At 41.6% G+C, this 288,358-nt stretch overlaps 1 protein-coding gene, 1 non-coding gene and 1 pseudogene across 2 annotated transcripts; 1 reads left to right on the top strand and 2 right to left on the bottom strand.

Annotated features, from left to right (window-relative positions):
- Positions 1-121,896: 121,896 nt before the first annotated feature.
- LOC128576704 (bromodomain-containing protein 7-like) lies at positions 121,897-123,842 on the bottom strand (annotated as a pseudogene).
- A 17,067-nt stretch (positions 123,843-140,909) lies between these two features.
- Positions 140,910-140,980, bottom strand: TRNAQ-CUG (transfer RNA glutamine (anticodon CUG)). Its single transcript has one exon. It is a non-coding gene; the product is annotated as a tRNA-Gln (tRNA).
- Positions 140,981-160,183: 19,203 nt separating this feature from the next.
- Positions 160,184-285,606, top strand: ADGRG2 (adhesion G protein-coupled receptor G2). Its single transcript, XM_053579801.1, has 29 exons — positions 160,184-160,191; positions 161,335-161,428; positions 210,579-210,697; positions 236,209-236,244; positions 238,754-238,792; positions 238,893-238,916; positions 241,242-241,280; positions 243,559-243,600; positions 245,810-245,863; positions 248,905-248,960; positions 249,835-249,890; positions 253,270-253,309; positions 253,769-253,806; positions 255,522-255,616; positions 256,865-256,931; positions 262,094-262,479; positions 265,231-265,396; positions 265,597-265,753; positions 266,779-266,922; positions 267,628-267,750; positions 268,408-268,456; positions 268,565-268,668; positions 270,221-270,342; positions 271,765-272,033; positions 274,831-274,930; positions 275,513-275,796; positions 279,015-279,116; positions 280,620-280,772; positions 284,105-285,606. Exons 2-29 carry the CDS (start codon positions 161,394-161,396, stop codon positions 284,287-284,289), a joined length of 3,084 nt encoding a protein of 1,027 aa, XP_053435776.1. The 5' UTR covers positions 160,184-160,191; positions 161,335-161,393; the 3' UTR covers positions 284,290-285,606.
- The last annotated feature ends 2,752 nt before the right edge of the window (positions 285,607-288,358 follow it).

The following is a 288,358-nucleotide window of genomic DNA, read 5'->3' as shown; positions in this document are numbered from 1 at the left end:
CTGCGCCACAGGTATTTCCTTTGTAATTTTGGCCATGTTCCACAGGAAAGGATATATTTCAGATAATGACCCAGTACACACACGTGTATTCACATACGTGCACACATATTTGCATACATGCATATACCTACTTACATAAAACTACTTGTGAGAAACTCTGATGTTTATTAAAAAACTACTGGTCATGAGCCACCAACTTAATTTCATGGCTCACTAATGCATCATGCTCCCAAATTTGGCAAAGCACCACCCCAGGGAGCTATCTTGTTTCACTGGGTACTTGTCTCTCTACTTAGGCGTTGAAGTGTTGGCTGGGTGCCACTGCTGCATGGCCGAGGACTGTTCCAGGCTCATCAGAACCTCTAGAATATCGGGGCTGTGGTCTGCAGTGAATAAAGGGGGAGGATGCCTATCTCTCCCTTGTGTTCTAGTCTGGTAGAGGGCTCCCAAAGCATATAGCTGATATCCAAATCCTTTAGATTTGCAGAGGTGTCCAAAGGCCCACAGGCCACATGCTGATTATGTGAAGACTTTTTTTCTTTATCTGTGTTGTTTGGATATCACAAAAAAGTATGCATGGACCCTTTTTTGTGCTAATCAGCCTTCATTAGTGTTTGTGTTTTTAATGTGTGGCCCAAGATAACTTTTATTCTTTCAAAATATGGCAGAGGGAAAAAAAAAGTTTGAACACCTCTGCTTAGAAGTTCTCAGTGAAACAGCTCTCCTGGATTCCATTTCTAGCCCTCCAGCTTACAAAGCCACGTGTTCTCTTTGCGGGTTTATAGGTAAGAAAATCCAAGTGATGGGCTTCATGCTGTCTCAAAATTGCCTCTCCTGCTGATGACCACGGATGCCCACTGAGTCAAGTACTTTGTGGCTGAGATTAAGTTCTCTCCTAGGAGGCATCTTACCCCCATGTGTGATAAGCATCTGGCGGGCCCAACTCCCACTTTGCTTGACTTGCAGAAATGTCCCTAGGGTCAAGGAACTTGACAAAAGAAGTATGCTGTGGGACCATGGATGAATTTGATCTGCTCGGTGAGCAGCCTCAGAAAGGGCTTGAGGAGATAAAGAGAAGTAGCAGCCTCATGTAACATTGATCTCAACCCTTTCTAGCGTTCCCAAGTTGAGTCAGTAACTTTTCTTCTCTGCTTCCACATTTTGTCCTGACCTCCATTACAGACTTCTCACACTTTAGAAGTCTTGTTTCTGTCTAGACATTGAAATCTTCAGGTACGAAGACCATGTTTTCTTCATCTTTGTATCCTTAGTGCCTAACACAAGGCCTTTCCTACTGTAGAGAGTAGGAATAGACAATGATGCTGGGGGCTTTGTCTCTGAACTTGGAGCTCATTTGCCTACCTCACAGGATGATGTGTCAAAAGAGGTAATGCTAAAGACCCTACAGTGGAAATAATAGGTAGTACTATTCTTGCTCAAGATACATCAGACCAAGGGTGATGAGTTCCAACTAAGTCTCCTAAGCATGACAGTATGAATGTATCTAGGTGCCTAGAGCAATTGGTGGTCATGAGAACAGATAAAGTTCCTACATTCATGGAGCTTTCAGTCTAGCGGGGGTGACAGGCAGCCCACCGAGCCGAGACAAGGAGGTGTGGCTGGAGGTGCACAGGTGGATATAAGAGACTATAAACAAGCCTAGGGAAATTTGGGGGGTTCCATGGAGAAGAAAGATGGGGAGTGGCCCCATCCCAAAGATGGCCTGGGCAAAGATGGAAGAAAACAGTATTCCAAGAGAGAGAATAGCAGGTATGGTGGCTGGAAGGCACAGCACAGAAAAGGAACTGGAGAAAGTTTGTATAGAGCATTGGCACATGTGCGGGGATGTAGCAAGGAATGAGGCTGGAGAGATGAGTACAGGCCAGACCTTAAATGCACCCACAACATGGAGAGAAGTGTGAAGTCTAACCCAATGATAATGGAAAGCCAATAAAAGTTTTAGGCATCCTATGACTTGATAAGCTTTGCATTTTAGAACAGAAAATGGATCGTAGAAGGGTCAAGACCAGAGACTGCTGCAGAACCCAAATGAGAGGTGATAATGGCTGGGAGGCACCCAAGTTAACTGGAATATCCCTGACCACCCCAGGGTCATGCAACTGTGTTAAGCACCTAGCAGGAAAAAAGAGACAGAAGATAGAGGATATGGACTCTAAAAGGGAATACAGGGCAATGGTGGTAAACTTACCTTACTCCATGCCAGCCCTAGATGAATGCAAACACTGGAGTGGAGTCCCATGAGAAAATAGGGCTCTTCTGGGAATTGCTTCTGGAGGCTCCAGGCCAACCCCAGGTTATCCTCTATCTAAGTTTTCTAGAGAAATGGGTAGGTGGATCCTTCTGGAGATTTCTAAGGTAGATTTGGGATCATGAATGACAATCTCAGAACCATCCCAGGATCTCTGTGCAAACACTGTGTCTTTGCCTCTAGCTGTAAAGTAGACCAAATCTCCGGAGAGATCCAGCACCCAACCATGTTCTTTGTGACAGAGTCTCACTATGTTGCCCTCAGTAGAGTGCTATGACATCACAGCTCACAGCAACCTCAAACTCTTAGGCTTAAGCGATTCTCTTGCCTCAGACTCCCAAGTAGCTGGGACTACAGGCACCTGTCACAATGCCCAGCTATTTTTTGTTGTTGTTGTTGCAGTTGTCATTGTTGATTTTAGTGAAGTTGTCATTATTGATTTCAGCTGGCCGGGACTGGGTTTGAACCTGCCAGCTTCAGTGTATGTGGCCAGCGCCCTACCCACTGAGCTACAGGCGCCACCTCAACCATGTTCTTTGAACCCAGGCAGCCCAGCAGCCAGGCTCATGACCTGCAACTAAAGCCCAGCATGAAACTAGTAATATTCCAGATCCAGATCCTGGTCAAGCGTGCAGGCAAAAAATGAAGCATTTGAGATTATCTAGTACAGTCTTTTGACCAATCTTTCCTGAAAATCAGACAAGAAGCCTAAAGCAGTCCTTCAGTCAACTTCTTTTCTGTGATGAAGGAATGACCGATGTTCTACTTCCTGTGAGTGTTCATGTTCTCGCTGCTTAGTAACATTTACTGGGAATATTATAAGTGAGGAAAACCAAGAGGAATAGGGGTGGATAGAGCTGATGCTATTTTTAGGGCCTAAATCTGAATTCTAAAGGCACTGCTGGAGGCCATTGGAGACCCTTATTTCTACAGCTCACGCCCATGCCCGGAGCATCTGAATGTCATGGCCATGGGTTGCTGAGGTCGTGTGGACAGCTGGAAGCCCAAGCACAGATTGAAGCAGTGTGGAAGAGAAGTTTTGGCCCTGAGATAGACTCTGGCAGAACACACCACAGACCCATTTTTGCTTTTGCTTTATATTTCGAGCTCACATTGGATGTTTGGAAGCTCACTGGGGTGGGGCGGGGGGGAACACGAGCATCTAACAATGTGTGCCTTTGCAGCTGCATTGCTCTCGGAGTACAGGTGTGCAGAGCGTGATTAAGTGACCCTAGAATCTGACTGCCTGGGTGTGGTGCTCATTCTTCTACCCTGATGCAATTATCCCAGGGTGTGGAGACGCTGCCTCACTCTCTTTTCTCCCCTATCCCCAAACTCTGGATTTCAATTAACTCTGAAAAACAGCAAGAGACGGAGGCAGGTTTTATGCTGCTGTTGTCGATGTGTTTTTTGAACCACTTACTCTGGTCCCTTTTAGAAGTCTGCCCAGAAAGCAGGAAGCAAGCAGGACAAACATTGGAAAAATCTTTCAGCACCTTCATTGATCCAAATTTTAGTGTGATTTGGCAGGCAATACAGGGTAACATGTTCCAGCGTTTTAACTTGCACAGAATTGCCAGATTAGTTATTGTTTGACTTGTACAATCATTAATGAAATGTGGGGGGAAGGGTGGTCACTGTGAAGTATGCCGCAATGTCTAGACACAAGGGTGGGGGCGGGGAGGTGGAAAACCAAAGGAGACAACACACAATTTCCTTGCCTTTGGTTTTTCTCAGACTCAATATTTCTGCCGTAGCATAATGACATGTGGGCCAAGATATTGACAGGTAAGAGATAATGTTTTGGTTAAAATGAAAAATCCAGTTTTAGGGTATAGGCTGGAGACGTTTCTCACCTAAACATGTTAAAAGAAAAGATGCAATCCCCTTGCCTGTAGGATAAACATGTGTATTGATAAACACCAACTTGTGGGGGGTTTCTTGAGACAGAGTTTCACTCTGTTACCCTGGGGAGGGAGCCTAGAGTGTTGTGGCATCACAGCTCACAGCAACCTCAAACTCTCATGCTCAAGCAATCCTCTTGCCTCAGCCTCCCAAGTAGCTGGGACTACAGGCACCGGATACAACACCTGGCTAGTTTTTTTCTATTTTTAGTAGAGAAGGGGTCTTACTTCAGCTAAGGCGATCCACCTGCCTCAGTCTCCCAAAGTTTGCTGGGATTACATGTGTGAACCACCGTGCCCAGCCTTGACTTGTGGGTTTTGAAGAGCTATAGGCATGCCAATCCAGCCAGGAGAGAGATGCTCAGGGGAACTTGGTTTTCGGAAAAAGAAGATTTGGGGTTCAAGAGAGCTTATGAATGCCATGCATGGACTTTATGACCTTGCCTCCAGGTCCTCTGTAGGGTAGGTATCGTGGCATGCAGGGTTATAGGATAGATATACTCAGGAGAATTGGCAAGAGAGACAACATATAGGATTATAAAGTAATTTTTACTCTTAATGCCTTGCTGTTCGCACTGCCCAGCAAATTCCCTCCACAGACCACAGTGGGGAGAAGAAAGCTGAGAGAGGGAGTTAGACAAACACACACAGACAAAAATCAACACAGAACCACTTACGTGGTGTAAGTATGACTATGTAAATTACATATTATAACGCTGTACATAATGGTATTTACATATTCTCTACCTAATTTGCATAAATGTAATTTGAAATAGCTGGATAGACTAATTTTTGCTTTGTTTTTTAAGAGATGAGGTCTCGCCATGTTCTCCAGGCTGGTCTTGAATTCCTAGGCTCAAGTGATCCTCCTACCTCAGCTGCCCAAGCAGCTGGGACTACAGGTGCAAACAAGTACACCCAGCTTAGGCCAAGTTTTTTTTTTTTTTGTAGAGACAGAGTCTCACTTTATGGCCCTCGGTAGAGTGCCGTGGCCTCACACAGCTCACAGCAACCTCCAACTCATGGGCTTAAGCGATTCTCTTGCCTCAGCCTCCCGAGTAGCTGGGACTACAGGCACCCGCCACAACGCCCGGCTATTTTTTGGTTGCAGTTTGGCCGGGGCTGGGTTTGAACCCTCCGCCCTCGGCATATGGGGCCGGCGCCCTACTCACTGAGCCACAGGCGCTGCCCAGGCCAAGTTTTATGTATGTTAGGAAAAGGCTCCCCCTTTTCTTTTATTCCAAGCAAGGTAAGCATCTCCCTCCCTGGGTCTCTCAACCTATTGGGACCTTCCTTACAGACAGACCCACATTAGAAGCAAACACACAAGCCTCGGCTGTCACAGAACAGGCTCCACAGCGCAGAATAGGCAGCGGAGCTTTCCCCCCACCCCGACCTGGCCACGGTAGCTCAAATGCTCAGTATCACTTCATTCCTTTAGGTCAGTGGTTCTCAACCCTCCTAATGCTGCGAGCCTTTAATACAGTTCGTATGGGTTGCGACCTGCTGCTTTAGAGGAAGGAACTGTTATTCCGAGAGAGAAATCCATGTGTAGAATGGCTCTGAGGAAATGAGACACACAAAAGTAAGTTTCATGATGTCCCTGGGGAAGAAGCCTGGGACAGGCGCTGTTACCTAGGATGGGCGGGCAGATGTCACAGGGAATAACCCCGGGCAGTGGGGGCAGCAGGGGTAGCTTAGAAGCCTGGAATAGAGGAGGGAGGTGCAGGAATCAAAGAGCCCTGTGGAAAAAAGAAATGGAGCCATAGTGTTTCAGAGGGAGAAGAAACTTTTGAGAATATTTTAGTCCAGTCCTTGCATATTACAGATGAGGAAACCGAAGTTCAGAGAGGCTAACTGATTTGTCCAAAGTCACGAGGTATGTTGTAATAGATTTGGAATTAGAATTCAAGCCTGGCAGAGTTCCCACTGTGATGAAATAGTAAATACACTGAAATTACAATAAACGAAACGATGAGTTTATTTGTGATGCAAAGGAACTGTTGTTTCTTAATCACATAAATGCTCTATTGTTCTTTTTTTGATGATTCTTCTTTTTTATTGTTAAATCATACCTGTGTACATTAGTGCAATCGCCTGTACCCATTCTAAGATGCACCATAGATGTGGCCCCACCCATTACCCTCCCTCCACCAAAACCTCCCCCCTCCCTTCCCCTTCCTTGGCCCTTTCCCCATAGTCTTGTGCTATAGTTGGGTTATAGTTGGGTTATAGTTTTCATGTGAAAGCTATAATTTAGCTTCATAGTAGGGCTGAGTACATTGGATACTTTTTCTTCCATTCCTGAGATACTTTGCTAAGAAGAATATGTTCCAGCTTCAACCATGTAAACATGAAAGAGGTAAGAAATAAGTAGGCTTGGCGCCTGTGGCTCAAGTGGCTAAGGCACCAGCCACAAACACCGGAGCTGGTGGGTTCAAATCCAGCCCGGCCTGCCAAACAACAATGACGGCTGCAAATAAAAAATAGCCAGGCGTTGTGGTGGGCGCCTGTAGTCCCAGCTACTTGGGAGGCTGAGACAGGAGAATCGTTTGAGCCCAGGAGTTTGAGGTTGCTGTGACCTGTGATGTTACGGCACTCTACCCAGGACAACAGCTTGAGGCTCTGTCTCAAAAAAAAAGAAAGAAGTCATTCTGAATCCTGACCATTCTATATTTCTCTTATAGATCGTATACTTTAATAAAGTTTTACTGTTAACATGCCAAATATTATGGGCAGATAATGCATGTACTAGATTATTTTAAATCATTTTATTACTCACTAATTTGTTTTACAAGATCAGATTCCAACTCTTTTTTTTTCTTAAGAGTATAATCAGAAAGTGATTTTGATAGATAAAGTTCAAAACAATGGGAGAAATTCTGTTTCTAGTATTTCCAGCTAAGACTTAAAAAGCCTGGAGGCTGGACCTGTATGGAAGAGTCAGGTGGTTCTTTAGAGGCTTCCAATATAGTCCTGGCATTTGTCAGAGCTTCAGACTGGTTTGGACAGCATGGAATGTCATGGAGTTCACTCAGGCACTATACATGGATAAGCAAGGCTCTCTTTCCTGCTGGGCTAGCAAATTCAGACTTGCCTTGTTCTTTCAGAATTGCCAAAGTCCTTTCCATATCCAAAACTTTACTAGTGATTCTACTCTGCTATGATTTATCTATGTCTTTAAAGAGCTGTACTCTGTGATTTTTAAACTACTAATTTGGAAGATGCTTATTGGTTAGATACAGCGCTTAAGATACTACTATTTCCTCTTTCAAAACTTCTTATGAATAACTTGGGGTTGTAAGGCAGAAAATGTCAGTAATCATAATTTTGTTTCTAAAATCTCTCATTTATTTCTCTTGATTTCTATTCAATCCCATTTTTCCTAATTTTTCAGGGATTCCTATTTTCTAACATTGACATGCATTAATTATTTTAAAAACTGTGTGAGTATCTTTGCTGTCATTTCAACAGCTTTGAAGGTAGAAGAGGTGGCGGGTGGGCTCCATCTACCATCTTGGTTCAGTAATTATAAGTGAGATATAAAATCCTTTCCTTGAATGATGATCTCAAGGAGCCTAGGAAACTGAACTGACACAGACCATGCTAAAGTCCATGGTCTTTCACGACCAGCGGACCCATTCCTGGGTCCTTGATCCTCTGCAACAGGTGTCCTCAAACTTTTTAAACAGGGGGCCAATTCACTGTCCCTCAGACCATTGGAGAGCTGGACTATAGTTTAAAAAAAAACTATGAACAAATTCCTATGCACACTGCACATATCTTATTTTGAAGTACAAAAACAAAACAGGAACAACTACAATCACACCGCCTCATGTGGCCCTCAGGCCGCAGTTTGAGGACCCCTGTTCTACAAGGTAGACCCACTGATAGTTATCTCCAGCTATGACTCTCTTCCAAGCACAATTGTTAATTTACCCCATTAGAAACCTGTACAGAAATATTCTTATAGGGTGAACAATCAGATCTGACTTGTCCATTTCTGTGGGTGGATAGGAGAAAATAATGTGACCAGAAATAAAACGTTCATGTGGTAGAGACAAAGTAGAATGATGTTACCGGAGGCTGGGAAGAGTAACCGGGATTGGGGGTAGGGGGGATAAAGTGGGGATGATTAACGGGGCACAAAAATATAGTTAGAATGAACAGCATTTGATAGTACAACAAAGTGATATACTATACTCAACAATAAGTTAGAGTATACTTTAAAATAACTATAGGAGTAGAATTGGTATGTTCCTAGCACAAATGAATGATGAACGCTTGAGGTGATGGCTATCCCAATCACCTTGATTTGATTATTATGCATTGTGTGCCCGTATCAAAACATCACATATACCCTATAAATATACACAACTATTAGGTACCTATAATAACAACATTTTTAAAATACCCATGTGGAGCTAGGTCTAGTTCACAGTAATCCTGAAAAACTGCATATTGTCCAGAGCTACACCACTATTCTGGAATATATAACCTTAACCTTCTTTAATAACCACACAGGAGCTAATTTTATGACTAAAAAAAGGTGGGGAATTTGGATTAAATATATTGTGTGACTATGCTCTACTCCTCTTCATTATTCTCCTCCATACCCCTCCTCACTCAAAATTTTGCTGCATTCAACTGACAGTAAAGAGACAGGTCTTTGGCTTGTCTTAACCTCTTGGAAACAGGGAAGATACTGCTGGATACCTAGCCAGTGCCCATTTTCTCTTTGATGACACAGATTTTTGTTCTGGAAAGCAATGTGTCTAGCCAAAAAGCCCTTCTGGGTTCCCTAGCAGTTAAATAAATCCAACTGACACATTCTAGCTGATGAAATGTGAACAGATACCAGCAGGGGGTCTGGGAATATTTGATATTATGATATGGATGTTGCTCCCACTTCCCTGTCTGGCTGGAATGTGGTCATCGTGCATCCATTGGACAACAAGCCTAGCATGGAGAACCATGCTTCAAGGATGGCGAGGTTAAAAGTGAAAGGAGCCTGGGATGGCGCTTGTAGATTGGATTGCCAACCTCTGGACTCTTCCAAGGTGAGAAATAGAAACCCATATTTGGGTAGAACACAGCAGTCAGGTTACATGCAGCTAAACACAATCTTAACTGATATTATTCAGTCAATTCATCTACAGACTTTGAATTTACTAGCTGTCCCTCTAAACCGTATCATGGAGGTACCGATAAAAATTATGTAAATTCACTTTAACAAGTCTTGAACATATTTGGTCCATAATAAGAAGCACTAAAATATTTTAACAGTTGCAAAATTGTGATACATGTTAAAGAAAACCTACCAACCTTTAGGCAAAGGAACAATTTGTGATGTGGTTGTCATCTATGTCATGTATAGAAATGATCTGTTCATCTAAATATCATTTTGGTGAAATTTGCTTTTGTAATATCATGTATGGTTCAATTTTAACTTAAATTTAATTCCCTGGTTATCACTCAATATGTCTTCGGAAAGATGACATTATGATGTAGTCATGACATGAAAAATGTATATATAAGAAAACTGCCTGACACATGGCATACCGTGGAATTAGAGGTAGAAATAGAGATTGCAAAATTTCTTGGAGCAGATCATAGAATTTTTGCCACAATGTCCAGCTATTTTTCTGTTCCAGTTGTCATTGTTGTTTTAGCTGGCCCTGGCAGGGTTTGAACCTGCCAGCCTCGGTGTTTGTGGCTGCCCTACCACTGAGCTACAGGCACTACCCCTAAGAAAAGTTCTTTAACCTCTGGCAGCTTGTCATTCAATTAAAGAACAAATAATGAAACTTTGACTAAATAGGTAATAGAGATACACTGTAATATCCTTTGATATTCCTGACAATTCCAAAGGTTTAGTGAGTAGTCTCAATTGTAATGAGATATGAAAATGAAATTGTTTTATTTTTCCAGTGACTTGTATCAACAATAGACTGCTGACCCTCCCTTTGCCACAGGGTAGTGTGGGCTCTTAGAAATATCTTAGGTCTGGAGATAGAGCAAGATGGAGGCCGAGTAACAGCTTCCTTGCAACTGGGCATGGTGAGTCTGGGGAGACAAGACTCCAGGCATCTCTGGCTGGTGGGATCTGCCCAGAAACGTCCCTTTGAGGACACAGGAAGTCAGCAAGAGACTTCTGGACCCCAGGAGGAGGACAAAAGCAGTGGAAAACTGGCAAATGGTTTCGTGTGTTCGTTCCATCTAATCCCACCAGCAGTAGCAGTGAGATTGCAAACTAGAAAGGCCTTACCTGTGAGCTGCTTTGGTTTTTTTGGACTTGGCACTCAGTTGAACTACCTTGGGAGAACTTGGGCAAGAGGGCAGAGGAGTTTAAGCATTGTCTAGGGCCCCAGACTGAGCCGCTGAGGCAGACAGAGCTAATAGTGTCAGCTGTGGGCTGCACAGAGCCATTGTAGAAGTGCCCCGGCAAGGTCTGCCCTCAGGGTCACAGAGCAAGGATCAGGTGGGAGCTAGTAAATCTAGTGACTGAGCAGCCTAAAGGCGGGGACTGAGATGCCTTGCAGCCTTAGCCTTCAGGGGCATAGCGAGATCAGTTTTGGCACACTGGTTAAGTGGATAGCCACTTCAGGAGTGATCCCAGTGACAAGCTCTTTCCTGGGAAAGCTTGTGCTTAGCCAAGTTTAGCACTTTAAAGTGCTTTTACGTGGGCTGAGGAGAGATTTAGGGTCTCCACTTTAGGCTCTCCACCCTGTGGGGTTTGAGAAATCAGCAGAGACCTCCAGTCTCCATCTCATACAGACATATCAACATTGTAACATCTCTTACCCCAGAAGATCACCTGTTGCCCAGACAACATTCAGCAAGAGATAATACACTGATTTTTTTGGGGGGGTTGCTATTGTTTTGTTTTTTAATTTTAACATTTTCCCTGTAGATTTTTCTTTTCTTTCTTCATTTTTCTAGTTTAAATATAATTTCCCATTGACGACTTTTTCAACAATTAGAACTTCATTTTTGCTAGTGTTTCTACCCCTATTATTTGGTTCCCTCCCCGCCCCCAATTTTAGCCCATAAAGTTTTCTGTTTGCTTGTTTTGGTTTGATTTATAGCATTTTTGTCTTTCTTCTCTATTTGGTTGAGGGGGGGTACTATGTCTGAACAGGCTAGCAAAGAGCTGCTGACCTCAAGGGAACCACCCAACCCGGCACCCCAGAGTTTGGGGGGGTTATAAGGTTGGGTCAAAGTACCCTACTGCACATCTATATTGCTCTGTCTCCCTCTTTCTGTGCTGCTCTTCTTTGTCAATATTCCCTTTTACCCACCCCCTTTCCTTTCTCTTTTTTCCTTTTTTTTTTTTTTCCTTTCTTTTTTCCCTTCTTGCTCTTCAACCTTCTCATCCTTTTGGTCCTGTACCAAAAGGACTCATTGAAACCATGGTCCAGAGGCACAGCAACTTAAAGAGCAAGAGGAAGTAAAAGGAAAATTAGGACAAGGAAACAGATCAAAGAAATCACTCATAAGAAAGAATCAGCAGAAAAATCTTGGCAACATGAAAAACCAGTCCAGAGCAACCCCCCCAAGGGACTGGGAGGTAGCTACTGCAGAGGATTCCACCTATAAAGAAATGTTAGAAATGACAGAAAGGGAATTTAGAATACAGATGATGAAAACAATGAAGGAAATGATGGAAGCAACAAAGGAAACTGCTAATAAAGTGGAAAATCACCAAAAGGAAATCCAAAAACAGAATCAAATAAGAGATAAACAATATGAAGAACATAAAAAGGATATAGCAGAGCTAAAGGAACTGAAGAAGTCAATTAGGGAACTTAAAGATGCAATAGAAAGTATCAACAACAGATTAGACTATGCAGAAGAAAGAATCTCAGAGGTAGAGGACAAAGCTCTTGACATAACTCAGATAGTTAAAGAGGCAGAAAAGAAGAGAGAGAAAGCAGAACATTCACTGACAGAATTAAGGGACTTTAATGAAGCGTTCAAACATACGAGTGATAGGTATCCCAGAAGGGGAAGAAGAACGCCCCAGGGGAATGGAAGCCATACTAGAGAATGATATAAATGAAAATTTCCCAAATATCACCAAAGATTCTGACACAGTCCTTGCAGAGGGATATCAGACCCAGGTCACCTCAACTCTAACCGAGCTTCTCCAAGACACACTGTGATGAACCTATCCAAAGTCAAGACAGAAGAAAAGATCCTTCAAACTGCCAGGATTAAGCACCAGTTGACCTACAGGGGCAAATCCATGAGGGTGACTGCAGACTTCTCTAATGAAACTTTCCAAGCAAGAAGACAATGGTCATCTACCTTTAATCTACTTAAACAGAACAATTTCCAGCCCAGAATTCTATATTCTGCTAAGTTAAGCTTTAAAATTGATGGAGAAATCAAATCATTTACTGATGTACAAACATTGAGGAAATTACCACAACAAGACCAGCTCTACAGGAAATACTTCAACCTGTTCTACATATTGACCATCACAATGGATCAAGAGCAAAGTAAGAACTCAAAAATTAAAGGACAGAACATAGCTTCCACAATGATGCAAAAGATAAAACTAAGCAATAGACTCTCACAAAATAAGATGAATAGAACACTACCATACTTATCAATTATCTCAATAAATGTAAATGGCTTGAATTCCCCACTGAAGAGACATAGATTGGCTGACTGGATTAAAAAACACAAGCCATCCATTTGCTGTCTGCAGGAAACACACCTAGCTTCAACAGACAAATTAAAACTTCGAGTTAAAGGTTGGAAGACAATTTTTCAGGCAAACGGAATTCAGAAGAAAAGAGGAGCTGCAATCTTATTTTCAGATACATGTGGATTTAAAGCAACTAAAGTCAAAAAAGACACAGATGGTCACTTTATATTGGTCAAGGGAAAGATACAACAAGAAGATGTTTCAATTCTAAATATTTATGCACTCAATTTAAAGGCGCCAAGATTTCAGTCTGAGCAATACAATATCTGATAATACCATCATAACAGGGGACTTTAACACTCCTCTTACAGAGCTGGACAGATCCTCTAAACAGAAATTAAACAAAGATACAAGGGACTTAAATGAGACCCTAGAACAACTGTGCTTGATAGATGTGTATAGAACACTCCATCACAAAAATAAAGAATATACATTCTTCTCATCACCCCATGGAACATTCTCCAAAATTGATCACATCCTAGGACACAGAACAAGCCTCAACAGAATCAAAAGAATTAAAATTTTACCTTGTATCTTCTCCGACCACAAGGCACTAAAGGTGGAACTCAGCTGCAACAAAAATGTTCAACCCCACACAAAGGCATGGAAATTAAACAACCTTCTGTTGAATGACAGATGGGTGCAGGAAGAAATAAAAGAGGAAATCATTAACTTCCTTGAGCATAACAACAATGATGACACAAGCTACCAAAACCTGTGGGATACTGCAAAAGCAGTTTGAGACAAAAATTTACCGCTTAGGATGCCTACATTCAAAAAACAGAAAGAGAGCGCATCAACAAACTCACAAGCCATCTAATGGAATTGGAAAAAGAAGAACAATGTAAGCCTAAACCCAGTAGAAAAAAAGAAATCTCCAAAATTAAGCCAGAGATCAATGAAATTGAAAACAAAACAATCATTCAGAATTTTTTTTTTTTTTATTGTTGGGGATTCATTGAGGGTACAATAAGCCAGGTTACACTGATTGCAATTGTTAGGTAAAATCCCTCTTGCAATCATGTCTTGCCCCCATAAAGTGTGACACACACCAAGGCCCCACCCCCCTCCCTCTGTCCCTCTTTCTGTGAAACAAGGAGTTGGTTTTTTGAAAAAATAAAATAGATAAACCTTTGGCCAGATTAACTAGAAATAGAAAAGTAAAATCTCTAGTAATCTCAATCAGAAATGATAAAGGGGAAATAATAACTGATGCCACAGATATACAAAAGATCATCTCTGAATACTGCAAGAAACTCTATGCCCAGAAATTTGACAGTCTGAAGGAAATGGATCAATGTTTGGAATCGTACCCTCTCCCTACACTTAGCCAGGAAGAAATAGAGCTTCTGAACAGACCAATTTCATGCATTGAGATTAAAGAAACAATAAAAAAGCTTCCAACAAAATAAATGCCCTGGTCCAGATGGCTTCACAACAGAATTCTATCAAACCTTCAAGGAAGAGCTTATTCCTGTACTGCAGAAATTATCCCCAAAAAATTGAGGAGGAAGGAATCTTCCCCAACATTTTCTACGAAGCAAACATCACCCTGATACCAAAACCAGGAAAAGACCCAACCAAAAGGGAGAATTTCAGACAAATTTAATTAATGACTATAGATGTAAAAATTCTCAATAAAATCCTAGCCAATAGATTACAGCTTATCATCAAAAAAAATCATACATCATGATCAAGTAGGTTTCATCCCAGGGATGCAAGGCTGGTTTAACATACACAAGTCCATAAACGTTATCCACCATAGTAACAGAAACAAAAATAAAGACCATATGATCCTCTCAATAGATGCAGAAAAAGCATTTGATAAAATCCAGCATCTTTTTCTAATTAGAACACTGAGGAGTATAGGCATAGGTGGCACATTTCTGAAACTGATTGAAGCTATCTATGACAAACCCACAGCTAACATTTTACTGAATGGAGTAAAACTGAAAGCTTTTCCTCTGAGAACTGGAACCAGCCAAGATTGTCCTCTGTCACCACTACTTTTCAACATAGTGCTGGAAGTTCTAGCCAATACAATTAGGCAAGACAAGGAAATAAAGGGAATCCAAATGGGAGCAGAGGAGGTCAAACTCTCCCTCTCTTTGCTGACAATTGATCTTATACTTAGAGAACCCCAAAGACTCAACCACAAGACTCCTGGAAGTCATCAAAAAAATACAGTCATGTCTCAGGATATAAAATCAATGTCCACAAGTCAGTTGCCTTTGTATACGCCAGTAACAGTCAAGATGAGAGGCTAATTAAGGACACAACTCCCTTCACCATAGCTTCAATGAAAATGAAATACCTAGGAATATACCTAACAAAGGAGGTGAAAGACCTCTATAAAGAAAATTATGAAATCCTAAGAAAGGAAATAGCAGAGGATATTAACAAATGGAAGAACATACCATGCTCATGGATGGGAAGAATCAACATTGTTAAAATGTCTATACTTCCCAAAGCAATCTACCTATTCAATGCAATTCCTATTAAAATACCAACATCGTACTTTCAAGATTTGGAAAAAATGATTCTGCGTTTTGTATGGAACCAGAAAAAACCCCATACAGCTAAGGCAGTTCTTGGTAATAAAAATAAAGCTGGAGGCATCACCATACCAGATTTTAGGCTGTACTACAAAGCCATAGTGGTCAAGATAGCATGGTACTGGCACAAAAATAGAGACATAGACATTTGAAATTGAATAGAAAACCAGGAAATGAAACTAACATCTTTCCCCCTTCCCCCTGTTCTTAGGTTGTAACTTGGTTATAGCTTTCATGTGAAGGTCCTAAGTTAGTTACATAGTAGGGGTGAATACATTGGATATTTTCTCTTCCATTCTTGAGACACTTTACTGAGAAGAATATGTTCCAGCTCCATCCATGTAAACATGAAAGAGGTACACGTGAGGCTTGGCAAATGTGGAATGTAAATGTCTTGGCAAAGTAACTAAGAAAATGCCAGGAGGGCTATGTCATCTAATGAGATGAAAATGTGTCAAATATTCTATGAACCAAGTGTATGGTGCCCCATGATCATATTGATGTACACAGCTATGATTTAAGAAAAAAAAAAAAAAGAAAAGAAACTAACATCTTACAACCACCGTATCTTTGATAAACCTAATAAGATCATACCTTGGGGGAAAGACTCCCTATTCAATAAATGGTGCTGGGAGAACTGGATATCCACATGTAAAAGACTGAAATTGGACCCATGCCTTTCTCCACTCACAAAAATTGATTCAAGATGGATAAAGGACTTAAATTTAAGGCAGGAAACAATAAAAATCCTCAAAGAATGAACAGGAAAATCACTGGAAGGTATTGGCCTGGGGAAAGACTTCATGAAGAAGACTGCCGTGGCAATTGCAACAATAACAAAAATAAACAAATGGGACTTAATTACTGAAAAGCTTCTGTACAGCTAAGGAGACAACAACCAAAGCAAAAAGACAATCTACACAATGGGAAAGGATATTTGCATATTTTGAATCAGACAAAAGCTTGATAACTAGGATCTATAGAGAACTCAAATTAATCTACATGAAAAAAGCCAACAATCCTATATATCAATGGTCAAGAGACATGAATAGAACCTTCTGTAAAGAGGACAGACTAATGGCTAACAAACATGAAAAATGCCCATCATCCCTATTTATTAGAGAAATGTAAATCAAAACCACCCTGAGATACCATCTAACCCCAGTGAGAAGGGCTCACATCACAAAATCTCAAAACTGCAGATGCTGGCGTGGATGTGGACAGAAGGGAACACTTTTACACTGCTGGTTGGACTGCAAACTAGTACAACCTTTTTGGAAGGAAATATGGAGAAACCTCAAAGCACTCAAGCTAGACCTCCCATTTGATCCTGCAATCCCATTACTGGGCATCTACCCAGAAGGGAAAAAAAAATCCTTTTATCATAAGAACACTTGCACTAGACTGTTTATTGCAGTTCAATTTACAATCGCCAAAATGTGGAAACAGCCTAAATGCCCATCAACCCAAGAATGGATTAACAAGCTGTGGTATATGTATACCATGGAATACTACTCAGCTATTAAAAAAATGGAGACTTTACAGCCTTTGTATTAACCTGGATGGAAGTGGCACACATTATTCTTAGTAAAGCACCACAAGAATGGAGAAGCATGAATCCTATATACTCAATTTTGATGAGGACAATTAATGACAATTAAGGACACGGTGGGGTGGGGGAAGGGGAGAGCAGATAGAGAAAGAAGGAGGGAGGGGTGGCGAAAGGAAGGGCAGAGAGAGGGAAGGAGGGAGTGGGTGGGGCCTTGGTGTGTGCCACACCTTTTAGGGACAAGACATGATTGTAAGAGGGACTTTACCTAACAAATGCAATCAGGGTAACCTGGTTTCTTATACCCTCAATGAATCCCCAACAATAAAAAAAAAAAAAGAAGAGAAAAAAGAAATATCCAGAACTTTACAGTGACTTTTTAATTATTAGAGCTGTGTCATAATATGGTATTTGCTTAAACTCAGTGCTGTTCATTTGAGAGTGTGAAGTCATTTGTCTCCTCTCCATCCCCAAACCGTAACAGACTTGGGGTTCCACTGGTAAACTTTTGTATGTGTTGTGTTGTGGGTGTGTATCTGTATTCTCTTTTTAAAATTTAACTTTTTGAATAGGGATTATAGCTACTTGCTTCAAACATTTAAAAAATACGTGTATACAGAAGGTACCAAAAACTGTATCCACACTTTAAGGAAAAAAACTATATTAAAATCATAATACTCAATGTATACCAATAAGAAAAGATGAATACAAGTTATATAGGTTTTTCAATAAGGACCACTTGTAATTGCAGAAGTCAAATATGGCTTGAGTATTACAATTTTAGTACATATATTTTCCTTTCTGTAAATGTGTATTTTTTTTGCACTCTGTATATATGCCATGTTCTTACAAAGGAAGAAACATTATAAATACAAAATTATGAAGTAAATTTATAAATTTAATATGATGATCTCAGTGAAATTAAATTTTTCAGGTCATTCTTATCTTTGTATGCCTGTATGAATGACTGTCTACTTTTTTTACTAAGAAAAGAATTGCCTCATAAAGGTTTTTCAATAAGAAAAAGACAACTCCTCAAAAAATGGGCAAAAGAATAGGCACTTCCCAAGAGGAAATACGGCACCCAGTCAAGATATTAAAAGATCCTCAATTTCATTGGTTATCAGAGAAATAAATTTAAACCAAAGTGAAATGCTACTACACTCTGTACTCCCATAGGGGTGACATGAATTACAAAGTCTGCTGATATCATGTTCACAAAAAATAAAATAAGGAGAACCTGCATAACAGTTGGTAGGGGTTAAATTGCCACAACCTCTTTGAAAAAACAATTGATCACTGTCTTGTAAATGTTGAAGATTTACATTTCTCCCAGGTTGTAAACAAACCATTCAGAAATGTGCCCACTTATGCACAAGAACACAAGTACAGGAATAACAGCATTGTTTATCATACTCTCAGATTTGAAACAAACTAAATTTCTATTAAAAATGAAATGATAGGGCAGCACCTGTGGCTCAAAAGAGTAGGGGGTTGGCCCCAAATGCTGGAGGTGGCAGGTTAAAACCCAGCCCTGGCTAAAAACTGCAAACAAAAAAAAAAAAAAAAGATAGAAATGATAAACTATCTTTTGTATTAACCTGGACAGAGTTGAAACACATTCTTCTCAGTAAAGTACCCCAAGAATGGAAAAGCAGATATCCAATGTACTCAGTACTAATATGAAAGCAGTAGATGATCTAACACACGCCCACACAAGAGAAAAATTCAATTCAATTCAAGTTGGGGGGAGGGGAAGTGAGGGAAGGAGGGCAGGAAAAGGAGTTTGGGGTACTGCCACTGAATGGGCACAATGTAGGAGTATATGGCACACCTCTTGGGTGCAGGACATACCTAACAAATTCAAATATTGTGACTTGGTTGTTTGTACCCTCACATTAACCTGAAATATAAAAAATAAATAAAATAAAGTAAATGATACATTTAAAAAATGATACTTTTAAGTAGTATATTCTTAACAGTGGAATACTGCAGTGGAAATGAATGAGCTAGAAGTACATGGAACAACATGATGAATCACACGAGACAGTATTTTGTATTCTTATAAAAGAATACACATGGTATGTTTCCTTCTAGAGAAAGTTCCAAAACAGATAAAACTAAAGTGCCCCATAAATGATGAAACTAAATGAAAGTGAAAAAGTGATTATAATCAAAGATGGGCTCCTTTTAGGGTAAAGGTGCTGGAATTCTTTTTTTTTTTGGCCCAGGCTGGGTTTGAACCCGCCACCTCCAGCATATGGGGCCCTGCGCCCTACTCCGTGGAGCCACAGGCACCGCCCCTTTTAGGATAAAGGAAAGGAAATGGATAAAAGAAAGAGACTAAAAATGTGCTGAAAATGTTCTTTTTTTATTTGTGGGGGGGCAGGTGTTCACTTTATAATTATGTATACTTCCTATGTATCTGTTAAGTAATTTTACATAAGTTATTTCACAATTTCAGAGGGGAAAAAAAGACCCACTACAATAGGAAGATGTGCTGAATTTATAAAGAGATACCAAGGAAAAAGGAATGGCAGATGCCACTTAAATATGAGACAAGACGCTTGGTCTCACTTGGAACAAGATAGATGCAAGTTAAAATTATACTCAGATACCACGTTTTGTCTATTAGATTAGCAAAAATCCACACAGTTTAAACCTGTAAGACTCCTGTGGGGGGCAATTTGGTAATACCTATGAAAGTTACAAATGTATATTATCATTTGACCCAATAATCTCATTTTGGGGTATTCTAGCTAAGTATACCTGGTCATGCCTAAAATTATTGATGTACAGTTTTATTCAAGCACTGTAACAGCAAGTAAATGGGAACCCCACAAGTACCCGTCAGTTGGGGACTGGTTACATAAATGGTGGTACAGCCACACGGTGGAATCCATGCAGCCTGAGCATGGTGATTTGCATGCAATCCTGACATGCAAAAATCTCCAGAATGCATGGTTTTAAAAAAAGGAAAGCGAGGTGCAGAACAGAGTGTACAGATGCTGCCTTTATTTGCATGCATGTAGCAACTCTGGGAAAATATGCATAATGCTAAGAGATAATACCTGCAGGAGGATGGGGGATGGAAAAGAGCTGAAAGATGGGCGTAGGAAGGTGACTTACTTCCACTATATAACCTTCATATATAGATAGAAGGTGCCAAAAAATGTATACACATTGTAAGAAAGGAGAAAACTGTATTAGATTTGTAATACTCAAGTCAGACTTCTGCAATGACAAGAGGTGCTTGAATGTGACTTGTATTTTGTTACTGGTATACATGGACTATTACAATTTTAATACAATTTTTTCCTTTCTAACAATGTGTAGATATATTTTTGGCACCCTCTGTGTGCACATGCACGTGCGTGTGTATTCCTTCAAAGTTTTGCTTTCATAGGTTATTATGCATTTCTTGATATTTTCACTCCTAGGTAGTGAAGCATTTTTGCTGCTGTCTTAAGTGTGCTCATTTCTATTGCTTTGGAAATCTTAGTCCTAGCTATTAAATTTTTACTGCTGCTTTACTAAATTCTGTTAGTATTTGTAGTTGATTCTTTTGCCGGTTTACCTCTTTGATTCTAATGCTTATCCCTTGGTTTTCTCTCTTTCTAATTGTGTCAGCAGTACCTTAAATACAGTATAAATAATGGTGGTTTTCTTTGTCCTGGTTGTGAATATAGTGGGAAAAGTTCCAGTGTTTTTCCATTAAGCAATATGCTGGGTTTTGGCCAAAGATAGTTGTGTGTGTGTGTGTGTGTGTGTGTATACACATTTTTTTTTTAGAACATAAAAGCATAAGTTTATTTTATATTAGAGAAAGGAAAGAGAGCAGGGAGTGAGAGGAGGGATGGTGGGGGGAGAAACGGTGCAAGAGAATGGTGTGGCATCCCAAAGGAAGAGAGGAAGAATGCCAGCCATATATGCACATCTTAAAAAAATCTATATAGTCCCATTTTATTGTGTGTATTTTTTTCTACCAAACATAGTAGTTAAATTCTACCAAATACTTTTTCAGGGTCTGTAGAGAGGATCATTTTATCTCCCCCAGATCTATTCGTTGATGAATGATATTTAAAATGTACTAGTAGGCTGGGTACAGTGGCTTGTGCCGCTAATCCTAGCACCTTTGGGAGGCCAAGGCAGGAAGATTGCTTGAGGCCAGGAGTTCAAGACCAGCCTGGGCAACATAGCAAGATCCCATCTCTAAAAAAATAAGAGGGCGGTGCCTGTGGATCAGTGGGTAGGGTGCCGGCCCCATATACCGAGGGTGGCAGGTTCGAACCCAGCCCCAGCCAAACTGCAACAAAAAATAGCCAAGTGTTGTGGCAGGTGCCTGTAGTCCCAGCTACTCGGGAGGCTGAAGCAGGAGAATCACCTAAGCCCAGGCAGGAGTTGGAGGTTGCTGTGAGCTGTAACACCATAGCACTCTACCGAGGGCGATAAAATGAGACTGTCTCAAAAAAAAAAAAAAAAAAAGAAAGAAAGAAAAAAGTAGTTGGGCATGGTGATGTGTGCCTGTAGTCCTAGCTACTTGGGAGGCTGAGGTTGGAGGATTACTTATTGAGCTCAGGAGTTCAAGGTTTCTGTGAGCTATGATCATGCCACTGCACTCTAGCCTGAGTGACAGAACAAGACCTTATCTCCAAAAAATAAAAAGTAAAAATAAAATGTACTAATATTTAATTTTCCTTAATGCTGAATAAACTGTACTTACTCATTAATTTAATATGCTGAATTCTGTTCACTCATATCATTTGGATTTTTGCCTCAAAATACGTAACTGAGATACTATGGTGTCATGTGTATGTTTGTATATTTGCAATATTTACTGGATTTTGGAATCAATTTTATACATAAAAAGAATTTTTCTTTTCTGATAATTCTAGAACAATTTAAATAACACTGAAATTATTATTAGTATTTTTTTTTTTTTTTTTACAAAATAGTTGATTTTCTTTTTCTTTTTTTTTTTTTTGCAGATTTTAGCCAGGGCTGGGTTTGAACCCACTGCCTCCAGTAAATGGGGCCAGCACCCTACTCCTTTGAGCCACAGGTGCTGCCCAGTTGATTTTCAACTTAATTGAAGTATAGTTGATGTACAAATAAGTTGCACGTATTTAAAAAGTATAATTTTATGTGCTTATATGTATTATTTAATATACCCATGAAACCACTGGCACAATTGAAATAACAAATATATCCTCCTGATCCTTTGTAATTTCTCCCTTTCCTTATTCCCTCACCCATTTGCAACCAGTGATCTGCTTCTTTTCACTATTTAATAGTTTATATTTTCTAGAATTTTATGGAAATCTTTTGTGTCTAGATTATTTCATTGCATTGACCACTTATTTTGAGATTCGTTCATATTGTTACATATATCAATAGCCTATTCCTTTTTGCTTCTGAGTAATATTCCATAACTTGTCTAACCATTCACTGTGGGATATTTGGGTTATTTCTAGTTAGAGCTATTGCAAATAAAGCTACTATGAACATTACTGTGCTAGTCTTTGTAAAGACATATGCTTTCATTTCTGTTGGGCAAGTATCTAGGAGTGGAATTTCTGGGTGATTTTCTTGGTGTTTATTTTATTTTATAAGAAACCAAAGTGTTTTCCAAATTATTGTACCATTTTCCATTCCCACCAACAATATGAGAATCTATGGTGCTCTACATCCTTGCCAACACATCTTTTATAATTTAGCTATTCTAATATGCATGTAGTGGTGTAATGGGCTGAATTCTGTCCCTTCAAAATTCATATGTTGAAGGTCTAACTAATATAGTACCTTAGAATTTGACATTATTTTGAGATAAGGACTTTGCAGAAGTAGCCAAATTAAAATATTAGGATGGGCTCTAATCCAATAGAACTGATGTCCTTATAAAAAGGGGACCTCTGGACACTGAAACACTTATAGAGGGAAGGCGATTTGAAGAAACAAAGATAAGAAGGTCATCTATAAGCCAAGGAAAGAGATCTAGAAAAAAATCTTTCCCTCATAGGCCTCAAAAGAACCAACCCTGTTGACACCTTGATTTCAGACTTTTAGCCTCCAGAATTGTGAAGCAATAAATTTCTGTCGTTTAAGCTCCCCAGTTTATGATACTTTGTTTTTGCAATCCTAACAAACTAATACAGTATCTCATTGTGTTTTAATTTACATTTCTTTCTATAATGACCAATGATGTTGAGCATATTTTAATTGCTTATTTGCTATCTTTATGTTTTCTTTGGTAAAGTATCTGTTCAATTTTCTTTACCAGTTTTTAAATTAGATTCTCTTTTTCTTGAGTTACAAGAGTTATTCATGTTGTATATACAAGTCCTTTGTCAGATATGTTTTATAAACATTTTCTTCCAATCTGTGGTTTCTATTTTCATATTTGTAGCTGTGTCTGTGGACAGGCTTACTGTCCAGACAAAGCCAGCCTATGAAGACTGGAGAAACACTTACTTCTTCAAATGCACAGACATCAACATACAGCCACAAGGAACAAGAACAATCAGAGAAACATGACAATCTATGATCTAAGTGACAAATAATTCAAAATAACTGAAAGAAGTTCAATGAACTTTAAAAAAAAAAAAAAAAACAAATAATCCAAAGAAATGAAGGAAACGATAAGTGACCAGAATGAGAAATTTAACGAAGAGACTGAAAAAGAAAAAAGAAAAAAAAAAAACCACACACAGAAATCCTGGAGCTGAAAAAATAAAATGATAGAAATGTAAAAGGCAATAGAGTATATCAAGAGCAGAATTGATCAAGCAGAAGAAAGAATCTGTGAACTTGAAGACAGATTTAACAGTATATAGTTAGATGAGAAAAAAAGAATGAAAAGGAATGAAAAAAGCTTATAGAATTTGTGGAGCAGTGTTGAAAAAGCAAATGCTTGAGTCACTGGAGTTCAAGAGGAAAATAAAGATGAGGGAGTCAAAAGTGTGTTTAAAGAAATAATAGCTGAAAACTTTCTAAACTGGAGAAAAAGATAAACATTCAGGTATAGGAAGGTCAAATGACTCTAACCAGTTTCAAACTAAGTAAGACTATCCCAAGACTTAATACAATCAAACTATCAAAAACTGAGAAAAATCAAAGAAGAAAAATACTGTCCCCACCAAAGCTGTCCTTCAGAAACAGATAGAGGAAGACTTTCTCACACAAACAAAAGCTGAGGGAGTTAATCACCATCATAAAATGTTAAAGGGAATTCTTGTTTTTTTTTATTATTATTTTTATTTTTATTAAACCATAGCTGTGTACATTAGTATGATCGTGGGGCACCATACACTTGGTTCATAGATCGTTTGACACATTTTCGTCACATTAGTTAACATAGCTTTTGTAGCATTTTCTTAGTTATTTTGCTAAGACCTTTACATTCCACATTTACTAGGATTCACACATACCCTTGTAAGATGCACCACAGGTGTAATCCCATTAATCCCTTCAAACTGAAAGAAAAGGATGTTAGGGAGTAACATAAAAACATCTGAAAGTATAAAACTCACTGGTAAAAGTCAGTACACAGATTCATAATACACTAATAATGTAATGATGGTATGTAAATTCCTTATACCTTCAATATGAAGGTTATAAAACTATTAAAAATAATAACTATAACAAGAAAAGACCAAACACACCATTAAAAACTGGGCAAGAGGCATGAACAGAATCTTTTCTCACAAGGACAGAAGAACGGCCAACAAACACATGAAAAAATGCTCATTGTCCCTCACTATCAGAGAACAGAAATCAAAACCTCCTTGAGACATCACCTAACTTCAGTGAGAATGGCCCTCAAGATCCCAAAGCAACAGATACTGTCATGGGCGCAGGGAGAAGGGAACACTCATGCACTGTTGGTGGGATTGCAAACTAGTACAGCCTCTAAGGAAAGAAGTATGGAGATTCCTCGAGGAACTAAAAGTAAACCTACCATTTGACCCCACAATCCCATTACTAGGCATCTACCCAAAAGAAAAAAAGATGTTTTACCACAAAGACATTTGTACTCAAATGTTTGTAGCAACTCAGTTCACAATTGCAAAGATGTGGAAACAACTCAAGTGACCTTCAATGCATGAATGGATTAATAAAACTGTGGTATTATTCAGCCATAGAAGAGATAGAGTTTTTTTACATCTTTTGTAACAACCTAGATGGACTTGGAGAACGTCCTCCTAAGCAAAGTATCATAGGAATGGAAAGACAACCATGACATATACTCAGTACTAAATTGAAACTAGTAGATTAACAACTATAGGCTCACACGAGAGAAAAACTTAGTTGGATTAAAGTAGGGGGTAGGGGTTCAGTGGGCTCCCAACCAAAGGGTATATGGCACACTTCTGGGTGAAGGACACAGTCACAACTCTGACCTTAACTTTACAGTTGCAAATTATGTAACCTAATTGTATGTACCCTCATATTAATCTGAAATTAAAATAAATAATTATAATAATTTCTTAAATGATATACAATATAAAAAGATATAAATAGTGATATTAAAAATTCAAAATGTGGTAAAGGGAGTGGAGTAAAAGTATAAAAGTTCTTTCATAATCAAAGTTAAGTTGTTATCAGCTTAAAATATTCTGTTATAACTATTTCTTATATAAGCTTCATGGTAACCACAAAATAAGAACTTATAGTAGATACACAATAATCAAGGAATCAAAGCACATCATTAGAGAAAAATTACTTAATCACAAAGGAAGATAGTAAGAAAAAAAGGAACAAAAGGTCTACAAAACAACTAGAAAACAATTGACAAAATGGCAGTAGTAAGTCCTTGCCTACTGATATTAACCTTACGTGTAAATGGGTTAAACTCTCCACTCAACATAAAGTGTCTGAATGGATTTTTTAAAAAAAAACCAACTATATGAGGCCTACAAAAGACTTGGTTTACTTGTAAGGATACACATAGACTGAAAATGAAAGGAAGGAAAAAGATACTTCATGTAAATGAAAACCAAAAAAAGGCAAGAGTAGCAACGCTTACTATCAGATGAAATAGACTTGAAGTCGAAAATTGTAGAGAGACAAAGAAGGTCATTATATAATGACAAAGAGGTCAATTCAGCAAGAGGACATAACGATTGTAAATATATATGCACTCAACATCAGACTACCTAAATATACAAAGTAAATATTAATAGATTTATAGGGAGAGACAGATGATAGAAATAATAGAAAACGTAAATCCATTTTCTCTTTTCCTGAACACTTCATTTTTCTCCCCCAAATAGCGAGTTCTGTTTTACAGATTATTCTTGTTCTAGTCTTCATTTTGGCTTTATAAAATGAACATCTGGAATTTTCCTGGATTGTTGTATTCTTGAAATAAAGTTCTACGAAAAAGATTCGCTGTGGTTCCAAGGATAGTTTATTATTTTGTTTAGTGTGCTTTTGAGTTGGTGGAACACTAATCATTGTCATATGCAAATTTAGGATTTCAATCCCAATTTAAGTCCTTCAAATATAATCTTACGGACACGAAAATCCATCATGTATTTATGTAGAAATATTTTCTTTACCACTGTGTTATATTGGATGGGCATTACCATAATTTTCAAGAGGAACTATTGGAAAAACTATTAGTCTACCTAGAAATGAAAATTCCTTAAAAGTCCCATCTGCCATTTAAATGCCTGAAATCCTTGCTCGTTGAAAGAGCCTGATAAGAGATGACATAGAATTGCATTTGGTTCCTCGGATTACCTAGTATTTCATGGAGAAGTCTAATCTTCTATCTTAAGTGTCTCTCATAGAGCCTGAAATGTTGCAGTATCCAAATATTAATTCCCACTTTCCCCCACTAAGGATATGTGCCTTTACACACTCACTTTAAGATCCAAATGTGTGCTAAGAAGTTATATTTGAGCTGGTTCTTTTTTCTGATTAAAAATATGAGATATATTCTACATACATTAAAGTGTATAGTTTGCAAGTATGCAGTTAAATGAGTTTATTTTCATTTGTATTCACCCCTGTAACCACCACTCATCATCTCATTGTCTTACTTCTGTCACCAGACATTAGTTTTCTCTATTCTAAGATTTCATGCACATACTATTGTACAGTATATATTCATGTGTCCAGTTTTGTTCACTTGGTATAATGTAAGATTTATCCATGCTATGGATGTGATTAGTATTTAACTGTATGGATATACTTCAATTTGTTTATCCATTCTCTTATTGATGGACATAATTGATGTTTCCAATTTGGGACTTACATGAATAAAGCTGTGATGATCATTCTTGTACAAACATTTCTGGGGACATATTTTTATTTCTCTTGAATAAATACCTAGTAGTGGAATTGATGAGTCATAAGATAGATGTGTGCTAAAACTTTACTAAAACTGCAAAACAGTTTTTCAAAGTGGTTGTATCTTTCTACACTCCCACTAGAAACTCTGAGAATTCCAATTGCTCTGCAGGCTTCTCAATATCTAGCAACACTTAGATTTGATTTGAGCCTCGTAGATCCCTAGCAGGTTTGACACAAAGCATAACTAAGTTCAGGTGCGGTGGAATGAGTAATAATATCAAATTTTCCAGCTGGTATTTCAGATTCTCTGAAAGAAGGAACTGTGTCTGTTTGAGAAAGAGCTTTGATAAGTTGCATTGAAGAAACAGGGAAGTCCGGAAGCCCCAGGTTGGGAGAAATCACTTACTAAACAGATGGTAAATTGTCCTGCATGAGAAAGGAAGAGTATATGAGACAATGAAAGAGAAAAATAGAGAAAAACTCATAGAGACTGGAGTTCTGGGCCATAGAAGTGGCTGAGGGACTTTTCAGAAACAGGTGCCCCAGAGGATTTATTTTGGGGAGTGGGGTAGAGAACCAGGAGAAGGGCTTGGGTCTCCTTCTGGGGCCATTGTCAGGGTGGAAATGAGAAAAAAGCTAAGCTCCAAGAGGTTGAGCAGAGAATGATAATTCAACTAGGGTTAAAAATTAGAATTAGAAGTAGTTAAAAAGAGTCTCAAGAGAGTCCAGAAACACTGAGACTTCCCAAGGGGTGTGGAGCTTTCAGATAAGACTATACATTTTAAGGAACAAAGTGACATTACTAGAGTGACCATATATCCCAGTATAGTCATGACTTAACCAGCTTACTCCACCGGCCCAAAGTAATCAGTCATAGTGCTCCCACTCTTAATGGTATTGTAGTTTGGGCAAGAAATTAATATGATCACTTTGACCACTTATTTAAATCATCTTGAGACCTTTAAAAAATCCTGATGTCTGGGTTTCAACCCCAGAGATTCTGATTCATTGGTCTCCTGCATGGGCTCTGGGAATCATATAATAAAAATTCCCAAAAATGCTAAAGGGAAACCAAGGTTGAGATTCATTGCTGTCACTGTAAGCCATGGAAATAACTGTCTACTGGAATAGAAATTGCACTTTTGGAAAAAATCAATCAAATGTGGGCTATCATCAAAAGGTATCATAGTAACATCCCCAATTTTTAGATCTGAAGAAAAAAACTATGGTAAAATTCAATCTTACATTCCAGGATAATATTTAAATAAGAATCTTTTTATAAATCTTTTTATAAAGAATGGATTAGCTAGAATCTTTTGCATAGTACATTTTCATTGAAATTTATGAGTTAGAAATTCTGCTTATAACTATTTAGTGAGGTACTGGTATAGCAATATTAAAATTTCCAACCTATATAGATGTCTCCTGTATTTGGCAAAACAATGATAAAATGCATATAGACAACCTTTTATTTTTGACTCATTATTGACAATCACCAAGATGTATTGATGTGTGCCTATATCTTTAGTAGGGACAACATAAAGGGATGTGGGCAGGAATGGCTAAGGTTCACATATCAAGGGCCTCCTGTATTTGTCACATGAATGACGTCCATTAACTTGTCTTATTGAATGTAAACTGCATCAGACACAATTCTGACAGAATTCTCTGACTCCACTCCAGCACTCACGTGCTATGTCCTGCCTGGTTTTCCCACGACCAAGGTCAATTGTCTCTCTTCCTTATTAGACTAGCTGGTTGTCTTTTGGCAGGAAAGACTTAACGAAGTATAGCCCAGGTTCCTGACACTGGCAGGAGAGATTTAAGGAAGGATAACCCAAGTTTCTGGGACTTGGCATCAAGTCACCATTGCTGCTAGTTGGGCCTCAACCTTATGTCCTGGTTCTGGTAACTGTGTTTCTCCCTGCACCCAAGACCCACTCTCCATTCCCTGTAGTTATGGGGGTTGGATCCTCAGCCTCTGTATCCTCATCTCATATCTCAAGCATTCTAAGTTATAAGCCCACCTCTGGTCCTATGACTAATTCTAGCCCAGGGGGTGAATCCTCCTCCCTGCCATATAGATTCCACCATCACTCCACGCTGAACCCCCTGACCACATGACCACATGTGGCTGGAGCTGACCTGGAAGTGCCCATCACAATACAGTGGCTAGGTCTGGCCTGACATGCTGGCCCAGCCCCTCTTGTCCTGCCTTCAGGCATGCTCTGGGCCATGCATGACTGTGTCATCCAGAGAAAAGATACCATCCATCTCTGCATCACAACTGCCACTTCTCCCCTGCCCCTTTAGTCCCTCCCTCGGCTGCTGCTGCCCCCCTTGCCTAACACACCAATGTCCTCAAACACTGTTAGTGGTCTGACATCTGGCCAGTCTACCTACTTAGGACCAGACACTCTGTAAATTCTTAAGGTCACAAACACTCAATAAAAGAAACAAGCCTAGAAACACAGATTTTTTTTTTTTGTAAAAGCCCATCTCTGAAATAAAAACACCAATATGTATTATGATCTTAAAAATTAAAATAGCTTCATTGTAAAGAAGATGAAAAGTATAGAAATTCTGAGCTAATCACTATCATTATATTGGGGATCAACCCTTGTATTCCTTTTTCCCTTTTGTATACACACACACTACACATAAAGGTATACATGTACTAGAATCATACTGTACAGGGTACATGTAATTTTAACTCAATACTAAATCTTTTTACTAGATTCTTTCAAAACAATTTTTTTTTTTATTGTTGGGGGTTCATTGAGGGTACAATAAGCCAGGTTACACTGATTGCAATTGTTAGGTAAAGTCCCTCTTGCAATCATGTCTTGCCCCCATATTGGCTAGACATATCCTATAATATTGGCATAAATAATTTACATAATTGATTATTTTTGGATAAGTTGTTTTTTCTGATATTGTAAACAATGTTGAGCCTCTATACAAAAAGTATACATTTTCCTGTGCCTTGATGATGATTTTTATTGGAATAAATTTCCAGAAATGGAATTTTTGGATTAAAGGTGATATGTCTTTTTGAGGCTCTTGATACATTATTGCCTAATAACAGAAAGGTTGTTATTCCTCCCCAGAAGTATCTGCGGCTCATTTTGTGTTTTTACTACCAATGGCTGTTGTTATTTTAAAAATACAAGGGGCTTTGAGAGAATCATACTTCTAAACACATACCAGCTAAAAGAAACAATAAGATATTGTTATAAAGCAATAGCGATAAATATGAAAAAGGAATATATTCTTGAATAGTCACAGCATTGAAATTATATTCCTTTGTGTGGCCAATTCTTCTACAGGCTTAAATTTGAAATCAGGTTACATTAGATATACTTCTTGGACATAAGATAACTTCTGGTTATATTTTATAAATCGATTTTGATAAGCAAATCATCAAATTCCATTGATGCAGGCCCAAATGGGTTGACGAAGTAATCACTGACTTCACCTATTTGAGCCTTATCCTAATTTTAGTGCTCTCAGAATTAGATTTTCAAAAGTACAAATAGATGGCAGCCTGTCTCTAAGTTAACCGGCAATCTCAAAGCTGCTTTCAAAGACCTTTTCACTTACTAGAAAAAGTGGTCATCTTACATTTAGTTTGATTGGCAGAGGAACCTTGGCCAGCCACCACAGGAAATATTCACATTGTGGAAAGGATCTGGAGCAAGAAAGGAAAAGAAGTTACAGTTAATCATGGGGCACATGAGTCAGCTTCACTTTAAGGATTTACTCTGAAGTGGAGAATTCAAAAAACATGGGAAGTCCTAGGGATGGGGAAGTAGAAAGCTATTAGGAGTCAGAATAATTTTCTTCAAAGAAAATAATTCCTTTCTATATGAGCTGCCATGAAAAACCATCTGAATGTTGAAATTAGTATGCATTCGAGAATGCTCTTTTCACCTAGGGTGCTCTTCTAGATAAATACAAAATAGGTGTGCATCTGGAGCAACTCAGAGGGCTTCAGAATTCGATATTCACACAGACCGCAGACAAATGACTCACGTACCATATGCCGATATGATTTCTCCTGAGATTATGGAAGTTTTCTATGAGGGAATAATTTGTTTTCATTTAATGCTACAAACGAGTATGATAGTGGCTGGAGCATCAAAATGGGATTTAGGACTTCTTTCCCTAGTTTGCCATTAGCTTTTTTGGTAGCCTTGAGCAACTAATTTTGGCCTTTTTCTTTTTCCAGATTCTCTGAAATACTAAAACAAAAATAACTAAGAGATGCCAAAAAGATACTAAAGAATATTTTACTGGCAGAAGAACATGTACAATGCACCAAATAATTGAAAATTTGCTTATTGAAAACATCTGATTGACTCTCAAAATGAGAAAAATAATTTTGCTTTTATATTTGAAAAAGCTTTATTTCATACACCGGCTAAAGCAACTTTATACCACTTCTTAAGACTATAAAGCCTTCTGCATTTATTTAATGGCTTTCTGACGTCTATTTTTACCATCTGATGAGTGCTGTGCTTGGCAATTCCTCAGCAGCGTCCCCAGTGAATGGTCTGCTGGAGTAATTTGAGAGTAAATATTTTACGGTATTATCATTCCCAGGTTTTTATTAACTAGGTGATCATATATAGTGCTATTTTCAGGCCTTCTAAATGTTGCTTTAGACTTCATAATTAGGACCCAATTATAACTGGGGGTATAAGTGGGGGTAGAACAAAAACTTGCCTTGCAGGGAAATTAGGCCATAGCATGCTTTCTCTATGTGGCTATGGTGTTCAAAGGGATATGATTCAACTAAGTAGAATCCTACAGTTCTGCAGAAACAACGTTAATGATGGGCTAGGGCACTGGGTTAATTGCTTCCCATTTGTTATCTCATTTAATATGTATAATAATCTATAAGGTAGGTGCTATTATTCCCATTTGATGCATGAGGAAATTGATGCCACAAATCCTCCCATTGTGTGTGTGTGTGTGTGTTTTCAGTTATTGGTTTAAATTTAATCTTGAACAGAGAGTGTAGCAAAATCCTGGATGGCCCTGCTCAGCAGCATACTAGTTGAAAGTTGTGTGTCATGCTATGAAAGTCATGTGTCGTACTATGTACAGGCCAAACTGTATGAGTGGGAAGGAAGAAGAAAATGTACCATAGAGGATATTTATGTTGTGGAGGCAAATAAGAACTGCAATTCTTATCCCTCCCCTCAGAAAACAAACAAAAAAAACCACAACAGAATAATTTCCAGCCTTTCTAAAAAAATGTTTTTCCATTATTAAGTCCCTCCTGCCTCCTCTCAGCTGGGGAACTCCTCAAATTGGCAGGGCAGCGTGTGCAGCCCGAGAGGCCATGGGGCCAGCGTGTTCTGCCCTGTCAGACAGCTACTCCCAACTAGCCCTGGCTGTGCCACTTCCTATTTGGGTCAACTCCCTTCTGAAATGGGTGACAGAGGTAGACGCTGCTGGAATACTGTCATCTACTTGATTATAAAGTGGCATTTCCTTCACACTTGGCAATAGTTCTTCTATTGTAACTAATATTATAGATTATTTTGCAAAGTGTTTCATTTCTATAAAGCCCCTTCTTTGCATTGTTGGCCATGGGTTCCAAGTTTTGTCCTACATGCTTTTAAAACACTGTTTTCTTAAAATGTCTCAGCTTTTTATTATGAAAAATGCCAAACATTTATAGAAGTAGACAGAGTGGTATAACCATCCCCCTTGCATCCTTCAACTTGATTCAACATGTAACTGCTTGTGGCCAATCTCATGCTCTACATAACACCTTCTTCCTCCTTGCCTAAATGTTTTGAAGCAAATCTCAACCAGAACATTGTTTCATTCATAAATATTCCCAAAAAGTCCTCAAAAATAACTCTTTTGTTTTTTTTACAGTAGCCTTTTATTTTTTACACCTATTATACCCACATTCACAGGGAGTAGGTCCCACAGCTCAGGCTCCTCTCCGTGGCTTCTCGGGGTAGAGCAGGCCAGAACTTCAGTCGAACCCAGATCCCCTCTCTTTGGCTTCCTTCTTTTTCTGATCATTTTTCCTTCACGCGTTTCAGGAAGCAATCTCAGCTCTTAGAATGCTCAATGTGCTCAATACAAACACGAATCCTCTCAGCAAGAATCTTGCCCATAATTTGTTTATAACAATGGCAGCAGCATGCCGGGTAACACTGCAGACTCTTCCAGTTTTCCCATGGTGACATTTGTGTGGCCTTTTTGAACAGTGCCCGTTCCCTGGATGTCTACAATATCACCTTTCTTGTAGATTCCCATGGATGTGGCCAAAGGAACAAAGGCCTGGATAACATGTACCGGGTGCCTCTCCTCTTTTCCTTTGTGTGTGGCATTTTGGGGAGTTACTGGAAGATGGCGTCTCCGGTCAAAAGGAAGGCAAAAAGCATTCTTTTTTAAAAATATAATCATAAGACCCATAGCGCTTCTTATAAATGCCTAACACAAATTCCTCATCAAATGTCCAGTGTTCAACAACAAAAAATTTATCATTTCTTTGTGTTAGGAACATTTCAATTCTACCCTTTCAGTTAAAATCTACTGTACCTTATTGTTGACTATGGTCCCTTTGTTGCACTATCTCCTATTGTTCATTCTAACTATCCAACTTTATTTTTGGACCTACTAACCATCCCCCACTTTATCCTCAACTCTGAGATCAGTTGTTTTAATATTTGGTTCCCACATGAGTGAGATTTTTCTTCCTGTGCTTGGATGATTTCATTTCACATGTTCTCCAGTTCCATCCCTGTTTCAACAAAATTATTTTTCAAAAGTTATCTTGGCCTTGAGTATTTTGAGTGGTTTATGATTTTCATTCTCTCCCTGAGGTGGACGTCAATGAAAGTGGCAAATATGGAACTAACATGTATTCATATCATCCTAAATACCAGTCTCCCCTTCACCACAGAAACAAACCCTCCCGTATCCCAAAGACCAGCTAACCTTCCTCACCACTGGAATTAAGATCCCAAAGGGTCCCATTCTATCCTGAAATCCCATTACTAGGTATCTACTCAGAAGAAAAAAATTATTTTGTCATAAGGACATTTGCACTAGACTGTTTATCACAGCTTAATTTACAATTGCCAAAGGTGGAAACAACCTAAATGCCCACCAACCCAGGAATGGATTAACAAGCTGTGGTATATGTTTACCACAGAATACTTTTCAGCCATAAAAAAAGATGGAGACATCGCCATCCCTATTAAAATACCAACATCCTACTTTCAAGACTTGGAAAAAATGATTCTGCGTTTTGTATGGAACCAGAAAAAACTCCATATAGCTAAGGCAGTTCTTAGTAATAAAAACAAAGGCAGGGGCATCACCATACCAGATTTTAGGCTATATTACAAGGCCATAGTGGTCAAGACAGCATGGTATTGGCACGAAAATAGAGACATAGACATTTCGAATCGAATAAAAAACCAGGAAATGAAACCAACAACTTACAGCCGCCTAATCTTCAATAAACCAAACAAGAGCATCCACTAGGGGAAAGACTCCCTATTTGATAAATGGTGCTGGGAGAACTGGATACCCACATGTAAAAGACTGAAACTGGACCCACGCCTTTCTTCACTCACAAAAATCGATTCATGATGGAAAAGGACTTAAATTTAAGGCATGAAACAATAAAAATCCTCAAAGAAAGAATAGGAAAAACACTGGAAGATATCGGCCAGGGGAAAGACTTTATGAGGAAGACTGCCATGGCAATAGCAACAACAGCAATAATAAACAAATGGGATTTAATTAAACTGAAAAGCTTCTGTACAGCCAAGGAAACAACAACCAAAGCAAATAGACAACCTACACAATGGGAAAGGATATTTGCAATTTTGAATCAAATGCTTAATAACCAGGATCTATACAGAACTTCAATTAATCCACAAGGAAAAAACCAACAATCCCATACATCAGTGGGGAAGAGAGATGAATAGAATCTTCTCTAAAGATGACAGAAGAATGGCTGGCAAACATATGAAAAAATGCTCATCATTCCTAATTAGAGAAATGCAAATTAAAACCACCCTGAGATATCATCTAACACCAGCGAGAATGGCCTATATCACAAAATCTCAAAACCAGTGTTTTGAGTGCATTGGCACAGATGTGCAGAGAAAGGAATACTTTTACACTGCTGGTGGGACTGCAAACTAATACAACCTTTTTGGAAGGAAGTATGGAGAAACCTCAAAGAACTCAAGCTTGACCTCCCATTTGATCCTGCAATCCCATTACTGGGCATCTACCCAGAAGGAAAAAAATCCTTTTATTATAAAGACACTTGTACTAGGCTGTTTATTGCAGCCCAATTTACAATCACTAAAATGTGGAAACAGCCTAAATGTCCTTCAACCCAAGAATGGATTGGCAAGCTTTGGTATATGTATACCATGGAATATTATTCAGCCATTTAAAAAAATGGAGATTTTGCAGCATTTGTACTAACCTGGATGGAGGTGGGACACATTATTCTTAGTGAAGCATCACAGGAATGGAGAAGTATGAATCCTATGTATTCAACTTTGGTATGAGGACAATTAATGACATGGTGGGGCATAGGGGAAGGGGAGACCAGACAGAGAAGGAGGGAGGGGGCGAGGGAAAGGAAAAGAAGAAAAGAAAATAGTGACTAATTCTCACATAAATTGGATTTAATTTTGACCAAAGTACATTACTTAAACATTAATTTTTAATTCGACTTGTTAATATGTTGTTTAGGATATTGCATCCTCATTTATAAGTGAAATACGTTTGTAATTTCCCCTTTATTATATTTTCTCCAATTTTAATATCAGGTGTATCCAGTTAAGTAGAATGATTCTGAAGTATTTCTCTTTTTCTATTGTCTATAAGATTTGGCATGATCTGTTTTTTTGAAATGATCTTTTATTTATAAATATTAGTTGTCTATTTTTTGAGACTTTGGAAAAAAATAAGAAGTTAACTGATGACTCCATACTGAACCTCAGAGTCAAAGCATTCTATAATAGACATACTCGTATTTGAAATGTGAATGTTACTTTCTTTGCATTATTATTATTATTATTGCTTAATATTTTGATGCAGCAATCATCTGATTTCTTTTCTGAATGTATTTATCTTGGTTCATTCTTTACGAGGCTTTTGTTTCTAGTCCTTATCTTAAACATTGTTATTGTTATTAAATTTTAAGCCTTTTTAATTTTGTGAAGACAAAAAGTGGAAACCTAATAAACACACGTATGTATATGTAAAATTAAAAAAAAAAAAAGACTGAAAAAAGATGGAGACATTACATCTTTTGTATTAACCAGGATAGAGGTGGAACACATGCCTCTTAGTAAAGTATCACAAGAATGGAGAAGCAGGCCAGACATGGTGGCTCACACCTATTGCTTGGCCTAGTGGGCCTAGGATAAGACAAAAAGGTGTCAGGCCTAGGTTATAATGGAAAAATACCAGTTAACGCCTGGCAAATTTCCAGACTGCAACCTTTCAAAAAAAATGGTTATAGAGGAGGCGGAGCAAGATGGCAGCCGAGTAACAGCTTCCTTGCATCTGGGCACCGTGAGTCTGGGGAGATAGGATTCCAGGCATCTCTGGCTGGTGGGAACTGCCTATCATCACTCCTATGAGGATACAGGGAGTCAGCGAGAGACTTCTGGACCCCAAGAGGAGGACTAAAACAGTGGAAAACCGGCAAGTGGTCGCGTGTGTTCAATCCGTCTAAACCCGCCCACAACTGTAAGTTCAGTAGCAGCGAGACTGCAAACCAGAAAGGCCTTACCTGTGAACTGTTATGATGTCCTTGGGCTTGGCACTGAGTTGAACTGCCCTGGGGAAGGCCTGAGCGGGAGTACGGAGAACTTTGGCCGTTGTCTGGGGCCCCACTCTGAGCCGCTGAGCCAGACAGAGCTAATAGTGTTTGGCGGTGGGCCACACGGAACCATTGTCAGTGATCTGCCCCGGCAAGCTCCGCCCTCAGGGTCGTAGAGCTAGAAACGGGTGGGAGCTTGTAACCCAGCAACCAAGTAGCCTAAGGGTGGGGTCTGAGCCGCCTTGCAGCCCTAACCCTCAGGGGCAGAGTGAGACCGGTTTTGGCACACTGGGTAAGCGGATAGCCACTTCAGCAGTGATTTCAGCGAGAAAGCTGGGAAAGCTTCTGCTCAGCAAGTTTACAAGTTCAAAGTGCCTTTTAAGTGGGCTGAAGAGAGATTTAGGGTGTCTACCTGCTGGGGTTTGAGAAATCAGCAGCCTCCAGTCGTATCAGAACTGTGACTAACATCTCATACCCCAGAAGACCACGTGTTGCCCAGACAATATTCAATAACATATACAAACTGCTTTGTTTTTGGTTGTGTATTTTTTTCTTTTTTTTTGTTTGGTTGGTTTTTTTTTGTTTGTTTATTTTGACGTTGTTGATGTTCTTTTGTTTTTTAATTTCAATCTTTTCCATACAGATCCCTTTTTCTTTCTCAATTTTTCTAGTTTAATTATAATTTCCCATTGCTGCCTTTTTTAATAACTACAACTTCATTTTTGCTAGTGTTTCTACCGCTATCATTTGGTTTTCCACCCAATTGTATCCCCGTAAAGTTTTCTGTTTGCTTGTTTTGGTTTGATTTATAGCATTTTTGTCTTTCCTCTCTACTTGGTGGAGGTGGGGTACTGTGTCTGATCAGGTTAGCAAAGAGCTGCTGACCTCAAGGGAACCACCCAACTGGGCACTCCCAGAAGGTGGGGTTTTATAAGGTTGTGTCAAAGTACCCTATTGTACACCTATATTGCCCTGTCTCCCTCTTTCTGTACCTCTCTTCTTTTTGTCAATATTCCATATCCCCACCCCCTCTCCTTTCTCTATCTTTCTTTTTTTTCTTATCACTCGGTCCTCCTTTCTTTCATCCCTTTTTTGCTCCTCAACCTTCTCACCCTTCTGGTCCTGTAACCCTTAGTCCACAGGCACAAGAACTTAAAGAGCAAGAGGAAGTGAAAGGAAAATTAGGGCAAGGAAACAGATAAAAGAAATCACTCATGAGGAAGAATCAGCAGAAAACTCCAGGCAACATGAAGAACCAGTCCAGAACAACCCCACCAAGGGACCATGAGGTAGCTACTGCAGAGGATTCCACCTATACAGAAATGTTAGAAATGACAGAAAGGGAATTTAGAATACACATGTTGAAAACAATGAAAGAAATGATGGAAACAATGAAGGAAACTGCTAATAAAGTGGAAAATAACCAAAAGGAAATCCAAAAACAGACTCAAATCAGAGATGAACGATATGAAGAATATAAAAAGGATATAGCAGAGCTGAAGGAAATGAAACAGCCAATCAGGGAACTTAAAGATGCAATGGAAAGTATCAGCAACAGGTTAGACCATGCAGAAGAAAGAATTTCAGAGGTAGAAGACAAAGTTTTTGAGATAACTCAGATAGTAAAAGAGGCAGAAAAGAAGAGAGAGAAAGCAGAATGTTCACTGTCAGAATTATGGGACTTTATGAAGCGTTCCAACATACGAGTTATAGGAATTCCAGAAGGGGAAGAAGAATGCCCCAGAGGAATGGAAGCCATACTAGAGAATATTATAAAAGAAAATTTCCCAAACATCACCAAAGATTCTGACACATTGTTTTCAGAGGGCTATCGGACCCCAGGTCGCCTCAACTCTAACCAAGCTTCTCCAAGACACATTGTGATGAACCTGTCCAAAGTCAAGACAAAAGAAAAGATTCTACAAGCTGCCAGGAGTAAGCGCCAGTTGACCTACAGGGGCAAATCCATCAGAGTGACCGCAGACTTCTCTAATGAAACTTTCCAAGCAAGAAGATAATGGTCATCTACCTTTAATCTACTTAAACAGAACAATTTTCAGCCCAGAATTCTGTACCCTGCTAAGCTAAGCTTCAAAATTGACAGAGAAATCAAATCATTTACGGATATACAAACATTGAGGAAATTCGCCACAACAAGACCAGCTCTACAGGAAATACTTCAACCTGTTCTGCACACTGACCACCACAATGGATCAGCAGCAAAGTAAGAACTCAGAAATCAAAGGACAGAACCTAACCTCCACACTGATGCAAAAGATAAAACTAAGCAATGGACTCTCACAAAATAAGACGAATAGAATACTACCACACTTATCAATTATCTCCATAAATGTTAATGGCTTGAATTCCCCACTGAAGAGACATAGATTGGCTGACTGGATTAAAAAACACAAGCCATCCATTTGCTGTCTGCAAGAAACACACCTGGCTTCAAAAGACAAATTAAAGCTCCGAGTCAATGGTTGGAAGACAATTTTTCAGGCAAATGGAATTCAGAAGAAAAGAGGAGTTGCAATCTTATTTTCAGATACATGTGGATTTAAAGCAACTAAAGTCAAAAAAGACAAAGATGGTCACTTTATATTGGTCAAGGGAAAACTACAACAAGAAGACATTTCAATTCTAAATATTTATGCACCCAATTTAAATGCTCCCAGATTCTTGAAGCAGACCTTACTCAGTCTGAGCAATATGATATCTGATAATACTATCATATCAGGGGACTTTAACACACCTCTTACAGAGCTGGACAGATCCTCTAAACAGAAATTAAACAAAGATATAAGAGATTTAAATGAGACCTTAGACCAACTATGCTTGATAGACGCATATAGAACACTCCACCCCAAAGATAAAGAATATACATTCTTCTCATCACCCCATGGAACATTCTCCAAAATTGATCATATCCTGGGACACAAAACAAATATCAACAGAATCAAAAGAATTGAAATTTTACCTTGTATCTTCTCAGACCATAAGGCACTAAAGGTGGAACTCAACTCTAACAAAAATGCTCGACCCCACCCAAAGGCATGGAAACTAAACAATCTTCTGTTGAATAACAGATGGGTGCAGGAAGAAATAAAACAGGAAATCATTAACTTCCTTGAGCATAACAACAATGAAGACACAAGCTACCAAAACCTCTGGGATACTGCAAAAGCAGTTTTGAGAGGAAAATTCATCGCTTTAGATGCCTACATTCGAAAAACAGAAAGAGAGCACATCAACAATCTCACAAGAGATCTTATGGAATTGGAAAAAGAAGAACAATCTAAGCCTAAACTCAGTAGAAGAAAAGAAATATCCAAAATCAAATCAGAGATCAATGAAATTGAAAACAAAAGAATCATTCAGAAAATTAATGAAACAAGGAGTTGGTTTCTTGAAAAAATAAATAAAATAGATAAACCATTGGCCAGACTAACTAGAAATAGAAAAGTAAAATCTCTAGTAACCTCAATCAGAAACGATAAAGGGGAAATAACAACTGATCCCACAGAGATACAAGAGATCATCTCTGAATACTACCAGAAACTCTATGCCCAGAAATTTGACAATGTGAAGGAAATGGATCAATATTTGGAATCACACCCTCTCCCTAGACTTAGCCAGGAAGAAATAGACCTCCTGAACAGACCAATTTCAAGCACTGAGATCAAAGAAACAATAAAAAAGCTTCCAACTAAAAAGCTTTAGCCCTGGTCCAGATGGCTTCACTCCAGAATTCTATCAAACCTTCAAGGAAGAGCTTATTCCTGTACTGCAGAAATTATTCCAAAAAACTGAGGAAGAAGGAATCTTCCCCAACACATTCTATGAAGCAAACATCACCCTGATACCAAAACCAGGAAAAGACCCAAACAAAAAGGAGAATTTCAGACCAATCTCACTCATGAATATAGACGGAAAAATTCTCAACAAAATCGTAGCCAATAGATTACAGCTTATCATCAAAAAAGTCATTCATCATGATCAAGTAGGCTTCATCCCAGGGATGCAAGGCTGGTTTAACATACGCAAGTCCATAAACGTTATCCACTATATTAACAGAGGCAAAAATAAAGATCACATGATCCTCTCAATAGATGCAGAAAAAGCATTTGATAAAATCCAGCATCCTTTTCTAATTAGAACACTGAAGAGTATAGGCATAGGTGGCACATTTCTAAAACTGATTGAAGCTATCTATGACAAACCCACAGCCAATATTTTACTGAATGGAGCAAAACTGAAAGCTTTTCCTCTTAGAACTGGAACCAGACAAGGCTGTCCTCTGTCACCTTTACTATTCAACATAGTGCTGGAAGTTCTAGCCAATACAATTAGGCAAGACAAGGAAATAAAGGGAATCCAAATGGGAGCAGAGGAGGTCAAACTCTCCCTCTTTGCTGACGACATGATCTTATACTTAGAGAACCCCAAAGACTCAACCACAAGACTCCTAGAAGTCATCAAAAAATACAGTAATGTTTCAGGATATAAAATCAATGTCCACAAGTCAGTAGCCTTTGTATACACCAATAACAGTCAAGATGAGAAGCTAATTAAGGACACAACTCCCTTCACCATAGTCTCAAAGAAAATGAAATACCTAGGAATATACCTAACGAAGGAGGTGAAGGACCTCTATAAAGAAAACTATGAACTCCTCAGAAAGGAAATAGCAGAGGATATTAACAAATGGAAGAACATACCATGCTCATGGATTGGAAGAATCAACATTGTTAAAATGTCTATACTTCCCAAAGCAATCTACCTATTCAATGCCATTCCTATCAAAGTACCTACATCGTACTTTCAAGATTTGGAAAAAATGATTCTGCATTTTGTATGGAACCGGAAAAAAACCCGTATAGCTAAGGCAGTTCTTAGTAACAAAAATAAAGCTGGGGGCATCAGCATACCAGATTTTAGTCTGTACTACAAAGCCATAGTGCTCAAGACAGCATGGTACTGGCACAAAAACAGAGACATAGGCACTTGGAATCGAATTGAACACCAAGAAATGAAACTAACATCTTACAACCACCTAATCTTCGATAAACCAAACAAGAACTTACCTTGGGGGAAAGACTCCCTATTCAATAAATGGTGTCAGGAGAACTGGATGTCTACATGTAAAAGACTGAAACTGGACCCACACCTTTCCCCACTCACAAAAATTGATTCAAGATGGATAAAGGACTGAAATTTAAGGCATGAAACAATAAAAATCCTCAAAGAAAGCATAGGAAAAACACTGGAAGATATTGGCCTGGGGGAAGACTTCATGAAGAAGACTGCCATGGCAATTGCAACAACAATAAAAGTAAACAAATGGGACTTCATTAAACTGAAAAGCTTCTGTACAGCTAAGGAGACAATAACCAAAGCAAAGAGACAACCCACACAATGGGAAAGGATATTTGCATATTTTCAATCAGACAAAAGCTTGATAACTAGGATCTATAGAGAACTCAAATTAATCCACATGAAAAAAGCCAACAATCCCGTATATCAATGGGCAAGAGACATGAATAGAACTTTCTCTAAAGACGACAGACGAATGGCTAACAAACACATGAAAAAATGTTCATCATCTCTATATATTAGAGAAATGCAAATCAAAACATCCCTGAGATATCATCTAACCCCAGTGAGAATGACCCACATCACAAAATCTCAAAACTGCAGATGCTGGCGTGGATGTGGTGAGAAGGGAACACTTTTACACTGCTGGTGGGACTGCAAACTAGTACAACCTTTCTGGAAGGAAGTATGGAGAAACCTCAAAGCACTCAACCTAGACCTCCCATTCGATCCTGCAATCCCATTACTGGGCATCTACCCAGAAGGAAAAAAATCCTTTTATCATAAGGACACTTGTACTAGACTGTTTATTGCAGCTCAATTTACAATCGCCAAAATGTGGAAACAGCCTAAATGCCCACCAACCCGGGAATGGATTAACAAGCTGTGGTATATGTATACCATGGAATACTATTCAGCCATTAAAAAAAATGGAGACTTTACATCCTTTGTATTAACCTGGCTGGAAGTGGAAGACATTATTCTTAGTAAAGCATCACAAGAATGGAGAAGCATGAATCCTATGTACTCAATCTTGATATGAGGACAATTAATGACAATTAAGGTTATGGGGGGGGGAGCAGAAAGAGGGATGGAGGGAGGGGGGTGGGGCCTTAGTGTGTGTCACACTTTATGGGGGCAAGACATGATTGCAAGAGGGACTTTACCTAACAATTGCAATCAGTATAACTGGCTTATTGTACCCTCAATGAATCCCCAACAATAAAAAAATTAAAAAAAAAAAAACAATGAAAAAAGAAGAAAAAAATGGTTATAACTGGGTTATAGTTTTCATGTGAAAGCCATAAATTAGTTTCATAGTAGGGCTGAGTACATTGGATACTTTTTCTTCCATCCTTGAGATACTTTACTAAGAAGAATATGTTCCAGCTCCATCCATGTAAACATGAAAGAGGTAAAGTCTCCATCTTTCTTTAAGGCTGCATAATATTCCATGGTGTACATATATCACAATTTATTAATCCATTCGTGGATTGATGGGCATAGAATATAATCGTCTTAACACAATAACTAAGAAAATGCCAGGAAGGCTATGTTAACCAGTGTGATGAAAATGTGTCAAACTGTTTATAAAACCAGTGTATGGTGCCACATGATCGCATTGATGTACACAGCTATGATTTAATATTAATAAAAAGAAAATTTTTAATGGAGTAAGTCTAGTTCAGTCCCAAGATAGATGAAAAAATACTATTGATTTCTTGCTTCTAGTTCACTCCCAGTTTCTTGCTTGGCTAACTCCCTGGGAAACGAACTGGGAGGCACCAACTGTCCCTGGACTGACCTTTAAACCATACCAGGTGGGGAAAGTACTAAAACTAAGATGTATAGGAGGGAAAGTACTGACACTAAGATGTATGGGGGAAAAGTACTGAAACTAAAATATATAGGGGGAAAATATTAAAACAAAGATGTATAACGTATGACTAACTGCAAAATTCTGCTTCTGTACAATGCTTGCTCGCTACCCTACCCAAATGCACTTGGACAGCCTGCATGCCAACCAGAATACAGACCAAGCCTTATAAACCCGACCCCTTAGCACTTGGGGATGCTCTCAGAAACCCCATGTTGGGACACTGAGGCAGTCGCCAGCTAACTCTTCAATAAAAGAACTCCTCTTTAAATTTAACTTGTTTGGCAATGTGGTATTTGTGGAACTCCTGGGCATAACGCTGTAATCCTAGCACCCTGGGAGGCTGAGGCAAATGGATTGCTTGAGCTCACAAATTCAAGACTACCCTGAGCAAAAGTGAAAACCCCCATCTCTACTAAAAATAGAAAAACCAAGGCAAGAGCATCACTTGAGCCCAAGTTGGAGGTTGTTGAGAGCTATGACACCACGACACTCTACCTAGGGTGACAGCTTGAGACTCTGTCTCAGGAAAAAAAAAAAAAAAAGAATGGAGAAGCAAGAATCCAATGCACTCAATTCTAAGATAAAGGCAGTAGATGAGCTAATACAAGGTGGGGGGTAGGAGGGAGAGGAATGGGGAGTTACAGGGTAAGGCACACCTCTTGGGGGCGGGACACAGTTATAAGAGGGACTTTACCTAACACATGCAAACAGTGTAACCTAATACTTTGCACCCTCAATGAAGCCCCCAAATAATAAAAAATAGCATAGAAAAAGATCCCCAAAGGAACAAAGGAGGTGGGAATGAGGTTGTGGCAATTGTACCTTCTTTTAAGTTCTATGTAGATCAAATATTGAGGACCCCTTTGGCTTTCTTTTTGACTTTCTTCATTTCATACCCAGGAAGTTTTATGGAGTCTTTGATCCCCACTCACACACTGGCTTCTCTCGTAAAAATTAAACCGTATTTCCAACATTGTGAATAGCTCATTCCTAAAGATGAATGACACGCTGTCACTTGGCTTAAGCAGAAGTGTGAAAAGGGTACATGAGGTGACAATTTGTATCACCCATGTTTCTGAGGGGAGTCACAGACTTGCTTTCAGCCTTTGAAAAATGTGTGTGGTGAGGGGAGTAACAAACGCTTTCAGCATTTGAAAAATGTGTGAAAAACAATTATTTTCTCACAAATGGAAGCAATAAGAACTCAAATTTCCTTTCGTGATTTCCAGTCTCTCTTGCTGAAGAGAGCCTGTTCTTTCCATTCAGGCTAGCCTAGGTCTGTCCTGCTTTATGGGGCTGGAGATGGAGTTGGGAGGGGGCACAAGAAAAGCACATGCATGTGTGGGGGTGATGTAAGGGACTGGCTCTGACACTTAATTGAAGCTAGTCATTGTTCATGTTTTTGTTTAAAGCAGCATTAAGGTATAATTCATATCCAATTCCCCCATTTAAAACATATAGTTCAATGGCTTTTTGTACATTTACAGTTGTGCAAGCATCATTACAATCTGATCTTAGAATATTTTCATTCCTCCAAAAGAACACACCCCCATCCTGGGCTGTAGGCAACCACTAATCTGCTTTATCTCTACAGATTTGCCCATTCTGAACATTTCATGATGAATGCTTTCTCCCCCATGGTTCAACTTTCAGGCACTCTTTGGAAATTGGGGACTTTGGAATCATTAGACTTTCTAACGATGGCTAACATACAGCTGTCACCATCCAAAATTGAAACTGAAGTCAGAAAAGCATACTCAGAAATACTAATTGGGGGGACTACCCAACACGTTCTATGAAGCAAACATTACCCTGATACCCAAACCGGGAAAAGACCCAACAAGAAAAGAAAATTATAGACCAATATCACTAATGAATATAGATGCAAAAATATTCAACAAGATCCTAACAAACAGAATCCAGCAACACATTAAACAAATTATATACCATGACCAAGTGGATTTTACCCCAGGGTCTCAAGGCTGGTTCACTATACGTAAATCTATAACTCAGCACATAAACAAATTAAAAAACAAAGACCATATGATTCTCTCAATTGATGCAGAAAAGGCTTTTGATAATATCCAGCATCCCTTCATGATCAACAATTAAGAAAATTGGTATAGAAGGGACATTTCTTAAATGATAGAGGCCATCTACAGCAAACCCACAGTCAATATCATATTGAATGGAGTTAAATTGAAATCATATCCACTCAGATCAGGAATCAAACAAGGCTGCCCATTGTCTCCACTGCTCTTTAACATTGTAATGGAAGTTTTAGCCATCGCAATTAGGGAAGAAAAGGCGATCAAGTGTATCCATATAGGGTCAGAAAAGATCAAACTTTCGCTCTTCGCAGATGATATGATGTATATCTGGAAAACAGGGATTCTATTACAAAACTCTTAGAAGTCATCAAGGAATACAGCAGCGTCTTGGGTTACAAAATCAACATTCATAAATTGGTAGCCTTTATACATACCAACAATAGTCAAGCTGAAAAAACAGTTAAGGACTCTATTCCATTCACAGTAGTGCCAAAGAAGATGAAATATTTGGGAGTTTATCTAACAAAGGACATGAAAGATCTCTATAAAGAGAACTATGAAACTCTAAGAAAAGAAATAGCTGAAAATGTTAACAAATGGAAAAACATACCATGCTCATGGCTGGGAAGAATCAACATTGTTAAAATGTCCATACTACCCAAAGCAATATACAATTTTAATGCAATCCCTATTAAAGCTCCACTGTCATACTTTGAAGATCTTGAAAAAATAATACTTCATTTTATATGGAATCAGAAGAAACCTCGAATAGCCAAGACATTACTCAGAAATAAAAACAAAGCAGGAGGAATCATGCTACCAGACCTCAGACTATACTATAAATCGATAGTGATCAAAACAGCATGGTACTGGCACAAAAACAGAGAAGTAGATTTCTGGAACAGAATAGAGAACCAAGAGATGAATCCAGCTACTTATCATTGTCTGATCTTTGACAAGCCAATTAAAAACATTCAGTGGGGAAAAGATCCCCTATTTAACAAATGGTGCTGGGTGAACTGGCTGGCAACCTGTAGAAGACTGAAACTGGACCCACACCTTTCACCATTAACTAAGATAGACTCTCACTGGATTAAAGATTTAAACTTAAGACATGAAACTATAAAAATACTAGAAGAGAGTGCAGGGAAAACCCTTGAAGAAATCGGTCTGAGCGAGTATTTTATGAGGAGGACCCCCAGGCAATTGAAGCAGCTTCAAAAATACACTACTAGGACCTGATCAAACTAAAAAGTTTCTGCACAGCCAAGAACACAGTAAGTGAAGCAAGCAAACAGCCCTCAGAATGGGAGAAGAAAAAAATAAAAGAGAAAAAAAAAAGAATGAGAGAAGATATTTGCAGGTTATCTCTGCAACAAAGGTTTAATAACCAGAATCCACAGAGAACTCAAACGTATAAGCATGAAAAGAACAAGTGATCCCATCACAGGCTGGGCAAGGGACTTGAAGAGAAACTTCTCTGAAGAAGTCAGGGGCGCGGCCTACAGACATATGAAAAAATGCTCATCATCTTTAATCATCAGAGAAATGCAAATCAAAACTACTTTGAGATATCATCTAACTCCAGTAAGATAGCCCATATCACGAAATCCCAAGACCAGAGATGTTGACATGGATGTGGAGAGAAGGGAACACTTCTACACTGCTGGTGGGAATGCAAATTAATACATTTCTTTTGGAAAGATGTTTGGAGAACACTTAGAGATCTAAAAATAGACCTGCCATTCAATCCTATAAGTCCTCTACTAGGCATATACCCAGAAGACCAAAAATCACATCATAACAAAGATATTTGTACCAGAATGTTTATTGCAGCCCAAATCATAATTGCTAAGTCATGGAGAAAGCCCAAGTGCACATCGATCCATGACTGGATTAATAAATTGTGGTATATGTACACCATGGAATATTATGCAGCCTTAAAGAAAGATGGAGACTTTACCTCTTTCATGTTTACATGGATGGAGCTGGAACATATTCTTCTTAGTAAAGTATCTCAAGAATGGAAGAAAAAGTATCCAATGTACTCAGCCCTACTATGAAACTAATTTATGGCTTTCACATGAAAGCCTATAACCCAGTTATAACCTAAGAATAGGGGGAAGGGAAAAAGGGAGGTGGGGGGGCAGAGGGAGGGTGATTGGTGGGATTACACCTGCGGTGCATCTTAGACGGGTATACGTGAAATTGAGTAAATGTAGAATGTAAATGTCTTAACACAATAACTAAGAAAATGTCAGGAAGGCTATGTTAACCAGTGTGATAAAAATGTGTCAAACAGTCTATGAAACTAGTGTATGGTGCCCCATGATCACATTAATGTACACAGCTATGATTTAATAAAAAAAATAAAAAACAAAAATGTGTCAAATGGTCTATAAAACCAGTTTATGGTGCCCCATGATCACATTAATGTACACAGCTATGATTTAATAATAAAAAAAGAAAAAAGAAATACTAATTGGGTGAGGGGGGGATAAATATAATAGAAATGCAATAGAATTGGTTGAATTTTTTTCTTAAGAATAATCTTAAATTTCTGGGCGGCGCCTGTGGCTCAGTCTGTAAGGCACCGGCCCCATGTACCGAAGGTGGCGGGTTCAAACCCGGCCCCAGCCAAACTGCAACCAAAAAATAGCCGGGCGTTGTGGCGGGCGCCTGTGGTCCCAGCTACTCGGGAGGCTGAGGCAAGAGAATCGCTTAAGCCCAGGAGTTGGAGGTTGCTTGTGAGCTGTGTGAGGCCACCGCACTCTACCGAGGGCCATAAAGTGACACTGCCTCTACAAAAAAAAAAAAAAAAAAGAATAATCTTAAATTTCTAAACAAACAAGGAACCAACGGTAAAATGCTTTTACATAGATCTGGTTCTGTGTAGTGCGTTCTGCCTTAAGCTCCCCCAAATTGGGGAGTGCTACCTAGGGCTTTCTGGAAATTAAACAATATTCTCATGCATGAATGTAAGTCTTCTCAAAAATCTGAAAAATGAATTTAAAATAGTAGATATTAGCTAACCAAGTATAATGTAAAAGTAGGCCAGAAAATAATTTTTTTTTGGGGGGGGGGGGCGGGGGGGTTTGGCCAGGGCTGGGTTTGAACCTGCCACCTCCGACATATGGGGCCAGCACCCTACTCCTTGAGCCACAGGCACCACTCCATTGCCAGAAGATAATTGTTTGGAAGTGGATGGAACCAAACATTAAGCACAGATAGTGGGTCTGCTGAGGCCTTTTAAAAGCCCTGTCTTGAATCTATGAACTTGAGTTTCTGTCTCTCCCACCCCCTTGTTTCCCCTGCCAGAATTCTTCAACTAATTCCCTGCCCAGATAGAGCACACTTACACAATGGTTTTCACCCAAATACCCAAAATATAGCTTTTTAAAACTTACTGAATAATCTAAATCCAATCTATTTATTCACTGCTGCTTTCCTCTCTAATATTTTTGGTCAGTACCCCGGAATATCCAACAAGGGAAGACACAGATTACAATGTCAATGTCTGTAAAGAGTTTTGAGGCATTTACCATTTTCTAAAAGACCTGGAGTGGGGGAACGGGTTCCCAACCATAGGTAAGTATTTCAGCATAACTTCCAAAGCAAATGTGGCTTCGCAGCCATTGATCTTACCAAAATGGGCTCTGCCCCAGAATTCATCAACATATTGTGACTTAGTAACATATTCTTCACAAAGTAAATGGGAGGATGCCTCAATTTTGGCTACATTTATGAAAAATCACTTGCAGGGTTTGGGGTTTTGCTCTTCACACTTTGAGGTGTGAAAAGCAAAACACAATGAAAACCCCCAAATACTTTATTATTTGTTTCAAATGACTTTAGCCAAGTTTGGAGCTTAACTGTTTGGGTTTTGAATTAATCACTAGAACATCCTTTGAGAATGCTAATACGAACTTTAGATAAGACTGTGAAGACACAAAATTCACACAAAATGGAACAATTTGTTCCATTGCTTAGTTTAAGTTGAAAATGGTATTGGGAATATTTTTTTCTCCTGAAGGAAGGAAACTTTTTTTTTCTGTTCCTAGGCTTCATGGTTATTTCCTCTCTTCTGCTCTTGGAGTCTGGCAGAGCCAACCCTTACATCAGAGGCGTCTGTTTGCACTAGGAAACTTTTGGTAAAATATGACTGGCCCTATAAGCCTGTTACAAGGTGCTTTGGATTATTCAGTACATTTTAAAAAGCTATATTTTGAGTATTGGGGTGAAAACTGTTGTGTGAGTGTGCTCTGTCTGGGCAGGGAATTAGTTGAAGGATTCTGCCAGGGGAAACAAGGGGGTGGGAGAGACAGAAACTCAAGTTCATAAAAGGCTTTCTCCAGCCCTTTGAACCCTTTTAATTCTGGTTAATTAGCAGAGCAAATATTCCCCATAGTTAGGGGTGGAAACTGTAGTTCTAATAAAAATTTATTACAAAACATGGAACAGATAAGGATTTCAATCAACAGGTTTTATTGATTAAATTAGTTCTGACTCCTGCCATGTGGAATCACTGCAGGATGTAATTCTAGGACCCCCTTCTAAACCAGGGTCTCCTCCAAATCCTCAACCCCACTGCCTGAGAGTGTTCCTTTTCCTATGGCCAAGGTAATCTTGGGGGATCTTTTGTGGAGCTGCTTTTGTATTATACTAGTGGGTATAGAACTTACAACTGTTCCTCTACTTAGATTCAGTAAAAGGGAAGACTCAGTCTCCATTTTCATAATTGGAGGAGTCTAATGAGCTCTCAAGTGATCTAGCCAGGTTGTCCTAGGGGAGATATATTTGCTCTTGTTAACCCCAGGAGGAAAGACTTCACAGGGACAATTCTTTCATTTATTAAACAAATATTTACTGAGCTCTTTTAATATACCAAGTGCTATTCTGGGTGCTCAAGACTACAGAAACAAGAAGGATCAACAAAAATCTCTATGCTCATGGAGCTCCTATTCTAATGCGGAGAAGGGATACAGATAATAAATGTTGCTAGATGCCCACAAAAAAATCCATTTTCTACTTTTTCCTTGAAAAATAGTCAGCTAAACTACATCTCCCAGGCTCTCTTAGTTCAGTATGGTCATGTGCCTAGACTCTCTTAAGGTGAGAAGAGATTTATAGTACTTTCTAGAATGGGCTTTCAGACATTGGTTATGCTTCTTCCACTTTTGCTTCTCCTTTTCCACCAGCTGGAACCTGGACCTGGTGGTGACCCAGTCTCAAATGTGCAGATAGGAACAATGCCCAAGGCCATGGCAAAGCAACACAAGGGAAAAGCCCCAGGTCTCTAAATGATTAAAGCAAAGATACCCCACTGGCCTAGACTGTTCACATCTATTTTCTTCAAGCCATGGTATTCTGGAGTTTTTAATAGTTATCTAGCAATACCTAAGTAATATCATAAATAACTAAATATGTAAAACATATTGGATGGGATAAATACAATCAAGAAAAACAAAAGAACTGAGAATAGAGAGTAGCAATATGGTGGAAGAGTGCTTGCAGTTTTAAATGTGGAAGTCAAAGGTGTCACTGAGATGATATTTGAGAAATGGTATAAAGGAGCTCAGGAAGGAAGCAAAGCAGATATCTGGGGGGAGGGTGTTCTCAGCAGAAGGAATGGCAGGTACAAGGGCCCTGAGGTAGAAGTATGCCTGGCACATTTGAGGAATTTCAAGGTCACTTTGCTGGAGCAGAGTGAGCAAGGAGAGACCAGCAGGAGATGAAATCATAGTGGTAGTGAAGAGGGGAGTGGAGGACAAGGTAGTAGATGGTATATAGCCTTTGGTGGGCTCTTCTGAGGACTTTGGCTTTTAATCTAAGTAGGAAGGGAAGCCAATGGAGGGATTTGAGCCAGAGTGGGAATGTGATCTGGCTTCTGTTAATAGGATCCTTCTAGCTTTAAGGGTATGCTCTAGGAGATCAAGGGTGGAAGTGGGGGACCAGTTATGAAATTATTGCCATGATCTAGTTGAGAATTTGGTGTTGGCTTGGTCCAGGATGATAGCAGTGGCAGTGGTAAGGCTTTATTCTGTAAGCCAACAAAAGTTGCTAATGCAATGGATATGGGGCAGAAGAGAAATAGAAGAGTCAAGGATCATGTCCAGATGTCTGGGCTTGAAAAGTTAGAAGAATGGAGTTGCCTTTTATTAAATTGGGAAAGATTCTAGAAAGAGCAGGTTTGAGAGAGAACAAAATTTAGTTTGGGGGCATGTTAAGCTTAAGGCCCCTTGTAGGTATTCAAAAGAGATGCCAGGTAGGCAGATGGAGGGAAGAGGGAGATGCATCAGCAATGGATGAGAGTCAAAGCTATGACTTGGATGAGATCACCAGTGAAGGGGAGTAAAGAGAGAAGTGGTCTGAGGACAGAGACCAGGGGCCTGCCAACATTTACAGTTTGAAGAATTGAAAAAAATTCAGCAGGGGTGATAGAGAAAGAGCTGTCAGTGAGGAAGAAAGCCAAGAGACTTTGGCATCCTGAAAGCATCAGGAAAAAAGGATCTCACGGAGATTATTCACTGAGAGGCTCTGAGAAATAGAAAGGGATTGCTGCTCTGAGAACCAAAAAACCCAGGGTGCTATTTTAATCATTTGTCACCTGCAAGAGCTTGAGTAAGCCTCTTAATAAAACCAAGGCCCAAAGAATTTATCTGTATGAGGGGACAACTTAATGATCCAAAACTTTATTCCAAGCTATAAAATCTGAGGGGGGGGGGGTGGAACAAGCAAAAACTTCAGTGTGACTTGGTTTTCATTCCACAATACTGGATTGAAAGATTTTGGTTTTTAGGTTTTTTTAAAGGTAGAGAAACAAGTCTTATATACTTGGATCTCACACAGTGCCTAGAGGGCCTTGTGGCAGGTAAATAGCAGATACAAATGCTTGGAAATCCCATGTGAAACACTTCAGCTTTACCTTTATCTGAATACTGAGGATTAAAGATACAACTGACAGAAGAAATAGGGCCATGTTCCCATGAGGATAGAGTCCAGGATCATCTCTTGCCACATCCTCTTGAGGCAAATCTTTCAGTTAACCCTGGAAGCCACTCAGAGATGTGTCTTTCTTCCTTTGCTCTGGTACATTTCAATTCACTGGAGGTGGTAAAGAGGAAAGCAAAGCAGGCAGCCAGGAGTGGAAAAGCTTATGGAAATGAACGTACCATTAGAGCTATGAATTTTCAAGTGACTTATTTGGAATAGGTTACCCCTTTCAGTTAACAAGAAATCTACAAATATCTGATATGGGTTACTTCTAATTAGCTTTGTCTATTCTTCCCGTAGGTATCTAAAATGACCAAAGCAATGTTTTGAAGTGGCCATTTTCTCTTTTGGAGTCTCTTTGTGGTTTGGACCATGCTGCTTACATGCTTTTATGAACACCATGCAATCATGATCTCCCTTTATTCTCCCAATGATTCCATAATATAAATATTGTGATTTCACAGGGTAAAATTTCAGTGAAATTTGGGGACCTGAGGCCTTAATATTTTTAAATAAAAAAAGATGATCATTAACAATAAATTGGTTTAACCTTTAAACCCTCACATAATTTTTCCTCAGCTATCTGCTCCTCAAACCTAATGAGTGAGGTTTTAGAAATGCAGGCTCTGAAATAATAACTGTGTTTTTATAATAAGCACCAACTTAAGTGATTTCTCAATAGCCTGTTGTCAAGAGACAAAAGAAAACAGTGAAGGTTCCTGAAAAAAGAGAAAAGGCTGCAGAATTTTGTGACTGTTGAGATTGGTTTGGCTAAAAGTCTACCAATAGACCATTAAGTAATCATGCTTAGTGGCGTCTTCCATTGTAACAGTTGCTTAAATTCAGTGTAAACACAGAATGAGTTAAGAAATTGCCTCATTTGGGCAACCTCAAGAAACTCGAGTAGTCTTTTCAGGAATAGCAATGCCATGAGAGTGTCTTGTTTTTTCTTACAACACAGAATTATTTTCATTTTGTGTGATTATCATGTTTGCGATCTGGATGGGAACCACAATTACTCTTGAGTAACTAAATTTATGAGGAAATCTGAGATGAGGAAATTTAATCTAAACCAAGTAAACAGTTTAGAGCTCTTTTCTCCTCCTCGTTCTCTTTCCATTTTTTGCCCATCAGTCTTTGTTTACCTAGAGATGTTGACTCAAGAAATATATAGGTACAGCCTGCATGTTTAATGAGCTCAAGACTGTTAAAAGCTGTTTTCACTATGCTTTGAAGCCAACAAAAGTACATTCACTATATGATTATGAGTTGCTTCCTCTTGATTTTGGAAATAGAGCTGTTTAAAGAGCCAGGGAACTCTTCTAATAGTGTTTCTACTTAAGTGATTCTTTGGGACTTATCATCTTTTCCTCACATCCTTTTCTTGGTGATGACGTAAAAATAAGATCTTTGCCATCAGTTTGTAAGACAGGATATCAGTTTGCTTTCTAGCTGCCAACACCAAAGATCCTAATCAGAAATGGCTTAAATCAGCCTTTCTCACACTGATGGAATCACCTACAACTCTCGCTAAAATGCAGATTCTGATACAGAAGTTCTGGGGCAGGCTGAGACTCTGCATTTCTAACAAGCTCCCAGGCATGCTGATGTTACAGGTAACAGGGGCTTAAACAGTAAGATCAGGTATGAGGTACCTGTGGCCTTGTAGGTCCTTAAGTGCAGCCTTTGGACTGAATCCAAATTTTATAGAACAAACCCTTTTATTTTTGTTAATACATTTTTATCTTTGTATTTTTATTTTTAAAATGAATATATTTAAAATACCAAAGAATAAAGTAAGTTTCAACAAAATAATCCTCCAAGATTGGTACAATTAGAACATTAATAGGCCATAAGGGTGGCTGGGCAGCTGTAACTCAGTGGTTAGGGTGCCAGCCACGTTCCAGGGCTGGTGGGTTCCAATCCAGCCCAGGGCTGCTTAACAAAATAAATAAATAAATAAGCCATAAGGGCTAAATTGATGGCTGCTACACTCATGATGTAGTTCTAACTTCACTCACCTGACTTATTCTACTACTGCAAAAAGCTGGTTGGCGAGAGTTTATAGGGGCTGAGTATGCCAGTCTGTTACCAGCTTTTGACAATGGTGCCCTGTGTTTCTGTATGAAGTGGAATTTATGAATAGTTGTACAGCTTGACAGCTGTACTTTTAAATTCTGTCTGCTTAACAGCCCATCATGTCAAAGAAAACCAAGAAAATGCTGAAAGAAGTAAACAAAGTTTTTAATGAGGATTGGGAATTGCAATATTATCTTGTACTGTCAAAGATAAGATGATTTGTTTGCTTTGTGATACAGAAATATCAACAATAAAAAAAGTTAATGCTCATCAGTATTAAAACACCCACAGGACCACAAGTATTTTAAATTAGAGGGAGAGGTATGAAAGGTCATATTGCAGAAATTAAAAGAAAATCAAAAGCAAAGAGAATGCTTTCAAGCAGCAATAAGACTTGAAAATTATGCCGCTGAAGTAACTTGTAAAGTAGCTTATATACTCAGGGGAAAAAGGAAGCCATTCAGTGATGTAGAAATTGTGAAAGAATGCACTTGTCAAAGTTGTAGGATGCTTAGATCCTGAAAAAGCTTCAAACTATAAACAACTGCATCTTTGAAGAACCATAACTGATCAGCAGCATGAATTAGCCTTCAGCTTAACAGAACAACTTCATCTAATACTTCAAAAGGAAAATATATAGTATTCAATTGCTTGGGATGAACTCACTGATACTGACTCAGTGCAGGTTTTGTACTTCATTGAAGTCATAACAGAAGATTCTCGTTGCTGCAAAGAGTTACTTGCTTTGGGCACTCTTGCAAACAGAACATGGGGAATGGATGTCTTCAATAACTTTCAAAATAAATGTTGGGAAGCCGGACTGAATTTGGTAAATCTAGTGAGTGTATTTACGGATGGTGTACCTTCCATGACAGGAAAACATCAAGGGTTTATCGTACAAATTTAGAAAAGTATTAACAGATCCAGATGCTCTCATTTCTTTTCATTGTATCTTGCATCAGCAAAATCCTTGCCCTAAAGCTACTATCTTAAGTGACACTTTGCAACAACTTATAAGTATTGTTAACTATACTCATGCAAATGCAATGTGGCAGTGGCAGTTTCACAACATGCTAAAGCTAAATGATGAGGTATTCAGTGTGGATTTGCTGTATCATTCTAAAGTGCATTGACTATCACAGGGACAGGTAAAAGTTTTTATCTCTGCGAGAACAGATAGTTACATTTTATGAAGAACAGAATCAGAAATGTGAATTATTGAAAGATTTCTATAGGAATCCAGCATTTCTGTGGGATATCAAGTCAAAATGACTAGAATATTTCTTCACAAAGTAGAACTAAGTCTACCTTATGATATGTGGCAAAAAAGAAAGAAATCCAAGCATTTGGAATAAAGCTATCTTTTTTCAAAACACTTCTTCAAAAGGAAAGTTTAGATGAACATTTTCCCCAATTAGCAAAGGTCATTGATGAACAGGATATATGTGAATCATTTGAATAATACTCAGCTATTACTGATCTATTAATTGGAGAATACAATGAAAGGTTCAGTGCCTTTGAGAATCATGACATCACACTGAAATTAGCATTTCAGCCTCGGCTAGTTTATATTACCAAGGTACCTAAAGAACTATAGAGATAGAATTCATTGAGCTCTCAGTAGATGACATTTCAAAGTCATTGATACTAAGAAAGATCCAATTGAAATATGTAAAATGCAGTAGAATACCCATGCCTTTGGCAATGAGCCCCCAAAATGCCTTCTTGCTTTTCAACCACTTACTGCTGTGAATTTACATTGTCCTACCTAACTCTAGGCAAGATGCCCTTAAAGTCACAAATGGCTGATACCCATCTAGAGCAGCAGTTCTCAACCTGTGGGTCGTGACCGCTTTGGGGGTTGAATGACCCTTTCACAGGGATCGCCTAAGACCATCGTGCATATCAGATATTTACATTACAATTCATAACAGTATTACAGTTATGAAATAGCAACGAAAATAACTGTATGGTTGGGGGTCACCACAACATGAGGAACTGTATTAAAGGGTCACAGCATTAGGAAGGTTGAGAGCCACTGGTCTAGAGGATCAACTGAAACTGCATACCTCCATGCTGCAACCAAATATTCAAATGCTTTCCAATAGAAAGCAGACATGACAAAGTCATTAAAAGGTTAACTTTGAAATTAACAAATAATTTTCATATTTTTTGGAAATCATTAAGTACACAGTAGTTAAAAATGGGCATTATTTTGTAAAAATATAAGTATATCTAATTGAAGTTTCTTGAATATGGCCTTATAGCTAAATTAATGTAGCCTTCCAACATGAAAACGTTCCCCACCCCTGAGTAAGACCCTTTATCACCTCATGTAACAAATCCAGAGGATGGAGGTTCTAGGTTTAGTTCCTCCAACAGCTTCGCAAGTGTTTTCTTGTCTTTCTTTTCTCAACCATCCCCAACACATTGGCATTGGTCCACATGGTTGCCCCTCCTCCCTGCATGTGGTTAAAGGCCTGTATTAAAACGTGAGCATTGCTTTAGAAAGGAGAAAATGAATCTATTGGAAGCCATTGTCATGTTGGCACTAATTAGTGCCCTGAGGGGTGGGCTGTCCTCTGCACGCCATCCAGACATTGAAGCTAGCCTGGAGAAGTGTACATGTTGAAAAGAGTCCCGGAGGCAGAGCAAGATGGCGGCCCAGTAACAGCTTCCTTGCATCTGGGCACCGTGAGTCTGGGGAGATAGGACTCCAGGCATCTCTGGCTGGTGGGATCTGCCTATCATCACCCCTCTGAGGATACAGGGAGTCAGCGAGAGACTTTTGGACCCCAAGAGGAGGACTAAAACAGTGGAAAAACGGCAAGTGTTCGCGTGTGTTCAATCCATCTAAACCCGCCCACAACTGTAAGTTCAGTAGCAGCGAGACTGCAAACCAGAAAGGCCTTACCTGTGAACTGTTTTGGTGTCTTTGGACTTGGCACTCAGTTGAACTGCCTTGGGGAGAGCCTGAGTGGGAGTGTGGAGAACTCTGGCCGTTATCTAGGGCCCCAGTCTGAGCCGCTGAGCCAGACGAAGCTAATAGTGTTTGGCTGTGGGTCACAGGGAGCCATTGTGAGCGATCTGCCCCGGCAAGCTCCGCCCTCAGGGTCGCAGAGCTAGAATCGGGTGGGAGCTGGTAACCCAGCAACCAAGTAGCCTAAGGGTGGGGTCTGAGCCGCCTTGCAGCCCTAACCCTCGGGGGCAGAGTGAGAACAGTTTTGGCACACAGGGTAAGTGGATAGCCACTTCAGCAGTGATTCCAGCGACAAGCACTTTCCTGGGAAAGCTTCTGCTCAGCAAGTGAACAAGTTCAAAGTGCCTTTTAAGTGGGCTGAAGAGAGATTTAGGGTGTCTACCTGCTGGGGTTTGAGAAATCAGCACCCTCCAGTCGTATCAGAACTGTGACTAACATCTCATACCCCAGAAGGCCACATGTTGCCCAGACAATATTCAATAACATATACATACTGCTTTGTTTTTGGTTGTGTTTTTTGTGTTTTTTTTTTTTGGGTTTGGTTGTTCTTTTTGTTTATTTTGATGTTCTTGATGTTGTTTTGTTTTTTAAATTCAACCTTTTCCATACAGATCCTTTTTCTTTCTCAATTTTTCTAGTTCAATTATAATTTCCCATTGCTGCCTTTTTCAATAACTAGAACTTCATTTTTGCTAGTGTTTCTACCACTATTATTTGGGTTTTTACCCAATTTTATCCTGTAAAGTTTTCTGTTTGCTTGTTTTGGTTTGATTTATAGCATTTTTGTCTTTCCTCTCTACTTGGTGGAGGTGGGGTACTGTGTCTGATCAGGTTAGCAAAGAGCTGCTGACCTCAAGGGAACCACCCAACTGGGCACCCCCAGAAGGTGGGGTTTTTTTAAGGTTGTGTCAAAGTACCCTACTGTACACCTCTATTGCTGTCTCCCTCTTTCTGTGCCTCTCTTCTTTTTGTCAATAGTCCTTTTACCCACCCCCTCTCCTTTCTCTATTTTTTTGTTTTTTTTTCTTATCACTCGGTCCTCCTTTCTTTCATCCCTTTTTTGCTCTTCAACCTTCTCACCCTTCTGGTCCTGTAACCCTTAGTCCACAGGCACGAGAACTTAAAGAGCAAGAGGAAGTGAAAGGAAAATTAGGGCAAGGAAACAGATAAAAGAAATCACTCATGAGGAAGAATCAGCAGAAAACTCCAGGCAACATGAAGAACCAGTCCAGAACAACCCCGCCAAGGGACCATGAGGTAGCTACTGCAGAGGATTCCACCTATAAAGAAATGTTAGAAATGACAGAAAGGGAATTTAGAATACACATGTTAAAAACAATGAAAGAAATGAGGGAAACAAGGAAGGAAACTGCTAATAAAGTGGAAAATAACCAAAAGGAAATCCAAAAACAGAATCAAATCAGAGATGAACGATATGAAGAATATAAAAAGGATATAGCAGAGCTGAAGGAACTGAAACAGTCAATTAGGGAACTTAAAGATGCAATGGAAAGTATCAGCAACAGGTTAGACCATGCAGAAGAAAGAATTTCAGAGGCAGAAGACAAAGTTCTTGAGATAACTCAGATAGTAAAAGAGGCAGAAGAGAAGAGAGAGAAAGCAGAACGTTCACTGTCAGAATTATGGGACTTTATGAAGCGTTCCAACATACGAGTTATAGGAATTCCAGAAGGGGAAGAAGAATGCCCCAGAGGAATGGAAGCCATACTAGAGAATATTATAAAAGAAAATTTCCCAAATATCACCAAAGAGTCTGACACACTGCTTTCAGAGGGCTATCGGACCCCAGGTCGCCTCAACTCTAACCGAGCTTCTCCAAGATACATTGTGATGAACCTGTCCAAAGTCAAGACAAAAGAAAAGATTCTGCAAGCTGCCAGGAGTAAGCGCCAGTTGACCTACAGGGGCAAATCCATCAGAGTGACCGCAGACTTCTCTAATGAAACTTTCCAAGCAAGAAGACAATGGTCATCTACCTTTAATCTACTTAAACAGAACAATTCCCAGCCCAGAATTCTGTACCCTGCTAAGCTAAGCTTCAAAACTGATGGAGAAATCAAATCATTTACGGATATACAAACATTGAGGAAATTTGCCACAACAAGACCAGCTCTACAGGAAATACTTCAACCTGTTCTGCACACTGACCACCACAATGGATCAGCAGCAAAGTAAGAACTCAGAAATTAAAGGACAGAACCTAACCTCCACACTGATGCAAAAGATAAAACTAAGCAATGGACTCTCACAAAATAAGATGAATAGAATACTACCACACTTATCAATTATCTCAATAAATGTTAATGGCTTGAATTCCCCACTGAAGAGACATAGATTGGCTGACTGGATTAAAAAACACAAGCCATCCATTTGCTGTCTGCAGGAAACACACCTGGCTTCAAAAGACAAATTAAAGCTCCGAGTCAAAGGTTGGAAGACAATTTTTCAGGCAAATGGAATTCAGAAGAAAAGAGGAGTTGCAATCTTATTTTCAGATACATGTGGATTTAAAGCAACTAAAGTCAAAAAAGACAAAGACGGTCACTTTATATTGGTCAAGGGAAAAATACAACAAGAAGACATTTAAATTCTAAATATCTATGCACCCAATTTGAATGCTCCCAGATTCTTGAAACAGACCTTACTCAGTCTGAGCAATATGATATCTGATAATGCCATAATAACAGGCAACTTTAACACTCCTCTTACAGAGCTGGACAGATCCTCTAAACAGAGATTAAACAAAGATATAAGAGATTTAAATGAGACCCTAGAACAACTGTGCTCAATAGACGCATATAGAACACTCCACCCCAAAGATAAAGAATATACATTCTTCTTATCACCCCATGGAACATTCTCCAAAATTGATCATATCCTGGGACACAAAACAAATATCAACAGAATCAAAAGAATTGAAGTTTTACCTTGTATCTTCTCAGACCATAAGGCACTAAAGGTGGAACTCAACTCTAACAAAAATGCTCGACCCCACACAAAGGCATGGAAATTAAACAATCTTCTGTTGAATAACAGATGGGTGAAGGAAGAAATAAAACAGGAAATCATTAACTTCCTTGAGCATAACAACAATGAAGACACAACCAACCAAAACCTGTGGGATACTGCAAAAGCAGTTTTGAGAGGAAAATTCATCGCTTTAGATGCCTACATTCGAAAAACAGAAAGAGAGCACATCAACAATCTCACAAGAGATCTCATGGAATGGAAAAAGAAGAACAATCTAAGCCTAAACTCAGTAGAAGAAAAGAAATATCCAAAATCAAACAGAGATCAATGAAATTGAAAACAAAAGAATCATTCAGAAAATTAATGAAACAAGGACTTGGTTTTTTGAAAAAAATAAATAAAATAGATAAACCATTGGCCAGACTAACGAGGAATAGAAAAGTAAAATCTCTAGTAACCTCAATCAGAAATGATAAAGGGGAAATAACAACTGATCCCACAGAGATACAAGAGATCATCTCTGAATACTACCAGAAACTCTATGCCCAGAAATTTGACAATGTGAAGGAAATGGAGAAATATTTGGAATCACACCCTCTCCCTAGACTCAGCCAGGAAGAAATAGAGCTCCTGAACAGACCAATTTCAAGCACTGAGATCAAAGAAACAATAAAAAAGCTTCCAACCAAAAAAATGCCCTGGTCCAGATGGCTTCACTCCAGAATTCTATCAAACCTTCAGGAAGAGCTTATTCCTGTACTGCAGAAATTATTCCAAAAAATTGAGGAAGAAGGAATCTTCCCCAACACATTCTATGAAGCAAACATCACCCTGATACCAAAACCAGGAAAAGACCCAAACAAAAAGGAGAATTTCAGACCAATCTCATTCATGAATATAGATGCAAAAATTCTCAACAAAATCCTAGCCAATAGATTACAGCTTATCATCAAAAAAGTCATTCATCATGATCAAGTAGGCTTCATCCCAGGGATGCAAGGCTGGTTTAACATACACAAGTCCATAAACGTTATCCACCATATTAACAGAGGCAAAAATAAAGATCACATGATCCTCTCAATACATGCAGAAAAAGCATTTGATAAAATCCAGCATCCTTTTCTAATTAGAACACTGAAGAGTACAGGCATAGGTGGCACATTTCTAAAACTGATTGAAGCTATCTATGACAAACCCACAGCCAATATTTTACTGAATGGAGTAAAACTGAAAGCTTTTCCTCTTAGAACTGGAACCAGACAAGGTTATCCTCTGTCACCTTTACTATTCAACATAGTGCTGGAAGTTCTAGCCAATACAATTAGGCAAGACAAGGAAATAAAGGGAATCCAAATGGGAGCAGAGGAGGTCAAACTCTCCCTCTTTGCTGACGACATGATCTTATACTTAGAGAACCCCAAAGACTCAACCACAAGACTCCTAGAAGTCATCAAAAAATACAGTAATGTTTCAGGATATAAAATCAATGTCCACAAGTCAGTAGCCTTTGTATACACCAATAACAGTCAAGATGAGAAGCTAATTAAGGACACAACTCCCTTCACCATAGTTTCAAAGAAAATGAAATACCTAGGAATATACCTAACGAAGGAGGTGAAGGACTTCTATAAAGAAAACTACGAAATCCTCAGAAAGGAAAGAGCAGAGGATATTAACAAATGGAAGAACATACCATGCTCATGGATGGGAAGAATCAACATTGTTAAAATGTCTATACTTCCCAAAGCAATCTACCTATTCAACGCCATTCCTATCAAAATACCAACATCGTACTTTCAAGATTTGGAAAAAATGATTCTGCATTTTGTATGGAACCGGAAAAAACCCCGTATAGCTAAGGCAGTTCTTAGTAATAAAAATAAAGCTGGGGGCATCAGCATACCAGATTTTAGTCTGTACTACAAAGCCGTAGTGCTCAAGACAGCATGGTACTGGCACAAAAACAGAGACATAGACACTTGGAATCGAATTGAAAACCAAGAAATGAAACTAACATCTTACAACCACCTAATCTTCGATAAACTAAACAAGAACATACCTTGGGGGAAAGACTCCCTATTCAATAAATGGTGTTGGGAGAACTGGATGTCTACATGTAAAAGACTGAAACTGGACCCACACCTTTCCCCACTCACAAAAATTGATTCAAGATGGATAAAGGACTTAAATTTAAGGCACGAAACAATAAAAATCCTCAAAGAAACCATAGGAAAAACACTGGAAGATATTGGCCTGGGGAAAGACTTCATGAAGAAGACTGCCATGGCAATTGCAACAACAACAAAAATAAACAAATGGGACTTCATTAAACTGAAAAGCTTCTGTACAGCTAAGGAGACAATAACCAAAGCAAAGAGACAACCTACACAATGGGAAAGGATATTTGCATATTTTCAATCAGACAAAAGCTTGATAACTAGGATCTATAGAGAACTCAAATTAATCCACATGAAAAAAGCCAACAATCCCATGTATCAATGGGCAAGAGACATGAATAGAACTTTCTCTAAAGATGACAGATGAATGGCTAACAAACACATGAAAACATGTTCATCATCTCTATATATTAGAGAAATGCAAATCAAAACAACCCTGAGATATCATCTAACCCCAGTGAGAATGGCCCACATCACAAAATCTCAAAACTGCAGATGCTGGCGTGGATGTGGAGAGAAGGGAACACTTTTACACTGCTGGTGGGACTGCAAGCTAATACAACCTTTCTGGAAGGAAGTATGGAGAAACCTCAAAGCACTCAAGCTAGACCTCCCATTTGGTCCTGCAATCCCATTACTGGGCATCTATCCAGAAGGAAAAAAATCCTTTTATCATAAGGACACTTGTACTAGACTGTTTATTGCAGCTCAATTTACAATCGCCAAAATGTGGAAACAGCCTAAATGCCCACCAACCTGGGAATGGATTAACAAGCTGTGGTGTATGTATACCATGGAATACTATTCAGCCATTAAAAAATGGAGACTTTACAGCCTTCGTATTAACCTGGATGGAAGTGGAAGACATTATTCTTAGTAAAGCATCACAAGAATGGAGAAGCATGAATCCTATGTACTCAATTTTGATATGAGGACAATTAATGACAATTAAGGTTATGGGGGGGAAGCAGAAAGAGGGATGGAGGGAGGGGGGTGGGGCCTTGGTGTGTGTCACACTTTATGGGGGCAAGACATGATTGCAAGAGGGACTTTACCTAACAATTGCAATCAGTGTAACCTGGCTTATTGTACCCTCAATGAATCCCCAACAATAAAAAAAATAAATAAATAAAATAAAGAAAGCTAAAGAAAGGAAAGAGTCCCCTGAGAGAGAGGAGAAGCCATATGTAGGCACTTGATTCCTGGGCCTGGGGAACAGGTTGATGGGAGGCCACCAAAATAGATAAACTAAAAATAGTTGACTTCATTAGTTTCATTAGAGTTGGCCCTTGTTTGTTTAGAGTGTTTTATCCATTAGCTGCAGATCAGACGCAAGGTTGTAGAGAATTCTTCATTGAAGTGACATTTGCTGTGATGAAACTTGAATTCTTTTTACAGCACCAAGCACCGCCTATATAAATTAGAAGGCTAGGGCTGGACACTGCCTGTGGCAGACACTGGCTGCCTATTCACAGACCTTTAACCACATAATCCAGCTTTGAGCACTGGCCTGGTTCATGGGGAAGGATATTAGCAGGACTTGCAGGTGGATTCATCATTTTAATATTTCAAAAGGAAACCACAAAAATCAAAAACTATTGATCTTGTGGATTGCCTGAGTTTGAGACCAGCCTGAGCCAGAGAGAGACCCCATCTCTAAAAAATAGCCAGGCATTGTGGCAGGTGACTGTAGTCCCAGCTGCTTGGGAGGTGAGGCAAGAGGATCTCATGAACCCAAGAGTTTGAGGTTGCTGTGAAATAAGATGCCACAGCACTCTACCAAAGGTGACCAAGTGAGACTCTGTCTCAAAAAACAGAACCAAAAAAAAACTATTGATCTTTAGATCTCAATCTCAGATTTGGAAGGACCAAATGAGAAAACAGCTCCCAAGCACATACTAAGAGACCAAGAGAGTGGAAAGAAAAGAACATACAATTTATGTATTCTCACCACAGAAAGTGTGGTATCAGCTCTCTCGCTCCATCTTGAAACTCCTTTCTCCTATGACTCTTACAGACAAAGGCACCCATTCCTTTAAACACATACTGAATTCATACTACATGACCAAAATATAGCATACTTCATTTTGTCCTAAAAGCCTTGCTAAATGAAAAGTCATTGAATAAAATATATTTCCATTAATTTCAATAGAAAGAATCATGATATACACATAGCCCATCTGAACCCCTGATACTTTGAACATTTTTACAGATAGAAAAATACTCCAATTGAAGAATGAAAACAGGTTTCTCTGTGTAATAAACAATTTAAAAGTAAATAAATTTGAATCCATAACTGTGGAAGGTTTATTGAACTCACCCAAGGAAAAGAGAAGAACTGGGGCAAAGACAGTCAGTGCATGGGAGGGAATCATTCTTTGGGAAGTATGGAGAGTTGGGATTGACATTCAGGCAGACAATATCACAACTGGTTGTGCATTTTGATAATTTACTTGAGACTTGGACACAGAGGCCTGATGTGGGTGGCTTTGGCATCACACATAAAAGTGGAACATCTAGGTTGGAAAAAAAAGCCAAGTGGACATTCAGTTGTCTTCTCATAGTTCAAGAACAGCAGACCAAGGTTGGGTTGATTCCCCACCCACTGTAAAGATGCTTCAAGTTTCTCCAGTATCTTGGGATAACTTCTTAGGACATGATGTAATTTCTTACAACATACAACTTACTGAGAATTTATCTTCATAATTTGCAAAAATCAAACATAGTAGAGTGAGCTCTGCCTCTTCCTCCAACACCCAATGCTTGCAGTTGGTTACCAAAAAGTTCACTAGATTATACTTCTGCATTGCTTCTTTTGTTAGTTTCCAACTTTTCATGCCCTTGGGTACTTACTAGATTAGTCCAAGTCTACCTCTTGGCACACATTGAGCTTCCTATCTCCCCTTCTAAAATGTCTCTTTACTGAGAGACAGAGGGATTAGGAACAAGGGCTTTGCAGCCATATTGCCTGCACTTCAATTCTTAATCTACTGCTTACTAGCTGTGTGACCTCAAAGAAAGTTACTTTTCCTCCCTGTCTGTGGTTCAGTTTCCTCCCCTATATAATGCAGATAATAGTACCTATCTTGCAGGGTTGTTGTGAGATTCGTTAATAAATGTGAAGTACTCAAAACAGTGCCTGGCACACAGGACACTCTCAGTGTGTTATTTTGGCCTCCCTTTCCCCTACTAACTATGCCCTTTTCTGCTGTGGAATTGTGTTCCTAAATCACAATAACACTCCTGTGCGTTAAGCATCTACCATGTGCCAGATACTATAGTAGGTACCTTATAGATAATACAATACCTATTTAATCCTTGCATGTTATCCCTAATTTGTGGATGAAACAAACTCAGGTGCATTTAATAGCCTTCCCAAGTCACCCAGCTGGTAAGTGACAAATGTATCCAGGTCTCTTCAAAGCCCAATTTCTTACTATCTCTGCTGGGTAACTCAACCACCTGTTCCATCACATCACTGTTCCACTCAAACCCCTTCACAGTTTTTTCCATCTCATGACAAATTATTCACAAAATTTTTATTCTGCATGAGCAATGGGCCTTACTAGTACCATCTAGTATGTCTTCTAATTACTACTTGTGTGATTTAGTCTTGGTGTTAAATGAACTTTGGTAAGGCCATCCTCCCCCCGCTCCATAAGAAAGAGAGATGCTCCTGACAGTCAGAAAATAGCTGAGGTCTGAAAGGAGTTGGCCATCCAACCGGGGTATTGATTGCCACAGCTCTTAGTCAGCTGTAGCTTTCAAAGCAAAAAAATGGAGAGGAAGACCCTGGGATTGGGACATTCACACCAAAAAGTTTAGAATTTTAGCAGTTGAAAAGAAAAGAAGATGGCATGGTCTTATATGGAGGGACTCTTTCGTTTGGTTGGTCTGTTCCTTACCTGGGTGTATTAGTCAGCTACTGCCAGAAAGTGCTATATAAGAAGCAGCCCCCAATTCTCAATGGCTTACTATGAAAATGTAGGTTAGCTTTGGTTTTGCTGGGTTTGTCTCTGGATCATATACTGAGTCATGTCTACTTCCGTATTTCCTTATTCTGGAAATAGCAGCTATATAGGGTATGTTCTCCTTGCAAAAGACAACAGAAGTGCAAGCGAATAAGCCAAACATCAAGAACATTGAAAACCTTCACTTTATGGCACATATGCTAACATTTCATTGTCCAAAGCATTGGCCAGGCTAAAGTCAATGGGGACAGGGGAGCATACTTTTTCTGTTTTGTTGGGAGGCACCATAAGGTCACTGGGCGGAAAAAGGAATGAAGAATTGAGATCATCCAATCTAACACATTGGGGTAGAATCAGATTTGTTCTTGATGATGAGGGGCAAAAAAAAATATTAACCATTTTTACCACAGTGGTGGTCACATAGTAGGTGTTCAATAAGTTAATACTGGATGAATGGGTGAGTAGGGAGGAGGATGAAGGGATGGACTAACAGCCAATTGCTATTGCAACTCAAGCAGGGGAACCCCAAGGGAAGGAAGTTAGAGATGGTACATATAAGATTATACCAGCCCTTTGGTCTAGAATGGTTTATCAATTAAGGATACAGAGCTTTTGTAGCTCATATAGTTCCCTTTATTAGGATGTGGGGTTGGAAACCTGGTATTCAGAAATTTGACTATTGCCAGACTCACATAATTTTAAACATACACTATTTCCCCCTTATTCTTCCTTAAGATTTATCAAAGTTCTTCAAAGTGACAGCATGCCCCAACTTGCCAAAAGCAGCCAAGAAAGAGGCTTTTCTCCATGCGTGGCTGGAGTTTTGATGGGGGACGTGGGGTAGGAGCACAGATGGCTCTGGGCAAGAGGCAGCAACAGGTATACAAGTGACATCACTGCAAGGGAGAGGTGAATTCAGGGCTGGGGGACAGAGAAGATTTTGCCATCTGGAAATTCTCCCTCCAGAGCTCCTCTTGGCTCACTGTGTGAGAGCACGCTGGGTTCTAAGCATGATGAGGGTGGGGGGCACCACCAGGGACCCAGCTGTGGCCCCTGGAACAAAGCCAAGTCTCTTTCTGTCCCCCTGGTACAGTCAGAAGGAATTCTTCTCTAACACTGCCTCCTCCTGGGAGCTTTCCGGATTGAAAAAAAAAACAAAAACAAAAAAACAAAACAAAACTCTCTTCCCCTTCCTCTGAGCCCTCATTCAAATTCATTAGTGTTTCTCTTAGGGCAACTTTCCTCATTCTACTCTTTGGTGGTATCCTTTGCATCTTTGCCTCAACCTTTCTCAAAAGCCCGTGAGCTCCTATATCCTCCATCATGCCCACACTAGCCTGCCACAACCCCCGGGTACATGCACTGAGTTCTCTCCCTCCCTCCCCATTCTCCTCACTTCAGGTTTCTGCTGTGAAGGTAGAAGCTGTCCAGGGTGGGAGCTAAAAGTCCAAGCACCAGCATCCTGGGTCCATTTCTTAGCCGTGACCTTGGCCAATTTACTGACCCTCTGTACCTTCACACCCTCATCCATGAAATGGGATAGTGTGGGGGATTAAATAAATTAGCCAATATAAACTATTTAGAATAGGGTTCTTGATACATGCTAGTGACAACTCTACAGAATCTTATTTTTTGAAATACAGTTCAATTTTAGCTCCACGGAGAACAGCACGAGTAGTGAGCTCACATGCGCTGGGGGCACAGCCTGAGGTTCACGCTGGGAGTCACTGGCCCAGCTGTCTCAGCACAGCTGTGAATCTTTGAGTCAAAAAAGGGAGTTTCTCTTTTCTTGCTTTTGCCTTAACTCAAATATTTTTAGATCTTGTAAATTCAGTTACATGCTTACTGCCAAGTAGATATTAAAACTTTCTACGGTGAAAAAGTTCTAAAGTGCCAGCAGTTGGCTTGAATGCATTATCACCCCTGGCTGCGCATTAAAATCACCTGGGGAGACTTAAAGAACCCCGATGCCCAGGCCACCCCCCAGATCACTAAGAGCAGACCTTCTGAGGGTGAGGCCCAGGCCTTAGCTCTTGAAACACCACACTCTCCCTGAAGGTTTCCAAATACAGAAAGCGCTAATGAGGATGCTAACAAGCCCCTCCCATAATATTGCAACTAGAACTATGGGGGCCCCATTTTTCACCATGGTTTTGTGTTAAACTGTGAAGTAGCCCCAACCAGCCTAGCACTTTAAGGCTCTGGTAATTACGCCTCTCCAACCACCCTCTTCACTTTCTCGACGTGGATTTTGGTTTCTTTTCTCAAATGAGCTGGGTGGTGAAAAAGATTATCCCCAGAGCATGAGGCAATGCTGTTTGTTCATGGTGTTCCTTGCTGCTCTTTTTCTAGGAAATTCTCTTGTGTTCTAAGAAGATGATTACATTCACCTCTGCCCCCACAAGTCATTGAAAAGCTGAGCTAAGGCTGAAGCTTCTCCAAAACAGTTTTGTAGAGATTTGGGTGCATGAAATAAACAAGTTCTGAGTCCCAACGACTCTTATAAACTATTGATGGACAAGCTGCTTGATTAATGTCATTCACTTCGCGTGACTCTATTGACACCATAGCAATTCCGCACTTATCTGAGTTAAGGAATAAGGTTATTCATGTCCCATGATTTTCTAGAAAATTGAATCTGGTTCCCTGGGTGCCCAAATCTTTCATTTTAACCCTTATGTTAAAAAGGATGAGATCGGCTCGGCGCCTTTGGTTCAAGTGGCTAAGGCGCCAGCCGCATACACCTGAGCTGGCGGGTTTGAATCCAGCCCAGGCCTGCCAAACAACAATGACGAATGCAACCAAGAAAAAAAAAAAAAACTAGCAGGGCGTTGTGGCGGGCGTCTGTAGTCCCAGCTACTTGGGAGGCGGAGGCAGTAGAATCGCTTGAGCCCAGGAGTTGGAGGTTTCTGTGAGCTGTGATGGCACAGCACACTCCAGGGCGACAGCTTGAGCCTCTATCTCAAAAAAAAAAAAAAAAAGAATGAGATGGTTCTAAAATGTGATACATAATATATACTGTTTTAATAGAGACTATGAACAATGATTTCATCTAGTAGGGTGACATGTCAAACCTTCAACTCACCCTGACCCTATCTTTTTTCCCCATGGAATAAACTCGGGCTTCCCTTTTCTTCTGCCCCTCAGCCAGCATGCCTCCAGGCCTCCGCCTCCCTCACACCCACCCCAGCGGGTCCCCAAGCCCTACTGACCTGGTGTTCTGAGCACTTCCTAAACCACCACCCTCATCTCCTTCCCTGTTACTACTGCCCCATATCCACAGCTCACCACCACCTCTGCCAGCCTTCTGGAAAAGCTACATCTCCCTCATACTTGCTGATGCTCTATTTAAAATAAACACCTGCGATTGCTTGAGCTCATGAGTTTGAGACCAGTCTGAGCAAGAGCCAGACCCTGTCTCTCCTAAACATAGAAAAACTAGCAGGGCGTTGTGGCAAGCACCTGTAGTCCCAGCTACTCAGGAGACTGAGGCAGGAGGATCGCTTGAGCCCAAGAGTTTGAGGTTACTGTGAGCTATGATGCCACAGCATTCTACCCAGGGTAACAAAGAGACTCTGTCTCAAAAAAATAAAAATTAAATATATACCTGCTTGTGTCATATTGTCTGAAAATCTGAAAATCATTCCATGGCTTCCCATTGTTTGCAGGATAAAGTCCAAGCTTGGGACGAGAGCTAAGGCATCCTCTGTGACAGGCCCTCTGACTCTCTAATTCTGGGATCGTGCCCACCTCTTTGGTGGTGCCCTGATGGAAGTACAGCTATGCTTAGGCTCCTGTGCAGGAGCCTCTGGGCCTTTGCTCCTGCTATCCCCAGGACCTGGAATACCTTTCCCCCTTGGCCTACCCCATTCCAACTCTCCATTTATGAACCAGGTACAGTTCAGTTTCTTCTCTTAGAAAGTCCTCTTTTCTGCCATGCTTATTGGCTGAGACAGATGCCCCTCCCTCAAGGTCCCAGCATGCCTTGTGCATGTAACAAGGTCAAGGTGAAGAACATGCTCAATTCTGTCACATGATGTAGTTCACGGTCTACTCACATTTTCCCCACTTTCACTTTCAGCTGCCACTTAGCATGGCATCTTCAGGCACATTTTTCATTTCCCTAACTCTCATGACATTCTAGATAGCAGCTTCTAATCTGTACTGGCCTGGGGACTTGGAGGAGGTGGTTTATTAGGAATTATAGAACCAATAAAATGTCAAGAGTAGTTGGGTCTGGATGTTGGCACTATGGCTGATATAGCTGATTTTTTTTCTACTTTCCATTTTTAAGCCAAATTTCCTTCAATTAATATGCACAATTTTATGATAAATGTTTTAATATATATATATTTTAAAGAGTAAGGCTTTTAGTGAAGGTCCGTGCCTTAAGGTAATTCCTTAGAACTCCTGGATTCTAAGTGTGGTCCCTGCATCAGGGCTAGCAGCCTCACCTGGAAATGTAGAAATGAACATTCTCAGGCCCTGCCCCAGATCTACCAAATCAGAAACTTGGAGGAAGGGGGATAGTGATCTGTGACATAATAAATCTTCCAGGTGATTCTGATGTACACTTGGGTTTGAGGACCATAAAACAAAGTCCAGGGTGTTTACTTTGGGCTTGGTGACAACTGCTATTTCAGGGACCTAATTAGAGGGTTGAGTTGTTGCTTATTTCCAAGTTTAGGGCCCCATGTTTAAGGGGGCTTGTGGCTGCTGAAGGTCAGCTGTTGCAACCATCATGGGGCTTTGCAAAAGGAAGCACATAAACATGCTGATTTCATAGAGAAAAAAAAACAAAATATCATAGTGATACCAGAATTTCGTCTTCAGTAGGTTCCTGGTCTTGGTGATTTGAAGAATGAATCCAGGGACCACAGATCAGTGGTAAGAGAGGATTTATTTTACAGAAAAGAATACAAAAACACCAAAGCTCCTGGCAGAGAGAAACAACCCAAGTCAGGGGAAAAAAGCTCTCTCCCCCCTGGTTCTTTGTCCAGGGATATATATATGGTTGCACGGGTCCTCTGTAGTTACATTTGGCCAGGACTCCATAACAAATGAATGGATACAATCCCTTTGGTTCCCAGGCCTAGGAAATCTACATGAAATTGACCAGGCCCTGGGAAATGGGTGTTCCCTGTTCAGCTGCAAGTGCAAGGGGAGGGAGACACTAAAGTGCTGGTGTCTCCCCAGCAGTTGTCTGACCCCTCTGGCTACAGGAGCCTTCTGTGGCCCCTCCCCCGCCCCCACCTCCACCTACCCGCCAGCCCAGCCCGCAGGTTCCTCTACCAGCTGCTGCCACACCAACACCACCAGGGTGGCCCCTCAGCTACACCGAGGTGGCTAGGGCACCACCTGTCCTGTATCAATAGTGTCACAGGATAGGGGTGGGAGAGCTAATGGGTGGATGAAGGGTTCAGATTTCTTTCAAATGGTTCTAATCCTGGAGCCCCCAATTTTTATGGACATTTTAAAAATATTGAACAAAGATCAACTGAATAGAGGAGAAAACTACTGACAAGACATAGCGGCCAGGTGCCATTGTGACACCAATTATGGTTTGGGGGGTTGGTTGTCATAATGCAGAGAAGGTGCCACAGAGAATAAGCTTGGGGCCAAGAATGAGGGGATCTTTGTCTTTTTGTTCCAGAAGGAGCTTGGGCATTGTGCTTTGCTTCGAGTTTTTGACTAACCTTTCAAATTTTTACTAATTCTCACATAATTAAGATTTTAAAATATAACGCATGCACAAACATGTGCTAACAAATCAAGGGTATATGACTAAAAGTAACTCTTCTTAGACCCTAAACTCTCTCAAGAGATAACCACTCGTTAATCCTTCCAAAAATATTCTCTATACAAAGATATATAGTTCACCCATCCCTCTTTTTACAAAATCACTTTGCTTTTTCCCCCTCTTACGTCTGTAGGTTGTCCCATCTAGGGCACGCAGAGTGCCTCATCTGTCACAGCTGTGGAGTATTCTGTTGTATTACGGGATGTATTTGAGAAGTTTGTTACAGCTGGGTTGGGGGGCCTTCCCTCACCAAGAACATTTCAGCTGGGTGGGCTTCAGCTGTGGGGTAAACAATCTCTATTTGCTTCTATGTACTGTGCACATTTTCTACCTCTGTAATTCCAGATAACCTGGCGTTTGGTGAGCATATAGTTCCGATTCTCCCCTTCCTCCCTGGGGACACATTAACCCCATTTGTAAAATCCTTTTTTGAGAAGGCAGAGTCTTGAGATTGAAAGGAATACTAGTCACATGGCAAAATGTGTTACAGAGGATAGCATAAAGAAAAGAAGTACTGGAAATTTTATGCTACTTTCCAGGGCTCTTGAAAGCCTTATTTGGAAGGGGGATCTGCCTTGGTGTTTCAAAAAGATGAACCAAACACCCTATAAATCACTCCCTCTCAAAGAAGTATTATATGAACATGCCTCTGGGATAATTACATCAAATGAATGGGGTTCATTTTTTCCCCAACAAATAAGAGTTCCCACTGTACCAAATACTGGGGACATACGCATCTGTGAACAAAATCTCCCGGAGCTTAGGTTCTAGCAGAGGCCCAATATTAGTTTCCTAGGGCCACCACGATGTTACCACAGACTGAGTAGCTTAAACAACAGAAACTTACTTCCTCACAGGTCTGGAGCTCAAGCATCCAAGATCAAGATGTCACAGGTTTGGTTTCTCCTGAGGCCTCTGCTCCTTGGCTTGGCCTCGCTGTTCCCTCCTGTGGCTTTTCTTGTGCACAGGCATCCCTGTGGTCTCTTCCTCTTCCTAGACAGATCCCAGTGATATTGGATCAGGGCCCACCTTAACGATCTCATTTAGCCTCAATGACCTGTGCAAAGAGGCTATCTCCAAATACAGTCACATTCTGAGGTATTGGAAGGTAGGACTTCCACATGTAAGTTTGGGACAGACGCAATTCTGAAGTCTCATAGCTTCATGCTCTATAACACTCCTCAAACTTTAATGTACATCTGCTCACCTGAGGATCCTGATAAAATGCAGGTGTTAATTCATAGATGGCACCTGAGATTCCGCATGTGTAGCAAGCTCTGGAAAAGGTTGACACTGCCCATCCACGGGCCACACTCCGGAGTAGTGAGGCCAAAGCCTTCCCCAGCAATAAGACTTTTTGGGGAAAATCTTTCCTAAGTGGGCTGTCAAGAGCTCTAGGAGAAAAAGGAGAAATTCATTCCAGCAATTCATCACTCAGGAGGAGAACTTTCAGAGGGCTTTCACTGGTCACAACAGGTTACATAAACTCCTCAGGGATGTCCATTGCCAGCAGCCAGCCCACTAGCCCTTTTATTCCTGGATCTGAGCGGGGGTTGCCTCACGCTCCAGCCTTGGAGCACTACTCATTTACCAGCACAAGCCAGGGATTTAGGAGGAAGCTTTAAGGTCACACTACCAGCTGGTGCTCCCAAGCTTGTTAGAACTGGATCATACCTTTGAGACCATTGACAATGACCAGCTTTCCCATAGCCTTATCCAGAGAGAAAAAAATCTGGATGCAGACACATGAAGTATCTAAGTTCACTCAGATGGTGAGGGCAGGGCTGCACCCAGGGACCCCACTCCCTAAAGCAGTTCTTCAACCTTGGCTGCAGATTAGAATCACCTGGGGAGCTTTTACAACATACACATGCCCAGGCCCCACTCTGGGCCAATTAAATGAGACTGTCTCTGAGCTAGGGTCCAGGCACTTACTTTTTTTTTCAAAAGCGCCCCCACGGGTGGGTGTAGTAGCTCATACCTGTACTCCTAGCACTCTGGAAGGCCGAGGCAGGGGGATCACTTGAAGCCAGGAGTTGTTCCATCACTTGAGACCAGCCTGAGCAAGAACAAGACTCCGTCTCTCCTAAAAATACAAAAATTAGTCAGAGTGTAGCTCAGAAGGCTGAGGCAGGAGGATAGCTTGAGCGCAAGAGTTTGAGGTTGCTGTGAGATATGATGACACCACAGCACTCTAGCCTGGGTGACAGAGCAAGACGCTGTCTCAAAACAAAAACAAGAAAAGACACCACCCCCCATGCATGTCTAATGTACCGGCAGATAATAACCATTGCATTGTCCAAAAGCAACAGGTCTCACACTTGAGCACACTGGTTAAACCATTGATTGCTTGACCCCAACCCCAGAGTATCTGATTCGCTATGTCTGTAGTGGGACCCGAGAATGTGCATGTCTAACGAGCTGGGTGAAGATGATGCTGGTCTGTCCTGGAGGCTATCCCTGTGGTCAGTCAATTTACCTAGTCCCAAAGGCAAAGGCAGCTGCCAGTTCAGTTGCCACCACTTTTGGTACCCACCCCTCTGCACACTGTTCTTGATTTTCTTTCTCTTGTAAGGCTAATTTCAGAAATCACTTGTTGCAGATTTGATCCTGATTTTATTCATTTAAAGACACTGGGGTCTGACTGAAGAGAAGAAACTTGCATTTGCTCTAAGTGTCCTATTCTTTGGAGTGGAAGAACAGCCCTGCTTATCCTGAACACAGTATATCTATTTTAAGACCTTCACCAAGCACCTCCAACACACATACTTTCCTGAGCTCTATGTAGATGAATTGGAACACAATAGTTTCATTTTCCTGAAAATACTTGCTCAATTTCAAACTGATGACCAAGTTCTAGAATATACCAACCCCAAACACTTGAAAGGTCTCCTAGATGTTTGCCAAAGCAAATACAGAGGCATAGCAACCTCGCCATTTTTCTCCAGCTGACGCACATTCCAAATCCAATTAATGGCTGATTTGTGTGTGAAGAATCTTCCCCAGCTGCAGTTTGAACTGAGAGCCGGGGAATCCCACCACTGGAGCTTTAGACTCTGGAGTTAAGGATGAATGTGTGGGGCGGTGCCTGTGGCTCAAGGAGTAGGGCGCCGGCCCCATATACTGGAGGTGGTGGGTTTAAACCTGGCCCCAGCCAAAAACTGCAAAAAAAAAAAGGATGAATGTGTGGATAGTACACAGGCAAAGGGCATTTTCCATTCTTGCTATGCTGCCTGGGGGAACCAAAAGACCATGTCCATGGTAGAGGGTTGAGGGGGACATGCTGCCACTCTTCTCACCCTTACGATGGGCATAATATTTACAGGTTCATTGTGAGGGTTTAACATGTGAGCACCTACTATGTGCTGGGCACTGTACTATACTGTACCATGTAGCTACTCAGTAGTGGTAGTTTGGGGTATTTTATTGCCTCACAATCAAGTGTGGATTGTGACAGAATGTAGGGACCCCAGATTGGTAAGACATCACTCTGACAACTTTTTCCCATCATTCAGATGGTCGGAAGAATACACACAAATGTGGTAGAAAGAATAAAAATGGAACACTGTGACCTGTCAGCCCCCTTCTACTCCAACATTACACGTCTTTCTCTGAGGCCATAAAAATGGCTCAAAAATGGGATCTCGCCTAATGTGCACAATGTGAGGGTGTTCAGCACGCCCCCTGGGTGAAAGGCTCAACTACAACTTGAACTTTACCTTAGAAATGAAAACAATGTAACTTAAAAGTTAATACCCTCATATTAATTTGAAATAAGAAAACATATAAAAATGGCTCAAAACTTCATGCAGCATTTGCCAAACTTACTTGATAAAAAATCACCTGGGATGCTTTTAAATACAGGAATAGAATAGTAGCCACCAGCCATATGTACCTTATGGGCATTTTGAATATGACTACTTCAGACTAAGGTGTGCTTAAGTATATAACACACATGGAATTTTAAGACATCTCATTAATTTTCTTGCTCTATTTCCAATACGTAAACAAAATACAATTTTTTTTCAAGACAGAGTTTCACTTTGTAGCCCTCAGTAGAGTGCTGTACTATCATAGCTCACGGCAACCTCAAACTCTTGGGCTCAAGCAATTCTCTTGCCTCAGCCTCCCAAGTAGCTGGGACTACAGCTGCCCACCACAACACCTGGCTATTTTTTTTTGCTGCAGTTGTCAATGTTGTTTAGTGAACCCAGGCCAGGTTCAAACCCGCCAGCCTCCCATGTATGTGGCCAGTGCACTAACCACTGAACCTATTTTTATTTTAAATAAAATTAAAATATCATGAAAATGATATCATGAAAATTAAAATTGATATCATGAAAATTAAAATTGATTTGAATAAAATCCATTGAAAATAGTTGAATAGCATTTATTTAAATAAATGTTATTTAAATATATGAAGTGTATTAAAATTAGGTTCATCCATTTTTTGACTGATACAAGGAAGTTTGGGCTGGTTTAGTCTGGTTTCAGACAATTTTGACTGGTTTCAGCTGGTTTCAACTGCTTTCAACCAGTTTCCCCTGTTTTTTTGCAGCATTTGGGCTGGTTTGGACTAGTTCAGACTGTTTTTGACACCTTTCATCCAGTTTCAACTGGTTTCAGCTGGTTTGAACTAATTCAGATAGGTTTCAGCCAGTTTCAACCTATTCAGATTGGTTTCAGCTGGTTCAGACTTGTTCCAGCCAGTTTGCACTGGTTGCTCCTGTTTTGGTCTAGTTCAGCCTGATTCCAACTGGTTTCACCCAGCTTGCTGTAACTAGTTTTCTTCAGGCCAACAGGACATTATATTTGGGTGACAGGCGGCGAAAGCTAGGTGGCAGCAGTCGCATAAGATGATAAGGCAAGAAGCCAGATCCGGAAGACTGACACCGATGGCTCAGTCTCCACTCATCAGCTCTGGCCAGCAGTGGCTCAGTTCCTGGCCCCTAGGAAATTCTATTTCTTCTTTCCTTCCAGGTTTGCTCACGCCCATGACCTAGACAGTTCTTCCCCTCTCCTGGATGACCAGGTCCCCCAGTTTGCACAGTGTGGTAATGGGCTCAGCCGCACTAGGCTCCTGGCTTGTCTTAGAGGGATCTAAGGGGTAATATCATGTCTCCTCACTACGTGACACCTACCTACACCTACCGTAAAAGAGCTCTCTGACAAGCCCCCACTTCATTCTTTGCTTACAGCAGTGATTTTCAACCCGTGTGCCATGAAAATTTTTAAAGATCATTAATTAAATTATTTTTGAAAGAAAGTCAAAGCCCAGTAAGCATATTCTTTTCTTTAGCTCTTCTTTTTATTAAGTGTGTTGTGGAAGTTTAACTATAGGTTCAAGTGTGCCGTGAGATTAAAAAGGTTGAAAAACACTGGCTTACAGGAACTTTGTTCTGGGAGGATGTGTTAATCAAGGTCTCACTTTATCCTGATTTTGTTGCATTTGACTTCCTGTAAATTTTTTAAACTGTGGCTAATTAAACTGCCTCCCTCAACAAAAAAACTGCAGACAAAATAAATAAATTTCCAAATACAGTAAGTCCTCACGTATTGTCATCAATGGGTTCTGGGAAAATGCAATTTTAAGCGAAATGACACATAGCTTCCTTGAATAATGTTTGCACACAATGTTGTTTTCTTATAACATTGATGAGAAGAAGAAATTGGTTTCATTATGTAAGGGCTACCTGGAAAGTATCCATTTTTACTATTACATGGCTGGACAATTTTTAGACAGCCCTCTATGTTGGTTTACTTAAAGTCACAGTTTCCCAGAACTTATCAGCGATATTAAGTTGAGGACTTACTATATCGAGAATTTGACACCAGCAGAGTTCTCCATAAAAGAATTTGTACAGAATGTACTGTGGAAAGAAAAAATATGACCTCAGATGGAAGGTGTGAGATACAAGAAGAGAAAAATGAGCAAATGAAGTAGTAAACATGTGGGTGATCTAAAATATCAGTGAGTTCAACAGTGATATAAGGTTAAAAGATAGAACCATGATATCCAATAGCAGTAAGTTGTAAGGCAGATAGTGATTACAAGCAAGGTTCTCTAAGATTCTTGTGTTTTTTAACAGGAAGGTAAAGATCTCAATATAAATGTTGATGTTACTTTTTGTATGTCAAAATTTATGGGATGACCACCAAGGCAATAAAAGTTGTATTAGAAGATGCTAACTGCTTTTAAAAATAGATTCCAAAATATGAAATGGCTAAGATACAACGGAAATGTATTTCTTGCTTATGTGACAGTAATGGGTTGGAGTGGTTCCTCCTCTGCAGAGGTTTGTTTTCTGGACTTTATTCTTCTCATTGGTGTATGCCACACTATCTTATATAGGTTTCCAATAGTTCTTGATAATGGTAAATGTAGTTCCTCCTCTTAGCTTTCAAACTTCATTAGGAGTATCTTGGCTATTCTTGCTTCTCTGATCATCAACACCTATTTTAGTCAGCTTTCAAGTTCTACAAGAAACATTCTTTGAGATTTTTATCAGAATTGCAACAATATATACTATATCAACATGTTCAAAATATTGAATTTATTTCTCCATAAACATGGATATTTCTCAATTATTTAGACTTCTCATGAAGTGAGAAGTGCTTATGTACAATGCAGAATTTTTACTTTGTCATCAAAAGTCTGAGTTATCTTTTGTCATGTTTATTTTATGGTACATTATACTTTTAGAAACTATAATTATTTTATTTTACATTTTCTGTTGTTTACTATTGTACATTATATGCAATTGTTTTTTTGTAGGTTGATTTTCTTTTTTACATACAACAAACCAGAAAATCTGCTAAATTCTCTTACTAATTCTAGATATTTTGAGTTTTCTGTGCAGACCATAACATCATAACATTTTGCTTCTTTTTTTTTTTGGCCGGGGCTGGGCCAGAACCCGCCATCTCCAGCATATGGGGCCAGCGCCCTACTCCTTTGAGCCACAGGCGCTGCCCTGCTTCTTTTTTTCTAATGTAGAAGGTGTAAGACCTTTTATTTCTCTCTTCTTACGGCACCAGTTAGGATATACAGTCCAGTATTGAAACGTTTTAGTGGCCACTTTTTTATTGTTCTTGATTTTAAATCAGGGGAGATAGTTTTAATGTTTTATTATTAATTATGTTTGATGAATATTTTATAGATACTCTATATCAGGCAAAGGAAATTTCCTTCTATTCTTGCTAAGAATTTTTTTTTTCTCTAGTTTTTTTCTTTTTTTTTTTTTTGTAGAGACAGAGTCTCACTTTATGGCCCTAGGTAGAGTGCCATGGCATCACATAGCTCACAGCAACCTCCAACTCCTGGGCTTAAGCGATTTTCTTGCCTCAGCCTCCCAAGTAGCTGGGACTGCAGGCACCCGCCACAACACCCGGCTATTTTTTTGTTGCAGTTCGGCCGGGGCCGAGTTTGAACCCGCCACCCTCGGTATATGGGGCCAGCACCTTACCGACTGAGCCACAGGTGCTGCCCCTTGCTAAGAATTTTTATAATTAATAGATCATGTGTTTAACAAATATTTTTCTGCATCTGTAGAGATTACCATATGCCCTTTCTTCTCATTTATTTTGGTACTATGAAGAATTATGTGTGTAATTTATATATATAGGGCGGCGCCTGTGGCTCAGTGAGTAGGGCGCCGGCCCCATATGCCGAGGGTGGCGGGTTCAAACCCAGCCCCGGCCAAACTGCAACAAAAAAAAAAAAAAAATAGCCGGGCGTTGTGGCGGGCGCCTGTAGTCCCAGCTGCTCGGGAGGCTGAGGCAAGAGAATCGCGTAAGCCCAAGAGTTAGAGGTTGCTGTGAGCCGTGTGACGCCACGGCACTCTACCCGAGGGCGATACAGTGAGACTCTGTCTCTACAAAAAAAAAAAAAAAAATTTATATATATAACATATATGTGTGTGTGTATATATATACATATATATTAGGACAGAATCTTACTCTGTTGCCCTAGGTAGAGTCCCATGGCATCATAGCTCATAGCAACCTCAAACTTTGGGCTCAAATGATCCTCTTGCCTCGGCCTCCCAAGTAGCTGTAGTTTTTTCTATTTTTAGTAGAAACAGGGTCTCACTCTTTCTCCGGCTGGTCTGGAACTCCTGAGTTCAAGCAATCCACCTACCTAAGCCTCCCAGAGGGCTAGGATTACAGGCATGAGCCACCGTGCCCAGCCTGAAGAAATGTATTAATTGATTTTCTAATCAATGTATCTGCTATTGATGAAAAAAACTCACAGTGGTTATTTTTGTCATTTTTATATGTTGCTCAATTTTGTTTAGGATTTTTGTACCTGCATATTTATATGAGAACTAGGCCTATAACTTTCCTTTGCCATATTCTCTCATATTCGGTCAAGTCTCAGTATCAAGCTAACCTCACAAAATGGACTTTCACATTTCATTTCTGACACCATTTGTCAGGGCCCAAGACTGGCCAGGTCTCTGCCCAGCTTAACTAGGTTCCGGAGGCGGACCGCTAAGTTACCTTGCTCAGGTCTGTTAGGTGCCTGAGGGCTATCTACTTTAGCTGGAGAGAGAGAGTGTCTTAGAGAGAGTAAAGCAGTCTTCTTAGAAAGATAATAGATCTTAGTCTTTAATAGAGCTTGGTAATCTTCAGCAGAGATGCCATTTCTGGCATTCTGCAGGCAGGAGAGGAGACAGAGTCAGAGTAAGCGGGTCCATGATAGAATGCGCATGCTCCCGACTGCCTTCTCCTCCAGCCTAATACAAGGCTGATCTCTTGCCTCTCAACAGCACAGGGGTAGCAACTGCCAATTCACCACTGCTCTCATCTCGGGAGCTCTCATGCTTGTTAGGAGAGCTAAATCCCTCTCCATGCCCTTTCCACCAAGGTGGTCCATTATTGAGCTACACAGGTATTTCTTATAACTCTCACTCCTCCTAGCCATAGGCTATATGGGCTGCTACAATGGACTGGTAAATATTCCCTGTTTCTATGATCTAGAATAGTTTGTGTGTGATTAGAATGATTAGTTTCTTGTTTATTTAGTATAACCCATTTGTAAAATAAGGAGCTAAGTATCCAACATAAGTAGTGAGAAAAGAACAGAATAAACCCAACAAAGGTAAAAGGAAAAAGTAATAAATATAATAGCAAAAATAATGAAATGAAAAACATAAAATAGAGAGTGTTGACAAAGCCAAAACATTTAGTTCTTCCAATAAACAAAATTAACAAGCATATAACAAGATTGATCATAAGGAAGAAAAATGACAAGAATGAACATATTAGGAATGTAACCACAGGGCGGCGCCTGTGGCTCAAAGGAGTAGGCCACTCGCCCCATATGCCGGAGGTCACAGGTTCAAACCCAGCCCCTGCCAAAAATGGAAAAAAAGAAAGGAATATAACCACATATGCTATAGGTTTTATAAGGTAATAAAAGTGCATTATAAACTACTTTAAGATAATACATTTTAAAATGTAGATGAATGCCAGGAAGGCTATGTTAACCAGTGTGATGAAAGTGTATCAAACGGTCTGTGAAGCTAGTGAATGATGCCCCATGATCATATCAATGTACACAGCTATGATTTAATAAAAAAAATAAAATAAATAAAATAAAATGTAGATGAAAAGGACAAAATCCTAAAAATAAGTAATTTACCAAACCTGATTCAGGAAGAAATAGAAAAGCTGATATAGCCTTATAACCATTAAATAAGTTTAATCATCAGATATGTTTTCCCAGAAAGAATACATACTAGGTCCAGATGGTTTTCCATATGTGAAAAAAGTAGATAAATTCTGGATGAATTAAAGACTTTAATGTAAAAGGCAATCCCTAAATATAGAAGATACTGAATATGGAAGATATATCTTTTTTATCTTGGAGAACATTCATTTTTATTAAATCATAACTGTGTACATTAATGCATTTATGGGGTACGAATACGGAAGAAATATCTAAATATAATTCTAAATATCTGTATGACGTCAGAATGGAGTAGAAGGTCTTTAAAAAACCCAAACTACATTAAGAACCTCTTTTCAATAAAAGAAACCTTAAAATAACACAAAAAGGCCTCAAACTGGGAGATGGTATTTGCAACATAAGTAACAGAAAGAAGATTAGTATTCAAAACGTATGAAGAACTCTTGGATGTAAATAAAAAAAAGACAAGAAAGCTAAGTTTTAAAAGTAGGCAAAAGACTTGACCAGAAGGAGAAATACACATTTTATAAATTACCGATAAAGATTAAAAGATTACTTGACGCCCATTTATGATTAGAGGAATGCAAATAAAAAACATAATATGCTATCACTTTACATACCTCTAACAATAATTAAAATTGTGGTGAAATTAAGTGTTGGAAAGGATATAAAGCAATTGGAACTCTTCCGCGTATCACCAGTTTGAGTAACAATTTGATATTATCCAATAAAGTAAGATGCATTTACCCCATTATCTAGTAGTGTAATCTCATTTCTAGGTACAACTAGCTAGAAGTAGGAAATTTGTTGGTAAGTATTCATAGGAGCACTGTTTCTAGTAAGAAATTGAAAAAAGCCCCAATGATCATCAATATAAGAATGCATAAATACACTATGGCTTACCTATAAATACAGTGAAAATTAACAAACTATTGCTTTACAGGACAGCATAGGTCTCAGGCATTCAACATAAAATGTAAAAAGCAAGTCTCAGAAATCATACAGTATGATTCCATTAATATAAAATTGAAAAATACTAAAAACTACACAATATGTTCTTTAGAGATACAGAAGTAAGTGACAAAACTACAAAGAAAAATGCACTGTGAACACCGAATTCAAGGCAGTGGGTACCCTGAAGATGGGAAGGAAGATAATGAGATCCGGCAAGTTCACAAGGAGGTGAAATTCATCAGTGATGCTCTTATTAAAGTTGACTGTGTTTTAATAAAACACATTTCATAGAAGAAAAGAGATAAACTTGCAGGTTCAAATCAGGGAAAGAGTTACAGAAAAAGAGAACAGAGAAAATATTCTCTCAGAAGAAGTTATCAAAGAAATGAAAACAGCTCCCAGGAATAAAGGATGGGAGTAGATTATATGGGCATGCCAAGACATACAAACAAAAACTTTCAGAACGCCAGGATACAGAGAATGTTCCAAAAGTATACACAAAAGTATTCAAGAACAGAGTGGCCTCAGACAGCAATACTGAAAGCCAGAAGACAGTGGGACATACCTTCAAATTCTGAGGGAAAAGGGATGCCCAAGAGAAACGATCGACGGAAGAACACATTCTTCTTAGCAAAGTATCTCAAGAATGGAAGAAAAAGTATCCAATGTACTCAGCCCTACTATGAAACTAATTTATAGCTTTCTTTTTTTTTTTTCTTTTTTTGTGGTTTTTGGCCGGGACTGGGTTTGAACCCACCACCTCCGGCATATGGGACTGGCGCCCTACTCCTTGAGCCACAGGCGCCACCCCCTATAGCTTTCATATGAAAGCTATAACCCAGTTATAACCTAAGAATAGGGGGAAAGGAGAAAGGGAGGGAAGGGGAGGGGGGAGGGTGATTGGTGGGATTACACCTGCGGTGCATCTTACAAGGGTATATGTGAAAGTTAGTAAATGTGGAATGTAAATGTCTTAACACAATAACTAAGAAAATGCCAGGAAGGCTGTGTTAACCAGTGTGATGAAAATGTGTCAAATTGTATATAAAACCAGTGCATGGCGCCCCATGATTGCATTAATGTACACAGCTATGATTTAATAAAAAAAAAAAAAATACTTCTAAATAGGCAAGATCTCATAAAGTTTGGTCCCAAAGTTTACCAGCTTAAGAAATTACTGCAGGATGTGTTCCAGCAAATGGTGGGAAGAAACTGTGAGGAAAATGTGGGAAGTAGAAATAGGGAATCCAGCACAAGATGAAGGCCTGCAGAGGGTTGCTGGGGGCAGCTCTGCTACAGACCTAGTGAGCGAATGATACAGATTGGAATGATGCTTCCAAGGGAAAATGTTACCGAGGCATTATCTAATGGGTTAAACCACACTGAAAGGAATTTTGATGTCTTCTTTGAGAGTTTAGAGATGAATTGGTGAAAGATATATTTAAAAAGCAAAAAACAGGTGATTAGTAACTCTGAGAAAATCCAATGTTAGGATATAAAATGGAATCAGTATCTGCTGTCTGCTATGAACAATATTTGCCTAGTTAAAATAATATAGACATTGAATCTTAATTTAACCAAAAACTATGTTATAAATATATTAGGGGTGGGAGAAGAAAGGGAATATGCTTAAGGAATTGGGTGAGGTAGCTAAAACCTATTCTTTCATAGTAGCTAACTAATAGCTAATTCTACTTAAGAAAACTTAAGAAATAGTAATAATGTCCTATATCAAAGTGTATAAAATACCAAGAGTAACATTTAGAAGATCTATAACTAGTGGCCTCTGGAAAGCAGAAAACAGGATTGGGAGAAAGGGGCAGGTGATTGCAGTTTTCCAGTTTAAGACTAGTCGTGCTATTTTATTTGTAAAATAAAATTTAAGGCACGGTGCGGTGGCTCAGGCGTGTAATCCTAGCACTCTGGGAGGCCAACGCAGGTGGATTGCCTGAGCTCACGGGTTTGAGACCAGCCTGAGCAAGAGCGAGACCCCCACCTCTAAAAATGGCCAAGCATTATGGTAGATGCCTGTAATCCCAGCTACTCGGGAGGGGGAGGCTGAGGCAAGAGAATTGCTTGAGCCCAAGAGTCTGAGGTTGTTGTGAGCTATGAAGCCATAGCACTCTACCAGGGGTGACAAAGTGAGACTGTGTCAAAAACAAAAAACAATGTATTTGTAGAAAAAAATTGAGAAATAAATGCAATGTTCACTACCTTGTTAGGAGTTTGTATTACCCAGGTGTTTGCATTTGTCAGAACTCAATGAATGTATGCTTTAAGACTTGGTGTGTGTCACACTGTATGGGGGCAAGACATGATTGCAAGAGGGACTTTGCCTAACAAATGCAATCATTGTAACCTGGCTTATTGTACCCTCAATGAATCCCCAACAATAAAAAAAAAAAGACTTACATATTACATTGTTTAAAAATTTTACCAAAGAAAAATCAGTGAGTGAATAACAAATTCTAGTTAGCAATGTGCATGCTGATATGTGTAGGTAAATTTGGAATTCTTAAAGAAAATAAGAAAGAAGGATGGATAAATATAGGATAAAGGAAGTATAGTAAAATGGTTGTGGTAGAATCTTGGAGGTGGGTATGTGGGTGTTCACTGTAAAATGCTTTCGATTTTTAAAGTTTCATCATAAAATATTGGGATAAGTAAAAAGAAATCCTATACTCAAAAGAAATTCAAGAGACAGTGTTCTGTCTGGTGTACTAGCTAGGGGATCCTTTTATCTTTGATTGCCCTGTGCTTTCCCAAAGCATTCTGTAGCCATTTGACCTGCAGAGAACTGGTCAAATCAAAGAGGGCAGTGATACGTGAAGAGTGAGGGCGGCCGATCTTTCTTCTTGGCATTTTTGCCAGTTTCCCTGAAGGGCATGTGTGGTTCAATGTTGAATATTTAGTCTTTCCTAACAAGATGTGTCCTCTGGTTATGAACATCCCTGTTATCATGTTCTCATCTATCTCTTAGCTTCAATTGAATTGTGAACTCATCCACACTGCAGTGTGTAATCTCCAGGGTCACAAGCCCGGTGGCTCATCAATATCAATTTTGCTCTAATAAACCACAGAGGGAAAGTAGCTCTTCGGAATAATAGATTTCAGAAAAATATAACCTGGGCTGTCTGGGGAATCAAATCATACAATTTTCATTACAATGGCTGTTAGGGCCTGAATCCAGTCTGGTCATTCTGTACATATAGAAACCAAAGCAAGAGATTAAGAGACACACCCAGGGTAGTATAGCTATTTGGTGTGGATATCTTTGATTCTTTATGCCCATTTTAAACTATTAAGTCTATGGCAGTGTTTTCAGCCATTTTTATCTCATGGTGTGCCCTTGAACCTATAGTTAAACTTCCATGGCACACTTATGTTATCAATTTATGTTGATCAAAAAAAGAAAAAGTAAAAAACTGAATGTACTTACTGTGCCATATACTTAAAGTGTCTCTCGCTCAGGGCAGTGGCTCACATCTGTAATCCTAGCACTCTGGGAGGCCCAGGCGGGTAGATTGCTTGAGCTCAGGAGTTCAAGACCAGCCTGAGCAAGAGCAGGAAACCTCCCTGACCCCCACCAAAATAGCCAGGCATTGGGGTGGGCGTCTGTAGCCTCCCAGCTACTTGGGAGGCTGACGCAAGAGAATCACTTGAGCCCAAGAGTTTGAGGTTGCTGTGAGATATGATGCCACAGCGAAGTGAAAAGAAAAATGTCTGGGGTGAATCTACTGAAACATGCAGAATCATGAATGAACCGCGTGAACAGTATGCTAAGAAACCAGACACAAAAGGCCACACGTTGTATGATTCCATTTATATGAACCGTCCAGAATAGGCGATCCATAGACACAAAAGGCAGGTTGGTGGTTACCAGGGCTGGGTGAAGGCAAATGGGGAGTGATCGCTAATCAATACAGAGTTCTATTTGGTGCTAGTGAAAACATTTGGGAACTAAGAAGAGGTGATTATACAACATTGTGAATGTATTAAACACCACGGAATTATTCACTTTAAAATGATTCATTTCGTGGGCAGCAACTGTGACTCAAAGGAATGCCGCGCTGGCCCCAGATCCTGGAGATGGTGGGTTCAACCGCCCTGGCCAAAAACTGCAAAAAAAAAAAAAAATATATATATATATATATTCATTTCATGTTCTGTAAATTTCACTTCAATTTAGAAACTATACCTCTAGTGAGAGAGAAATCAATGTTTAATAGTTTGGTAGCTCTAGCTAGGTATAGGCCATTCAGGGGTTTGTCATGCTCACCTAGCAACTTTTCAGTTAGGTTGAAAAGTTTCAAAATAAAAAGCTGACAAAAAATGAAAGAATCTCTAGAAAGCTTGGAAATAACTTCATGAAATTGCTAAATTGAGGTCAACATTTCCAGTCAACAATTCATACAGTCAAATGTGTCGTCTGATCCCTGGCATGTCAAAAATAGGAACAACCACGACTTTGTGGTCCAGTAAGTTGTCTAGCAGTGAAAATCACTTTTTAAGAGTGTCACAATCCAACACTATTTAAGGTGGGAGCCTATTAACGTGCAAATTTCGGAACACCACCACCAAGAAGGCTCTTGGTGGTACAACTATTTGACTTAACAGAAAGATCTGAGCTTTTGAAACTAGGCGTGCATATTTTGGCTTTGTCACCAGCAAATGAGTCTTATATCTACTGATGGCTAAAAGCAAGAGGGTGCAAGCTGCCAGGGTCACAACAGAAACATTAGGGACCAAGTGACCACCTTGACCCTTGCACAGAGTGTTCAGAAACTCAAGCAGTAATGTAGAAAACATCACACATCCTATAACCTCATAACAACGAGACAGGACAGCCTGTCTGCCTCCATCACACAGGGTGTCAGGCAGAATTAACACTTCCCTGGTTCTTTATGAGCCCATGACCTAATTCTAAATTCTCAATCCAGCAATCTTTGAGGCTTGAGACAACAAATGGATCTGTCTACACAGGGTGAGAGGTTACTTATTTCTCTAAGATGCATACAAAAAAGTGTGTAATTGTTGTGTAATTCTGTACAATGTGCATATACTTAACACTTCTGAACTGTACACTTAAAAATGGTTAAGATGATAAATTTAATATTATGTGATTTTTACCACAATAAAAAAGACACATAAGGCTCAAGTTTTACTTTTAAGACAGCAGACTTTTTTTTTTTTGTAGAGACAGAGTCTCACTGTATCGCCCTCGGGTAGAGTGCCGTGGCGTCACACGGCTCACAGCAACCTCTAACTCTTGGGCTTACGCGATTCTCTTGCCTCAGCCTCCTGAGCAGCTGGGACTACAGGCGCCCGCCACAACGCCCGGCTATTTTTCTGTTGCAGTTTGGCTGGGGCTGGGTCCGAACCCACCACCCTCGGCATATGGGGCCGGCGCCCTACTCACTGAGCCACAGGCGCCGCCCAAGACAGCAGACTTAAGATTACCTCGCCAGCATGGTACACTGCCAACCTTTAAATCCTGATGTGGGGGCGGCGCCTATGGCTCAGTCGGTAAGGCGCCGGGCCCATATACCGAGGGTGGCGAGTTCAAACCCGGCCCTGGCCAAACTGCAACCAAAAAATAGCCGGGCTTTGTGGCGGGCGCCTGTAGTCCCAGCTACTCGGGAGGCTGAGGCAAGAGAATCGCTTAAGCCCAGGAGTTGGAGGTTGCTGTGAGCTGTGTGAGGCCACGGCACTCTACCGAGGGCCATAAAGTGAGACTCTGTCTCTACAAAAAAAAAATAAAAAATAAATCCTGATGTGACTTAACACACTGCAAAATGAAATACAACCTACTTCTACAGAGGCAGAGGGGGGGAAAGCCTTATGAAAACACTCAGCTCCTTGCACAAATCTTGGTTGAGCAAGAAAAATGGACATCAGGACGGATTAGTGGCAGAAGGACATTAAAAATTGAAAAGAACTATTGATTTTAAGGTGTTGCCTCAAGAGATAAGTACCAATAAATATTGGACAAGAAGAGTCTCTGCTTTGGATGATGATGTGAACTGATTTATTCTCTGTTAGGGTTTATTCGTGCTTTTGCAATGCAATTTATTGCTTATCTAGACACTGCTTTGGGATTTAACAAATCATTAAAGAGAATGGAAGATTCTGTTTAAAAATATAATTTTTGTAGGATAACAAATACAAGAATGTTCTACTCAAAAAACTGAGGGGGGGAGGGTTTCTGTGAAATTTTACATTTTCCCAGAATTTTGATCAAGCAGGTGTGAGGACAAGAACAAATTCATGTTCAATCAACAAGGCCTAATGAGAAGATCTCTAATATATATTTATTATAAGGAGATCATCATTGAGGCTCATAAGCACTTGAAATCTGGCTAGTCTAAATTCAGATATGCTCTTTTTTGTTTTTTGAGATAGAATCTTACTATGTTGCCCTCAGTAGAGTGCTGTGGTGTCACAGCTCACAGCAACCTCCAACTCTTGGGCTTAAGTGATTCTCTTGCCTCAGCCTCCCAAGTAGCTGGGACTACAGGTGCCCGCCACAATGCCCGGCTATTTTTTGTTGCAGTTGTTATCTTTGTTTAGCTGGCCTGGGCTGGGTTCAAACCCACCATCCTCGGTGTATGTGGCTGGTGCTGTAACCACTGTGCTACAGGTGCCAAAGACAATTGAGATATGCTTTAAGTGTAATACACACACCAGACTTCAACAAATTTAATATAAAAATAATTTAAATATTTCATTTATAATTTTTATATTATTTTATAATTTTATATTAATTGCATGCTTAAATGAAAATACAATAGAACCACCCAAGGGACTGTAACAAACTGGTCAATATACAGAGGTGGTCAACATAAGGAACGAGGCCTATTGTACTGATATGTACATATGGTGTATGTGTAGTCTATGAAAATTAGGCCAATTTAAGGAGGTGGTCAATGTAGGAAAGTGATCAGCTATGGAGGTCCTGCTGTATTTTAGATGCGTTGGGTTAAATAGAATATATTTTTGAAATCAAGTTTATCCATTTCTTTTCTTTTTTGTGAGACAGTGTCACTGTGTCAACCTCAGTAGAGTGCCATGGCATCATGGCAACCTCTAATTCTTGGACTTAAGCCATTCTCTTGCCTCAGCCTCCCAAGTAGCTGGGACTACAGGCGCCTGCCACAACACCCGGCTATTTTTCTGTTGCAATTGTCATTGTTGCTTAGCTGGCCCAGGCTGGGTTTGAACCCGCCTGCCTCGGTATACGTGGCTGGCACGGTAATCGCTGTGCTATGGGCGCCGAACCTTCTTGTCATTTTTTAATGTAGCTACTAGAAAACTTAAAATTACATGTGTTTAGCATCATATTTCTGTTGTATAGTACTGTGAAGATGATTTACATTTTCTTTCCCACTCTCCAAATGTGTGTGTATGTAACCATACACGTATGTGGATAATATATTCTGATTATCCAAGTAATTAATATATGTTTTCTTTTTAAAGTGGAATATGTAAAAACCACCACAAAAGAAATATCCAGAGATACACATTCTTTACTCTCTAATTAAAGCATCTCTGTAAGTGTGACTTTTATGAATACACCACAATCTATATTAAACATTCCACTGGTAAAAGAATCTATGCAAAGGAGTTTGGCACTGGGGGTGATTCAGACAGGCCCCTTGGAAATTGCTTTCATTTCTCAGAACTTGTTTCCTGATGGATTTGTCCTTCATTTAGATAAAGAAATGCAAAAATGTAAGTCACTATACTTAGCCCTGCACATCTCAGGGATGACTTGGAAATGACCATGAAAAGTGATCTCTGGCTAAAAAATTGCCAAGGATCGGAGAAAAATTACACTGACTATCAGCATATTGGTAGGACTGAGCTGAAGAAGCAAGAATCTGAAATAATATTGGACTTGGTAAAACAGTGGCTGAGGTATTTTTCAAATGCAGGAAATATGATTTTTAAAAATCAATTTTTGTCTAGCTCGAATTCAACAGCATCATCTATGTAACAGAATGGAATTTTCTACCTCATTTTCAATACCACAACATCAGACACCAAAGGGAGGTAGACAAACTCCCATAGACAGAGGCTTTGAGGGACAGAAATGCCTAATTCACACCTAGGGAAGCCCAGCTGGAGGGCTGGACCCTGAATCATCTAGAACACCAGAGAAAAAGCTGTTCACTTGCTCAGGGGGCCAGGTAAGGAAGGGGCTACAGTGTTGAATGGGCTTGAAATCCAGACTCAGTCACCTCAGTGGATATGGGAGTGTCCTTCTGGCATCATATGAGAGAACTCTGGACTCCTAGAGGGAGGACAGCGGCCTTTTCAGCTTTGTAGTGGAAAGGATTAAACAGATCTCTTCAGCTGTGGTAGAGGCTGTTCTCTTCCTTTTAGCCAAATGATTTGTAAAATCTTTGCCCAAAATCATTCGTGTGCATGATATAATCAATATAATGAGCAAGGCTGACTCCTGTTGGGATGTTTATTTTACGGTATTGTTTTCCCAATCCCCAGAGCTCAAAGCTCCACCCTTTGATGGCCGCCCCACCTGACAACCCCCATCCCCCAGCCTGCAGCCCTTTCATCCCAACTGCTCCACCACCACACTCCTGTGCCCCCAATACATCTGCCATTACACTGCCAGAGTCCCTTCCTAGGTGCTGTGCTGTTCCTGCAGTAACTTTTAACCCGGGGTAGGGGGGACATGTTACCCTGGAGGGGGCAGTAAAAGGGGGTGGGGGCAGCATGGGGGAACTCCACACAGACACCCTTCCTAAAAGATTCTTCTGCATCTTCTCTCTTTTCTCCACCCCAAGAGAATTGCTGCACATAACAAGGGTCATTACCAATGGGGGTGTGTCCCCTGTGCAACTAGCAAAGAGGCAGAGTTAACCAAGGCTGTATTAGTTAAAGGTAGCGTCAGCTCTGTACCAAATAAACCTTGAACACTCAGTGGATTCATTTCTCACATTCCAAGGTGACCCACCTCCTACATGGTTATTGAGGGACCCAGGGTCCATTTGGGGCCCTGCCCTCCTCATCTGCAAAATGGTACAGTTACAGTAGTCTTGTGAAGGATCATTGTCATGATTAAATCTGCAGGTCAAGGACTCAGCATGCTGCTTGGTACACAGGAGGCGGTCTGTATTTCTTTCTCCCTTCTTTGTGTTAGGAGTTTCAGGATAAACTCTCTGATAACCTATCTATGCACCATACCAAGCTTGCTCTGGGCATTTGGAAGCAGGAGGTTAACCTTTGGATTCTTTTTACCATCCCATTAAATTTTGTCCTCCTGCCTCTACCCTATCCTGTATCATACTCCTAGGGGAAGGGGTTCTTGTTCTCAGCCACTGAAGTTGGAAAGGCTTTGATCCCTTTACTTACCTCTCACCATTCAATATTCCCAATTTCCCTTCACTCTGACTCTAACCACACCCTCCCCACAAGGGCTGAGATGTGGTAATAAAAAGACTAAGATGTGATTCTTCAACAAGAGGCATCTATGTCACCAGGGGATTTCTATAGACAGAAGTTCCTCAAGACTCCATTGGGATCTTTCTTGGAGGGATCTCCAATAAGGAACTTTATTGAAGGGATCTCAGGCATGGAAATGGGAGAAAGAGGAGATATTTTGTGGGGGTGAGGGGATACCTGTCAGGTGGTGTCTCTCATTCTATTCCCCTTTCTTTCCTTCCCTTTACCTTATGCCAAAAAGTTAATGTAAGTAAACCTTTCCTCATGGTAAAAATCGCTGTCTTAATTTTGGACCTAAGAATACTACAGAAGAAATGCGATTTTTTTTTTTTAAGAAGTAGAGATTTTTTTACAGCATCATCTTTTTGAGACAGAGTCTGACTCTGCGGCCCTGGGTAGAATGCCATGGCATCATCGTAGCTCACAGCAACCTTAAACTCTTGTGCTCAAGAGATCCTCGTGCCCCAGCTTCCTGAGCAGCTGGGACTACAGGCACAGACCACCACATCCAGCTAAGTTTTTCTATTTTTAGTAGACATGGGATCTCACTCTTGCTCAGGCTGGTCTTGAACTCCTGAGCTCAAGCAATCCACCTGCCTCAGTCTTCCAGAGTGCTAGGATTACAGGTGTGAGCCGCGGCACCCAGCCTGAGTTTTTGTTTTGTTTTGTTTTGTTTTTTTTCTTGAGGGCATGTCTTCCAGGTATGTTTAGGCAGGTATCATTCATTCACTCATTCATTCATTCATGTATCCATTGCTAATCTTGTGATAGTTTTTAGAGATGGCCACCAATTCTTTCACACTCCCATAAATTGGTAGCATCTAATTATCCTAATCTGGGCTGAAGAACCGATTACTTGGAAGCAATAGAATATGGTGGAAGGGATACTATGTGACTTCCAAGACCTTGTCAGAAGAAGCTCTGCAGCTTTTACCTAAGTCCCTTGGAATACTTGCTCTCCAGATGCCTCCCAGACACCAGGCTGTGAGGCTCAGGCCATGTGGAGAGGCAGGTGTAGGTGCCCCAGTGACAGCCCCAGCTGAACTCTCAGCCAACAGCCCGTATCAACTGCCAGACTTGCAAGCCAGCCATTGTGATTGTCTGGCCCTGCTGAGATACTGATGATTGTAGCCACAGAAGACATATGACTGTGATCACATAATAGACTCCAGTGAGAGCTGTTCAACTGAGCCTTCCCTGAATTCCTGGCCCACGAAATGATGAGCATGATAAAATGATTGGGTTAAGGGCAGCACCTGTGGCTCAGTGGGTAGGGCACCAGCCCCATGTACTGAGGGTGGTGGGTTCGAACCCAGCCCTGGCCAAATTGCACCCCCAAAAATAGCTGGGCTTTGTGGTGGGCACCTGTAGTCCCAGCTACTCAGGAGGCTGAGGCAAGAGAATCGCCTAAGTCCAGGAATTGGAGGTTGCTGTGAGCTGTGACGCTACAGCACTCTACAGAGAGCGATAAAGTGAGACTCTGTCTCTAAAAAATAAAATAAAATAAAATGATTGAGTTAAGCCCCTAAATTTGAGGCCAGGCACGGTGGCTCACACCTGTGATCCTAGCACTCTGGGAGGCCGAGGCAGGAGGATTGTTTGAGCTCAGGAGTTCAAGACCAGCCTGAGCAAGAGTGAGACCACATCTCTACTAAAAATAGAAAAACTAGCTGGGTATAGTGGCAGGAGCCTATAGTCCCAGCTACTTGGGAGGCTGAGGCAGGAGGATCACTTGAGCCCAAGAGTTTGAGGTTGCTGTGAGCTATGATGACACCACAGCACTATATATAGGGTGACAGACTAAGACTCTGTCTTCAAAGGAAAAAATCAAAAGCCCCTAAATTTGGGGTTAATTTGTTATATAGCAATAGATAACTGGAATATTTGCTATTTTTAAAAAAATAATGTGGTCTTTTTAAAAAGCTCAGAAGTTGGTGATTCTAGAAAGAAAAAAAGGCTCTTGGGCTGGTAACATATTCTTAAACCCTTTTAAAACTTTCTGCCGCAAGAGAAAGAGAAGAGGCAGATTCCGGCAGATCTTTCAAAAACACAGTCCTTGATATCAAATTCTTACTTTCCTTCCAATGTCTCCAAGTAGTGACTATGCAGTAACTCAGTGCCTGCATACTGAGTTACTTCAGGAAAGAGAAGGGAACAGCTAATTTCAACTGAATGACAGAGCGATTGAATATCCTAGCAAAACATATTGTGAGAGAACCAAATTTAGCTTTTCACTGAGCTACCTACCTAAAGTGTTAGATTTTTGACACATTTTGAACATACCTGATCTGTGATGAAGCACAATGTGTGTTGCCAGCAGAGAAATTTCTCTAAGAATAAGAATTTTCTATATTAAGGGGACCTAGAAGTTGTATGTAACAATCATGAAAACAAAATGAGGTACAGCATCTGGTAAAGTCCCATGGTCTGTATTATTTACAATTGGCTACTGAAGTACCTTCTGACAATGTTCTTTATTTTACATTTTTCAAAGTCTGATCCAAAAGCAAAGGATATTGTCAAAATAGTGCTTAATAAAAGGAAAAAAAAGAAGATAAAATGTAGCAGCAGCTGCAAATTTCATGCCTATAGCTCAGTGGTTAGGGCGCCAGCCACATACACCGGGACTGGTGTGTTCGAACCCAGCCCAGGCCTGCTAAAAACAACAATGACAACTACAAAAAAAAAAAAAAAATAGCCAGGCGTTGTGGTGGGTGCCTGTAGTGCCAGCTACTTGGGAGGCTGAGGCAAGAGAATCTCTTAAGCCCAAGAGTTTGAGGTTGTTGTGAGCTGTGACACTACAGCACTCTACTGAGGGCGACATAGTGAGACTGTCTCAAAAAAAAAAAGAAAGAATTTGGCTGTGATGTAGAGAATGTGAGAATTTTCCAATATGGGATCTATACTTTGTCCTTACTAGGAAATATGACTGCTGGGCCAGGCATGGTGGCTCACGCCTGTAATCCTCGTACTCTGGGAGGCCGAGGTGGGTGGATTGCTTGAGCTCAGCAATTTGAGACCAGCCTGAGCTACAGCAAGACCTTGTCTCTAAAAATAACCGGATGTTGTGACAGACACCTGTAGTCCCAGCTACTTGGGAGACTGAGGCAAGAGGGTCACTTGAGCCCAAGAGTTTGAGGTTGCTGTGAGCTGTGACATCACAGCACTTTATAGGGGCAAGAAACTGAGACTCTGTCTCCAAAAAAAGAACAATTAAAAAAAGAAATATGACTCTGCATTCTGTTTGTGATATAAAGTTGTAGATTCAGAAAAATGACTTTAATAATTAAAACTATAGGTGTCTTCATGTAGTCATTATGCATTTGTTATCAGGCATTATGCAAGAGACAAGCCCAATCTCTGTCCTCAAGAAACATACATCATAGTGAAGGGAAAGGCAAGTTTACAAAATAATGTAAATGAGTTTAATATGTATAAAATCTTTATAACATTGCCAGGCACTCATTTAGTGCCATGCAACTGGTAAGTAAATAAATATCCCTCCATTTATTCATTCAACAAAAATTTGTTGACCACCTTTTACACATCAGGCAGCATGCTGTTTCTGGGGTTAGTGGTGAATAAAGAGCTCACATGCAGAGCAGAGGGCAGATATTGAAAAAGCAACAAGCAGGGACAACCCTGAGAGCATTCTCAGGATGTTTGGGAAACAAGAGAAAGCTGCTAGTCCCAGGGGGACAAAGGATAGGCCAGGCCATCAAGGAAGGGTAATCAAGATCTATGCCCCAAATCCCATACTGAATCAGAGGGCAAATCCAAGTGCTTGGCCTTCACGTCTTGGACCACATATGAGGGAGCGAGTGAACAGTGGGATGAAATGGAAGATGAGGCATAGTGCTTGAGACTCTGGTCCTCACAGAGACCGCAAGTGAGGTCTAGCACGCAGGCAGTGACCCACACCACAACGGGGTCTGGACAGGTTGGAGCTCAAGGCAGACTAATCATTTGGTGTACTTCAGATGATAGCCTCTCAGCATTGATGCAGCAGCTATGCAGTGGGAAAGCAGAACTTGCACCAAAAGAATTTTTTTCATTTCTACTGTGTACTTGACTGGAGTAAAACTGATTAAATTTTTTTTTTTTTTTTTTTGAGACAGAGCCTTAAGCTGTCACCCTGAGTAGAGTGCTGTCGCATCACAGCTCACAGCAACCTCCAACTCCTGGGATCAAGCAAGTCCTCTGCCTCCACCTCCCAAGTAGCTGGGACTACAGGCACCCGCCACAATGCCTGGCCAGTTTTTGGTTGCAGCCGTCATTGTTGTTTGGCAGGCCAGGGCTGGATCCGAACCCGCCAGCTCAGGTGTATGTGGCTGGTGCCTTAGCCGCTTAAGCCACAGGCCCCAAGCCGACTGATTTATATTTTTGATGGTTATGTAAAAAGTCACAATTTTAAGTGGAGATCTTAGTTAAGTGGTACCACTGATCACTGATTTCCACTGGGGATGTTCTTACAGATTGGTGCTCAGAGCACTCACCCAGTTGGCCTGCCTTTTAACCTGACTCTTAGTGCAATGGATCCCAGAATGGGGGTATCTGCTGACTACTCTTGTACAGATGGCCAAGGGCTGGGGTGTACGCGTGTTTGTGTCTTCCTGAACTAAGTGGATTCTGCTGGGTTTGAAGATACCGCAGAATGATCGGTCCTGTGACAACTGTCTTGAGAGAGAGGGTTTAGAGTCCAGTGCTTTTTATACGGCCTTTCTGTTCAAACTCCAGAGCCTGGATTTAGGAGTCTGCAGATATGGTAAGGAACATGTCTCTGTTCCTTAACAGCTGTGAGACTCTGGTTATTTAACCCCAGTAAATGATAGTTTCCTGATCTGTAAAATGGGAATAATTATATTTAACTCATAAGATGGTTGTGAAGATAAAGCAACATAAGCATTTCATGTGATTCCTGGCTTGTAGTAAACACTGACCAAATTGAAGTTTTTACTGTTACACGTTCTAAGTCAAGTCCAGAAACAGCCTGATGCCACCCAGCACAATGAGCAAAGTCTGTAGGTAGAGAGTTAAAGTATTGAATAGGCTGTAGACGTAACTAAACCAAACCCACTTAAAATGGCCCATCATCCACTACTTTACAAGGTACTCAAGAACCAGTCAATTCTCTTCCGGACAAACAGCCTTTCCTCATCTTAAAATAGGCAGAATGACTTTGTGGATCAAAGCCGATCTGGCTAAAAAACCTGAGCATTTCTTATTTCTACCTAAATTAATAATTCAAAGCAAAATTTCTAAATAGAAAACTTCCATTCCACTCAAAACAAGAGTCCACTAATGGATGCCTCTAAACTGAGCAAGCACTCCCAATGTGTCATGATGCATCATCGGCGGGCGGTTGTTGTTTGCCTCACTGCGCGCTGCTGGCCAGGCATGGGTAGCAGCAGTGATGGTGTCAAGTGCAAGCACGCGACAGTCCAGGACCAACTTCTTCCTGGGCCATAGATTCTAATACTATCATAGCAGACTTTTAATCCATTAATTACTGATGAAAAAGTAAGGGGGAACGGTGATATGTTTTGACATCAAGAGTTTCAAACAGCCTAATGAGACATACTAGGATGCATTCCAAATTTGATGAGCTCAACCATTGATGGGAGTGACCGAAGAAAATGTTCAGCACAGCTGAGATAACCCAATAGTTCTTTCCTGAGCTGCTTGTGAATCCTGAAACTGGAGTTCACTTGCAGTTTATTGGATTATTTATTTTTTGTCATTTGAAACAGGAAATGCTTTTAACTCTTTCAATGCGGGAAGCTTTTTTTGCTCCTAGCACTTGTCTGTTGAAATGTGTGTTTTGATTAATTATTAGATGAATTACGAGGCTTCCATTTGAACACTTGAAGGGAAAAAAAAGAGGAAGTAACTGTATACTCCCTTACAAACATGTTGCTCTTCCCACCTACCCCCACCAAACACTAACCCAAACAAAGCTATTTGGAAGAGTCTCAGGAATGTTTCCGTCCTGCTGTCACCCACCTGTGGGGCACAAAGCCATTTGAAATGAAAGTTTTGCCTGTGCCTGACTGTGAGCGCTGTGTTCCCGCTGGATTGGAAGGCAGGCGAGCAAGCCACATACACGCTGAAGGCGGGAGGGCAGGAGGGAGGGGGAGAGAAGCCCAAATGGTTTCAATGCAAAATGGTGAGATTTAGAATTTCAAGTTTAAGATCAGGGCCAGCAACACACCATCACGTGTGGGCACAGTGACTAGGACACAGCAGCAAAATACACAAGGAGGGCAGGACAAGAGGGCCACTTTCTGCGCACTGAGCATCTAGATGAGTGGGCGCGACCTTGCTTTCCAGGCCAGCCTGTGCAAAGATGCTGCCTATGGCTCCCTTGCCCTTAATCATAACTGTCAAAAATGAATTCTGCAGTTGGAGCCGGCCACGTAATTGGCAGGGACTAGTGCAAAATGCAAATGCAGGCCCCTGTTCAAACAGCAGGGAAAGAGTGCTGCTAAATGTACTAAAATACGAAATGCGACCTTTCCTCTGTGCTCCCTCTCTCCGTCCCTCTCTCTTCCCCTTTCTCTCTGTCCCTTTCTATCCTCTCTCTGTCATGGTGTTCTTTTGTTTTTTTGAGACAGAATCTCACTTAGTAGAGTGCAGAGGTGTCACAGCTCACAGCAACCTCCAACTCCTGGGCTCAGGAGATCCCCTTGCCTCAGCTTCCCAAGTAGCTGGGACTACAGGCGCCCGCCACAACGCCCGGCTATTTTTAGAGACGGCGGTCTCGCTCTTGCTCAGGCTGGTATCTAACCTGTGAGCTCAGGCAATCCACCTACCTTGGCCTCCCAAAGTGCTGGGATTACAGGCGTGAGCCACTGTTCCTGGCCGTGTCATGGTGGTTTTAGTTCTATTTAGTGTCATGCTAAAACCTCACAGGCACCTCATGTGGTTCGTTGCCTGCCAAGTTCCTCCTCCTACCAGCCACTGGCCCCACATACAATGTTCTGGCTCCAGTGGGAAGTCAGTACTGGCTTCCTGCAACCTGCTGTCCCAACCCATGGTAGAAGGCCACCCCTCAAGGGATTGCAACTTCCATACCTAGAATCCAGGGTGGGCTAGAGGCTCACACCTGCCAAGTTACCTGCAGAACCCACCATGGTGCTCCCAGCCCAGGGCAGGGACAGCCATGGCTGTGCCCAACCAGAGACTCCATAGGTCATGTACCCCCAACCCTGACCCCTGCCCCAACATTCCTGGCACCTATGCCAGGCACAATGTAGGTGTCCCTCTTTTTCCCCCAGCTCCCCTACCCCACACCACGCCCCCCTAATGCTACCTGGACACTGCCCCAGGTAAATGGTGGCAGTGATTGGTCACAAGGCAGAGAGGAGGCGAATCCAAGGTGGGCCAGACTCCAAGCCCCAGCCCCCACTATGCATGCCCAACTGCCCACAGGACTTCACTTACAAAACACAAAATCAAAGATAAAATTACTAAGAATTTCAATACAATGACAATAGAGCATTAAACTCTAGACAGGGCTCTTCTGAGCACAGAGCAACTGCACTGCTTAGACACCCACGAAGCCACCAATGCTGTAGTTTCCAAGAATATTCCCAAAGGAAGCCCTCCAGGGGAACACTAACCAGCTTCTGGTAAAGCCCTTGGCTCCTCAGCTAGCAGCCAGAGCTGAAATTTAAAGCTACATATATTAGGTCTTGGCATAACTCCATTTCCTGTATACTTATTTCTATGTTATGTCTGTTTCTGAGTTTCTGCACAAGTGTTTCTCCTGGCTGCTCTAATGGAGGATAAACTAGCAGGTAGGAGCTGTATCTTGTTTGTTTGTTTTTTGTTTGTTTGTTTTGTTTTTTGGCCGGGGCTAGGTTTGAACCCGCCACCTCCGGCATATGGGACCCGCGCCCTACTCCTTGAGCCACAGGCGCTGCCCGGAGCTGTATCTTTTACAACAGAATTTTAAAAGCCCACTCATGCCAAACTCTTACTTTTGGTCCCCAATTCATTCCCCCATTAACCTGGCAAGAATTGAGGAAAGAAATCACCCACTGACAAACTCTTAAATGTTTTGAGTACTCTTCATGCAGGATTTTAACTCACTTCATAGGCCTTTGTCTATGTTTGTTCTTACAAAGTTTTGACACACCCATTGATTTCCCAGGGCAGAATTGTGAGGCAGGGGCAGCACTAGGACTCTGGAGGATGCTGTTCCAACTTCTGTCTGGTCTTGTGTCTATAGCCACAAAAGTCCCCCCTCCCCTCCCCCGCACCCAAGTCAGTCTTAGCCTAAGCCTCTAGCAAGTTCTCAAACACCACATCCTCTTTGTCATTATCAAAGGCATTTTAAAAGCATTGATAGGGGTGGTGCCTGTGGCTCAGTGAGTAAGGCGCCAACTCCATATACCGAGGGTGGCGGGTTCAAACCCAGCCCCGGCTGAACTGCAACCAAAAAATAGCCGGGCGTTGTGGCGGGCGCCTGTAGTCCCAGCTGCTTGGGAGGCTGAGGCAGGAGAATCGCTGAAGCCCAAGAGCTAGAGGTTGCTGTGAGTCCTGTGACATCATGGCACTCTACTGAAGGCAGTAAAGTGAGACTCTGTCTCTACAAAAAAAAAAAGCATTGATAGAATTCTGTGATAAGTAAATTATTGAATAAGATAAACCCAGTGTTGTTTACCGATTGGCAGACTCTTCCCTCTGTACTTGGCTATCATTTTTCCCAGCTTTGAAAGACAATGAACTTGATGGAAAGAGAACCTATATCACTTGCAAAGTATATCACATTACGTAGAGTGTGTCTGAAATACTGTTAAGACAGAATAAATTCATTTCTTGCCTTGTAAAACTCACTAGAGCTTAGCAATATTGTACTTATTTTCCTGGCATTTGTTTAATGCATATCAGTGTCATGATGAGATGCTTGATACTCTTGCAAAATTACCATGTAATTTCCCTAACACACTCCCCTTGTATGTAGAGTGTCCTCCTTCACTTCCACATCTGACCATCATCTAGAAGCAGAAGGGTTGGAAAGCCTTCATGATGTTTGTCTGTCATCGGGGGTGTGACCCAGGTATGGCTGCTTAACTTTTCTGAACCTCACTTTCTTCATCTTGCAAGACAAAGCTAAAGCTTAATCCATCCTAAAGAATTAATTTTAGGATACAAGAAGAAAATATGAGGTAAGGCACATTGCAAACTTTAAAGCTCAGTTCAAATAAAAATGATCCTTCTTGTCTATGTTTATACAGGATGTTTACTACAAATAAGATTCGTATCTGAAGAGTCTGACTCCTGGTCCAGTGTTCTTTGTGACATGTTTACAGAGGTCCTGAGCAATGAAGTGGGACAGCTTCTTGTCACCCACTGTTTCATCCATTTGTCCATCTGACTCACAAATACTTATTGAATAACCTTGCCCTATTGGAGCTTACCAAAAAAGTTAATATATCAATATTAGAAAGTGATGAATGAAGGTATAATATGGAGATTTGGAGAAAGATATATGGGAAGTATTGTGGAAGATGTGTGCAATTTGAAATAGAAGATCAGGGAAGGCCTCGGTGAGTAGGTAATATTTGGGCCGTGACTCAAAGGCGGCAAGGGAGTATGCATATATGGGCAGGAAGAATGTTCCAGATAGAGAAACCGCACGTGCAAAACTGGAAGTGTGCCTTGTGAGTTGGAGTAGCAGCAAGGAGGCCTAAGACAGAAACTCCAATGGGTGTCTTTGAGAGTTGACATCCCCAGTGTTTCTTCTGAATTGTGTTATTCTGGGCGCCCTGGGAAACAGAGCCTGAGGCAATGCTAATGCGTGTGTGGGAGGTATGATCCAGGGCAGCCAAAGTGAGGATAGAAAAGAATGAGATTCGGGTTGGCGCCTGTGACTCAGTGGATAGGACACCGGCCCCATATACAGAGGGTGGCAGGTTCGAACCCAACCCTGGCCAAACTGCCAAAAATAAAAATGAGATTCAAATGCAAGATGAGGCCTTATGACACTGACCACTGCTTCCCAACCAGCCGTGCAACCAGTAAATAGCTAATGCTCTCAGGTACCCCCTGGGCTACAGTTCATCAGAGGGGAGCTGAGGGGGGCTTATATGTTGACCCCTCTTCTCCCTCTGTCAGTCAGAGTTTGCCCTGCACCAAACCTGCCCTTCCAGGTTAAATCGCCAGCCCCTTCAGCAGCCACAGGGAAAGCCCTATCTTGTGCCTTGTGTTGGGATTCATCTGACTCTGGAAATAGGCCAAGGAACCAGAGACTTCAAGGCAGGACATGGTGTCCCTGAGTTCAGCTGAGGCAAGAAGGCCAAAAGGCCATTGAGACCCAGAGAGTCAAAGGCAGCATATAAAATATGTCCACTATAGACTGCACTGGAAATGGCAACTGGAGATGCCTACAACTTTACTCTTCGAGGGGAATCAAACCCGGCAGTGTTTATTTTCAGGAACCAAGGTTATTTGTGCCTAATGATGATTATGTTGAAGGCCCCAGGTGAGGCAGGAGGATCGCTTGAGCCCAAGAGTTTGAGGTTGCTGTGAGCTACGATGCCACAGCACTCTACTAGAGGCAAGAAAGCACAATTTTGTTGCAAAAGAAATAAATAAATGAATAAATAAAATAAAATGAAATCGTTTCTGCATCGTTTCACTGATCTTACAATAAAATGATTTTAGAATGTGTTGCGATTCTTCCCTCACCTCCTATGCACCCCCATCCAACACTAAGGGTTTGTAGTCAAACACTATATTTGTAAGTCACCTGGACGAGTGCTTTACTTCCTTTTTCTCGCCAGTATGATTATGATGTTCATTCGATACACGGTTAAGCTCATTTGTTTCCCTTCGCTTTCATTTTAGGTTTTTGTTTCCTTCCCATTCTTATTGATTTGATTTTATTTTTCAAGCATGTAGACTGTTAACGTGCTTTCAAAAGTCAAAAGTACACCAGAAACGATACTCAGAGAAGGGTCACTTCCTGCCACGCCCCTTCCATTCCTCACCCCTTGTAGGATACCAGCTCCAAAGTTTTCTGGTTTATCCCTCTTATGGTTCTTTTTGTAAAGATAAGTAGACATATGTGTTTTCTTATTTTCTCTTCTTTGTTACACAAAAGTAGCATCCTATATATGCTTTTTTATTTTCGTTTGTCTTCCATAATAGCTCCCTGAAATCACTCTGTATCAGTTCACAAAGATCTTTTGTATCCTTTACTGTAGCTGCAAGGTACTCCATTGTGTGGGGGGGCCATAGTTTATTCAGCCACTTTCTTATGCTTGGGTGTTGATGATGTTGCCAATATTTTGTAATTGCAGATAAAGCTGCAGTAAATATCAGATCTGTAAGCTTTTTAAAAATGCACTTCAACCTCCTTAGAGAAGGAAAAAGGGGATAGAGACAACTAATGGGACCAGGAAATGTAAAAGCCTACCTGCTCAGGCTGGCTTGACCCACAGCTTGCATGAACAGGTCTTTCAAAGAAGTAAGCAAAGGCCTAACTATAGTCCTGTCTTTCTAACAGTTATGGGGTTTATTTTTGTTTTGTTACAGTTTTATAGAACTAGCAGAAGGAGCACCTAGGATCTCATCCTCCTCATTCCTGGACTCCTGCCTGCCTCACACCAGGGCTGCAGAAATCCCAGCCTAGTGGTTCTGCTGACAGACTGATTCCTGGCTGGGGACTCAGCTGGGACACCTCGCTTCACCTCCCCTGATGGCCTCTCAGTAAATCTAGTAATGGTGGAAGGTGACAGCCACAACTCTGCTGTCATAAGGGTATTGAAAAGGCTCTGAAAGTTGGTGATTGTTCCCATATGCAACCTGAGGGCCCCAAGCCTCTGGGCAGAGGTGATGACCAATATCCCCAGGCAGTCGGCCAGAATGGAGCTGAGACCTTTTTGCAGTATTTGACTATCCAGACCCATCTACAGGGAAATCTTTGAAAAATTTTCCACCATTGAAGCCATGTTGAGATTCTCAGCTTTAGTCCCTCTAAGGCAGTGGTTCTCAACCTTCCTAATGCCACAACCCTTTGATATAGTTCCTGTGGGCTGAGAACCGCTGCGCTAAGCCCTTGTGGGAAAGTGATAAGTATAATGGGAAGAAAGGAAGACAGAGTGATGGAGAAGATGAGGTGAGAATAAATCCAATTCTGGAAATAGCTTGAGATTGAAAATTCAGTTGGAAACTGGAGCTGGAAGCAAATTCAAAAAAATGAATGATGAATGAATTCACTAATTTAATCAACCTAGTTCCTTTTGATACGATTTCCCCCCTGAGAATAATCAGAACGCTAACAAAAGTCTTTGCCAAAGTTATACCATAATTCTGTGTCATGCACAGAGGAAGAGAGGGAAAACAGAGATTTGATTTCCTCGTTTCTATTTCTCTGGTAGCATCACCTGGTTCATGGGCAAGAGCCAGATGGAACGCCATTGTTCTGCCTAATACAGAGGTGAATTTTGTGGGTATTTGATTACAATTTTTGATCTGGTCTTGAAAGCTCTTCCCTACCTATGTAAATAGAAAGAACTTGGCTGAAGGCATCTGGGTTGGTAAAAGTTTTTCTGTAGGCATACTTCTCAAGCAAACAGAAGTTAGCTTTTTCCTTGGTGAAGCAGTGCCTTTGTGACTGTTGGTGAAGACTGTCTGTCTGTCTGTCACGCTGTCTAAGGCAGAAATGGGATAAATGGGGCACCGTGGATTGGGCTGTAGCTCTCATGCATGTAAGGGGTGGGTTATTGGTTGATTCCGCAGGTGCAGGAGTAATGAGTTATGAGAATTCTCAGGGGAAGCGTGCCAAGAATCCTTCCTAAAAGGGATTGCCCCACAGCAAAATGTCATGTGGAGTTGCTTTGCACCCCAGGCCTCAATTTCCTCATTCTTCAAGATTTCTATAAAAGGCTGGCCCCATATACTGGAGGTGGCAGGTTCAAACCCGGCCCTGACTAAAAAAACTGCAAAAAAAAAAAAAAAAATTATTTTCTATAAAAGAAGCCAATGTTCTGCTTTTGTCTGCTCTCTGCACCCCTGTAAGTAAATTCCTGCTCCAGAAGACACAAAGGTGAACGAGCCGGTACGCCTTGTTCTGATGCCTCCTACCAACAGCGCCTTCATACAATTCGCATTAGTCACCTCTCCTGGAAGACGCTATCTGGGGGCGAGCATGGGGCACTCTGAACAGACCAGAATGCCTGACCGAGTCCATCATCTCCTCTTGTAATTATTAACTCATCAGGTTGGTGTTTGAGATAAGAAGTGGATAAGTGAGAAGACAAGAAGTGTGTGAAACTATGATTGCCTTTAATGACAATGTTTCTCAAGCAGGAATACCTTTATTGGAAGGTACTTACCTAGCGTATGTCCACACCACCCTGAATGCTCCCGATCTCATCAGAAGCTAAACAGACTCAGATCTGGTTAGTACTTTGATGAAGATATTTACCTAAATCTTCTAACCTAGATAATGTTTGATCCCAAATAGTAGTGCTCTTTCAAACTTTGTATTGATATACAATGTGCACTCAGAAAAGTACATCTAACCTAAGTGTACAGCTGGCCCAATTTTCAAAACCTAAACACACCCTTGTGGCCAGCACCCAGATGAAGAAACAGGATGTTACTCATACCCCAGAAGCCCTCGCCCCAAGCACTCCAATAGCCTGGCCCCTGAAAGCACAGATTCTTTCTTGCCTGTCTTTAGACCATATGTAAATAGACTCATACAGTGCAGCCTCTTTTCCCTGTTTTTTGTCCATCAGCATTTTGTCCATCAGCAAAGTCACCCTAGTCGCTCCACGTAGTGGTCAATTGTTCATTCTCACTGCTGCATAGCAGTATAAATACAGCAAAATTTATTTACTCATTTTCCTATTGAGAGACATTTGGATAGTTTCCAGTTCAGCGTTGCTAGGAGTAGTACTGCTATCAACACTCAAGTTCATGTCTTGTCACCAACATGAGCATACACTTTTGGTGGGTATGTACCCAGGCATTGCTAGGTCACGGGGTGGACATATGTTCAGCTTTAGTAGATACTGCCGAACGGTTTGTAGTTGTTCCAGTTTACACTCCCACCAGCAGTCACGAGAGTACCATTTGCTCCAGGTCCTCTCCTAAAACGTACCTAAACAGGTGCCCTACCTAGTAGCTAAAAGTCCAAATTCTGGAACTAGACTATTGGGATCCATGTCCAGCTTAATGATTTAGTTAAGTGTGCAACTAAACTAAATAATTATTTAGTTAAGTGGGCACCTTGCTTCTCTGTGCCTCTGGGTTTTTTTTTCTCTCTATAAATGGGGATAATAATATTCTCCCTCATAGGGTTAAGTATTAAAAGAATCAATGCATATTAGAACATTAAGAATAACGCCTGGCACATGGAAAGCACTCCATAAATGTTAAATGTTATTTTATTCAAATGTATTGAAATTAACTACTGCCAATGCATCTTGAGGTTAGGGAAACAGAAAGTTTCCCACACAGACGGAGGAAGCAATCAGATAAGGGCCACAAGGGCCTCTGGAGTCAGCATGCATGATCTCTGGCTGTACAAATCCAAGCTAATTCCTGGGAACTTGAATGTGCAAATTAAACCAGAATTTCAGTGCCCTGAAATATTTATAGGGAAGCGTGAACCATGTGAAGAAGCAATATTAATGGCAAGCTATGATTTTCAATTTCTTTTTTTCTTTTTGCCAGCAAAGCCAGTGACAGCTCTTCTATTAAGTTAACTTCCTATAGGACCTCAGTATTAGTGAATTCCTTACGAACTTTGTAGACTTTTATAGTCTATCCTTTGGCAAACACTGTTTTGGGACTTGATATAAATGTGGATTTAAGTATAAATAAATGCAGATTTAATAAATAGTCAGTGGAAGAAAGGGAAGAGATAGGGAAGAAAGGATGATAAGAGTCACCAGGTGGGAAGTTCAAAGACATGTAAAACCCATAGCTCAGTGGGTAGGGCGCCAGCCACATACACAGAGACTGGCAGGTTCCAGCCCAGCCGGGGCCTGCTAAAACAACAATGACAACTGCAGCAAAAAAACTAGCCGGGTGTTGTGGTGGGCGCCTGGAGTCCTAGCTACTTGGGAGGCTGAAGCAAGAGTTTGAGGTTGCTGTGAGCTGTGATGCCACAGCACTCTACCGAGGGCAACATAATGAGACTCTGTCTCAAAATAAAAAATAAAAATAAAAATAAATAAATAAAACTGAGCCTTACTCCATCACCAGGGGTGAGTGGTATTGGTTTCTAATATCAGATGTCAGCCAAATACATTGCGTCTTCTCTCCTAGTTTAGCAGGACTCAACCCTGACAGCATATTAGAATTACCTGGGGAGCCTTCAAAACTACCAATGCCCAGCCTGATACCCCGAAATTCTGATTCTGTTGGTTTGGCAGCAAGGCCTAAATGTTTCCTTTTCTTAAGCTCCTCAGGTAATTCTTTTAATGTGCAGCCAGAGTTGAAAAATACTGGGGGTGCCTTCTGAGTGGTAATCTCTTCCAATAGGGCAACAGAGTAGGGGCCTTACTAGTTTCGACTGCATCTGTCTGCTTTAGTTAAGAAAGGTTCCAAACACTGGCTCAACCAGCTATTATCTAATACATTTTCTCTCATACCTGCAACTTCAGAATATTCCAGTCTATTTTAAGCCTTCCTGTGGTTTTTAAAGCACAATACTTTCCAAGCCAAAGACTTACCATTTCGAATTTCATGGGCTATAATTCAATATAAAGCAAAACTAAACAGGACTAAATCCCCCAATTAGTAATTGGACATTTTCTTATTGATGAAAGAAGATGGATGAAAGTGTGTTGAACTGTGAAGCCCTTCGTAAAAGTGTGAGATTGGTTTTTAGGTTGTTGTTGCTGCTATTACTGTGATTTAACCTGCAGGAAGTTGGGAGAAGGCAATGGAGTAATCACCATATTGGTATACATGCACATGTGAATTTGAATTTCTGACTTGACCACTTATTAACTATGGGTCCTTGCTTTATCCGAGCTGACGTTTTATGACAGATGGGAGCATTAGCACACTTCAAAAGAAATTTTTATAAATGAAAGGAGCTAATTTAAATGGTGCTTAGTAAAGAAATGAGCCAATAAATGGTGGTTACCATCTTGCATTAGTCAGCTGATGCTATGATGCTGCTGCATAACAAACACCCCCCCTAAAATCTTAGAGGCTTATCAGAACAACACTCATTTTTCCCACTCATGTGTCTATGAGTCAGCTTTAGCAGCTCTGCTTAAGGCTGCCTGTAAATCAGATGGAGGCCTGTTCCATATGTGTCTCACTCAGGAGTTAGCAGCTACCTGAGACATGCTTTTCTCATGGTAGATGACAGTTCTGCAAAAAGGGCCTGGAAGAAATTTGCATTGCTTTTTAACAGCTTAGCTCAGAACTCATTCATTATCACTTCCACCCACTTTTAGAGCAAATCATATGACCAACCTCAAAGTCAATGGGACAGAGAAGCACAATTTACCAGTGAAGCCCTGGCACAGTGAAGGGAGCAGAAGGAAGAGTTGTGAACATATAACATATCCTACCATATTTCCTTTCCTTCCTGCAGGTTGCCAACAGAGGATTATAGAGGGATAAGGAGCTCTGCCTTATACCTCATTTGTAAGCGTGTCTGGCCTCACTGGTACAAGTGCCCTCGTATTTAGGAAGAAAAGCCATTGTCTGGTACAGCTGTCTCCTTTCTCCTCCTCCCCACCTCCAGGTGTTTGTGATAAGGGACAAACTACTCAGAGGCAATCTACAAGTCACCAGAAGCCTTCTCAAATCTTGCTTGCATGAATACATCTAAACTGATAGCTGGTAGAAATGTCATGTGGAGTTGCTTTGCACCCCAGCAAAATGTTTAGCAAAACAGACATACTATATACTGATTGTCAAGTAACTGGGTCCTTGTCTAAACTCAAGTCTTTCCTTTTACTCCTCCAGTATCCTTTTAATGTATATATGACGTTTTTGAGTATTTGCTCTAAGTGACATAATCACTACTCCAATATGTTTGAATTCTAACATGTCATTGAAATTGTGAAGCTGGGTGAATAGGCAGCCCCATCTCTACTTATCTAAGCAGAGTGTTCTGGCCAAACATGTAATGTGGTTAGCAGAGCGTTACCAGACATGCCTTTGCATATTCACTAATCGCAGGAGAAGTTTAGTCAAAAGATCAAAGGTAAACGGTCTGTGAAGCTAGTGAATGATGCCCCATATTCATATCAATGTACACAGCTATGATTTAATTAAAAAAAAAAAAAAATAAAAGATCAAAGGTGTTTGGCAAAAAGTAACTGGCATAATTTTTTTCTTTTTTTTTTTTCGAGATTGAGTCTCACTCTGTCACCCTCAGTAAAGTGCTGTGGCATTACGGCTCACAGCAACCTCAAACTCTTGGGCTTAGGAGATCCTCTTGCCTCAGCCTCCCAAGTAGCTGAGACTACAGGCGCCCTCCACAATGCCTGGCTATTTTTTAGAGATGGGATCTCGCTGTTCCTCAAGCTGGTCTCGAAATCATGAGCTCAGGCAATCCACACACCTTGGCCAACTGGCATAATTGAGGATAATTCTGAGTATATTCAAGATATCAATTCATTTTGAAGTCATCCCCCTGAGAATATTTGTTGAAGGATTTTTTTTTTGAGACAGAGTCTCACTATGTTGCCCTGGATAGAGTGCTATGGCGTCACAGCTCACAGCAACCTCAAACTTTTGGGCTTAAGAGATTCTCTTGCCTCTGCCTCCCAAGTAGCTGGGACTACAGGCGCCCACCACAACGCCCGGCTATTTTTTGCTGCAGTTGTCATTGTTGTTTAGCTGGCCTGGGCCAGGTTCATACCCGCCACCCTCGGTGTATGTGGCTGGCGTCCCAACCACTGTGCTACAGGCGCTGAGCCTGTTGAAGGATATTTAAACCAGCACTGTAGCTGGGCATGGTGGCTCACACCTATAACATTTGCACTCTGGGAGGCTGAGGTCTATAGCACAGTGGTTAGGGCGCCAGCCACATACACAGAGGGTGGCGGGTTTGAACCCAGCCTAGGCCAGATAAACAATGACAACTGCAACAAAAAATAGCCGAGTGTTGTGGTGGGCACCTGTAGTCCCAGCTACCTGGGAAGCTGAGGCAAGAGAGTTGCTTAAGCCCAGAGTTTGAGGCTGCTGTGAGCTGTGATGCCATAGTACTCTATCCAGGGCAACATATTGAGACTCTGTCTCAAAAAAAAAAAAAAAAAGTGGGAGGCTGAAGCCCAGGTGAGTTGCTTGAGCTCAGTAGTTCATGACCAGCCTGAGCAAAAGTGAGACCCCATCTCTACCAAAAATAGGAGTAGTCCCAGCTATTTGGGAGGCTGAAGCAAGAGGATCACTTGAGCCCATGAGTTTGCAGTTGTTGTGAGTTACGACGTCATGGCAATCTACCCAGGGGGACAAAGTCAGACCCTGTCTCTAAATAAATAAGTACATAAATAAAAAATAAATAAATAAAAACCCAGTACTGTGAGTAGAGGGTGGCCATCAGGGGGTGGGTTGTATTGTTACGGAATTCAAGTTGAGCTACAGAAACAGGCTTCTCCAAAAACAGTCTCTGGGCCACCAACATCAGAATCATCTAGGGCTATTGGTTAAAACTGCAAGTTCCCAGGCAATCTTCTTCTGTGTGGGCAACGTGCCCTTTATTCACTCGGGTTCAAGTGGGCTGAGTCTGAAAAAGAAGTCAGCACGTGGGTTAAGGGGGGTGAGAATATAAGAGTTTGGAGGGGTAGGGATTGGTTTATTCATTCCTTCCTGGGCGGGACATTCTTTCCTGGGCAGGAGGGTTTTATTTGGGGTCCCTACATTTGGCCCTATCAGAACCTGCTTCAGAATTTCTGGAAGCAGGACCCAAGTATCCCTATTTCTTTATGCACACCAGGACTTTTGTGTAAAATCAAATGTGGACAGAGGCCCTGCACATCTTTCATTCCATGTATTGCTGATGGAAAATGTGAGGTTTTTATAATACCAAATTAATCACTCACTGATAAATGCAGCCAAAGGACTTTTTTCCATTATTATTACTAAACTTTTTTTGAAAACTAAGTTTGTTAATACTTTCACCCAGGATGCTACTGTAACAAGATTTTTGTGCCTTTTTAAACAACCACTACTTAAGCATTAGAAACCATAATTTTCATTAAGAACTCTACTTTAATATTAAAATAATCATTTTCCTCCCATTTTCTCAAATACCCATGGCCTCCAAAACTTACACAAACATTGTTGGATGAAACAAAAGCAAATCGAGACACAATTGTTGTGAGTGATGGGATCGGTTTTATTTGTGTATTGAATTTACCACATTTTTTTTCTGATAGATGGATGATAAACTGTCTTTTTATGGTACTTTAGGCACACTACAGTGAAGTTAGTGTAATCGCCTAATTTGGAATTATCTTTCCTTTTCCGCTGAGTAAGTGTCTTCTAATATTTTCCATCTAGGTACATGGGGTAATAAAAGCGTTAACTGTTTCACTAAACAAATTAAACGGAAGAACGGTTCTGAGAGTTGAGAGAAATAATAGAAATCAACTAAGAAGTCATCAGACTCCCCCCACCTTCTTTCCCTTCCAGCTTTTTACATTTAAAATTCAAGGCCTTTATCTTAATGGCTTCCAGCTTTCAACCGTGTGGAAAATGAATTTGAATCATTTGGAAGATTCTGAAACCTTCTTACTTTAATCACTGAACACAAAGATGCAAAAAGGTGGGGGAACATCTGTTTCCCAGGTTAGGAATGTTAACTAGGATGTTGAAAAAAATCTATGCCTTTATCTCGCCTTGATCCAATTAGCAAATACCAGTCATTCTAGAAGACTCTGGCAACAGTTGCTCAGAGAGGGAAAAACCTAGAAGAAAAATGCAAAAGGAAATTTCCGCATCGCGAAATTTAAGGACTATCAGAACTATAGTAGAAAAGGTAATGATAAGGCACATGTTTTAGGGCTCTTGTGTGCTTGGGCTGGGAGTTTTCTCACTGTATTCTATGACAAAGATTTTGTTTTGAATGGCAAGGAAAAATAATGTTACGTTCAAAGTGATTCAAGGGGAAAAAAGAAAGATTACTCTGTAAAAATAGTAAGATCTTCCCTAGCCAAGAGGGCTAAAATGTTGATAGTTCTGATATGCTCATCAAGCATTTATTTCTATTTTGAATTATTGTAACTGTTTGCCTTAACATAGCCTCCAGCATTTTTCAGAATTGAGGGGAAAGCCCTGGGATTTAAGCTAACATTTTTTGATTCATAAACAGATTCTAGTGTCAAAGGTAGAATGTGCTATAGTCAAAAACAAAATGGCTCCATCTGTTGGATTGCTCAGTGATTTTACCTTCAGTATCCAGCAACTTGGGGTTTTATTACAGGGTTCCTAAAGTAAGGGTCTAACTGTAACCTGATACTATAACAATAAAGTATGTATCAATAGAACAATATTAGAACAATCAGACAAGTGACAAACTCTCTGCTTTTACTGTATAGTACTGAGAACTATTCCTGGTTTTGGTACACATCTGTCCATAATTAAACTTTGGAATTTTCCACCAATGACTATTTCTAAAACTAATCCTGCACCTTAAAATTGGCCTATGTGGGTGTTTTGCCTAATTGAAGAGTGAAAGGTTTTTAACCTACTTTGTCCATTTGAGTAAAAGCTACTACCTGAAGGAGCCTGGGCTGCTGTACACAATTGTAGCTATTAATAGCAAAAATAGGGCACAATTCCTGGCACACAGAACATAAACTCAATCAATATTTGTTGAATGAATAAAAAAAGGAAAAATAGTGACTTTAGGCTAGGGCAACAAGTTTGTACACACACACAAGCTGTTTTGGCCATTGCAAGAGTGAACTAGAATTTTTGTTTGTTGTTTGTTTTATTTTGTTTGACACAGAGTCTCACTTTGTCACTATGGGTAGAAGACCCTGGTTTCATAGCTCACAGCAACCTCAAACTCCTAGGCGTAAGCGATCTTCTTGCCTCACCCTCCTGAATATCTGGGACTGCAGGTGGCTGCCACAACACCGGGCTATTTTATTTTATTTCATTTTATTTTATGTTTTAGAGACGGGGGTCTCATTCTTGCTGAGGCTGCTCTCGGAACCCCTGAGCTCAAGCAGTCCACCCACCTCGGCCTCCCAGAGTGCTATGATTACAGGTGTGAGTCACCTCACCTGGCCTAAACTAGAATTCTTCACAATATAAAGCTCAGTCAAATAAAGACAAATCAGTTAATATTTTATTATGATGATAGCATTTAGAAAATCCCCGTGACTTTCTGAATCTGTGCTGGAGCACCTCTCTTCGCCTCCCATTGGACTGCAGACGCTTGGCCTCTCCAATATTGATTGCCAAACCTTTGAGAGCAGAAGCTTTGTCTTACACTATCTTTGAGATTCTCACAACACCTAATTCAGGGCAGTGGATCTAATACATCCTTGAATGTTGGTTGAGCCGTACCATACGAGGCTTTTAGAAAATTAAAACTAAAAATGAAATTTAGAGTTGTAGTACGTTGCTGTTGTTTATAGCAATTATTATTGTATATGTGATTTTCTGGTGTGGGGCATTGAACTTTTCAAAGCAATTTTTCTTTCTCATTTATGTTCTCCCTCAAGCCCTCATGGGCTGGAAGGGTGGGTAGAAACAATTACATCTGCTGGCCTCTGATTATGGGCAGATTCAGATGCCTCATCCCGCCATCAAACCATTGGCTTGACTTAATGCAGACAATTAACCAGTTGTTCTAGAATGACAGTCAAAGACTGATAGTAGGTTACATGGCAATATTCCATGTTGAACATTTTGCAGTTGATTGTGTTATACGGTATTAAAATAATGAGTAACTTTTATTGGGCACTTCCTCTGTACCAGGGATTATTCCTTCAAACTTCCTGTAGAGAAGGTACTTTTATTATCCCCATTTTTCAGATGAAGGAACTGAGGTTAAGTGACTTAAATCACCTTATTAAGGTCAGGTAGCTAATAACGAAACAGGGCTATGGTTTGAATCCAGGTAGTGTAGTACCCGAGGCTTCTCTATTTAGCATAATATTGCAAAAAGGTAGCGCCGACTTTTTTTTTTTCATAGAAATAAGGGAACAGGTCAACCATGAAATTACAACTCAAAGAAAGTCACTGACATATCTTCCCACCTTAGAGTAATGGAGAAAAAAAATGGGTTCTGGACCTTCCAAGACATTGGAGTAACTTAAAAATTGGGAAAGTGCATTATTTCTGCCCTGAATATTTGCTCTGACAAGATGTTGGCAAATCAACCCAATTCAAGAGAGAGATTCAATGGGAATCGCTTGCAAGCCCTATGTTCTCCAAGGGGCAAGAAAGACCCAAAAGGGAACACGTTCTGCTAAATTAAATAGTGTGTATCGAATTAAGTGTGGCCAGTCCTCTAGGTTTGCCGGCAGGCAGTTCTCCAGTGACTAGCCGAGGGAAGTTTCCTCCAGGCTGCTGCTCGTCCGCTGACAGCTGATGTACCACCCTGGTCTCTCCTAACGTGTTTTCTTCTTGAAGCTAAATAGAGCCTCCTTTTTTTTTAGAGACAGAGTCTTACTTTATGGAGCTCGGTAGAGTGCCGTAGCATCACAGCTCACAGCAACCTCCAAGTCCTGGGCTTAGGCGATTCTCTTGCCTCAGCCTCCCAAGTAGCTGGGACTATAGGCGCCTGCCACAACGCCCAGCTATTTTTTGTTGCAATTTGGCTGGGGCTGGGTTCAAACCCGCCACCCTCCGTATATGGGGATGGTGCTGAGCCAGCCACTGAGCCACAGGCACCGTCCAGATAGAGCCTCCGTAAGGAAATGGGGCACCTCCATCTTGCTACTAGCAATTATTAATATTAGTCAATGAGTTTGGGAAGAAGCTTTCTGAACATAGGCCAACTGAAAGAGAGAGAGAGAGATGAAATAACACTGCAAGTCCTTGAGAATGTCCTGGCATTAGAAAGGCTTTTAAAAACCAATCACTAATTCAATATGATTAATTATCTTAAAGTAGCTTGTAGGGGGTTTCCTGAGCTGCATTTGAGGTCACTTCAAATGAAGTAAATAAACCACAGCTAATGTGCTGACATTTTTACAGAGAAAACCCAACTGCTAAAAATGTCCACCAATTTCCACTCCTTACTACAAGTCATTAGAAACAGGGAGTGTGTTTATCGATCTAAAGTGACTCAAATGCTATTTTCTTTCTTCCAACTGATTAGCCTGGGAGAAATTCAAGAGTTTGCCCCGTGACAGAGCGGGGCAGGAGAGAGAGAGAAACTCTTCAGGTGAGAAGCTGTTATTTCTCAAACCTAGGACTAATGTAAGAACAACTGGGTTTCTATTAAGGCGAATCAATATGTGCCTCTAATCACTATCAGATATCAGCATAATCTGAAAACCTATTAGACATGCAGAGTGTCAGTGTCCACCCAGACCTAACCGAATTAGAATGTGCTCACATCTTGCTAGATTCAAGATGTCTGGGATTCCTATGCACACCGGTGTTCCAGATGCTCTAGTCTAGGTCAACATGAATTGTTATTTAAACACTCACTATGGCTTGGTGCCCGTAGTTCAGTGAGTAAGGAGCCGGCCACATACACCTGAGGCTGGTGGGTTCAAACCTAGCCCAGGCCTGCTAAAAAAACAATGACAACTACAACCCAGAAATAGCCGGGTGTTGTGGCGGGCACCTGTAGTCCTAGCTAGTCGGGAGGCTGAGGCAAGACAATCGCTTAAGCCCAAGAGTTTGAGGTTGCTGTGAGCTGTGACGCCATAGCATTCTACCGAGAGGGCAACATAGTGAGACTCTGTCTCAAAAAATAAAAAATAAAATAAACACTCACTAGAAAACGGAGCTGGTTAAGGAAAGGAGAAAGTGCCACCTGATGAAAGCACCATTCTCCCAAGATGTACTGGTGCTGAGACCCTTGCTCCTATTCACTACTCCAGTTTCTGCTAAAAATTTAATAGGCCCAGGGCGGCGCCTGTGGCTCAAAGGAGTAGGGCGCCGGCCCCATATACCAGAGGTGGTGGGTTCAAACCCAGCCTCAGCCAAAAAAAAAAAAAAAACTGCAAAACTTAATAGGCCCTATGGCCACGTGGCCCAACATATGAGCCCCAAAGCTGAGTTGTTAGTTGATCTCCAAAATACCGACTAGAGGTAGACTTCAAAGGACATGCTTTAATCTAATTATTACACGGAAATGTTTCCAAAGCATTTTTTATGGCTAAGTTTGCCAGCCATCACAGAGTTTGCCAAGGTGGCACAAAACTGTAATCACTAAGACAAATTTGGTCTTAGGGGTACAGAATTTAGGAAAACTCAGCTAGAGCAAACGCTGGGCTTCAGCCAGCCCAGGCGAGGATGCCATCATGGAAGACTGATGTAAAACATCTGGGCCAGCTTTGGCAGCCTCTGCACTCAACTGTTTGGGGAGAAAGGCTGTGTGAAAACATTCACACCCACAGTGTAACTTGGGAGAAATTTTCTTAGTTTGTTTGATACCAAGTGGACAGATTTCATTTCTCTGTTGGGGTAGTTTTGTTCAAAAGTCTTGTAAGAGGGGAAATTATTTTCTCCACTTTTCTCAGTCGCGCTGTGTGAGGGTTTAATTGCTTTTCTGAGGCTTTATCTGGAACCGGCAGGAAGAGACTCAGCCCACAGAATGAAGAGCTGTGCAGGCGCTGGCTGAGGCTGCAGAAAAAATGGGCTAAAAATAGACACGTATCTCAAACTCATCAAATGACCCGCTAGGCTTACCAACCTGAAAATACTCCGAAGAGGCCAGTTTTGCCTGTGGCAAGCTGTGCCAAATTGCTGTCAACTAAATTCACTGACAAGCAAAAATTTTCATTGTTCTTGCTTTCAATTTTTCAGGAGAGAGAAACTGTGTGCATTTTATTATTTTATTTTATTTTATTTTTTTGTAGAGACAGAGTCTCACTTTATCACCCTCGGTAGAGTGCTGTGGCATCACAGCTTACAGCAACCTCCAGCTCTTGGGCTTAGGCTATTCTCTTGCCTCAGCCTCCTGACTAGCTGGGAGAGTAGCTGGGACTACAGGTGCCCACAACAACGCCCAGCTATTTTTTTTTTTTGTGGCAGTTTGGCTGGGGCCAGGTTTGAACCTGCCACCCTCGGTATATGGGGCCGGCAGCCTACCCACTGAGCCACAGGTGCTGCCCAAGTGTGTGCATTTTAAAACCATGAACCTGATTTCATTTTGGTTGGAAAGCACTGACCACTTTCACGGGAAAATTCCTGATTGTAGTGACACATTAGCTTGTCTTACCGCAGGTCATCTTAGAACAGGGTTCAGATAAAAAAGACTATCAGAGACCATTGTTCCTTTTTTATGCTCAACTTGGTATCTCATTTTTACAGGGTTGAGAAAAACAAACCTAACTGTCATTCTAGTCAGGGAACAATCTTGCACTTCAAAACACACAAACAAAAACTCCCTGAAAGCAATTCATCCAGACCTACCTGCGCTGTTTGCAGGGCAAAGGTAGTTGTTATTACTGTTCATTTACCTACCAGAGTGCCTTTTGCATTTGAAGAGCAAAGAGGTGATAGTGTTACCATGTTTGCAAAACTATGAGAGACAGGTTGACAAATAATTTATAATCTCTTTCACAGCCAAGAGCACATTTATCTGAGTGTTTGGGGGCTGCCATTTTCATAGTAACTTAATGATTTTCAAGGTACTCGAGGTACCCACTGGGATGGTCTTCAATGATCCCCTTCTGATATTTTGTAATCCTTGCCCCTGGAGTGCTGGCTGGATTGGTAGCGACTCACTTCTAATAAGTAGAATAAGGCACAAGGGACGATGTGTGACTTGAAACTTGGGCATAAAAAGTACTTTCTCACTTCTTCTCTTTCATACACACATCATCATCCTCACCACCATCATTATACTCATAATGGATATCATAATGGTATCCATTGGATACCATGGTATCATTGCCCCTTATATCATGTGAGGACACAGTTGAAATGGTACCATCTCTGAACCGGGGAGCAGGCCTTTACACTAAATCTGCCAGCACCTTGATCTTGGGCTTCCCAGCCTCTGGAACTATGAAGATAATGATATCTAGAGCCAGCCAGCTGCTATATGTGAGGACCTCTTCAGAGACCAAGGCCACGATTGCAGCCTGGGGAGAGACCCCAAGCCAGAATCACCCAGCCAAGCTGTTCCCTGAGTCTTCACCCACAGAAAGTACGAGATAATAAACATTCTTTGTTTTAAGATAAGTTTGGGTTTAATCTGCTACAAAGCAACAAATAACCAACATACAAGATATTACTCTTCTTCTAGGTTTCTCCTCTCATTCATTCCGCAGAGGCTAATCATCTGCTGGATACAAGAAACATATCTTATGGTACTCTTGGTTTCCAGTCTCTATATACATAGCACAGAGAGAAGCATTTCATACATGGAAATTTGTGTGTGTGGCCATCATCTTTGGAAATACAATCTATCACCTACAGTACTATTATAGATTTGCTATTTAATATTAGTGTCTCTATATATTTGTAGATGGAATGCCTCTCTGTGAGTTGTGCCCATTTGTGTGCTTTTTTTTTTTTTTTTTTTTGAGATAGTCTCACTTTGGTGCCCTTGGTAGAATGCTGTGGCATTGTAGCTCACAGCAACCTCAAGCTGTTGGGCTCAAGTGATTCTCTTGCCTTAGCCTCCCTAGTAGCTGGGACTACAGGTGCCTGCCACAACCCCCCAGCTATTTTTAGAGATGAGGTCTCGCTCTGGCTCAAGCTGGTCTCAAACCCGTGAGCTCAAGCAATCCACCTGCCTGGGCCTCCCAGAACGCTGGGATTGCAGGCGTGAGCCACCGCACCCGGCCTGCACTTGCGTGCTTTGAAAAGGAAGATGACACCACCACACACGTCCTTCCCTGACCCCATATATCCAATTAGTCACAAGATCTTTTGAAATATCACTTATGTCTGCGGTCCCCAACCCCCAGACCACGGAGCAGTACCTTGGCCTGTTAGGAACCAGGCTGCACAGCAGGACAGCAGCGGGTATTGAGCGAAGCTTCCTGGGTATTTACAGCCACTCCCCATCAGTGGCATCACTGCCTGAGCTCCGCCTCCTGTCAGATCAGTGGCATTAGAGTTTCACAGGAGTGTGAGCTCTACTGCAAACTGCGCATGTGAGGGATCTAGGTTGTGCTCCTTATGAGAATCTGATGCCTGTGTGAGGTGGGGCTGAGCTGGTGATGCTAGGGCTGGGGAGTGGCTGCCTCAGCCTCCCAAGTAGCTGGGATTACAGGAGCCCACCACAACGCCCAGCTATTTTTCTATTGCAGTTGTCATTGTTGCTTAGCTGGCCTAGGCTGGGTTCGAACTCATTAGCCTCAGTGTATGTGGCTGACGCCGTAACCACTGTACCACAGGCGCTGAGCCTCCAGGGTATTATTTTGCATACAGATATAGTTATTGCTTTAAACACATAAGCAGAAATAATTAAAAACATTTATATAGAGGGAGGCACCTGTGGCTCAGTGGGTAGGGTGCCGGCCCCATATACTGAGGGTGGCGGGTTCGAACCCAGCCCCTGCCAAATTGCAACAAAACAATAGCCGGGCGTTGTGGCGGGCGCCTGTAGTCCCAGCTACTCGGGAGGCTGAGGCAAGAGAATTGCCTAAGCCCAAGAGCTGGAGGTTGCTGTGAGCTGTGATGCTACAGCACTCTACTGAGGGTGACATAATGACACTGTCTCTAAAAAAAATAAAATAAAAAAAGTTTATATAGATACGGAATTAGTACTACCCAGGTATAATGCACATCCTTATTTTTCCCTCAAAAACTTGGGGAAAAAAGTAACATTATACACAACAAAATACAGTAACATGGCCAGCCTCCGATGAGTCAGGCAAACATAAAGAAAGCTAGTATGCAGTACATGATACAAACGAGTTTTGTATCTTGACGTTGTATTCGGCTCCTTTGCTGAATTCACTTATTTAATACTTCACAGATTATGTCAGATATTCTTTGTATTAAAAAAAGAATGTCCTAGGTCGGGCACAGTGGCTCACACCTGTAATCCTAGCACTCTGGGAGGCCGAGGCAGGTGGATTGCCTGAGCTCACAGGTTTGAGACCAGCCTGAGCCAGACCAAGACCCCGTCTCTAAAAATAGCTGGGCAGGAGGCTGAGGCAAGAGAATCTCTTGAGCCCAAGAATTTGACATTGCTGTGAGCTATGATGCCATGGCACTCTACCAAGGGTGACAAAGTGAGACTCAAAAAAAAAAAAAGAATGTCCTAGAAATGCTGTCTCTTATAACTTTAAAGTTTGTCGATTGAATGTGTGTTAATATATTTGTCTTTTCCATTATTCATTGAGAGTAGTAACTATGCTCAGTTTTGTTTTTTTTCTCCAGAGTCCCAGGTTCAGCTTTATTACCTAATGTAAGTCTAATCTCTGGAACACTAAAATTGATTGTTCCAAAGTTTAATTAAAAACACAATTTACAAATATTTAATATCTTCTGAAAAACATTTCCAAGAATGAAAAAAAATGTGCATACTATATAATTAAATGCCAGCCGGCTTCAAATCCCATCAGGGCCACCCTCAGCAATATCAGCCTTTTATGTTGTTCAAAATCTTCTGTTAAATCTACAAAGTTGTTTTCTACCACGGGGGAAGGAATGGAAATCCCCATTGCTTTCTGAACTCCATACATGCTTACGATGTGACCTGGAGTTACTTGCTGTGTAAGTTCTTTAAGATTATTGGCCACTTGTTCAGCAAGATGCATTTCTCTATACGAGGGACCCAAGAGACAGAATATTGGGAGGGTGTCTGGAGCTCAAATGCTCATTCTGGGCTTCCTGGAGCTTCCTGAGCAATTTGGTGGTCTCATCAAGTTTCTTCTGGAACACTTCAGCTTCTTCAGAATCAAAGACTTCAACTGGAGCGCCAAAGCTTGTCACTGCTTTGAGTGCCGTGAGCCTGTCCGGAGTACTGGAGTCCAGACGAACTGCTGACTCTATTTCTGTAATCTCCATTTCCTTTGCTGGGTTACGTGTACTAGCATGACCTTCATCTTCAGCAAATGACGTCTCCAACTCTTGCAGTGTTCCAGAATGCCCTCCTTTTGTTAAGACATCCAGCAAACTATCTGCCATGACATACTGATAATCTTGGCATGTGGCCAAAAACTCATGGCTGCTGAAATCACTTTGAAGATCAGAGTCTTCCCCATAAGTTGAATAGATTAAATGAGAATTATCCTTGCTGATATTTGCAAATGTAGGGTCATAATGTGGTGCGTATGAACAGTAGGGTCCATAATTCAAGTATAACACTGGAGTTACTTTGTTTCTTTTATCCTCTTTGAAGCCCTGCAAAGTGTTCACTCCAGACTGAAGTCTTCCCGTTGTCATTCCCAGTCTCACAGGGCAGTATCCTGGTTCTCCCACCGTGGGACCCACAGGGTGGAGAAGTCCCAGCGTTGTTGTTCCATCTGGTTTCCTTCTCTCAAATTCACACTGGCTGTTGACAAGCCGCCGGGGTCAGTTTCCCTCCAGATTCCTTCACCATGCCATCAATCTGCTCCTGCTCTCTTTCTAAATTACTGCTTTTAAACTTATCTTCAAGCATATCTTTGCCTTTCTTTTTATTTTCCTTATTGGGACTTTTGAAAGCTTGTGCTTCAGCATCTCCAGAGTCTTCCCTCTCTCTCGGCCAGCAGCCACCATCCTCCCCACTCTGAGAGGTATCTGATCTATCTTTCTGCTTTCGACTTTTTTGCAAATCTGCCACGAAGTCTATGCTCCGTTTCAGGCTTTGAATTCTTTCCTGGCTAACAATTTTCATCCCTGAGTGCAAGAGCTTCTTAGCGGCTTTATAATAAATGGTCTCTGGTTTGTTGTAAATCATTGCATTGGTACACATTAGTTTGAAGTTATCCTTTAGTTATTCTATGGACTGGTAGTCATTGTTCTTGATCTTTTCTTTCATCGTACTAAAATTCATTGGGCGTTTAATGATCATGGAGTAGCCAGGAGCAATAAAATCAGTCACAGGAAATGAAAAGAAAGCACTTGGGTCTTTTCTCTGCAATTGTCTCATCAATTGATTCAAAGCTTCTTGAAGGGGTGTCTACTTCTTGTTTGGCTAAAGAGCTTGCGAGAGGCTTCTCAGGAGGCAAACGCAATCTTACAGGGACAGGACACTGGAGGTCTGTTTCTGCCTCATTCCCCAGGCCATCTCCATCCTGCTTCTTTTTATCCTCCTTTATTCTTCTCCGTTTTCTGCCCTTTTCTTCCCCCGGAACCTGCTTCTCTCCTTTCTTTCCCTTTTTCCGCTTTCTGTCCTTGTGTTTGTCATGATCATTTTTGTCTTCGAAGAGGCTGGAATGGTGCCCCGAGCTGCTGGTGGAGAGCTCGGTGACTCCATTCCCTCCCACTTGGAGGACCAGCTTCAAGGTCTTTTCCACATACTCCCCAGAGAGGTGTTTGTCCGACTTGTGCTGCTTGTGCTTCTTGCCCATGTCCGACCGGGCCCTGCTGCCCGCCCCCGCGCCAGGCCCAGGCCGAGCAGCGCCGCTTCGGGTCCGGGCCCCGCGAGACCCCGTGCCGCGAGGCAGGGGGACTGCGCGCCAGGCGGCCCGTGACCCATCACGAGAAGGCCGCGCGAGACCTGGCCCTCAGTTTTGTTTTTAAATAAAACCCATGCTCATTTAATTTAATGTTGGTTTATCCAGCAGTTAATCTAATAAATTATTTGATTACCAGTGTTTGGGGGTTATCTTATGGCCCATTACCAGTTCTACTAAAAAATAAAAAATGAACAAAGTCCATGGTTGGTACTGAATAAATGTTGAAACAATTGATTAAGAATCCTTTTTAAATGGTGGCACTGAAGTCCCATTTTTCTTTCTTTTTTTTTTTGCACTTTTTGGCCGGGGCTGTGTTTGAACCCGCCACCTCCGGCATATGGGGCCAGCGTCCTACTCCTTTGAGCCACAGGGGCTGCCCTGAAGTCCCATTTTTCAATATTATCATATGTAACAGCTCACAGTGCATTAGTTAGGCATCCTCTAAAACCACGGGCTCGTATTCTGGATCCTCCTGTTTCATTTATTTGTGCCATTCGACATTCTTACCTAAAGTATAAATTCCATTTTTAAGATACTGAGTTTTGGGAAGGCGAAGTTATGAGGTCTATGTTCTATGGCCAAAAAAATCGACACCAGTGAGTTGTGCATCCTTGGGTAAAGCTTTCCACTTCTTTGCATGCACCCTGGTCTCTGTTTTCTCATCTGTAAAATATCAATGTTGGCATGTGGATTAATTGATTCAGTTACACACAGGTCCTGGACAAGAGTGAGGCAAATGAGGCCTCAGGAGCAAACTTGAGGGGGGCAGCATAAAACTCGGTCGTCAAGAAAAGTAACATTTCAGTGCAATCTTTTTTAAAAAAGCAAAATTAATGCAAAATAATCCAAAATAGCTCTATGTTAAATAAAGATAGGATCACTTACAAGGGACTTCACCTACTAAATGCAAGCAGTGTAACCTTGTTCTTTGTACCCTCAATGAATCCCGAACAATAATAAAAAGAAAAAGATGGGATCACTATTGCTGGCTTTTCCCTATAATCTCAGGTTCCAATATAGTTCAGGTTGGGTTGGTACTGTTACTGAACCTGATTTTGATTTTTTTTTTAATGGTATTAAAGTAGGATTCATCTTGATGACTGTTTTTGAGCCCTGTTTAATTTTGTGCTAGAGGTCAATGCCGTATAGGTGCCTCATTTGAGGGTCCAGGTCTTGCTGTGTTGGCTAATGAGCAGGTGCTACTGCTAAGCACCGTTGGGACATAGCAGTCCCTGCTTTCAAGGAGCTCACAGCTTCATTTGGAAAGACAGGTGAATAAGCAATATTTAATTAGGACAGCGGCAAAAGTGCTGGGATAGAGCTAAACAGTGAAGGCAATGATACCAAATGAGACTATGTATATAAAAATCACAGTTTTTCACCTCAAAGTGACATAACATAGTGGTTACAAGTGCAGGCCGGAGCTAGGTGCCCTGGGATCAGGCCCTATTACTTCCAATTACTGGGTCTGTAATCTTGGACAAATTATGCCTTAACTTCTCAGCACTTCAGTTACACCATTTACAAGTAAGGAAAGTCTTACCTACTTCACAGGGTTGGATTAAGTGAGCTAAGGCACATCAAGTGCAGAGAATAGAGCCTGGGATGTAGCGAAAGCTCAAACGCCTTTGCTATAACTAGAAAGCACTCATTTTCCAGCAAGAAAAAGCTCCTCTAGATAAGATTAAAGAACGCTCGTAGAAGTTGCAGTGATTTATCTTTCTCCAATTTGTCACTCTCTGTCTCAAACCACTTTCCCTTAGTTCCAGTTGAACAAGAAAAGCTATTTCATCCTTGGAAGTTCTTCCAAATTCAGTAGACTGTGACTGGATCATTTAGAAAGTTAATGGACAATTTCTGGCTCACGTACAAATGTACAAATCCTCATCATTTTTCTCTTAAGCCTTTGATATAAAGAACGGCAAGTGGACACTGTAATGTTCCCCTTTAGAGTGGACAAGGAGTCTTTTATTCACATTGTTTCACGGGGAGACGAATATGAGCCCCTTAAGGTGGGTAAAAATAACCCTCTGTACCTTTAAAATCCTGTGATCACAAGCACAGGGTGAAACTGGAATGAAAACTTTTCCTTTTTATTGCATCAATGAAGTATAAGGAGATAATTCGCTTTTTCAAGTCTTTTTAACAAGACTCCATCTTAGTTTGGGTCAACTGGATATTCTGAGAGGGTCTCAGTACAATCCCTCCTCCCCGAATTTCTTCCTACAAATCCATTTGCTTGGATGTTAGAAGGAGCATCCCCTTTTTTAAAAAAGTACTCCTTTGTTTTCACAAATGTTTAGAAATTGAAATATAGACTGAGTCATAGATGATATTTATAAATTGTTTCTTTTGTCAATTGTAAAAATAGCATTAATGGTTATATAAGAAAAACATTTTTCTTCTCCTTACTTTTTTCCCTTCCTCTCTCCCTCCCCTTCACCAGTGCAGATTGAAGTGAAAGGACGTGACAGCTGAGATTTGCTTTGGAGAACTCAGAAAAAAATGTGGATGTGGAGAATATGCGATAAAACAAGAATGGCAAAGTCTTAGTGGCTGTTGAATCTGGGTGATGGGTATGAAGGGGTTAACTTGCATTCTTCACTCTTTTGTACTTTTGGAAATTTTCCAAATAAAAAGTTTTAAAAGTACATTTTTTTTTTTTTGTCATCATCATCGTTGTTGTTGCTGTGAGATAAGAGTCTCACTCTGTCGCCCTGGCTAGAGTGCCATGGTGTCATCATAGCTCACAACAACCTCAGTTTCTTGGGCTCAAGTGATCCTCCTGCCTCGGCCTCCCGAGTAGCTGGGACGACAGGCACCCGCAACAACACCCAGCTAGTTTTTCTATTTTTAGTAGAGACATGTCTCACTCTTGCCCAGGCTGGCACATTTTTCTGTTTTAAGGCACTGATTCTCAATCTTGCCTTGGCCCCCTGGGCAGCACGTCAGCAACATCTCTCCCTCAACATAGGGGAAGGTGGTTTCCCTACAAGTGTGCTGAAATGGGTTACAGATGTGGCTGAGACCAAGACCACCCCCTTCTCTCAGCCCTTGAAGCCACCCCTGGGGCCTAAAGCAGAGGGTGTGGCTTGGAGTGGCCAGATTTTCCATCTCTCTCTGCCTTAGGCTGTTCGGATAATCTTCACTTTCTTTGAAAGCCTTGTGATTAAAAAAAAAAAATAAAAAACAGGTTAGTTGTGTTGCCAATTAAGATGCAATTTCCCTGGGAGGGGTGAACTCAGCAAGCTACCCCCCACTCTTAACACCTTCCTTTTTAGCTCTAAGGACCTGGAAAGCTCAGTGACATCTCTCTCCAGTATAAGTAATGGGTGGGTTTGGGACCTTGGAGAGCATGGGGGGAAATGACCCTGGGGAAGCCTGTGAGCTGTGCTGGGCTCCAGACTGAGTAGACCTAAGGGGAAGCAGGGAAGAAAGATGCTGGGAAGTTAGGAGACTGCTGGTGGTGGTGGTGGTGGGGATTGTGGGCGAGAACATCCCACAGAACCCCAGGAGGAAAAAGTCCTCGGATTCCCCCCAGAACTCAGCCTCTTTTAGGCTGCTACAAAGCCATGGTGAAGAAAAGTTCCACATGGAGGGGAAAAGCAACTTCTTGAAAACCTTCCTAGGGTTTTTACACTCCGTAGATTTATGTACACTTGAAATTGAATCCAATTGTTAAAGAACCATGCTCAAGGGAATTCTTATTTTGAATCAAATGGCCCAAGTGAATTTTTACCCCATTGCTTTAGTTTGAGTTCCCACAGAAGCAGAAACTAAGTCACTGTGGGAACCACACTAGCCCTGAACTGACTTCCTTTGGACATTGTTTTTAACATGAGAAATGATGGGCCGGGCACAGTGGCTCACGACTGTAATCTTAGCACTTTGGGAGGCCACGATGGGAGGATGACTCGAGCCTGCTCAAGACCAGCTCGGGCAATAGTGAGACCCTGTCTCTACAAAGAATAAAAAGAAAATTAGCTGGGCACGGTGGTACACACCTGTAGTCCCAGCTACTAGGGAGGCTGAGGCAAGAGAATCGCCTAAGCCCAGGAGCTGGAGGTTGCTGTGACCTGTGACACCATAGCACTCTACCAAGGGTGACAAAGTGAGGAAAGAAGGAAGGAAGGGGAGGAAGGGAGGGAGAAAGGGAGGGAGGGGAGAGAGAAAGCATTACATGGGGAGTATTCCTGATTTTCCAGTCTCAACAATGATGATGAAAGTACCTCTTTTTTTTTTTTTTTTTTGAGACAGAGCCTCAAGCTGTCACCCTGGGTAGAGTCCTGTGGCATCATAGCTCACAGCAACCTCAAACTCCTGGGCTCAAGCGAGTCTCCTGTCTCTGCCTCCCAAGTAGCTGGGACTACAAGCGCCCGCCACAACGCCCGGCTATTTTTTGGTTGCAGCCGTCGTTGTTTGGCAGGCCCAGGCTGGATTCGAACTCGCTAGCTCAGGTGTATGTGGCTGGCGCCTTAGCAGCTTGAGCCACAGGCGCCGAGCCTTTTTTTTATTTTTTGAGACAGAGCCTCAAGCTGTCACCCTGGGTAGAGTGCTGTAGCATCACAGCTCACAGCAACCTCCAACTCAAGTGATTCTCCTGCCTCTGCCTCCCAAGTAGCTGGAACTACAGGTGCCCACCACAATGCCCGGCTATTTTTTTGGTCGCAGACGTCATTGTTGTTTGGCGGGCCGGGCTAGATTCGAACCTGCCAGCTCAGGTGTATGTGACTGGTGCCACTTGAGCCAGGCGCCAAGCTGAAAGCACCTCTTGACACCCTTTAGCTTCCCAAGCTTCACTGGAGAACTGCTGGGACAACAGGCTTCAACAAGTCTTCAACTCCTTGTTCTGCCATTTCCTTGGTCAATTCTTTATTTTCTTTTTTCTTGCCCTTCCTTTTCCTTCCCTTCCCTGTCTTTCCTTTGAATAGAGACCTGATCTCCCTATGTTGCCCAGACTGGTCTTGAACTCCCGGCCTCAAGCAATTCTCCTGCCCTGGCCTCCCAAAATGTTGGGATTACAAGCATGTGTCGCCCATACTTGGTGGATTAAAAAGTTACTTTATCCTTGACCATCAATTTTCCCATCTGTAAAAACAGTTAATTCTTATTTTCTAGGATTGTAATCTGTAAATAATCTGTACAGATCACCTATAAAGCACTTAGCATGAAAAAAAAGAAAAAAAAAAGCACTTAGCATGATACTTGACAACAGCAAGCTCTTAATAAAAATTATTATAATTGTTATTGGACATTGATATGTCTACTATTGCAGGGTCCTTTCTTACACAATTTCGAGTTTTACTTCCTTGCCTTGAAGTAAATAAAGATCCAACTACTACCAACACATACAATGTGTTAAAACCCATTTCCTCCAAAGCAACTTGCTTTGTGGTAGTATCACAAATCATAGCTGTCCTGAAAGCTTCCTTCCCTCCCCTCATTCATCAAAGCCATAGCAGCACTGTCCAGTAGAACTCTGTGTGATGGTGGAAATGTTCTGTAATATAGAACATGTAGCTGTCGAGCATTTGCCATGTAGTAGTGAGACTAAGGAATTAAATTTTTAATTTTAATTAAGTGAAATGTAAGTAGCCACATGTGACTAGTGACTACCATATTGGACAGCATAATTCTACTCTCTTGCTTAGAAAGCCATTCTTAAATTAATGGTCCATTTTAAAATTAATGGCATGTTAGAAAGGAGGAAATTCAGTGATAAATTATGATATTTACACTTTAATTTTAGACGATTTTCTCTATTTCCAGCCATTCACACATAGTTTTACGTTTTTGTTTTTTCCTTAAAAATGAATATGCAGTTATTCTACGTAAATCAAATGAATATCAAGATGAAGCAGGTTCCTGCTTGGAGCCTACTTGATGGCAGCTATCTTTGCTACGGTTATATTATGATTATGAAACATGTGATTTTAGTTTGAGTCTGAGCCAGATAAATAGAATATTCAGAGGAAGTTAAGTGCATGGTGGATTTTGCTGGTGATGGACCAGAATGGAAAGTGCTTTGAGAGTTAGAGACAAAATGTGGTGTCCAAAAGCAAGAATCCAATGTATTCAATACTAATATGTATTAGTTCATCATTAGTAGATGCCCACACAAGAGAAAAACTCAATTTAATTCAAGTTGGGGGAGACAGAGAGAGAGAAGGGAGGAGGGAGGGGGATTGGTCTGCTGTCACCTAATGAGCATCGTGTAGGGATATCTGGCACACCTCCTGGGTGAGGGGCACAACTACAACAGGGACCTTACCTAACAAACACAAACAATGTAACCTAATTGTTTGAATTTTTTAAAAAGTGGTGTTCTATTAAGTCAATGGCGTTCACATTTATTTTCATCAGGACTCACAGTATGAAATTCAGTTTATGGCATGAACCACTATGTACGTATATAATGGAAATAAAGATTTCACAAGAGCTGTACTTCCCTTTATCATCTGCAGTGTATTCTGATATTCTCTTATCTCATTCCCCCCCTTCTGTGCTATTCTGTTGTGTTTTATTCTATTTAATTCTTGATATGCTGGCCGAGATTCACTAAGTTACCTTCCAGACCCATTACTGTGTTCCAGTCACTGGATTAGGAGATGTACAGAAGACACGTGGGTTTCAGGGGCAGAGTGAAGGGGGGGACTTGGGTGTGCTGGGCTTCAGACACCCACAGGGATGGAAGGTAGATTTGCCAGGGCAGCCATGACAAAGTACCACAGACTGGGTGGCTGTATGAGTCTCCTAGCATTGCCATGACAAAATACCGTAGGCTGGGTGGTCTGAGCAACATATATTTATTTTCTCACAGTTGTGGAGGCTGGAAGTCCAAGGCAAAGGGCCTGCAGGGTTGAGTTCTTCTGAGACCTCTCTGTTTGGCTTGCAGATGGCCACTGTCTTGCTGCCTTTTCACGTGGCAGTCTGTCTGTGCACATGCACCCCTGGGTTTCTTCTTCTGGTCATATTGAATTGGGGTGCCCTCTAACAGCCTCGTTTTAACTTACCCCTTCAAAGACCTTGTGTCCGAATATGGTTACATCCTGAGGTACCAGGAGTTGAGATTTTAACATATGAATTTTGATGGGACGCTAATTGTGCAAAGCAACGAAACTAATTGTGCAAAACTTAATATGTGAGTGCTGACAGTTCTAGGGCTAAAGAAAAAAATGAGAGCAGAAGGCATGTTACAAATAAATTACTACTATCTTAGTGAAAAGAGAAGTTGGTTAGGTTCAAGTCATAAATTCTGAATTTAAAATATAAACGTGTGTGATGACTTATATTAACATCTCACACAAATCCTCCTGATCACATTTGGCTTATTGACCAATGTTCACTTATTGTAAATGAGAACTGGAAGTTCTGGTTCTTTTACAATTGGATGGGAAGCTCAGCACCAGTAGCACAATAGTTATGGAGCTGGCCACATGCACCAAGGCTGGTGGGTTCCAACCCGGACCCTGGGCCAGCTAAACAACAACAACAACTGCAACAAAAATGTACCTTGGCCTTGTGGCAGGTGCCTGTAGTCCCACTTACTTGGGAGGCTGAGGCAAGAGAATCGCTTAAGCCCAAGCGTTTGAGGTTGCTGTGAGCTGTGACGCCACAACATTCTACTGAGGGTGACATGGTAAGACTCAGTCTCAACAACAAAAAAAAAAAATTGAATGAGGGAGGCCATCTAGTCTCAATATGCTGTTTTTGAGGACACTTGAAGAACAGACAGTATTTTCTCTGCAAACATTGACTTGCCACATCTTAAAAACTTATTTCCCTTGGGCCACCTATATCAGGATGGTACCATCACAATGTTCCAGATGTGGAACAGCTCAATTCTCTCTCTCTCTCACTGAGGTTGCATTAAAGCAACCCAAGGTAATGTTAAATTGAGCAATCGACTAGTTCTCCTAGAAGACAGCTAAACCAGATAGGCTGCCTCAGCAACTTTCAGGCCAATTCCATCTATTTTCCAACCCAAATTTAATGAATTTATGCATTGTCTGCCTTTTTCATTTGTTAACCTCAGAAGGGAGGAAAGGAGCCCATTTGTAAAACCCCCTTTGTAATATAAAATCATATCTATCAGTTCATGGAGAATAAAATGTTAAATAAAAATGAACTATAGGTCATCCACAATCCCACTGTCCACCTTAAGGTCATAGCATATTTCCTTCTAATATTTCAAGGAGTTTTATAATGAAAATCATGCTATATATACAATTTTTTATCCTGCATTATTTGCTTAAGGTTATTTCCATCCTACTTAAAACTCTGTTTAAGCATTGTTTTTCATGGCTACTAGACATTTCCTTGCACAGGTGCTGTGGAAGTGGGTGAAACCCAAGCCGAGATGGTAGTCCAGGTGGGTGGATTGCTTGAGCTCAGCAGTTTGAGACCAGCCTGAGCTACAGCAAGACCTTGTCTCTAAAAATAACCGGATGTTGTGACAGACACCTGTAGTCCCAGCTACTTGGGAGGCTGAGGCAAGAGAATCACATGAGCCCAAGAATTTGAGGTTGCTGTGAGCTGTGACGCCACAGCACTCTACCAAAGGTGACAAAGTAAGACTCTGTCTCCAAAAAAGAAAAAAAGAAAGAAAGAAAAGAAAAGAAACCCTGGCTCCTCATGAAATCTTTCTCGAGCGTCTGGGGTAAAGCAAAAGACACTTTTGGCTTTTACATGTTTGCAACCGTCAGTCTGGGCCACAGCACTCTACTGGCTTCCCCTTCTCCGAGTTCTGTCCCAGCCTTCCGTGCCCTCTTTGGAAAGGATTCTGCTTCCCCAGCCTCCACTCCATCGGAGGACAGATTCCAGGAGATTCCATCTGGCCACTCCTGGTCCCACCTCACCTTCTTCCACTACCCAGCAGCCTCATCCTACGGGAGACATTGTGTTGGGCTCCCTTCTGCATTCTATTCCTTAGGAGAAGGGATCCCACAGCAAAGCTGCTTGGGCCCTGCATGTACAGAGGTTAGTGAGTGGCTCCCTTGATTCACAAGGCACCCTTCCTGCTGCTCCCTCCCCTGCTTCTCTTGGAATCTCCAGCTAAGCTGTGTTGCTGAATCCACCTTATCACACCAAACTCCCTTCTCTTCTGGGATTCATTCTTATTTCAAGCCTCTTCAGCCCCAGTCCCTGCCTGCAGTGCAGCATCTGTCGGCATCCTCTTCCTCCCTGCCAAGTCTGCCTGATAGGTCTGTGTACAGCTGAACTCTGACTGTGGCTGCAGTCAGTGTATCAGCATCTGCACATGTGTATCAGCTCATTCAAATCTATACTCAAAGGCTGGTAGCACCCAACACATTTGAGTCTCTGTGCCGGCCCACCTGGAACCTCTGCTACAGTGGGTTAGCCATTCCGCTTGTAAGGAAATGCTAGAGCATTTCACTCTCATAAATACTACTGTAATAAGCATCTTTTTGCATACATCTCTGACTATCACACATCTCTGCTAATTTTTTTCAGGAAGATTCCTAACAGTGGAATCACACAGTCAAAAGGTATAAACCTTTAAAAGGATCTTGATCCATAGTACAAATTGCTTGGCACAAAGGTGGCTCCAGCTTTCACTCCCACTTGCCACATAGGAGAGCAGAAAAGGCACACTTCAGAATACATCCCTGTGTTTCTAAGGGTGTGAAGGCAACTGCACAGACTCCTGGATTTATGGCCAGAAAGCCTCGGTTTAAACCCTGGCTTGCCAATTACGTGACCCAGTGGGTCATTTACTTTTCTAAACTGGCTTCTTCCCATGTCTAATAGGACTAATGACACTTTCCCAATCGAGGTAGCAGAATGAATTAATATGTGAGAACTTGCACCCATGAAGCTTAATTCACGACCCCTTTTAGGTCTGCTTGAGGGCTAGTTAATCTCGGAAGGCAATGAGAGTTTACAGTTTAATGACCAATAGTGGCCTAAGGGACAGTCCTTCCCAGGAATACTTCACCAGTGCTAGGTAAGTGTGAACGATCCTTTCCTTTTCTCTTCTTTTCTCTTTCTTTTCTTCCAGATCTGTCAAACATGGAGGCTGCAGGTGGGAGTTTCCCTAGAACCCCAGACCACACTACTACTGCCAGACACGGAGGGCCCTGCCATCCTGCTTTGGCAGGATAAAAGCCACATGACGAACGCAAAACTTTGGGTTAACATTTCTGTTTTATGAACGGTTCCACAGTTTTGAATTCAGCTGAGCACTAGACTTGCCAACAATAGCAAAGTAAGAATACAATTCGGCACCTCATTAATCCCAATATTATTTCATGTGTGGTTTTCATTTCACATTTCACATTTATTTTTTGCAAGAGGAAGCCAGGACCACATTAAGCATGTTATAGTCATCCAGTCCGAAGGTCAGAAAAGTACTGGGGAGTGAGAGAGGTTTTCAGGGGAAGCAAAAATCACCCCAGACTTTAGTTCGTAGCCTGGTGGGTAACACTCACTAATCATTTTTATGAACTTAAACAATTAAGTGGATTTGGGGACGGACTAAACTAAAACCATGGGATGAATGAATACGTTTAGATTCATCTGAGTCTTTGAATCTATCCACCTGTTCTTTCCTAGCAACCACGCCTTTGAACCACCTTGTCAGTGGCATGTCAGCTCCCAAATGGATCTTTGTTTACTACATGGGGAAACTGAGGTTCAGGGAAGTTGTGTGACTTGTTCACTGGCATCTCCTGACCGCTCGTGGGCAGAGCCAGGGTAGAGTTGAGGCCTTTGCTGTTGTTCAGTCCAGCATAGCAACACCCTCTCCCTCTGTCTGCACCTGTGAGATGTTTATCACAAATGTATCCATTGGCAGGGCTTAAACATAATAAAAAGCGATTGAAAAGTCAGAGGCTTAACTCTCCCCTGGAATTAGAGTTAAATCCCAGTCTAAGAAACTGCAGGCGGACATTCACATGCAGAATTTTGTTCTACTTGGACTAAAGGGAGCCCTACCTCTGGAATGGAAGAAGTGGGGGAGGAGAAGCCTTTTCTGATTCTATTTATAGTACCTTTATAAGTGCAAAGTACTTTGAACTTGTCTTAAGTAAGATAAAGGTAAAAGCGTAATGCCCAGAGGGCTTTTCTCATCTGTCCTTAAGCTTTCTTATTCTGCAAATATTTACCAGGCGTATGTGACCCACTCAAGGGTCTGAGAACCAAAGGGTGGGCAGAAATAGGAGCTAGACTAGGAGAAGCTTGGCACATAGAATGTGGGGTAATATAAGGGGTTTAGGCAGGGGCAATGACACCCCTGAGTCACGCTCCAGGAAGAAGGACGAGCTGGGAGCAGCGTGTGGTAAGAGAGAGGAAGGAGAAAAGAGATTACAGGCAGGGAGGCCAACGGGGAAACACAGAAAACCACCAAGGAGAGAGGTGGGAAAGGCCTGAACTAGGGCTGCAGAGCCAGCAGGTATCCTAGCTTGCGTGCTGCCTGATGCAGGCCCTGAGACAAGGATTCAGGTGCAAGTGGTTTCTTTGGAAGGTGATCCCAGGAAACACAGGCCAATGCTAGCCCGCTAGACGCAGCTGGGGAGCCTGCTGGGGAGCCCTGGGAGGTGCCGTAGAAGGTTCCTCAGAGTTCTCCCTGCAAGGGACAAGGAATGAGGAGGATCTATTCATTAATTCCCCATCCACTGTTTATTTCGAACTGCTTCCAGAAGCATTAACCATCCAGCACTTTGGATTCACCCTGTATGTGGGTCAAATGTGCGCCAACAAAAATGCCATCAGGAAGAGAGTTGCAGGTCTCAGCAGTGAGCAGCCTTCGGAGTGGGGAGGCAAATATCAAGGGAATATGAGTGGAGCACCAACAGGGCCTACATCTCCCTGGTAGACTAGCTCAGCAGTTCTGGAGCTTGTCAACCAGACTTAGCACTCTGTGTGCAGTTGAGTGGGGAGATCTCTGATGTGACTTTCTTCTTTAAATTCTGTGATTCCTTTACCTTCAAAAATAGGCCACCCTATGAGCACACATTACATTCTTAACTCCAGTTTTGAATCTGTGCCCCTTTTAAATTCTACAACATAATACAAATCTACTCGAAAAACTTGTGATTAGTGTCCTGCATGTGGAATCATATTTTTAAAACACTTCGCTAATGAGATTACAGAAGACTAGAAATTATAGTAATGAAGGTATTAGCCAGGTCATGTGATACCCAAGGTAGGAAAGAAAAACATATTAAGTCAACTTGCCATAACTTACTCCAGTGAAGTTGGCAACAGACTGGCCATCCATCTTCATCATTTACTAGAATTAATTCAAAGTCAGGCTAGGGTTCAACAGAGAATAAAGACTTGCCAGGACTTCACATTGGAAACCATTCAACATTAAAACCAGCATGACATATTTTCTTTTTAGAACTACACGACTCAAAATTTAAGAAATTTGAGGAATTTCTAGAAAATTCCATAATAGGTCAATGATGATTTATGTCCAAGAAAAGAGAAGTGACTTTCTTAGGGCAATGATAAGTTGCTTGCATTTGTGGACCTTGAAACTGACCTTCTTTGTTCTCTTCCAGTTAGTTGATTGAGGGGGAAGGGAGTGGGAAAGCACTAATGGCTCCCAGGATAGATTTTTTTTGAGTGCTGAGGTCCACCCAGTGAGCTCCAGTAACCAACCCTTGAAAATACGTTTACATCATGGAAGTAGAAAGCCAAACCCCAGATGGCCTTCATGAGAAGGAATAAATGTAAAGCTCAGAATGAAAACATGGCACCTCTGAGTAAGGCAGCTTTCTCATCTTTTTCATTTGTCCCTTTCCTTTGGCCACAGACCCTTGCAGGCCCTCAGGCTTTGGGCTGAGAGGCAGGGCGCAGCTCCTACTACTTTTGCACCCAATTGGAGTGGCTGAGGGCTGACCCAAATCTGGATGAACATATTTTCATTAAACCAGTAGTTACTGAGCACCTATTGAGTACAAGGAATTAAGTCAAGCACGGCAGTTTGTGAAGATAAGTCTGCCCTGTAGGACCTTTAGGATTCAGTGGGGAACCTTGGACTCACATTTAGAGAACTCCAGTGTCAAGTCCCCAGGATGAAGTGCTGCTCTACCTTCCCCTCATACTTGAAACTTAAAACGACCACAAAAATAAAAATAGTAGGAACCCACTTATAGGACAATTTCAGTGGTCTAGGTTCTGTGACATCAGTATTATTGCTGTCTTATTTAAAATGCTTTTGTGAAAACCAGGGTACTTGCCCAAGTTCACACGGCCAGTGAGTGATAGAGCTGAGATTCCAGTCCAAGCAATCTGGTTTCAGAGCCCATACTCTTTTCAACTATACTACCTACCACACAATAATTTTTTAATGTTAGATTGTTCGTGTATACATCTATCTCTCAGTTACTTTGGAAAATTCCACGAGGTAGGGTGCTTGGACAGGGTACTTGCCCAAGTTCACACGGCTGGTGAGTGATAGAGCTGAGATTCCAGTCCAAGCAATCTGGCTTCAGAGCCCATACTCTTAACAACTATACTACCTACCACACAATAATTTTTTAATGTTAGATTGTTCGTGTATACATCTATCTCTCAGTTACTTTGGAAAATTCCACAAGGTAGGGTGCTTGGACCTTTGTTCTCACGTTCTATCACTTGACACACAGACTAGTCCCAGAAGATTCTTAATAAATATTTATTGAACAAATGAATGAATGAACTTGAAGCACTGGTGAGAATCTGTGGCTATTTAGAGAAGGGAAAAATGACATTTACTCACAGGCATGAAGGAGGGAGCATTTAGCCTCTGCTTTGACCAGCAGACAGGACCCATGCAGGTAGAAGGACGTCCTTCAGTTCTATGCTGCAAATGCAGACCTTTGGTCATTTGGGAGGTAATCAGTCGGTTGGAAGGAATGGCCATCAGCAAGTGCTTTAGTGAAGGTCCACCTGCCTGCATCCGTGGGAAGAGTGCTGGAGACAGAGTAAGGGAACAGATGCCCTACAAATGGGACACTGAGCATTTGAGAGGCCAGGGAGTGTGATACTGCACCACCTGGGTGTGCTGGGCTGGGTCTCACCCTGGAGCCCCAAGGCTCTAGGCAACCTGAGTGGAGGCCTGCTTGTGTGTGGAATGTCGGCGCAGGGGAAGTGTCCCACAGGCCAGCACCTATCAGAGTCTCACGGGTGGAGCTGGCTGAGGGCAGGGGGCAGCCTGCCTGGTAGAACCCATGCCACGGTGAGGGTGAGGGTGCATTTAGCAGCAGAAAGGGTGTTGGCAGATTGAAAAGGCCCAGATAGCATCCAAGCCAGAGAGAGGTCACATGTATTGGGACTGGGTAAGCACTTAAGGAGTCTTACTTGGATTTATAGCTTTGAAAATCAGACCTCAAGGGCACTTAATATATTTGTAGGTAAGGGAACCACTCAAAGGGGGCCTTTAAGAATCCAGGCATAGTCCACGGCCACTCTGAAAGGACTCCCATGGCTGATATTTGGATTGTGTGGACTCCATTGACAAAGAACCCAAGCAGAGAGGCATAGGGATTCACAAGGCTGTAAGGCCAGCAGAGGGACCACCAGGCTCCCCTTAGCTGTTAGCTCCCAATCTTTAATTAAAATTATGTGATCTGCTCTGGAAGGGCCAATCTCCATATAAATGGTGGTCCACACCTAAGAAGCAGCAGCAAATGAAACTGGAAAATTCCAGGCATAAAATATAAGCTCCATCGTCTTATCCTATTTGATGACATCACAGCTTGGCAGTATCAGTAAAGCTGGGGCAGGGCAGTTGGAGAGAACTAGTTACCGTGCTTACCCAGGATCTTAAACTCTTCCCCTCCACAGCCCTGCTCTCTCATCACATCCTCCCGCTCCCACTGTCCACAGCAACAGTCTCCAGCTTTCACAGCACACCTTAAAGTCCTGTACCGTCAGCGTGCGACCTCCTCAGACGCCAAGTGGAAAGCCCTTTGCTACCAGCGGAGTCAGATGGATTCCTTCTGCTTCCGGTGCTCGTGCTCTTCCCAATCCTTCTGTGTTCACTTTCATCCTCCCAGGCATTAGAGCGCCTCCGATGCTGGTGGTCCTCAGTTACCTGATTCTCCTGCATCTGCAATCCCCAAACCTCCTCTACCTTTTATTCATCTAGGCAATAAACACCTTCCAATCAAACCCCCTTTTTGCCCTCTCTTTCATCTTGCCAGAACCAATTTTCTTCCTTCCCCTTTCCTCTAACTTCTTCTTCTTCTTTTTTTTAGAGACAGAGTCTCACTTTGTCGCCCTCAATAGCCGTGCGGTGGCTTCACAGCTCACAGCAACCTCAAACTCACTTGGGCTTAAGCCATTCTCTTGCCTCAGCCTCCCCAGTAGCTGGGACTGCAGGCGCCCACCACAACGCCCTGCTATTTTTTTGTTACAGTTGTTTAGCTGGCCTGCGCCAGGTTGGAACCCGCCACCCTCGGTGTATGTGGCTAGCGCCATAACTACTGTGCTACATGCGCCGAGTCAAGAGACAAATTATTTCAATGACAAATATTTATGGAAAAAGCATATTGCCTGCTAAAAAGAATAGAGCTTCAGTCAGAATTTTAGAAATCCCTCTGGATATTGTAAATCGGAACTAACACTCTGTATTCAGTTATCTTTGGAGAAGGCAATAAAAATACGAATCAGGTAAAACAGAGATTGTTTCCCGGGCACAGGAGTCAAATGTGGCCTGCAACCTAATTTTGTGCAGCCTATGAGCTAAAGAAGAAAAATGTTTTGTGACAAGTGAAAATTATATAACATCCAAATTCTAGTGTCCACAAAGTTTTATTGGAAGATGGCCACACCCATTCATTTATTTCTGGCCCATGACTGCTTTCTTGCTACAATAGCAGAATTGAGCAGTTGCTATAGACGCTGCGTGTCCAGCACATCCTAAAATACTTCCCTTCCAGTTGATTACTGCAAAAGTTTAAGGCCCCCTGAAGTAACTGATTGAAAATCCGTTCTCAATACATTTTATAATATACTGCCATTCCAAAATAATAATTAGCTGGGCAAAGTGGCTAACACGTGTAATCTCCATACTTTGGGAGGCCGAAGTGAGAGGATTACTTAAGGTCAGGTGTTGGAGACCACCCTGGGCAACATAGAGAGACTCTATCTTTGCAAAAAATAAAATAAAGTTGGAAAGAAGTAAGTATATCTGAAAATCTAGACCTGCAGAAACATTTTGGAGATGATATTAATCGTTGTGTAGTGATTTTAATAGAAACGAAGTGTAATTCATGAAATACTATACCTGGAAAACATTTCTTTGGAATTTTGTATTCAATTGTTTTAGTTTGAAGTCTTTTTAATTTTTTTATTTCATTTATTCATTTTGATAGAAATGAAACATAATTCTTAAATACTACATCTGAAAAAAATGTTTTTTTATTTTTAATTTCAGCTTGCTTGTTCATTTTTCATTTGAAGTACTTTTTTTTTTTTTTTTGTTCATTTTCTTTCTTCTTTTTTTTTTAGATGTTCTTTCTCTGGCGATGCTCTGTCCCCTTGACTCCCCAGTAGGGGGGATTACAGACGCCCACCACAACGTCTGGCTAGTTTTGATGTTAGTAGAGACGGGGTCTTACTCTGGCTCACTGCTGTTACATAGAGGTCTCGAACCTCTGAGCTCAGGCAATCCACCCGCCTCGGCCTCCCACAGCGCTGGGACTACAGGCGTGAGCCACCACGCCCGGCCAACCAGAAGGCTTCACTTAGGGTCTTTAGCTTGCCCTTCCATGTGACATCACAACTGTCAGCAACGTCCAAGTCTTGGAAGCACGTGATTGTCTCGCGTGAGCCTCCCACGTAGCTGGGAGTACAGAGGCCCACCCCAATGGCCAGCTATTTTTTTCAAGACAGAGGTCTCTTCTGGCTGTGGCTGGTGTGGAAGTTGTGAGGTGAGGCAATACGATGGGCCTTGGCCTCCCAGAGTGCTAGGATTCCAGCATGGCAGCCAAAAAATAAATTTAGGGGTTCCACCGAGATTCGAACTCGGATCGCTGGATTCAGAGGCCAGAGTGCTACCCTTACACCATGGAACCAGCCCTGTGATTGGCAGCTTTCCAATGACCTTTATATCTCTTTATGCCAGTGTGTGCCCACCTATTACTTCTTAATCATTTCATGGCACATGCGCTGTTGGTTTTTTCCTTCCTGAGACATTCTACTTAGGGTAATGATCTCCAGTTTCATCCAAGTTGCTGCAAAAGACATTGTTTCATTCTTTTTTAGGGTTGATTCATATTTGATGGTATATATGGCATCGTTTGAAGCGATTTGGCTTCAATCAATGATATTCTTGTTGGGGGAGGTAGAATTTACATTTTATTTTTCCCCCAAAGGATAGTTTTCTTCAGTCCTCAAGGACTCAACTCCTTCCCTGGGCTTTGGCGGAGCTCGTGGGGCAGCACCGGCACCTCCAATTCCGGGTGGAGGGGTTTGGTCCTTGCCGGCTTCCCGAGAACACTTCCTGACTACCGTGCTGTCCATAGCACAACTCACACAGGAAGGTCGCTTCACAGAGAGCTTGGCAAGCACGGAGGCCTCCAGGACATTCACCTCAGAAATAGGACTGACAGCGGTGGCCTCCACTTTGTTCCAATTGACGCTCGTCTTTAGAGCTTTGTTTCCAGGCATGCTCCGGGCACAGTTCGGGCAGCGAACGAGCTGCATATGGCCACGGCCCCTTTTGGAACAACTGTTGTTCTTTCTTTTCTTTGTTATCTTGGAAGCGAGGATGCCAAAGAACAATCAATGATATTCTTTTTTTTCTCAAACTAAAAAAGGCCACAAACTTTATTAAAATAAAGGAAACATTAACATGTATGGATGGCGCATGGTGCCAATTTCAATCAGTGATCTTCTAAGTGAGGAGTCAATAGCTTTCTTCAGCTTTACAAGAAAAGAAATGTTTCTATATAAAAGCTAGCAGATTAATTAGATGGAAGGGGAAAGTTCTTGAGTATATAAAACAAGAAAAAGCAAAGTATAAAAGAGAGACAAGAAATTAGAATGTCCCCTTTGAAGCTAAACAAATGTCAATTCCAAGTAGAAATACTATTTATTTGCCTTAAAAACTGTTTAAAAGTGAATTTATTGTTTACTGACAAATGCAAAGAAAAAACACAAAATACGGAAATCTGAAATTTGACCAACTGATGTTTGTGAATCTCTTTGGATGGAAAAAAAGCAGCAACATTTTAAATTAAGACAAAGAATTTCATACAAAATTTCAATAAATGATTTTCAGGATTTAGGCATGAAATGTCATGAAAATAAAGGAAATGTTTAATATACAAAATTCTCAAACAGAATTGTAAGAGCCAAATGTCTTCACATGCCAATGCTCTAACTTTAGCAGAAGCTGAAATAGACGTCATCGTGAACAACATAATACTAAGATGAATTATCTACAAATTGAGACTACAAGTTACCTAATGACTATCAAGTTCATGGTGTCACTGTTTAGAACAATTTGATGTTGTTCTCTACATCACATCATTACTCACTCAGGGGCATTATTTGGTAGTAACAGCTCATGCCAAATAAAAAAACCACAACAAGATTTTCTAAAAATCAACCAAAAAATTAAATGAGAACTATTTGGTGAGTTATTCAATAAGTAATTTTAGAATATGTAAATATATAGAATTTAGAGAATAAAATGAATTCTATATATGTCAATTTTGATAATACATAATACGTATTGATTTACCCACATATGTCTCTATCTCCCTTTCTATATATTGTATTCTATATCCACATCTCTGTATTACACCTGGTAAGTATTTTGACCATTTCCCAAGTAACATTCTATACTGGTTTTCTGTCCTGGCCTCACCTTTTAGATGGCACACATGAAACTGACTTCCCAGCTCTGACCCTGGCTCCAGACAAAAAGAATTCCAGTTGTCCCTGCAGCTGGCTGCATTGCCTCAAACTGCCCGGAGTCACACTTTTTTCAATTCAGCCCAGGCCTGGGGACCTTCCTTCCCTGGGACAGCAGTGAAGAACACTCCCACTTCTGTTGCCTTAGTCAGTCTCAGCAGGGCCTGGGTAGTTCAGGGAAGCGTGTTCTCACCCTTTTTGCAGCTATCAAAACTTGCTTCCCAGGCAGGCCTGGTAACTCACACCTGTAATCCTAGCACTCTGGGAGGCTGAGGCAGGTGGATTGTTTGAACTCAGGAGTTTGAGACCAGCCCAAGCAAGAGTGAGACCTCGTCTCCAAAATATCTGGGCATTGTGGTGGGCACCTATAGTCCCAGCTACTTCAGAGGCTGAGGCAAGAAGATCACTTAACCCCAGAAGTTTGTTGTGAGCTATGAGACCACGGTACTTTAGCCAGAGCAACTGAGTTAGACTCTGTCTCAAAAAAACAAAACACACACACACACACACACAAACCGTATTTCCCAAGAAGCATCTGAACTCTTGGCCAATGTGCACTTTCCCCAAGGACCATTTTCACTTTGTGTCTTGATTTCACTTACAGAAAGAAAAGCTTTATTTCTTTATAGAAGAATTTCAAGCATCAAAGGCAGGTGAGGAAGAATTTTGGGAGCTGAAGAATCTAGAATGCTAACGTTTTATGAGTCCACCTGCAGATCAAAAGAGAAAACTTGAATTTTTCACATATTCTTTGTCCAAAGGGACAAGGAGAAGTTCCTGTACATTCCTTGGTGTGTGCTTTATTCTTTGAATGGATCACATGCCTGTACAGGCTTTAGAAAGATGTAGCTGCTGTCTGATACATTGCCTGTTATGTTAGCAATAAAGTCATACAGTTTACTGGAAAAAGGCAGCTTGCAAAGACATCTGTATAAGCCAGCTTTAAGAATCATATTCAAGAGGTCAAAAATTTAACATGGATTGATAAACTGGCCATAACTTGAAACAAATGACTATGTCTGTATCATCTATAGCCCCTACAAAAAAAATAATTGCTAACATTAATCAGATGCTTCTATGCCAGGCATGGTGTTTAGTATTACACATCCACTGATTCATTTACTCCTCAAGACAAATTATGGAGATAGGCACTGTTTCTAGCCCAATTTAAAGATTTTACAGCATGCTGGTATGCTCTATTTGAATGCCCCTCCTAAACCACTGTGGACCCATCAGGACCCTGCTCTGGGCTCCAGATTCCCTCACCCTCTGGATTCTGTTTGGGTTCAGCCAATGAGAGTCAGCACGGGTGATTGGAAGGTAACAGGGAGGGAGAGACAGAGAAAGAGAGAGATTGGGATACTTCTCCTCAGGTCCCTTCCTGCTCCACCAGCCTGGCTATGGCAGCAGTATCTTCTGTTCAGTATCCTACCCTCCATAGCCCAGCTCCTCCTGGAACCTGGTAACATCCTTCCTTTCCCTCCCCCGTTCTGGCCCAGGTGGGGGTAACAAGAGCAGCCCCCTCTTCCTAGTCTGGGTGCTCTGACATCTCTTGTTGGTCTCCTTAACCCTTCCCAGACGTCCATAAATACACTCTTCATTAAAGTGTGCGCACAGATTCCAGCGGAGAGTGTTTCTGTTTCTTGCTGGAACCCTGACCATCTGCTACAGGTCTTGTCTACTCAACTTCCATACGTACTGCCTTCTCCTAAATGCTGTATTTCTGCATATTTGTTTTGTCTGTTTGGCTTTATTTGAAGGGAGTTAATGTTATGGATAAAGTTACTTATTTTTCTGGTGGGTGATTGTTTTGACTCTTGGTTGGAGGAACCATCTTCTGTAGTTTTTATATATACATATTAGTGGATGTTGATCCTCTCCATGGGATTACTACTTTGTAGTTATAAATGTGTAATTAGAAATTCTCAAGGGCTGGTATTCCATTGGACGCAAGCACACATTGTAGTAGCCAGCAAGCAATTTTTATCCCTATAAACCAAAATGAACATTTGGGGGCATTTCTGGAAAATGTGATTAGTCAAATTTCAGCAAGATGCTGTTCACGGCTTTAGTGAGATCTGTGTGGAGAAGGACTTTCTTTATTGGTAGCCCAAGGGACTCAGTAGCTCAAATGCACTCTTTGGAAAACTTGAATATGTGTCTTATAATTTCCTAGATGCAAAAGTCTCCTTGTGTTGGGGTGGATTAATGTGCATTTGAAATGGGGGCATAAATTAGAAATAAAGTCTTGAATTGCACCTTCACACTAGCTCCCCATTATTTAGAGGTTGATTAAAAAAATATTTAGATACTTGTTCTGGGGTTACATCCCTAGACAAACTCAGTATCAAATAATGTGTAAGACAGCCACACACACAATAGATTCTTTTTTTTTTTTTTTTTAGACAGAGTCTCACTATGTCACCCTCGTTAGAGTACCCTGGCATCACAACTCACAGCAACCTCCAATTCTTGGGCTTAAACGATTCTCTTGCCTCAGCCTCCCAGGTAACTGGGACTACAGGCGCCCATCACAAGGCCCGGCTATTTGTTTTTATTATAGTTGTCATTGTTTGGCAGGCCTGGGCCGGGTTCGAACCCACCAGACCCAGTATATGTGGCTGGCGCCCTAGCCTCTGAGCTACAGGCGCTGAGCCCACAGTTTTTAACATAACATAAATGTAATCCAATTTTTCTTTGCCCAACCCTCACGATTCATATTTTCTTAGCCTCTGGAAATCTTCCATATAATTTCCGAGTTGACAGGATTGACCAGTTTTAATGGTGGTGACCAAGCAGAGCTATCTCTTTGTCTCCTCAGCACAAACCCAAGAAATAAACAAAAAACAGATTATGAGAGGTACAAAATCACACTTTTGGAGAGGTACAGGATTTTCATCAAAACCAACCAACTCAGTAACTAAACATTTACATATGTAATTTAATTTATTTATTATTGTTTTACAGAGGGGGTCTTGCTCTGTCACCCAGGCTGGAGTGCAGTGATAGGATCATAGCTCACTGTGGTCTTGGACTCCCGGGCTTAAGTGATCCTCCTGCCTCAGCCTCCTGAGTACCTGAGATTACAGGTGCATGCCACCATGCTTGGCCTTACATTTTTATTTTGAAGAGTTTTAATTTTTTTGTACTTAATCATTTAAGTGAGTAACTTCATAAGAATGTAGCATTTTTAATGTTATTTGATAGCTTGAATAACATTGCAGTGTTGCTAAGGTAGAAAACAATTACAAAACATAGCACCTAATTTTATAGATATTAGGGCAGCAACCCAACAAGGATCTCAAAATCCCAAAGAAGGTCCAAGACCTCAAAATCCTGCCTGCTGATTTCTGCCTGAAACGCTCAGACAGAGTTTCACTCTTTTAGCATTAAAACAATGCCTGTCGAAATGCAAATACCACCACTGGAAGGTATTAGTAATTATTAGATTTTGCTTCATAAAACAGAAAACCTAAAATAACAATGGCTTAACACATAAGAGGCTGTTTTGTCCTCACATATAATAAATCCACAAAGACCCAGGCCCCTTTAGGCTTTTTGCTTTATTATCCTAAGCATGTGTGTTCCATCGCTGAGTTTCACTCAGAGTCCCAGATGGCTGCTGGAGTACAAACTGTCACATATGTATTCCAGTCAGCAGGACAGAAGAATCTTTACCTGACATTGATCAACCCTGGCTGAATCGTAGGTTGGATACTGTAGTCTTATCACCAGTTCTATTGCAATCTAGAATAAAACTAAGTTCTACACCTAAGGAAGAAAGGTCATAAATCATCCTTGATCAAAATAGGATAATATTATGTCATCTTTCATCAGTCATTTAGGCGTTAGTGGAGAGAAGAGACCTGAATAAATTACTTTAGGAGAGAGTAGAAAAGCACTGGGACCTGAAAAGGGTAGAAGGAAGGAAGCAAAACTGAACGTTTGAGAAAAGATTCAGGGCTTGGTGCTTACTGGTTACTTAAGAAGAATTTGTGGAAGGAAGGGACAGAGGAGGGAGGCAGGGAGGAAGTGAGGAAGGAAGAAAGATGTTTTAGTCTGTGTTGCTATAAAGGAATACCTGAGGCTGGGTAATTAATTAATATAAAGAAAAGAGGTTTATCTGGCTCATGGTTCTGTGGGATGTACTCCTGCTTCCGGTGAGGGCATCAGGCTGCTTCCATTCATGATGGAAGGTGAAGGGAAACCAGTGTGTGCAGAGATCACATGGTGAGAGAGGAAAAAAGGCTGGAGGGAGGAAGGTTCTAGGCTCCTTTTGCTAACGAAGTTCCAGGTAGGAGCTAATAGAGTGAGAGCTCACTCACTGTATGCCGCCCTCCTCCCACAGAGGAGATTAATCTGTTCATAACCCAAATATCTCCCATGAGGCCCCAACTTCAACATTGGAAATCAAATTTCAACGTGAGATTCAGAGGAGAAAAATAAACCATATCCAAACTATATGAAGAGAAGAATTGCTCTTCAGTAAATACTTTGGAAGTAGAGACCTTGTTTATTATTTTTTTATTCCTAAACCCACCAGCACAGGCTCTTCCATCCAAGTAGTTTTTTTTTTCCTTTGAGACAGAGTCTCAAGCTGTCACCCTGGGTAGAGTGCTGTGGTGTCACAGCTCACAACAACTTTAAACCCCTGGGCCCAACGGATTCTCTTGCCTCAGCCTCCCAAGTAGCTGGGACTACAGGCGCCCACCACAAGGCCAAGCTATTTTTTTGGCCTGGGCTGGATTCGAACCTGCCAGCTCCAGTGTATGTGGCTGGTGCTCTAGCAGCCTGAGCTACAGGCATTGAGCCAAATCCAAGTACTTTTGGATGTAAGGTCTCTCCTTTCTTTGATACCTGATACGCTTTGCTTTACTGTGATCCTATCACATCATTTTGTCATCTCCTTGTCTATTTCATTCTCTAACGCATAAACTATGCATTCTCAGTGGGAGCAGTAAAACCCCAAGGCGGCAAAATTTGGTTCTTGAGGGTGCAGAGATGCAAAAAACTCAGATATGAGAATGGTCTGTGGCCCTCTGAAAGGCCACAAATACATAAAAGATAAACAGTGTTATCTGTGGATTTAAAATTTTATTGTTTAGGGATGGTCTGTTAGGGGAACGAAAGGTCTAAAGTGGCCCCTACACTCAACTGTGAGTTTCTTGAGGTCTGGAAAGAAATATCTCTTAGTTTGTTTTCTCAGACCTGGAATGGGACCTGATACCGAGTAGGTAAATGAATGTTTGTGGAATTAATGCATATATCACAAGAGGGACAGCTTGATAAGGAAGGATCAAAGATAGAAAGAAATATTTATTGTCACAGTCTGGGGTGGCCTTAACCCCAGCCTCGACCAACTATCCAAGACAGCAAATGAACTCCATCTGCCCATTCTGGAATGTTTCATCTCAGCACAAAGGTGTAGGCAAAGATACTTGATGAAAAAGAAAACAAAGATGAAGGGAGCATTTAAGCAGGAGAAAATGAGTACAAAGGAACTATTATTTCTAAAAGTACCAAAAGAATGGAAAAATAAAGCAGGGGATGTGGAAAATTTTTTACCCCACCCCCCACCCCATCTAGTTCTATTTATTTCCCTCTTCTCCTTTATGAGAGAGTAGAAAAGCACTGGGACCTGAAAAGGGTAGAAGGAAGGAAGCAAAACTGAACGTTTGAGAAAAGATTCAGGGCTTGGTGCTTACTGGTTACTTAAGAAGAATTTGTGGAAGGAAGGGACAGAGGAGGGAGGCAGGGAGGGAGGGAGGGAGGAAGGAAGATGTTTTAGTCTGTGTTGCTATAAAGGAAGAAATGGAAACTTCAAAAGTAAATTTGTCTTTTGGAACATTCACAATGAATACAACATCATTTAAAGCAGTTTCTCCCAGAGTTTTCAAGTTTTGACGTGTGACAATCGTCACTTTATAGAATTCAACCCTGAGATGACTCTATACCCTAGAGATGCAAGGGCTTCCCAGTTGAAATCACTGTAGCTATGTGCACTGGAATTTTCAGAATTTACATGGTGGTTTACTAACTGTAAAGGGCTGGAATATATTATCTCATTTATTCCTATAAACAGCCTTAAAGTGGGAATGTGATGTCAAAAAGAGTGGAGAGTATGTATATCCTGGTCACATCTTTATTCCCAGCAGTATCTGATACTTAATAAGTACTCAATAAATGCTCACTGAATGATTGTACAGACAACCTTGATCAATTAGAAAACAGAAAGAGAGGGATCTGCAAGAGCCTATCAGCAGTGTAAGCCACGGGTCTTACGACTAGAGCATTATTAAAGTAAAACATCTAGGCTTGGCACATGATTAGCATGCAATAACATATATTATATACATGTAAGATAGGTACTACATACATCTATATCATATATTACATATTATATATAATGATATTAAAGACTTTATTACGGCATAATTTTACTAATTTGTTTACATAAGTATATCGAGATATATTCCTTATCATAATTCGTATTAGAATGACTTTAGAACTTGTCCACATAGCCAGAGAAAACCTGAGCAATGTGCAGAATCCAATGAGAAGCATTAAAGTGTTTTAGCCCTTTGATTTTATTTATTTATTTGTTTTTTTGAGACAGAGTCTCCCTTTGTGGCCCTCAGTAGGGTACCATGGCATCACAGCTCACAGCAACCTCAAACTCTTGGGCTGAATCAATTCTCTTGCCTCAGCCTCCCAAGTAGCTGGGACTACAGGGGCCCGCCACATCGCCCGTCTATTTTTTGTTGCAGTTGTCATTGCTGTTTAGCAGGCCCAGGCTGGGATCCAACTGCCAGCCCGGCTTTTTTTTGTAGAGACGAGGTCTCGCTCTTGCTCAGGCTGGTCTCAAACTCCTGAGCTCAGGGCAATCCACCAGCCTCGGCCTCCTGGAGTGCTAGGATTACAGGCGTGAGCCGCTGTGCCCAGCCATTCACAATGCTTAAGTTAGAGTTTTTAGCGCACCCATCACCTGTGGTTGTCACAACTCGCAGCAACCTCAAACTCTTAGAATCAAGTGATTCTCTTGCCTGAGCCTCCCAAGTAGCTAGGACTACAGGGGCCTGCCACAAAGCCTGGCTAATTTTTTTTTTAATTAAATCATAGCTGTGTATTTTAATGCAATTATGGAGCACAATGTGCTGGTTTTATAAACAATTTAAAATACTTTCATGAACCTGGTGAACATAGCCTTCACCACATTTTCTTAGCTATTGTGTTAAGACATTTATATTCTACACTTAGTGGATTTAACATGTACCCTTGTAAAATGCACCATAGATGTGGTAAAGACAGGGGTCTCGCTCTGGCTGTGGCTGGTCTAGAACTTGTGAGCTCAGGCAACCCAACTGCCATGGCCTCACAGAGTGCTAGGATTACAGGTGTGAGCCTCCGTGTGTGGCCAGACCTTTGAGATAGGATAAGATTTCATAATAAGCTAGTGAAGCTGTAAACAGATTAGATAAATGCAGTCAGATGGTGAAACAACTTACTTGTACGGTCTTAGATTTTCATGGAACCTTAGCCAGTGAAAGAGGTTACAAAAGTAGATAAGCCCTGAGTTGAACCTTCTTGGGGTACTGTCAGAGAAAGACTCCCTTCATTTGCAGGAGCCAAGCTTGGAGTTGTCCATTGGATAGCCACTATGTAAAAGTGTGTGGGGCAGGGTGATGGGGTAGGGGGCATAGGGGCACTGTAAGGCAGTTTGGGTTGTAGAAAAGATTGCTCTGAATGTCCATAGCTCCAGAACTCACATTCTGACCAAATCTCAGCCAGGCAAGACAGTTACCCCAAAGTTCACAATTGCTTGCGATGACATAATTGTGTCCTTAAATAGTACTTTTAACTCCATGTTTCTCCACCTCAGCACTATTAACATTTTGCACTGGCTCATTCTTGGCTGTGGGCTGTCCTCCACACTGCGGCGTGTTTAGCAGCATACCAGGTCTCACCCCGAGATGCCAGCAATACCCCCTCCCCTGACTGCTTGTAACAACCAAAATCGTCTCTAGGCATTGCCAAACATGTCTGAAGAGGCAAAAAGCATCCTCTGTTGAAAACCACTGCTTTAACCCTAAGAACAATTAAGTATTGAGATAAATATGTCAAACCTGTGGTATTCATATTTTTGTGTTTCATCTGAGAATTCTCTGGGCATATTAACTCGCAGGATCTAAAATAATTTTGATTATTTGATTATCTAATGGATTAGCCTTATGCTTCTAATTTAAAATGTGTATGTGAGTAATTAATTGATTTAGGTTTGTGATAACCAGCTTACCATGCTTGTCCACAGTTCTAGAACATCTGAAAAAACTTGTGTATAAGCCTAATTTATTAGATTTATTAGAATCATTGACATTCTTAAGGAAGTTGCTTGTCAGGAAACAACTGATGTACTTAAACAGAAAACAAAATGTACTAAATGTATAAATTCAGTTTAAATTATTATTATTTTTTTTAACTTTTTTTTTTTTTTTATTGTTGGGGATTCATTGAGGGTACAATAAGCCAGGTTACACTGATTGCAATTGTTAGGTAAAGTCCCTCTTGCAATCATGTCTTGCCCCCATAAAGTGTGACACACACCAGAGTTTAAATTATTTAAAAGAACTTTATTCATTGTAAAAGTTCCCATAAAATTACTGATAAAATGCTAGTGTACTTATAAAGAAAACAATAGTATTTGTAACTTGAACTTAAAAGTTTAAGATCTGTTTTAAAATGTGTTAATTTAATTTGAATCGAATATTACGATATTTCCAAGAAGCAAATTAGCCTCAGAATAATATTTTTTGTGTGCAAAAGCCATCCTTGAGGACATGAAAGGATCACATTGATAATGAGAAGTTAGTTGCCTCAGAAGGGGTGTGACTGATGGTTTTACACACAGTCTCAGGGGGCTTTGAGGAACAGTCTTACACCCTCATATTACAAAGAGTCACTTTCTGGAATAATGAATAAAGTGTATGACTAAAAATTAGTAAATCGAGGGGGTAGTATTCCTCCCAAATGAGGGAAAATGAAATATTAAAGTTTGAGGGTTTTAAAAATTTGTTTTGAGGGGAGAAAAAGCATAGGCTAAGATGACAATATTCACCAAGGGGGGTGGATTGCTTAAGCTCACAAGTTTGAGACCAGCCTGAGCAAGAACAAGACCCTGTCTCTAAAAATAGCTGAGCACTGTGGAGGGCGCCTGTAGTCCCAGCTACTCCGGAGGCAGAGGCAAGAGGACTGTTTTGAGCCCAAGTGTTTGAGGTTGCTGTGAGTTGTGATGCCACAGCGCTCTACCGAGGGTGACAAAGTGAGACTCTGTCTCAAAAAGAAAAGTCAATATTCTTTTAAATCAATTTTTAAAAATATGAAATAGGAAGATATTGTGTAAAAATATGTAGAACAGCCTTTCTTAAATTATAATGTGCATATGAATCACTGGGGATCTTATTAAAATACCAGTTATGAAGCAGCAGGTCTGGAGTGGGGCTTGCAAGTTCGCATTTCTAACAACCTTCCAGGTGAAGGTCAATACTGGTCCCCAATCCACACTTGAAGTAGCAAGGATCCAGAAGATTAGATATTGGTGTTCTTTTTTTCTAAAGACAAGGTATATCCTTGACATTATAAGCAGGTGCCAAAGCAACTTCTGTCCATATTAAAGGGCGGCAAAGGAATGGGTCTTCGCTGGTGACTGTCCTCAGAGGTATAGATATCCACAGCCAGTGTCCACTCTCTTATATTGGACAGAGATTGCTAAATACCCACACCCTCAGATCTTCATGCTGGGAGCAAGGATTGTGAATGTTCCCAGATATAATGGAGGGGTTAGGCCAGCCCCCAAAGGGTAGGGTTTCTTTTCTTCTCATTTCTATCATCAAGATCTTTGCATCTCAAGGCATGACGTCTCTTGATGTCATATAAATCAGATTCTCTGAAGATGAGATCTAAGCATTATCTAAGCTCCCTCCGTGGTTTTAATGGGAAGGCAAATCTGCATACCATTGACCTAACTCAATCCTGTTCTTTTAAATATAATAAAATTGAGGGTCCCAAAGCGTCAGTGTTTGTGATAAAGAACGCATATCCCTTGATTTAGCAAATATACTAAAAAGAAGCCCCTGTAATACATGCTGGAGTTGGGAAAAGATGTTTATCTTTAAAAAAAAAATAAAAAAGAAACCTACAATTTAAAACTTGTTAATTTATCAATTTACAAAAGCCTATATGACATTTCCTAAAAGAAACTAAGGAGGCTCTAATTTAGAACTAATTTACATTATTTATTTATTTACGTAGAGACAGATTCTCACTTTATCGCCCTCGGTAGAGTGCTATGGTATCACAGCTCACAGCAACCTCCAGCTCTTGGGCTTAGGTGATTCTCTTGCCTCAGCCTCCTGAGTAGCTGGGACTACAGGTTCCCGTCACACCACCCCGCTATTTTTTTTGTTGCAGTTTGGCTGGGGCCGGGCTCGAACCCACCACCCTCGGTATATGGGGCCAGCGCTCTACTCACTGAGCCACAGGCGCTGCCCACTAATTTACATTATTCTGAGGAAAAAGAGTACGTGACTATGTTTCCCGAGACAAAGCAAGATCAGAATGAGCCTCAGAAACCCAAAAGAATGTAAGGGGTGATGGATATGTTGAGTTTTAGCAACATACCTCTAGTTTCTACTGACAAGGGAACAAAGAAATGAACAACAAATTGTACTTTGGTTAAGTGCAGTAAAGTTTCATGACATTCTTGAAAATTTTCAAGTCTACCCCCAGAATGCATAGCATCATCAATTTTGAAGTTCTCTGGATTCACTAAGAAAGGTTTACACTACTCAAGAGGTGTATCAGTCATTCATTCAACAAATATTTCTTGAGTACCTGCTTTGTGCTACGCAGTAGTTCTTGAAAATATGGCAATGAACAAGACAGATTTAGAGGTTATAGTCTGAGAAGGGAGTTGCCCATCATAATGCTTTAGTCTAATCCCTGACTTCAAGAAGGGGCATGTGACCTAGGCTTAGCCAATGATAATACTCTATCCTCCTCACTGTGTAGTCCAAGCCAAGCCAATCTCTGGGATGAATATACACCGAACCGAGGAGCAGGAGTGCTCTTTCTTTTCAGGGATTGCTGCTGGGCCTAATGCAAACCGGGGCATCTGCAGCCATGCCTCATGCTGCTTAACATGAAAGAAGCCCTTGTGGAGAAGGAGGTGGGGACCAACTGTGAGGGGTGGGGGGTGGAGGAAAGTGGAGGAGACAGAGGAAGAGAGTAAGAGAGAGTAAGAAAGAAACCCAGTGACATCACTTGAATTCCTGTATCCAGAAACCACTCCACCTCTGTCCTTCCCAGATATGTTAGCTGATAATTTTCCTTTCTTACTTCAGCTGGTTTAGTCAAGTTTCTGTCACTTACAACCAAAAGAGCCCTGACTCAGACTGATCATACACTTATGGTATGAACAAGCTGTAAGAACCTCTGAACAAGCTATAAGAACAAGCTATAAGAGTTCATCTAATACAATGTCTTTCAAAGTGTAGTCCCTGAACTAGCAGCCTCACCTGAGAACTTATCAGAGATGTAAATCCTGGGGTCCCACCCCAAACCTACTCAATCAGAAAGTCTGAAGGTGGGGCCAGCCATCAGTTTTAACATGCCCTCTGGATCTGTGGTTCTCACCTTCCTAATGCCATGACCCTTTAATACAGTTCCTGTGGGTCGCGACCCACAGTTTGAGAACCACTGCTCTAGATGATCTTGATCATCTGTAAAGTTTGAGAAACACTGTTCTAATACATTCTTTCCATAAGATGTGAAACCAGAGGCCCAGAAAAGGGAGCATACTTGATGAAGGTCAAAAAACTAGTTAGTGTGGCCCTAGACCCTCTTAGTAATGCAATAGCTGTGGGATTTGGGAAAGGAGTGACACTTAGAGTTTTGAGAGAAGTAACACATGGACTGGCAAATAGGAGGGGGGAAAATATTTTGGGTCAAATAATACAGTATGGTTGGAAACACTTGCTATGTGTTTCCACAGGAGTTTAGAGAATATTTTACTCATCTTGGCTCCCCAGCTGAGCCAACAACAATGTGTTAAAGTTCCATGGCCAATGGCAGGAACCCAGGAGAGTCCTTTCTATGTGCCAGCAAAGAGGAATTTCTTAGAAAAGCTACAGAAATTATGCTACTATCGCATTTCACTTTGTGGAGTGGAGGAATAAGAGCACGAAACAAAAAGCAAGAGACTGAAGTTATTCCTTAGAGTCTCACCTCTCCACTTGCAAGAAAGGAATTTTATTGTTGTCCTTGCCAGGGCAGCAGTTCCCCAGAGGGAAACTGGGCACCTAACTTGGTAACTTGGAGAATAACTTGTATTTTTCAACTTTCTTTTTCAGGTGGGGGAGACAGGGCAGTGTCCCAGAGTGTCCCTGGAAACTCTATTTAGTAGCCTGCTTTGTGATGATTTGCCCAGCCTGCCCTGGGAACATTGTCCATCCAGAGGCAAATCTAAGAGAGGAAAGGCCCTGGCACCAACATTTCTGAAACTCTCTCTTTAATCTCTCCTTCTCCTACTCTTGAGTATACAGATGGGCAAAGTAAGGAGCAGAGCAAAAGATCAAGGGAAGTTGCTGGTACTACCAATTTTAGAGAGTACAAGCCTCAGTATCAATATACACTTTCCTTCCCTACATCTCTCAAGCATGGTCAAAACCATCCATGGAGGTGCCTGGTTAAACAACAAGACAAAACAAAAAAAGCATTGCCTCCTCTGATATAAATCCATAGTTAAACATCATTCATCAATTACTTCTTGAATACTCCTGCCAACTGTGTGCCAGGCACAGGTCTTGGCACTGGAGATATAGCAGTAACAAAATGGGGGGACACTTGCCTTCATGGAACTTACCTCTTGTCTTTTCGGGAGACAGACAGACAATAGACAAAACAAGTAAGCAACATATGTTACTTGGTGATTAGGCTATGGAGAAAAATTAAGCAAGGAAATGGAGAGGGAACAGGAGAGGTGAGGGAAGGAGTTTGAAAGTATAAATAGGTTGATCAGGGAAGACATGATTGGAATCCAATGTGCTTTGATCATCAACACTCAAGAAACATATTATTGAAGCTGGAAAAGACCCTGAGAAAGAGACTGAAATGATCAATCAAGAAATAACCAGTGGTGGGGTGGGAGGGGAGGAGCAAGATGGCAGCCCAGTAACAGCTTCCTTGCAATTGGACACAGTGAGACTGGAGAGAGAAGACTCCAGGCATCTCTGGCTAGTGGGATCTGCCCAGAAGGGGAGAACAGAGAGAGAAAGAAGGAGGGAAGGGTGGGGGAAAGGAAGAGCAGAGAGAGGGAAGGAGGGAGGAGGGTGGGGTCTTGGTGTGTGACACAACTTTTGGGGGCGTGAGACATGATTGTAAGAGGGACTTTACCTAACAAATGCAATCAGTGTAACCTGGTTTCTTGTACCGTCAGTGAATCCCCAACTATAAGAAAAAAAAAAAAGATAGAACCAGTGATTCCTACTAGGGTACAGTAGGTATCAAATATTCCATGTGCCTTAGCTTCCTGAGTAGCTGGGACTACAGGCGCCCTCCACAATGCCTGGCTACTTTTTTCTATTTTTAGTAAAAATGGGAGTCTTGCTCTTACTCAGGCTGGTCTCAAACTCCTGAACTCAGGCGATCCACCCTGCTTAGCCTCCCAGATTATAAGCATTTTACACCGTGCCTAGCAAAAAATCAGGATACTTTTAATAAGAACTATACATATTTTAAGCTTTTTCCTGAAGTGAAACATACATATAGACAAGCACACAGGTCATAGGTGGTTAGCTCAATGATTTTTCATGAACATACCAGATCCTTGTAACCAGAGCCCAGATCAAGAAGCAGGACATTACCTGCACCCTGTAAGCCCTTCTCATTCTTCCTTGTTATTCTACTCCAGTTCTCCTACCCACTGCTGTCCTGACTTCTAACAGCATAGGTTAGTTTTGCCTATTTTATCCTTTATAGAAATGAAATCACAGTATCTACATCTTTGTATCTGGGTTCCTTCACTCAACATTGGTTCTGAGGTTGATCTACGTTTAGCATAGAAGTGGCTCACACTTTCTCATTGCTGTCTGGTATTCCAGTGTGTGACCGTACCACCATGATGCCTGCGATCTTTTCCACTGTTGATGGACATTTGGTTTGAGTGCTTTCCAATCTGGGGTTATTACAAATGTATTGGTATGATAGTCTATCTCATATCCCTTGGCAAACATGTGAACTCATTTGTGTTGAACATATACCTAGAAGGAGAATTGCTGGTTATACACAGTGTAGTTGTACATCACTCAGCTTTCATAGATTCTGTCAAAGAGTATTCCAAAATGCTTGTAGCGGGCGGCGCCTGTGGCTCAGTGAGTAGGGCGCCGGCCCCATATGCCGAGGGTGGCGGGTTCAGGCCCAGCCCCGGCCAAACTGCAACAAAAAAATAGCCGGGCGTTGTGGCGGGCGCCTGTAGTCCCAGCTGCTCGGGAGGCTGAGGCAAGAGAATCGCGTAAGCCCAAGAGTTGGAGGTTGCTGTGAGCCGTGTGACGCCACGGCACTCTACCTGAGGGCGGTACAGTGAGACTCTGTCTCTACAAAAAAAAAAAAAAAAAAATGCTTGTAGCAATTTGTACTCCACTAGCAGTGTATGAGAGCTCCGGATATGAAGACAATTTTACAGTAAGTCAAACATAAGTGGTTTTGTGTGTGTGTATGTGTGTGTGTTTGAGACAGAGTCTCATACTGTTGTCCTGGGAAGAGTGTCATGGTGTCATCATAGCAACCTCAAACTCTTGGGCTCAAGAGATCTTTTTACCTCAGCCTGCCCAGTAGCTGGGACTAAAGGTGCACACATCACCACACCTGGCTATTTTTTTTCTATTTTATTTATTTATTTATTATTTATTTTTGAGACGGAGTCTCAAGCTGTCGCCCTGAGTAGAGTGCTGTGGTGTCACAGCTCACAGCAACCTCCAACTCTTGGGCTTAAGCAATTTTCTCACCTCAGCCTCCCAAGTAGCAAGCACACTGTCAGGCATTTTTTTTTTTGGTTATAGTGGTCATCATTGTTGTTTGGCAGGCCCGGGCTGGATTTGAACTCGGTAGCTCCAGTGTATGTGGCTGGCGCCCTAGCCGCTTGATGATTTTTCCCGAACATAACATATCCATGTAACCAGAGCCCAGATCAGGAAGCTACAGGCTTGAACTACAGGCGCTGAGCCTATTTTTTTTTTTAATGGAAATGGGGGTCTCGTTCTTGCTTAGGTTGGTCTCAAAATCCTAAACCTCCGCCTCTCAGTGCTAGGATTACAGGTATGAACCAGGGTGCCTGGACCAAACATAAGGGTCAAGTTAATTCAGAAGGAAATAACTTAACCCTTTGGAGTAACACTGAATCTGTTTATCAAATACACCGTTTCCCTCTTATCATAACTTCTAACTTGTTATGTAACCTGGACGGGCTTCTTGACCTCCACTCTCCTTAATCCAACCAGTCAAAAGTCTCTTTGAAAACACTGTGCATTCATATATCCAGCTAGAATGTTGTGAGTGTTAATAAGTTGGTGTTTGCAAAACAAATTGAAAGCCTTCTGTAAAGCAGTATCTCCCCCATGATGTGTCTAATATGGCAGAGTCGGTGAGGATGTTACCTGCAGACTTTTACTTTATAAACGTTTCTCCAGGGCTGTGAATGCAGTTCAGAATCCAGAATTTTGTTCTAGTTGTAAATAAAAATGGCGTATTCCTCTGCATATTTTAATGAAAGAGAACTGAAGCTTTTTAAAGTGATAAAGCATTTTGCAAATACAGGTGTCATTTGACTATGAAGAGAAGGCGAGAGGGCGGTAAAAGGAGCCAGAGAGGGAATTCAGGCCGTTTATTTTTTTTGTCGCGATCTCTACACCTAACTTGTATGTAGAACCAAGCCTCCCTGTCCTATCTGTAAATGGGGTACTTTGACAGGCTGCTCAGGTCATCTGTAAGTCTTATCCAGACCTAGTTTTAATTCTACGAATGTGCAGAGCGAGGAGATGCTGATAAAGAAAAGGTAGAGGGGACCAGGGACAAGCCACTTCATATCGCCCCCTCCGCCCCCCAGCAAGAAGAGTGCTGGGGATCCCAGTTTCTAGGTATCCCGGTTTCTAGTGGATTACGTCCTTCACCAGGACACCATAGAACTGAATCCTTTCCCAGGACGTTTCTCTTTGGTCGCTCCGAATCGCCCTCTCAAGCGGTCTCTGCATTCAGGAATATTCTGGCAGAGGGGCGACCGCGACCTCGACCTCGGTACTCCTACCTATCACAGCGCGCCGCGCTAAAATGGTGGGACGGGCACTTGGGTACTAGAGCGACCCTTAAAAGGTGAGCCGCTAGGTCTGGAAGTCGGGGCCTGAGGAGGAGCGCGCCGGGCCGGACGCGCGGCATCCGAGGGTCCCGCGGTCCAGGGAGCCGGGAAGCGGCGGGGGCGCTGGCCGCGAGGGGGTGGGCAGCCAGGCCTGCGACTCCCACTTGGCCCCCCGACTCCGCATGCCCGCAGCGTCCAGCCGGGCTCCAGCCGGCCGCCGCTCGCTCACACCCTCCTCCTCCGCGCCCCGCCCGCTCCCACCTCCGCGCCCAGCCTCGCGGCTGCAGAGAGCCGGACGCGCCACGCCGCGCTGGGCAGCTGGCGAGCTGGCGGGCCCGCTGTCCGGGAGCGGCGGGGGCGGCGCCCAGCCGGCGGGAGGGAGGAGGAGGAGGGACGCGGCCGGAGGGAAAGGGGAAAAGGAGGGCCGGAGGGCGCCAGCAGTCAGCCGGGCCGCCGGGACCGGCAGGTAAGCGGTCGGCGCCGGGACTGGGCTGTCGCCTCGGGCTCCGGACACAGAGCCTCGAGAGCTGGCGACAGGCGCGGGAGGCGCGGGCGCAGCGTCTAGACCTGGAGGGCGACGGCTCGGCGGGGGCGAACGCTCCTTCCGCCCGGCTGCCGCTCTGATCTGGGCCCGGGGCCGTCCCGAGTTGCGGGGTAAAGCGCCGAGTCCCGGGGGCTGCCGGCGCCCCGCCGGTGGGAGACTGCGCGCTGTGGGAAAGGGGCCTCTGAGGGGAGATGCGTCTATCCAGAACCTTTGAGTGGACTCAAACTCTCCCCACCCGTCCGGGAAACAAAGCCACGAGCCTCACTGGCGCGGGCGGTCGCGGGACGCGACTCCCGCGGATGCGGCTGTGCCTGCGAGCGCGAACGCGTCTGGGCCGGACGGCGGGCGCGGCACCACCTGGCGGGGCCCCGTACAGGTGGCCCCAGCCGCAGAGGGACCGAGCGGCAGCCCGGAGCCAGGGGGTGAGCCCGCAGGAAGGGGAAGGCCGGTGGTCTCGGGGGAGCGCATTTCGGCAGGGATTTGAGTTTCGAGGCTCCGGAATTCTATATATAAAGTGAGAGGGGAGAAGAGAGTTGACCGACCTCCTGAGAGCCAGAGAAAACCGGAGACTGGTTTTCCGTGTCGGCTTCGACAGTGACAGTGACTGGTTTGTACTGTGCACAGTAATCCCCCGGGGATGTTGTTAAAATGAATTCTGACTAAGCAGGTCTGGGGTGGGGCCCGAGCGTCTGCATTTCTAACTAGCTTACAGTTGCTGCCTTTGCTCCATGGACCACGCTGTATGTAGCAGGCGCCACAGAAGTACTTGTCCAGGAGGCTGAAAACCTTAGGGAAAGTGGGAGATCGGGAGATGAGGTCCTAAGACTATACATACAACCTGTTTGCCACACCTACCTTTAGACACATTAAAACGATTGCTTTTTTTTTTTTTTTTGAGACAGAGTCTCACTTTGTCGCCCTGGGTAGAGTGCTGTTGTGTCATAGCTCACAGCAACCTCAAACTCGGGCTCAAGCGATCCTTTTGCCTCAGCCTCCCGAGTAGCTGGGACTACAGGCGCCCTCCACAACGCCCGGCTTTTTTGGCGGGGGGGCGGGGAGGAGGGGTTGTCTCACTCTTGCTCAGGCTGGTCTCGAACCCCCTGAGCTAAACACCACCCGCCTCATCCTCCGAGAATGCTAGGATTACAGGCGTGAGCCACCGAGCAGGACCAAAACGATTGCTATTTAGGGGGCCCAGGGAAGAATTTCCTTTCTCTGAAGGTTCGCTGAAAAATTCACTGACCAAAGACAAATTAATTGGAGAAAAGCCATATAAATTTATTAACGTGCACACGGGAAGGGGAGAATTACAGCCCTCCCCTCCCAAGAGTACAGAAAGCGATCTTGAGGTTATTGAAAAAATGTTGGCTCAGAGCCTGGCTAAAAATGGGTTATTAAGGTATGGGGGTGGCCTAGAGGAGAGGCGGCCTGGCTCGTGAAGGTGGTGTGTAAATGTTCATTTACATAACAAGACCACCTTTGCTGGCCAGGTGCAGCTGTGGGGAAGAAGGAATGGTAAACGTTTCAGACCTTTAAAGGTGTCAGTCTCTGTTAATCTTTCTTAGTTCCGGACCTGGGAAAGCCTCCGCGGAAACCTGTCCGCCTCTATGCAGCAACTCTACAAATGCAAATCTCTCCGACAGAGGACAGTTTTGCAGGGTGGCTTTTGTTTTCTGGTCTTCCAAAGAACTATCGTAAAATATTCAAAGAAATATATTTGGGAGTAAAGTATTTTTTTTTTAATTTTTTTTAATTTTTAATTTCAGAGTGCTTGTTCATTCTTCTTTGTTCTAAGTACTCCTTTTTTGTTGATTTTCTTCTTTCTCCTGCGGTGCTGGCTGTTTTTGATGTTGTTGGTAGAGACGGGGTCTTACTCTGGCTGACTGCTGCTCATATGGGTCTTGAACCTCTGAGCTCAGGCAATCCACCCGCCTCGGCCTCCCACAGCGCTGGGACTACTGGCGTGAGCCACCACGCCCGGCCAGGAGTAAAGTATTTTGATCACCACCTTCAGTGCTCATTTAATAGCAAAATACTTTACTTTTTCTTCCCAACTTTCTGGGCAAATAAATTATCTGAGACCAAAGATGGCTCTACGGGTAAGGCATGCTACCTGCCCTTAGTTTATTGCTGTAATTCCGAATAATTTTTGAACAGTGGGCCTTGCATTTTCATTTTGCACTGGGCCCCACAAACTGTAGCTCATCATGCCTAATAGACATAAGTGGAAAAAAGACCCATTTCTTTGGTAAGGGTTTGAGCTGGTGGGTGCTGGGGACTAAAGATTTATTAAGGGGAGACCAGCTTGATGTGCAGTTCCTCCAATCTTTGTCAGCTTTTCTTTGGCTATCCAAAAAGGTAACCCAAGGCATGCAAGGTATTACAAAATGTATTGCTTTATTAGTATTAATAGCTAACAAGTTATTAAGAGCTTGATGTTTGAGGTAGAAATAATTTGTAAATTAATTGACAAGGAGTATGTTTTTCCAAAGGCTTGGGGGAGACTATTTAGTGTCTGATAGAATTTTGCTTAGTTAAGATCTAAAATGAACTGGACATGGCTTGGTTTGGCTGCTTTCACCGCTCAAATGCAAAGCTGGAAAACAAAAAGTAGCCACATTTTGTAGGTATTCAGGGGTATTGTTTTACAGGACCTCAGCGGGATACCAGCCCCGATCAGATTCCCTTCTGCTTTTATCATTCTCACATCCCTGCAAGGTGACTTTCATTAAAAGGGGAATAGAGCGAATTTAGCTATTGAAAAGCTCTGAAGACATGCAAGACTAGCATCAGTGGGTTTTGTCTGATGAATAAATTTTGCCAAAAACACACAGGTTCCAGATGTGTGTACTTGTCTAGAAAAAAAATAAAAAATGTTGGGTATACAGAAAAGAAAAAATTGAACTCTTAATTATGGATATGTTCAGCAGAGGGAGAAAAAGTCTGAGAAATGGAATTTCATTTTATTGGCAGGTTTGGTAGGGAAAGGAAAGCTGCTGTGTTTTGCATACTGTGAACAGCCTTCCAGAAGTGGCCAAGCGAATTTGCTCAGGCGTTTGGGAGAGCCAGCAAAGAAGCTGATTTTCCATGGCTGATGTGATCCTTGTGAGGACTTGGAGGGGAGACATCACACATAAGTTCTTGATGCTTTCATTGCTCAGATGAAACTGACAAACACATTTTTCCATTTTGCTGCCTGAGAGTGCCCGGTCACTTTCAAATACACAATACAAACTGGGAAGACACAATTAAATTATAAAAAGGAGGGTGTGTGTGTTTCTGTAATGTTAATAGTGCAGAATAATAGAAAGGAGGAATTCTGACTTTAGTAAAAACCTGGGAGCTGGTTTTTATGTCTCACTGAGAAAGTCCTTCCCTACCTCAAGATAGAAAAAAAAAAAAAAAAAAAAGGCTTGGCGCTGTGGCTCAGGCCTGTAATCCTAGTACTCTGAGAGGCTGAGGAGGAGGATCATTTGAGATCAGAAGTTCGAGACCAACCTGAGTAAGAGTGAGACCCCGTCTCTAAAACTAGCCGGGCATTGTGGTGAGTACCTGTAGTTCCAGCTACTTGGGAAGCTGAGGCAAGAGGAACGCTTGAGCCCAAGAGTTTGAGGTTGCTATGAGCTATGATGCCATGGTATTCTACCCAGGGCGATGAAGTGAGACTCTGCCTCAAACAAAAAAAGGTAGAAAAAAAGGTATTTTAAAATGTTTACAGATTTGGCGGCGCCTGTGGCTCAGTGAGTAGGGCGCCGGCCCCATATTCCGAGGGTGGCGGGTTCAAACCCAGCCCCCGCCAAACTGCAACAAAAAAAAGCCGGGCGTTGTGGCGGAAGCCTGTAGTCCCAGCTGCTCGGGAGGCTGAGGCAAGAGAATCGCGTAAGCCCAAGAGTTAGAGGTTGCTGTGAGCTGTGACGTCATAGCACTCTACCCGAGGGCGGTACAGTGAGACTCTGTCTCTACAAAAAAATAAAAAATAAAATGTTTACAGATTTAAAAATGTGTAGGTCTTTAGTTTACATGGAACTCACTTGAGGGGCATTATGTGATGTGGGTAGTGGAGCTTAAGAAGTGGGCCAACGTTTGAGGAAAATTGCCATAAAGTAAATTCCTTTAATCAAATAAGATTCTGGTGAACACTGTTCCCGTTTTACAAAGCTGTTTAATTAATTCTTGAGTCTCTTCCATTTTCTTAAATTGAGGTATCATTTACTTACAGTAAAATTCACTTTTTAGTGTATAGTTTTAGAGGTTATGACAAATACATATAGTCATATAACCACCACTACCTTCAAGATACAGAAGAATTCCTGTTGACGTTTTATACTCAACCTTTCCTACCACTCTCAGCTCCTGGTGACCACTGATTTGTTTTCTCTACTTATTACTTAACTTTTCCAGAATGTCCTGCAAATGAATTCTTATATTATGTGGCCTGCAGTATCTGGCTGCTGCTTTCCCCTAGCATAATGCACCGAGATTTATCTATGTCATATGGATCAATTTGTTCCTTTTTATTGCTGAGTAATATTCCATAGTCTATCCATTCTCCAACTTTTGATGATTATGAATAAAGCCAATATAAACATTCACCTACAGCTTTTTGTGTGAAAATAAATTTTCATTTCATCTGTGTAGATACCTAGAAGTAAGATGACTGTGTTGTAGGTAAGTTTAATGTTATCAAAAAACATCCAACTGTTCCAAAGTGGCTACACCATTTTCAATGCTTGGGAAATGCAGTCACGTAGCATCCTCATCAGCAATTGGTACTGCTGCCTCTTTGTTTTATTTTAGTCATTTCTAGCAGGCTTATGGTGGCATCTACAGGGTGTCGCAAAAGTCGCCCCTAAAGTTATCTTACATAGGGAAAATGGGAAATGGTAGCTAAATGTACCTTTATTTACAAAATATTTATTGTAAAATTTAAAAAAAAATTACAAAATATTCTTTGTATGTTGGCCATCTCTTTGTATCTGTGGTCTTAGTTTGTCGTTCCCTAATGATGTCAACCATCTTTTTGTATGCTTTTTTGTCATTTGCATGTCTTTGAAGTATCTGGGTTCTTTTCCTCTTTGTGTTTGATTATTGGACCATGAGAGTTCTTCATATACAAGTTCTCTGTGAGATATCCGTACTGCAAATGCTTAATTCTGTGGCTTGCCTTTTCATTTTTCCTTTTTTTTTTTTTTGTAGAGACAGAGTCTCACTGTACTGCCCTCGGGTAGAGTGCCGTGGCGTCACACGGCTCACAGCAACCTCCAACTCCAGGGCCCAGGCGATTCTCCTGCCTCGGCCTCCGGAGTAGCTGGGACCACAGGCGCCCGCCACAACGCCCGGCTATTTTTTTGTTGCAGTTTGGCCGGGGCTGGATTTGAACCCGCCACCCTCGGTACATGGGTCTGGCGCCCAACTCACTGAGCCACAGGCGCCTCCCGCCTTTTCATTTTTCTAATGATATTTCTTTTGAAGAGCATAAGTTTTTCTTTTTCTTTTTCCTTTTTTTAGAGACAGAGCCTCACTTTGTTGCCCTGGGTAGAGTACTGTACCATCATAGCTCACAGCAACCTCAGTCTCTTGGGCTCAAGCGATTTTTTTGCCTCGGCTTCCTGAGTAGCTGGGATGACAGGTGCCCGCTGCAACACTCAGCTATTTGTAGAGATGGGGTGTTGCTCTTGCTTAGGCTGGTCTTGGACTCCTGAGCTCAGGCAGCCCACCCGCCTCAGCCTCCCAAAGTGTTAGGATTACTGGCATGAACCCACTGCATCTAGCCAGAAGTTTTCAATTTTGATAAAGCCTAATTTAGCAGGTTTTTCTTCTATGGATAGCATGTTTAGTAACCTGTCTAATGAATATGTCTACCCCAATTTCACCAAGATATTCTCCTAAGCTTTCTTCTAGATACTTTATATTTATCATTGTGTTTATTTTATCATTTACATGTAGGAGTATAATGTCAAATTAATTTTTGCATGAATTAAGGGTCAAGTTCACTTTTTTCTATATAAAATCCAGTTTTTCTAATACTATTTGTTGACAAGACCCTGCTTTTCCCTTATTCCCTTGGCTTCTTTGCCAAAAGTTGACTGTGTTTGTGTGTATCTATTTTTGATCTCCGTTTTGTTCCATTTGTCTGTATGTCTGTCCTTATGTCTATACCACACTGTAGGTCTTACATATTCTTATCAGGTGAATTCCTAGATCAGTAGTGCTCAACCTTCCTAGTGCCGCAACCCTTTAATACAGTTCCTCATGTTGTGGTGACCCCCAACCATAAAATTATTTTCGTTGCTACTTCATAACTAATTTTGCTACTGTTATGAATCTTAATGTAAATATCTGATATGCAGGATGGTCTTAGACGACCCCTGTGAAAGGGTTGTTCAACCCCCAAAGGGGTTGCAACCCACAGGTTGAGAACCACTGTCCTAGATTGTTTTTCATGTGTAATTTTTTTTTTTTTTTTTTTTTTTTTGAGACAGAGTCTTACTTTGTTGCCCTGGGTAGCCTGAGTTGCTGTGGAGTCACAGCTCACAGCAACCTCAAACCTTTAGGCTTATGCAATTCTCTTGTCTCAGCCTCCAGAGTAGCTGGTACTACAGCCCCCACCCCTGACCCCCGCCCACAAACCTGGCTGTTTTTTAGAGACAGGGAGAGAGGGTTTGGGGGGGGGTCTTACTATTTCTCAGGCTGGTCTGGAACCCATGAGTTGAGGCTATCTGCCTGACTCGTCCCCCCAGAGTGCTGGGATTGCAGACATGAGTCAACCACGCCCAGCCCGAAGGTAATTTTTATTTCTTTTAGAAATTGTATCCTTTTCCCCCATTTCATTTTTTTTTTTTTTTTTGAGACAGAGTCTCATTTTGTCGCCCTCAGTAGAGTGCTGTGCTGTCATAGCTCACAGGAACCTCAAACTTAGGCTTAAGCGATTCTCTTGCTTCAGCCTCCCAAGCAGCTGGGACTACAGGCGCCTGCCACAATGCTCGGCTATTTTTTTTTTTTTTTTTTTTGTAGAGACAGAGTCTCACTGTACCGCCCTTGGGTAGAGTGCCGTGGCATCACACAGCTCACAGCAACCTCTAACTCTTGGGCTTACGCGATTCTCTTGCCTCAGCCTCCTGAGCAGCTGGGACTACAGGCGCCCGCCACAACGCCCGGCTATTTTTTGGTTGCAGTTTGGCCGGGGCTGGGTTTGAACCCGCCACCCTCGGCATATGGGGCCAGCGCCCTACTCACTGAGCCACAGGCGCCGCCCCATGCTCGGCTATTTTTTTGAGATGAGGTCTCGTTCTTGCTTAGGCTGGTCTTGAACTCGTGAGCTCAGGCAATTCACCTGCCTCGGCCTCCCAAGGGCTGGGATTACAGGCATGAGAAACTGCGCCCAGCGTCATTTTCTATATTATTGAGTAGGAAGGCTGTTTAATTTCTTTTTATAGGTCTATCTTGTCTTCAAACCATCTCACTGAACTTTTCTTACTTCTCATAATATTTCAGTTGGTTTTCTTGGATTTTCAAGGCACACAATCAAATTATCTTCATAATAGTATAGGGATTTTCCCAGCAATATTACGTCACTTTGTTTTTTTTTGCCTCAATGGGTTGGCTTCTCTCCGAGGATAATGTTAAATATAATAGTAATCTTTTAATTTGGTAGGAATGCTTCTAATATTTTACCCTTAAGTATTGTGCTTGCTATAGGGTTCTCATAGCTACCTACCATCATTATCTTCAGGTTTCTTTCCATTTTTACCTTGCTGTTAAGTCTAAAGGTTAATTTAAAATTTTCTTATTCTGCTTGGAATTTTTTTTTTTTTTTTCACTGAAAGCCTAGCAGGCTTAAGATCAGTCAGTCTTGCTGGTTTGGGAGGTTCATATTTTGATCTCCCTGGAGGAAAAAATAAAGCATTGAGTTCGTTTGTCTTATTTGGATTATGAAGAACCTACCTTTGGAACTTTGTTTTTTTTTTATTTTTTATTTTTGGCCGGGGCTGGGCTTGAACCCGCCACCTCCGGCATATGGGACCGGCGCCCTACCCGTTGAGCCACAGGCACCGCCCTGGAACTTTGTTATAATGTTCTCATTTGGGATGCTGAGTGCTTTGAGGGAAGGAGAGAATAAAGAGATTGGTTATAACCTGTAATCCAAATAAGATAGCTTTTCCTAATGTTCAAACTTTTTTGGCCCGCCATTTACAGTGAGAAGTACACTTTATATTTCAACCCAGTACAAACATACCTGTATATAATTGAAACAAAATCTCACCAAGTGTTAACTCTTTTTCCTGTGTGCAATATATTCTGTTATTTTCAACTCTTTTCTGTCTTGCTCTGTTTCATCTCATCATGGTCATGATTTTCTAAACTGATTGACCACTCATTCGATTTCATGACCTACAGTTTGAAAGACTGTTTTATAAAGCTGTTCATTTAGTTTCTAAGTCCCCAAACTGCTGGATTATGTCCATGACAGATTCATTTTATATGAGATCCTGCTATGATGCAGAGTGAGTTCATTTATTAGATCCAGAGATAATCCAAACTACCTCTAAGCCAGTCTCTCAGTGTCCACTCTTGCCCCCACAGAATAGCCAGTAAATGCTGTTGAGGCTTGTAACTCGAGAACTCAAAACCCTCTAATGACCTTCTACCACACTTAGTCATTACCCAGAGTCTCACCTGTGGCCTCCTCTGTTCTCATCTGCCTGTCTCCCAGCCTTTGCACTTGGCTGTGCACCTGCCTAGAACACCATTGCACCTTATACTCACCTAACTTGTTCCCTTGTTTCATTTGGGGTCTTCTTTAACCTCATTCTAACACAGCCTCCCACCTACCTACCTAGCAGTGGAAAGGTTCGTTCTCTTATCCCACTTGAGTTTTCTTTGTAGCACTGTTAATTGCGATTATATTGTTTAGTTGTTTGTTTACTGATTCTGCATCATCTTTTCCCTGCTAGAATATATGTTCCAGGAGGGTGGGGACTTTGTGAATGTTGCTCACTATTGTATTGTCAGGACTTAGACAATTGGGACATAGTAGGTGTGTAATACATGTGTTGAATGACTGAATGAATGTGCCTAGAATCTAGAAAAAGTCTCTCTCTTCATCAAGAGAAATTGAATGCTCTTGGCCTTTCTGTTCAATTTTAGTGTTGAAATTTCTACAGGTTAAGCATTGAGTATATTAATGTAAGCGGTTCATTAGTCATCAGATACTCATCTGGCGTCCACTGTATTTCTGACCCCCTGATAATAATGATGGTAGTTAATAGCCATTATTTACTGAGGAAGCATTGCTCTTAGAGCTTTTCACATATTAATGCATTTAATCCTTGCAAGCTCTTGAATTGGGTATGATCATTATCATTTTGCAGATGAGGAGACCGAGGCACAGAGAAGTTAAGTAACTTGTCTAAGGTCATACAAAAGGTAAGTAAGTAGTGGTACAGGGTTTGAATACACACCACCTGATCTCAGAGCCTGTGTTCTTGACCACAACAATGCTGTTAGCAATAAGTGTGCACAATTCCTGACCTTTATATGAGCAGGTGGTTAATGTTTTATGTCTTTTGTACTCTTAGCATAGTGGTTCTCAATTGGGGATGATTTTGCTCCCCAGGGGCCATTTGGCAGTATCCATATTGGAGACATTTTTGGTTATGACTGGTAGGGGTGGAGTGCTATTGGCATCTAGTGGGTAGAGGCCAGAGACGCTGCTGAACATCCCACAATGCCCACGACAGCCCCCACCCCCAACAAAAAATGATTTGGCTCAAGCATTAATAGTGCTGAGGTTGAGAAGCCCTACCTTAGCACAGGATTCTGGAAGCTGGCTGCCCATATCACTGAGGAGTTTTTAAAATAAATACCAATGTCTAGGTCCATTTCCCGACCTTAACAAACCTCAAATAAGCCTTCAACATTGCCCTGCTTGCCTAGTGGGTTTGCTTTTCCATTCTCCAAAACAGCTGTTTTATACCATCTATGTCCTCTGCCCCTTCCATATCAGCTCTGACTCCAGCTCATTAGACAGGAGGCTCCCCGAAGTCCCACTATACACACTCCCAACACGCCCACATTTGCACACATACAGTTGTACCCCACTGTTGCTTGAAACCATGGAGGAAATGTCCCTAAGGTACCAAACACTGGCTCCTTTTCTGGGGTCTGGACCCCTCATCCTCTTTGTCTTCCCAAAGAGGTATGCATATGTTTTTTACTTTTTATTTGGCAATGATTTAAAACTTTACTAATAAATGACAAAACCAAAAACAGTACAGAAAAGACCCATATGCCCTTAATCCAGATTCATGTCTTATTAACATTTTACCCGGTTTGGTTTATCAGTTGCCCTCTTGCTCATGCACGTAATTATTTTCTGAAGTAATTTGAGGCTAAGTTGCGTACATCATGGCCTTAACTCCTAAGTACCTCTGTGTGAATTTTCTAAGAATAAGAATATTCTTTTACATAGCCGTAGTACTGTTATCAACTTCAGGAAATTTAACATTGATAAGATACTGTTATCTAATCTGCCATTTGTACTCCAATTTTGACAATAGCCCTGGTAACATGCTTCCCAGCATTTTTTCCTTCTAGTACAGGATGGTGTTTAGGGGGTTTTATTGCATTTAGTTGTCCCGTCTCTTGGTCTCTTAGTCTGGAACATTTCCACAGCCTTTCTTTGTGTTTTATGACATTGAGATTTGGGTTGAATACAGAAAACCTCATCTCCTTTTTCTTTTTAATAGAACATTAATCATTTTTGGTCTGTCTGATGTCTCCCATAATTAGGTTCAGGTTATGCATTTTGGGCCATGACATTGTGTCCTTCTTAGGATATTTGATCTTGGAAGCTTGCGGTGTCCATCTCTTCTTCACTGGTGATGTTAATTTTGACCACCTGGTTGAGATATTGTCTTAATTTCTTCACTATGTAGTTACTATTGGTTTTTCTTTCCAAATCAGTGATCTGTGGGAAGACACAAACAGCCTGCTCTTCATCAATATTTCCCTCTAGATTTAGCATCCAGTTATGATTTTTGCCTGATATGATAATTGAAAATGATTTTCCAACTCTAATATTCCTTCCACATTTGCTCCAGAGCCCTTCCGCCTCCTCCATTTCTTTACGTATTCATCTATTTATTACTGGTGTCAACTCAGGAATTCCTACTTTTCTCAAAATAGTTTTATAATTCATTACTGTACTTAATTATTTCGATGCTCAAATGGTGAAAGAGTTCATTCTTTATTCTGTTTCCCTGTCTCCTTTCTGTTTTACTGAACTCCTTTCTGCCTTTCTTTTTTTGATCATTCCCATCAGCTTACAATCATGCCCTAATGTCTATCATTTGTGCTTCTCTCCATTTGTGGTCAGCCCTTCTCAAGGGAACCTCTTACAAGGATGCTCATACTTTATGCTCCACATTTTCCCCTTGTCCTGTCTAATCAGGGCTCAGTCCTGAGGCTGTTGTCAGCCCTCAGTAAACTCCACATTGCCAAATGCAACTATCACTTTCCTGACTGACTTAATGTACTTGACTTTGAAGCAACACTTGACACAGTCATTCCCTCCTTCTTTGAACACTTCTTGTGGTGTCTGCTATCCTTACATGCTATACACTCTTGGTTTTCCTGCTCTTGCTGGTAGCTCATTCTAAGTCTTCTCCTCCTCTATTCAACCTGTGAAAGGTAGCACCCCTCTAGGCTACTGGAATTCTATTCTTTCTCAGTACTCTCCTGATGACTATTCAGTCCAATGGCCTTACATGCCATCCAGGTGCCAGGACCTCCAGCCATGACCTTTCTCACAACTTAAGACTTACTAATTTGCATGGATAATTAATAAGCATCTCAAACTCAATATTTTCCAAAGCGAAATCTTGATTCCCTGTTACCCTCATGCAAAACCTGATTCTTTCCCAGTGAGACCCATCTTAGTCTATGGCACCACCTTCTACTCCATTGTTTAAGTCCCCAAATCTGTAAATTTCATGCCTCATACGTAACCTGTCAAGAAATCTTGCCAATTTGGCTTCCAAAATGATTCCCAGGTGTTCCTACTTCTCTCTGCCCCCATTTCGGATGATTTGTATCCACATAGTAGCTAGGACATCTTTCTAGAAGCATCAATTAGATGCTCTGGCCCCTGCTGTGCACCTCTCTTGCCAACCACATTTCCTTTTGATTCTTCCAGCACATCAAGCTCCTTTTGGTCTTTTATACCAACTGTTTGCTCTCCCTGGAATTTATTGTCTGCCCTCTCCATCTTTTTATGGCTGCTTCCTCATCATTCATATGTATTTTGCCATGTAAAATGTGCTCCCGTGTATAATGCACCCCCAGTTTTTGGCCCAAACTTTCTGGAAAAGATCCCTTGAGAAAATGGCCAGCTCTCAGTTGGGAAAGACACATCTCCCGTGGTGTAACACTCCCCTGGTAAACATGCAGATAATACCACCCTCCCCATAGCTACCTGCTCTGTGAAGGCTGCCCCTTCCCTCTTCTCTGAGGAGCTTTCCGTCCCTACCATGTTGGGGGTGCAGCTTCTGAGGCCACTTGGCCTATGGTCAGCCAGGTGGATCCCTAGGGCCTGCAGGGGCTCCTGGTCCCTTCTCCACACAGCTGGGCCTTGGCCCTTGCCCTGACCTCAGTATGAGACGGGGTCTGCTCCCACTGAACCCTCCTGGACTGGAACCCCCTGTGCCTGGCCAACCCAGGTGGGAGGGTGTAGCAGCTGCAGAGGCCCACTGGACTCTCCCACTCCTGAGCTGTATTAGCCATGTATAATGCATGTCCTTATTTTTCCCTCAAAAATTTGGGCAAAAAAGTATGTATTACACATAGCAAAATATGTTAAAAAAAAAAAAAAAACCTCCCTGATAATGTGATCCAAGAGAGCCACCAAGTCACTCTCTGTATCATTCTCATCTTCATTTAATTCTCAGTTCTATACTTATTTATTCATTTCCTTGTTCATTTGTGTATTTATTGTTCCCCTCCCCTTTCCTCAGAGCAGGGCCCACATCTTTATGCCTAGTGCCTAGAATAGTATTTGGCATGTAATGTTTGATTTAGGTATTCAGTAAATATTTGATGAATAAATGAATGATACATTTAAACTGTCGAACATGATTTTCAGAACATGGAAGACACTCAGCAAATGTTCTCTCTCATGACTACATTCTTGCGTCTGGGGTTAGTCTAGAAGTTTCTGATGAGGACAGTGATCTGATAGATTCACATTTATGTGTTGGGATTCTGATATTAAGGTTTCTAGACAAAGGGGAATTATATTTTACCAAGAAAAGAACAGTGATAGAATTCCAGGGTTCACCAGTGTCACATTCTTCACTGGGGGACTTTCTTGGCTCTTCTAAATACAAGGCAACTGGTTTACAGATTTCGCAAAATTTGACATGTCTGTTTACCTTGGGATTCAGACATCTGGCACGATCACATGTAAATGTTAGGTGGGAAGTGACATTCTTCTCTGCCTCTATAGTATAATTTACTATGCCCATTTCAGCATTAGCTCTGGTATTTGGGAATAAGACAACAATGTTTTCTTAGTACTTGGTTCTGGTCTGAAGTTCATGAATTGAGGAGAGAGGGAAGAAGATTGGAAGATATATATTGAAATGATAACATATTATTCAAAGATTAGCTGTGAGGTTTTTTTTGATAAGTCTTGTAATTCTATATGGTAATAAAGCTTCTAGGAAAAATCAGTACAGATAATCTCAACTAATGATTTTGTTACCAGATAACTTTTTGACAGAATGTACCACATGTTTTGGGGGTATTTGGAGAAACCATTACCCTTGACACAGTAAGACTTTTTTAATTGGACCAAATGTTCATGGTAGTTACAGTTCGTATGAGTCAAGAGCAGTGCGCCATCATTCACCCTTGTGATATTTATCACCTATGCATCATGATTAGTCATTTTCTTTCTAGCAACCATCCTTACAAATGCAGGAAAGTTTCCAGTAGCATTTCATGGACGTATTTAGAGGGTTATTTTTTATTTTTTATTTTTTTCAGTTTCTTTGGACTGGGCAGGGTTTGAACCCACCACCCGGTGCCCTACTCCTTTCAGCCACAGGCGCCGCCCTAGAGGGTTATTCTTTTTGACTCATCTGTGAAAATAGATCGAGTGTGTATACACATATTGTTTAAATCAAATTTTTCTTACAGTACAAATTATATGCCTTATAAATGTATAGCTCAGTGTATTTTCACAGAGTTCCCTGTCACCAGCCCTCAGAAGCCCTCGTGTCTCCTTCCAGTCACAACCTCCCCAATATTTGCAGATATTGAAGCAAAGGTCACAACCAAGAGTACCTACTGCCCTGACCAAATGCTATAGACTAGCTATGCCTGTTCTTGAATTTTCTATTGTAGGGATCATGGCGAAACTCGCTTCCTCCTCCCCCAACTTCGATGAAAGATCAACTCAACAATTAAGGCAGATTAATAGGAGAAATGTTTTTTTCCAAATCCCATGGGCATGGGAAGAACCACAAGAATGATTACCCAGTGTCTCATTGATGGTCAGATACCTTTACAGATGCCTTTAGAAGTGGGGTGGTGGGGAGAGAATGTGGAGTATAGGTGCCGCTAGAGATTGGCAGGGAGGATGACTAGATGGGGGAAACAGATTGACTTGTGAATTAACCTGAGAGAGAAGTTACTGTGTTTTAAATGATTTGGGCCAGGTCTACTAGCTTTGGGGGGAAGAAAGGAAGTCAGTTCTCCCCTTCTGGTCAGTCTGGTTTTATGCAGATAGAGGGAAAACCTTTTCCAAAGCTTTCTGATTGTGAATGGCCTTTAATTCAAAATATTTTGTATGTTAAGTAGTCACATATATATATATATATTTTTTTTTTTTGCGCACTTTTTGGCGGGGTCTGGGTTTGAACCCGCCACCTCCCGTATATGGGGCCGGGGCCCTACTCCTTTGAGCCACAGGCGCCTCCCTGTTAAGTTGTCATATTTTGGTGTGAAGTTTCTTGAGCTCCTTCACTATCTTGGTACCAGACTGGCTGCCTCACTTCTACTCAGTACTGTTTGTGAGATTCTCCCACATTGTTATGTATAGTTGGGGTTGGACCATTGTCTCTGCCTTAAAGTATTTCACAGTTTAGTTTTTCTACAGCTGATGGACCTTTGGGTGGTTCCAGTTTTTGGCTTTTATAAATGGTTCTATGAGGAACATGTGGGCACATTACTACCAGGCAAATACCTAAAAGAATGCTTTAAGTATATTTTTAATAGTTTTTACAGTTGCTGTCAATTATTTTCTCCTTTGAATGCAATTAGGACTAGTAACCACCTTTGGACTTAACTCACACATCTATATCCAGGATGAGGAGGCTCTTCCCCACCCAACTTTTGAATTAAGTTCTAGCATCAGTTGTTTTGTTTTTTCTTTTTTTCTAAGAATCTGTTTCTACGCTCATTTATTCCTTTACCAACTACCTATATCAAAACGTTTTTAAATATCTTTAGAATTTTGGCTTGTGTTTTTCCTTTGCTGCACATCTCTCTCTTTCCCTCCCCTTCTTCCTCCCTTCCTCTTTCCCTTTCTCCCTCCTTACCTCCCCCCTCCTCTAGCATTTCTTTTGAAATGAAAAACACTCCTGGAACTGTTGAATGTGTTTTGCAGATATTGAGGCAAAGGTTTGCCACCCAAATTGCCTTAGAATGGTACAGGCTTATCCAGCACTAATTCTTAATGTTGCCAAGGAGAAAGAAGTAAATAAAGGACACTTAAAAAAAATGAAAATATGCTTTATTTTGCTCTGATGACACCCAAGCCAGTAGGTTGACACTAGTAATTTCCCTTTGTCTCCAAATTCAGCAAATCTAATTAATTCTACAAACTGGATGGAGCAAATATAGCCTGAAATTGGGCAAATGCCTTCCACACTCCTTAGGTGCTCTTATTATGCTGGGAGAACAATTAACAGATAATGTCATCTATGGCAGCACTTTTCACTAACTGGCAAAACAATTACCTGGGGATCTGGTTAACATGCACATGCAAATCAGCAGCTCCGGGATGTGCTAGAGATTTCTGCTTTTCAGCTCCTAGGCGAGGGGGAGGGAGGATGCTGCCAGTGAGGAACCACACTGTGAGTAGCAAGGCTTCAGAGCACAGCTCTGTTCTTGGGGATTGTGTGCAACATTTGTCCATTGCCCTGAAAATAGCCCTGCCCAAGTTCCTTGCTGGGCTTGTCCTCTCAGAGCCGGCAGAAGGACCAGGCTCTGTGCTGTCTGCTCTGGAGCTGGAGTGTTGGCTTTTTTTAACCTTATGTGGCAACTTCTTTCAAACCCCACCCCACACCGTCTCCCTGCAATCACATCAAACACCTGAAGAGAAACCACTGCACTCTTCAAACACAAGCCAAACTCAACATACACACACACACATACACACATACACACACACACACACACACACACTCAGGTACTGACTTGAAGAAAGGAGTGGGGTGGGGCAGGCATGAAACCAGCCTTCTTCCTGGCTTCAGTATTGCCACTTCCTCATGCATTCCAGAGACACTGGGTATCTGTGTCAACATCCCCAGCCCCACCACTGCAGCACACACCTGCGCTGCCCAGCTGCGCGCTGCCCCTCTCTCTGCTATCCCCTGCGCGGGCTGGGAGTGCCAGGGAAGTAACAATTCCGAGTCCAGTCCCAGGAGCAGCCCTCAACCCATGTCTGGTGGACCCTGGTGAACAACTACCCCAGCCCTCTGCCCTCACATGGGGTAACTGAGACCCGTGTCCTACACTGGTCTCCCAGAATCACCCCAGTGGTAACTGGGTTGCTAAACACCCTGAATTAGCCACCTTCCCACCCTGTCTCACTTCCCCATTCTCCTGTGTTTCCTGGGATCATATCCCAAATAAACTGCTTGCTCTCCAATCTGTGCAATGTGTGCCTCCAAGTTACCTTCTGGAGGAACCCAAACAAAGGCAAACAAGACTAACAGTCAGGAAGTGCTTTTGTGCATTTTAATCTCACTAAAAAAGCAAGATGGGGTGGCACCTGTGGCTTAATGGGTAGGGCACTGGCCCAATATACTGAGGGTGGCGGGTTCGAACCCGGCCCCAGCCAAACTGCAAGAACAAAAAAAATAGCCGGGTGCTGTGGCGGGCACCTGTAGTCCCAGCTACTCGGGAGGCTGAGGCAGGAGAATCACCTAAGCCCAAGAGCTGCTGGAGGTTGCTGTGAGCTGTGACCCCACTGCACTCTACCAAGGGCAACAAAGTGACACTCTGTCTCTAAAAAAAAAAAAAAAGCCGTGTAGCATTTCTTCTTCTAAGGGGACTTCAGCAGTATCTAGATCAGTGGTTCTCAACCTTCCTAATGCCGCAACCCTTTAATACAGTTCCTCATGTTGTGGTGACCCCCAACCATAAAATCTTTTTTTTTTTTTGAGACAGAGCCTCAAGCTGTCACCCTGGGTAGAGTGCTGTGACATCACAGCTCACAGCAACCTCCAACTCCTGGGCTCAAGCGATTCTCCTGCCTCCGCCTCCCAAGTATCTGGGACTACAGGCTCCTGCCACAACATCCAGCTATTTTTTGGTTGCAGCCATCATTGTTTGGCGGGCCGGGTTGGATTTGAACCCGCCAGCTCAGGTGTATGTGGCTGGTGCCTTAGCTACTTGAGCCACAGGCACCAAGCCCATAAAATCATTTTTGTTGCTACTTCATAACTAATTTTGGTACTGTTATGAATTGTAATGTAAATATCTGATATGCAGGATGTATTGATTGTTACGGAGGGGTCTCAACCCATAGGTTGAGAACCGCTGATCTAGATATTTTCTTGGTTGACACCAGGCATTCAAACGGCTGGAAAAAAGCCTGATACTGGAGATAATTCATCCGTGTTCCTGGGCTGTTTGGGGATCCTGTCAACAGAGCTGATTTTCTGAACTCTAGTCAAGCTGGTTCTAATCTTTCTGACCTCTGCTTAGGGGATGTATCTCTGAGTTCTGCCTCAGCCTTGTCCACATCTTGGGGCTCCTGCAATTCACATCTTGACTGCATCCTACTTTTGTGCTCCTATGCATAGGCCTCCCTCCCGGAGTTTCTCAGTGGTGGGCTCTCTGCCTAGCCCCTTGGGATGAGGTGCCTTTCTTGGACCTTTACGAAGCAGAGGCCCCCAACATTCACTCTCAAGGACTGTTGAGAGTGAACATTCCTTTTCTTTTAACCTTATGTGACAACTTTTTTCAAAGCCCAGCCCCACACAGTCTCCTTGCAATCACATCGAACACCTGAAGAGAAACCACTGAATTCAAAAAACGTCAAACCCACACTCTCTCCCCCTCACCCCCCGGTACTGATGAGAGGAGTACCCACACCTATTTCTACATTTTGCTTCAGTGGTCACTGCTCCTCCTAGCCACATCCTTAGCTTTTCCCGTCCTCTTGCCTTCTTCCCCAAACTGGAAGTGGAACAGTGCATTTAAGAAGATATTAGGAGGGTGGTGCCTGTGGCTCAAAGGAGTAGGGCGCCAGCCCCATATACTGGAGGTGGTGGGTTCAAACCCTGGCCAAAAACTGCAAAAAAAAAAAAAAAAAGATCAGGGCTGCCTGGGCCCCAGTTGGGCTTCTTAGTCCTCTAGGTTCAGAAGCATGATGGGGTTCGGCGCCTGTGGCTCAGTGGCTAAAGCGCTAGCCACATACACCAGAGCTGGCGGGTTCGAATCCAGCTCAGGCCTGCCAAACAACAATGACAACTGCAACCAAAAAAAAAAAAAAAAAAAAAAATGGCTGGGCGTTGTGTCAGGCACCTGTGGTCCCAGCTACTTGGGAGGCTGAGGCAAGAGAATCACGTAAGCTCAGGAGTGTGAGCTGTGATGCCACGGCACTCTAACCAGGAGGACAGCTTGAGGCTCTGTCTCAAAACAAAAAAAAAAAACAGAAGCGTGATGGGATCCAGCCCTTTTCCCTCAAGACTTCATATTCTAAATTCCCCTTTCCATGGTTCCTCTCGTGTTTGGAACCCACACCAGGCAGGGCAGCCGGATTTGGTGCACTGGACTGGATTTCTCAGTTTTGCCCTACTTTTGCCAGGGTGTGCTACCTACCAAGCTAAACTTCCATCTTTCTGTTTGGGCTTCTTTGGGATCCTAATTAGAGTCCCTTGGTACATACTAGCTGTATCAACTAGGCTAGCTTTAATTTAAGCATTGTTAAAACATCAAGGGTGAATCAACACTTATAAATCTGTAGCCTTTGTATATACCAACAATAGTCAAGCTGAAAAAAAGTCAAGGGCTTTATTCCATTCACAGTAGTGCCAAAGAAGATGAAAAATTTGGTAGTTTACCAAACAAAGGATGTGAAAGATCTCTATAAAGACAACTATGAAACTCTAAGAAAAGAAATAGCTGAAGATGGTAACAAATGGAAAAACATACCATGCTCATGGCTGGGAAGAATCAACATTGTTAAAATGTCCATAATACCCAAAGCAATATATAATTTTAATGCAATCCCTATTAAAGTTCCACGGTTACACTTCAAAGACCTCGAAAAAATAATACTTCATTTTATGTGGCATCAGAAAAAAACTCAAATAGCCAAGACATTACTCAGAAATAAAAACAAAGCAGGAGGAATCACACTATCCAACCTTAGAGTATACTGTAAATCAATAGTGATCAAAACAGCATGGTATTGGCACAAAAACAGAGAAGTAGATGTCTGAAACAGAATAGAGAACCAAGAGATGAATCCAGCTACTTACCATTGTCTGATCTTTGACAAGCCAATTAAAAACATTCAGTGGGGAAAAGATTCCCTATTTAACAAATGGTGCTGGGTGAACTGGCTGGCAACCTGTAGAAGATTGAAACTGGACCCACACCTTTCACCATTAAATAAGATAGACACTCACTGGATTAAAGATTTAAACTTAAGACATAAAACTATAAAAATACTAGAAGAGAGTGCAGGGAAAACTCTTGAAGAAATTGGTCTGGGTAAGTATTTTATGAGGAGGACCCCTTGGGCAATTGAAGCAGCTTCAAAAATATGCTACTGGGCCCTGATCAAACTAAAAAGCTTCTGCACAGCCAAGAACACAGTAAGTAAAGGAAGCAGACAGCCCTCAGAATGGGGGAAGATATTTGCAGGTTATGTCTCCGACAAAGGTTCAATAACCAGAATCCACAGAGAACTCAAACATATTAGCAAGAAAAGAACATGTGATCCCATCTCAGGGGAAGAGAAACTTCTCTAAAGAAGACAGACGCATGATCTACAGACACATGAAAAAAAGCTCATTATCCTTAATCATCAGAGAAATGCAAATCAAAACTATTTTGAGATATCCTCTAACCCCAGTAAGAGTAGCCCACATAACAAAATCCCCAAACCAGAGATATTGGCGTGGGTGTGGAGAAAAGGGCACACTCTACACTGCTGGTGGGAATGCAAACTAATACGTTCCTTTTGGAAAGATGTTTGGAGAACACTTAGAGATCTAAAAGTAGACTTGCCATTCGATCCTACAATTCTTCTACTAGGTATATATCCAGAAGACCAAAAATCACATTATAACAAAGATATTTGTACCAGAATGTTTACTGCAGCCCAATTCATAATGCTAAGTCATAGAAGAAGCCCAAGTGCCCATCAACCCATGAATGGATTAGTAAACAGTGGTATATGTACACCATGGAATATTATGCAGCCTTAAAGAAAGATGGAGACTTTACCTCTTTCATGTTTACATGGATGGAGCTGGAACATATTCTTCTTAGCAAAGTATCTCAAGAATGGAAGAAAAAGTTATCCAATGTACTCAGTCTTACTATGAAACTAATTTATAGCTTTCTTATGAAGCTATAACCCAAGATTATAGCCAAGAAGCTATAACCCAATTATAGCCCAAGAAGAAGGGGAAAGGAGAGAGGGAGGGGAGGGGGGAGAATGGGTGGAGGGAGGGTAATTGGTGGGACCATACCTATGGTGCATCTTACAAGGGTACATGTGAAATTTACTAGGTGTAGAGTATGAATGTCTTAACTCAATAAAGCCGTGAAGGCTATGTTAACCAGTTTGAGGAAAATATTTCAAATTGTGCATGGAACCAGCATATTGTAACCCATGATTGCATTAATGTACACAGCTATGATTTAATAAAAATAAAAAAATCAAGGGTGGACTTTCTTAGTCAGTTCGCACTTTTAGACCAAAATACTATAGAATGGGTAGCTTAACCAACGGAGATTTATTCATCACAGTTCTGGAGGCTGGGAAGAATAAGATCAAGGTGCCAGCATGGTCAGTGCCTGGTGAGGGCCCTTTTCCTGGCTTGCAAACAGCCACCTTCTTGTTGTGTCTTCACTTGACAGAGAGAGAGAGGAAAAGAGACAGAGAAAGAAATTTTTCTCTTTTCTACTTCTTGTGAAGCCACAGTCCTTTTGGAGTAGGGCCCCACCGTTATGATCTCATTTAAGATTAATTACTTCATAAGACATTATCTCCAGATATGGTCACACTGGGAGTTGGGCTTCAATATATGGATTGGGGAGGGGCACAATTTGGTCCATAGCAATAGCTGTGCTCAGCTCCACTCCTTCCCCCAGCATCTCACCTGTTCTGGCTGAAGCCTGAAATTCCTTAATTAGAGATTCATTTCCTTGCTTTAAAGTATTTTCATTGGGCACAGAAGCTGTTTAGTGTGCCTCCAGGTGAGGCCTTTTCCTGAGAGCAAGTGAAGAGGGTTCAAAAGAATGTGCAATCTGGGCGGCGCCTGCGGCTCAAGGAGTAGGGTGCCGGTCCCATATGCCAGAGGTGGCAAGTTCAAACCTAGCCCAGGCCAAAGAACAACAACAACAAAAAAAAAAAATGTGAAATCATCAGGCACCTACAAGTTGGGAATTGGCCCCACCTGGAGGACAGAAAGGGTATGAAAGAGGGAGTTGGTTTTCTCCAAAGTCGCCTGGTTCACTTCGCCAAGGCCTGTCCTCATCCTCAGAGTTATTTTCTTATCAGTTCCTGCAAAATAGTGCTTAAAATAAAAGAATTGAGTCATTCATCTTTCTTTCTAGGATCTGCGAACTATTTGAAAGACCTTGCCTTTTGAAGAGTAGTCTTACTGTGCAAAGGAAGAGGTAAAAGTGTAACATCTCATTGGTTTATCCAGCCTTGTATCAACACGAACTTTATTAGCCAGCAAGTTAAGTGTTCGTAGTAATGATTCTTATGATTCTGACGTCCTGCTGGAGGCTGTAGTACTTTTTGAAGTGTCACAGATGTATTATGTATGGGGTGATTTTCATATTAGCTGTGATTTTTTATAAAGTCTTGGTTACTTTTTGTTACTAAGAGGTAGTCCTTTAGTAACCATAATATTTTCACCTCCATACTTCATCTTTTCACCCTGCTAGCATCAAAATGGTATCTGAAGTAAAGTGAGCCGCCTCTTGTTCTTGCTGGGATCAGCTGTTTGTGCTGATTAGTGCTCAGGCAATCAGATCAGGAACGTGGCTCTGACTTCTATGTGGTCATTAGTCTTAGTGTGACTCGCTGAAGGTGGGGCAGGGCTTTTCAGTATCTACTGGGGAAAGTGCACGTGGAATTCCATACCCTTTGGACCTGTACCCTCCATGTGTTGGCTGGAGGAACTCATCCCTGGCCCTGCATCAGCTTTCATTTTATTTTATTATTATTTTTTGAGACAAGAGTCTCACTTTGTCAACTGCTGTTGAGTGCTGTAGTGTCATAGCTTACAGCTACCTCAAACTTTTGGGCTCAAGCAATTCTCTTACCTCAGCCTCCCAAGTAGCTGGGACTACAGGCGCCTGCTACAGTGCCTGACTATTTTTAGAGACAGGGTCTTGATCTGGCTCAGGCTGGTCTCAAACCCGTGAGCTCAAGCAATCCACCCACCTTGGCTTTCCAGAGTGCTAGGATTACAGGCATGAGCCACTGTACCCAGCCTGCATCAGCTTTTTAAAAAAAGAGCATAAAGGGCTGCAAATCAGTGAGTGTATCTTTACACCCTGGTGTATTCATTTATACCATCTAATATATGACATAGTATGTATAATTTTGTGATCTTTATTTCCCTTTGGATTCATTTTAAGCATCTAAATAAATCGCTATATCAGGCTTAATATAAAAGAAAAAAGCATAAAGCTAAGTACCATCCTGAATTTGGTGATTATCCATCTCATACATTTCTTTATGTTATACTTTTCCTACACAGGAATATGTCTAAACAAAGGGAGTGCTGCTTGAATGTTTTTAAAGTTTATATGATTAGTATCTTTTTTATTATCATAGTCTGCAACTTCCTTCTCTTTCAACATTATTTTTTGGGGGATTCACTCTCACTGCTGCATGTAGCGTAGCTCATTTCTTTTCCTTTGGTTTACTCCCAGATTACCCAGAGAAAAACTGAACTCACATTTGTCAGGGTGGAGGGAGAGTGGGAATTACTCACGCACACACTCTTGCTCATAATTATTTGATCTGGAACAAACCTCAAGATAGTCGCTTAAGTAAACCTGAATGAAGCCAATAATTCACTTAGATTTTTGCCACCTACTTTGGAAATTGTTTTATAAGGCTTTAGTTCTTCTATATGTTCAGAGCCCACAAAATTGGTTCTGGGACTAATCCTTTTATGCTTTTCCTACAAGGAGTTGCAAAGTTGAGTTTGGGTTCATTTGCATTAACTTTTCTTCCTCTGGGTTTTCAGATATTGTCATTTTTATTACTCTTTTTACCTTTTCACTCAGCATAGATTTTCCCTCTTTGCCCACTAGTATGTGCAGCTCCTTCAAAATCTCTTTATTCAAGGGCTAGGGGTGGTGGCTCACACCTGTAATCCTAGCACTCTGGGAAGCTGAGGCAGTTGGATTACCTGAGCTCATGGGTTCGAGACCAGCCTGAGCCAGAGTGAGACCTCCTCTCTAAAAATAGCTGAGCACTGTGGTGCATGCCTATAGTCCCAGCTACTTGGGAGGCTGAGGCAAGAGAATCACTTGAGCCCTAGGGTTGGAGGTTGCTGTGAGCTGTGACGCCATAGTACTCTACCAAGGGTGACAAAGTGAGACTCTGTCTCAAAAAAAAAAAACAAACTTCATTCATCCACGCATTCTTTCAACACATATCTAGTAAAGTCTTTAGTGTGTGCCAGCCATTCTTCCAGTCACTGAGGACTCTAGTAAACAGATAAAACCCCTCTGCTTTCAACAAAGCTTATCTTCTAGTGGGCGTAGCAGGCAACATTTGAGAAAACTACAGAGCGCTAGGTGGTAATTAGTGCTATCTATGGAGGAAAATGAATAGGGAAAGAGTCACAGGGAGTATTGAGGGGTTGCAATTTTACATAGCATTTCTCTAGGCCAAGGGTTGGCAAACTGGCCTGCGGCCCTCCATCTGCTTCTGTTAGTAAAGTTTTATTAGAACACAGCCATGCTGCTTCATGTACGGATTTTCTGTGGCTGCTTTTGTACTATGACAGCAGACTTCAGTAGTTGCAATAGAGACCATTTAGACTGCAAAGCCTAAAATATTTATTATTTAGCCTCTTACAGAAAGTATTTACTGCTTGATCTTTGGAGAAGAAATGTAGATTTGTATGTAATACCTTTTTTTTTTTGAGACGGTCTCACTGTGTTGCCCTGCGTAGAGGGTGCCGTGGCATCACAGCTCATAGCAACCTCAAACTCTTGGGCTTAAGTGATTCTCTTGCCTCAGCCTCCCAGGTAGCTGGGACTACAGGCGCCTGCTAAAACACCTGGCCATTTTTTGTTGCAGTTGTTGTTGTTTAGCTGCCCCAGGCTGGGTTCAAACCCGGCACCCTCGGTGTATGTGGACGGCGCTGTAACCACTGTGGTACGGGCGCCGAGCCTATGTGATACCTTTTTAGACTTAATCTCCATGTTGTGCTTTTCAGCTTCCAAAGCACTGTCATAAACACTGTCTCATCAAGTGTTGCTGTAGTGTGAGGAGGTAGGTCTCTGGACCATTGTTTTACAGGTGACTGAACTGAGGCTGGAAGAGGTTAGTGTAGTTGACCGGGGTTGCTGATCGTGTAAAGAGGTGATGTTTAACTCTGAAAGCCCGAGCTTCTTCCTCATCTCCTACTCTCCGGGGATGTGTACAACCCAGGGTGTGAGCAGGAGGAGCTTCCTAGCACATGAAACCCAGAAAGGCAATAGTGTGTAGGCATCTTGAGTGCGGGCTCTGAAGGTGGGCCGCCCCAGTTCAAAGGCTGGCTCTGCCCCTTACCTCTGTGACCATGGGCATGTGGTTTGAACTTTCTGTGTTCCAGCTCAGTTTCCTTGTCTATAAAGCAGTCATATGCCTTCCAGGGAGGGTGGCGCTCATCTGACTTTGCCTAAGGCACCCCTGATTTATGCCTGGTTTCTGCATAGTGCCCCATTTTCCTCTTGGGTGCTCCAGTTTGGACGGGGAAGTCATGCCTACCGTAGGTAGGCTCCCTGCAGAGATTAAGTGAGGTAGTACGGATGAAGACGTTAAAATTATGTCCAACCGTAGGAAGCGTTTGCTAGACCTTGACTGCCATTTCTTATCAACGCATGCCAGCCTTTCATTTAATTCTCTCTGACCTGTCACTTGGTCCCATTTAGTCCAAACTGATTCCTCCCTGAAGCAATCTTGCTTGTCTGGGTTAACAGGCAACTGCGGATTGTCCTCGTACTTCCCAGTACCTCTGCCTGCGACACCCGCTGGCCTCTTTCAGTGGCTCTTTGCTCAGATGTCATCTTCTTGTGATGTTTCTGCAGGCCAGCTCTGAAATTGCCACTTCCTCCCAACACACTTCGTGTCCACTTCCCTGCTTTCTATTTCTACTTAATACTTATTACTACCATACAGGTTTTACTCAGCTACTGATAATGTTTTTTTATTATTATTTTTTATTTATTTATTTATTATTATTTATTTATTTATTTATTTTTTGGCCGGGGCTGGGTTTGAACCCACCACCTCCGGCATATGGGACCAGCGCCCTACCCCTTGAGCCACAGGCGCCGCCCTGATAATGTTTTTAATGTAGTTTTGTTTTGCCGTTACTTGGATAGAAAAAGCCCTCACAAAACGCGCTATGCCTGTAAGAAGATTTATTGTTGTTTTTAAAAATAATGTATCTTAGGCTGGGCATGGTGGCTCATGCCTGTAATCCTAGCACTCTGGGAGGTCGAGGCAGGTGGATCACCTGAGCTCACGAGTTCAAGACCAACCTGAGCCAGAGTGAGACCTGTCTCTAAAAACATCAGGCATTGTGGTGGGTGCCTGTAGTCCTAGCTACTCAGGAGACTGAGGCAAGAGGATCACTTGAGCTATGATACCACGGCATTCTACCCAGGGTGACAAAGTAAGACTCTGTGTGTAAAAAAAAAAAAAAAAGTATATCTTTATCATTTAAACTTTGGAAATTATAAAAAAAATACAGTGAAATAAACAAATACAGTCCACCCATAGTCCCCTGGCCCCACAGTTGGAGTTTGGCCGGGGCTGGGTTTGAACCCCGCCGCCTCCGGTATATGGTGCTTGCACCCTACTCCTTTGAGCCACAGGCGCCACCCTCGACAGTTGGCGTTTTAATGTGTATCAACCAATTTTACCCCAGCTGTAGCAGGAATGCATTGTCTAGTCCAGTCATATAACTTCAGCTAAACAGCTTACAAAGCAAATGACAATTTACTGTGTTCTCTAAGTACTATAATTTTGATTCCTTTAAGATAAACTTTTTCCTACATGTTTTCATCTGAAGCTGATCTGAGAGAAAATATAAATGCACTGGTCTTGCCTAGTCCCATCTCTAGAAGTAAAGGAAAAAAATGTACATGAGTTACTGTGTGAAAAGGAATGTTTTCCCGCTTGCTCTGGAGGTTTTCTGGCATTTTGGCTAAGCATTAGCTTGACTCCTGCCAAAATGGGCATCTTATTAGAAATTATGTGTGACATTCCTTTCATTTGCTAGCTTTCTTTATAATATTCAGTGTCATTATTCCCTTATTGTTTGCTTTATGGCTCTTTTAACAACTTGACAATCTTTTATAGATTTATCCATTTACATTTTCATTTGTTTGAATGCCCCACTGGCACGAATGATCCAGAAGGGCACAGTTGTACCTGTCTTGTTCAGCACTGTGCTCCTGGCACCTCACATAGTGCCTGGCACATGGTATTTACTCAATAAATATTTGTCGAATGGGAAGGTGCCCAAGCACCATCAATCACCCTTAGTGTAGTGGGGGTGCCACCAGGGCTAGGGTGGGGATGACCTGTGTGTAAAGTCTTCAGCTGCATGAGAATGAATCCCTGGAAGGTCGTTCCCCCCCAGGCCCCAAATTCCTGCAGCAAGTGACAGAGTCATTAATTCAACTCTCCAAGTTGTTTTAAGAGCAAAAGCCTTTTGAGATAGGAAGCTTAATAGGACCTTCATACTAAGGGGTGAAATGAGGACATTAGCTGCACTCCTGGGTCCTATTGGGAGCAGGTGGGAATTGAGAGAGGGTACCAATGTGGGGGGGCAGAAGAGGGGCTGGGTGGGGGGATGGCTAAGGAGGGTAGAGTGCAGGAGGACGGCAGCAGGCCCATGGCAGACCGAATCTCTTCTAGATAAACACATTGGATTTCACCCACAGCCAATGTATGTGGAGCGATTTGCAGAGTGCCAGGCTCATAGAAGCCATCAGTGCTGGACTGGGAACTAACAATTTTGAGTATGTTCTATAAGCCAAACTCTGTGCTGACCATTTTTTGTGTGTGTACAAACTGACTCAAGAATTTTAGGACACAAATAGAGTGATTACTTTTTATGGGTAAAGATTCCAAGGTACAGAGGCAGTGCGTATCAGTGACTGCTTTCTCCTGCAACTTGTGACAGGCCAAAATTAAATAGTGGCCATTATTGCCATGACTCAGAAATATCTCACTGCCTTCCTACACCTCCTTTTTTGTTGCAGTAGCATATTTGTGAAAAGGTATAGACGATTTTGTCAGTAATTTGGCATTATTATAGTAGAATAACTAAATGAAGTCTGTAACACTTCTGGGAAGTGAGTTTTAAAAGCAAGTATTTTGGCAGGATGCAGTGGCTCATGCCCGTAATCCTAGCATTCTGGTGGATCACCTGAGCTCAAGAGATCGAGACCAGCCTGAGCAAAAGCGAGACGCCATCTCTACTAAAAATAGAAAAACTAGCCAAACGTGTGATGGTCGCCTGTAGTTCTAGCTACCCGGGAGGCTAAGGCAAGAGGATCATTTGAACCGAAGAGTTTGAGATTGCTGTGAGTTATGACGCCACGGCACTCTACCCGGGGTGACAGAGCAACTCTGTCTCAAAAGAAAATAACATATGTTTTGAGATATTGCATATTTGTTTTTTGTTTTTTTTGAGACAGAGTCTCACTATGTCACCCTCTGTAGAGTGCTTTGGTGTCACAGCTCACAGCAACCTCCAACTCTTGGCCTTAAGCGATTGTCTTGCCTCAGCTTCCCAAGTAGCTGGGAAGGTGCCCACCACAATGCCCAGCTATATTTTGGTTGCATTTGTCATTGTTGTTTACCTGGCCCAGGCCGGGTTTGAACCTGCCAACTTTGGTGTATGTGGCCAGCACCCTAACCACTGAGCGACGGACACTGAGCCTGTACATTTGTTTTTATTTGCATGTGCACGTTGCATCTTTATTCAGGCAGAATCATTTTTATATCAAATGGCATTTTTTAACTTATTTCCAACTACAGTATTGATCGTTACTATTTATTGAGCATCTGTTACGTGCTGGATTGTTTGATGGGTTTTACATGTTTTAATCCATGTATGTGTCCCACTATCCATAAGACAAACACGATTTGTATGGTCACCATTTCACAAATGAAGGAACTGAGGCACACAGAGAGACTGAATTACTTGCCCAAGGTTTTAGGGGCAGCAAATGGCAGAGACAGAATTCAAACGCAGGGGCTTTGGCCTCTTTAAACGCTCTGCCATTTGCTTCCCATGGTTAATATTTACCCACAATGCACAAGGAGTTAGGAGGTTCCTGAGTATTCCCTCCTGAGAACTCCGCTAGCCAGTACCTGACTGTCCCATTTTGGTCCATTTCCTTTCACCCCCACCCTTTCCAATGAGAACGTGCGAGGCCAGTGGAAATATTCACCTTCACATTTATTCACCCTGCATTTTTTTTACTATAAAATTTTGTTTCTCTGAGACCAACTCATGTGACTGTTATACTTCAGATGAGAGAAATAATGCTTATTTTTTCCTCAGCATTCGATTTAGCATTCTAAGTAATGAGCCGCCAGTTTTACCAATGTGTCTGGCATTCCATACGGTGATTAGCGAAGTGTAGATTGTTGGTCAAGATGTGGGTGGCAGAAGGACTTATGGGGACTGCCTGCAGAGAGTGGCCTTTCTGCTGTAAAGTCTGCGGAGCACTCGTCGAGTTTGAGCTTAAACCAACTGGTGCATACACATGTCCGACTGTCTGCCCTGCTATTTATTAAAGTGACTTACAGACCTTGTTACAGGCAGGCCCGGTGCACCTCAGGGTTCACAGAGACTGTGGGGTCTGGTGGCAAGTGCTTAGCTTTGGGAGTAACTTGACTCATAGTCTGCTTCCTTTTTCTCAAAATACCCAGGGAGTTAGTCTTTTACTGCAAGGGAAAAAATAATACTCCCACACCACTTGGAACACCCCAGTTTTGGAAAAATCACTAAAAAAAATGCTACACAGCCACCCATGCTGCATCAGTGCCGGCGGGTCATTAGGGAAAAGGCAGCGTCCAGACGCCCGTGGGAGGTAGGATTTTTATGGTCTGTTTGCGTGTGGAGTTTTGCAGTCTGCAGAGGACTCCATGCAGGCTGTCAATGAAAACCATTGAACCTGTCAAGTTGCTGTTTGCCAGGTCTCCTGGAAAAACACACTGAAAAATCTCAGCACTGGGTGGGTCACAAAGGATAGTACTAAAAAAAGAAGGAGAAAATGGACGGCCCTGCTCTGGTGTGAGGTCAGGGCTTGCTGCGGCCAAGTTCCCTGGTGATAGAGGAGTTTCCACCGTCGGAGGCTTCCCGTCCTGGCTCTCCCCACCCTACCTTACACCAGCCAGTCTTCAAAAATAACTCCACTTCCGGTGCAGCCAAGTGGAGGCCTTGCAAGGCGATGGAAGCAAAAGGAGCAGGTAGTGTTGGTGCTCTGAGAGAGAGCATCCTGATGAGGGAGGAAAACAAGTACAACAGCAAGGTCAGCCAGCAACTGGGAGGTTTTCCTGGCTGTGGGAGCACTGATTACAATGGCACTGACTTCCGATTTCTGAGGCCCAGCCTGCAGACTTACAAGGTAGCAGAAACTCCTCCTTGGGAGCCTCTTCTCCATTGCCCCTCCTCGACCCTCCCTAAGCTATCAGCAGGCCTTCCCCTCTCCATGTGCCTGTGTCATCCAGGCCTGACACTGAGCTCTCCCCAGGTCATTAGGCCTGCCGTTTCCCTACTCACCATCAAAGCCAACCTGATAAATTAGGTCACACTCCTCATTAATGACCACACTCATTGGAATTTGTATTTTTTATTATGTGCAATGCCTTACCAAAACAAACAAACAAAACCCACAAAACCAAGCCTCGAGAGGTGGTACTTTATTATTTTTCTAAATTTTTATTTATTTATTTATTTATTTATTTATTTATTTATTTTTTGAGACAGTCTCACCATATCGCCTTCGGTAGGATGCCTTGGTGTCATAGCTCACAGCAACCTCACACTCTTGAGCTTAAGCGATTCTCTTGCCTCAGCCTCCCAAGTAGGAGAGGTGGTCTTGTAGATAGTAGTCAAATTAAAAAGAACTTTGGGGGTAGAAGAGGAGTCCCACTCTAGGAAATCTTTCACAGATTTTCTAGTTCACTATCATCTCCTTTAATTTGTCTGTCATAGGACATGTTTCCCTGCCCTCCACCTTCCCAAACACACAAAAGATTGAATCAGTCACTCCCATCTTTGTGTCCTTAAAGCAGTGTTCTTATGGCTTGGAGCATGTCTTATGACACTATTTGTCCACGCATAGAGGTTGACCAGAGATGTTTCTTGCCTTCCCAGAATGTACCCCTTTATCCTGTGCACGCACGGACTGGCCTCCATTTAGAAGAGAGGCTTAATCAAGAGTGACAACTTCCTGCAGAAGTTGATCCACCCTTCAAGACTGCTGAGAGGAGGCGGAAGCTGAGGACTGAGAGGCTTGCTAAGGTGGAAGTCACAGTGACCTTGATAAGTGTAACACAAAAGCCTGATTGAAATTAGTTCAAGAGGCCTGAGAAGAGAGGAAGTGGAGGTACCAAGTGTGGCCAAGCTCTGAGCAGGTTCAGTTAAGGACTAGCTGCGCGGCAAACCTTTGCTTTCTCTAAGGACTGTCACATTGTCGCCTCTTCATGGATAAGGTTTCAGAATCAAACATGATCCTCTTTTTCTATTTGGGCACCAGAGAGCCATGTTTGTGGTTTGATAATACAAAGGTAAAGGCCTTGAGACCTAGCTATCTGTTTTTTAGTTTCTCTTCTTGGTCTTGATCTCTAACTTACTTTCTCCTTAAAATACAAAGTGCTATTTTGTCATTGGTGGTCTTGTTTGATGACCTTCGTAGAACAAGTGTAATGAAAGATTCTGAGACATAAGCCAACTCGAAATTCCTCCTCCATCTCGCCAGAGAACTTGTAGACTAAGTCCCAGTTCTGGAAGGCTTTCTGCAGTCACTATGGACAGGGGCAAAAACAGAATTTTGAAGATGCTGAGAGGTGGGGAGGGCGGCGAGGCCAGAAGGCAAGAGCAAAGAAGGGCCTGTGCACCCAGCACACGACCGGTTTCCTGTTCTTCCCAGGCCAGTCTGTGCGCCTTCCCTTGAAGCTTGGGAAGTTCGTGTCTTCACACTCTTTCATCTCCCCATGCATCTGACTCTGAGTTCATCTCTCTAGTGCTGTTTTGTCTGGTTAATTCCACCCCTCCCCCACAAAGCCAGGCATGGTGGCTCACACCTGTAATCCTAGCTCTTTGGGAGGCCGAGGTGAGTGGACTACTTGAGCTCAGGAGTTCAAGACCAGCCTGAGCAAGAGCGAGACTCTGTCTCTACTAACAATGAAAAACTAACCAGGCACTGTGGTGGTCACCTGTAGTCCCAGCTACCTGGGAGGCTGAGGCAAGAGGATCACTTGAGCTCAAGAGTTTGAGGTTGCTGCTGGGCACAGTGGCTCACACCTGTAATCTTAACACTCTGGAATACCAAGCTGGATGGATAGCTTGAGCTTATGAGTTTGAGACCAGCCTGAGCAAAAGTGAGACCCTGTCTCTACTAAAAATAGAAAAACTAAAACAAGAGGATTGCTTGACCCCAAGAGTTGGAGGTTGTTGTGAGCTATGACACTACGGCACTCTATCCAGGGCAACACTCTATCCAGGGCAAGAAAATGAGACTGTCTCAAAAAAAAAAAAATTCCAACCCCCTCCCCAGTTTGATTCTGTGCCCCATCTAATGGAGGCAATGACTGTCTACTATGCTAATTTTTTGTGGTTGATACTTGACTTATTTTCAAGTAGTTTCACGTGGACTGGTGTGAAGGGGAAAAGCTGGGAAATGATGTTAACTCTGCAGAAGTTGTGACTATGAAGGCCATAAGCATGTCGAAGAAGCATCTCATCCACTTGTAACCTAGTGACAATGGAATGCTGGCACTCTGCAGAGGCTGGGATGGGGCTGTGGCTATGGTGGAAGGCCATGCCAGACCTCAGGGGTGAAGTCAGCTGAACTGGGTTCTAGGGCATATGTGGCCATTCGCTACCTCTGAGCCTCAGCTGAACCCTGGCAGTGGCTGCTGCTCTCACACTTCAGACCCAACCCAGACCCAAGGCCCATCAATCCTTCCTCCCAACTGCCACTTAGTATGTTCGTAACTCGTCACCACCACCATCTTCACCCACACTATCGTCGTCTCTCACCTTAAGTAATGTATAGAGCAGGGCAATTTGCCCATGGGCTCAGTCCCACCAGCTTCTATTTTTGTCAAGAAAACTTTCTTGGGACACAGCTACATTCATTCATGTACAGATTATCTGTGGCCGTTTTTGTGCTACAGTCGAGTAGTTATGGCAGAAATTCAACAGCCTGCAAAGCCATAAAGATTTACCATCTGGCCCTTTGCAGAAAAGGTCTGCTGATCCCTGGCATAGAAGAAAATCTTATTTATGTAATTATTTTGAATCTTCCTCCTTTTCTGAACTCTAATTCCTGTTAAATTTTAGTAGATTCCCTGTGCGTGTATGTGCACATGTATCACGTAAACACTCCTGTGGTCTCCATTTCCCTAATTGGACCTCTTACTTTGGATTTTTGTCTTACTGGATTGCTCAGACCTTCAGAACAATGTTGGAAAATGGAGAGCCGAAATCCCGAAGTGGACCTCCACTTCCACTCTGTCCTCTTCCAATCCATTTTCTTTCCAAGAGCTCGAACAATCTTGTCAAAATGTGAATCTGACTATTGCTGGCTGTTTAAAATCATTCAGTGACTTTCCATTGCTCTCAGAACAAAGGCACGACTCCTTAGCCCCTGAGGCTCCAAGGCAGCTGGGTCTTTCCTCCCTCTCCAGCCTCGTGACAAGTTGTCTCCTTGTCACTCTCTGTCGTACCTACTCTGACCTTTCTTCAGTTCCCTACATGGGCCACACTCCCTCCTGCCACAGTGCCTTTGCACATACTGCTTCCTCTACTTGGTAAAGTCTTTCCCTGCCTCTTTGCCGGACAAATTCTTCCCACTTACCCTTCTAGTTTCAGCATCGCTTTCACACAGAGAAGCCTTCCCTGATTGCTCAGATCAAATCCCACTGACTTCACCCAGAGCTCCAGATGCTTTTCTTTGTGGCACTTGTCACAGTTACCATATTGTACTTTTTGGTGTTAAATTTTATGTCACATCTTTATTTCCCCACTACATAGTAAGCTCTCTGGAGGCTGGACTTGTTTTACTCTGCAGTGTAGCCCTAGGCATGGGGCTAGGAATTTGCCTTATAGCTACTCCATAAGTATTCTTGGGTCCCCTGGGATCCTGTATGCAAAAGCATTTTGTCTACCGTAAATCACTGTAATACTGTCAGGGATTGTTACTGTTAAGAACAGATGAGAAGGAGGAAAGCCAGTTCTTTCAATGGGGAGGTTCTATAGATATTTTATGAACATTGGAAGGGAGATATTGGAAACTGCTTGAGGCTTGAGGCATCGAAGTTTTCCTCTGTTCTTCCAGGAGACTGCATGGAAACATCAAGACCAATTTTGGAGATGTGTTCCTGAGGGTATATGTCCTATTTATGCTAGTTGATGAAAGCCATTCAAATTTCTATCCACCTGACATTTTGGTGGTTGGTTTTGAAATACATTCACACATGCATCTAGAGAAGAACTTCTCCAGGGAATCCTAAGGAGGAAAAGGGTCCCATGTAAAACACTGTAAAAAGAAAATGAACACCTAACCCTGACATCTACTTTGCCCTTTCTGAACATTACTGGTATAATCACAAACAAAGGGTGGGATCCAGGACATCAGGGAAAATTCCGTTTTAAAAAAGTCTGAAAAAACATCATTCAGTAAAAAAAAGAATAAGTTAGAGTGCGAGTAAAATACAGACTAAATGTGGAAGAGGAGAGAAAAGCATTTTAAGAAATGATTTTCTTCTGGCTTCTGAGTTGTACTGAGTGGTTTGATGTCATTAGCAAAACGAACCTATTGATTTTCTTTGATTCCTGTAGTAAACAAATGGAAATTAAGATTTTACAACTCATAGTGCATTTTTTCTTGTAGTTATAAAAATATTTTCTGCTCTTTTAGCAGGTCTTAAGTCTTATTTTCTCATACTTCCCCTTCCAGTAGCTAGGAGTACCAGGTAGAAAGGAGAGCTAGAATACTCTCAATAGGCCGCGCTGACAAATGCTTCTCCCAGGGAGATTGTTACCAGCAAGTGTCCGGAAATGGGCTACAAACTCTCCCAGAGTCCGCCCTTATAGCCTGCTGGTCCCCAGAAGTACCTTGCTTGGTGACTTTGAGCAGGGCCCGCTGACCATGTGAGGTTTGCAGAATCTGCCTGTATAGGTTCCAGTGGGAGTGGTTCAGAAGAAAATGAGGAAGGCTTTGATATAGAGCCAGCCCAGGCCAGCATCTTATACATAGTGGACCCTTAAATGGTTGCTTATAGTACTTATAGAAGGAAAAGAAGAAAGCAAGGAGAGTGGGGGGACGTATGAAAGGAAGGCGGGGTAGAGAAAGGGAAAGAATGAAGAAGAAAAAGAGAAAGTATGTAAGTTAGCTTTTTCTATGTAACAAAAAACCTCAAAACAGCATAACCGTGTAATCAGTTAATCATTTTGCAGTCCAAAATGTTGATTTGGTTCAGTAGGATGGTCCTTCTGCTGGTCTCAGCTGGACACACCCATGCATCTGCAGTCAGCTGCCAGTAACCAGATGACTCTGTTTCTGGGGGTTGACCATACCTTGGTTAGAACAGTGGGCGGACAGGGCATATGCCTTTCACCTTCTGGCTGGCTAGGTCAGGCTGGTTTCCATGCTTACATGGTGGCTTAAGGTTCAGCAAGAGAGAGCAAATTCCATGCTCAAGCACTTTTCATACTTTTATTTGCATGACATTTGCTAATGTCCCATTGGGCAAAGCAAATGGCAAGACCAGCCCACATTCAAGGAATGGAGAAACAGACTCCACCTTTTGATAGGAGGAACTGCAAAGTCACATTGCAAATGGACAGGCATACTGGGAAGGGTATAGGATCAGTTTTGCAATCTACCACAAAAGAGAAGGGCTAGGAATTTCTTTTGCTAGCAAAGTTCATACAATCACAGCTTCAGGTAGCATTTGAAGTCCTCATTGAATTTAAAAATGTCATTAATAAGTCACTTAAGTTCCTATCTTCCAGTTATCTGTCAAATAGGGTTGGATAATAATGTAACTTCTTGCCTACAATCCCAGCTACTCAGGAGGCTGAGACAAGGGGGATCATTGAGCTCGGGAGTTAGAGGCCAGCTGAAGCAACATAGCAAGACCTCCCCCCATCTCTTAAAAAAAAAAAAATAGAATACGAGGGTAGTGGGTTCAAACCCGGCCCCAGCCAAACTGCAACAAAAAATAGCCGGGCGTTGTGGCGGGCACCTGTGGTCCCAGCTACTGGGGAGGCTGAGGCAAGAGAATCGCTTGAGTCTAAGACTTTGAGGTTGCTGTGAGCTGTGATGGCACAGCACTCTACCAAGGGCAATAAAGTGAGACTCTGTCTCTACAAAAAAAAGAATAACTTCTTAATAATTTCCAGTGGGAACAATAAGAACTTTATAGACAAGTGTTTCCTCATCTTTTATTCCCTGGAGTTAAGTGTTAAGTACGTCTTGAGTGGCAAAAACGAGTATTTATGGCAATAGAAAAATTTTAACACATTAGCCTTAATTTCTAGCCCAAGTGTCAAATACACAGCAAAGACTTACTAACAAAGGAAAAATTTACATGTGCGGTTTTCTTAGTTCCTACTTGGTAGGACCCATCCTATGGGTACAATTGTTTGTTCTTTCCTCATCTGTGTACCTTTGGGTCATATTGTCTTTCATTATTGAAAGCACAGTATCAAGACACAGTTTAAATAGAGGGAAATGCCCCAATGTTTGTTGCTACCCAGTGGAAAGAAAGTTCACTTTGGTTATCATTGTATGAATACGGCTTAACATCAGACTTGCATTATAAAACTCAAGTATACAAATGTTCTTTTTTGTGAAAAACTAATTTGATGTTTTTACAAAAATTAATTGGTAAAGTCTTGTGTATGCAGTGACTTTTAAGGTGGCAATTGTTTACACCATAAGGAAAGTCATGCTCTTTTTGGAAATACCTTTAGTTCTGCCATGTTGGATGGAGAGCTGGTGGTTGCCTCACCTGCACCTTTGGGACTAGAGGTCAGGGAGTCTCTTGAAGGTGGGTTTCTCACTGCAGGGTCTCTGCAACTGTCTCCTCTAGCTCCGGGCAGAGGCAACCAGCAACATTCTAGTCCCTGAAATACACTTGGCAAGCCTCAAGCTACTTGTTTCCCCGAAAATAAGACATCCTCCGAAAATAAGACCTACTTACAGGGAAGATAAGACGTCCCCTGAAAATAAGACCTAGCGCATCTTTGGGAGCACACCTTAATATAAGACACTGTCTTATTTTCGGGGAAACAGGGTAGGTAAGGGGAGGAAGGACAAGAGAGAAACTGTAAGATGAAGGAGAATAGAAGGGACAGGAGGAAGAGAAGCCTGAGGGTAGTAGTGGTGGAGAGAAGAGAAAGCTTCCAGCGCTGCAGGAAAATGGCACTGTGCCAAGGGGTGCAGGAGGCCTGACGTCTACTTCTTCAGGCCTGCTTCGTTCCATCTCAGCACAGCCTCACCAGGCTGGCCAAGAGGTCATCTATTAGATGTTTCAGAAAGCTGCTCTAAAAGCTGTCTTAGTCACTTCTACAATTTAACAGGGATAGATACCAGAACATTCTTCTTCCACTTTAAGTTCTTTGGCTGTGTGTCTTGGCTTAAGCTATTCTCTTTGGAATGCTTTTTCCCATTTCTTCACATCCTTTTAGCCTGTCTGACTCTTACCTACTTGAGGAAACTTTTCCTAGATCCATTTCCCTACATGGGGTTAGCTGTCCTTCTTCTGTACACCTGTTAATTTGTCTGACACCTCCAGAAAGCATGGCATTCCGGATTGAGGCTCCACCAGTCCTCTTGGCTGTGTGCCTTTGTGCAGGGTGCAACCTGCGCAACTGTAAAGAGCGGCTCTGGTTTTGGCACATAGTAAGCATTCAGTAAATGCTTGTTGAATGAATTATCTTTAGGGGGTTCCAGAGCCATCTCACAATTTAATTCCTCTTGGATGAAGGCATCGAGAACTGAACAAACCAGTCTGTGCAGGTAAGGGTACTATTAACCAGGGTCTGATCAGTGATGGGGCCACTACAAGGTTTTAGAACCACTCTTGTTTGTTCCTCAGTGGCAATACCCACCCTTTTCTAATGCCAAGAATCTGCATACCTCTGATCTTCTCCTGTATATGCCCACAGGCCTGACCTTCGCCATCATCTCTGCTTGTGTAGTTTGTTCCTCCTATTAGTGCGAAGAAACTTCTCTTTGCTTATTTCTGGTCCCATTCGCAATTTATCAAGGCCTCTTTGTTGTCTGGTCTTTTCTCTTATGGTATTGGTATTATTGCCAGGAACTTTGAGCCAGTCTCTGCCCCTTAGTCTGGGTCAGGAATTAACCATTGGGTTCTTAATGAAGTGCTGGCCCTCTAGGAGGGAGGGTCCTATCACAGTTCTGTTTCGTTTTGTTTTGTTTCTTTGGTTGGTCCTTGGACCGGTGTCCCATTACCCCAGAGGGCAATGGAACAACTGCGTGGGGCTGCTGTTACCTGTGCCCTTTGCCCATTGGGTCACTGCTTAACTTCAAGGTTCCTGGTCCTGTGGCCAGGTGCGAAGGATAGGAGTTCTGATTCTTGGACACAGCCTCCCCTGCACTGAGATGATAATTTCCTTTCCACCCAAACCACTTGCAAAATCTGTTGTGTTTTTGCCTTTTTCTGTTTTTTTTTTTTTTGGTCATGCTGGTATTACCCTGGGTTTTAGCCAGCTTGATAAACATAGGAAGTTGGGTGTATTCCCAGCCTTCCTGATGTCATGGTTTGGGGCAATCTGCAACTGTGGGAGGTTTCAGTTAATCTTAGCAATTGGTGAGTTTGCTGTTCTTCTCTGAGAAATTTCTCTGTTCCATGCCACATCTTATATAAGTTGATATAGTTCCTTTTGTGACTGGCCCTTTCCTTTCAATGACCCGCGGACCCCAAACATTGGCAATCACTGTTTTGTTAGTGAAGTGCTGGTCCTGATCAGATCTGATTCCTGTTTAGCTGCTCTAAGTGAAGGCTGGTGGGTGTGTGGTGGCAGCAGGGGCAAGGAGGGTGCAGATGGGCAGTTCTGGCATCGTCATTTAAATGCCATTGCTTTTGACATTCTTTCCCACAGGTCACTGAAGTGAGTCCTTCCTCCCTGGCTGGGACACTGGTTTCCTGACTCTGAGCCCAGAAGTCTCTGTGCTCCCAGTTGGGCCTTTTGAATTGGGCGAAATAAGAAAGAAATTAGAAATGAAGTGAGAGGAGATGACATTCAGCCGAGCTAAGGGATGATTTTGCCTCCCCCTGAGCTTGATAGAGGAGCTCTGTCTGGCTCTCCCTCCGTTTGGCTTTTTTTCACTGGAAGAAATATACTTAACTGTATAAGTAATGCATGAATGCATGCCTGGTGTATGGAGGAGCAGTCTGGTTTCATCCTTTCCCACATCACAATCCTGTTTATTCACGGAGACTTGGTGGGTTTTCTTCCAGGCTTTTTTGTGTGCATTCACCCCTTGACACATATAAGTGTGCATGCACGTATATATAGCTTTGATAGTTTCTTAGCATGCCCGTGTGTATATATACACACACATACATACATATATGTATCTATAATATACAAAATTAGGAAACTTGTTTTTTTCACTTGATCTATATGCATTGATAGTCTCTATGTCAATACGTCTAAATCAACTTCAGCTTTTTAAGCATTGTGTAATATTCCATAATACGCATATACCGTCATTTGTTTCCCACATTTTGCCATGTACACATGTAATGTGCTCTCATGTATAATGTGCAGCCATGTTTTTACCCCAGACTTTCAGAAAAAAAAAATCTTTCATTTTAATTTTTAATTTAAATTTTTATATTTATTTATTTATTTATTTTGAGACGGAGTCTCACTATGTCACCTTCAGTAGAGTGCTGTGGGGTCACAGCTCACAGCAACCTCAAACTCTTGGGCATAAGCGATTCTCTTGCCTCAGCCTCCCAAGTAGCTGGGACTACAGGCACCTGCCACAACGCCCCGCTATTTTTTTTGTTGCAGTTGTCATTGTTGTTTAGCTGGCCAGGCTGGGTTCGACCTGCCAGCCTCAGTGCATGTGGCTGGCACCATAGCCCCTCAGCTACAGGCGCCAAGCCTATTTGTTTATATATAAATACTTGTTTTTTGTACTATAAAGGAATTTTAGCATTTATTTTTAACAGTCTATGGTTTACTTTTAACACATAAGCACAAGTAAAAGAATTTAAAACATTTAAGCAGATATAAAATTAGTACTATCCACGTATAATGCACATTCTCATTTCCCCCTCAAAACTATGGGCAAAAAGTGTACATTATACACGGCAAAATATGGTAACGATTCAGCTACTGATGGATACTTAAGCTTTCTTCCCACTACATAAAGCTGTAATGACAGTGTTTGTGTGTATATTTTTGTGTATCTGTGTCAATATTTGTGTAGGGATGATCTCTGGAACAAGAATTTCTGCAGCAAAAAGTATACACATTTAAAATTTCAAAATAACTGTAATCATAGCACTCTGGGAGGCTGAGGCGGGTGGATTGCCTGAGAAGTTCTAGACCAGCCTGAGCAAAAAGCAAGACCCCGTCTCTACTAAAAATAGGAAAATTAGCCAGGTGAGCTCAGGAGTTTGAGACAAGCCTGAGTAAAAGTGACATCCCATCTCTACTAAAAATAGAAAAACTGGGTGGTGCCTTTGGCTCAAGGAGTAGGGTGCCGGCCCCATATGCCTGGGGTGGCGGGTTCAAGCCTGGCCCTGGACAAAACTGCAAAAAAAAAAGAAAAAAGTAGAAAAACTAGCTGGGTGTCGAGGCAGGTGCCTGTAGTCCTAGCTACTCTGGAGGCTGAGGCAGGGAGATTATTGCTTGAGCCCAAGAGTTTGAGATTGCTGTGAGCTAGGATACCACAGCACCTCTACCCAGGGCACAGAGTGAGACTCTGTTTCAAAAAAATTAATTAATTAAAAATAAATAAATACAATTTCAAAACATACCCGAACTATTTGCATGGGCACCCCTAGCTTAGTAGTTAGAGTGCCGCCCTGCAAATCAGGGGCGGCAAATTTGAACTTCAGCTGGACTTGATTAAGAAAAAAAAAGAAAGATAGGCTTGACGCTCACAGCACAGTGGTTACAGCTCTGGCCACATACACCAAGGCTGGCAGGTTCCAACCCAACGGCCAGCTAAACAATGACAGCTGCAACAAAAAAATAGCTAGGCATTGTGGCGGGTGCCTGTAGTCCCAGCTACTTGGGAGGCTGAGGCAAGAGAATCTCTTAAGCCCAAGAGTTGGAGGTTGTTATGAGCTGTGACGCCACAGCCTCTACCCAGGGCAACATAGTGAGACTCTGTCTAAAAAAAAAAGAAACTACTTGCAAAGTTTATATTTCCACCAAAGCATATGCAAGTGTTTATTTCCCCACATGCTCTCCAGCTTTGGATATTATTAGGCTTTAAAATTTTTTTGTCCACTGGGAAAAACAAATGTCATTGTTGCTTGCCCTACTTTTCTACCTGAAAGTAGAAAAGAACAAACAGAGCCTCCTGCTATTCATTAATAAACTGTATTGCCAGGGACCACTAAGGGTGCGCCACTGGTTTGGGACGAGGTAGTATGCTTGAGTTGAGAGAGTTCATCAAAATATTATCAGAAAACCATATGTAGACAATCTTCATTTTCACAAATGTTAAATGAAATTCTTTCCATAGTCAAGTCACAAATGATTTTTTACTTTAATTATTTAAATGTTTTTCAGTCGTTAATTCTGTATTCTTTCCATGTTGAGCATTGGAACATATGTTTGGAATTTGTCGATCATAGAATAGGACAACATGGTTGGCCTTCATTTTTATCTTCACTAAACATTGTTTAATGAAGTTATTCTAGCATATTGGGCTCTAGTTTATTGAGAACTATTCCTTTTTTTCCTACTTAAAGAACATATTGTGATCAATAGAAACCCTTGTTTCTTCTTCGAATTTATATCCTGAATTCCTCCTTGAGCATTGGCATTGAACTTTTGTCATAACAGTCTGTTGACAGAAGCCAGCATTAAGTGAGTTGCTTCCAAGATGACCTTATAGACCATTTCTTCTCACAGTCTTCATTTGAAAGTCATTATGTCTCTATCTCACATGAGAGGATACCATTATGTGAAGTAACTCTGGGAGGCCGAGGCGGGTGGATTGCCTGAGCTCAGAAGTTTGAGACCAGCCTGAGTAAGAGCTAGACCCCATCTCTTAAAAAAAAAAAAAAAATAGCAGGGCGTTGTGGCGGACGGTAGATTGGTAATAGGAGGGTGGAGAAATTTGGAGATGAATGAGAGAGCCAGAAAAGAAAACACCTCTTGCAAGGTTTTGTTTAAGTGCATAATTTATTTCTAATCTTGCATGTCTGATACGAATTTACTCTAAAGCTCCTTTTTTTCTGCATTAGAAAGCACTTAATGCTTATTAAGAAAATCATTTTGCACTGTAAAGACCAAGCAAATTATTTTTTCCATTTGATTCTACAGATGCGAAAGCTTCGCGTTGTAGTCATGCATGCCACACGGTCTGGTGCTGACTTGACTTTGTGCTATGACAAATAAACACACAGAGCTGCTGTTTTCAAGTTCATATTCAGCACTTACTAGTCAAATTGAGGACATGGTTTTTTTTGGCACGTGGGATGTTGTTTCTCTTACTACAGCAATGCTGCCTTTAGTACTTGATGATCTTATCTTCAGAAAATTTTGTTGCTGAAGTTCAGAATGGTTCCTTTAGCCCAGTATTTATTCCAATTGCCTCAGTTTACCAGAGTTGAAATTGCTGTTGGGCATTTCGGTGAGCATTCCAGAGAAATCTGTGAACAGTCTCCTTTGATTTATGTAATGAGTAAAAATGTAAGGACTTTCTTTGTCAGGTTTTGGCATCAAGGTAATGCTAGCCTTGGTAAAAATGAGTTAGGGTGTCTCTTTTTCTTTTCTTTGAGTTTTTGTGAAATTGGAATTCTCCTTTCTTAAATATTTGATAGAATCAGTGAAACTATCTGGGCCTAGGAATTTTCTTTGTGGGAAAAATTTTGAGACTTTTATATGTTTTATTCATGTTTACAATTCCTAATTCCTTCTTGGTAGGTTGTATTTTTTTTTTTCTAGTATTTGTTCATTTCTATCTAGGTTTTTGAAATTATAAATTGTCCCTCAAATCCTTTTTATCTTTTTTTGTTTGTAGCATTTGCAGACATGGCTTTTTTCATTCTTTTTATTGCTTATTTGCTCATTGCCTCCATCTCATTCCCTGTCTTCTCTCCCTCCCTTCGCTCTGTCTCTTAACTTTGCCAGAATTGTCTTTAAAAAAAAAAAAAAAACCTTGGGGCAGCGCCTGTGGCTCAAGGAGTAGGGCGCCTCAAGGAGTAGGGCGCCGGTCCCATATGCCAGAGGTGGCGGGTTCAAACCCAGCCCCGGCCAAAAACCAAAAAAAAAAAAAAAACCTTGGCTTTGTCAATAATCTTCATTTTTCTGTCTTTTTTCTATGTCATTATTTTACACTTTTATTTTTATCATTATCTTTCGTCTGTTTCTTTGGGTTTGTTTTGCTGTTCTTTTTCAAAGTTCTTGAGAAGGATCTTAAATCATTAAATTTAAGCCTTTCTCTTTTTCTAATATGTATATTTAAATACAAATTTTACTCTATCTTTAGGTCTCTCACATGTTTCAATATAGAATGTTTTTATTATTGATCAGGTAAAATATTTTTTGTAATAATTTACATTATGACCTTTTTTTTGCCCCATTCAATTACTTGTTAAATAACATAACAAATTTAACCTTTCGTTATTATAACTTAATTCTGTATGGTCAGAGAACAAGCTTGTTTTCTTTTTTCCAATTCTGTAAAAGGGTTTTGAGACTTCTTTGGTTGGGTTGGTTTTCATAAACATTCCATGTGCACTTGAGAAGATTACTCACTCTGTAGTTGTTGAGTAGAACGTTCTATATATGGTAATATGGTATTTAAGTCAAGTTGGCTAAATGTGTTGTTCAGACATTCTGTATCCTTAATGTCTTTCTTACTTGATTTTTACCATTTGCTGATAGAACAAGTTCACAATCGTAGTGAGATATTCATGCATCTCTATTTCTCCTTGTTTTGTGTCAATGCTAGTTGATATAGTTAGAGGCATTCACATGTAAATTTGTTCGTCTTCCTATTGAATTGATCTTATGAATGAACCATTTTACTTATACGTAATGCTTTTTTCTTTATAATTTGACCAATATTAGTATAAATAAACACATTACTTTAGCATATCTTTTCTTATCCCTTTACTTGAAACTTTCTGAATTATTAGGTTCTGGTTTTGTCCTTGTAAATAGCATATAGTTGGAGATTGTATTTTTTTTTTGTCCGATATCTTTGCCTTTTAGTGGAATTATTTAGTTTATATTTAATGAGTCACTGATCTATGTTTATTTTTATATCTATCATCTTCTATTTTTTTCAAGCGTTCTTTGTTTCTTTGTCTCACCTGTCTTGCCTTCTTTCAGATTGACTGAATACTTTAAAAATCATGTCCCCCCCACTAGTTAGAAATTATTACTCCATTTCTTTTTTTTAGTTGCTACTGTAGAAATTACAATGTAGACACGTCTACTCAACTTTTCGATGTCTAAAGATAAACCGTACCTTTAGTCTCCTCCAGAATTATTCAAGGACCATGGAAGACTTTAATTTTTGAATTTCATTTTGTCTTCTCCTTATTTATACGTTACATATAATGTATTTCTTATCCCTTATTTATAACGTATAAGATAGTTTCAATATGTTTTTATTCTATCATGTTTCACTAATCCCTGTAAGATCTTATTATTATTGTTTTATATAATCAAAGTTTGTCTGAGTTTGCTGATAAATAGTGCCACCCTTAGATCTAGGTAACCGGGGCCTCTGGCCTGTGTCTCATGATTTAGAAGCTCCCTTTCTGACCTTTCTCTAGTCGCACCTCTCTCCAAGTGGTAAGAAGTCCGTGGAACCCATTATTTGCTTATTTCTAGGACCCGGGCAGGCCTCTTCTTCATGGCAAGCCATGCTGTAAGTGTACATACCTCTAGACAAGGGATGACCAAGGAGTACATGTTTTCAGGAGAGGGGATTTTGGATATGCAGGCTGTGGTGACCACATGTGTGTGCACAAAGCCTCCTACAGTTTGGGATGAAGCCTTGGTGGAAAAAATAAGGGTAGACTGTGCCTTCTTGTAAACTCTTGGCCTATATCGCTCTTACAAATGTCGGGGATGGGCCTGGTCAAATACTAACCACTTTCTTTGTTCTTCATTCCTTGTTGCATCTCAGATCTTCCATCTTCTGCCTAAAAACACCTGTTAAGACTTAATTCCGTGAGGATTTGTAGATATGGAACAACATCACAGTTTTCGTTTGCCTGAAAATGTCTTCATTTTGCTCTTATTATTGAAAGGTATTTTCACTGGGAGTAGAATTCTAAGACAGCAGTTATTTTCTTTCAGCACACTGCAGATAATATTCCACTAGTTTCTGGCTTCCACTATTGCTTCTGAGAAGATAGCTGCAGTCTAAGAGCTTTGAAGGCTCTCTTGTTTTTCTGGCTACTCTTAAGACCGAACGAATGGCCTACCTTCCTTCCTCCCTCCCTCCCTCCCTCTTCCTTCTTTCTTTCAACAGAGTCACACTTTATCACCCTTGGTAGAGTGCCATGGCATCAAAGCTCATGGCAACCTCAAACTCTTGGGCTCAAGTGACCCTCTTGCCTCAGCCTCCCAGTAGCTGGGACTATAGGCCCCTGTCACAACTCAGGGCTATTTTTAGAGACGGGGGTCTTGCTCTTGCTCAGGCTGGTCTTGAACTCCTGAACTTAAGGAATCTGCCTTAGCCTTGTAGAGTGCTAGGATTATAGGTCATGTCTTTGGTTTTCTTCAATTTTACTATAAGGTGTCTAGGTTTAGATCACTTATTGTTTATTATGATTGAGATTCTTTGGGCTTCTTGAATCTGAGGATTCGTGTTTACTGGTTTGGGGTCATTTAGTCATTATAATTTTAAAACATTGACTCTGCCCCATCCTCTTCTCTTTAAATTTTGTTTAAATATAGGCTGCACCTTGTATTTCTTTGTTTCATGGCTCTCAACTTTCCTTCCCTATTCCGTATCTGAAGTTCAAGTTGGCCTCATTAGGTCCATACCCTCAGGTGTAAGTGGCTTTATTGCTTTGGCTTCAAGTTTGGCCTGGCAATTCCTTTTCTCTTATCAGTGATTTGATATGTTTAAGAAAATGCTTTTAGGGGGCGGTGCCTGTGGCTCAAGGAGTAGGGCACCAGTCCCATAGGCCGGAGGTGGCGGGTTCAAACCCGGCCCCAGCCAAAAACTGCAAAAAAAAAAAAGAAAAGAAAAATGCTTTTAGCATTTTATTCATGATTTTTAATATCTTCAGCAGAAGGTTTGGTCTAACTAAACTTAACCCAGCATATTTGTGGAACACTGAAGACTTTTTCCCCCCTGAGATATTTGCCATATCAAGGTCTTTTAGCAGAGTTCAGATGGAAATTTACTTGCGCCTTTACTAACAGTATCCTGATTTGTTATTTCTGACTTTTTTGACAGTCAAACAATCCAAATCAATTGCTTTATCACTTGTTCTTGCTTTATCCACACTAAGAACTTGTCAGTACCTCCCTTTCTGCGAGTACTTTCCCTTTCTGTTAGTCTTATTAGCCAACACATGACTCAATGTAAATATCTAAAAGGCAAAGAGTTTTCTGGAAGACTTAGGGAACAATTGTCACACTTCTTGTTACTTATCATTTTATACATCATAGCAGCTGTGGTATAATTAAATTATGCCAGTTAACCAGAGATAATAGAGAATAACTCCTCACTCAGATCTGCCCTAAAGTGATATCAAGCTATTTCCTCTTTTTAATCTTACTCTTTAATTATTCTACATCTAGATAAAGATATATTTATTATTTATTGCCATTATGATCAATGCACTGTTTTATACATTTTAAAACATTGGTAGTGATACTATTTAATGAAATTGAAGGTCTCTAAAACAATTTTTTGGACTGAGTTAAGCAGCACACTGGTGTATAGTCATGGAGGCTGTGCACTGTCCAAACCTAAAATTTGCCATTTACACCCGAGTAGTCTACACCTGAATTTGAAATAATCTCTAATGAGTAGCTGTCTAGTGTCAAAGTCTAGATTTTACCGTGTAAATGTTAGCAAATAGTTTTCTCTGTCATTGATGCTATCTTTAGTACCTTAAAAATTTGCTAAGGGCCAGTTTTGGTGGCTCATGCCTAGAATCCTAGCACTCTGGGAAGCCAAGTCAGGTGGATTGCTTGAGCTCAAGAGTTTGAGACCACCCTGAGCAAGAGTGAAACCCTGTCTCTTAAAAAACAAAAGTAGCTGAGCGTTGTGGCAGATGCCTGTAGTCCCAGCTACTTGGGAGGTTAAGGCAAGGGATCGATTGCTTAAGCCCAGGAGTTTGAGGTTACTGTGAGCTATGACACCAGGGCACTCTACCCAGGATGACAAAGTGAGACTCTGTCTAAAAAAAAAATTTTTTTTGCTAAGAACCAGTGGCTATTCCAGTCATCTTCGTAGATGACCTAGATAGCATTGAGCTAACAAGGAGTGCACCAAAAGATGAAGTCATCTTCTAGCTGTAAAGCAGAAAACCAGCTTTTGTGTGCAATGAGGAGAGGTTTAAAAACTCACAGATTTCTCTCTTTGAGCGAGGATCCTAGAAACCTTATGACTTAACAGGATGTTCTCAGTTTATGCAGAATACAATGGGAGCTATATTATTTCAAATACCATGAAACTTCTCTTTCTATTAGCAAATATATGTTCAGCCTTGAGAAAACATATTCCAGACATGACAACTGAAAGCAGTCTTTTCAGTGGTGCCAGTCTGTAGGCTCTTGATCCAAAGTTTTTTTCAAGATGACCGCTAGAACCATCCTTCGTTCTGGCCTTTCCTACCCTCATTTGGGAGTCCAGTACAGGTTCTCTTTAGTGAAAAGGCATGATTTATTGTGATCAGAGGCCCAAGTCACATGTACACTATGTGTACTAATTCAACGTTGACCGTATCTTATACACCACTTAAGTCCTTTCCTATGAATGTGTTTGTAGAAATTTAATTGTACAATAGCATTGTGAATGTGTTGATTTCTCTCACCTGCTGGACTCAAGACATTTTATTTACCAAGAGGCATATTCTCAGAAGGCTGGCATTATGGCCTTGTAGAAAGTGTAGGGGGTCTGCCAAATAGCCAAATGACCATGACCTGTCCTTTAGAACATGCTGGGCCTCTTTCTTCATCCGCAGAATGAAGATTTGAGGTTAAATAATTTCTGAGTTTCTTTCTAGATACCCTTCCCAGAGCTAAACTTCAATATTTGTGCTTTAAATTATCTAAGTCAAGTCTACCAATTCCAAGAGGAGTGAGTTTTAAGGCAGTTGTATAGGAGAGAGCTTTTTGTAGAACCTTATTCCTCTAAATAATGGCTTTTTTTTTTTTAAAGATCAGTACTTTTTGAGGGGGAACAGAGTCTAGAAACTTAAAAAAAGTATTAATTTTTAAACTGTATTGGAATTTCTTATGACATACATATAAGTGTACAACTCAATGAATTTCACAAACAGAACATACCCATGTAACTGACCCACAAAATATTACCTGTACCTCAGAGAGTTCCTCGTGGCCACTTCTAACATTGTAAGTCCCTGCCTTCCAAGAATAACCACTGTGGTCCCTTCTGCATTAATTGGCTTTGCCTGCCTTTTGTTCCGTGTATAACATGCATTCTATTATGTCTGGTTTCCTTGGCTAACATCATATTTCTGATATTCATCGATTTTGTTATGCGTAGCTGTAGCAGACATTTAAATTTTTCCTCCAGGGAGACATTGATACATCTTTACCCAACTATATTAACATTCCCATTTGAGTGACTCATTTGAGAAGATCAATAATATGCCATTATCAACAGAGAGAGTACAAAAGTGCTGAAGAAGAGGGCTGAATCAAAGGCTTTTTATCGTTTATTAACGTATTATGTTACTAACATATAATGCAATTTATTACTTTAAAACATGTAAGGTCAAAAAAAAAAATGTAAGCTCCCTTGAAGGAGGATTTACCTCCTGGGCTAAGACATTAATTGCACCATGTCAAGGAAAGAATCACTCTCCTGGTGCTGATTATTAGATTGCAGTTTTCTTAGAGATTGCCAGTTTTACCTTCAGAGCAAATTGTGGTTGATTTATCCTGTTCTTTCCATGCCGTCAACCCCTAAACCCTGCAGTACCCGACCCTGCACATCCTAGGGTCAAGATAGATACTTGCTGAATGAATGAGTGACAGAATGAATGAAGAGCACAGCTAACACTTGCAGTGTATCCACAGTGCTGGCCACGGTGCAGAGATGTCGTTTACTTATCACAGCACCGCTATCAGGTTGGTGCTGTTATCAATCTGCTACATGGGGAAGCTTGGCCATTGAGCATAACTCGTCCAAAGCCACTCCGGCTCTTTAGTTTCCACCACTGTATGTGCACGCTATCTCGGGCTTACAGAGGCTGCGTGGTGGCTGGATTCGTGGGGCTCCGTGGCCAGGAGCTCTGCTAACTGAGAGCACACAGCCACACAGCCTGGTTTGTCCTGCCCCCTTCCTTCTGCCTATGTGGAGGGCACCCACCAGCCCGCTCAGGAGCAGGTTGCATTCCTCCCGGTACCCTACTGGTGCCTGAGCCCATGAGGGGGTTGCATTCCTGGCTGGGTCCTTCCATCCTCAGCACCCCATGCCAGCTTCCGCTCCTATTGCAGACTGCCTGTCATGGGGTTATGCTGGCCAGCTCCTGGCCTCCAGAAGATCTGACACATTGTGATGCTCTGTGTGCTGAGCTCTCCGCAGTGCCTGCCCCACCTCCACCACATGTATTTCATCTACTTTACTCCAATGGAACCTGCACATCTTATCTGGTACACATTGGCCCTCAATAAATATTTGTCAAATGAATAAATAAATGAATGGTAAGTGTGGCTTTTAAATTCAGTTCTGATATAAATTTTGCTTTTTAGAAAATGTTGACTCTTTGCCCTCTGGACTACTAAAATGCAGGCAATGATGATAAAATAATATGCAATTAAGAAGAAATGAACTTCCACGGCATAAAACATAAACAGGAGCTGGCCACCGTGTTGCACACTGATAATCCCAGTTACTCGGGAGGCTTGGGTGAGAGGATCATTTGAACCCAGGAGTTTGAGGCTGTGGTGGGCTATTTTCACACCTGTGAATAGCTACTTCCCTCCAGCCTGGGCAACAGAGTGAGAACCCATCTCTTTTAAAAAAAATACACTTCAAAAGAGAAAAAAATAGAATAAATAGGGATGCATTATTTAAAAGATTCTGTGACCCTTTCTGATTCTCAGCATAGTCTTTAAGCAATTTATATAGTGGTTATAATTGTGTTTGTAACAATTTGTGTTTTTCGTTTTTCTTTTGACATCTTACAGATGTCAATGTTTTCCATAAATCTACATGGACTACTTTACTTATCGTTTTAATATAATATCCTATGGGGTGATCCTCCCATAATAAATAGGAGTTTTGCTTTTTGTAGCCAGCGCCCGCCTGGCATTGCTGAGCCTCTGGAACCAGAGTAATTTAAAGGCAGCGGGATTGCAGGTTGTCTTGGTTGAGGGGTCACCTTTGGGTCTGTGTTGCATGGCAGCTGTGATGACCTGCTTTCTCCTTTTTTGTATTCCAGAATGGTTTTCTCTGGCAGGCAATCTGGCCATGTTGGCAGACCTGAAGAAGTTTTACTGACTTTCAAGATATTTCTTGTTATTATTTGTCTTCATGTTGTTCCGGTTACATCCCTGGAAGGTAAGGTGCCTGTTCTTCCTCTTCTTTTTTTTTTTTTTTTCTTGTTTTTCTGTTTGCGTGTGTGTGTATTATGTTGTTACTTAAGATTTTCTTTTTTTACAAATTGACATAATGTTTACGATTTTGACTATTTTTAAGTGTACAGTTATTTGGCCTTAAATACATTCATAACTTTGTGCACCATCGCCACTATCCATTTCCAGAACATTATCATCATCCCAAATAGAAAACTCTGTGCTCAGTAAATAATAACTCCTCATTTCCTTTCTCCTCCTCTTCCTGGTAACGTCTGTTCTTTTAGTCTTTATGCATTTGCCTATTCGAGGTACCCTCGTATAAGCGGCATCATATGATATTTGTTCTTTTATGTCTCCCTTACTTTGCTTTGTTTTCGAGGTTTATCTATATTGTAGCACACATCAGAAGTTTGTTCCTTTCTAAAGCTGAATAATACTCCACTGTATGTATAGAGAACATTTTGTTTACACATCCATCCATGGCTGGATGAATGGTTGTTTTCTCCTTTTGGCTCTCCTGAATCACGCTGCTATGAACATCAGAGTCTAGGTATCTCTTTGAGTCATTGTTTTCTTTGAGTTATATACCTAGGAGTAGAATGGATCATATGACAACTCTGTGTTTAACATCTTGAGGAACTGCCAAACTCTTTTCCACAGTGGCTGCATCATTTTACATTCCTACCAGCCAGGCACAAGGATTCCAGTTTCTCCATGTCCTTGACAACACTTGTTGTTTTCTGTTGTTTTGGTAATGGGTGTGAAGCGGTATCTCACTGTGGTTTTGATGTGTATTTCCTTAATGATTAATGATGTTGAGCATCTTTACATCTTTATCGGCCATTTGTATATCTTTGGAGAAATGTCTGTTCAGGTCCTTATTTTTGTTGGGTTGTCTTTTTGTTGTTGTTGAGTTTTTGAGTTCTGTATATGCTCTAGGATATTAATCCTTTATCAGCTATATAACTTACAAATATTTTCTCCCATTTGGTGGGATGTTTTTCACTCTCTTCATAGTGTCATTTTATGTGTAACATTTTGATCAAGTCCAATTTATTTTGGTATTGTCGCTCCCCAGAATTGCCAAATCCAATGTTCATGAAGACTTTCCCCTGTTTTCTTCTAAGAACTTTATAGTTTGAAGTCTTATATTTAGGTTCTTTGTTCCAGTTAGAGTTCATTTTTGTATATGGTTCAAGGCAAGGATCCAACTTCATTCTTGAGCATGTGGATATCCAGTTGTCCCAGCACCATTTGTTGAAAAGACAGTCTTTCCCCATTGAATGGTCTTGACCATCCTTCTCCACTCCCACTGCTTCACTTCACTAGCCTTAAAAAAAAATCATTTCATCAGGGGCAGCACCCCATAGCTCAGCTAAACAACAATGACAACTGCAGCAAAAAAATAACTGGGCGTTGTGGTGGGCGCCTGTAGTTCCAGCTACTTGGGAGGCTGAGGGAAGGGAATTGCTTGAGCCCAAGAGTTTGAGGTTGCTGTGAGCTGTGACACCACAGCACTCTAGCCAGGGTGACATAATGAGACTTTGTCTCAAAAAAAAAAAAAAAAATCATTTGACCACGTAGGTGAGGGTTTATTTCTAGTGTTTATTTGTTTTTAAAAGTATTTGCTTGAAGGCAGATGGAGAGTCAGCCGAATGAAGCAGCATAGTATTTCTAGAAAAGGAGATCTTTCAAAGCTTATGAACAAAGAGAAAAGGTTCCTGAGGAAGGCAGTAAAAGGCCAGCAATATTGGGCCTGCAATTTCTGTGGGCCTACCAGGGGTCCTCAAACCTTTTAAAAGGCGGCCAGTTCACTGTCCCTCAGACCGTTGGAGGGCCGGACTATAGTTTAAAAAAAAACTATGAACAAATTCCTATGCACACTGCACATATCTTATTTTGAAGTAAAAAAACAAAACAGGAACAAATACAATCACACCGTCTCATGTGGCCCGCAGGCCGTAGTTTGAGAACCCCTGGAAGCCAAACTTAAGAAATCTCATTAGGAACAAGACTAGAAGATGAATGTTACTTAAGAAGACCTTATCAAGGCCACACCTTCCTTATTCAGAAGAAGGTGGCAGGACTAAGGAGTCTTTATTAGATAAAACAAAAATCTGCCAGCAGCAAAGAGCAACAACATAAACAAACAAATAAAACACGCATACAAATACACGTTCACACGCAGAGTCTACCTGGAAAACTTCCCAGCAAGCTAAAACGGAATATGCAATCTTTCAAAAAGTAGGTACTGGGGCACCTAGGTGGTTCTCAGCCTTCCTAATGCCGCGATGTATTTTCATTGTTACAAAGGGGTTGCGACCCACAGATTGAGAACCACTGAAATGGGGCATGTTGTCAAAAAGCCACTGTACTTTAAAATAAAGAAATGGCTTGGCACCTGTAGCTCAAGCGGCTAGGGCGCCAGCCACATACACTGGAGCTGGCGGGTTCAAATCCAGCCCGGGCCTGCCAAACAACAATGACAACTACAACCAAAAAATAGCTGGGCGTTGTGGTGGGCACCTGTAGTCCCAGCTACTTGGGAGGCTGAGGCAAGAGAATCGCTTAAGCCCAAGAGGCTGAGGTTGCTGTGAGCTGTGATGTCACGGCACTCTACTGAGGGTAACAGCTTGAAACTCTGTCTCAAAAAAAATAAAACAAAATAAATAAAATGAAGAAATGCTAAGAACTAAATGTGTGCTGATGGCTTATAGTGTGCCAGGTTCCCACATGCTTTACTTGTGTTCAGTCTCTTAATCTTCTCAATCAAATCTCAGAAGGGAACATCTTGGTCTTGTCTCCATCTTCTAGACCAGGAAGCTGATGCTCAAGGGATAAGTAAGTTGCCCAAAGTTATTCGTGCCTAGGAAATGGCAGAGTTGGGATTTGAACTCAGTGGTCTGCCTCTAGATTTTTTGCTTAGAACTGTAAAACCAGGGTTCTTAAACTTGAATGTCCATCAGAATGCCCCAACAGGCTTGTTGAGGTGCCAGTTGCCAGGCCCATCCCCCAGAGTTTGTGATTTAGTAGGTGTGGGACAGGACCTGAGAACTGCTGTCCCTAACAAGCTCCCAGGTGATCCTGATGCAACTGGTGTAAGGATATACTCTGAGCACTGCGGCCAGAGAAATAGGGAGAGAAAACTCCCCTTGACATACATCGTGCGATCCAAATTATGTTGTTGTGGCTATGTGACATTCATACAAACTGCTCACACACGTCATCTCCTTAGGGCATTCAGACATCAGTGCGGAATTGGCAGGGCAAAAATCGAAAGTCCTCACTTTACTAATGAGTAAATGTCCCCAGGGACGCTATTGGTTAGGAAATGGCGGAGCCCAGACCAGACGCTAGCTCTTCAGTCTCGCGTTGCGGTGCTTTTTCCATCACAGGGTGAATGAGGCAGGAAAGCAGAACACAGGGAGGAAAAATTCACCAAGACGAAAGCTGTTCGTTAGAAATACGTTTTTTTGTTTTTTTTTTTTTTTTTGAAAATTATATTTTTAAATGATGAAAACAGGGGCAGGTAAATAAGAAAATGCATAGATCCGAAATAAACCTGAACGGGGAAAAGCCAAGTGATCACTTAAGGCAGGTGAATGTATTCCTTGCTCTAGATCTCGGATGAATTGATTTTCTTCAAGCAGTGGTTCTCAAAGTGTGTCCCCAGACAAGTAGCATCAGCATCACCTGTCTCTCAGAACTGCCAATAATATCACTTTGATAGCACTCACTACATGCCAGCCACTGTTCTAGATGGCCTTACAAAAGCCCTATGTCATTTAAAGCTCACTTGATAACCCTTTGAAATAGGCACTATTCACTTAGCTCACTTTATAGACAAGGAAACTGAGGCACAGAGGTGGTAAACAACTTGCCATAGGTCCAACCGTGAAAGGCTGCAGAGTTGCAGGCCATCTGGCTCTAAAGTTTGTATGTTTAACCTCTAGAAGATGCTGCCTTTGGCATTCATTCTCAGCCTCCCCGCTGTGCTGGCCTCAGTTGCTTGGTTGTTGTGAGTCTGTGAATTAAAAATAAAGGTGGAACTCATAATTGTGACCATCACAGAATGTTCTGGATCACCCAGATGGTTATTGGTACCGTCTCCCTGAACAGCTTTGCACTGAGGTCTGTTGGTTCTTTGTAGTTTGGGATGGCTTGGGTCTAGTCTTTGATGAAGGTCAAGGGGACTGACCTGCCACTTCTACATTGGGTTGTCAGTGCACGGTAATGAGCACCTGTGGAATGTCCAGCAGTGCTGGCTGTTGAGAGAATTTGCACTGCAGATGGAGGGACATGACTATGACACAGGGGAACAATACAAACTATAAGTCCTAACGTGTGAGTCAGTGCTACTGGACCAAACCTGTAGATTAGTCTAGTTAAATGCTAAGCCATCTGTAGCAGATGTTATTGGTGCCCTGCCTGTATCCCTGTGACGCACCACAGAGGTCACCTGCAGACAGTTCTTGAGACATCCTCACTGAGAATGATCTGTGCCCATGGAGTGTGCTTGGCCTGTACACAGGCCAACCCAGAAGTGTCAGGGACTTCACACCCCAGACGGTGAAGGGTGGGAGTTAGGGTTTAAGTGTGCCACCTTTCTTGTTCCTTGCTGGAATGATGCTGAGCTGTGTTCCAGAGCTCCCAATTGGATTGTGGCCAGTTGTCCATAGTCGTCACCTGCTCATTAATGTTACTCATACTGGCTTTATTCCCCTCTCTATATCACTAAAATGCTCCCTCCCAGGACTGTCCCCATTGGGAAGTACAGTCACCTTCCAAAGTTTAGCCAAATATTACAACCTCTGTAAACCCTCCCTGACCTCAGAAGAACTAAATCTCTCTCTCCAATGTTCCCTTTTCTCTTTATCCATACCTGTGGGTACTTGCCTTCCTGTGCCATGGTCACGGTGGACTTCTTTGCACATGAGTCCTTTCAGCACGTTGTCCGTCCCCGGTGAGACAGAAGAGTGAAGGTTTGGCAAAGGGGTGGCAAACTAATGGGGAGACAGCCGAGTGTTTGCTCTGGGCCGGCCCTTCTAGGTGCTTTATGTCCACTATCTCATTGAATCCTCAGAAACTCTTCACAGTGGGTATTTTTTATCTGGTTTACAGATGAAGAAACCAAGGGTCAAAGTCCTTTGCCCAGAGTCACACAGCTAGGAAAGTTTCCCATCAGAATCTGTAGTCTGTACCAGTCAAAGTCCACCAGACTGCCCAGGGTGCCCTTAGAAAGTGTCTGAGGACCAAATGAACATGATATTGTGGTGCAGGAAGAAGGAACAGAGGGAACCCAGGGTAAGCCACTGGAGAGCAGTCACTCCCCTTGGCCCTGAGGGATCTGGACTATAAACACAGTAGCTTTACCCTGGAAGCCTGAGAGATGACTCAGTAGCTCTGGATGGCAGGGAGAGGTGGGACTGACACTTTCTTGTTAGGCCACTGGCCAACAGAGAAAAATCCTTCGACCTTAACACTTTCAGTTATGTAATTTGCTCACATTTGAGGGGCTTGTTCTTGTTCTACCAGATCCCCAAATAGGCTTGGGCGGGTAACTATACTCATCTCTAGCCTCTAGCTCTCCAGTGCCTTTCTTTATGTTCTTCCAAGGAGGTCTTGTTTTAGGTACAACTATTCTATTTTCCAAAGAGTGAGATGACATAATGGTGGAAGATGGTTATAATTTCATTCTTGCAGAATTGTCTTTCCCCATTTGGAAACAATTACATATTTGAGCCAGTTTGGTGAGCTCATGAGCTATAATCCTCAACTTTCTCTCTGGGTTGGGTCTAGATCTTTCTGTGCTGTAGGCATGTCCAGTGATAAGTCCCACTAATAAGTTTCCTTTCTCCAAGGCCTCACTGTCTTATTCCCTCTTCACCCTCTCATACTTTGTCCATCTGAGTCTTTGCTCTTCCTTGTCAAGAAGACATTGGAGCTGCAAGAGGTAGAGCCTCTGCTCCTGAAAGGCAGAAAGTCTGTCTTGTTTGACTTTGTCCTCTAATACCAAACCCAGTGGAGGTCTCCTCTCTCAGTCCTCTATCTGCAAAAATGAGACGATAAATGTTTACCATGGCATTGACCTGATGCCAGTCTCACAGCCCCCTAAACCCTACTCCCTATAGAGAGGCACAAGGTCACCTCTGTTGGACCCTGACTCTTTCCCTGGCGGGTGGAAGGGATAATCAAGGGGGATGAAGACTCTTGATAGATTCAGGGGGAAACCGAAAGCAGAGGACATGGTGTCTCACTTTCCACATGGGACTCCCAGGAAGGACTCCTCAGAGGGGCCTGCCTGTACATCGACACAGGCCAATTGAGATGAGAAATGGCAGGCAGAAGACTGGAGACGGTGTCCCCTCCAAGTCTTTCTCAGCTTTCATGTGGCAGGGTAGGGCTTCTAAATTGCCCTCGTGTTCCTGGTGTATAGCTGTGTTGAGAGCCAGGAGTAGGGAGAGGGTGAAAAAGACTGTGGCACGGTTGACCTAGACCAGCCAATGTGGAGGATATGACACTCATTGGTGAGAACTAAAGAGAGCTGGATCATCAAGAGTGGGACCCCCAGGCCTGGGCGGGATTCTGAAAAAATAGACCATGGGGTCCACTGGCCACAGTCTTCAGCGGTGGTTGCTAGTTGGACACCCAGGAATCCTGCAGGGTGAGGGAGGTCTCTAGAGAGGCTTTGAGAAGTCAGAACTCAGCATTGGGTGAGTTCACAGACCCGTGCCCTTCTCCCAGCCGCCAGGAGGGCACCAGGACCCCATCTCCAGCCCAGATGCCATCTTGACTACCAAAAGGAAGAGAAGGAAAAACAAAAATTGTCCATTTATTCAATAAAGACATTGAGTTAGTCAGGTACTATTTAGGAGCAAAAGAGACAAATCTACCTTAAATGATCAGATTTAGGGATCCCTTTCCTATTTTTCTGGAATGGAGGCCCCAAAACAAAATGGAACCATCATAGACATCAAAGGAGGTTCGGGGATTTTCTTGTGTGTTTTTTGTTGTTAGATGTGTCTGCATCTAAATTGCATCTGTAAATTGTAAATTTGCTCTCAAACTAATACATGGTGGACACTTACGATGTGTCAAGACACTGCTGGAAGTTGCCGAAGTCCATCATCATATCCTGAATTTTGCTTCTCCTCCTGGTTTTATTTTCTTTTTTCTTTTTTCTCCTCCTGGTTTTATCTTTTCAGATATGTGGAGATATCATTCAGGTCCTTGAGGGTAATGGTGACATCTTTTCCTCTTTGTATTCTCCATCATGTCCAGCACATGAACTCAGTAGACTCTGGTTGTTTGGTTTTGGTGACTCTAAAGACTACAGGTTTTCTAAAATCTCTACCCTGAACTTAGATCGCCAGTATTAACCCTTTGCCTATGGAGTGCTCAGAAACGAAATGTGCTAATTGAAGTATGCAGCGATCACAACAACCTTTACAGCACATGGTGCACTATTGGACATTCTTTGGTTTCTTACTAATCAAAAGAATTCACCCAAGTTGGTTTCAGTTTCAGTATTTTACATTTATAAAAAGTAATATGCAAACAAAAATTTAATATGAAGTAATAAAGCTTTGCCATATCAATAAAATTTTAATCTTTTTTTGGGCTCTGCACCTGTAGCTCAGTGGGTAGGGCACCGGCCACATACCCCACGGCTGGTGGGTTTTAACCCGGCCCAGGGCCCGCCAAACAACAATGACAACTGTAACAAAAACAATAGCCGGGAGTTGTGGCAGGCACCTGTAGTCCCAGCAACTTGGGAGGCTGAAGCAAGAGGATCGCTTAAGCCCAAGAGTTGGAAGTTGCTGTGAGCTGTGACGGCACAGCACTCTACCCTGGGTAACATAGTAAGACTCTATCTTAAAAAAAAAAAATATATATATATATATATACACACACACATATATATAAATAATATTTTTTGCATGGTACAACTTAATACATGTTTCAGTGCATAATCCAGTGAACTTGACGACTCTTTGAATTTATCATACTCCATGTTTATATATATTCCCACAAGAATCCACTAGTTGTACAGATTATTTCAGGCACAACTGTGAAAAATATTGAGACCGTATGGTGCTTACAGACTCAAGTCAGGTAACATAACAGTAATGTGTTTGTTTTTGTTTTCAAAATGAACAATGCATTGTTCCCACCAAATGAACATCTTGTTGGAAGGCCTAAAGCAGTGGTTCTCAACCTTCCTAATGCTGCGACCCTTTAATACAGTTCCTCATGTTGTGGTGACCCCAAACCATAAAATTGTTTTCGTTCCTACTTTATAATTGTAATTTTGCTACTGTTAAGAATCGTAATGTAAATATCTGATATGCAGGATGGTCTTAGGCAACCCCTGTGAAAGGGTCGTTCGACCTCTAGAGAGGTTGCCACCCACAGGTTGAGAACCACTGGCCTAAAGGCATCAAAAGGTTAATCTCCCAGCGAGTTTTAATACAGCATCTACTGTTTCTCTGAACTCTGTCGTAGCTTAGCTAGAATGCGTTTCCCCTCCTCCATGTGATGAAGAGGCTCACCTGATTGCCTGTTAAGATTTCCTACATAGCTTGACATTATGTGAGTTCAACTACCCAGTAGGACACTCTTTGGATTCCTAATTCATTGTCCTGGGATACTGGGGATCCCTACGTCTACCTTGGACATAACCGTCATTCTGAAAATCCTATGTGATGTCTGAGCTGTTGATTGTCTGCCAGGTTCTCACACTTGGCTGTACATTGGAGTCACCTGGGGAATTTCAGGAAGCCCTGATGCCTGCGTCATACCCCTAGAGATTTTAATGTTATTGGTCTGGGGGTGCAGCCTGGGTATCGGATTCTTCAAAGTAAACCAAGTGATTCTAGTAGGACTGAGAACCACTTACCTCTGTACTCCCATTTTAAGTTGTTCAAGTTCCTAATGTGAAATTGGAAATAGTTTAAAAGTCATATATTTTTCAAACTACATTCTTTTTTTCAAAACCTTTTAAAGTCATAATGAAACCAATACATTTCTTGATTCCAAAATTGATAAAAGCGTCCAGGCGTGGTGGCTCACTCCTGTAATACTAGCACTCTGGGAAGTAAAGACAGGTGGATTGCTTGAGCTCACGAGTTCAAGACCACCTTGAGCAAAATAAATAAATAAATAAATAAAAATAAGCGAGACCCTGTCTCTACTGAAAATAGAAAAACTGAGGCAAGAGGATTGCTTGAGCCCGAGTTGGAGGTTGCTGTGACGGCACTCTATACAGGGTGACAGCTTGAGTCTCAGTCTCAAAAACAAAAACAAAATAAATAAAAGCCCCAGAAGTGGCTCTTGGCTGCTTGGCAGATCTCCAAGTTGCCAGTCCTATCCTTGCCTTGCTTCATTGAAAAGTCCCAGTGTCTCTTCATAGGCTCCAGCAGCAACAGCTTGTAGCAGCACTAACAGAAACGTTAACAGCAGCAGCAACACAATTGGGCGTTTCTGTAGACCTTCCTGATGTACAAAGCACCTGGGCATACGTCATCTCAGTGTGTTCCCTTGAGGTACACGGAGGAGTTTGAATTATCCTCACATTGCTGATGAGAAGACTGAAACTTGAAGCAATGAACTTTCTAGGTTTCTAAGAAAGGAATAGTACCAGGATCCAGAAAGCGGTGCTCCCGGACTCTTCCCTTTATACCAGCTGCATGGAGTACTTACTTTTGGCTTAGACAGTTGGAGTCATTTCCAAGTTCACACTGCTGGAAAGTGAATTTGGTGGGATTCTAGAACATATGTTCTTAACCTCTTCCCACATGTTTAGTCTCTAAAGCCATCGAGAATGTTTTTTTTTTTTTTGTCTTGTTTTTGTTTAGAGATAAGGTTTTGCTTTGTTGCCCAGGCTGAAATAATCATGATGTACTCATTATAGCCTGGAACTCCTGGGCTTGAGTAATCCTTCCACCTTAGTTTCCTAAATAGCAAGGATTCTAGGCACGCGCCACCATGTTTGGCTTGAAATGTTTTTTATACAACTTGCCATGATTCATACATCCTAGGATGGTGTTGTACCCCTTACACATGGGATGAAAATTAAAAGAGGTCTGAGGAATAAAAGCAATAGTTCCACCAATTTAATCTCTTAGGGATTAAGTTGATGTTCTAAGAGAACATGCTGTTGAAATGTACCTTAATGGCAGGTGCATCTTTACTTCAAGAAGTAACAAGAAGCATATTGATCTTGGCAACAGGTCTCAATTTTATAAGATCACAGTGCTGTAGAAAAGCCATCAAGATAAGTTGGAGATGCTTTTGTGATGATGTGTGTGGCAATCGTGTTAGTCTATGACATGGGCGTCCTGTAGGTGCAGATGTAGCTGACTGCAGAGCTGTGCTCTCTCTCAACTGCATAGACATTTTTTGCCTTGCTCCTAAAGTAAAGTATGATTTGCTATTACACAGATTTGGATTTACAGTAAAATCTAACAAACTCTTGGTTTTGCTGTACAGGCAGAAGGGGGTGACTTTGAATTAGCGAGGAATTTTCAGTTACTTACAGGATATTTTCAAAGTAGAATTTTAAAACTTTGAAACGAGTTGCATAATATCTAGAATGCACTAGAATGTAAACTCGATCTGAGGCCAAGAACTTTGTTTTATTTCTTGCCACAACCCCAGCGTGTGGCACACAGTAGGCCTTCAAAAATAAAAAGAAATGAATAAGCTTTAGGCAGATCACTTCGTATTTCTAAGTTTGTATTTTGTCCCTTGTCAATGGAGAGTGTTAGACTATTTTGGTATCTGGTATTTTCCTTCCCTATGACTTATTTTGTAATTCTTTTCTTCCAGTGAACTGCAAGTCCTAAAAGACGCTATATTTTAAACAGTTTATTTGAATAAATTGTTTTGCCTATTTTTGTATTGAACAAAAACAAATATGACAGTGTCCAGTGTTTGTGATCAGCAGTAGAAAGCCAGTATTGACATAATTCTAAACAAAGCAAACATCACACTCTAATTTTTTTTCACAGTCTATTATGGATTAAATCAACAATTTTTAAATGATGACAATATGGTCTAAGTGACAACCTTTGAAAAACTACAGTATTGCTCTAGGTCATCTTCAAGTCTCCTTCACCTCTAAAGCAGATTTCTGTGAACTTCAGTTTCCTGATGTGTTATAGGAAGAAAGGCTGGAACCCCATGATCTTTCTAAAAGGTGCCTTTCTATGATGATCCTAAGCTATGGAAACTTGAATCAGGCAAACACAGTCTTCTAACAGATATTCTCATTAATGAAGCATTAGTAAATAGATAAGAATGTTTTATAGTACGAATGGAAATCACATACAGGCAAATCATGGAAGAAACCATCTTCATGATTTTTGTTTATTTACTTATTTTGAAACAGAGTCTCACTTCGTTGCTCTCTGGGTAGAGTGTCGTGGTGTCATAGCTCACAGCAACCTCAAATTCGTAGGCTCAATTGATCTTTTGCCTCAGCCTCCTGAGTAGCTGAGACTACAAGTGTCCGCCACAATGCCCTGCTTATTTTTTTCTGTTTGTTAGTAGAGACAGGGTCTCGTTCTTGCTCAGGCTGGTCTCTAACTCCTGAGCTCAAGCAATACACCTGCCTTAGCCTCCCAGAGTGTTGGGATTACAGGTGTGAGCCACTGCACCCAGTCTCATCTTTAGGATTGTTAAAATTGCTTTTTACAAATTACTGGTACCACATTCTTTGCATTAAGGGAAAAACAGTTTCATAGTACACAGCTATGATTTAATAAAAAAAATAAAATAAAGGTAAACTTAACCCAAGGACATAGAATCATATAGTCTGAATTAATAATAATGGCAATTTATTGTTGAAACTGTGCTTTGTAAGTATAAAATAATTTCATTCAATGTAACCACTCCTACTTTACAGATAAGGAAATACAAGTAGAGAAATGTTAGAAACTTAATCAAGGCAGAACTAGGATCTGAACCCGTGTCAGTCTCCCTAGAGAGCCTCTTAATCACATTTAAGGGTCTCTTAGTCACATTTAAGACTTGGCTAAGCAGGCATGTTTATTCATTCATTGAAAATAAATGAACATGGGCATTTTATTCATGTGTAGATTAGTACACCAGAGTTTACAGATTATCCAAAGTGAGGAATCTCAGATCAGACTTTTTTTTGTTTTTTTTGAGACACAGTCTCATTGTGTCGCCCTTGGTAGAGTGCCGTGGTGTCACAGCTCATAGATAGCAACCTCAAACTCTTGGGCTTAAGCGATTCTCTTGCCTCAGTCTCCCAAGTAGCTGGGACTACCCACCACAACGCCAGGCTATTTTTTGTTACAGTTGTCATTGTTGTTTAGCTAGCCTAGGCTGGGTTCGAACCCACCAACTTCTCTGTTTGTGGCTGGCACTGTAATCACTGTGCTTTGGGCGCCGAGCCTCAGATCAGACTTTCAAAGGTCATGACAAGCCAAAGGCAATATGGGGAGAAGACGTTAGAACAAAACCAACAATACACAAAGGCCTGGGGACTTCCCAAGGATCTTCTACCCAGAAGTAAAAGTACCACAACAAGGTTTAGGGGTTAACATGACTTCAAAGGAGTTGTAGACCAGCCTGAGCAAGAGTGAGACCTCGTCTCTAGAGAAAAAAAAAAAAAGGCAGATGTTGCAGCAGGCGCCTCTAGTCCCAGCTATTTTAGAGGCTGAAGTGGGAGAATTGCTTGACCTCAAGAGTTTGAGGTTGCTGTGAGCTGGGGAACAAAGTGAGACTCTGTTAAAAAAAAAAAAAAAAAGAGAGACAACTTAAAAATACAACTTTCCTAACTAAGTAGAAGTTCTATGCAGCAGGAATATCCATAATTCCAACCTCTTAGTGATTTTGACTAGTATGTAGTTTAAGGAACTGGTTTGTCACATGGGAGTCCCAATCTGAAGGTTCCTGGAAGAACTATAGTAAGGATGTTTGCTAGGAGCAAAGCCGGGAGGGTGAGTCACAAAGTAGGGGTTGTTCATATTCAGCCTCAAAGTGGGTAGGACTTCTCACGCAATCCTCAATATCGTGACAAAGAACGAGAGAGAAAATGGTGGCTGGGAGAGTGATTGGAGCAATACTGTTGTCCCAAACAAAGTTAGTTTAATGGGTATTTGTTACTTCACAGCGTTATACAGCCACCACACATGCTAGCAAGCTAATGAGCTCGATTTCGTATCTATTAATACTGCTAAATAAAACATGATGCTAACATCTCCCAAGGCTCTATTTTGTTGTTTCCATTCTGAAACTGGCCCAAAGATGTTCTGAAGATCATTACCGCTAGCTAACGTTATCTTTGAGATTATGACAATTTTTCTAGTTTTTCCTTATATTTTTCTGTGGTTTAGAATTCTTCTCACATAAAACCACATCATGATTATAATCAGAAAAAAAAAATGGATGCTACATTTTAGAAGCCCCTAAGGAGATGGCATCTCATTAAGGACGGCCTAATAACTTCCTGATTAACTGTACCTTCCACTTTCTTCCTTGAAACTTCGCCTGGTCTTGAATTTGTGTAAGAACTTAGGAAACATAAGTTATGATCGTCAGCTCTCCTGCCTCTTTCCCCCCATGTTTCCTAATTGAGCCTTAGGGCATTTTGGAAATTGGAAGCAAATAAGAAACTGAAGTGGAAGTCTTGCACATAAAAGGGAGAAATCATTTTTAGATGAGTCACTGGGAAAATGAGGAATAGTGAGGGCATCACTGTATTAATTATTGACGTGAACAGTATTTCCTGGGCATCTTCTCAATACTTTAACAGTAGTACCTACGAAGTGTCTTCTGTTATAATTATCCTCATCCCTGTTTTCCAGATGGGAAACTCAGGTGCAGATGGGTTAAGTAAGTAGTCAAAATTACTAGTGGCAGAGCCAGGATATGGAGCTAGGCCATCCTGGTCTTTGGAGTCTAGGCTTTTAACGTACTTGCTACACTGCCTTCTTTAGGGATTCAGGACAAGTGCCGCATGGACTACGAGGACTTTGACAGGTTAGCTATTGACAGGCTGACTCCTGCTTCTCTCTGAACCCCGTATCCCAATGACTTCCCAGACCCTCTTACTCTGATCCTAGGAGTATCTGAGGTACCTCTCTTTTCTTTTTTTTTTTTTGTAGAGACAGAGTCTCACTTTATGGCCCTCGGTAGAGTGCCGTGGCATCACAGCTCACAGCAACCTCCAACTCCTGGGCTTAAGCGATTCTCTTGCCTCAGCCTCCCGAGTAGCTGGGACTACAGGCGCCCGCCACAACGCCCAGCTATTTTTTGGTTGCAGTTCAGCCGGGGCCGGGTTTGAACCCGCCACCCTCGGTATATGGGGCCGGCGCCTTACTGACTGAGCCACAGGTGCCGCCCGGTACCTCTCTTTTCATACCAGTTTTCCAAATACAGGTCAAGGCTTGCCCAGTCTACTGTAGTTGCTTGCCCTCTGTCTGGCCTTCCCACTTCAGAGTTCTCTCCTCACTTATTTCATAGTTCTATAAAAAATATTGCTCTGTGTCAGAAGCAGGGGCTAGGGAGAGGGGGAGAACAGGGAGTTTTTGTTTAATGGGTACGGACTTTCAATCTGGGAAAATGAAAAAGTTTAAAAGCTGTAGCGCTGCATGGTGGTGATGGTTGTATAAAAGTGTCAATGTATTTCATGCCATTAAATTGTACACTTAAAAATGATTAAGATGGTAAATTTCATGCTTAAATACAGTAGAACCTTGGCAAGTTGACCACCCAGGGGGCTGTAACAAACTGGTCAGCATACAGAGGTGGTCAACATAAGAAACTAGGCCTACTGTACTGATATGTACATGTGGTGCATGTCCAGTTTGAAAATTAGGTCAACTTAAGGAGGTGGTCAATGTAGGGAAGTGGTCAACTATGGGTGTTCTACTATATATGTATTTTACCACAATTAAAAATATATTGTTCTAATATGTAACTTCTCCACAAGATAAAGTCCAGATTTCTTAGCATAGCTGTCATTACTTGTTCGATCACCTGCCTCATAGGTCATGCAGGACTCTGGCTTGGCCACCATCTTGTTTGTGCTGACCACCTGTGATCTGCCACTATTCTTTGGCCTTTCTCCTGGAGAGACCCCATGGAACTGAGAGCTGTCATGTAGCTCTACTGATTGCCTAGGAAGTAGCAGGAGGATGGATTAACAAAGAGATAGCAGATGGAATCACAGACAGCTTCTCAAGCAGCTAGATAGCGTAGAGTGAATGGAGATGGTGTGGCCTAGTGGGAGAGGTAAAGAGACCTGAGCTTGAGTTCAGGTCTACCATGAAACTTTCTATCTATGAAATTAGGGTGATCTCCTATTGTAGGGCTGTTGTAAGGATTATTCTCAATGATGTTTTATATATAGTGGGTTTTCAGTAAAAGATACATATTGGGAATTCTCTTTAGCTCACACTCCATTAAACTTTCAAGAATAAGACGCAAGTGGTATTCCAGTTATCTAATTCAATAAGACATGGGTGATATTCCAGTTATCTATTTCTGTGTTACAAACCACTTAAAACTTAGTGACTTAGGTAACATCTGTTACAGCTCTGTAGTTTTCACAGATCTGGAATTTGGGCTGAACTCATCAGGAGGGGCTCATCTCAGTTTCCAACATGGCTCATGCTCATGTTTGGCAAGTGGGTGCTGGCTGATATCTGGGAGCTCAGTGAAAGTTGAGGACTGGGGGCCTCAGTTCCTCAGCCTCTCTATATGGCCTGGGTTCCAAGGATGAACCTATGAGATGAGAAATATTTTTGTGGCTATTACTGGAAAATGCAGTCTGCCACCAGTGGTGTTCAACGTGTGGGAAGGCTTTGGATCTGGAACCATAGGGAAGTAGCCTCTGAGGTTTAAAGAGTTTCATAGGCACCAAGTGTTACATGGAACCAGGAGGCAGGGGCCATGAGTTTTTGTTTTCTGTTTTTTTTTTTTGCTTTTGCAGTTTTGGCCGGGCCCGGGCTTGAACCCGCCACCCCCGGTATATGGGGCTGGTGCCCTACTCCTTGACCCACAGGCACTGCCCAGGGACATGAGTTTTAATCCTGTCACCAACCATGCTTTACAAAGCATTCCCCTTGGGACCTCAGACTTCTTATTTGTAACTAGGGGATGGGGGATGCCCTTCCATTTACTCTTCTACACTTCTCTGAGGCCGTGAGGTCAGAGACTAGTCCATTCCAACTCTGAGATGTCAGCTGTGGCTCAATCAGTGCTTCTCCGCCCTGCTCTCACATCAGAATCACCAGGGACTAGGTGTCACAAACGCAGAAGCCCAGGTTGAAATGATCAGGAGTGGGGTCCCAGCACCAGTGATTTTGAAAAGCTCCCTGGGCGGTGCTGATGTGCACAGCCAGGGTTGAGAATGAGCCAGCTCAGCCGTTCTGCCCCTCCAAGTGTGTGCAGGAAGCCGATCAGAGTCACTTTTTGTGCCCATCTGAAATCCCTTTGAGCCATCACTGAATCCAGCCACAGCAGTGGTGGCCAGTCCTGTGCTCACAGAGCATGTCGCCCTTGTCCGCTTGGCTGCCTCAGAGCATGGGACCCTGCTCGGCAGTCAGAGAAAGAGCACAGGAGGGCAGAGGAAGCTAAGCCCCGGAGCAAATCTCAGCTGCGGGGAAAGGGAGCCTTGGATAAATGTCCCAGCCTCCAGCCTTTGCCATGGACAGTTCTGGAAGGCATTCTCTGTGCTTTTTTTCAGAGGTCCCTTTGGACCTGAGCCCCTGCTATCCACAGAGCTGTGTCCTGGACTCTTGATCAGCTTCCCTCCGCCCCCGTCTCTGCCGCCTTGCTCTCTCACCCCGGGCCTCCTGGGATTACCTCCCAAATCACCTACGTGCACCAAGTCTTTCTCTTAGGCTCTGTGCCCGGAAGAACCTAAGCTAACATGCCACGTGGTCAGTGCTTGACGGAACTGGCAAAGGGTGGTGTGAACTAAGGAAAATTGGACAACTGCTCTCTGTACCCAAACCGCCAGCGTCCCACCCTGGCCTTTCCAGGTGCTTCTGCACGTCACACTGCCATCAGAGACTCTTGCTAACCCATACGTTATAGGTGCTCTGGCCAGAATAAGTGTGGCAGCTGCCTAACAGCAGAGTCTCCCCCGACAGAAGTGGAGTCAGGGAGGAGAGAGGCACCCAAGCCAGTGTTGCTTTCTTTATTTAAACTGTATCTTCTGGAAGAAACAGAGCTACCCTTAGAGTAGGCATTCTCAATGGGGGCAGTATCACCCCCATGGCAGTGAAAATTGGTTCTTAGTGCCTGAAACAAAAGCAACAAACTTAACTATTTACACAGGGCGGGGACTAGGATGAGGCTAGTCAGGAGTACAGGGCACATGTGTGTGTGCGTAAATGTCTATACTTGTTAGATGGCAAGGAGTGCTGGGCAGAAGGGGATGGAAAGGGGTAGGCAAAGGTGGGAAGTGTTGCAATTTTAAACAGAATGGTGGAAGCAGCCTCATGGAGAAGATGACATATATGCAAAATTTGAAGGAGGCGCTGGAGCAAACCCAGGAGCTCTCTGGAGGAAAAGTGCTCCAGGCAGATGGAACAGCAAGTGCAAAGGCCCTGAGGTGGGCATACCCTTGGTGTGTTGGAGCAACAGCAAGGAGGCCAGGCTCAGTGAGGAGAGAGTAGAAGAGGAGTTGGGGCAGAGAGCCATCTGTGGCCCGGGAATGTTGGGGAGATTTCATTAAGGAGCACAGGTATAAGGCCAGTGTCGTGAGTGTTCAGTAAAGGCCAGGCTGCCTCCGTCCCTCCCCACCCATGAAGCACGAAGCAACATTTACAGGTCATCACACTGAAATAACTCCAGAAGCTAGCAGCCTTCGGAAGCAAGTCAACACGAGTCATGGCTAGCGTCTTAAAATGAAAGGCACGGCAAAGATAATCCATCATTAACACTGGCTTTGGTCGTCAGCCTAGATTACTAGCTCTGTGTTTAATGTCAGGGGCACTGGGAAGGGCGAATGAAGCCCCAGTATCGCCGACTTGTCAGGAGTAGTTTATTTTAAGGTTCTCATCCTTCCTGAAGTGGACTTCCCTCCTGGAGAGCAGGGTAGACACCGAGTAGGTTGGTGGCTTTTTCTTTTTCAGGCCACAACCCAACGTGAGAAGTACTCCAGTGTGGCAGAGAGACTGACTCACATCCTGGTTCTGCCTTTTGACTAGTCATCTTGGCAAATCACCTGACTGATCTGTGCCTCAGTTTCCCCATCTGTAAAGTGGGGCTTAGTTCATACGATTGTTATGAGGACTAAACGGGCCAATATTTATGCAGTTCCTGGTTCAAGCAATGCTACGTAAGTGCTTGTTAATTAAAAATAAACTCCATTTTGAGAGTCTACTCTTTCCAGGAAAAAATGCATATGAACACACAAGTTTGCCTTTTATTTCATGGTATTTATGGACACTCCAAAATGTATCTCATAGACCCTTGGGGAAGGGGCAGTCCATAAACCCCTGAGAGAACCAGGATCAGTCCTGGAGGTAAAGAGCCAAGGGGATGGGTGGGTGGTGCTGTGTGGAGGTGGGAGAAGAAGCAAGAAGGGGACTGGAGACTGAGAACACATTTCCCCTTCCTGTTTTGGCTGAAGTGCACCTAGAATTGCTGATCATTTGCACTTTGGGAAGTTCCATCAGCTAAGAGCTGAAGTTTTCTTCAATGATGTCATCATTAATCGTTTAATAAATACGTTATGTAAAAGTACTCATTGAGCAGTGTGATTTGAGATGGTCATAGCCTGAGTAAACACATTGCGGATGTGCCAAATTAAAAATGTTTTCATTCATTTTTTTGGTTATGTAGTAAAATCTGAAAATGCAATTTCTGGATGAGTATCTGTTGTCCCAAGCCCTGAAGAGCCAACATAATAACAACAAAATATTGTTTTGTTTGGGGTTCCCATATAAGAGTGCCTAGGCGTGGTGGCTTGTTTTTAATCATCTCTCTACGGAGCAGTAATTCAATCCAGAGGAGAACTGCCACCCGATTACAAGTTGCAGTTGGGTCCAAAATATTAAGGCAAGAAGGGCTAGTCCTTTTGAGATCCACTCCTAGAAGATTAAGCCTTTATCTTTCCCATCCAACTTAAGGAAGAAGGTGTTGACAGTAAATATTCATCGGTATTACCACAGCCGTAGCTTTAAGTCAACCATCTCACATTTGAAGTCTTAACATCTACCATAGTGTTAAATAACAGAGAGAAAAATGAAAACCTCAGAAACACCCAGACATGACCTTGCATTATTTGAGTGCAGATAGTTTATTTTGGAAGGTGATTCCAGAAATCAGGGGAGAGGGCATTAGGAAAAGAGGAAAAGTCAATAATGGGTATATTACTGAGGTCATCACTGTAGGCAGCGGGGGGCTCATGATCGTTGAATTTTTTGTGGTGTTTTTGATATGTATTTGAATAGACATTTTAGCAGGCATTTGTAAGATCTGCTAAGTAATCTATCTGCTGTGCTTGGCAGTTACAACTACCCCTACAAACTTAAAATTCTTTTTTTTTTTTTTTTATTAAATCGTAGCTGTGCGCATTAATGCAATCATGGGGTACAAACTTAAAATTCTGAACAATGGTCATCCAAGAAGGAATCTCAGTAGGTCATTTTGCCTTGTTACTTTTAGATCCATCCCCACTCCTTCCCCAAGTATGTTCATCACAGGGACCTGACTCCTTGCACTATTTTTCATGTCCCTTTGCCAACTGGGTTCCAACTAGGTTTAGCCAATGGGTGGTAGGGCAGGAGATTGGTGTGTAGGAGGAAAGAAGTCTGGAAACTCTCCCTTCTGTCTGGGTAGAATCTCTGATAGTGGCTGTCCCTCCTCCATTCATGATTCCAGTCCTACTGGATACTCCCTCCCCCTGCAGCCCCTTCTTGGTCTCAGCCTCTGCCCTGTAAGTCTGTTCATCACCTCCCTCCTTTGTTCTTCCTGCCCTAGAAGTAGCAGCATCTTTCCATTGTTGCTGGCCTTCACCTTTGCTCTATTTTCCCATGTTAAATTCCTGCTCTTGAACTACCTGTTGTGGGTTCCTGAGTGATCCCTGGCTAATAGAGATTTCTTTTTTTTTTTTAATAGAGATTTCTTAATGATTTCATTAGTCATTCCAAAAATATTTGAGAACATCTCCCCAGATACAAGACACTGGATTGGACTCCTGGAGGATAATAAATAAAACATCAAGCAGCTTAGCACCTAGTTGGGAAAACAAGGCATACAGTGGAAAAGTTAAATCATATATGTCCAAATGCCAAGTGAAAGTCGTAGTCAATGAATGGTTTAAGATACAAAGAGGACAAAGCCTCTTCTGTAGCTAGGGCTTGCTTCAGAGGATCAAACAGCTTCCATAAAGGGGTCATCTTTGAAAACTTACAATTTTGTGAAACAGTGTGAAAACTTGGAATTTTATTTGAAATCTCCTGGCTTTTAAATGTTAGCAAATAATTCAAATTTTCCAGTGTGATTCCTACTGGTGGGCAACACGAACTTATTTGGAAGCTGAATTGAGACTGAGGGCCAATGGTGTGCATTTGGTTGATGGATTACTTCTGCATTGGGAAAAGTCGGGATGCAAAGAACGTTAAGATTCCTTTCAATGAGAAGGTTCTAGGGTTCTGCCCTTTCACTTGTTTATGAGGCAATCAAAGCCTAGGATGGGAACTCAGGATTAGACTGGGCCCTCCCAAATAATCCACTATAATCTTCCCATTTCTTTTCTTTCTTTCTTTCTTTCTTTTTTTTTTTTGAGACAGAGTCTCACTATGTCACCCTTGGTAGAGTGCTGTGGCATCACAGCTCACAGCAACCTCAAGCTCTTGGGCTTAAGCGATCCTCTTGCTTCAGCCTCCCAAGTAGTTGGGACTATACACGCCTGGCTATTTTTTTTGTTGTTGCAGTTGTCATTGCTGTTTAGCGGGCCTGGGCTGGGTTCAAACCCCCTATCCTCAATGTATGTGGCTGGCGCCGTAACCACTGTGCTATGGGTGCCGAACCAATCTTCCCGTTTCATAGTCCTTCATTTTCATCATCTCTGCAATGTTGTTGGCTGATTAATTGATAATATACATTGGAGGTCCTTCATGTGTTAAGCCTGGATAACAGGAAGCATTGATCGGTGTTCACCATTCCTGTTATGACACATATATTCTCTCTTTTCAGTCCTTAGAACAGCCCCATGTTACATTGAGGAGACTGCCCCTGACTCCGTGTAGGTGATATGGAAGGTGGAGGTGGGAGGTGGAGAGGAGAGAAGTAGGGGACAATGGGCCAGATCATCTTGGTTTGTAGACTTAGCTCTATTGTTAAAACTAAAACTGTGTTTCTAGGCCCTTTGCTTACCCCCTGTGCGACTTTTCCTCTTAAAGGGTAGCTCCTTGCAACTCATCCTCTCCATAATTTTAGGAAACTGGATTTCTGACTATAGTAGGAAGAATAATGGCTCCTCAAAGATGTCAACATCCTAATCCCCAGAACCTATGAATATGTTTATTTACATGGCAAAAGGGATTTAAGGACCATGGGCTGGGGAGATTATCATGGGTTACCTGGTGGGCCTAATTGAATCACACAAGTTCTTAAAAGTGGAAGAGGGCAGGATAGTGAGTCAAGAGTAATGTCACATGAGAAGCCCCCCCTCACCCTGTCCCATTGATGCTGGCTTTGAAGATGGATAAATGGAGTATCAGTCAACAACCGTGGGTGGTTTCTGGACTCTGGGAACGGCCCTCAATTTATAGCCAACAAGAAAATGAGGACCTCAGTCCTGCAACCACAAGGAACTGAATTTTGCCAATAACCCCAGTAAGCAGGGAAAGATTCTCTTCCCTAGAGCCTCAAGAAAGGAATACAGCCTGTCATCGCTGGCAGCCTTAATTTTTAGGCTTGTGAGACCCATACTGGATGTCTGACCCACAGAACTCTCAGATAACAAATTTGTGTTTTAAGCCACTAAGTTTATAGAAATATATTATAATAGTGACAGGAAAGTAATACACTGAAGTTTTCAACTTAAAATATTTGGCTGGTGTTACTAGCAATGCTATTGAGTTCGGGAACTGATCCAAGTATGGGAATGATGTGGGATGATGAGGGATGAGTTCTTGGATATATTGAATTGGAGGGACATTCAATTGGCAGTGCTCAAACCACAGTTGGCCATGTAGGATTGGAGTTTGGGAGGTGGTGGCAATTAACTTTGAAAAAAAAGTGCTGCGGAGGCCATGTAGGGAAAGAGACTGCATGGAAGGAACCAGTTTTTTGAGTTTCCAGTTTCTAGCTAGATTTGGCTCCCATCCTAAGTTTATGCATGCCAAATTCCTGTTCATCATAATTGGAATATATGGCCTTTGTTTAAAAAAAAATCATCAGGGAGTTATACTGAGTAAATTTTAAAGGTAGATCTCAATACTTTTATTTATTGACTTAAATAGAGACTTTAATAAATGAATAATGCCTTAAAATTTGCTCTTTGAAGGTTTCCAAAGGAAAATCTGAAAATTTTAAATGTTTTTCCTTTCTTTGTTTATGAATCTTTTTAACAATGGAAATGTTTTGTCTCCTAAGAGTGGCATGGAGCGCAAATATATGACTCACTGGAAATGACGACCACCTCTTTAGTTGTAACAAATGGGAAGTGACTTAGGAGAGGGACCAAGAGAAACATAAGCTGATACTCAGGAAAGTATAAGGCCTATGGGGATATCTCTACGTTGGACCAGGAGTGATGTGGAGCATTGTAATGAGAGACAGAAAAAGTGAATAAATGTTACTCACTGAGCTATTGAGTTCCTAAAAGAAAAAAAAATGCCCAAAGAAAAAAAGCAAATAATAATGATTTCAAAATCTCTAGCTTTAATTTACCAGATTCCCTCCCTTCATCAGGTGGATCACTGTCTTTCCCCCTGGGAACTTCTGGAAGCCCTACAGCTTCCATGATGGAAGAGGTCAGCCCTACCCTGCCTGGGCTGGTCTAGCCCCTCATCTACTTTTGGATACAGTTTTAGCTTTTGCTTGTAAGTCCATGCCTATCAGACCTGTCTACCCAGGGATGCTAGACCAGTTTTGTGGATTTCTCAGGAAACTTCCTTCTCTGCTCTGGCTCTCCTCTTATGCTGGAGTTGCCCATTTCCTTTAATTGCTAAGAAAATGGTAAAACTCAAATCAGCCCCTTTCCCTGTGTGTACACAGCTCTGGCTAAAAGATTTAGCAGTGGAGAAGGTTGGAACCCTTGGTGCCTATGGTCAGCCACTGGGCAAAATTGTAAAAGAAGCAGTCTTAGCCTCTGTTGTCCTTCAACACCCTTCCCCACCTTCTGATACTGATTCTTCCCTCCCCTGTGCCTTCATCCTGCGCCCTGCTTTTGCCTCAGGCCTGCCCCACTGCACTTCACCTGCCCACATTGTTGCCTGTCGTTCTCAGACACATGCTGAAGGTTGACCTAATTTCCTCAGTGCTTTTCCACATTGCCCAAGATGATAGCTCTTTACTAGATGATCAGAAGAATTCAGCCAATTTGAATGAACTCATACTAAGATGTGAATGACTGCCCCTTAATGCTCCCAAGGAACTTTTTAAAATTATCCCTTAAAAAGTTAACTCAATAGACTCTTTGATAGGTAGGATATTACAGTAGCATGAGGGATACTGACGAGCAGAGACTAAGGAAGAGGTAGTTCTAATTAAATTTGGGCACCAGAGCACCTAACCATTCTGCCTACATTTACCTTATTGGTTGCAGGGTAATTGGGGAACTTGAACTCTCATTCAGTCCTGTTTTCAAGCAGAATTATGATTTTAATTATCACAGAAAATAATCAGTACCCTGTCATCATTTCAGGAAAATGGGTTCCTAGGGGCTACCAGGTATATTTCACTGTACGATTGTCATTTCCAAACATACTCAATCTTTCCTATCTCAAGATACCACTATGAAAATAACTATTACTTGGTAATTAATTTTTTTTAATTTATAAGATAACACCCTGTGTGGGTGAGGGTTTAGGGAAGTAACACTCCCATGTATGCACAGGATAGTATAAATTGGTTCCAATTTTCTGTAGGGCATTTTGACAATCAAATTTCATGGAATTTCTGAAAGAAATAGCCAAGTATGTATGCAAAAATTAAGCCGAAAGGATTTATTGCAGCACTGTTTGTAATCGTGAAAAATTGTATACACCAAAATGCCCAATAAAAGGAAATTTATTGTATAGTAGATAAATGGTAGGTCCAAATAAGAAATGCTATGCAGCCATCACTAATGGTGTTGTGGAAAATTTTGTGTGATATGATCCTTACCATATACACACATGCATATATCTATATACAATATACATAGAAAGAAAGAGAAAAGAATATATACAAAATGTTAATGCTGTTTTTCTCTGGGTGCCAAATATAGGTAGTTTTTATTTTCTTTTTGTTTCCCTGTAATTTCTGAAGTTTCTCCAATAAGTGTGTATTATTTTCCTTTTAAGGGATCTGAACATTTTCCCAAGATAAATAAGTCAACAGCTCTTCTAGTTTACATACCAGAGGTATCTAATCTCATTTAAGTCATAAGAAAAAAAGGTACTTAACAGGTACTTCTAAAGAGAAGCACAATTAATAGAAGGTTAATTTATATAGATGTACACATTGACTTTGACACATTTTTTTTGAGACAGAGTCTCATTTTGTCACACTTGGTAGAGTGCCATGGCATCATAGCTCACAGCAGCCTCAAATTCTTGGGCTCCAGTGATCCTCTTGCCTCAGCCTCCCAAGTAGCTGGGACTACGGTACCCGCCACAATGCCCAGCTATTTTTTAGAGTGGGATCTCACTCTTGCTCAGGCTGGTCTTGAACTTGTGAGCTCAAGCAATACACCCACCTCAGCCTGCCAGAGTGTTACGATTACAGGCATGAGCCACCTTGCCCAGCCGACTTTTATACATTTTAATGATTATCCAACAACTGAAGTTATTAGCCATCATTTTTAGTTTGCAAGGTACTAAGCCATCCTATAACAAAATATATGGAGCACCATCAACAGGTAAAAATGGGGAAGGCTTGCTCCACCAGCCACAGGTCTTTGCAAAGAACTGGAAAAAAGTACTGATTAGGCTTGTTGAAAATGATAGCCAATTAACATACTGCCCTCTTTTGGTAGCTATTTGCAACTCAATGTACATTCTCTCCCATTAAAGATGTTAATCAACAAATTTGTGCATAAACTAAACTAGTATTATTTCATAAAATAAATTTTATTGTGTGCCTTTGATTTACAACATGATATTATAGGACACGTGGATAGTAAAGTGGTTACAATAAGGAGGCCGATTAACGGATCTGTCATCTCACCTAGTTTTTGTGTATGACAAGAACACCGAAAATCTACTTATTTAACAAAAAATCCTAATACAGTACAATTTTATTGACTTTAGTCTTCATGATAAAGTTTAAATCACTTTTTTTCCTCCACAGATAATGCTGATAATTCCAGTTTGTCCTCACCATCTGGTAAGATGTATTTTTAATGACTTGGGGAAATTTTAGGAAAATATTATTGTGTAAGTTCTCCATGAACTAAGGCATGCAATCAGGAGCAGTGAAATTGTTTTCCTCCAAGAAGCTTTATTCAATTCTGTCATCAAACCCACCCCTGAAAAATCAACATAACAAACAGACAAGAGGCAGGTGTATTGACCCTTCCATATTGCTGGACCAAACCTGGGGACTAAATCACTAGCGAATAAATTGTGAGTTTTCATTAAGGTAACTGCTTAAGTTTGTCAGTTTTTGTTTTTTTTCCAGTATTCTACATCACAAATCTCCCGAAGAGTATCAAGAACATAAACATGCCAGCTAGTCTTACATGTAAGAGATGAGATGTTCTCTTAAACATCCTTCCTTGGTACACCCACTGAAAGAAATTTTTTCAAAAGTGCTTAGCACTCACTAGGATGGGAAGGCGAACATGTTAAAGAGAAATTTATAACTAGAACCCATGTTGGCAGGAACAGAACCCATTTTGAGACTGCTAGCTGGAATGGGACCTTAAGGATAAAGGAGTCCAGCCCTGTTCCTTAGTTGATCAGATAATGAAGGCTGGAGTGGCTGAGTGACTTGTCTAGGATTACATAGCTTCTTGCCCCACATCACACAGAGGTAGCATATGGCTATTCTGACCCCTACTTCGGTATTTTTTCTGGTATACCATTTATTCTAGAACAATCTTTTATAACAAGGAATGAATCAAACATTCGGTCCTTAGTTGTGTAGAAACGAGCTTCTACTGTTATTAATTCCTTTATTTAAATCAAATTAATAGTAATAGCTATGACATCTCATGAACCCGCTGTGTGCCTGAAAGTCTTCAGACGTCTTGTCCTTCTGCTCTCAATCTTGCACCATAGGACTTATTATATTTATGTTATAGATGATGAAACTAAGACTCTGAGAGGATAAAACTTGCTCACGTTCCACATTCTCTGCAGCCAGCCTACTTGGGTTTGAATATGGGGACCACCCTTCCACCCTCATTGCCAGTTGCATAATTTGGGGCAAGTTTCTTAACCTCTCTGTGCCTATAAATTGGGGGGAATAACAGTACCTGCTTATTGGGTAGTTGTGAAGATGAAATAATGCACGCACCTGGCACAGGGTAACCCCCTCTCAAAATAGTAACTAGTGTTACTATGAGTTATTAAGCAGTGGGACAAAGATTCAAACCCAGGACTGCATGCTCCAAAGCCCAAGCTCATTTTACCTCATCAAGATTCCCCCTAGTCGTTAACCTGTAACGGCACAAGAAACTGTATTCTTCTTCTGATGGAATAGCCTTCAGCAAACTTAATCACGATGGTATGTGCAAAATCTTGTTTGCACGGAATGGGGAATGGTTCTAGTCACAGCCTGGGGTACAGGGGCCCTGGGAGAGATCTGCACAGACTGGAAGTTAGGAGCCAATGTAGCATGGAGGGATGAATGCGCAGTTGTGCCTACGGTCGTCTTTGCAGAGTGTCACCATTCATCCACATTGGGAAGAATTAATAGTCCTTAATTAAAAACCAGCTTCAACCAATGATTTTGTTTGCCCCAAGTGCAAGAGATTCTACATCCATACTTTGAATCTTATTGCTCAGGAGCTATCTTACTTCTCAAGAAATATTCTTGGTAATTTAAAAAACTAATACATGTAGTACATGACAAAATATGGAAGCAATAATGTCCACAGACAGGGTGTGTGTGTTTCTACCAACACATGAACGGTCTAAAACAGATGGGCTAGCCAACCGCCTTGACACACCCAGATTTTGTCCAAACTGGCTGAAAGTCAGGCTCCCTACGGCAAAACTTAATTTAGTTGTAAAATGTTTGTGTTTGCTTTCCCCGTGTTTAGGCAGAGGTCAAACCATTGGATCTTTTTAATATTTAAACATGCAAAATGTGTGTAGGAGACTGACCTCTTAGCGTAAGTGGAGTCATTCCACAGGAAATTTATAGCTTGATTGATTGTCTTAATAGCAGCCTTATTTTAAAATAACTTACCAGGAAATTGTGTTAGCTCAGTATCGAGTGGTAGCAATATTTTTAATCCTAAATTCACTGTGGGAAGAGTTGCCAGGCATCATTATAACAGAATGAAGACAACATGCCAATATATTTCATGATTGTAGTTCAGCAGTTGTTTTAAATGTTTTCTAGATCACTCTGGCTGAAAAATTCAAGAAGTGGTATTTCTTGTATTTTGTTATGTTTCTTCAACTTATTTCCATACTATTCCGTAGTTGATAGTAGGCTTTGGGAATAGAGGTCTCAGATGCCACATCTTGGGCCTATTCTCTACAATTCCCTTGATTAAATGTCTACTCGCTGAGTGATTATGAAACTTGCAGGTTTACACCTTATTCTGCTAGTATGTTTTCTGCTTCTTTTTGTAATTGTATTTCAGAAGTTCTAACTCCCTAAAATGTAATAAATAATCATATCCAAGTATTTAATTCTTTTTTTTTTTTTTCTCCTGCAGCCGAACCATCTCTTGGTTTTGTCCCCTACTCCAATCCAGGCAAGATTTTGAAAAAAATTTAAGCCTACATTTATCCCAATTTGTTAAGTTTTTGTTTTAATTATACCTTTGTGTTGGTTTTCTCCTTGGAACAAAAAAGACGTTGAAACGACAAGCCTCAATGGTAAGAATTTTTCTGAAGAAAGTGAAAATTGATAACCTTTCATATGAATCTAAGTATAATGAATGGTTTCCATTTCTAAATTATTTCTGAATGCATTGAGTGGTTTCAAATAACTAAAAATCCAAAACTGAAGCTGAAACTTGTCAACCCTAGAGAGTGACTTAAACTTTCTGGTTAAATGATATAATTTTTATGGTCATGGAGGGAGGTGAGCCCTCCACCACTCCAATTGTCCGGAAAAAGAAAAGAAATAATCAACCACATTTTGAATTCTCTATTTCCCTTGCCCGCCAACACAGTGCTAACAAGTTTTATGTGACAGATCGTTTAAAAGTGGAAAGCATGTCCAGTGACTTCAGTATGATTCAACATGGATTTGGAGGCACAGCAAGTTCAAAGACACCCTTTTTACAGATGATTTGATCAATTTTTGTTTTATTTATTTATTTTAATTGAGACAGAGTCTCACTGTTACCCTCTGTAGAGTGCTGTGGCGTCATAGCTCATAGCAACCTCAAACTCTTGGGCTCAAGCGATTCTGTTGCCTCAGCCTTCCTAGTAGTTGGGACTATAGATGCCCACCACAACGCCCAGCTATTTTGTTTGTTTGTTTGTTTTGTTTTGTTTTGTTTAGCAGGACTGGGCTGGGTTCGAACCCGCCAGCACCCTAACCACTGAGTTACAGGCACCCAGCCATGATCAATTTTTAAATAGTATGAAATGAAAAAAAAAAAAAAAGCCTTCCTCATCATCACTCTAGAGAAAAAGGCAAAAAAGTGGGCTGCATTCAAAGGAGGTAGGCAGGACAGCACATTCTGTTCCCTCCCCTCTCTGGGTAGGCAGCCTTCCACCTTAGTGTGGTCAAACCCCAACACTTTCCACAAACCCTAAGTTAGAATCAAATCTCACCATGTGGTTGGTGGTTAAGGAACTAAATAATCATAGCTGCAACTCAGACTGATTAAAACTGGTTTAAATTCATATTTGGCCCTTTGAGAAGGGCCAAAAGTAATCACTTTATGTACAATTACTTTAAAAAATATATCTTTAATTTAGCTTTGGCAGTAGCCTTTGGGTCCCATTTTGTGTGTGAGTGTGTGTGTTTTAAGTGTGATTATGTAATACATGCCTTTTGATCCCCCCCAAATTTCATCTAGAATAATGTATTCTAGAATGATTTTCATTTAAAGAGATACCAATAGAATAGATTTCAAATCAAATAGGATTAAATTGAGGTTTTCCTGAAAGTTAGTTGAATATAATGTTCAGAACTCCAAATTTTCATCTAAATTTAAACTTATGGGTGGGTGCTGTGGCTCATGCCTGTAATCCTAGCACTCTGGGAGGCCTAGGCAGGTAGATTGCCTAAGCTCAGGAGTTCAAGACCAGCCTGAGCAAGAGCGAGAACCTGTCTCTACTAAAAATAGAAAAACTAGCTGGGCATTGTGGCAGGTGTCATAGTCCCAGCTATTTGAGAGGCTGAGGCAGGAAGATTGCTTGAGCCCAAGAGTTTGAGGTTGCTGTGAACTGTGACACCAAGGCACTTTACCCAGGGCAACAGAGTGAGACTCTGTCTCAAAAAAAAAAAAAAGAAAGGAAATTGCTTTATAAGAATGTACTGCTGGTGGCTTGACGCCCGTAGCTTAGTGGGTAGGGCACCAGCCACATACACTGAAGCTGGTGGGTTCAAGCCCGGCCCGGGCCTGCTAAACAACAATAACAACTACAGCAGAGAAATAGCTGGGCTTTGTGGCCTGCGCCTGTAGTCCCGGCTACTTGGGAGACTGCGGCAGGAGACTCGCTTAAGCCTAAGAGTTTGAGGTTGCTGTGACGCCACGGCACTCTACCAAGGGCGACATAGTAAGACTCTGTCTCAAAAAAAAAAAAAAAAAGTACTGCTGGTAAAAATGTGTTACCCATCAGCAGGGCTATGCAGTAAAGTCAGTATTAACATTGGAAGTATCATATCCCTTAGAGACTTTCATTACAACAGAAAAAAAGGATACAAAATATTAAACAACATAAATGGTTTATTTGAATCTAACGATTATAGGAATGTTGTTATGTGTTAGACCCTTAATTTGCATTCAGGAAACACACTTTGAATGAATGAGCATTTGCCCAGGAATTGTGTCTCAGGCTTGGAGAATGGATAGTGGTGAGAGGATAGGCAGCCAGGATACCAAATAGTGTCACCTGGCTTTTGGAAAGCTCAAACTTCTCCTGCATTTGGAGAAAGGAAGAATGTTTAAGGAACCTACAAAGACACATCATATGTTTGTTAGCATGCCAGTAGTTACGCTAATTTTTATTATTTTATTTCAGATGCTACTTCAAGCGTATTATCTACTTTAAACAAAACAGGTAATATCAAGTGATTTCTAAATGTAATAGCTTCTCTTCTGTGGCCGCTTGAGTTTCTCATTTGTGTAGTCTACTGGGTTACTAAACAGTACCTTTGTTGCCTTGCCCACTTTCCCTGTGCCTTTAACCATTGATTTATGATCCCTTTTACTTTGACATTGAACTATATAATTCTGTTGTCAATACATTCTTAAACTTCCAAACTATTATGGCGCTAGCACTTCATTTAAAAATAATATTTATTCCTTTTTTAATTATTATAATAGTTATACATATTATTAGCTCATGAAAAATGGGGAATATAGATAAATGCAAAGAATAGAAATCATCTTTAATGTTACTTTCCTAAGATTATTACTATTAATAATTTGGTATATTTCCATTCAGTATCATATATACATATATTTATATACATATACTCTATATATCCTTTGCAAGATGTCATCATTTGCACAGATTTTTATATCTCGCTCTTTTGACTTAATATTAAATTGGACATATTTTCCATTGTCTTTTACTAGTAAAGACTTGATAATATTTCATTGTGTATCATATGCTGAACATTAAATTTGTTTCTGTCTTTTTAGTAAAAGTTGTTGCAATGAACCTACTGCTGTCAACATCTTTGCATTCACCCCTGATTTCTCTAGGATGTATTCTAAGGATTGGACATAATGGGTCAACAGTATGAATATTTTAAGGCCCTCGATACTTACTGCTCAATAATCTTCTAGAAAGGTTTTACCCAGCTACATACCTGTCAGCAGTATGTGACAGTGTCTGTGTCACTGCCCCTTTGCTAAGTCTATGTCATATGCTACTAAATCTTCCTCTCTATTCTTTAGGGTTTTTTTTTTTTTGAGCCAGTCTCACTCTGTTGCCCTGGGAGAGTACCCTAGCATCGTCTTAGCTCACAGCAACCTTAAACTCCTGGGCTCAAGCAATCCTCCTGCCTCAGCCTCCCGAGTAGCTGGGACTACAGGTGCCTGCCACTATACCCGGCTAATTTTTCTATTTTTGGTAGAGACGGGATCTCACGCTTGCTCAAGCTGGTTTTAGAACTTCTGAACTCAAGCAATCCACCCACCTCGGCCTCCCAGAGTGCTAGGATTACAGGTGTGAGCCACTGCACCCAGCCTTATTTTTCATTCTTGATTATAAGTGAGATTGAGCATTTCCCCCCAAAAACACTTAGTTGCTAAAACCAGAAGTTTATTTCACTGTTGTGTTTTGTTTGTTCTGGAAAGGAAAATGTGAGGGCAAACAAAATAATATATTGGAAAGATTATTTAAAAAAAAAAATTTAATGCAAAATGCTGTCAACCTCTACAAGTACCACCAATCATTGCCCGTGGTCCCACACTAAAACAGAAACTCATCAATACCACACACACACACACACAAATGAGGTTTCTAAAACAGTCAATGTACTGTAATGTTATCATTCTTAAGTATATCTCCAACCTCTGAGCTTGGTCTTTTCTTCAGAATTTGCCCATCCACCCTAGGAGACAGAGCTTCATTGCAATCCATGCCTTGAACAAAGACTCTTCTAACTGGCCATCCTTCCAGCAAAGATTTCTGATCCTGGTTGTCTGTAACCTGGGGAAATGAACCAGGGACTCTGTCCCCAGAGTGTGTTGGGAGGATCTATCTAAAGTTGGCTTCTTCAGAGCATGTTACTGTTTGCGTATGAGTCACTGACTTTGAACAGTCCTGGTTCTGCCGTGGGCTTGTGTGACTGTAGGTGCATGGTCTTGACCTCTCTGAGAATAGTTTTATATAGCAATACAATGGGGATAGTATTGTATTAACTCCTAAAGAAGATAGCAGGACACTTGATTGTAGGGCATAGTAGCAGTATTTTAGAACCATGTGTACTATTCACATTAATTTTTACTTCAAATCACCTTTACAATCTATCACTTGAAGGTCCTGATAGTGACTTATTTCTGCATATCTGAAGTGTAACTCCACATTTATTTGTCTAGCAGCAGTGCATGGAAATTGAAGTAGAATTACACAAGCAGTGAGTTGTGTCATGGGTGTGATCTAACTGGGTAAACATGGGACTCCGACTCCCAGACCCACCCAATGCCAATACTACATGATCCGTGTACGCAAGTCTCATTCATTCTGCTACTGAGATGACCAATAATGTCTTAAAGGTGTCAACAGTGTGATTTTCTTAGCCCTTCACTGAAATGATGCTCATGGCAAATTGTTTTTTCAAAACAAGCAACAATTCTGCTCTAATATTTAAATTGCTTCTTTGCAGAAAAAACTAAAATCACTATAGTAAAAACCTTCAATGCATCAGGTATGACTTATTATCAATATCAAGATTTTCTTTTTGTTATAAAAAAGTAAAATTAAACAAATGGCTGGTGTATATGATTTCTTTCCCTTTGCTTTTAAAAGTAAAATCTGTTCTTAATGAATAGATGTTGATGCACTGGGTATCTGACGTTGTACTAGGTGTTTGGGGCTGCATACTATTGATCATACACGGTACCCACCCTCAAGAATCTTCTAGAATATGGGGGAGGGAGACAAACAGAAAACCAACATGAACATGCATGGGATAAAGACAGTGATTACACAAGTATTTCTGACATGGTTAAGAGGTATGGAAGATAGAGGGGAGAGGGGCTGGTGCTAATGAGTTTATAGACAGGATACAATTAATGAAGGAGTTAGAAAAGTAAACCTCAAACTCTTCTTAAATCAAAGAAAAGGTATACTTTTAAGTTCCTGGTGCAAGACTAGGCTCATGAGACATGCTCAACAGAGGCTTCTGATTGTTATCAAGCAGGGATTGGCAAACTGTTGCCAAGGGGCCAAATTTGGCCCACTTCCTGTTTTTGTAAATAAAGTTTTATTGGAACACTGCCATGCCCATTTGTTTACATATTTTCTATGGCTACTTTTCCTCTACCTAGAAACAATAGAGTTGAGTAGTTGCAACGGAGACCATATGACCCACAAACCCTACAATACTTACTATCTGACCCTTCATAGTTTTCTCTCATAGTTGAAGGAATAACCTGTGGACATATACTTGGAGATTATAGATAAGGGCCCTAGCAACAGGAAAGAAAATTTTCAGCATGAATGAGCAGCAAAAAGACACCCATCACTAGAAATGGAGGTGCAGCTAAAGTTTAGAAAAGGATGAGTGATGGTGGAATGAAAAGCTTAGCAAACAATAGATCAGTGGTATAAAGGACATTTAATGCATTACTACCCACCACCTATACATTAATAATATTTGCATAATACATCTGTTATAGTGAGTTGTATCTATAAGCAATTACATTTAAAATGACATCATTCTCTTTTGGTGTGGGTAACATTGCTGTGGAACAATATAGACATCTACGCATCGGGTTACTTTTGGCACCAAAATTCAGTTTGCTCACAAAATCCAAACTCTTAGCTAAAGCATGGTGCCTATACACCAATAAGCCATACTTGCAGCAACAGGATCACATGCACTAACTGGAATTATAATTTTAGTTTGTGTCCAAAATGGTTTTCTCATAGTAATGAACTAAGGACTCATAATGTGCAATGGAAATAAACTAGCAATTGAGCATTGCATGCATAATTCTGACGAAACAAGACCAGGCAAGGAGCCCACAGTATTTCTTAATATAACAAGCTTTTTCCCTTGGCAGTTTGTTTAGTACCTTATCAGCATTTGCCCCTCCTATTTACTCTGGATTTCTTATTTTGTGACAAAAGGATGCAATTAATGAAGGAAAGATTCTTAGTGAAGTAAACCTTGAGCTCTTTTGAAATCAAAGAAGGGATGGCCTTTCACCAAAGGAGAAAGTACTTCTTAGGTTAATATGTATGAAGTTTTTTGTTCTAACAAGGCTTATTTTATCTCCCATTCATCTCTGCCTCTTTTGTGTGACTGTGTGGTCTGTTGTCCTGGCCACCACTCTACTTTGCCCTCACCAATAAGTAAATTAAAAAGTAATCATTATTTGCTGACCAGTGTCCCCCACTAGATTGTAAGCTCCTTGAGGTCAGGGTCTATATCGGGAACCTCCCCAGACCGGTAGAATAGGGTAGGTGCTCAGCAAATATGTTTTGAATTTTGTAGTTATTGCCCATGAAATGATATCATGACATCAATGTTATTTCATACTTACATTTGCATAAAGAGCTAGGATTTACATAGCATGTTCATGGGCTCCGTGAAAAGGAGGATCTATGGTTAAGAGCTATTCCATTTGTACTGTCTGATTTGTATTGATGGCATTGTTTTTATGGACAAGAGAAGGGTTAATTAGGACAAGAGGTGGGAGTCAGAGACATACTAAAGATTAATAAAGAATTAAGTTCCATAGCTGACCAACTAAGACTTTTTCATTCCTTTGGTCTTTTTGGAATTCATCCAGCCAATTATATCCAGCTTGTAATATTTTGGGTCCACATTTGATGCCTAAATTTGCGAATTCTCTTGACAATGCAGTATGTAAGTGCAGGTGTTAACATGGCTTGTGTTTTCTTTGCAGGGGTCAAGGCCCAGAGAAATATCTGCAATTTGTCATCTATTTGCAATGACTCAGGTTAGTTCTTACGTATGTTACACATTACAGATAAATTTCCTCCATAGAGAAAACTAGTGTGTTTTTTTTCCTCTTGAGTATGTGGTATGTACCTCTCTGATCTGTCTCTTTTCTGGCTACTAAGAGTTCCTCATAAAAACAAAAGCAAATTTTAGATCTTGTTGAAATCATCTTCCCATTGTCTAGTGAGAAGATGGATTAACATCCTTAACATAAGACATGAGATTCTACAACGAATATTTTTCATTATAGCTTTAAATCCATAGCTAATACTGTTTGAGTTAATTCAAGAACATAATTAATAATTATTGAAAGTCATTTCTTATATGTAAATCCCTCAAGCTTCTTCTATAGGACCTTAAAGTATTCTAGCTTAGAAATAGGAGGTTGCTTTTTGCTAAGAGTAAAACAAATTAGCCTGTTGAAAGTTGCAGCCTCACATCCACCTAGATTAATTAACTACTAATTCCAGTGGTGTCCATAGTGTACTTGGCCATCTCTAACTAAGACTGTCCACTACTCTTTAAACATTGAGATGGAAATCTCTTGAGAACATGCTATTTTTGAAATGGGAATATTTTTCCCTTCTGCCACGAGCCAGAAAGAATGAAACAACCCCTTTTCTCACGTTGCTTTGGCTCTCTGGGCTCCTTTCCTTGTTAAAACCAATGAAAGCAAATGTGAAAAACAGAAAAATATGGTGTGGCAGGTCAGAGCTGGCCAGGAGATCATGGAAAGAGAGAAGATGAAGGTGACAAGGTATTTTATGACATTAAAGTCTTAGTGTGACTCCAGTCATGAGCAATCATTATAGAAATGTTTTCTTTTATTCTGTCCCTTTTAATGGTTTAATAATTTGTTTAGAAAACATAGGTGACCATTTTAAGTAAAACAAATTAAGGTTGGATAGATTAGAAAACAAGAAAGCATCCTATTAAAAGAATTCTGTCATGCAAATGTGAGATTTGCTCATCTGAGCTTCCGGCTGATACCATGCTCCAGGTAGAATATAGGAAGGGAAATTAGCTGGTTTTGGTTAAAGAAAAAAAAAGTGTTGGATACATTTATTTTCATATACTGTATAAATCTCACTTCTCTTTTCCTCCTCCATCTCTCCCTGTTCTTTGACCCTCCCTTCACCCAATTTTTTCTAATATTATTTTTTGTGCTTCATCTATGTTTTGGGCTGGTGACTAATGTCTAGTTCAGTGTTGTGTCTACACGATGTTTGATAACTGTTTGAAAATTGAACGTGTAGTTAAAAAACATAACCAAAAAAATAAAACCTGGTCATCTCAAATAACAGATGCCAGAAAGCTGGTTGGAGTAATGTTTTTCCCAATTAAGTGACTGAATTGACCATTTGTTTTAGTGTCTGGTGAAAATAACCTCATCAGGGAACCAATTCTTTTGGCACCAGAAATCCCATGATATCCTGCCAGAAATTAGAAACCTTTACTTCTTGCAGGTTCCAATCTAGACTTATTAAGGGAACGGAGGCTGGTGAAGAAACTGGGAGTTGACCAAGAAGAGTTAGGCAGAAGGTCAAAAGGGGGTGCCTTCCTACTTGCCCTATTACCATGTCGTTCTTCCATGAAACTCAGCGTGCACTCTATAAGAATGGGAGGGAGAGAAATTGTGGGTGTTGGCTCACACATAACACGTGCACACAACACAATCTAAATAAGCATTTAAAAGCTAAGATTTATAAAATATATAAGTAATTCTTATGCAGATATCAAGTATCTTTATTTTTTTAAGTATCTTTATTTTTAATTATATACTGTATCAATTCAAATTGCAATATCAATATGGTGAGGTTCTCAGTAGAAAAGTTGCTGCAAAGGATCGTGTTAATCACTAGGGGTTTTGTTCAGGTAGGTGGGGTACAATAAAAGAAGAGATGAGGAGGCAGGCCTTCAACCTGCTAGCTCAAAGGTTGGCAAATACCTACTCATAATCCAAATGTGGTCTGGTTTTTGTAAATAAAGTTTTATTGGCACACAGCCTTGCCCACTGATTTATATATTGCCTATGGCTGCTTTCTAGCTACAATGGCAGAGTTGAGTAGTTGCAACAGAGTTGCATCAAATATTTGCTATCTGATCTATCACCAAAAATGTTGTCTGAACCCTGCTCTAGTTTGTATGCCATCTTTGCACTGTCGCTCAGGCCAGCTTTGGGTCCCTGTGGATTATGAAGTTACACCATGTACATCTGTTTAGGAGTCTATTTTATGTGTTTCCAGCTGGAGTCAAAGCGCCTGGGGGAAATACCCTGCAGGAAACATACTGACTAAAATTGAGTTCATTGTTTCCCAATGTGAGCATTTTCAGAACCATTTTCTGGCATTTCTGGACTGAAAGCCACAATGAGTTGTTCAAGGGAAAAGATTTGCCTTCCATACTATCCAGGTTTCAACTTTGTTCCTAGGAAAGGGATTGCATTTGGTAGCTATATTTTATTTATTTGTATTGCTAGTTATATTTTAAAAACAAAACAAGAAAGCTGGCAAAGGATAAATAGGCTTCCATACAATTGCTTAACTGCTGAGAAACACTTTTTCCTTCACTCCATTATCTATGTAACTGCAGATACACATATAGCAACTTAAAAAAAAATTTTTTTAAAGTTAGCATTGAAGCTACAGTTTTCCCAGTAGCATCTTTAAGGGAAACAAAGTACAGAAAAGAGGCTTAGAAGGGGCTGGGCACCTGTAGGTGAGTGGTTAGATCACCAGCCCTGTGCACCGGGGGTGGCAGGTTTGAACCCGGCCCGGGCCTGCTTAATTTAAAAAAAAAAAAAAGGCAGCAGCATAGAAGGGTAAACTTTGTTAACAAGTTTTCTCTCTTTCTGAATTCCCATATAAAATTGATAGTTCGTATTTTCTGAAAATCATATTGCTAAATCATAGAGAGTAAATGTGAATAAAAACAAAGAATTTGATGAAACTTTATAATTTGATAATCTTTTTATATTGTATTAATCCTCAAGCTGTAAAGATATAAGTCTCAAACTTATTTTTGAAAATTTATTTTTAGTATTTTTTAGAGGTGAGATAATGTTTCGATATGACGGAGAAAGCAACGTTACTCTGGTAGGTTTTAAAGATTTTTCTTATTACAATCTTAAAAGATGAATCCATGCATATTTAAAGATTTGTTTAAGATTCATATTATTTATGATTTTTTGCATATTTACTTTTGTGACCAAATTAAAATAAAATAGGTGTTATGGAATCCCTAGCTTTGTCTTGAGGGCTTAAGTTCATAGAAATCATGATTATTTTATTAATAGTTAATATATTTTAGTTTTCATTAGGATTGCTGCTGAATAGGAATTTAATATGATGCAATTATATTACCAATTAAAATTTAAAATTAGCAATTTCCAGCAAGAAGAAATATATGTGTTGACTCTTAAGAATAATCTTCTGAATCTGATCCTGTTCAATTGGCTTCGAAGATTCTGGCTGAATGTGGTTTGTTCATTCAGTGAATATTTCTGAGCACCTACTATGTGCCAGGCAATAAGCTGATGGCCAGAAATGCAGTGATAGCTGCTATCAAGTTTCCCTTTTTAAATTGGGGTCTATTACTTTCATCTGGGACCTTTCATGGTGAGAGCTTTAGAAGTGTTCTTTGGTGGAACTCCTTGAAATGAAGAAAAGACAGAAACTAGCATATAAAAGCTACTGATTCAGAATTTTGTTTTAAGGAAAACACAAAACAAAAGCTGTCTCAGCCAATAGGGATTAACTTTGGAGAGCCATTTATTCCCCCCTTCCTCCCTTGTCTATATATAATTGCAGCTTGATCATTTGATGGACAATATTTCATGTAGTTAGGACAGTCTTTGGGGTGTAGTTCTTTAGGTAGGCAACAAAGCTGAAGAACAACTTCTTGTTAGAGGGTGAAGAAAAACGAAATAAAATGTTTGTTGTATTCTTAATGGTTTTGTGCTTCTCACAGAATCAAGAGATAACGAATGGCAACTTAACTGGAGTCCTGTCCCTGAGTGAACTGAAGTGAGTAATCTGCTGTTTGATTTAAAACTTCAGACATCAACTATGAAAAAATACTTGTTGAGCCATCTTTGCCTGTGAAAAGTGAGAAACAGACCCCAAAGTTACAGAGCTAATTAATTCTTGACTTCCTTGCAAACTAACCACAGTCACGTGTCATCAACTAATATCCCCATGAAGCTGTTCTTTTTGATGCTCTGAAGTTACCTAATAGCTTCCTTTAAATTGGTATTTGAGTTTTAATATGATTTGGTGTCCACCATGATTGAAAGAAGAATTCAGGGCGGCGCCTGTGGCTCAGTGAGTAGGGCGCCAGCCCCATATGCCGAGGGTGGCGGGTTCAAACCCAGCCCCGGCCAAACTGCAACGAAAAAATAGCCGGGTGTTGTGGCGGGCGCCTGTAGTCCCAGCTGCTCGGGAGGCTGAGGCAACAGAATCGCGTAAGCCCAAGAGTTAGAGGTTGCTGTGAGCCGTGTGACGCCACGGCACTCTACCCGAGGGTGGTACAGTGAGACTCTGTCTCTACAAAAAAAAGAAAGAAGAATTCAAAGTATATGATTTTTTCATGCTTTTTGGAAGCATCAGTAATTCACAAGTCAGAGAGAGGACTTTGTTAATAGACCTCAGCTTTCAAGGACAAGCATAGACAATGAGAAATGCGTTACCAATACGTGCCCTCAGTTAAACTAGGTCAACATGTTGGCCACCCTGATGGCTGTCTCTGACTGTCACTGAAAGGGCCAACTGCATGTCTTCCCTCAGGGCAGGGAAGCAGCATCAGAGATGAAATTCACCTATCTTAACATCGCTACTACCTCACAAGTGAGATTGTTGTACACTTTTGAACTAAATTTGCTCTGGTATCTGTGATGACAATGAAAAGAAAACCTTTCCTAGGGTCTTCTTATGGGTCTTTTCAAGTTAGCATTTGGACCTGGCTGCTTCTGACGATTCATCAGTGCCTAAGCAGAGAGGAACACTATGATTCCACTTGGCAGATACCAAATATCCTTAGGGCCCACCGAGTTTATAGCGGTTAAAATGTTCAACTAATGAGAACTGGGATTGGGGCAGGGTGTACTTCATGTCCTTTATGCCTATTCTTTGATGTCCTGATGAAAATGCAGCTTTCCTAACTATTCAAAGTTATGTATGTGAAATGAAAAGCAGAAAGTATCAATGCCCTAGAAGGATTTTAAACGTTAGATGGGTGATAATACATTTTTTAAAATTCATCAATTTACAACTAGAACACAACTTAGCACACATCTGAAAAAGTAATCTTAATTACTACACTAGAAGTGGCGTTGAGTTCAGTTAAGGTTACCAAGCATTTATTGAGCACCTACTATGTACCCAGCCTTGGGGTTACAGAGGGGGATAAACTCAGCTCTCTGACATGGAAAACCAAGTCTAGAACAGTGGTTCTCATCACTACCTGCATATTAAAATCACCTGGGGAGCTTTCAAAACTCCTAGTGCCTGCCTGCACTCCATAACAATTAAGTCAGTATTTGGTGGCTCAGTGCTGGGCAGCACTAGTTTTTTTGTTAGATTTTTTTTGTTTGTTTGTTTTGTGGTTTTTGGCCAGGGCTGGGTTTGAACCCACCACCATCCGGCATATGGGACCAGCACCCTACTCCTTGAGCCACAGGCGTCACCCAGGGCAGCACTAGTTTTAAATGCTCCATAGGCGTTTCTCAGATGAGGCCAATTTGGAGAACCAGGGCTCTAGAGCAGTGTTTTGCAACCTCCACAGCACATTTAAATTATGTTGATCAAAAGAAAAAGCGTAGCAAAAACAATATACTTACTGTGCTTCAAACTTCTTTTGAAAATAATTTAATTAAGGGGTGGGCACAGTGCCTCACACCTGTAATCCTAGCACTCTGGACGGCCAAGGCGGGTGGATTGCCTATGTTCACAGGTTTGAGACCAGCCTGAACCAGAGCAAGACCCCTTCTCTAAAAGTAGCTGGGCGTTGTGGCGGGCACCTGTAGTCCCAACTACTCAGGAGGCTGAGGCAAGAGAATAGCTTGAGCCCAAGAGTTTGAGGTTGCTGTGAGCTATGACACCACGGTACCCTACCAAGAGTGACAAAGTGTGACTCTGTCTCTAAAAAAAAAAAGAGGGCGGTTCCGGTGGCTCAAAGGAGTAGGGTGCTGGCCCCATATGCTGGAGGTGGTGGGTTCAAACCCAGTCCCGGCCAAAGACTGCAAAAAAAAAAAAAAAAAAGAATTTTATTAATGATCTTTAAAAGTTTTCAAGGCACAACTAAGATCCTCTCACCACAAACCAGTGTGTTGCAGCATGCTGCTTAAAAATCCCTGCCCTACAGTCAGCTGGAGGAGACAGTGCACCGAAGGTGGCATGTTTAGGGTACCAAGGGATGTTCTATGTATCTGAATATAGCAGGTGGAGCAGTCATACCTGACTGGAGGGGACAGGGAAAGCCCAGAAAGCAGGTGGCCTTTGAGTATAGTTAGGGAGGAGTGGCTTTTTGAGGACTTGAGAAAGGAGCTGACCACTGCCATGACCCTGCTCTTCCTCCAGACCCTTCCTGGTGCCACCATTCCTCGGAGCAGGGATTTTCAGGTTTGGCACTTTTTGACGTTTTAGGTGTGATAATTCTTTGTTATGGGGGCTCTCCTGTCCATAGTAGGGTGCTAGTTGGCATCCCTGGCCTCTACCCACTGCATGCCTCCAGCACCTTCTCCAATATAAAAACCCAAACTGTCCCTAGACAATTGCCAAATATTCCCTGGGGGGGCAGAGTCTCCCCTGGTTGAGAGCCGTTGTCTTGGAGTGAATTCTTTAGCTAGATTTCTCTCATCATAACTTCATGTTAGCTTCAAAGAAGCCCTGCCTCTTTGAAGAAAGTAAAGTGTTGTTGGAGTAAGATTGGAGGAAAGGAATAAGAAATTTCTAGAGGGAGTTGTGAGGGGAAGGCAGGGCAAGAGAGGGCAGGTTAGGTCAGTTGAAGAGGGTAACAAGGAAGAAATCAGAGGTACAGGGTCCCCGGGGTGAGTGGCTTGCCCCTCTCAGAAATTTTCACCGCAGGCCAGCTCTTTTCTGGCCTTCTACCAGAGGAAGCTGGCTGGAGTTTGTAGTAGCCTAATGAATAACAAGATTGTTCAGCCATAATTTATATCTTGCTCTTGGCTAGAACTGATACAGCCCCTGTCTGGATAGTTTCCCTTGTCATATAAATAATTTATTTTTGCCACATAGGAATCTCTGATTATACTCTGTCTTTCTTCAAAGTGAACACTGTAATGAATACCATGTGCTTGTTTTAATTACTAAAAATGTAACTTGTTTTGAATTTCGTATCACTGATGGTCTCCTTAATGTCAATTTCTCTCATTCATTTTATTAACAGACGATCAGAGCTCAACAAAACTCTGCAAACTCTCAGTGAGGTAATCATAATACACGCTGTGCCTTGTTTATAATTATTGCTATTTGGGGGGAAGGCATGAAGTTCTGCATTGCTGGGGAGATGTGTATTCAAATTCCCCCACATTTGTTGTGTAAAAGAATGAATGGACTAGTTCTGTTATTACAAATATCAGAAGTAGGAGCAATGAGTAGACATTACAAGGAAGTAGATTTTACCTCATGTAAAACCTAAAGTCTCTTAAAATAAAAACTCTGGGGGAATGAGCTCTCTTGTGTAGTAGTGATCTCTCCAACACCGGAGGTATCCAACCCCAGCTTTTATGGCTCGAATAGCTTTGATGATATGCTGGGAATCTGACTGTGAATTGATGATCCCTAGGGGTTCTTGTGGTTCTAAAATTCTGTGATTAGCCCTGGGTCATCTTTGCTGACATTTCCAACTGTCAAAATAACATGTATATTTCCTTTGTTTGTTTCAGACTTATTTTATAGTGTGTGCTATAGCAGAGACCCAAAGGTCAGTCATTTTTAATGCTTTTATAAATATCATTATTTCTCCGTTTATGAGAAATAAAAGTATTAGGGAAATTTAGTTAAATTGCAAAGTCAGTGAGTTCCTCTGAAATAAATACATCTTAGTGAAACTTTGGATTTAAATACTTTTACCTTTCCAAACAATGATACATCACATCCATCTTCTCATTTCTTTATGAAGCTCAGAGGAATGATCGCTGTCAGGTCATTCACTCTAGCCTCAAGTGCCACCTATATAACCAAGAAATGGCTCACAGTGGTCCAGGCAGGGCAGAGACCAGACCGAAAAAAAGGAACATAATATTGAGCTTGGGAGAAGAAGGAGAGGGTGAAAGAAAAAGATTAAAAAGAAAGAGAAAAGGAAAAACTAAGAAGTACATACAGTGGTGAATCAGAGATTGTCCAACAATCATCTGGGGTTACATAGATTGTCATTTTAAATTGTGTCTACTGGGGCTGCACTCTGGGAGGCCGAAGTGGGTGGATCGCCTGAGCTCAGGGGTTGGAGACCAGCCTGAGCAAGAGTGAAACCCTGCCTTTACTGAAAATAGAAAAACTAGCCAGATGTGGTGGCAGCTATGTTGGGAGGGTGAGGCAATAGGATCACTTGAGCCCAAGAGACTGAGGTTGTGTGAGCTATGACGCCATGGCACTCTACCCAGGGCAACAGAATGAAATTTTTGTCTCAAAAAAAAACAAAAGAAAAGAAAAAAATTGTATCCATCGGCTGTCCTTGCTGCACAAACCCAGTGGTTTTTTGGACAATAATCTCACTATTGGAATCCTGAGCATTCCATGAGAGCCAAAGTCCTAGAAAATGACAATTTTCATTTATCAGACTATTCATTGGTACAAATAAGGGCAAATCTTCTGTAAAATTGAGGGTTGAATCCCTATCCAGTGGATGTATTTAGTTCATTTAACTTACCTCTTTTTGTTATTTGCAACATGAAATTTTTTCCCACTTAAATCAAAGCTAAAGTAGAAACAAAGAGAATGTCTTAAAATCAAAGTTATCTGATGGTCTAGATCAGTGGTTCTCAACTTTCCTAATGCCACAACCCTTTAATACAGTTCCTCATGTTGTGGTGACCCCCAACCATAAAATTATTTTCGTTGCTGCTTCATAGCCGTAATTTTTCTACTGCTATGAATCGTAATGTAAATATCTGATATGCAGGATGTATTTTCATTATTACAAAGGGGTCGCCACCCATAGGTCGCTGTCTAGAACCACTGGTCTAGATTGAACTGCCAGAGAAATTTGGGATTTAAGAGACTTTGAGGCTCATCCAGGCTGGTATGTGAAAGGGCTTCCATGATGGAAACTCAGACGCCTATAGACACCAACCAGTGGCCAGCTGGAGTGGGGGAGGGGATGGGGATAAGACCACACATGTCAACTGACTTGTTCTACCCCTGCCTGTTGGGGAGACAAAAAGAACCAGTGTGTGGTGAGAGGGTCTCTGGTTTGTAACCCCTGTCAATGTGAACCTCTATAAAAGTCTCTTAGTATAAAGCCTTTTGGATAAAGTTCAGACCACTATAAATGGGTATTTACAAGCTTATTGGGGTGGCATTTCAAGTTCACAGTGTCAGTGTGCCCGTTCCTCACTCTAAGTCTGCAAAAGCAATTACAAAGAGATAGGTAGGTTTCCAGTTTTGTAACATTCTGGTTGTGTATATTTCTCTTTACAGCACATTAAATTGTACTTTCACAATAAAACTGAATAAGACAACAAATGTATGTGCTGTCATACTTGCTTTGAAAAGTGTAAAGATTCGACCCCTGGGTAAGTCATCTCTATCCTTATTACTGTGTTCATCTTGGTGTGATTTTGATGTGTTATTTTTTCAACTGAAAAGATAATTAATATATCTGCATATATTACAACTTTCTGTTTTGACTCCTTGGTCCTGGGGCAATTTTCAGAGAGCCCCAGACAGTTGTTTTTCCTGCTTTCTAATAAAACTTAACTATATCATATTTGAAAACATAATAAAACAAACCCTATTGAGGAATAAATTCTGTTTGAAGTGTTCGATGTTTTGCTACTGTGTATATTTACGGCGTGCCACACGGTATTTGGATTTGCATTGTGGAATGGCTAAATTAAGCTATTTACATCTGCATTACCTCACACACTTATCATTTTGTTGTGGTAGGAACATTTAAAGTCTACTCTGCTAGCAATTTTTAAATCTCTGTGGGTCATTACAAAAGTTTTGAGATATACAAAAACCAAAACGTGTAAAGTCCACGTGGAGGGGAAGTAAACGAGCCCTCCTAGCAACACCAGTAAGCCAGGCAAGTTAAAACTTACACATATGAATCAGAAAACTGTGAAATCATGTCAACTGTGTTTCTTGGAAGTGAAATAATGGACCATAACACAGTCTGTCTAAAAATTTTTATAATGTGCGTACCATACATCATTATTAACTGTTGTCAACGTGTTGTTCATGTACAATGGATCTTTTTAACTTATTCCTCTTGTCTGAATGAAATGTTGTGTCCTTTGACCCACATCTCACCAATCTCCCATCACCCCCTAGTAAGTACCATTTCAGTCTCTGTTTCTGTGAGTTTGGCCATTTTATTCATTTATTTTTGTCAGGTCCTTAAGCTTTTATTTTAGTACAAAATACTATCGAATTGAACTCACACTAAACAGAGTTCGATTATTTTAGATTCCACACATAAGTGAGGCCGCACAGTGTTGGTCATGGTGTGTCTGGCTGATTTGCCTCAGCATCCTGCTCTGCAGGATGCTACATCAGAATTCCTCTTAGCAATTGCTGAAGAGTGATTGATACTGCATTCATATAACCACAAAAATATTCACTCAAATGTTTTTGAGTATTTACTATGCATTCAGTATGTAATTGTCCAGTTAATGGCATCTAATTAATTTTATTGCCTATTTTAGAAAATCGCTCTTTAGAACACAGCTGTGTAAGAACTGTAAGGCTTCTGGCTTCCATCTTGCTTTATCCTTGACCATGAATTTTCTTCTTCCTTCTTCTTTTGTCTCCTCCAGAACACTGCTGCTGTTCTGTCAGGACACCCTGCCCTTCCTCCCCAGAGGACTTGGCAAAACTGCAATGGTACGTAGCAAACATGCTGACCCTTTTGCAAAAAAGAAAAAAAATAATGTTTAATCACCATGCTGGCTAAAGAGTTTGGGAATTTCAGTAGTGAAAAAAGGCTTTCACACACACTTTTCTGCTATACTATGAAGTTTCCACTTGGGCCATTGCCTGAAATCAATGGTTCGCAACCTTAGCTGAACATTGGAATAGCCTAGGAAGCATTAAAAGTATCCTGATGGCCCACAGACTTACCAACTAAATGCTTTGTCATTTAAAATAATTTTGCCAGTCTGATAGGTGAAAAATGGAATCTCAGTATTACTTTGATTAGCATTTCTCTTATTATGGCTGAGTCTGGTTTTTTTGTTTTTGTTTTTGTTTTGAGACAGAACTCGAACTGTTGCCCTGGGTAGAATGCCGTGGTGTCACAGCTCACAGCAACCTCAAACTCTTGGGCTTAAGCAATTCTCTTGCCTCAGCCTCCCAAGTAGCTGGGACCATAGGCACCCATTACAATGCCTGGCTATTTTTTTTGTTGCAGTTGTCATTGTTATTTTAGCTGGCCTGGGCTGGGTTCGAACCACCAGCCTTGGCGTATGTGACCAGCACCCTACCCACTGACCTATGGGTGCTGCTGCCAGCTGAGTCTGTTTTATTGGGACACATGCACACAAAACTGAATCTGAACATTTTATCATATATTTGGGGGCTATTTTTGTGGCTTTATGTGAATTGCATGTTCATGTCTTTTCCTCATTTTTTTCAATGGCTATTTAATCAATCTTCAAGAGAACTTTATATATCGGGGCTATCATCTCTTTATCTGTGGTGTATGTTGTGTTCTCCCAGTTTGTCAGTTGTCTTCGGATGTTTATCATGTCTTTGTCGTGCAAATTATTTATTTACTTATTTTTGGAGACAGGGTCTCACTCTAACACCCAGGCTGGAGTGCAGTGGCACAATCATAGCTCACTGTAGTCTTGAACTCGTGGGCTCAAGAGATCCTTCCACCTCAGCCTTCCCCAAATAGCTCAGACTATAAGCATATGCCACCATACCAAGCTAATTTTTAAAAAGTTTTTTGGAGATAGGGGTCTCATTATCTTGCCCAGGCTGGTCTCAAACTTTTGGCCTCAAGTGATCCTTCCTTCTGCCTTGGCCTCCCAAAGTGCTGGGATTACAGGCATGAGCCACTATGCCCAAGCCTGACCAGTCTTTTCTTATATTGCCTGTGAATTTGGATTTACAGTTAAAAAACCTTTCCCTACACCCAGAATATAGAGAAATTCACTTTTATGTTTTTCTAGTAGTTATGTGGTTTCATTTTTCACATTTAGATCCACTTGGAGTTTCTTCTTGTGTAAGGGGCAAGGTTTGTGTCTAATTTTAGCTTCTTCGAAATGTTTACCAGGAGTCTCAGCACCATTTCTTGAAAAATCTATCTTTTTGCAGTGATTTGAGATGCCACCTTTGTCAGATACAAATTTCAGTAGTTGTTTGGATTTAATTCTCTTTGATAGGTTTTTGAGATGTTGGACGTTGGCATTTGGGGAAGCTCGATGAGGGATGGACTGAATTTTGTATTGTTTTTGCAGTATTTCTGTAAGCCTATAGTTAGTTCAAATTAAAATGTTTAAGAAAATACTGATTCCTGGTCACCACCCTTAGAGATCCTGATTTCATTGGTCTGGGCCTAGGCAGGAGGGTTTTTTTTGTTTTTTTTCTTTGAGACAGGGTCTCACTATGTTACCCTGGGTAGAATGCCATGGTGCCAGCTCACAGCAACCTCCAACTCTTGGGCTCAAGCGATTCTCTTCCCTCAGCCTCCCAAGTAGCTGGGACTACAGGCACCCACCACAACTCCTGGTTATTTTTTTGTTGCAGTTGTCATTGTTGTTTTGGCAGGCCCGGACGGGGTTCGTACCCGCCAGCCCTGGTGTATGTATGTGGCCAGCACCCTAGCCGCTGAGCTACATGAAGGGTTTTAAAAACCCTTCTCATGATTATAATGGGTAACCAAAGGTGAGAATTACTGGCTTGAAATAATTGCCTCAATGGAGGGAAACATAGTTGGATGCTACAAAACAGAAGAAGACTCTGAAAGTCATGTACACGTGATCACAGGTGTATAAAATATTCACAGAAAAAAACAGGAAGGAAATGAATGAAAATGTCCACAGTGCTTCCACTGATCGACCTGCTTGTTGGCATCATGAGTATTTTATTTTTTACTTTTTCTTTTTTTTTTTTACTTTCCAACATTTCTATATTTTTCTACGCTCAGATAAAAATTGTATTTGGAAAAAAAAAGACATGCTTTTTTTGTTTAATTGTGAAACTTCTCAGATGGGAACAGAAGGCTAGGTGTGTAGCCTGTCTGCCCTGTGTGGGTCAAATTTCTAGGCTATATTAAAACACTGGGCCTTTAGGAATAGTTAAAAGTCTTTAGGTAAGGAATTGTAGCATTTTCTGCAATAAAAAGTAGGGAGTAACATGCCCCATTAAACTTAATATGCCCTTTTAAGCTAGAAAGTTGAGCCCCATTTGGAGGATAGAATTTCTGGCAGCACTGAGATTGATTCAAAAGACCATTGCCCTTTTTAGGCAGCCCCACTGACCCCTGATAGATGTAAATTCAGGAAGCTGTTGAAAGAAGCAGGACACAGAAAAGAGAGCAGAATGTGAAACTGGTGTCTGGCCTGGGCCCCAGCGTTTAACCAGCCGTGTAAGCACATTCAAGAGCAGGTGCTTTTTTACCTTCGAACTCTCAGGTACAAGGCAGATGTGAACTAGATCTCCGTTAGATTGAGGCGTGAATTATGTTAGCGCTTCACTTCTCAAGCATTACCGTGCATATTAATCACTGAAGATCTTGTTAAAGTGCAGATGCGGATCCAGTTGGTCTGGAATGGGGCCTGAGATTCTGCGTTTCTAACCAGCTCCCCAGCAAAGCCAGTGCTACTGGTTCATGGACCCCACTTTCAGTGTTGAGGGCCTAAACGGAGGAGCAGTGCTGTGGCTTGCAGCCTGCCCACATTTTGGAATCCATCTTGGGTATTTTTAAAACACAGATGCCTGCCTCTCACCCTCAGAGATTGGTCTGGGATATAGCGTGGGCTTCTAGGTTTATATAAACTTTCAGGTGAGGTGATTCTACTGTGCAACCAAGTTTGAGAACCACTGGGCTAGAATTAAATGATCACTAGAGGTCTTTCTAATATATTCGTTCTTAAGATTGTCCATTAGAAACACCTGGGGCACTTTTAAAATATGCTAAAGTGTCGAAGTGGCCTTCTGGGGTACTGGAAATGCTCTGTGTTTTCATCTGGGTGGAATGCTCTGGTTTTCATAGGTCTATACTTATATAAAAATTCATCAAGTTCTAAATGTAAGATAGAGATTAATATGCTTTTTTATATGTAAGCTATACCTCAGTAAAGAAGCACATTGAAATGAATATGTGCCTGGTGTGGTGACCTGTAATCCCAGCAATGTGAAGGCTGAGGCAGGAGGAGGATTGCTTGAGGCCAGGAATTTAACACCAGCCTGGACAATATAGCAAGACCCCATCCCTACAAAAGATTAAAAAATTAGCCAATCATGGTGGCATAGGCTGGTAGTTCCAGCTACTTGGGAGGCTGAAGTGGGAGAATTGCTTGAGCCCAGGTGTTTGAGGTTACAGTGAGCTATGATTGTACCACTGCACTCCAGCCTGGGTGACAGAGTGAGACCCTGTCCAAAAAAAAAATATTGCTGCTTATAACCTCTGCCAGAGATTCCAGGTCAGCTGGTTTGGAGTGGGGGGTTCTAATGTGCATCTGCTCTCTCTAATGTGTGTCTAATGGGCATTGCTCTGCTGCTCCCTGTGTCCCCCATGGTGGATGGGGGGCTGTGACTAGCATAAGTGACAGGAGGAATATGAGGCAACCTCTTCATAGCTGAGCCCAGTAAATGGGAGCCCATGTTGGGGTTTGGCTTCTGCACGCTCCCAGATAATCAGATGAAAATGTAATTGACATTTTGTTAAAGCACCTTGACCACAACTTGGCCAGATGGGTTGCTGCAGTATATGGTTTAGGGAACTGAGTGAATTGTCCACAGGAGTAGCAAGAGCAGAAGCCCAAGCCAATGCTTCTCGATTCATCATCTTCCTGACAGTCTGACACCCTGTGTCCTCACTGCTGCCCTGAACCTCAGTGCGTACAGGGAGGCATATGGCCACGGACCCAGCCAGACTGGTCCAAGATGGCTTTTCTTTGTAGGGATATGACTTGCCTTAGACTCCTTGACCTAATATTTCTCCTTCCTGTCACCCAAGAGAAGCTCCAAAACCCATTCTCATGGGTGTTCTGAGTTTCCATCTAAAACTAGATCCATTAGTGGCTTCCCTGGATAATAATTTATTGTCCCCTCTAGTTGCTTTTCCCCCAAGATCCCTCAACACTGATGGATCTTTTGCCAGGTAGTAGGTGAGTTCTTCTTAACCTTTGATGCCCATGAAAATCAGTAGGGAGTTTAGAAAATAACCATGCCTGGGAACCCCACTCCCTGTCCCAAGACCAACTGAATGACACACTGAGGAATAGGCTACTGAAATCTACACACAGTATATATTTTAACAAGTTCTCTGGGTAGTTCTCATGCACAGCCAAGGTTGAGAACCACTGAGTTAAAGCAACCTTGAGGACATAGTTGAGGTACAAGGTGGGAACCATCACTTTGGCCCCAGTGATTGATTTACTTTCTCATTTAGCCAACATTCCTTGGTCACTTACCATGTGCCAGTTACTACTATGCCAGGCTGTAGCAATAAGAAAGTTGATTAGGACAGATTCTTAGTATATGGAATCCGGTTGGATCACAGAGCACTTAACAGCTTCCCTGACCCAGGAACACAGAGAAACATTTCATCAATTGATTAATAAATGGTAATGCATGCATTGAACCCAGAGCAGCAGTGGACTAGTGAACCGGAAGTGGGACTTCATAGGTGAGCATCCCTCCTTGCTAATTCCTCTCCCAGGAAGTAGATGGTGGGAGTGGACAGGGGCAGAGGCCGGTGGCAGATGCACAGAGGGTGTGAAATGTTAGCGGCTGGAAGCGCAAGACCCTGACTTGTCAATAACCACATCAGCTGGGTGGAGTCTCACAAGCGTCTCTCTGGTTCATTCCTTCAGCGATCTGCAGGATCCCGTTGTCTGTCTTGCTGATCATCAACACGGCCTGCCATTTTCTCCTTCCAGAGAATCCATCCCAGTTGTGCCTCCAGCCACTGTTCTTTCCCAGGTTTCCAGTGCCATCTCTTCCGCTGAGCCCCTAGATCACAAGGCTCCTTCTCCAACAAAGGAGAGTCACCCCCCTCCTCCTCAGCCTTCAGCTCCCGTAGCTTCCAGCACTGCCATTGATGTGCCCCCCCAATTTGGAACTATCTCTTCCCCCACACCCCAAACCGATCCTTCAAGTATTCTACCGCCTGCGAAAGCCTCACTTTCCTCTCTCACCACGAAGGCCTCCGTGAATGTCAGTGTCAGTGTCACCACCAGCACGCCTCCTGGCACGAAAGGTAAATACAAGGAGCTGAGCTGCTCTCAGGTTACTGGGATTTTGGCTATTGAACTGCAGCTGCTAGCCTGCAGATATCTGCAAATCAAGATATCTCTAATAAAGCCACATTGCTCCTTTTTTTTTCTTAAAAAAATGATGTTTGCAGGCAGCACCTGTGGCTCAGAGGAGTATGGCGCTGGTCCCATATGCCGATGGTGGCAGGTTCAAACCCAGCCCCAGCCAAAAACTGCAAAAAAAAAATGATGTTTGCTTGATTTCTTGAGCTTTCCTTTAGGCATTCATACAACATAGTGTGGCTGAGTTTGAGTGTTTTGGCCAACATAGCAGATAAATCACTAAACAGCAAGCACAGATCTTGTTTTATGGAGACGGTTATTTCATAGGCTTCTTTCTTCTACAAAAGGTTGTCAGGCCACTGTTTTCAACATTCTGAAGAGAAAACTTTTGATCTATTAAACACAGCAGCCCCATTTTAACCGATTTAAAATCGGTTTTCTTAAAAATCAGTCGGTTCCAGAGTAACAGAGCTGCGGCTGAGCCAGGGTAGCTGCAGGTGGGGACACACATTCTGAAGACCTATGCTTGGGTCTTCATGAGCTGTCACAGACAGCGTGATCTGGGGACAAGCGACTTGGCTCTCCTGATTCAGCCTGTTCTAGTAAGGATCAAAGTAAAATCACTAACTGCCTTGGCTTGACAACAAAGGTGCATGAGGCGGTGCTGTGGAAACCACAAAGAGCCCCCAGGCCCAAAGTAGGCTGAGGCTATGGGATAAAGGGAAGAGGGAAAGAAGCAGAGAGGAATCTGGATACTCTGGAGTTTCGGTGCAGTGCATGAGAAGCAGGTCTTCCTCTAGAATTTGGGCGGTGGGAGGCAAAGCCAAGTTTTTGGTGACATTAGATTAGAGCTCAAATTGTGGTCCCCTACGTCCTCTGCCATGGTGCCAGCATCCCCAGGAGATCTGGAGTTTCTGCCAAATGACTTGCTATTTCTTTGAATTTGCACTGCTCTGTCATCAATAATTTTTTTTTACAAACATAAATACAGTATTTCAGGCCAAATTTTAAAATCACTCCAGCTCATGTCAAGAGAAGGTTCAATGGCTGATGAAAACTAAGTAAAATTGAAGTTCATTGCGCAGGGCCTAAGATACCCTTTCTCCAAAGCCACTCCCATTGACCCTTACGATCAACTTTGAAGGCTATGCAAAAACCCCAGCAAGGTGGCCTCTGGCAGCTGGACTTCTACTCATAAGGCAACAGAAGCAAAGTGACATATACATAAGGATGCAGATTGGGTGGTTACCTGGTAGCTAAAAAGTAGGTAAACATTAAGTCTTCCGGAAGAGAGGAATGCTTAAGTAAGAGTCAACACAAGGACTATTATGCAACCATGGAAGTCATTGGAACAGCTATACAGAAACTTGGGGGCATTTATCAAGTCCAGATATGAAGTGAAAATAGCCCGACAGCAAATAATTTGCACAGTGTGTTTATAACAGTGTAAATATACATAGGTAAGATTAGAAGAGACTATGCAAAATAAGAAATAGGATGTTAGATGGTAAAAAGAAGAGTCATTTGTTGTTAAAGACGGGTTTGGAGCAGTGTTTCTCAATTAGAAACACCATTGAAAGTCAGACTTTCAGGGGATGGTCCAGCTGCTGATTTCACAATATTATCTTTTTCACAAAAGAGCATCTAGTGATCCCAGTAAAATCCTATACACGATATAAATTACATCAAGTATACTTGTGCCTATATGAACATATACTAATACACTCATGTGCTTTTACATTTTTAGTTAGATTTATCAAAGTATAATTTATATACAGTAATGTGTATCCAGTTCTATGGATAAATGAAATGTTTACTGTTCTATGCAGTTGAATAAACACCCACAGTCATGTGTCTACCATCATAATCAGGACATACAACTTCTCTACCACTCCCAAAGTTCCCACACATCCCTTTGAAGTTAGCACCTACCCCCGACCCTGGCCACCATGGATCTGTTTTGTTTCCCTACAGTTTTGGCTTTTCTAGAATGTAAAGTGAAAAGAATCACACAATATGTAGCCTTTTGAGTTTGGCTTCTTTCACTTAGCATAATGTATTGGTCAACTGGAGATACATTCATGTTGTTGTGTGTTTGGGCCTTTTTTTTTTTTTGAGGCAGAGTCTCACTGTGTCACCTTGGGTAGAGGTGTGGTGTCATCATAGCTCACAGCAAACTCAAACTCTTCAGCTCAAGCAATCCTCTTGCCTCAGCCTCCCAAGTAGCTAGGACAACAGGTGCCCAACACGATTTTTGCTTTGTTTTGTTTTTTCCCCTATTTTTAGGAGAGATAGAGTCTTGCTTTTACTCAGGCTGGTCTCGAACTCCTGAGCTCAAGGGATCACCTGCCTCAGCCTCCCAGAGTGATAGGATTGCAGTATGAGCCACTATACCCCACCCATGTTTGGGCCATTAATTCCTTTTATACTGAGTACAATTTCACTGTATGAATATACCACAGTTTGTTTACACATTCTCCAATGATGTACATTTGAACTATCTCGGGTTTAGGACTGTTATGAACAAGGCCACTATAAACAGTCATGAACAAGTCTTCTTAAGACATATTTTTTTCTTCTCTGGGACAAATGCCTAGGAATGATTTTGTTAGTTCACAGAGTCTATGTATGTTTATCATTATTAATGGCGTTTCCACTGTGTGTTCATAAAATGATTTGGCTCTTTGATATAGAAATTGTCAACACCAGCAGTTTTTCTGATCTTGAGAACCAAGTGTCCCAGATGGAGAAGTCTTTGGCCTTAGGGAGCTTGGAGCCTCACCTTGCTGGAGAAATGATAAACCAAGTCAGCAAACTCCTTCGTTCCCCGCCTGCCACACTCGCTCCTGTGGCTCAAAGGTACAACTTAGCAAACTAAAGTGGTCGTGAGAGGGGGCCCTCAAATGATGATGATGCTGCTTACGTGATTCATTATCCCCAAATATTTTTCTCCCAAGTACTAGGTTCATAATGATTTCTCTAGTTGCTACTCTATGTTCTGCCCAGAATGGGGAGACAAAGTAAGACCACTAAGTTTAAACTGCCACCTGTCTTTACAGATTGCTAAAAGTAGTGGATGACATTGGCTTACAGCTGTATTTTTCAAACCAGACCATAAGTCTAACCTCCCCTTCTTTGGCTCTGGCCGTGATCAAAGTGAATGCCAGTAATTTTGACACAACTACCTTTGCGGCTCAAGATGCTGAAAATCTTCAGGTACGTTGTGATTGATTGATTGTGTAGTCTCTGTTGTACTTCATGATTCGAGTAATTACTATGTATAGTCAGGGGTGATATTCAAAGTATTTACCATCTAGGACAGTAAGGCATTACAGAATCAAAAAAGATGTTGGTCTTGGATGTCACAGTTCACTGTTGTGCCTTGTGTCAACCCTTTAGCAACTGGATTATGGAAGTTTGGGGTAGGAGGTGTCCAGGGGAGGGTCTTTGGCAATTGGGAGAAATAGGAAAGGGTATCAGCTACTTTTTTTTGAGACAGTCTCACTGTGTTCCCCTGGGTAGAGTGCTATGGCATCATAGCTCACAGCAACCTCTAACTCTTGGGCTCAAGCGATCCTCTTGCCTCAGTTTTTCATTTTTAGTGGAGATGGGGTCTCACTCTTGCTCAGGCTGGTCTTGAACTCCTGAGCTCAAGTGATCCACCCACGTCAGCCTCCCAGAGTGCTGGGATTAACAGGCATGAGCCACCGCTCCTGGCCTGGGCATCAGCTACTTAATAATCCATTTCAATACTGTGATAGCCATTATAACTACACTGTTGTATTTGGTGACGCTGAATATCATCCTGTTTCTAATGTTTTCTGTCCCCCTGTTAGAGGGACTGGGGGCTGGGAACACCGAGTAGAACCACCTTTTGTTTTACTTTTTGTGAGGTCCTTTCCTTTATAAGCATATAGTTATATGAAGACTTTGCTGTAACCGGTCACTAACCTGGTGCGTTAGCTGCTAGAGTCTCCCTGGGGTCTAGAGTCCTTTCTTAATTTTTACCTATTTCTGTGTATCCTTAAAATGTTCCCTGTCGTGCTTGGGAGCCTCATCTCATCATTACACTTCCTCTTTTTAATTTAGTAGCAACCAGAGAAACCAAAGTAGAAGCCCCTTTACGTTGAGACACCGCAGATCCAGCCCTTACATGAACTTCCATCTTAATTAGTTGTGTTTTCCATTTCCTCATGATACTAGCTCCAGACATTTTTATTATCTTTTCACTTGATTTTCAGGTTTCTCTGGAAACTCAAGCTCCTGAGAATAGTATTGGTGTTATTACTCTTCCCTCCTCACTGATGAGTAACTTACCAGCTAATGATGTGGAATTAGCTTCCAGGGTTCAGTTCAACTTTTTTGAAACACCTGCCCTGTTTCAGGTAAAGTTGTCACTCACTGCTTTTGATTTCCATTCTATTTGGAGGTAGAGGAATTTTTGTTTCTTTTAATTTTCAAATATTCTTAAGCTATAAGTGAAATGAATTGCTGAAACCCTGCAGTTCATTTGTAAACATGGTCTAATGATGTTGGCAATAATAAATAACTGATACTTTTACATAGCATTTACTAATTGCTAAGCACTATCCTAAGCACTTATAAATGTTTAATCCTCTCAATAACCCTGTGAAGGAAAAACAATTATTGCCCCTTTTTACAGATGAGACAGTGGAGGCACAGAGAGTTTAACTGATTTGCTTGGGGACACACAGCTTAAATGTCTTAACATTATGTTCCCTTTAAAGATTCATGAGATCCTGTTGTGTCCATCTGTGCAATTTAACTCAATATTTAGGGCATTGCGTAGTGCAACAGGCCCTGCTTCTCACTATGGTCCCTTGTGAAAGTCACTTTGCTCTCTGACCCTCAATTTCTTCTTATTCTTTTTTTTATTCGTTTGTTTGTTTTTGGTTAATGTGAGAGTACAAACAACAAGATTACAATATCTGCATCTAACCCTCAATTTCTGACCTCTGTTGTAAAATAGACAACGTGGACTAAACAGTCCTTAGTGTCTCTGCTAGCTCTAAACTGGCTGATGATGTCTTATCTTCCCTTGCCATCTTGCTGATTCTTTGGTGTCCTAGGACCCTTCCCTGGAAAACCTCTCTCTGATCAGCTATGTCATATCATCAAGTGTTGGGAACTTGACCATCAAGAATTTGACAAGAAATGTGACAGTCACATTGAAGCACATCAACACGAGCCAGGTGGGGAGAGAACAGTCACTGACCAGGAACACCTGTGCCAAGTAGGCCTACAAGACATGGCCTGGAAAAGGCAGAGCCATGAGCAAAAACCGTCAACTCAGTGGGCTTGTGTAAGACTCGAATCAGGCAGTCACTGCACTGGGTTTTAACGTGCTTAATAATTGACCACCTAATTTATAAGAACAATTGGTGCAAAAGTAGCTCGTACACGTATTAACTGCGGGATTTCAGTGCGTGTAGATCTGTGGCTGCTGGCCTGATTCTCACCTCCAAAGAGATAACATCTCTCAGCTCAGCTCACATTGAATGTACCCTATGACCTCACTACTCAGCATGTGGTCTGCAGACCTGCAGCATAGGCATCACCTAGGAGTTTGCGAGACATGTCGAACTCTCAGGCCTCCCCAAACCCGCTGAGTCTGAATGTGCATTTTAACCAGGTCCCAAAGTGATTCCTGTGCACAATAGATAAGTTTAAGGAGTGCTGGCCTGTATTCGGCTCACTTGCTTCTAGGGATCATGTAAAATGAGAACTCTCCAAAACTCAAGCCCAAGATTCTGAAATTTAAAATACCATGATTTTGTTCCGATTGCTTTTCACTTTTTTTCAGTTCAGTAAGTTAATCATTTGTGATTTTTTTTTTCTTTCTCCTGCAGGATGGTGACTTAACAGTGAGGTGTGCATTTTGGGACTTGGACAGAAACAGTAGGTTCCAGTCATAACCTTTTCAAAGTCTTGAGTGGTTGAGTGGGAGAAGTGGGAGGATCGCTGGTGTGGTTACTTGCTGACAGATACTCTTCCCAATGCCGACAGGTGGCAGAGGAGGCTGGTCATCTGATGGATGCTCTGTCAAAGATAGGAGGCCGAATGAAACCATCTGTACCTGCAGCCACCTTACGAGTTTTGGCGTTCTGTTGGTAATAATGTGCTATGTGGCTTTCAATTCTGGCATCCCACTACAGTGTCTAATTGATGGATGACTTTGACAGAGCAGCAGATATGATGCGGCAGAGTTAAAGACCAATGAGATTGCTCTTTTAAACAGCAAATGCAGCCTTGAACATGGAGTACAAGTATTTTTAAGCATTCTCCTTTTACCTTTAAATTTTTCTCTTTTAAATAGCTTAGAAGATTAAGGAATTCTGATTAGAATGAGTAATGAAAATTGTTTTCGTTTGCAATGCACTTTAAAATTTTTATGAAACACTTTGACATAAATGATCTTATTCAATCTTCGTAACATTCATGCAAGATAAATAGAAAGGGTAGTAGTTGTTACTGTCATTTTATTGAAATTAGAATTAATATGCATTTGCTAAGTAATTGCCCACGGTTATAGCACTAAGAAATGTAAGAGCCAGGAGCCAAATTCCAGTCTTAGTCTCTTAGTCCACGCTTTTCTAGGGAACTGTAATGCAGTGATCCAGGAGCCAAATTCCAGTCTTAGTCTCTTAGTCCATGCTTTTCTAGGGAACTATAATGCAGTGATCAAGTATGTGGGCTTTGGATTCAGCCATAGCTGAATTTGAATCCTAGCGTCTCCACTTCCTAGCTGTGTAGCCTTGGGCAAGTTCTTTAACCACTCTGGGCCTCAGTCTCCTGATCTTTATGTGATATAATAATAATTGTGTCTACCTCAGGCTTGTCGAGCAGCCTATGAATAGGTAGCTAGAACACTCAATAAATGTAAATCATAACTCTTTTATTTATTTAGAAATATTTGATTATTGCTAGCATCGTGGCATGCACCAGTCTCCCAGCTACTTGGGAGGCTGAAACAGGAGGATCGATTGAGCCTGGGAGATCTGAGCTGTAGTGTGCTATACTGATCAGGTGTACTCACTAAGTTTAGCATCAATATGGTGATCTTCTTTGAGCAGGGGGCGACCAGGTTGCCTAAGGAGGGGTAAACCACCCCAGGTTGGAAATGGAGCAGGTCAAAACTCCTGCACTGGGTGGCGCCCATAGCTCAGTGGGTAGGGCACCCGCCACATACACCGGGGCTGGCGGGTTTGAACCCAGCCTGGGCCTGCTAAAACAACAATGATAATTGCAACACAAAAATAGCTGGGGGTGGCACCTGTGGCTCAAGGAGTAGGGTGCCGGTCCCATATGCCGGAGGTGGTAGGTTCAAACCCAGCCCCGGCCAAAAACCAAAAAAAAAAAAAAAACAAAAATAGCTGGGTGTTGTGGTAGGCGCCTGTAGTCCCAGCTACTTGGGAGGCTGAGGCAAGAGAATCGCTTAAGCCCAAGAGTTGGAGGTTGCTGTGAGCTGTGATGTCATGGCACTCTACCCAAGGTAACAGCTTGAGACTGTCTCAAAAAAAAAAAAAAAAAAGACTCCTGTGCTGATCAGTAGTGGGATTGCCCTGGTGAATAGCCACTGCACTCCAGTCTGGGAAACATAGACCCCTAGCTCTTAAGAAAAAAAATATATTTGATTATTGAAAGCAATATTTTATTTTCCAGGACCTATCTCGGACATCCTTACTGCCTGCTCAAATGATGGCTCTGACGTTTATAACATATATTGGTTGTGGACTTTCATCAATTTTTCTGTCAGTTACTGTGGTAACCTACATAGCCTTTGAGTGAGTATCCCCAACTGGAAATTTGGATTGTAGGAACCAGCGGCAGAGGAGGCTACTTCTATTGACAACATTTATTAATTAACATTCTCCTTGGCCTTCCTTATCCTGTACACCTACCTATGTGTAAATTTTATGGGACTTGTTGGTTCATATGCTTGCTTCCTTCCAATAGTCTTTAAGTTCACTAAAGGCAGGGGTGGTGTCATAATCATGTCTGAATCATTCAGAATGATGCCTGGTACCTAGCAGGCATTAAGTGTAAAATGAAAGATGGATGCAGATGCCAAGAACGAAGAATTTGCTGTCTGAAATAGACCATAGCACTATGTATAGCATAAGAACTATGCTTAATAAATTGAGTTTCTAAATTAGACTGAGGAAACATGAACGATTGAATACATTAACTGGTGTGGGAATGAAAAAGCATATGGGTGCAAAATCTTCACTGAAAAAGATACTCAGTGAGTGTAGATTTCTAGCAAGAATGGCATTCCAAATAACAGCATCTTCTTGGCTTACCAGAAGGGTCCCTTTGGCCTCTTTTTGGGGGAGAACTCTAGCAAATTCTATTGCAAAACAAGTTCATAGACATTTTTATTACATTATCTAAATGAAACAATATGTAGGTAATGGGATTTAGATTTTGGGCACAGATCAAGAAATGTACAAATTTATTCTCAGTGCCAAACGTAGGGTCCAGCTGTGACTACAGATTTTCTTAGTGGAGTTTTGGAAATATTATTAGTGAGACTAAAGTACCATAAGGCCAGCCATTACTCAGAATGACTTCATCAGTTTTAATTTTATACACATAAACACGTACATGTCATCAATTAGCTGTATTTTCCTATGCCGTTACATTTAGCTATAGTTTAAGCTCTTCTTTCCATGATCTCACTTTAACTAATAACATATTATAATATGAGAATCTGGCTATATTTTGAAGATCTGATGATAGCAGCCTATTATATGAGAGGCATTAGCAGATGCTTCTAGAAGTTTGGGAGAAATGAGATGGGTGCTCAGCGGAGTCTGCTACAAACTATTTAAAAGTATGCATCAACTGATTGCAAGAGGGACTTTACCTAACAATTGCAATCAGTGTAACCTGGCTTATTGTACCCTCAATGAATCCCCAACAATAAAAAAAAAAAGTATGCATCAACAGTCAGTATATAAAAGGTCCCACAGAAAGAATAGACATAAATTTTCCATATATTGTAGTTAGATTTTTTCTTTGTATTGTTGGTATTAATACCCCCCGATATACACATATACAGTAAAAGAGAAGAAATCTATATATACAGATATTTACCAAAGAATAAAAATAAATTGCTAAAACTCAGAGACAACCTATCAAATAGGCTTGCATAAGGCTTGGCAGAATGTTATGTTGCTTCTTTTCTCGTTCTTTCCTTTCAGGAAGATCCGGAGGGATTACCCTTCCAAAATCCTCATCCAGCTGTGTGCTGCTCTGCTCCTGCTAAATCTGGTCTTCCTCCTGGACTCATGGATAGCGCTGTATAAGACTCGAGGCCTCTGCATCTCAGTAGCTGTATTTCTTCATTATTTTCTCTTGGTCTCATTCACCTGGATGGGCCTGGAAGCATTCCACATGTACCTGGCCCTTGTCAAAGTGTTTAATACTTACATCCGAAAATACATCCTTAAATTCTGCATTGTGGGTTGGGGTATGTATCACATTCCTTGCACATTGCCCAGACTTTCTCTGCATCTTCTCCAGTGTTTTGATTTTTAATCAGGCAGAGACAATGATGTTGCAGATCGCACCTGGCAAAGCTTCTTCAACAGCTTCATACTCTTACCTGTGCACTGCCCAACAGCAGCTTTGTCAAGTCTCTTTCTAGAACACCTGTATGTTTCCTCTGGATTAGTTATGAATGAAAAACTCTTCAAGGTTGGACTGTGAACCCCTTTGTATCAACAGGAACTATAATAGAATTGGGGCTAGCACAGAAGGTGCCAGAAAGTACTCAATAAATTGGGAAAGTTAGCTTGGTAGTAGTGAGGCCAAACTCTCGTCCCTTACCTCTCAGTTAGCCTCACTCTATTTTGTACTTCCCAGGCATCAGATGCGTCACATGTATAACTCTATGCTCAGAAGGGCAGAATGAGGGAATGTGTGTATAAACCTGATAGAACTTCATTATCATACGGCCATGATTTTTCAGATCATATAACGTGTCAGTGGTGGGTCACAAAGTGTTAGATTCTCTAAAGATCTTGAAGGTTCTTCATTCAACTCCCCACCCAATGTGTGGGGAGTTTCACCCAATGTGTTGAAGCCTCCTCAACTTGACCTGACTTATCCTTAACTAAAGATAATCTAATGTCTGCCTGAACTCCTTCTGTTACTGGGGAGCTCATTACCCTACAAGGTGACCAATAACCACTTTCTAAAGCTCTACAGTTTTTTTTCCGTTAAGTTGAGTTGGCTCCCTGGTGGCCCCTATCAATGGTCTTGGTTTTTCTCTTTCAGGCAGAAAATAATAAGTTGATATCTCTTTTGCCAGGGATAATCTACAAATAATATATAACATTATGTGTTACATATAATGCCCTATTTTTCATTGTATTTTCACACCAGTTGCCCCACTAAAGATAAGCCAGTGAGGTTAGCAAGGCAGTTACTAAGGAAATTGGCTCTAAGTGATGATGTGATTTACCCCCAATTTACAAAGCTAGGAAGAGCCGAGCCTGGCTTTCTGATTCCTTCTGCATGTCGCTTCCACTGTGTCACAGTCACCATCACCCCACAGACTCTGTCCTCTTCAGAATGAATATTCCCTATACAACAGGATTACAAACACCTCACCACCCTTGTCCACCTGCTTGTCATTTTATCTTGGTGAAGAACAGAATGACCCCATTGTCCCCCTTGTCTCAGAAAGAGAATTAGAATTCACTGCTTTGGATAGTGGACATAGATTCTGTCTTCTTTAGAGAAGGCTGAAAGGTGAGATTCTCTCATCGAGGACAGATTCCTCTGCCCTCCAATGTTTTATTTTTAGAAAAAATATCTCACTTGGGGAACTATCATAGGTCCGTGTCACCAGCAGGTACAAATACAAAGGAATTAAATGAAATATTACATTCAGCTGGGCCAGGCATCACAATGGTGTGCGGAGAGGAATTGATTTTAATTTACCAGAGTGTTGAGATTACATGTCAGGCCAGTCTGTGTACACAAAGCCTGAGGTGGTGGCATGGGGCAGAGGGTAAGTGATGGGGCGGGTAGGGGGGATTCCTTCACAGTCAAAAGCCATCTTAATAAACTTGTGCCTCCTCTTAGTGGAAGTGCCCGTGGGCCCTTGAGAGAGCCAGCACAGTGGCAGTCACCACCCCCAAATCAGCCATGACAGGATCCTCATTCTATCGGGGGTTACAAATAACGAATTGAGGCCAGCTGTGGTGGCTCACACCCTTAGTCCTAGCACTCTAGGAGACCAAGGAGGGAGGATCCCTTGAGCTCAGGAGTTCCAGAGCAGTCTGAGGAAGAGTGAGACTCCGTCTCTACTATAAGTAGAAAAACTAGCCAGGTGTGGCGGGCGCCTGTAGTCCCAGCCACTCTGGAAGCCGAGGCAAGAGGCTCACTTGAGTCTAGGAGTTTAAGGTTGCTGTGAGCTATGACTCCATGGCATTCTACCCAGGGCAACAGAGTGAGAGACTGTTTCAAAAAAACAAGACAAAACAAAAAAAACCCCAAAAAACAAATAACCAATCAAGGACTTTTAGTTTCATAATGAAAGAATTTGCCAGGAATTGTTGCCTCTTAATTTACATTTCAGATGTGTTAAAGTTAACACTAGCTGCTGTCATAGGCCTTAAATTAAAATCTCAGTAGATGGCCCTTCCTTTTTTTTTGGAGACAGTCTCAAGTTGTTGCACTCAGTAGAGTGCCATAGCGTCTCAGCTCACAGCAACCTCAAACTTTTGGGCTTAAGATTCTCTTGTTGTTTTAGTTGGCTCAAGCCAGGTTTGAACCCGCCAGCCCCTGTGTATGTGGTTGGTGCCCTAACCGCTGAGCTATGGGCACCGCCAGATGGTCCTTTCTTGCTCATCCACAGTCCAGTTAGTTGGGGTGGCCTTGCAATTATTCAGGGGTCCACACTAATGTAGACGTTGCCTCAAGACAGGGCTTCCAAGGTTGCCCTGAGTTTGGGGAGAAAGAGAGAGAGTAGGCAGAGCCTCTCACAGGAGGCTTCTATGGGGCAGGCCTGGAGGTAAAGCAAGTCATTTCTGCTGGCATCCCATTGGCCAAATGGGATCTTAATCTTGTGGGCAAACACACCTTTAGCTGGTGGGAGGCTGGGAGCATCCAGCCACATACCAAAGAGGAAAAGAAACCAGTATGATGAATAGCTATCTAATGTCTGTCACAGGAAGTAAATAGAATGTGATCTCTAATCGTTCCTCATCACCTTAGGTTACTAGAACTATGTGTCACCAGTGTTTCCCATCTCCCAGGGGTACCAGCTGTGGTTGTGACGATCATCCTGACCATATCTCCAGATAACTATGGGCTTGGATCCTATGGGAAATTCCCCAGTGGCTCACCAGATGACTTGTGAGTACTAAGCCTTCTAAGGGAAGGTTAAGTGAACTGGAAAACGGAATTCTCCAAGAAAATGGAGAATCTGATGAGCATATTCACTTCTGTTGTCATCCTAATAAAACCCAACAATATTGAACAGCAGCCTTCACAGCCATAGGTAACGAGATTAGCTAGTTGGAAATGCCGTGCTACTATTTAGGTGACCGTTAGGGGGATCTATTTTGAAAAATACGTGTATGAATTAGGAGGAACTATTTCGAAATTATTTACATTAGCCTCTGATAAAAATGACATCCAGTTACATGAAATAAGAACTCATGGAATAAAGTTACTAGGATTTGCAGGAGTAAAATCCTGAATGTTTAAATAATAAATAGTCTATGTAAAAATCCTTTTAATCACCAAGTATCCTAAAAGAAACTTAGGTTCTTTTCCCTAGGGCTATCAGTTGCTGTAGAGAATAGCAGTTTTATCATTTTTTTTCTCTTGTAGAAAATGTTTCTGTAAAACATTATAGATGCCTTGTATCATTTTGAACTCTAGTTCGTCATTGTAATCTGTTGTCCACTGTTTTTCCCCCGCCCCAAATTCCAGTTGCTGGATCAACAGCAACGCCGTGTTCTACATTACAGTTGTGGGCTATTTCTGCGTGATATTTTTGTTGAATGTCAGCATGTTTATCGTCGTCCTGGTTCAGCTCTGTCGAATTAAAAAGAAGAAGCAATTAGGAGCCCAGCGGAAAACCAGTATTCAAGACCTCAGGAGTATTGCTGGCCTTACATTTTTACTGGGAATAACCTGGGGCTTTGCCTTCTTTGCCTGGGGACCAGTTAATGTCACCTTCATGTATCTCTTTGCCATCTTTAACACCTTACAAGGTAAGCTGTGCAGCATTAAATCCACGCACAAACTGAATGATCCCAGCTGGATATAAAAATGCGGCTACTGAACCAGAACAGGCATTCCCCGGTGATGTTACAGGTTTGCTTCCGGACCATGACACTACCACAAACATCACAGTAAAGCGAGCCTCACAAATACTTTGGTTTTCCAGTGCATATAAAGTTTTGTTCATATTATACTGCAGTCTATCAGGTGTACAATAGCATTAAGTCTAAAATGTATATATGCGTTAATTTAAAAATACTTTATTGCTGAAAACTGTCGACACAGAGACAAAAAATGAGCACATGCTGTTGAAACAATGGCTCCAACACAGGGTTGCCACAAACCTTCAAATTGTAAAAGGAAAAAAAAGCATTATCTGCAAAGCCCAATAACACCAAGTATGCTTGTATATGCAAAATAGCTTATTTATGGTATCAACTGAAGAATCACAAGGTTGATAAATTTGGAGAGAAGAGCTTTATTTCTTACAAAGGGTTGCAGTCTGCAGACTGACTACCCCACAGGCTGGGAAGCGTAACCTCTGGCAGAAACCTAAAGCAGGCACTTTCAAGGGAGGGAAAGGTGGACCAGGAATGCGTGCTAAGTATACCTATTTAACAGGTCCTAGGAGGGGCTATGAATATTCATGATGGGTTCTTGTGCATGCATACAAACGTGCATGTTATATAAGTCCCATGTTCAGTTTGGGGTGGAGATGTAACATTTAAATACATTAAAACTGTTCTCTCTAGGTAGGCCATAAGGTGAAAGGGAGGGCGCAGAGGCACCCTGTGCATGGCCTCCGTCAGGCGGAACCAGTCCATGGCCAGTGGTCTTTTACGAAGAAGGAACACTGGTGGGATCAAAAAGGGAGGGGAGTGCCGCAGGCAGTTGGCTGAAACCAGCAGTGGTACAAGTCTTTCAAAGGCGCTGGGTTTTGTTTAACTTTTAGGAAAAAGAGAAAGACTAATGGCCTGGTGCTTAGTGAGGAGGGGGTATAATGAGGCACGTCGGACCTCCCTTCCTATCTTGGCTAGGAACTCAGTTTTTAGGGTTTCTCTGAGGGCCCCTTGGCCAAGAAGGGGATCCATTCAGTCAATTAGGGGTTTAGGATTTTATTTTTCTCTGTGCCTTAAGATGTTTTCATTGCAAAACAGACATTCATCATCGAGAAAGAGTGCTTTGAGATCCTTAGAAGAAAGGTATTTACTAAATTCAAAAAATGGTGCTGCTTTTTCTCCTTAATCCATCATTTTCTCCTCAGAAAGACCATATTGAGGAGAAGCCACAAGGAACTCTTACTCAAAGAGCTGCTTACTCTTCCTTCCCTTGGTTCCTTTTTAAACACCAAAACAAAACAAAAAGCCTCTTTACTTAAGTACAACATGCATACAAAAAAGCACACATACCATAAATGTCCCTGTGAGGGCTCACCACCCTGACTGCCTAGGTCAGCGTTTGACTCCAAGACGATGATAAACGGGAAGGGAATAAATAGACCCCAGCGCAGTAGTCTTGCCAGGGGGCTAATCTGAGAAGTTTCTGGAACACCTAGCAGGAGGTGGGGGCAGGCTCTGCTTCTTGCCCCTCGTCCCTTTGGAACCCTCAAAGTCATAGTCTTTAGAAAAACAAATTACTAATCCTTTTAGAGCAGAGTTATGAAAGACTTGTCAGCTGTTAGTTTTTAATGGAAGTTCTTTAGCATTAAAAGCCCATCTGGCAAATAGATTTACATTACAGTAATTCACCGTCCCCTGGTTTCCTTTTATTCCAAATCCTCTGTTGGGATGCCTCTTAATTGCATTCTCATCTGCTTGTTTTAGTTCCCATAATGTCCTCCTGTAGCTCTATCTGGCAATAGATAATTTTTTTTTGGTTTTCAAAGAAATCCCAACCTGTGGTTAAATTCAAATGGCTGGTTAGGCCTTGAGTCTTATTTTATTTGGAGGAAGCCAGCAGATATTCTTGTGTGGTGATATACAATTGTTAAGTTTTATGTACAATATACCAGTTCCTGAATTGGTATGTCCAGGAGTTGCACTACATGGTATTAAATACAACCCCCCCCCCCCAACCATAAGCAAATTCTTTGTAAGGGTTTTAAGGAGAGTTTTATTTGACAAGGGCACACTAAAAGTCATGGACACTATAAAAGAAAAATATATATGCTCACATCACACTAATCATTAACATGAAAGCAAAATACCTACCTTCATAACATGTTTCAGGTAGAAACTAAATCTGCCTCTTTTTCTTCATTTCTCCAGAACATCTTTTTCTTTGAATATGAATGAATAGAAAGAATTTATTGCTTCATCTGTAAAAGGCAACTAGTCTTCATTCACAGGGCTTTGGGGTTGATTAAAGTAGAGATATGTATAGGTTCTGATTTGGGCCTCTCTCATACATGCTGTTTCTCTCCTAATGCAATCAAGGGTAGCCTTCCAGGGTGGCAAATGAGCGAAGGTATGCAATATGCAGACATCAGTCTTAAGGGCAGGCATGTGTACTCTACTTACTGTAAGCCAACCTGGTATTTTTAAATGAAGGTTTTAAAGTACAGAACTCAGAATTCATCCATTCATTCAGCAAATATTTATTGGTAGCGATGGGGCTGTGTGAGGAGCCCTGGCCTACATGACTAGGTACCCAGGTTGGCCAAGAGGCAGTGAACACGAGGGCCCCTTCAGGTCTCCAGCTTGCTCTCCATGCCAGGAGAGTTTCCTCCAGCAAGTCAGAGGGAGATAGGCAGGTAGACCAGTACGTTACTGTAGTGCCCCAGTCCCAAGCAAGGGACTTGGTGGTGAATGTGGGGGGTGGGGGCTGGTGGAGAGAATTAGAGATGTGCAGAAAAGATGGTATTTGAAATAACTTGGAAATGGAAAATAAATATGGAGCAAGGGACAGGAGTCTACCTCTAAGCTGGGATCCCAAGTGGAAGACTTATTCCAAGGTGGGAAAGGCCAAGGATAGAATGTGAAAGGGGAGACAGTGAGTTTAATTTTGGAAATGTGAAGTTATCGTTCCTTTTATAAAGTATTCTTTACTTTACAAAGATTAAATAAGGAATTCCCCAGTGCCTTTCAATTTGCAAAATTTCACTTTACCCATAGATGTCAACGATCTTATCTTTTGTGCAAAGTAAGCTTATGACGTTCAGGTCTTAGTTTGGAATTCACTGTATTATGGCTTTTCCCCCCCTCTTTAGGATTTTTCATATTCATCTTTTACTGTGTAGCAAAAGAGAATGTCAGGAAGCAATGGAGGCGGTATCTTTGCTGTGGGAAGTTACGGCTGGCTGAAAATTCTGGTAAAGATTTGCCTTAACTTTTTCTCCTCTTCTTAAAATCCTGAGAAAAAGATTCTATAAATTAAGATCCAAAGCAATCATTGCCAAAAGGCCATTCAATGTGGAAATCATAGAATGGAGCCTGCTGAATAGAAAATACTAATTGTCAACTTTGGGGTTAGTGGGGGGAACCTAGTGAATTAAAGGAGTGGGGCGCCGGTCCCATATGCCGGAGGTGGCGGGTTCAAAGCCAGCCCCAGCCAAAAACCACAAAAAAAAAAAAAAATAGTTATCCATAAAGCCAGGTACAGTAGTACGTGCCTATAGTCCCAGCTACTTGGGAGGCTAAGGCAAGAGGGTTGCTTAGCCCAGGAGTTCAAGTCTAGCCCAGGCAACATATCAAGGTCCTGTCTCTTAAAAAAGAAATTAAAATAAGTAACTATTCACATTTGGGAATTCTGTGAGCAATAGAATTAATGAGCCCACCGCTTCCTGGGTGAAGCAACAGTGAAATTTCTTTTCTATGGAGCTCATATTGTTTTTTACTTCCCAAAGTAATTTTTTACTATTTACTTTGATAATTTCCTTCTTTTAAACAGAGTCTCACTCTGTGGCCCTGGGTAGAGTGGCATCATCGTAGCTCACACTAATCTCACACTCTTGGGCTTAAGCAATTCTCCTGCCTCAGCCTCCCGAGTAGCTAGGACTACAGGCGCCCACCACAACGCCTGGCTACTCTGTTTTTAGTAGAGACAGGGTCTTACTGTTGCTCAGGCTCATCTCGAACTCCTGAGCTCATGCAATCCATCTGCCTCAGCCTCCCAGAGTGCTAAGATTACAGGCATGAGCCCCATCGCACCTGGGCCTACCTTGATAATTTTTTAAGTCTCCACTCAGTCCTTTCTCCACAGATCCTGGTTGTCAGTGGCTTTATTTATCAGTAAGCCAGACTTTGTATATAAGTCTTAGCATATATTTGGTTATTTTGAAGTTATTTTCACTTTTGTCCTGTCGGGTGGTAGAGCAGATAGTTCATTTTTGAGGAAAATAAGAAAAATGAAGTACTGTTTGAAAAGTTAGATTCCTTTGGCATGAATACTACCTTTGTAGTATCTGGGGGGCATAGGAGCCTATACTCAGAAAACAGCAGTCCACACAGCACAGTCATTTCCATAGATTTAAGAAGCATTGGTCATGATGACAATTGATTCAATTTCTTGCTAATACAGTATAAGCTCTGAATTACTCCCTAACTCGGGAGATAATTATAGACACAATCAAATTAGCTTAGCCTTTAGGTTAGGAGAATGTAGGTTACTTTTAACCAGGCAGTCATTTGAAGGACAAATCTATATAATCTAAATGAAAATACAGTTTGTCACACCAACATGTGAAATGTGTGACTTCTCTGTAAAATCCCGAAGTGAGAAATCAGTTGCTAGGACTTGTTACACTGTGATCTGTCTCTTGCATTTGAGCTTCAACGTACCGCCCTGTTTTTCTGTAATGCTTATTCTGCTGTAGACTGGAGTAAAACTGCTACTAATGGTTTAAAGAAGCAGACTGTAAACCAAGGAGTGTCCAGCTCTTCAAATTCCTTACAGTCAAACAGTAACTCCACTAACTCCGCCACACTGCTAGTGAATAATGATTGCTCAGTACACGCAAGCGGGAATGGTATGTATGTCTCAATATAGTATTTCTCAAGCTAATGTTTATTTTTAAAAGCACTTTTATCCTTTAATGGCATTTTCGCTAGCATATATGACTAGTGGATCAAAATGTGGTTCCCTTACAACAGAGGAAGTTTATTAATCCAGATTTATTTATTTTAGAGCAAACACTGGAACAATTATCTTTTTTTTTTCTTTTTTCACAATGGGAATTAATGGTGACCTCAAAGTTTTAACAGATCAAATCCTCATTTAAGTATTTCCCAAAGCCTTAAATACGGTGCTATTTCTGTGAGAGCAGTACCTAAAATAGCCAATACGACTAAATCAATTTTTATTTCCATCTGCGATCGTACACATCTTCAAAACTTTTAAACCTTCCTATTTTTCGCTTTTCATGTTTGTTAGTTCTTTCTCACAGGGTGGCTGCCATGTGACAGTACCCAAATCCCCATGAATACATCAAATACCGGAAGACGAACTGTGACCAGTATTGGTGACCACACATGTCACCAGGATGTGGACAGATTATTGCTGCTACGCCTCCTTTACTCATCAATTCTGACATTTCGAGCTAACACTTCTGTTACATTTTCTTTCCTAAGACTGGGCTGTTCATTACTCATAAAAGCTTATCTGTTTTTATCTTCTTTTGCTTCTTAATATATCTTTTGCGTTTTCATTAAAACTTAATTTCTGCCAGCATGCTTTTTCCTTGCATGGAGAAAATTTGCCTTTGTTTGTCATTTTAGGATATTAGTCCTTCTCATAACTAATTCAAATGAATGTGTAAAGAGGTTGGTTTCTACATTTACCAGATAGTTTTCCAACCTTCCCTAAAGTGGGAGGTCTTGCTGGTTTTTCTAGACCAGTGATTTTCAATCGGTGTGCCATGGCACACTGGTGTGGCATGAAAGGATCTTAGGTGCGCCATGAAAAATTTTAAAGATCATTAAATTATTTTTGAAAGAAGTTCAAAGCATAGTAAGCATATTCTTTTCTTTCAACTCTTCTTTTTTATGAACATAATTTAAATATGCCGCAAACGTTTAACTACAGGTTCAAGTGTGCCGTGAGATAAAAAGGTTGAAAAATACTGGTCTAGACTTTTAAAATACAAATAAGGACTCGGTGTTCATAGATCAGTGGTTAGGGCGCCGGCCACATAGACCAAGGCTGGTGGGTTCAAACCCAGCCCAGGCCTGCTAAACAACAATGACAACTGCAACAAAAAAATAGCCAGGCATTGTGGCGGGCGCCTGTAGTCCCAGCTACTTGGGAGGCTGAGGCAAGAGAATTACTTAAGCCCAAGAGTTTGAGGTTGCTGTGAGGTATGACACCACTGCACTCTACCGAGGGTGACATAGTGAGACTCTGTCTCCAAAATAAATAAATAAATAAATAAAAATAAAATTAAAATACAAATAGGATGACTCAAAATCAAGGTTTCTCATCCCTGGCACAATTGACGTTTTAGGCTGGATAATTCTTTTTTGTGGACTTGACAATGGTTACCAGCATCCCTGGCCTCTACCCACTAGAACCAGTGGCACCTCGCCCCACATTATGACAACCCAAAATGTCCCCAGACACCGCCAACTGTCCCTTGGGGAGTAAAACTGCCCCTAGTTGAGAATCACTGCTGAAAATGGTGAAGAAACAGCTGCCATGTGGCCTTAGGTCTTCACTGTCAATACCAGAAGGAAAGCGCTAGGCTCTATGCCAAGTAGGTATGTCAGGAGTGATTCAGCGCAGGTAAGCAGAGTGGAGGCAGTGGGCGCCAGGCTGATTAATGAGTTAGTGTGGGAAAGCCAGCTGATAGCAGAGAGATCGAAGTGAGCTGGGCCATCAAGAAGCCTTAGACTCACAACATGTGTTTTGGGCTCTTCACCCATAAATCAGATTTTTCCATCTTCTAGAAAGAACTCATGATAAAGCCTCACTCGCCCAGCCCTATCAGTGTGTTGTCATCCACTGAGAAATTGGATTTGATGGAAGGAGCATATTTTCACACAGCTATTTTTGATGCCTGGCAATGAGGGTGGGGGGACATTTTAAAGCCCCCAAAATGGCTGCGATTAATACTGCATAAACGTGTCAGCTGTACGTTCCTGATTCCTTTGTTCTTTGCACTGGCATCAGGGGTGGATGAAGAATGGAATTGGTAATTTCAAAACCAGAAGCTAGTAAGTTTAATGGCTTATTATACAGGGTTAAATTGTGCCTGCATCAAAATGTACTCGAGCCAAAATGCCTAAATCCGAACAGCTGCCTCACACAGTCACATGCCCTCTTTGAGCTATGTCACAGATGGAGCTGTGTTAACCACATCCATCACCTAGTTCGCGTGACTATGACATATTTCAGTTACGAGCTTAGAGGCTTGGGCACCAGCAGGCATCTCATTCAGTACATGGGGCCAGTACCCAGTTTGTAAGCAACATCACATGTTGACTCCATCACTCTGACCTGTGTAACCTTGGGCAGAACACTTAATATCTGATACCCTAGTTTCACCATCTGTGAAATGGGCTTAAGAATCCGGTAGGGTTATAAATGAGAGAATACTCAGCAATGTTACTATCACTCTAACAAATCGGCTTATTCAGCTTTCTGTGTTGTCTCCCAATGGAATAAAGATCAGAAGGATGGTGCACAGTGCCTAGAAGATCCCCTACAATTCAGGGCTGCTTAGGGTAGGGAAGAGCTAAGTCTAAACCCCAGTTACCTTAGAATGCCCAGCTCCCTGTCCTGGACGCTTCAGTTGGAATCGGTGGTTTCCTCTTAGAATCAGTCCTGATTTAGTGAGAGGGGCTGGTCAAGTCTACAAGAGAGATGATTTCGTCTTGCTATGACTTTTGGGGCTAGTTGCTTTGAGTTCCTCTGGTACAAAGTTTCATTTTATAGGAATCTAGGGAACCAAGACCTTACAAGGTACTTATGGGGATTTCTGCTAACCTTAACCTTTTGGGGTAGACTAAACTATTGCCTTAGGCTATATTGTATATAAGCTACTATTTGAAGTCCATATATGTTCAACCAGAGTTAGGAAATGGCCTTTTAAAATATGTATATATGGCTTTGCTTCATACTTGGCACATTTCATTAAAAAACACTGCCATAAGAGAACAGGTTTCTCATTCAATCTCCAATTTGTTAATGTTTACTTTGAGTGGCCTTAGGGAAGAAATGAAAAATGAATCAAATATGAATATATATCATAAATACTTTTAAAAAGACACGTTTTATATACACACACTTAAGAATAAAGTGATATTTGTTTTTTAATGCTTTCTGTGGATACTTCCTGCCACGAACTTTTTTTTCCTTACACAGGAAATGCTTCTACAGAGAGGAATGGGGTTTCTTTCAGTGTTCAGAATGGAGATGTGTGCCTTCACGATTTCACAGGAAAACAGCACGTGTTTAATGAGAAAGACGATTCCTGCAATGGAAAAAGCCGTATGGCTTTCAGAAGGACTTCAAAGCGCGGAAGTTTACACTTTATTGAGCAAATGTGATTTCCTTTTTCTAAAACCAAAGCACGATGCTTGACAGTGTGAAACGTCTGCTTTTCCCTTTTACACAATGTGAGATGTATGAAAATCAACTTCTTTTATACTCTGCAACCTCTCGAGGAGCATAAGCCAATGGAGGGCAGTGATTCTATTAAAAGAGTAAACCAAGACAGTGTACCATGATTTCTAGACCCCTGTGATTGGTTTTCTTATCCTTCATTTCAATAGAAGGTTGATTTTAAGCAACATGCTAAGAGTAAGACTCCTGTCTTTAGAAAAAAAATAGTTCATTTTCAGTCACATTCCAAAGAGGCTAAGTTACCTTTGATAACGTCTTATGAAGCGACTTGACTTCAGCCTGCTGTCAGTGTAGTTGTGCACGCCTTCCTTGGATATAAGCTAACTCTCGTCACCTACATGTCAACAGTCTTCTACATTTTTGTATTTATTTTCTACTGTGTAAATTTATTGCTTTGTAGAATCGTGGTTGTGTTGTTTTTGTCTAACGTGGCAATTCAGAAAATCCTTGCTAGTTCAGTGACTTCTAAAGCTCCTTTAGAGATTATATGGGCTGGGAAATACTGAAACCTCACTGAAATCAAGAAATGATGATACCAGCCAGACTGGGAAAACATAAGCAGAGGGTGCCACATTTAGCTCATACAGTGCCTTTGAGCAGGTTAGAATAAGATGCCCTCTCTGGGCAGACACAGCCCCTGGTATCATGGTTTGACCAACAGAGCAGGGGCCATATTTTAGCCCCACTCACCCTCCTGGGTGCGTTCTTATGCAGGGTAAGACCTGTACAGCCATACGTGGCATCCAATACTCATCCCCATCTCCTGATCTCATCCCCAAGGACCAGATTATGGAATCAGCACCAAAATGGCCACAGAGAGGGGATGGAACTGTAATCTAGACCATATGTCAGGAAAATTGTGAACATACTTAAGATGTACACACTGCCACTTCTCAGATCTAAGAGCCTTTCAGAAGAGAGGAGTAGACTAGGATTACTTTTTAAAAGAGTTATATATAAGGAAGAAAATCATGGCCGTTCTTAAAAAAAAAAAAGGCAACTCCCTGGTAGGTACATTGTTTATTGTTACGACTGGTACAGTGTGGCCCAGCCAGAGCTATAATTATTTTTTTAAATGTGTCAAGTCTTGAAGAGTGTCAAGTCTTGGGTCAAGAGGGAGCAGCTTTTGGGAACAGTGAAGTGTCCTGCAGTTTCCATATATATTAAACCTTGATTGTTCCTAGTAATGTAGGGTCTGTCTTGCTTCCCACTTACGCCTGCTTGAGCACGGCCTCTAATATGTCTTTATTAGGGACGTTTCATAACCTTTAGTTAAGTCTTTCACGAAGGTTCCCTTGCATATATTTCAAGTGACTGTTGTATCCCAGACTAACCGTAATGATAACATAATACATTTCTGTGAGTGCTGATTTGCCTTTGCAATATTTCTTCTCTGATTTATTTAATTCTCTTGTATTTATATGTTAAATCAACAAAAATGGTAAAATCAACCAATAAATTTGCATTTGAATTCTTTAAGTTGAGTAACTTTCACAAAGACAACATTTGCAACATCCTTCTCTGGTGGTGTGGCCTGGAAGTGGTGGGACATGCCTGAGTAAGACAGACATGACAGTGACATCCTGGGGAAGCAGCAGGCACCCTGTGACTAGGAAATCAGAGCAAGGGTGGTTCTGCCCCATGACATCAGCTTCTGAGGCCTTTTTCATTTTCCCATGTCTCTTTCAAGATCTCTCTGCAACATGTTGCCTTTGGCCTATAAGCGATGTACGAAACCCTATTCAGATCCCATCCACGTATCTGCTTCCTCGGCATCAAACAGCAGGATCTTAGGAGGGTGAGGATAGGATTTAGGATTTCTTTGCTGGTTACCGTGTAGAAGCCCCAATAGGTGAAGCTGGCCTCACCTCCGCAAGAGGTCCCTGAGCAATATCTCCTTCCAAGACCCTCAGCTCTCACCAAGATTCTGAATACTAAGTTGATAAGATCTGATATACTCAAGACTGGGGCGGGGAGGGAGGTAAGACCTCAGAAACCAATTTCCTGAAGCAGATTATGTAACCAAAGTATACATAAAGGATGTAACATGTCCAATGTCCTTTAGATCCTCACCCCTTCTTTTTCCTATTGTGTTTTGTGTCTGGGCTGTGGTCCTTAAGCCAAATTTCAGACAGATATGGGGCAGGACGGAGAGAGAATGTTCCTGAGAAGCATCCTCCTTTGGATTTAAAATTGGTCCCACAGGCTGGACACAGTAGCTCACGCCTGTAATCCTAGCACTCCAGGAGGCTGAGGTGGGTACATTGCTTGAACTCAGGACTTTGAGACCAGCCTAAGCAAGAGTGAGACCCCATCTCTACTAAAAGTAGAAAAACTAGTCAGGTGTTGTGGCAGGTACCTGTAGTCCCAGCTACTTGGGAGGCTGAGGCAAGAGGATGTCTCAAGCCCAGGAGTCTGAGGTTGCTGTAAGACAACCATGGCACTCTACCGAGGCCGACAAAATGAGACTCTGTCCCCACAAAAAAGTAATAATTAAATTGGTCCCACAACCTCAGGCTCTATTGTAGGGAGACAAAGATAGTACCAATATTAAGAGGTGAGGAGTGTCAGAGCAATGGCCAGTATTTGAAGAAGTATTTCCTCAGAACTTCAGAGTTCCCCCCATCCCAAAACACACTACAGTCATTAATACCACAAAGGAACTCTCACTGACTTCCGTGAGTAACATCGTGATTATGCTCATCAAAAATGGTGAAACAGCTTCACTTGGAAGACTGGGTTGTGTCTACTGAGGAGGCAGGTCAGTTTGTTGAAGGCCATTTGGACAAAGACCTAATCTACTGAATGACAAATTGACCAAGAAACTTGTTTGGGGTCATTTTGTTTCCATAACAGTATTTATTTCTTTGTTTATTTTTTAAGAGACAGAGTCTCTGTCACCGAGGCTGGAGTACAGTGACGTCCTAGCTCACTATAACCTCTAACTCCTGGGCTCAAGTGATCCTCCCGCCTCAGCCTCTCGAGTAGCTGGGACTATAGGCATGCTCTACTATGTCCAGCTAATTTTTTTTAATTTTATTTTTTATTTTTTGCAGTTTTTGGCCCAGGCTGGGTTTGAACCCACCACCTCCAGCATATGGGGCCAGCGCCCCACCCCTTTGAGCCACAGGCTCCGCCCCAGCTAATTTTTTTTTTAATTGTTTGTAGAGATAGTGTCTTGCTGTGTTCCTTAGGCCTCCAGTGATCCTCCCACCTCGGCTTACCGTGATAGGATTTTTATGGGCTGCAGCCGTCATTGTTGTTTGGCGGGCCGGGCTGGATTCGAACCCACCAGCTCAGGTGTATGTGGCTGGCGCCTTAGCCGCTTGAGCCACAGGCGCTGAGCCTTTGGCGAAGGATTTTTATATAGCATGGCTTGCTAGTCCAAAATGAATTGCTAAAATTCTCTTGGAAATTTAAAAGCTAAAATGTGGTAGCCTTCATCTTTGGTTTTATCCCAGAATTTTGAGCTTATTGAAAAACATAGCTTATATGATAACACACATTTAAAGGACACACTAACGCCTAAGGATGTAGACAGGCCATCCACCAAAAGGGATGTGGGGTGTGTGAGTGTGTGTGTGTATAGCAGAATTAGCAAATAATGAGATCGAAAAGTTGAAAATGGGCCAGGTGCAGTGGTTCACACCTATTATCCTGGCACTCTGCATGGCTAAGGCAAGAAGAGTGTTTGAGCCCAGTAGTCTGAGGTTGCTAGGAGCTAAACTGACACTATGGCACTCCAGCCTGGGCAACAGAGTGAGACTCTGTCTCAAAAAAAAAAAAAGTTGAAAATGTTTCTGTACTAGGTGGAAATACTAAGTAATGAGTAATGATCATCAATTATTCCTGCCATGTCCGCAAAATGGACTCCCAAAGAAGCATTCAATGAGAACAAAAGCCATAATAAAAAGAAGTGCTTCCAGCTTTTAGATGTAGAAGAATACATCAAAGTTCTATTAATAGTAAGAGTTACATATGCTAACGAATTCA

The sequence above is a fragment of the Nycticebus coucang genome, chromosome X (genome assembly GCF_027406575.1).
Source record: "Nycticebus coucang isolate mNycCou1 chromosome X, mNycCou1.pri, whole genome shotgun sequence".
Lineage (NCBI taxonomy): Eukaryota > Metazoa > Chordata > Mammalia > Primates > Lorisidae > Nycticebus > Nycticebus coucang.
This window is presented reverse-complemented; position numbering and strand designations above follow the sequence as displayed.

Bases quoted from the DNA above. Each gene is read 5' to 3' on its own strand.
- ADGRG2 (XM_053579801.1), top strand. From the start codon at position 161,394: ATGCAAATCTCTCCGACAGAGGACAGTTTTGCAGG. The intron at 245,864-248,904 runs GTTAGTTCTTAC...ATTTATTTTTAG, and splicing joins ATCTATTTGCAATGACTCAG to TATTTTTTAGAGGTGAGATA. The intron at 275,797-279,014 runs GTAAGCTGTGCA...CCCCCTCTTTAG, and splicing joins CATCTTTAACACCTTACAAG to GATTTTTCATATTCATCTTT.